The following is a 288358-nucleotide window of genomic DNA, read 5'->3' as shown; positions in this document are numbered from 1 at the left end:
AAAACTTTATTTACGTTGTTCTAGTGGAGCAACTAATGCTTCTAAAGATACCAGAACCGTCCGGCTGGGAAGTGGGAAGATGTTGGTGTTTACAGTGCCAGCACAGGAGCTTTGGACTCTAATAGGCCAGGGCTAGTTAATTAGCATGCTATCCTTAGTAGATATCGCTGCAACAATACTCAGATGTCATAACACCAGAACTGTTATTTCTTCACATTCTGTTTATAATTTCAGTGATTTAAAAAAAAAAAAAATGTATGTCTTCCGTAAAACATCTTACATATTGCCCCTTAAAATGTTCTTTTACATTTCTGGATTCACTATAAAATTTCATTTAATATATGCTGTACATCGATCAAATAAAATTGGCTGCACGATTAAAAACAAATCTACAGCCTGCTGTTACACTCAGCTATCTAAACAATAAGGAATATTATCGGTCCCAGCAGTGATGAGCGCTGCAATGTACTGTACTGTAACAACATTGACTCTCGATGTTAGTTTTCACAGCTGAAAGCATCTCCCTGCTGTTTACACTCATTCTGCTTGTGATTTATTGACAGACCTGCGTGTCATGTTGCAAGTTAGATCATAGGCCACACAGCAGTGTAGTCCACAGCTGCAGCTTTAAGGGTCAAAGGTCAGAAGAGTCTAGTGTTGTCAGATCAATATCTGATTTCCCAGAGGGGGATTGAGCTCTTCCTTTCACACTTAATTTAGCTGGGTCAGCTCTGTAGAGATGAGTAATTATTATTCCATTGGGTTCAATACTTTTAGGTTTAAATTAAAATGTGTTTGTATCAAAACCATGTATGTTGAAGCACAAATTGCTATTAAAGCTCTTATTGTTTTGAATGAGAGGATATTAATTGAATGATCTGAAATGCAGTTGTCTAGTTTTGATCTGACTCTGCAGCAGTGCAATGACACGTTCTTAAAATCAACGTTTTTAATCAGTGAATGTGATTATATAAATATGTAACTACAAATAAAATCTACAGTATGTTTTCCTATTCTTCATATTTTGAGCAGAGCAGACTCTGGCTCACAAGGGCAGACTCTAAACTTTAAGCAGCGGCAGTGAACATTTTACAACGTAAGCCTTCAAACTACAATGTGTCTCGAACATTCACCAAAGAAAAGCAAAACAAAACAACTTCCCCTCTGGGGCAACAAGTCATGCATAAACAAGTGTATGATAAATTATGCACTATACATGAATAATTAAACAAAACACTGAATTGAAGGTGAATGCAAAGCAAAAGTTTAAAAAATAATATGGAAGTTAAGGAAATATCTCTCAGCTTTAGGTCAGCAATCCAAGACAAACCTAAATTAACCTGCATGAGTTCTTAAATGATTCAGAGATTCAGAAACTTCACTGGCGTAGCTCTGAGCAGATACAGTTCAAAGTTATCGGCATGCTTGCAAACACACACACACACACACACACACACACAGAAACATATTTTCCCACGTTTTCATGAAGAAACTGGCAAATGGAAACAAATCACCAGCAGTTCCGGGGGTGAATTTCATTATAAAATTATAAAATTAACCCTTAATTGAGAAGATAAATCAAATGGTTTTGCTTCTAAGTGAAACACAATAACAGTCTAAATGAAATTAGGCACAATGCTAATGAAAACACAAGCCTTATAAACTTTTTCATCCAATCCTTCATCTAAGCTCATTTAGATATTGATTGTTGCTTCACAAATGAATGTCTGATTAGCTTTTTTTTTTTTTAAAGCAACATTTTGTTACTTTTTAAACTTAAAATAACAGCTTGAGACTCATTTTGATAGTACAGTAGAGGTGTGAATCTTCACTGTCCTCACAATTTGATTCAATTAGGATTCAGCTGTCATTGATTCGTATGCAAAACGATTCTCGATGCAACGCGATGCACCTTGATGCATCTCAGTGTACGGCATCCTCAATGATCTATATCACGGCACATGGCTACTTTTTCATCATTTAAATTCCCCTTCTATTCAGAAAGTCCTTCCAATAATCAGACTACAGCAGTTTACAAAATAAGAACTGCATCTTTTTAATTAACTTAATTTAATTAAATAAACATTAAAAAAACACCATTTATCTCTCTGCAGTGCCTTACACGTTTGTTGTAATCTACGATAATATTGTTTTCACATGGCAGCTTTGAGATAAGGCATCTATTGACTCTGCTGGACACACCTCTCTCAGAGTTGGATGGCAAAGTTGACAGCACCTCCTCAGATCTTGGCTGATTAGCTGGGCTTGCTGTAACAGTTATTTTATTTATGGCTGCAGATGTTAACTTCAGGTGAAAAAGTGTTTCGTAATTGTTGTGGGGCAGACGACATGCACAGTGTGGGTCTTGTCCAGTTCGTGCTTCCCAGCAAAATCATAAAATCAGACATGTGCCCTAAGATTTCCATTTGAAAAAATACTCTGCAAGTTTTTTTTTTTTTTTTTATGACTCTCAGATGATCTCTGCCTCCCTCTGACATACCTCCTACATATTTAATGTTAGCCTAATGTCCGCCCACAATTCAAAGCATGAGAGCAACGTTGTGACATAACTTTATTGTCCAGCTCAGGCCGGACAATCAACAATCAGCATAAGCTGCAGACTCTCGATTATGCCCTGTCTCTGCATCGATGCAGAATCTTCCACATCCACATCGCAATGCAGCTTATAATCGAGAAATTTCCACACCTGTATGGTACAGTGTCTTGTAATAGGGTGAATGGTGTCTCTGTCACAGCCACTCTGTCCCCCTATAGCTTGTTTGTTTGTAACCTCAGTGGGAGGGTAGGATCACAGCGTTGCGTACATGTTTACTTCAAGATAGAACTACATGTATGATGTAATTATACTGTAGTTAGAAATGTGAATATGAGCTTATAAAGGCTAATTTTTCAGTTGGCTAGATGAAAGTCTTTTTTAGCCAGTTGATTGATGGAAACTACATTTAACTCAGGAAATGTAAAGGAATAGATGTGAAAGGGTAAGTTGTGTAAGAACTTGAGAACAATGAGTCTTGAATGAGATCCCTGGTGCAGGGTTGAAGGGGTTTGCTGGCATGTATTCAAATGCTTCTCTTTTCTATCTTTTCCCTACTGGTGCATCAGCCCAGGCAGAGTCCATCTTGATTAGACACATTGATGCATAAAGAATTAATCTCGTCAGAAAATACTTAGAATGATAATTACAGGTTGTCACTATTCACCCTGTTCATTCCAGTGAGTGGTGTAATTGGTTGGAGAGAATCCAACTGCGAAACACTTACCAAGACTGTGCAGACAGTAAAAAACACTGAAGTTTACCGTCAAGAGGAGATCAAAGCTCATGTTAGTGGTGAATGACTTCAAATCTGCCAATCAAACCATTCAAATTTGAAAAGAGCAAGTATATTCAGGCTGAAAATGTTGGGGTTAGTACGGTAGTAGTGCTTCATTTCTCAAAATGGCCCATGGAATCTTGCTGATAAATAAAAAAGATCTTAATCACATTAATATTAGCCGATGAATGACTGTTAACACTCATTCCTATAAAATAAATAAGAGATAGAAAAAGATATGAGGAAACCAAAGGTCCTGGGTTAGATTTGGGTCTGCCCCATAGTTGGGTTTCAAGATTGATCTGCATGCAGCCTGATAGCAAAGGATTTATCCAGAAAAGGCAGAAAGGCAGAGCAGGAATTGTCCCTCAGAGGCACAGCTTCCTACTGCCATCATGTACCATCCCAGTGAAACTCCACCTATTAGATTTTGTTCTTTTTACGTTTTCATTATAGGTGGTTTATTTAAAGTAAAGCTAAAGTAAAGACTTGGTTGCATGTATTGGTGACAACTGTAGAGTCTCTGGGGATTGAGAGTAGTGTTAGAGATAAGGTTGGCACTCTGGTTAGGTTTCGGCACAAAAAAACACTTGGTTATGGTTAGAAAAACATCAAAATGTGGCCTCAAATACCTTCTGGTTGCCACAAATACGATTGAAAATGTCCTGAGGTCTCCTTAAAAACAACCGGTTTTGTCGCTAGTAACACGGCGGCTGAAACTGCAGTTGACCATTTGGCAGCCTTGTCATTGGAAACGTATCCATGGCTACCACGCTGAAGAGCCATATGTTAAGGAAAAGCAAGGTGCTGTATTGGTGGAGGTATTTCTTTTCAGATAATGATGAGATTATAAAATGCTATCCAGTTAACAGATCAGGGAGTTTGAAGGCTAACTAGATGCTGCACAGTGGTTTATGATACTGGAAAGTTATCTTGGCAACAGTCATTTTATTCTCTGTCCCAATCTTGACATCAACAGTAGAAATACATCATTCCCCAGTAATAAGTAATCCACCAGGAATATGCAATATGTAATCGGCCAAAACAATTTGTGCATGATGCCACATTGTGTTGTGGAAAAAGTTGAAACGGGCTCAATATTTTTGCTGGACAATCCAGCTTTTCCCCCCACTGTGCTAATGCAGTTGCCTAACTGAAATAGATAAGGGTTGACCATGTGTTTGGGGTTCTTCAAAGAATAAGCTGCCTGAAAGTCTGATCCCTGGGCAAAGAAAATCTAACCTAATTTGCTCTATTTCTCCTCTTATTCTTTTAAGGAGATTTAAGTCATTGGAAGCTAACTTAAACCGCTGTGATGAGTTTGTGTGTGTGCGTGCGTGCACGCGTGTGTGTGAGTCAGAGCTAGTCAACAAAGCGAAAACTTTTTCCATTACAAGTTTTAAGGTGAGCAGAAATGGAACTGAAGTGGAGTTACCAGAACGCTGCATTAACTGAGACATTGCCATTACAACCACAGCAATAGAACTATATCATTTATCTGTCAACACACCAAAACCCAGCGGAGCAAGACACTGTTACTAGGGCTTATACATACCTTGACAACCCCATAACAAAAACAGCTGTCAGCAGGGATGATGCTGCGAGCATTTGAGTAGGAAAAAAACAGACATTTGAAAGCACTGTCGCTCAATGTCAGGTCGTCCCCCTGTTCACTGTGTCTCAGTGTCTAAATTATTTGGTCAAGTAGCTGCTCTGTTTTCTATTGCTTTTCCAAAGGGTGCTCAGTATGTGTCCTGTGATTGATGGCTGTTCTCTCTCTCCCCTTGTCTTTTCAGACCAGTGGGCCTCTCAGGCAGCCTCTCTCAGAGGATGATGTGTCTGAGAAATTATATTTGGGGACTGATTACCCAGCAGGACTCTGGTACATTCAGATGGCGCCCCTGTGGCCCGCAGTGATGGACTAGCCTATCTCCTTCTCTGGTTATCCCTGTGTCTGCGATAAGCTGCATCAGTTGTTGTTGCCAGACTTGAAAATGCCACTCTGAGAAGTGATGGATTTTGGGGATCTGTAGGAAGCTCGATGATGTTGTGTGGCCAAGCTGAGAGAAGAAGCACAAATGTCATATAAGTCAATAGTCTTCAATGTGAATTGCCCACATCTAGACAGGAGATTATTGACTGAGGGAGTATGCCATTTAGTGTGTGGTACTGGATGATTGTGAGGTAAAATGGTCGATAAAATCTATTAATTATAGTTTATGGGTGCTTGACTTTGTTTTTTATGTTGTTTATTCACAACAGTTCTCCATCATATTAATTCATTTTAAATAAGTATTTTATAGCATATAGCAATAGCACAGAAATAGTGAATTATATGCTGTATATACAGGCGATCGACAGAGACTTATTGATTCCAGGCAGACGCATTTATCATTGGTATTCATGCCTAAGATATTGATGAAGTTTTCCCTCTACTGCAGAGGTGATTTGCATTTAAAATCTCATTTCTATGAAGGTCAGGATAATTTATTTTTAGAGGGATAGACACACTTTACGTATTTGTTTAATGGAATATGAATCACTTCACACCTGAGAAATGAATAGATGCAGCCATGACATTTCCAAGATCTGTTTTTGTGGTAATAGCATCATTTGGAATTGATAAATGGCCTGGACTTTTAATGGAGTAGAAATAAGCTCGAACACAACTTGAGCACCATTAACTATTTTCACTGTTTAATTGTCACATATGCTTTTCGAAATGATTAATGATGAAGTGTCACTCAGTTATTTGCTTTGGCAGTCACCACTGTGGAAAAACACTGGGCCTCGCAGAATAACAAGTCACTAATTCATTGTGTATTATACAAGATAATGGTGCATTAAGATAAGGGTATTAAATTGTTTGTGTAATGTTCAGGAATGATTCCAATGGCGAGCTATCTTAAGTACCCAGAGACACATTTAACATGTCTCACTCTTGTTAGGAAATTCATGAAAAAATAAATTATAACAAATATCCTCCCTGCTTAAAGCTACTGTTAACATATCACATAATTAGAGCACAGTATAAATGAATAATGATGTTTTCTTCTTTAATTTCTACAATTAATAATATTAATTAGGTCGAAAACATACAGCCAATTAACCTGCCTCCCCCTTCTTTAATGTTATGACATCGATTTGGTGAATTTGACAAGTTCCAACTGATTCTCCATTCAAGAAAAAATGGAATGCCGCTATCTCAAACAAAAACAAGTTATGAGTTCAAATATATTTTCTCCCTCAGAATGAGTCAGTCGCAGCTCCAAGATAACAGAGGATTACCCCCTGCCCATAAATAATATAAAGCACCAGAGTGTCATGATGCTGATGAACTCTCTTGCAGTTTGCCCTCTTCTGCACACCCTGCCTAATGATTCTGGGTTTGACATGACAAAAACACAAAAGTAGAATGCAGGAAACGTGTAAGTAAACAATAATTACAGAGATTTAAGACATATGAAGTAATTTTAACAATACTAACGAATCCTCATGCTGACCCTACAGATCTAACAGCACCTTTCTTTTCCATCAAAATTAAAATGAAATGTTATATTTCACTGCAATGGCCAGTCAAGCAATATGAAATCCATTCATCAGTGAAAAAAAGACTTGTGGAGCGGATATTAAACATGTGAAGACGGGGAAATAAAACAATAACACTGTCACTTTTACAGGGTAGTGAGCTGGACTTCATCAAAAGAAGATGAAGCGATGCAGGGAGCAAGTCTTCATTGTGCTGCATTGAGAGTAAATCAAAGATCTGCTGCAGTGAATAGTATTTCCTTAGTGAGCGCCTGATAAAATTAAATTATACGGTTTAATCAGTCAACGTCCTGCACTTCAGTCTGAATATAGAATTTAAGATGGAAATCTGTGGGGTGTGTGCATTGTATATTTCTTTCACCTTTAAACTTCACTAAACTGTCTGCCAAAATTGCAAAAAGGATACATTTATTGTAGCAATGGTAATACGATGGGAAATGCAACAATATAGTTATCATTTTTTTTGCATGCAATGTATTCTTCTGTATTAGAGCCAGACAATTACATTTCATGAAACAGAATATTCTGCAGGCCAATGAAATTAAATGGGATTGCAGCGGATTATGCAGGAAATAAAGAAGGGAGTAAAATGCATTATGTGCAGATTACACTAAACCTCATAATCTGTTTGTCCTAAATGGGCTTTGTTCATTGGAAGCCGCAATCCATCTGTCCCTCTGGGACACTGTTTTAGTGATGCCATCTTCAGCTGTTGGTGTTTAGGCAAACCAAAAATGATTGATTTTCCTTGCAGCAGCTCAGTATAGTACGCAGTGTAGACCTCCTGCTGTGGTCATCCACAGGTAGCCTGATGCACACAAAAGTCTCGCAATCCATTTAGCCTAGAACATAATTACTGCCAGTCCACTCTTCAAAACATGCAGACCTGCAGATGAAATTAATATGCATTGATTTGTGCTATGGGTTTAACCACTCCTCTGTGTAACATGTGCAACCCAATCCAATGTTTTGCTTGCCACAAACATGGCTGGAGATGCCCCGAGGTCTCCTTAAAAATATCCAGTGATTTCACTGGCTTGCCTCGAACTCCTCCATTGCCTGACATGAAACCGGGGAATTAAAGTGTTGTAGATAATACCAGATGTAGCCTATGACGTGTACAAATTTGAACATATATGTGGTTTGCAGAAACATTATCTGCTAACATTATATCCTAACGACTGGGCTCAGCATATATTCAGGGCTGTAGCCAGGATTTTTGAAATACCTAGGTCAACATTCGGCAGGAATCGAAAAAAATACCGAGGACATGACCTCAGTGTCCTGAATGGGTGGCTACGGCCCTGCATATATTTTCCTATATCTTCCGAATTCCCTTAAATTATGTGATGCAACATTTAGATCCTTGTGCTTACCATGATCAGTGCGATAAGTCATGACCTGTAGGACTTGGCATTATGTCAATATTATTGTCCTGTAAAGTGACGTAATTCTCTGAAATTGCCAGATTGTTGTTCTAATGCAATTCAAGCCGTTGGCTAAACAATGAGGAATGTAGGAATATATTTTAAGTAGAGTATGCCAAAGCTATTATAAAAGACACTGTAGAAAGGCTCATAAAAATAATGCATGAATCAACTATTGATTATTTCTGAATTCTCTACAGACATCCCCTCATATTTTCACCAATTCTGTTATTGCAAATCCAAATGTAAATGAGCCAACACCATGGATGCAGATGTAACATACTCTAACTAACTTCTATGCTTGCCTTAAAATAAAGCTTAATTTCCCCCACAGCTATATCTAGCTTTCTGCTTCATTCTTTCACACATCAGTCCCCTCCGTTTATCCACCCTTTACTCACAAGAGACTGCTGTTAACAAAGTGAGTATCCAGTATGAAGCCGCCCAAGAGGAATGCAGGTTGACAGGAGAATAAAGACGTTGAACATAGAGACTTTATATACCTGCATAAAGCTGAGTCCTTTTCAAAAGAACCAGATAAATATGAAATCTACTCAGAAAAAGGGAAATCTGTGAAAACTGTACAGCAAATTTCAAAGTCAACTCTTTTTGTTGGGTCGTTGTGGAGAGAAATATTTAAATGTTAAATTAGCCCATAAATTAAATTTAGTCATTATGTACTCATCCCACATGCCAAGGGAAAGTGGGATGAAGATTTGTAGTCCACAAAACATTTCTCAAGCTTCACAACAAAACAGTGTTCTCTTAAACAACTGGTGTAGATTGGGACATAATACATAAAAAAAACGGGAAAGAAACAACAGACAAAAAATGGCTCCATCCATGGATCTGGCATAACCCAAGTCTCAGGAAGCCCAGAGTTCCCAAATTTCATTGAAATGATGTGATTTACAATCTTTGAAATGCTGAAAATCTTCACTGTAAGGCTTTGCTAAAAGCGTTAGGCTGCACCCCCTCATTTTAAATCAATTAAGGATCTCGGGACTTCTGGAGACATGGGGTTATGCTGGCGAGTTGTATGGAGCCATTTTGTTTTTTTCCAGTTTTTTTTTTCATGTCTATAAATATATATCAGTTTATTGCCTTTTGAGGTAAAAAGTGGTATCGATTATGTCTTTAACATAATGTCAAAACTGTTGGTAACGTCCGTTCAGTTCTTAAACTGTTGTTACATTTTTTAAACTGAAATTCCAGCCATCTCTTCATCCTTTCCCCTTAACTTACATGACTTATCCCTGTTTACGCTGCGAGACAAGAAGAAGACGCTGTGTCAGCAATTGTTATCCTTCTGTATATCCCCATATGATTTCCATTCTGGGATTTATTCAGTTAGATGGAAACACAACAAGCTCCAATTATTAAAACTGTGAAATCTGAGTGTTGTGATTGTGTGTATCTTCACACCTCTTACACACAGCTGATGTGTAATGTTGAAATTGGTTGAAAATGCACACAAAAAGTACATTGTGTTTGTTTACCAAGCACTTGCTTGACAGACTGCACAAAATATAGGTAAATTAAATCAGTTTAGTCAATAAGTTGGGTTAGACTGCATAAACAGTTGTGCTTTCATTCTGCTCAGTGATAGCCAGTGATAGAAGTTTTAACATACAGGTGCATTTCAGCTTTGAGCTGCAACTGGAGAATTACATGTACAGCACCTATGTCTGTGCTAAGTACTCTCAAGCAAGGCACTGGACCAATACATCTGCTCCAGGGGCATTGTAAAGTGGTTACTCCTACTGATTAAATTTACATGCACAGGAGAGCATTTAACACTGCTCAAAGCAAATATGGATAAGAAAAAGCCACATAGTGACATACTGCACAGATCACAGTAAAGCACACTGGCAAACATACTTCAGAAATGAGAGCTTTAATAGGCAGACGTGAGTGTGATACCACACGGGGCTGTATGCAGACAACAGCTCTCTGTAGAAAAACACCATTAGCAGTTGGCTGCTCTTCAGCAGGGCTGTGGGTTCAAGGAGATGCAGGGCAGTGCCAACAGGCTGATGGGTAATCTAACATGACAATATTATCGCGTAGGAGGGCACAGTTGGCACTTTCCCCTGCCATCTCTGCTCCACTCAACTCTGCTCCATTACCACATACAACACAAGACTGTTCTCTTTGTGAGTGTTCCCATCAAGAAGGCATCAACGGAGAGAAGCACATGAAAGTCAGAGGCAGTGAGGAAAGACAAAGAGAAACAGGCAGAGAGACATAATGGAGAAAGTGCAACAGAGAATGAGAACATGTTAAATGGAACGTGGTCTAATGGACCTTTACTAATGCATCTGTTAAGTTAGTTTAGCACAGTATTCAGTTCATCTTATTTTCATTCAGCTCCCTAACTTATGAACCACTCACTTGAGTTACTGTTAATTGTCTTTATTATGTTCTGCTGGCCTCAGTTATTGCACACAATGTAAACTTGAAATTTATCAGTAAATTTTAGTCGATGCATAATGCATGTATTTGATTTTGTTACAGTGAGTAAATCCTGCTTGTCTTGCGCCTCTTAATTACTTGTGGATTTTCTGAAATTGTGCAGAATTTGCACAGTTTGCTAGCTCTTGTTTGATTTTCATGGCATGAACTTGAACAACCCAGAAGGTTGATTCATATTACTTCTGATTCACAAAAGCAGAGGCCAAGACTACTATGTTAATTAAAATTTTGGAACAGACATTTGGATTTTACCCAACACCAACAGGCAGTTTATTACCATTTCAGTCAAGTCACTATTTTATGGATAAAGTGCATGGTAAAGAATACCAAGAAGGGTCTTGACTCATAAAAAATGTGAAACATTCTTGTCTCGTGTTAAGATTAATGCAATGATATAAGGAGAGTAAAATCACTCATTTAAATAACCTTGCTTAAAATAGTGGAGAGCTTCATTAATCTTCATGTCATTCTTCAAGGATAAATGGGAGAAGTAATTAGAGCTAATAGGAATTTCATTTTCCCCTCTATTTTGTGGAGTTATTATTCACTATCTGTCTGTAATGGAATAAAGAATTGCTAGATTGCATAGAAATAGTTGGTGCTTTAGTTGATAATATGATGAATTATATGACTGATTTTCTTTCCCGTTTTTGAACCTTAACTGGAAAGTTGACTCTTTTTCGCTACCATACATACCATACTGTACATGCTGAAAGAAGTCCTACACATAGCACTGACTATTTGAAGAAAAAGTATGGAGAATAGAGTATTTTTTTTTTTTTTTTACGGAGACTTTAGGATGACAGTGATTCGAGAAGCTCTATCTTATTTTCCATGCATGTTAATGGTTGACATGATGAAATTAACAATATTCATGTAGTCTCAGTTAAAATTACAGAGAAGAATAAACAGACAAATATGTCCATACATATGATCAACACTTAAAACGTTCACATGAACAATTTTTTGAGGCTCAAAATCTGTATATTTTTCGGCCAACAACCATTTAAAAATGACTGTTTCATAAATCAGCTTTTAATACCTGATTTTGGAAAGTGAACAAGTAAAGCTCTCTCCTGGCTCTCCAGCTACCTCAGAGACGCCCTTGAGCTCCAAGCTTAACCTCCAGCTTCTGAAGTAGAGCTACTAAGTGGCCAACTGCAAAAGACCTGCAGTTATATTGGGCTACTTCCAGGTGTCATTAAACATTACTGTATGAATGTTGAAGCAGGCAGCGGTGCTTTCTTCAGAAACGTTTCATTCATATAGTTGACAAACTTGGACTCATCGGATTTGCTAAATTGTGATTCTTTAAAAGACATTCAATTTAAAATGTCTAGCAGTGACATGCAATATTTGATACAATATTAGAAGAACTTGCATGCATGCAACATTACTTGCAATATTATTACTATGGATGTGGAATATGAAGACTGTATAGAGTTCTTTGAGGACATAATACATTTTACAGTGCCTTAAAAAGTATCCAGTATACTTTTTTACAAACTAATGTCAATTAATCAAAAATGTTTAATGTAAAATAAGTGTGGATGGGTCTCAATCAGGCTTGCACATCTGGATGCTGCAATTTTACTCCATTCTTCCTTGCAAAACTGCTCGAGCTCTGTCGGTTTGCATGGGGATCGGGCATGAACAGCCACAAATTCTCCATTGGATTGCGGTCTGGGCTTTGACTCGGCCCCTGAAGAACATTAACCTTGTTGTCTTTAAACAATTTCTGTGTAGCTTTGGTGCTTCGGGTCATTGTTTTGCTGGAAAATAAATCTTCTCCCAAGTCGTATTTCTCTTGCTGACTGAATCAGGTTGTCCTCCAGGATTTCCCTATACTTTGCTGCATTCATTTTACCCTTTACCTTGACAAGCCTTCCAGGTCCTGCTGCTGAGAAGCATCCCCACAGCATGATGCTGCCATCACCATGCTTCACAGTTGGGATGTTGTGTTTGTGTCTGCCAAACATAGCGTCTAGTCTGATGGCCAAAAAGCTCCATTTTGGTTTCATCAGACCAAAGAACATCCTTCCAGTTGACCTTGGAGTCTCCCACATGCCTTTGTGTGAACTCTAGTCGAGATTTAATGAGCTTTCTTCAACAGTGGCTTTCTCTTTGCCACTGTCCCAAAAAGCTTTGATTGGTGAAGAGCCCAGGCAACAGTTGTTGTATGCAGAGTCTCTCCGAGCTCAGCTGCTGAAGCTTTTAACTGAACTCCGGGGTATGTTCAGTGATTTGGAAATCCCCTGACTTATACTTTTCAATAACCTTTTCATAATATATATAAATAATATGTGTGTGTGTATATGTATAAACATATTCTTATTTAAATATGCTTTGACAATGCAGACTTCCAGGCTAAGCTTCAAAATTAATACCAATGACTGATGATTTTTTTCTTCTCTTATTTAACTGTTGCTCAGAAGTATCTTTGTTTCTTTCTGCCCTTTCAGTTGTTACTCTGGTTGAACCACAGTATAGACTTTTGTTCACCATTTATAAAACAACATTTTATCAAACCCTTCATACAAAATAACGTCTATTTGTAAAGAGGATGTTATTCAATCTAAAAGCATGGAAGGCCATTCAGAAATACTGAGTAGCTCTCTCAGCCTTCCGGCTGTACTGAGTCAAACTTTTGTGTCAGGCATTTTCAGACCTATGAACATTGTTGTGTATATGCATACAGTACATTCATACATAACACACATACTTTGTACACAGGCTCCATCACATATAGTAAACACATAATGCCCATTTAAAACCTGGCAGCATAATTCTGAAGCAGTTGTAGTCGTGAAGGTTGCACCTGTTTAAAGCAGGAATAGACAGAGTTGCAATAGTCAAGGCTAGAAAAAAATAAAAGCATGTATGACCTCCATAACACTGAAGAATTGAAAGGGGTTTATTTTGGGCATGGTTCTTAAGCATAGGAAACATGCTTGAATTTCTCTCTTGACCTGCTCTTCAAAAGTATGATTTAAAATTCAAATCATACATGGAGGCTATTAGCAGAAGCAAATATAAAACTATTACTGCAGTGACATGTCACTTATAAATCCAACTAATGATGTCAGAGCATATATAAAGGACTGTGTTGTTTCTGCTTCATGTCCAGGAGATGATTTCTAATCATCAAAAAATCATTACAAATTCAAATGTAGCTAATTCTTCTCATTTTTCATCAACAGCAAGATACACATCTATCACCTGAAAATTTCAGCTCTGACAAATACATTGATTTGGGAGAAAAATCTGATTTTGAAATTTGAAAACCTCTGCTTTATTAAGTGGTGATGGTCTTTAATTTATTTACATTTATTTCTGTTGTGTCTGAAACATCAATTACAAATTTACATTGGAAACTAATGCTGGCTAATGATACATATAGCGAGTGCAACACACAAACATACTATTCACTAACCACAGATTGCCTGAAACACCATTAGGATTCTTCAGTAGTGAACATTAATGGTAAGTTTATCTCAAATGAGTTAAAATCCAAACAAAGCCTTTCTTTTATGAATTACTGAAGTTCTACGCTGACGGTTTGGTGCAAACGAAGAGAGTTGAGAAAGACCTCTGACACCAATGCACTGAAGAAGTTTGCAAATTGCACATTTTTGAGGAGTTCATTAGTTTTTATAATTAAAAAGGATCATTCACCTTAGAGTTTAAAAATGAGGAATTTTCCAGTAGAGTTCTGTCACACTAATGAGCGCAGATAATAAAAATGAAGCACATCACCCTCAGAATAACCAGGAAAAAAACAAGATATTTGAGTGCATTCCATATATAGAGCCGTCTTCTCAGATATCTTCTGTCTGCTGTTTACATGCATTTGCAGAAAAATGTGAATTTCTTTGTGCATTGGGGATAAAGGCAGGATTATTAGCAGTGAGCCATTTCTCACATGGACTGGTTAAAATATTATCTTCTGCAACGGCATGCAACGATTCCCAAAGCACCATAGTTTAACTGTGGGGGTCACAATGCTCATCCATCACCAGAATCGAAAAGATGATATACAGGGGCTCCAGGAGACCTCCAGGAATTCTACCAGTGATAAATTAAGTGGGCAAAGATCCTTTCCACATCCCACAAGGACTCCGCACTAAAGGCCCTCATCTAATAAGGTCTTGTACTATCTAACTTTTAGGGCGTTTAATTTTCACACAGCATCATCGAATTACTGTATATCATACTACCTTTATTGAATAGGTAAAAAGTAGATGTAGGGGTGGCAACCTCATGTACTAAAATGCTTATTATGTAGGATGCAAGGACATAATACAGGCATCCACCTATGTAAAAGCATGAATACAACAATTCATCACGTACTGAACCTCTGAAGCTGTAGTCATCCAATAGGGGAATTTTTTTTTAACTTTTCTCTTTCTCCAGTGGTGAAAAATCATGAGCAATTTCGGGGCCGGGTGGCCTGGAACACACGTTTTGCTTGAGGGGCTTGAGTAATGGTGTAGCAGTAGTACATCTTCTGTAAGTAAGTTCTCCGAAAGGGTGTGTTCAAGAGAGGGTGCAAGTAGAAGTAGGGTGGGTGGGGGAGTCGGACACCCCTGATATAACATACAAACACTAACTCATACATAACTGATGCAGTGTCATCAATCTCAGTTTTATCATGAGATCTGCAGCTGGAATATGTTTCATGTTTAATAGTCATTGAGGTACTGGGTGTGCACTGCAGCTGACATCATGCCATGCTTATTGCATGTTCTCATGTTCACTGCATGTCATAAGAAGAGATATAGTTCCATGAGAGTTACATAACGACCAAATATATTTAAAAAAAAAAAAGAAAAGAAAAAAAATGTTTTGGTGTTGGATTACCACTAAGGTACTTATTCTGATATCCACCAATGTTCAGATCACAAGCTTTCTCTCCCAGTGTTACAGTATTTTTGCTAACCTTAAATGTGCATAAGCCTCTTTGAGCTGTCCCTGCAACTGTCGACGAATCATTCCCTGTCACCACATCTAAGCCACTTTGCTCACCTCAGCAGGAAGGGAGAGAGAGCGTGTGAGAGAGAAGGAGGCGCTTTGGGATGATAACCGCTGTTAAGAATTTCAACCAAAAGGAGATTAGGCCGCTCTCAACTACAATGGAGAGAGGACTATAGGGAGAGACTTTCTTCCGAAACCAAAGTACCAAAAACTAAATATTCTTTTATAAAAGTGTCAAAAGCATTTGAGAAATAAATCTATCTGGTAATGCACATGCTCAGCTGAGTTCATATTGGGATTTGTAACAATGCAGCGACAGGCCACTCAAGACAACACACCGCTGACAACACTTCTCATGGATTTTCCCCCTCTTTATGTGACCATGAATGTCTCGCATCTTGCTGTGGGATTCATCCCTGTTATGCATTTAGACTGCCTTGTTGCATAACTGTTTCAAGTAAACATGGCCACACTAGCCTGAGAAAGCACGAACAATAGCTTGCCTTAATGAGTGGTGCATATTCGTGTGTGTGTGTGTGTGGGTGTGTGTGTGTGAGTATAATCCACCCCAGACAGCTTCACAGTTGATGGGATTCTTTTTAGCATACTCAGCAGTATGTTGATGCATTTTTTCTACTCGTTTTTTTATCCCCACTCCGTTCCCTCAACTACACATTGAGTTTGTATTCTATAGCTGGCTTAGAGGTGCTTGGAATGCATAGTTCTGCCGCACTACGATCAACACGATCCCAGTTAGACCACTGTAGGAATCTACATTAGGGTTCACTCAAGGGTAGAAAGAAATTGTCACTGAAGTGCTCTGATGCGAGTTCTGAGCCGCAGCAGCTGTCATTATGGGTCAAAAACCTCCTGACAGTATTAAAGTACAAAGTTGCTTAGACCACAGGCGACATAAAACAATAGCATCAGTATGGCAATTCTTTGTTGTATGATTGTGAGCCAGCAAAGTGACCAAAACTACTGAGGAAGTCCATTATGAAACTTGAAATTGGTTCTGTCTGGCTGCTTGGCCGTTTGACTCTCCTTTCCATTTTTAGAATGTCCCAGACAGTGTGGACAGGGTGGGGCTTTGCTTTATTTTTCTAATGTGGTTACTTTATATGCCCAGACAATCTTCTGAGTGCTTGCAGAACCTTGGGTGCTATAAGAAATCAACTCCATAGAAATTAACACATAGTCCTGCTTTTCTGTTAGTACAATATCTAAAAATAATAATTACAGCATGGATTTCTCTGATGTTTTGTGGAACATTAGCTCATTGGTCAATAAAGAGAATAAATTATTCAGTTGTTTTTGATTTTTAATAGCTGGTTGTCAAATTTTTGCGTCTCTCCCTTTAATCACTACCTTCATTTCATGACTGAAGTGAGAACAATCAATAATTGATTAAAGTTAACCTGGATCATCTTGCAAGAAAAATAATATTTTTTACCTCCAAAGTAGTTTTCAGTCATATACCATTTTAACAATGAGTGAAAAAAAGTTAATCAGTCAGCTGTCTAGACGAAGGGCTTTTATTTGTGTGATCTAATAAAAAACAATCCCCTTTCATTAAAGCCTTATTCCCATGTCTGTTTCATTGTTTTAATCCTTTGCTCACATCTAAAATTCATCTTCACAGCTGAAGCATTTAGCTGCTCAGTGAGTTAAATGAAAAGCTCAGAAATTCTATTATTTATCAAACATCTGATGTGCTGTAAGATTGTCTTAATACAGGATGTGATTTATGGAAAACAGTGTCCAAAAAACAGAAGATGCTTGGAAACAAATTTGGGGCTTCAGGTGAAGTCACTTCTTATTCAATAAAATCAAGGGGTAAAGAAAAGGTGGCTTTTATTGCTATGCAAAGGAGGAAGTCGGGTGAAGTATCATAAAGGCCGAGAAAGTGAGGAGGATTGGGATGGACCAAACAAGCACTGGACTTTCACACAAGGTTTGTGTCCAGCATTAAACCAAAAGTCATCAGTGAGTTATTTTAACAGAGTAATGTGGTGTTAGTCACGTACATTACGTAATTGACGTTACGTACCTAACGTATGTATGTTTGTAACTGAAGTTGCATAAGTAAACATAGTTATTTTAAGACAAACCACAATGTTTTCTTAAACCTTACCGAGTAGTTTTAGTACACCCACCTACACCCCACCCAAATGTGAGCATACAACAAAGTTCACTGGTGTTACTTTATGTCATTTTGGGAGTCACTGGCAATTGACCTATTGAGCCATTTAGGTATGACAATGAGTTTGAGTTAACTGTTTTAGTGAATCATTGTATACATGGCTGCAACTCCAGATTTTACCCGTATTGTTGCACTGTCCTGCAGTTATTTAGAAAAAAAATAGATTGGAATTTGTTGCATTGTCTTTCTCTTTTCCTCCCAATTTGAGATGGCTGCTTGCAGCCCAAACCGCAGACTGTATAAAATATGGAAGAAGTCAATGCAGATGTGCCTCAAACCTCCATTCTGTCTAAAGGCCAGCAGGGTAAGACTCCACTGCCTGCAGAAAAAGACTGATTGTATGTAAGCTTATCAGAAAATGACCCTACTTCTCGCTTGATTTATTATCCCAGTAAACAGTTTCATGGTCTCAATCACCAGTTTAAAGTTTTCTTCAATAGTAAATTAGACGATAGAGCTGGGTATGCATTAGGGCGTGACAACCTCTGATTGACAAGTCTCTGCCATGGGGAGTCCTGCAGTTCTCAGTTAGATCCAATCGGGATAGAGGCATAGCAATACATATTCTCCCCAGCAAAACTATCTTGCCCAAATATGGTCTTACTCCAAGAAAACCAAGATGGTGATAGCCCTAATGCCAGACCCAAGGCTTGTGGCCCTAACTGGCCATTACCGGCTTCTCGAGGGTGAACAGTACTAACCTTGTTTGTCAAAGACATGGACCTAGTGAAAGCAGTTAAAAAAAGAAACAAAATAAAAACAATGCTGTTAGTGTCCGGTTGTCATATGATGTAGGGCTCATTTACAATGTAGCGCCTCAGGAACTAAGACCTCACGACAAAAAAACATTTTCATACAGTGGCTGTGAGAAAGCATTGTTCCTCTGTTCTAATTAACAGTATCACAGCTATTCCAAAAATAAACTCAAGGACTGATTTGTTTTATGCATTTGGAGATGGAGGGGGGAGATCTTCAGATAGAACACCCAAGTCTGTGGGGAGAGAGACCCTGAAAACCTGCATAAATTACTACAGTATATTGTACACAGAAATCTCTTATTTCTCTGTATTATGTGACCTAATTTCTTATACCTGGGGGACCCAGCAGCATCTTTAACTCCCCTGCTGTCTCATATTCCCACTCCCCCGCAGAGGGAAAGCATTGCATGCATAACACAGAACATGGAGAACGGGGACTTGATAACCTGATGTAAAACGCAGGTCAACACAGGTCAGACTCTGCTATCTGTGTGGTGAATACATGATGTCATTAGTGAGCGTTCAAGATTCTGTGTTTATTGATGTTTTCGGAGCAAATAACAATGATGAACCAATCTCAGTGATTACCTCCATGTCCAATGTGGCTCGTGTTTGTGTTTAAATGAAAGAGATGTCACTCTAGTAATCAATAAAACAAGTTGTTAAAATTGAAAGCAGATTCTCCTTTAGCAACCCAGTTTTTGGACCGTAGGTGCTCTGGTTCGCAACACTACTGTACATTATATTAGAACATGATAATATTGCGATTGAAGCAAACATTAATGTTGATTAATGGCTTTCATTAAATTTAATGTTGATGAATTGCAAATACCCTCAAAGTCGATTGCTGAACAAGATTTGCCATGAGCACTAGAATGCTACCCTAAAGCTGCACTTTTTTTAGGCGACTCCATATGTTTTATTCTTCTTCTAGGTGGAAACTTAGACTATTTTTCAGAAATATTTTATTTATTGAATTGTCATCATGCAGAAATCTACATCAGGTCATGTGGAAAAAACTTTTTAAAGTGAATAAGAGGAACTTTTAAGTGCTTATGAAACCGTCTTGTGATTCCTCTGATGATTATAAATGACCTGTAACAACAAACGAGACCATCAGCACAAAGACTGCTATTTTTATACAGTTATTATTAATGCCTGTGCTCGAGTCTGATCACATATACCACATATAAAATCACATATAAATACATTACCTCATTGCGATCCATCCTGCGGTCTCTCTGTCACTCGCTTCCAAAACGAATGCATGCACTGGCGGCACGCACTAGCAAAGATCTTTACAACAGCGGCGCTAGTGTCGTACCGCTTTTGTCAAAAGGGGCCGCTGGAATCAACAAAAAGTGATAGTTCCTCGAAGTCACTTTAAGAAGGGCTTGGGAAAATAGCATTTTGATGCTGAAAGAAAAAAACACAGGTTTTGATACATAAAGAACACCATTGGGAAGCTACGTGATGATACAGGAACCTCATAAACACACAACAAAAATGGATCTGCCCTTTAACTAAGAGCTCATCGTGATGAACCCAAAAAGAATTGTCATGATTCTACAGTTCCCACCAGTTTAAACAACTTTCAGCCAGCTGTTTTAGTTTACAGGCCCACAACTTTACTGTTTTGGTTCAGTCTCACAGTCAACAATTGGCCTCATTTCTACGGTAGTCTCAGCAGGCAGCTGTTGTTTTCAAAATAATCTAATAAATGCACTGTATGCTACCTACCCAACACCAAGTGAGGTGTGGTGAAACTATCAGGTGAACATGGTGGAGCACTCAACTACTGACAAGCCAAATACTTTCCCTCAGGGTTTGGTGGAGACCAGAACAGAGCAGAAAGGGGAGGGAGTATTGGAAATACATTCACCAGGTGGATAGAAACACAGCTCCAACTGAATGCTAATGTTGCCTTGTGTGTGCTGAATGAATGAATTGTCAACCATTTGTTAGCAGAGCAGCTTTGCCACAAGTGTGTCCACTTATAAAAAGGTTGGTGGTTTGACCCCGGCTTTGGCTGCATGTCAAAGTCTTATTGGGCAAGATTCTCTGGTGTTGCCACAAGTTTATTAGCTTGTGGGAACATTTAATCACTGCGGGAACCTTAGTCTGTACACCATTTTCATTAAATGCATTCAGGGTAACACATTTATAAGGTGATAATTATCAAAGTTGTGTTTACAGCTTGCTAAAAGTAAAAGTAATAATAAAGTCACACCTGTTTTGAAGGTTCTAAAAGTGTTGTAATTAGGCCCAGAGAGCACAGGCAATATGTGAGATCAATAACGGGAAGCTCCGCATTTAGGCAGAACTATTGTCGCGCTGAGAGCAGGGACAGTTCCGCTTAATGTGTGCCTAACAATCCCATAACTTCAAACCAAACAGAAGGAGGGTGTATGGACTAAGAGCTTGATATGCAAACAGGCATGGCAGGGCAACAGCAAGCAATAAACATGCTAATTTAGGAGAGTGTAACAGTCACTTATCTGGAGCCAAAAAAAGCCACATCAAAAATGGCTTGTAGCATTCTCTACACCTCTGCAACTAACAGAGGCAGGAGTTAGCAGTCACAGCAGGCATTACGGCATGAGGCTGAGTGCCACAGCCGCAGTTTGTTTTCTGCCTTCCGCCCACAACTTATAAAATATTAAAGGGCTATTTTGATTAGAATAACATAATCATCACTTCTGGCATTTACATATAAAGTGTACGCTTTCAATGGAATAATGCTTCTGCTCAAGGACAGGATAATATTGTTTACGGAGAAAGTCTATAGCCTTTTATTTCTCCAGGCATTAGCTGCTGAATGTGTATGTGTGTCTTAAGAGTGTGTGTTTTTGGGATTCATTAAAACATAGTCATTCTGTCATATAACAATAAAGGGAATCCAGAAAAACAATATACATGCTTTAACAGTAAATTCTATCCAATTAAGCTCTGGGTTTTTTTTTTTAGATTATTACATCAATACTGCATCTATGGCTCTAATTGCATAGTATGTGTGTCTAATAGTACTTGTGAGAGTGGTTATATAATTTCCTTGTAAGATGACCAGTAAAACATCTTTGATAGGTATTTAAAATTAGATTGCTGCACACATTTTTATTACAATACCATTTTATTATCTTGCTCGGTATGTGCAAAAAAAAAAAAAGTCAGTATAATGGAAACATATTTTTTTCCCCCATAAGTAAAAGCCTGCAGTGGTTCTGCACTGTTATATAATGCAGTGCTTTCACTCCATGATGAATTTCTGTCTAGATGGAAATGGTATTTTCCAGGATGACAATGTCCCTTTTCACCTGATGATTTGAAAAGCATGACAAAGATGTTACAGCGTCTCATCAACAAGCAGAAATAATGTCAGATGAATTGTGGTCGATTCTGAAAAAGCATTAGAGATGATGGAGTGCCGCCATGATCGCTCGCTATCATTTTGTGCCTTGTTGCTACCTTGGGTGATGCCCTTGAAGAAATAAACAGGCCCGATGTCCACCAGAAGACACCAGAAATCATGTTATAGATTTATTTTTTGACAGCATTGTCAATCTACCCTTCACTAAATGGGGCTTACAGGGCATTGCCTGAAGATCACTACTTCCTGATTAATAGAATTAAAGATGTGCTGAATTTCCAATTCTGCAAGTTGTGACTCAGAAAATCAATGCGCAATCTAAATGTCTTTGGTGTGAATTTAAGAGTTTGAGCACAAACTTTTCTCCAAGCAAAGACAATTGTGTAATCGTGACCTTGCACTTTCTTTTTTTATACTTTTTTCTTTGCTGCATTGAGATTCTTGGAAGGTCTGTTCACTTCTTTCCTTCAAATAACTCAAAACATCGCATTACCAGAAGTCCTTGTCCCATCGCCGATCTCTGTGGACTGTGGTCTGTGGATTTGATTTTGTTCTAAACTTAAAGTGTCCCACTGTCTGAATGTATTCTGAACTAAGTGTGTTGCAGAACCTCACTTCATATAACTCATTCCACTTTGTCTTTGTCGTGTCTTTTAATGTAAATTTGACTTTCAGACAACTGAAGTCTTACAGGCTGGCCACACTGGTTGTTTGTGTAGTACGTGGCGGCTGCATTGCTGAGCTGCTGCTACTCACTTGCATACAGTATGTGTGTCTGTGGTATGTATTAAAACTGCAGTGAAACGCTGGTGTGATGTCGACCCCCTCACTTCTCTCTACGTCATAACACGAACACGCAGCAGCAATCCCCAAATATAGCAGCAAACAGGAGGATCCTGCTTTCTGCGCATTCATGAGCAGGCAGGTCCACCTCTCTCTGTTGTTCTCTGTCCTGATTGGATAAAAACACTGATTACTGTTGGAATATAGAACTACTGTATTTAACATGTATTCTAATAAAGAAATATCACAGCGGCTTAAAATACACAGTACTGAGCATTCAAGTGTGGAACCTACTATATATACAGTATTTGACGTCTTGTAGTCTTGGTATAAAAAGGATGTTAGAATCTCTTTCTTTTAGTAACTCTTTTACTCACTTTTTGTCTTCATCTAAATCCAGTCCGAGTCAATTTCCTTCTTGGTTATTACTTTTTTTTTTCTCTTGATATTAGCTTTGCTTTCTACCTCTCGCTGTCACTGCAGCTCCCCGTCTCCTTGCCCATCTGCCCATCTATCATCATCTCTTATTTCCAGCCAAGTGTTGAGCCATGGGAATCTATGAGGTCATCCCAAATCTAACTTCTGTAGCAGCTGCCAGCCACAACGTCTATTTGAAAAGCACTTTGATTTCCAGCTAAGGTCTTTTCATCAAAAATCTCCAGGGGAGTAAATTCAATTTCCATTTTAAAGCATTTCAGGTGTTTTGCAATAAACAGGCCCAGGTGCTGATGTAATGTCAGGGCGATCGCTGCATGTCTCACATTGATGATAATTGTCTGTTTGGTTTATGATCACGCCATGATGATCCTCATTTGAACCCCTGTGGCAAAGGTGGGAAGGAGGCCATGAGGAAACTTACTTTCAAATGAAATTTCTTCAGATTCTGATGAGCTAACTTTTATGTAAGAAAAACTTTTTCAATGTCTTCAGTACACTTAATGATATAATGTTTTTTATTTAGTTACTACATATACACATTTAATCATTAAACAAAAAGGAAATAAAAGCAGCAGATACAGCAGATTTCTAGTAAAACTATATAAAAAGTTACCTTCAGTCACTACAGTAACTGGTTACCATTATATACAGTAGATCTCAGCAGGAGATGAAACTGTGTCTTGATGCATCCAAACACACTCTGTAGATCAGAGGGTTTATTAAAATGTGAGGCGTGTGCCTCTGGGGAGGGTTGCAGTGGAAGTGTAGAGAGAGAGATGTGAGGCAAAGATGCTTTGCGAGGTGAAAGAGAAAGATGTATGCAGGTGTTCTGAAACAACTAAAAGTTGCTGTAGTTTGACCAAGTAATTTGGGCCGCTGACCGACACATTGACATGCAGGGCACAGCGGCAATTAAAGCTATGGTCTACGTTCTGAGAAAGATTTGAAAAAAGCATCCTCCCCACACACACACCCCTCCCCTCTGTGCTCCTTAATCCCTCCCCTCTGAGCTCGTATCGCTCTCCCCTCGGAGCCTTCCGCGACACATGCCCCCTCCCGCATAAAGCAACAAGAGCAACAAGCCGGCCGGCAGAAACCAAATACGGCGCCAGCTTTGAATGCAGAGTAACGATGTCGGATTCACAGGTAAAGTTATTACAATGCACATTGAAACTAACGTAAATCTTGTAAGTCATTACACTGTCCACAGCTAAGCTCCACAGCCAAGCTAGCGTAACGTCATTAGCATGTTACAGCTACGTTACACGTTACAGCTACGTAATAAGTTACTATTTATCAACAGCTAACTTAGCTCTGGTACCGGGATAACAAGGGAAAAGCTAACAATATCAGTCACGTCATATGCTGCCGTTAGCTTTAATCATAACGATCGCTTCCACATCGTGGCTGACAACTAAACCTGCATGAGTCTTGGACCCAGCTGTGTTCCAGCTGTTGTCTGAGCAGCACCACGACCGCGACACAAACGTGCCTTGTAAACCGTAATCTCTTGTTTATGACAGATAAGACACACAAATACACACATCGTAACGCGTACATGATAATCCGTTGTATTAATTTAGCAAAGGCTTCGTTGAAAACAAATGGACAAGACCGGGTGGAGGAAACAGTTGAGTAGTGACCGGGCTTGTTATGGAGAAATAAATCTGGACAGGATGAATGAAACCCGATTTGGTGTAAACATGATAGCAATTTTAGCTTACAATGCTAACATAGAGGCTAACGTCTCCGTTGAACAAGGAAACAAGTGTTGACATATTGCAGAGACAGAAATTGTTTCGACACCATCTAATAACACAGAAAAAAACTAACGGCAGCTTTCACAGTCATAAGCCAGCATCGGCATAAAAGGTATCTGTGTCACGACATCCACAATAAAGACGAAAGATTACCTGTTCAAAAACTTTGCTGTATCAGCATCGCTTTTCAGGTCCATATCTTCACAGAGCTTTCACCACCATTCAAAGATGACCCAATGTTTACTCGGGTTTGAGCCCTCTTTGTGTCGCATCTCCACTTTGTATCTGCCTTTTCAGTGACAGACTTTCGCTTTCTTTCAGCCTTTGCCGGTGGGGCAAGCAGAGGCCGCTTGCTTGTGTCAAAGTAATACAGTTAGTTGACTGTACTTTCACTGGTAAATTGCAAACGAGAATAGCTAATGGCTGTTTTTAATAGTGCTATTTGCCAAACATAATCAAGCTAAAAGGACTGAAAAACGTCTGTACAAGTGTGTATTTAAACGACAAACCTTTGGTGAGTAAGCCTAGCTACCTCTAGGCAATGTGCCATAGAGAGCAGATTTTATGCACCATGGGCGACTGTTCAGTGTACCAGGGACAGTGCATGGTTGTGCTGAAGACTTAAGATACTTTGTCCCTGGAGTGCATGAACATTTGCTTTGGCAAGGCCAGCTTTAAAACATCATGTACAGCCACAACCAATTTTATTTGTATGTTTATGCAATCGTTCACACACTAACTCACTCAGTTTCAGTTAGTAAACTCCACTGCCAGTGCATTAAGGTTGCCTAAAGTCCTGAGATGATCCACAAATGCAGTATATACTTAGGTATCATCAGCATAACTATGGAAATCAATATCATGCCTCCTAATGAGTTATCAGGGAGAAAGCATGTATTATTTCAAAATTACACAGCCCACAGTTGAGCACTGCAGACTACTTGTTCCTTTTCAAAATAAAGCTGATTATTTGTTTTTGACCTTCAGTACAAGGACTGACATGTATATGACGATTTTAGGACTCCAATAACGAGGTCTTGGTGCTATGTTTGCCAGAGACTGATTTCTCAAAAGCTAAGAAAAGCAATACTTCAAGTGGTTAATGGTAATGGTAGCTTTAGTGTCACTCAATTATAACATGTTCTTAATTGTTTAATATGACTGAGCGAGAGCACATTAGCCTTTACTACAACTTTCCCAAACAGACCATCAACAGCTGTCATGTGTTACCTGAATTTTTCTGAGACAGTAACCATCAGCTGTTTTTGTTGCCTATGCCTGGTGAGGTTTACAGCAGACTTATAAACTCCTGACATCTAAAACTGCAAAAGAGGTTGCTGTTGCTCTTTTTAAATTTTTACGATGGATTAATCCAATTTATATCAACCAAAATATTGACATATTATGCTGCAATGTTATAACTTTTGTAAGTGTAGTGTGGATTGTATTGTTTATGTAAAAGCCTAAACATACCACACTCACTATATTGCTGTCTTGTTGGTGTAAATCCAAAACGTTCAAGTCTATCGTGCAGCAATTTAACAATTTTCAAAGCCAGAATCATGTACAACGTAAAATATGTCACAAATTTTATTGTATGTGGACCAAAGTTCAGAATGGTCACTATCCTGTCACTATCGCCTCTCTAGCATCACAAATATTATGACACATGATAAATAGATTGCTGTAAAAGTGTAGCATGTAATATATATGGCAGATCTTACCAGATAGAGGCCTTCAGTTTGGGAAGATAGTAATTCATGGTGATATGATCAGTCTTTGAGAGAAGCGTGTGCAAGTCAAATAACATGCCCGATTCCTTTTGTTTTGTTATTACATTTGGTGGGCTTAGTGTTTTGTTGTTGTACTGTACAGTTTATAACTTTGAGGATGCTCTCTCCCTCTAAAAGATATATTTATTAAGTGAGTTAGATATTCATAGATTAAATGTATTTCCCAAAATATATTGTATCTTCTATCCTCTTGATAGATATCCACAGTTTTGACAATGTTTGGAGATGTAAAGCAGAAGGTTTTTTGTTTGTTTGTTTTATGGCTAGTGTGTTACATCATTTGTCACATAATTAAGGTTGAGTCATTCTGGCTGAGGAACTGTAGACCATGTGTTGAATTCTTCCTGTGTTCTATAATCTTATTCGCACTGGCAAAACAATGAGCAGGAGGTCTTTTTTGTTTGTTTTATGATCAATGCACTGTATTACATCATTTGTTCACGGAATTAAGGTCATTCTGGCTGAGGAACTGTAGTTTATGTGTTGAATTCCTTCTCTGTAATATAATGTAAATCACACTGGCAAAGCAATGAAATGTGTGTTTAGGCACAGATTTATGACATTTATCACGTCTCAACAGTTTTGTCTGTTGAGACATGATAAGATTATTTGTTTCTTCTCACGCTGCTGCTGCTTGAGCCAATCATCATTCAATCATGCGGTGTTTGGTAGATTACCAAACCATTGGTGACTCGATTTCCACTCAAGACTTTCAAGACTCACAGATGGCAGAGTATCGAGCCACAAACACAGCGGTATAAATCTGCATGACAGGAGTTGTGTAGTGTGTTTAGTGAGACTTTTGCAACCCTAAAACTAAATGTAATTCGTCAATAAGATTAGTTACGTGTCTGTTAACATCATTTTACACGCTATGATCTTTAATAATAGTTGTTTGTTCCTCCATTTTAAATGCAAATATGCCTATTTAAACAAATTAAGTTGAGTATTTGAAAATCATCTTAAACCTGGGACTACTGTAATTACATTGTTACATAGTGACATTTCTCAACATAGCATTCATAGAAATATTTTTTTATTCATGTTTTTTTCATTATGTGATGCCACAGATAACTCTTTGTTAAAAAACATAGACTAACATAGAATAAATAAAATGTCAGTGGTTAATTTGCAGCACTCATACACCTTTCACTGAAATACAGACAGCAGAGTGGGTGAGAGTTGTGCCTGTTTTGAAGGGAAGTGTGGTTGGCATCGAGGCCTTAATGCAGTATAAACTGAAAAATTCTCCTGCATTATGCACATCGCTGCGCTACTGTATCCTATATTTAGCATTGAACCTTCTGCAGTCTACGGAATAGAAATTTGTCCCTGCGTGTGTTGTATGTTGTACAGTGCATGTGTGTGTATGTGAATGTATGCACCGAGATTGGTGTTATCTTCCTCACAGAGGTAGATAATAAGGAACAGTCTGTTTGGTTCTTGCTGACTGACTGACAGACATCCTCTCGTGCCTGGAGATAGCTAAAGCAAAATGCCTTTGGCATGTTAAGCCAGAGGAAGAAAATGAATAAATCATACATAAGTAAACATCCACACATCATAGACATCTTCCATTTTCCACAGAATTGATGTGTCAGATGTTTCTACAGTCAGTCTCTCTGCTCTAGCTTCATATCCATTTTTTTTCTATCTCTGTATATGCCAAAAGGGTGCTGAACACAGAGATAAATTGGACTTGATTTACTGGTAGCAGTCTGGAAGTGACCCTTTGCGAGGTGGTCCTGATAAATCTGCTCAGATCTTCTAAGAACTGGAGTCAAGCACATCGCTCCATCAGCGGAGGAGAGAAGAAGTTTCAGAGGTGTAGTCGTTCATGTTTCTGTGGATTTCTATAACTGTTACACAACTCTCACATAAAGAAATAAATACAGGCCCTTTGACAAGATGGCCTCCAGGAAATGATGTGTGCATGTCTTCCTGCCAAATGCTATATAAAGTGCTTATTCCAGAGCAGCTAAACTCACTCAGTTATTTTCTAGCCCAGTTAATTTCAGAACTTGAGACAACAGTAGAGACGCTCGATCGCTCTGAACCATGAAAAAGCTTGTTTTATTTCCCTCTTATTTCTTTCACTCTGTATTTGTATCAATTAATCATTTGGCTAGTGCTTCATCTTAAATATTAAAAAGCATATGTGTTGCCAGAATAGTGTATATTTAACCACATAATGATTTGAAGTATAAGACAGAATTTTCTAAATAAATACACCCCCATTCCCTCACTCAGTGTTCACAGAATATCGGATTCAATTTAACTTCACATCGCAAAGTACATTTTCACGTACCGTGTCTAGACTACAGTACCTACAACATTTAGAGGCATTTTTTTCCTCTATCCAGGGCATCTTTCCGTTTTATGAACTTGGCTCATTTCCACATCAGCAGTCTTTTCAACCCGACCATATGACACCTTACAGTTAATCAAAGCATTTACTCAGCTTCAGCACTGCCCACGACAGATACATTTACTCCCATATCCTGAAGAATTTGGCCAGTCTGCAGTGGGTTGTGAATTCCTCCAAACGTCCCTTTAGGAATCGATAGGTCCTATCTTTTATAGTTTACAGTCACCACGGTCAGCTCTCTCAGTGGGGAGGGGAGCTGTGTGATACTGGATGGATACCGGCTCCCAGGAGTAACGTTGGCTGTCACCCTGAATACTATCTGAAAAAGTCCCTCTACAGGTTTGATCAGGGGTCAGCCAAGTTATGTTATTTATACAATAGATGTCCACAGTGATACTGAAAGTAAAAGCTCTAATACATAGATAGTCATAAAAGTTAAGTGGTTGCATTCCAATAGCTTTTAAAGTGGTCTGTTTGATGCTATATTGTATTGGTGTTTTCATACCAACATCAGTCTACACATTAGACCTCAAGGAAACAGTAATCTGAAAATGTATTTCTTCTGCAAACCAATATATTTATTTGTAACCACCATGAGAATCCGGTTCCCTTTCAATTTTTTCAACCTTTTGAAAATGGAGATTTTCTGCCCAGATGCCAGGATAAAATGTTGGCCCATCAACCTTTCTGCAAACCACTGATACGTTCACATCAGTGTGTGGTATAGGCTAGATACCACTTTAAAACTTCAACAAGACGTGTCTTGTCACGTTCGCATTACATGTTTATGATTTAACTTTTCATGTGTGGAGGTGGAGTTACAGGCAACAAGGCATGGCAGGCCAGTGATCGCAGTTTCTAGACAGCGTTTTGACATTCGTAAATGTGAAACCACTGGATATTTTTGATGAGGGATCATATTTGTATGCGTGAACTGCATTTGTGGCAACAAAATTATATTTTTTGCACAAAGTTGGGACACCTCCAGCCGTGTACTGTATATGGCACATAAGCAGAGCACAGTTTAAGCACTGTGCTGTTACAAGATAAAATTGAAAATTTAAACTTAAAAAACATCGCAACGTGATATAATGTCAGGTTTCGGCATATCAGTGGTTTTTCAGAAACGTACATTGCCAACATTCATATATAATCGTAATCCACATTAACTAGAAAAATATACAGTCTGCTTTAGATTGATATACATTTTCACATTATTTAGAGAGAACACTGTTGGAATAATGTAATTAGATCCTCTTTAACACCCAAATTAAGAGAATACTTATCCATAGATAACCATGTTAGAGATTATATGGGACAATTAATGTCAACCATTCCTATGTATTTGCGCCAAAATTGTGCCAAAATTGCACAGTTTCAGAAAAAAATTCATTTGACTATAATCAAAATCATCAATCATAATCGTGTATGGTAGTATACTCTGGTAATATTACAGGAGACACTGTGTTTAGAGAAGACAGATATATGCTGAAAGTCTTGTTGGCAGCTTGCAAAAAGACCATTAAGAAGAGGTGGTGCAAGGCAAAACCACCAAGGCAAGATAAATGGCTGAAAATTGTGTAAGAAATATGTGATATGGAACAGTTAACTTGTAGGATAAGTGCTCAAGAGGAACGATGTGGAGAGAAATGGGAGAAATGGACGATGTCTACATGTCAACGACAAGATAAGAGAATGAACCTACGAATATGCCACAGGGACACATAGGTTTTGTGGAGACAGGGCAATCCAGATCTTCTTGTGTATGTTCAATTTTCTATTGTTTGCATGTGATTTTTCTGTAATGTAATCAATCAAACTAAAACAATAAAATATTAAAAAATAGTTATTTATTTCCATGTGACGTTATTTTCAACGGCACTGGCAGCTTCTCAGCCTTTGATATTTCCTGGCATCCTTTGCGACCAATCTGAGGGAATACTAAATTTACTCATCTTGATCATTCATTCAGCTGTGCTTCAAGAGCTACCCAATCTGTGTAAATGCCAAAGTCATAAAAAGAGATCCTAAAGTCTATCCTCCCATAAAAGATCTCACTGTTTCAAATGCAAGACATCAGTGATTCAGTCATATCTCAGTATCATATACTGGGTTCATTTTCCAGTCCCCTTTGATATAATAGCCTGCATCATATGGCAAGCTAATTCCCACTGTAACATACGCTTGCACGAGCACAAACCCCCAGGAGCCCCTTTCATATCAACCTCCCTCTCTTCTGTATCCAAGACATGGAGTATCATCCCATGTGATATCTGACTGGGGACCAAGCAGCGCACCAAAGACAAAGTCATTTACATATCCCACATCTCCTGTTTACATGGCTCCCATTTATCATCAAAGACAACTTTCTGGAAAGGTCTTTCAATGGGCGAGAAATATTAATCAAGCGCAGATCCAACAGGAAACAGAGAAATCAGATGCCAGAGGCCAGCATCTTCTTGTCTGTGTGGTAAAGGCCCATGTCTTGGGTAAATATTGCATGCACATAAAGTGTAGGAGTAAGCAGAAAAGGCAAAGGGAGGCAGCGAAGTTTGCAGAAAGCTGATTTCTTGGACTCAGCATTTTGTCTTTGCCTGATGTGCTTGGATTATACAGTGGACTGGTGTTTTTGAGGGACACAGTGATATGTTTGCAAGAGGCAGTGTTATTCTTCATTTTATGGAACAGGGCATTGATAACATAAAAAAGGAAAACATACAGTGTGCTAGGCGAGTAGGAGTGTAGACATGCTCCCACAGCTTTGATCAGTCATTGTTGCTAAGCCTGGAGCTCCATGCTGTATATCATGGAGAAAAAATGGGGAAGAACTGTTACTGTGGTTTACAGTACTGTAGGTGCAGTAGTGGTGATATAAGCTAAAATGCTCATACAGAGCAGTCTCAGAGGAAGCATTAAATGGACTGTGATAAAATACCCAACAGCAGGAGCCTCTCACTGTAGAGATCCATCCTTCCTAAGGTCTTAAGGTTCATGGCGGCGAGTTTGCAAGGCTCTTAAAGAGCATCTCCACACTAAATCTGACCTGGAGGAAAAGCATTGTTCCACTGACCTCTGGGTTAAAAGGTTCTGCTGTTACACCAAACATCACAGTCTGGTATCGGTATTTGTGCTCCCTGATGCCATAACCATTTAGTCACCACTTGACTAACCACAAATAATTAAAAACATCTGAACACAGCTACTGTTGTGCTCGTGGTAAGTGACCAGATAAGATTGATGAGACAAGTTAGAGCTGCAACAAACAAGTGTGTTCAGTTAAAGTGACAATTTTGGAAAATTTAATTGATCATTATTAATCAGATACTTTGGTTGATATAAGATAAACACAAAGCATTGGTCGCATATAAGATAAACAATAGTTCCCCAGAGCACAGCCTCTTCAAATGTCTTATTTTGTCAATTCTTTCAATTTGCAGTGACAGAAAACAGAGGATTAATTGTTTGGTAAAGATTTGGTTGAAAATAGCGCAATCATTTCATCTGAAGTCCAAGGTCTCCTATATATATTTTTTTTTTCAGTACGTAACTTCTGAGGTCTCCTGGAGTCACATCGGATTCTGCTCTGATTGGGAGCAGTTTACTGATGGGAGGAGAGCTCAGAGATTACTTTTGAACTTTTGGGATTAAAAAATTGATTCATCTTGACTCCTATTAATTAATCTGACTGCAGCAGTGATGCGTAATGTTGACTGCTGACTGGAGCTGGAGGAGGAATCTACTTTACTTCATGAAGGTAATGGCAAAAGAAGAGGGAACCGGAGTCTCTGGTGAATGCTGAATTGGTGTGCGCTGTTGCTAGCTAATGTTAGTTTACAGCTAATGTACAGTGAAGTAATCTGGCCATTAGTGGCAGATAAATACTGCATGAGTAACCCGAATAAATGCAAATGATTGCCTCGCTTGTGGTGAATACACTGTTAATCAACCACCACTGCTGATGAAAATGTATGTGGAGTGACTCGAGGTGATGTTTTAAAGTTTTATTCATGTTACGTTTAGTCTAGTTCTCTGACTTCCCGATCCCAGAGGTAGTGACGGGCGTAAACTTGTGGATTTCTCTGGGTTTGAACATTGTTGGAAACATTTGGGATAATGTAACCACACAACTCAACAATATATATAAAGAAGGTCTAGTTCGTTTTATGATATTTCAATGCAGAATTCCTACATATTATATCTTTAAAAAGGTCAATGTTAAGAATAACCATTTAATGGAGGAGCTATACAAAGGCACATACAGAAACAGAAAAGCAAATAGCATCTATGGTAACCCCGCACACACATGCATGGTAACCCATACACACACACTGTAATTAACAGACAGAAAGGCATAATTGCGCAGAGACGCCAGCACAGTGACACACACACACACGCGCGGTTTCTTCATGCTTTGTCTCGCTCTACATATCTCTGATGTAAACAGCAAAGGCACACACACACACACACACACACACACACACACACACACACACATACAGAGACACAGCACACATCACCCACAACAGCTCTCCCGACACCCACCACCAATTTGTTGTGCTGTTCACATGGTGTCCCTGGAGTGAGACGCTATGAGCGGGGAGTGAGAAAAGAGAACAAAGACAAAAACACAGCGTTCAGAGATAGGTGTGCAGTAAAGAGGTGTCCACTAACAATGCCGTGTTTGTGTCTTCAAGATCTAACCCGTGAAGACAATAATATAATTGGATTAAATATCCATACAGCAAGGTGCAATTTATCTGTCAACAAGTTACACCATGTCAAGGTCAGTAATGGAAAACACGGAGCATTTGCAAGATTTACACATGAACTCAGAGAGCCTGTGCTGCAGTCCCCTCTGAGACACAGTATAGTGTGATAATGTCCAGTTAAGGTTCAAGTTCTTTAACTTTTATTTACCACAACATATTAATTATACAGCATGTCTCCTTAGTATGTGACCTTGGCTTGCAGCCATGGGCTCCATGCTGTGTGGAGGTTCAGTTTTTTTCCCCTGCAAGCTGTAATTGCATGTACTGTAAGTAACATAGGGACAGCAGGTGCACAGATAACACTTTAAGTGAAGTTAAGACCTTTTTGCGACACAGACTTGAGGCAGAAAAAACAGTTAAGATAATTTGAACAAAAGACTATGTAGTTTACAGATATACTGTACGGTATATAAGCATAGTGCACAGACAATCCGACAGTAGATGCAGAAAAAGTAAGAAATAAAATATGGGTTATATTCCAGTTTAAGATGTTCTTTGTTTCTGTTAGGATTGCCCTAAGCATTTGGCAAATTAAGATCACAATATGTTGGTATGGGTGGTATTTACACACATTTAAATGAACGGTTCGACTTTTTGTGAAAGGCACTCATTGACCGGATTTTGGTAACTGTGGACAGAAGCAGGGTAGCTGCTCCGGGTTTCCAGTTGTTGTGCTAAGCTAAGCTAACTAGCTCCTGGCAAAACATTCATATTCACTATAGACAGTGGTATCAATCTCCTCGTCTAAATCTCAAAATTCAACTAATATTACTGTATATCTCTGTAGACAAAATGCTTTGCTGTGTTTACTGTAAACTTCAGGGTAACCTCTAATGTGATTGGGACATTCATTGAAAGATCAGCAAGAAAAATGGTTTGAGTTTCAGTAATTTAGATGCTTTATAACAGTGCTGAGGTGTGAAAAAGTGGAGCCTGTAAACAGATTTACATTTGTTGTTAGTTGGCAACCAATAGTGGCTGATGTAACGTAAGTTACTTGGGTAACGTAGGTATGTTTGTAACACAGTAATTTAATCCCAAATCACAATGTTTTCCTAAACCTAACCAAACAGTTATAATGCTTATCCCTAGCCAAATAATTAGTAGTAGTAATAGTAGTAGTCTAAAACCTAACCAAACTTTGACAAGTTCCAGCACACGTTTCCTTGTCGGTCATGTTATTTTGTCAATATTCATATACAGTAGTAGCCACTCAAAATGTCCCCTGTTTCCATGATGGGACCTTGGCTGGCCCTTGGCTGGTCCTTGGCTGGTCCTTGACTGGTCCTTGGCTGGTAGCCTACAGGTCCATGGGGGTAATGTAATCCCCCGCGATGACGTCATCAGTGAGGCTCCGCCCCTAAGCAGCCTGAGTGAAAACCAGCTGCAATGCCTCTTTTGTCCACGGGGAGGAGCAGTGATTTTAATGCTCTGCTCTAAATAGTCTAAACCAGGGGTCGATAATCAGATGGACAATAAGTATTTCACTTTGATGTGACCAAGAATAAACTATTTTCATTTCTTTGTTGTCCTTGTACCGAGAGAATATCAGAATTTTATCTCAAAAACTGAATTTTTTAAGAACATTTTGAATTCTGCTCTCATGTGAACAACTGGAGTCAATACAATAATGACATAGCTAAACACCAGTTATTCACTTATGGAGCAAATCCATCATTTTTAAAATTACCAACATCTCCATGCTGCAATATGCGTATTTTCAGATTTTTGTCTTGATAACTGAATTTTTCACAGTGGTTTCAAATCTGCCTGCACAACAGTGAATGGCTTAATCAATTTGTGAAGCCACTGTTGTATTGCCACTTGCCAATTAGCTCAGAGTGATAGATGACAGTCTTTGGTTCCAGAAGTTGTGGGTTCAAGCCTCAAGTGGTCCAAACTGAACATTGATGTCAACTGTCTTGTCTTCCTATTCTCCTGTTTGTTGCTCTAAATTGCCTAAATTTGCAAAAAATAGCCTGGACCCGACCCATCGCTGCGCAGCAGCTATAATTTCTTTTTGATTTTTGTGCGTATTATGGAGCCGTTTTGGTCCATGTTTGTAAGTCTTTATTTCCCCTCGAGTTTCCACTAATCGCGCTCTCAGAAATTGTTTGTGTATCTTTTTTACATAACATTGGTCATTGCTAATGACACACACAGTAATTAATCTAGCATACTTTCATTAAATACATAAATTCAAGCTTAAATTTAAGAGTCTATAATTAGGCCATTCTGAGCCTGATCTAGTTATACCATAGATTTTCTAATGAAGTTAATACCTTTTAAAAAAATGTCACCTGGGGTAAAACTCCCCCTGCAACTTTTTGCATTTGTATAGCTAACAGCATTTTAAAATTGGGAAATTGTTTGACTTATTAATTTTGCAACGGGGGTCTTATGGGATTATAATCACTTTTCCAGAGTAATTTGCCCAACACTGTGGCTGCTGATGAAATGGTAACAGGAGATAGCCTAGCTCAGTAGAAGTTCAGGCCCACAGCCTTCCAGTAACCTCCCCCGCCAGCTGCATTTCGGCTCTCTGATTTGTGTGACAATGGGAGACTAAATGCCCACTCAGTGCAAACAAAAGGTTGAGCAATTATAATGCTAACTCAGCTTGCTTACTAGTTACAGTACTTTCAACTTGTAGTACAGCACACCACACATCACACATCCTAACACACATAAAATCCTGTTTAGTAGATAAACACATGAGCATCAGCAACATCCCTAACTGATAATGCTAATTCCCTGGCCTAAGTCATAAGGCATGCACTGAATACCTGCACAGCTGCAAACATCTTCCAAAATTCTTTTCATCACCTGAAATTTTTCCTCTTTAAATGGAGATTTATAATGATTACATTGTGATCAAATAGGCTATTTGACAGGAGGTATTACTAGCATTCATTTCCGAATAAAACATTGGCCATCGCATAGGCCTGTTATAATTTCATGGCTCAAATCAAATGATGATTATGTATGCAATTGCGGTTTAATGAATTTTGACTGACCACCAGAGGTGCTTTAAGTGCCGCCTCTGGCGGTCAGTGGAAATTCAGATAACATCAGAATGACTGTGGGCGATGAGAATTTTGTGAGAGAAGCGCCATCTCCTGGTCAAACCCTGTATTTCAATGAATGGGAGGGGTTGCAGTAAAACATTGACACTCCCATGAGAAAGAGGGGGGCAACTCCAGCGGCTGGGATTTGAAGGGGATTTGCAGGGGATTTGGAGGGAAGTTGGCTGGAAAAGGTAGGCCATTCGGCTGGCTTTCAGCTGGAAGGGGACATTTTGAACGGCTACTACTGTAGGTCGTTTTGAGAGACGCTGACATGAGACCAATTCAGAAGTTTATATGAAGATGTGCTTAAAATTCATTATGGTCTGCAACACCCACAGCAGTGTGCTGAAGTCTGACATCTCTTTCTCCATAGGATAACAATAGTTCAAATTGCAAAGTGATTCTGCAGCCTAAAATGCACAGAGCATTGCAAATAATCCCCCAAAGCCCAACACAGAGCCAAACCATATGTCGCTGTCCTGTTAGTATGTGTTCAGCCCCCTGCTTCCTGATTGCGGCACCATCAGGATTACCCAAGCTTCCAAAGTGAATTGTGCTGCTTGTAACCATTTAGCATTTCTGCAGAGCAGGAGTCATATTTCCTCTCGAGACACGCAGCATTCCCTCATGTTTTCGTCAACAACCCCCACATATGTATGCAAAGGCAGGATACTGCAACAGTATCTTGGAGCCTGCAAAATATATTCTGTCTGTAGAGATAAAGCTATATGTATGACCGGAGCACCCACTGCTTCCTGGATATCATGGGCCATCAGTGGCTTCTGAGATTACTGCATATCTCTGAACACACATGGATCCCCTTAGATGGTTGCATATTTAAAATGCGAGAAAAAGAACATTGGTACTTTTTCTTTTTCTTTTGGAGATTCAATAATACCACCATCTTCATCACATTCGTGCACAAGATCAGAATTCTCTCTTTATGTTCTGCAGAAATGTTGGTCTACAGTAGGTCGAACCATGAGATATAAAACATATCCAACCAACCAAAAGTATTTTGCAGCTCCCTGCTACTTATCATGGATGTTGACAGAACAGTTGCATGTTTAGCTGTCAAATGACAAGTTTTAACGTTATTGTATGTTTGGTTTGACACAAATTATAAAGGTAATATTATATTACTTTGGCATAAAAAACATCTATAAAAAAGTTCACCTCTCAGAGCTAGTGTCTGTTAATCTGGAGTCTTCTACTCAAGGAAGTTACATGCCCTGAGTTAAGCCTCTAAGGCAGCACTTCCTCTCAGGGTGTCTCAGTTCTGCGAACAAGCTCACATCATACCGACTAAGTGCAGTCTGAGAGCCATAATTTAGGCCAAGAAAGTCCCTCTAATGCATGTTCTGCTGAAGCCACAAAGCCCCAAAAGGCATGACAGGCACCTGGTGAGATAAAAATGCAATTAAAAAAAACTCTTTTCTACAGTGCATTAACTTTGAAAGAACTAAATATTGATAAGCATAAGAGGTGCTAAACTAGTCTGGTTCCAGCCCCTGAATCATCTACTTGTTCATATTTTTTGTGGTGATTCGAGGGTCTGGTCTTACAGTTTGTTCTTAGGTAAAGCAGCCAGGCCAAGAGGCACCTATGCTAATGTGACTAGAGACAAAAAAATTGGGTCTGGATATTCCAACATGCTCAGTGGTGATGTGACATTATGCATGCAGACCCTCTGGAAGTGAGCCACCCTAACTGAAGATGAAGTGGGCAGGAAAACGCCAGTTCCCAGGGTTTGAAGTGGCACTCAGTCACAAGTGCCACTTCATTCCCCTGACAAGCCTTCTTGAAGCAGGGTGCAGCCTGTGCTGCCAGATCCGATGGTGGGTTTAGATTGAAGTAGGTACATGAATGTATTATACAATGACTTAGGTACTCAAACGTGGGTACTCATTCAATCCAATGAAAGCTGCTCACATAGAGCACATACAGGATTAAGGTTCTCTTGTCTCCTAACAAGTGTGAGTCAGTGTCTTTGTCTGGCTTTGGCTATTTCCTATAGAGTAACTTTTTCCTGGGCTGAGGATAGACAAACTACCTAAGTAATAAAAACAACAGGTTGGCGTAAAAACGTTGCAAGCACACATCATCACACAGAGCAAAGAGTTTTAAAGTGTCCAATTATTTTAGACTTGGGCAAAAGGGAAATGACAGCCAGAGTAATATAATGAAATTAGAAGGCATCATTCAAGGAAGCCTAAAAGACCAATTTAGCATTTAATTCACATCACTATAAGAAATATTACATTCCAATGTAGCAAAACACCCAAATAAATAATCTTTTTCATCCTACACATTCACTTTTCTTGTCAAAACCTAGAGTCTACATTACTCATTATAATAAGCTGGATATGACGCTGCCATTCAGCGTTTTTGCCCAGTGGCCACTCTCGGTACTGAAGCGAAAAAATCCCCCTTGTGGCCCACAAAGCATTTTCCCCATAGACCACCATCATAAAAGAGACGTCTGTGAAACTGTGATAGGATACCTTTGAATTGCAAAATCAAAACTCTTTCTATATTAATTTTTGATTCATAGAAGTTCTATATTTGATTTAAAAATCTCCAACATCATCACAATGCAAAGTATTTGGGCCAAGTGGGAAGTCATGGGTGGAGGAAACTGGAGAAGCACTACTGTGCATATTTCAGTGGGCAGCGTATCCCGGGAGTCTTCAGCCACAGCCAACATTCTTTATCAGATGTCATGCAGCTTTCTCTGGAAACACTAAAAGATTTACACAACTTTTACACATATGCAGTATTACTCCCCAAGACCTGTAAACAGACTCTAAAATCTCTCCTGCAGGCATGCGCACTTCTATGACGTTTACCAGCAGGAGTAGCAAACTGTAATATGTTGGTATACTGCCATTGCATGCAATAAAAATGTTTGTTTTTTTAACCTTATATAACAAATCACTTGAAAATGCACCTGTGAAGTGCACATTTCTGACAATGACACCCTGCAAATACCTCCAGAGACAAAACATAATACAAATAGTAATAGTATACATTATTTACACTCAGTGATACTCATAGACATAGTCTCAGATATCCTTTGTTATGTAACAGGTGGACGATGAGTTATAAGTAACACAATATAATAACTATCATCATCAACACAATGATTTTAAAGATGAGTTCTTAACCAAAATAGGACAAGTACAGCCACATAGTTCTGGTGATGTGATTCTCATTTTGCAGTTTTTGATAATCACATGAAACTCCAGGTGGGAATAACCTGAACTGCAGCAAGACCCATTTATTATTCATACTTTCCCTTCAATGCCGTAGGGAAAACATCCGTCAAACAAAAGCAAGCAAGTGAACTGCAGACACGCTCTTTCAAGGCATCTTTTCATTCTCACCTCAGATGAACTTTATCTTTCGCCCTACTTGGTTTCATAGATTATACAGAATTCCAATGTGACCCTGTGGTCTGGGACACGGAAGATTTCTGACACAACTCAAGTGCATATGTTCAGTCTGACCTTCGACAGATGCAAAGAAATCTCTCTTGGGTGTAAGTGCTTTGGGAAAGAAAAAGAAGAAAAAAAACAGTTAAAAGAGAAACTGTGAAAGAAGCACTGACAGGAAATGAGACAGGGGGATTGATTGTCTTCAGTATGAGACATGTTCATATGTGCGTACTGTGTTTGTGCAGGATGCATGGGAGACAGAAGATCAGTCAAAGATAAATCTACACGGGGGAAAGTAAGAATCTCGGATTCCATAAACAAGCATCAGACTTATTGGCTGGTCTTGAAAGATGTGCTTTATTTCAGATTTCAGACACTTGGGCTTCAGAGGGGAGGTGCAGAGGCGACAGGTAAACATAACGGTTACTCATCCCTTGTGTTGACAGTGAGATGTTGTGTGTCAACAGGGAATTCATTTTCTCTTAAAAAGCTTTGGGGATTTGGACTGCTGTAGACTCATCTCTGGTTCTCTGTGCTCAGAGAAGTGTATTTCATCCCATTAATAGTTTTGTTCTCAAAGTTTGATTGCAGTTATATAAACTCACATGTACCTTTTCTAGTTAGTTACAGACAGTATGACGGTCATACATAGTATTCTTACAATATGTATGATTTGAAGTGAAGAAATATAGAAGAAAAAAATGCTTAATTTTCAATTACTACTAATAGTAAAACTGATAATCAAGTAACAGAGAATACAAACCAAAATTAAAATAAGTTAGTATGGTGATGTGCATACATATTTACATACATACACATAGATTATACATTTACATACATGGACAGAAGCAACAGAAGCTCCTCTGTCCCACAGAAAACACTGGTCCTGAAATGCCTCATCAGTAATCTCACCTTCAAGTCACCATGTCAGACATTTGCATAATTTATGCCTGGCAACTAGTTTGGCATGTAAGAATTGATTTAGCACAGCTACTCTGTTGTTGTTAGCAGTGCTGGCTCAGACGTGCTTGAGCTGACCAATCAGAGGAGACTGGGTATTCCGGAGGAGGGGCTTGAAGAGACAGGCACTAAAACAGACAGAGGGGAATACAGAGCTGCAGCAATGGTCGTATGTTGCAATGCCAGGACTATTTGTCTTTTGCCCAGTCGCCAGGATAAAAGTTGGCATTATACGTTTATGCAAATTATGGATATGCTAAACTTGTATGTTTCATATGGAGCCCCAGACATGACATGGTCAAAAAAAAATTTGATTGTGGCCACAATATAGCTATAACGTGCACACAAAATACTAATTCATGGCCACACAATACTAATTCGTGGCCACAAAATTTTAATTTGTGGCCACAAAATAAGTATAACGTGTGCACGAAATACTAACTTGTGGCCACGAAGTAGGTATAATGTGCAAACGAAATACTAATGGATAATATTAATATCATTCCTGGACAGCTGGGTAAGCAAATCGAGCGCACCTTCTCTAAGGTCTAAGGTAGAGGCAGTAGAGGGGCTACCCGTTGTAACAAAGTATCAAACATAGGCCTAATTAAATAACTGCCTAAATGCGGGATAACGATATTGACTAGAGATATTGACTAGAACAGAATTAGAAAAGACAGTCACCTTAAGGACATCACATAGGCTATTGCAGTTTCTAGAGAAGGTGCGCTGGATTTGCTTACCCAGCTGTCCAGGAATGATATTAATATTATTAATTAGTATTTCGTGCGCACGTTATAGCTATACTGTGGCCAATATTAATTTTTTTTTTTGACCATGTCATGTTTGGGGCTCCGTAGTTTCATATGTATTATCAACCCAATACATGTAATGTTAAGTTCAAATTACATGAATGTGATCTGACTAACTCATTAGAAGAAGGAGGGGATGGTGGTGATGTGACACCAAGGTGAGGCGGCTGTCAACTGAGGGTAATTCTTTCGACTGTCAAGACAATTAGCATCCATCACTGTGGCAGCAAAACAGGATATTTTTACTGAGATGTCAGGTCATTTTACAGCCATCAATGTGGCAACAAAAGTGGGTAAACCAAAAATGTTTTTTCCTAACTTCCTTTCCTGTGTCTAAACCTAACTAAACCTTGATTGTTGTCACAACATAAAATAGAAGATTGAAATAAAAAGTTAAAATGTGAAGAAAAAAAAAGTTTTAACATATCCGTTGTTTGAAGCAAAGCACAATGCCTACATTCATTCTGGCAATTGTGTTGATCTCCTCTCATTATCTTAAAGTGTATCATCATGCAGTTAAACACAAACATTCTCAGACACCCACATGCAAGCACCATGTCTGACACCAAAAACAAAACCCTTGTAGCAACCTTGAAACAAGTAGACTCACAGTCGAATGGAAAACATCTTCAGTTCCTCAGGAAACAAAGAAAGAAAGAAAAAGCAAGAAAAAAAAAAAAAACACACAAAAAGTGAGTGTAACTCTCAGAAGTCTTGTGGTGATGAGCACTGCCAACTTTTCATGAGAAAACAACAGAGAGGGCCAAACATGTGGTGTTGTAATATGTTGTTGAACGCTCACAGTGGTTTGTTTCAGGTCAGTGGTTGCTGTGTTGGTCACTCAGTACTCTTTGTAATGTTATTGTCCAGTTGTTGTTCTAGTTCTACTAAACATGTGATTAATGAGGTTAACATACCACCACACTGCCCCCCCACCAATAAATACAAAATAAAAAAAGCCAGCAAGGACACAAGTGTAATGAAATGCAAGTTTTTGGATTTGTTTTTCATTTTCTGACATCATTGAGCAGAACATAGAGAACATTGTTTATTTAGATTTATGTTGAGACCAATATGAGAACAAAACAAAGACATGTGAGCCCCCCTGACCTTTAAGGACTCTCCATTGTATTGTTTGGAACACATGGACCACTCTGGGGAATGTCAATCCTGAGCCAAAATACTTTGTAGGCTTCTCTGGGTTGTCCTGATTATACAGTAAAAAATATTGCAATTTGGCAGGAGTAGAACTGAACTGATTATGGTGCTCATGTTTTTGATGCTGAGTGAAATGAAGTCAACATCATTGTGTTGATTGCATCCTTGGGATTATGTCTGGAGTTGTGCTCCAAAAAGGAAGTCTCAGATTCAGTGAAAGAGCTGAGAGTACTGTCTGAATTCTAGCTCCTTTTTAAAACTTAACTTTGGATTTCAATGATTTCTCAGTCGAGGGCTGCCGACAAGGAATCAGAGGCCCTTTTAAAAATGTAACCTTGTTCAGACTTGGACAGTCTTTGTCTCAGACCTGAACTTTGCATTCAGGATAGTCACCATTGATGTAACGAGAAGAAAAATTCAGTTGGACTGTGTATTGTTTTAATGATGTGAAACAATGAACAATGAAATTAGCTGTAATCCAAAGTGAAAAACAAAAAAATGGAGAGAAGAGAAGGCACTTGAAAATAATGCATACAGTGTAACCTTCTGTAAAGAGTTTCCATTTAAATAAGGCACATTGATTGTTCCTTATCACTGAACCATTCTGAGTTCATAATCTAGGCTTGATACATTATGGTGCCAGAGCACTGACGTCAGATTCAGATCAAAGCACCTTATTTGTGCCCTTGATCATTTGTTGACCTAGAACTGACATTTAAGAAAAAAGATTCACTGCTTCTCTACAGTACTGTGTGTCTGTGTGCGTGTTTGTGATGGAATGTGAGTCTGTTTTCACACTTCTTCTCACAACTGAAATGTGTAGATGGTTGTAAATATCAACTATATGGGGGATAACTATAACCCTCATGTGTTTAATCAACTCTGGTAAAGATGCAGAACAAAGCCATCGATCTGCATATGTCTGTCTGTCTCATACACGCCCCCTGAGATACCTGTTTTCGATTGAGACCTTTTACCCATTCAGGCTCTACTACTCTTAAGGGCCTGCTTTGATTCAAAGTAGTTATTGTGGGTGTCCTTGCCAAATGATCATTTAGAGCCTGGATGCAGATGACAATTCAAAGCCCTTGTTTTTAAACCAGTAGCTACAGGTTAGGTACAGGTTCTCTTGAAGTGAAGTCTTAACTTAGTCACAGATAGAAAGACCTTTATTTTTTATAACTTTTTCCTAATTTACGCATGTCGCCAAACTTTAAGGGTAGCTACACCAATTTTACACATTGAAGTGTGTCTACAGGTCTTGACTACAGTACTACTAAATATATGAAAAAAGCAGTATAAAGCTTTACTTGATGCTCTACCGCCTTAGTTTGGTGCTACAGCCGCCCCATTGGCTGTGTGGGCACCAGGTTTTACAACATTGTTGGATAGTATATAGTTTATTGACAGTTTAAAAACAATTATCAAAATGGATACAGCCCAAACAGATACCGCCATTTTTACTTCGCTTCTTTTTCTCAACCTGGTGCCTACCTTACCCATAATGCAGCTCAGTCAATGAGTGACATCATTGGAGACAATTAATCTGATAACATGCAGCAAAATTGATGGAGTAACCCTTTACTTTACATGCTACATGTTTGCTGATATTGAACAATATTGGGCAATTAACAGTTTGTATCAATGATGAGAATGTAAAATTACAACTTTAAAACAGCTGCGCCAGATATAATACACTGGTTTGGGTTCAGGTTAGGCTGTTGTTCTGGTACATTTAACCTTAAACTATATATTTGTAAAGACGGTTAGTCTTTATTTTTGTAACATTTTACTACAGTGCTGTGCTTAACTCAACTGCATCCAAGTTCTTTGGAAATAATGGTTCTTCTATAGTATCTTGGCATTTTCAATAGTCTTTTGAAAGGCTAAACTCTCCTTATTGATGAGGAAAAGAAAGTGGATTATAAATCGCCAGCTTCACTTCTACCAGCAGTGTGCTAATTATGTCGCAGCGTCCTCGGTTCCCAGCGCTGTTTTTCCAGATCTCTAAAGGAAAAAGAAACAAATTTTGGAAGGGCTTACTCTGCTCAAAGATGGTTCTTGAATTGGAATGGAAAAATGTCAAGTGTACTGCTTTGTAAAGGAGCGGGGAGAAAATTGAAAATCCTCCTTTGCCTAGCAGAGAGTTTCTCACTGCCTGACACAGACGCAGCCAAGACAATCCCTTGCATAACCTCTGAATTATTTACATATTCCAGTGGGGTGCATAAACATTACTTTTGTATGCCAGGCTGGGTGAGAATGGACACAAACATTCCCTGACAGCTATCATCTTGCAGTGTTCAGCCTCAGACCATGTGATGCTGGAAGAATCCATAGAGGAAAGGAGGACAGTATCCGCAGGCAGGGTCGATATATTGATCGTAACCCAGGGACCGATGGTACTGTCATGTCTGTGGCAATCCTAGCTCTGCTTAACTTATTGATCATTTAATAGTTTTTGCCAAGGCACTCAATGTTGATGCAGGGATTAATTCCTTACATGTACCTTCACACTGTCTCGACAAATAAACCTGCAGAGTGCATAATGTCAGGGCATTGCATCTTTCAACCACAAGTGTTTTCATATATATATATATATATATATATTTGGCTAAGATTGGAAACTAACCTTATAAACATCTATTCTGTCCTGGATGATTACTTACCATGAAAAGACAGCTTTTCAAGGATGCTGGTCTCCTGTGCACTCACCTCTATCAATACCAGTTAAATGAATGTCTCACCAGCATACTACTGAAGGCATTGGATTGTTGAACATACCCATATGCTTGTTTCCATTATAAATGAGGTCCTTAGTTTGGAATGCACATCAGAAGAGAAAAACAACCTTGAATTGTTCTCAGCCCCTTTGTTTTTTTTTTCAATCTGTTATAGTTTTCAAGGCACTTGTTATCACAGCGTTCTTTGTAAATTATCAAGCTATTAAAACACTCTGTACAGTCTCCACTGTACATTAGCTGTTAGGTTGCTATTTTAAGTTGAACATCCTCCTCCTCAATACAATACAAATCAAAGAGCACTCTTTGACATTTGCTGTCATTACAGTTTCTCAGCAACTTTCTCAAATTATAACTTAATAATTCAGCTCAGAAAAAAAAAAAAGTTTTCAAAACGTAAGTCAACACTGCAGTGCTGTTGTTTACTCTCTATAAATGGAAGCTTGATGCTGAGTGTCACCTCTTGTTTCTCTCTTTCATCTCCCTCTCCACCCACAGAGGGATTGCACGTGCTTTGGCTGAAGACACATCATCCTCATCGTGCCTGGGCTGTTGGGAGGGAGAAACAGCTTTGTGAGTGCAGAGAGGCAAAGCAACATTTACTCATACTGTAAGTCAAAACTTTAAATGAAATGATTTGTGCGTGTGTACATGTTGTTTTGTATATTTTTACTTTTTCTGCACTAACACCTGCTGAGAGGTATATTTATCTTCTGCATGTGCACGTCTAGGACATTGTTGTTGTCACTTTAATTCACTGGTTTAATTTTCGTGATGGGCTCATTACCGTGTGTTTTCAAGGTTGTTAGCTTTCACATTCCTTAGAAAACTTCACTAACTCGCTTCAATAAAATCAGATTCGATTTTCTGGGTAAATGTCTGAAACCATCTGTGCAGAACAACGTAAAAGACTATAAATGGTAAAATTTGTTAGTTTCTATTTATTTATTGTTAAAAGAATATCAAAGCTATTTACTTTCTTAAGGGCAAATTAGATGAGAAGATTAATACCAATCAAGTCTGAGTGCAAAACACAAGTAGTAATAATAATAATAATAATAAAAATAATAATAATAATGCATTTTATTTAAAAGCGCCTTTTAGAGCACTCAAGGACACCACACATAACAACGACAGTACATCAAAAAATGAAATCAGGAAACATTGGTTTGGGAGTTTAGTGTAATTATGCAAAGATAAATAAATAAATAAATAAATATGAAGATGCAATTACATAGTGCAATAATACCACCAGAAAGCCAGCTAGCTTAGCTTAGCATAAATACAAACAGCTATGTACAAGCAGCTCAAATTGAGCTAATTTACACAATATATTGTAGTCATTTAATCTGCACAAACAGTGAACCATGTAAAAATGATAATTTGGCATATTACATTAGGTAAGGTGTATTTTTCTTGGCCTGGACCAGTTGCCAGACAATCAGCAAGGACTCAAGGAAGTAAACAGTCCTGGTAAAGGAGCAGTCCGGCACATAACGCCCAATATAATGCTGTTTCCCTTTTTCCTGTGTTTTATATCATGTTTAGCACACAAGTCTGGTATCATCCTTGTCCGAAAGCCTTCAGCAAGAAAACAAATAACCGTAGGACTCGAAATGCTTATCTTTTCCTTTAATTATGTTACACACTGCTGGTCCGCCAGGTTATACTTCCCTTCATTAAGACTTAAATTTGACTCAATATGAGATCCTGAGATTGCATGCATGTAAATGCACTTCACACAGATGGATAAACATGTTGGCAAAACAGATACTTTAGCAGCCCTTTGCAGCAGTTAATCATTTTAAGACTCCAGGCATACTGTCATAAAACATAATGTTTTGTTGTCTATGTGGCCTTTTTATGACACTTTAAATACTACACAGACACAAATAATCGCAAACAAATAATCCACATGCATGCTCACACAACAATAAACACACAAATACACATTTATGCAATTCCCAAATGCCTTTTATGTGCAGCTTAATAATATGTGAGCCCCTGTGGCTGTCAGTAAATACTTTCTATGGTTCCATTGGAACAGACGCCGTGAGTAGCCACAGTAAATGGTTTTATAAGCAGTTCACTGAGGCATGATGTCTCCTTACCTGATACCCCTTACCATTATCCCTCACATATTACCACTGATACAATTTATTTGCAGGCAATCGTAGCACAGACCAGTGATCCCACTGATTGATTCTATTGCTTACGTTATAAATGTGCTCTCACTTTTAAAAGAGCCGGTAAGCCATGCGTCTATGTCCTTCTGACATGGACTTGGACAGCAAACCTCTAAGATCTCTTACAGTAGAAAAATCCGAGTTAAAAGCTATTTGTGAGTCAAGTTTTCTCCAGATATTTTTGGTTTTGGCGCAATAGATTTTAAGAGGTTTGTCTAGACTGAGGTTACTGCGGAGGGCAAACAAGGGCCAGCAGCGACTGCTTATTGCTGAAAAGCAAACTTCAAACAAGATTAAACATCACTGCTGACACTGATGAAATAGCGATTTTAATCATTCTTGTCAAAAAGGATATATATCAAGAATATCTATGTCTTTCTGTTTTCAAAAACACTAATAAGCACATTTGTATTAAATAAACACATTATATTTAAAAGGGCAGCACTCACCGTAGCTCCCATTGCCTCCATTTACAGAGCAGTGCCATCACCTCAGTACACCCTGGCTGTTGATTTGATCAAGCTGCCAGCAATGGAACAGTTGATTGATTAAATGCTGATCAAATCAAACCAAACAAGCTGCAATTAACTCAATTCACTCAGGATCCCTACAAAACAAGGTTACACTTTTAATCAGTAAAGACTCCTTTTAGCTTATACTGTATAATAGCTTTAAGTGGGTGTTTTGCTGAGTGTGGTTCTAATAATAAACAGCCTCAGATAGGTGACAGGAGGGAAGGATGTAAGGGGGATTTTTGGGCGGGGTGGTGGGTGGAGGTCATGTGTTGAGTCTTTGATGATCAGGATGGCGGAGGAAGAGGATGGGAGGACTTCCTCATAACTCACTTTGCTACATTATAAATCCTTCTGTCTCATGCAGGAGAACAGCGTATTGATCTGTGCACAAGAAATATAGTCCTTCCAGGCCATTTGCCTTTTGTTGATATGTGGCATTGTGCTGTGGAAAATGAGTTGCAGAGACTCAAAGACTTTAAGAGCCGCTCTTTAGCATAACAGTGCATTTGTGTTTTCACTCTGGCCTGTATTGTACGTTTGTATCAAAGTGCAACAGTTGTGTGTGTCTGGCACACAGGCTTGGACATCCTCAGTAAATGGTTGAGAGCCATTTCTATAAATTGATCTTTAGTCTCAAGCCTCAGCCGGGGAGGCTCAGTCTGAAGAGAAACAACTGTTAGCTTGCAGGTAAAGGTCTATCCTTGATCTCAGCACTCATACAATGTGACAAGAGTCTGAATGTGTCTGAAGACTGAAGGGGGGATACTTTTAAACAAACTTCTGGAAATCAAAATAAACAAAGCTGAATGTACAATTAAAAGGCCAGCAAGAAATGTGAGTCTGTTAAAATAACACCCTGCTAAGTCTTCTTGATTTGAAGAATCAGTGGTGCTAAGTTACAAGGAGGCTTGCTGAGTGAGACTGTGAATATTTGAAGAATGAACATTTGTTTTTTGGTGATTATGCTATTTTCAGCTATTACAGTGATGCCTGAATCTAAGACTTCAGAAGTGGGAAAGTATGCCATTGATGTGGATGTATATATAGGTCTACTTGCTCACTACTCATTAAGTCAGTTCTTTCAGATGTTAGAGCACAATAGAGATGTTTGAACAAGACTCAAAGGCTAAATTCCTGGCTAATGAAACACTAGCAATAAGCTATAAGAAGGGCAAGTTTAGAATAGTGTGAAAGCTTGTGTCATTCATCCAATTGAACCTGATATATATCACTCTATTATGCATTCAGCCCAAGCTGACAAAAACGCTGTAGAGTGGAACGTCAGCAGAGCATAGCTGACTACTCAGCAAACCCAACCGCCAAATATTATAATTCTCCAACTGTAGTTTAAATAAGAAATGCAGGTTTCTGGATGTGGGGGCTCAGGCCAGCAGCCACCAGATTGCTGCCTTGGACGAATTTGCAGTGGAAACAGATGGGATGGGGTGCACAGTGGCAGATCATCGTTATTATGGTCACACAGTGGGGGCGAGTTATGGAAACTGTTCCTTGTGAGATGTTGTACCACGGTTCATTTAGTTGAGAAAACTAAAAAGAAAATCAGTGGCTGACAATACAAAAGTACAAAAATGAGACATAGTTTGGATGTGCCTGCAATATCTTGACAACTCTTTTCTTTTTTTTAGAACTTAGAGATGATTAGAGTGCTATTATAGCAGTTGTACAATTGTCTGATTTCAATGACAAAATGCACAATTGCTCAAAGTAGCTTTATTTTTAACATCGCAATCATAGCCTCAATCAAAATCTCATTTTTGGTGCATTTGTAACATTAGCACTCAGTGTGTTTGCTGCAGAAAAAAGCACAATAATAATCAGAATGACAAAGAGCGGGAAGACACGAGCTGATGCCAGTGGTAACGGCCTGGGACTAACAGAAGAGAGAAGAGAGAAATAGAGGAGGCTGCTCGGGGAACACATAACTCAGCCGTGTGTCCCAACGCTGAGAGAGGAAGGGAAAAGACGACACAATGCAATATTCTCTTTGGAATTAATTCACTGTCTCTTCTCCAAGAGCATCTAATTTAGTGTTGCTTGCTTTTCTTACTGTCTCAATCTGCCCTTCACTGTCTCTGTCTCTCCCGCGTTCTTACTCCATCTCCTTTACTAGCTCACTGTTTCCATCCTGCTCCATGCCCCCCACACCATCACCATCACCACCACCACCCAGCTAACCACCACCACTGCCACCACTGCCACCACCACCACCGCTTTCCCTTTATTGTCTCTCGTTCTCTCTTTCTCTGCCTTAGGCCTTTGTTAGACTGTCTTTGTGGCGGGTGCACAGAGAAAAGAGGGAGGCCTTGAACACGACTCGAGCAGTCTGATTGGGAAGGAGAGCGCGAGAACCCGCAGACATGGGAGATGAGAGAGGGAACGAGTGGATATGAAAAACCTCTTCCCCCCCTGTGAGAGACAGAGGGAATGGGGAAAGAGTGGGAGCATACTGATAGAAGCAGACAGGCAAGGGAGAAAAAGTGGTTATCCCCTCATCCACTGTTTTAAAGAGGTTAACCTCATTAAAATTGTGGTTATGAAAATGCTGAGGGCACGGTGGATAATAAAGCCCTCATCCCAATAGTACATTCTCAGTCTGAATTCATAGATTCTTCACCCATGAAGTTTCAATTTGAGATTATGTCTGCATCCTTAAGGTGCTTTAGCCCACTGCCCATTTGGATGAAAGGATAAATTCCCTGTGCCCTTCAAGGTGTGGATTATTACCACCGGAGAAATAGCGGCCACTCCTCTCCAACTCTGTAACTTTTGCTAGAAATAAAAACACGGCGCCCGCTTTTAGTGGCTGAAATAAAAACAGCAGTAAATGAGTCAAATATGAGAAGGTCACTGTGTTTTCCAGCCCGTTGCTCATCCTAAATGGGTCCCCGTGGCCTAAATGAGGATGGATGTGAGCTGAAGAGGATCCGCTGGTCTGAGCTGCAGTCTCTCAACATGCCAAGGGAAAAACAAGGGCAAAGGAGACGAGAAGAGTTGAGTTCAAAGACTGGACTGGCTGTGGCGAGGTTTAGACACACCACTGTGGAGGATTCACAGAATACAGTTGTAGGAGCTGTGTTCAGTGCGGAGGCTGACAGCAGAGACTGGGAGGAGGTCAAAGGGTCTGTGCTTGTGTACAGATTTACCAGCAAGCCTCGGTGCTGGTGACCAATCCTCTCTGATCATCTCCTCTCTGTTGTTTTATTTCTCTTTCTCTTTCTCTCTCAGGCACAGATAAACCTTAAGCCTAATGAGGAGTTTATTATTGTAAATGTGCATGAGCTAATCAGATGAAAAAAACAGGTATTATGTTTATCTGATCATCTGTTTTTGAATTTTTAATCCATCTCTAGACAAAAGGTAATACCAGTAAAATAAGACCCTTTATCAATGTCTTTATAGTATTACCATAAGATATTTGCTCAGTGGTTTTATGAGTTCTAAGCTTGGCTTTTAAGCAGTTGTTGTTTTCATCTCATTAAAATCCTCCTTAATGCTGCACATTTAAAAAAAGATCACATTTTCCAGGATCTGCCATGGAGACAGAGTCTGGATGGGAGGTGCTGTAGAGGTAGGAATAGAGGGCGGCGTCTCATTAAGATGATAGCAGACTTTACTGAGGGCACTGTGGATGATTTATAGGTCTTGACCAAGTGCAGGTCTCTATCTACATTATACCATAAGACACTTGATATCTTTCATGATTCATGATGAGGAGCTCGAAAACACCTCAAGGTCAGACTGATAGCTATGGAATGTTGGATGATGACATCATCTTAAAGTCTGAGCCCTGCCCTGCTCTTTCCTCGGTGGTGGAGCAGTCTCGCCGAAACATGTGGAGATAGAAACTGAGTTCACAAGTATCATACTGGATGCATCATGTCCCTTGAAGGAACAATTTGTAAGAAATTGCCCTAATTTTACTTTATAACAGTCAAATAAATGAACATTATCCAGAGTGTGAAGAAACAACAGTGTTCACGTTATGTCAAAGACATCTCTGTACTGTGTTGCACTTTACTGAAGTTAGCATGCTAACCAGCTAGCCCAGCCTGTCCCGTCTCATAATACCACTATGTACTGCAAGAGGCGATAGCCTGATATCTCCTGTAGTTCAACTGGTAGATGTAAAAGTGGCATGTTTGCTACTTAGTCCAATAAGTAAACAAAATAAACTCACAAAATGTCAAGAAAAGGAAATATGTTCACACCAATGTTCCGCACTGAAATAACAATACGACCACGCACCTTCTCAATTCAGGTTTATTTACCTCATTGCAAAAAATGTAAAACTTTACAGACACAAAACAAAATCTAAAAAGTCCTGAATTCACCAGGTAACGTGAAAATATTCCAGCTCTACATGCCGTTTTCGCCCAATGCTGATGCCCCACTCTCTTTCTGTTCCAGTTTTAGTCCTCATTGCACCCACTGTAAATCACCTCTGTAGTGTAACCCCAGTGTTCAAAGTGGCATCTGTTGGTCTAAGAGGCTGCGTTCAGTCCCAGCCTGATGTACAGCCGTTTATAGGCACACCATCAGGAGAGGCAAAACATACAAATGTTTGGGGTCCCCAGTGAAATCTTAGGGAAAGGGGCCCCCGACTGCCACTCATATAATATTATACATTGACACATTTTGAAATGACGACTATAAACCGTCCAAAAAGGCACTATTCTGTGCACTGCTGCTGCCTCAAAACCAAAGCTTTATGTGCTGATGATCGCTGGTCTTAAAATAATGTGAAAATATGTTTAGCTGTTAGTTCAGTTTCCAATTGTTCTGGTTTTTGGACGGTTTGGATTTCGTACATTTTTTGTTGGTTTCAAATTATTTACAGCAAAATGATGACAGACGCTGGTTAGATGGGCCCCCTGGGAATTTTTGCCTCGGGCCCCAACACTCTCTGGAATCGCCACTGTAATGCTCACATTCTCCCTAATGACCAATTACCGACCTACAGTAAATGTCACCTGAGGACGACTTCAAATCCAAAATTGCATGTCCTTGTATGTGGAACATATTTATCTAACCAACATCTTAACATTTTATTAGCAAAAAATAGCTCTTTTTTTGCCCTCTAATCATAGTCCTCAGCATCGGTTGGTCAGCGTAATTTTGAAATCACCAAGGTGCAATTGTCTGATTCACTTAACCCCAAGTTTCATCAAAATCCAATCAGCAGGGACTGAAATATCACACATGGCACATGAGCAATCAGCGTGATGCCACCCTCTCGGAAATAATCTAATTTTGAAATGTCACCACTCGGTGAGATACCTTCAGCACAGCAGTATACATCCTAGTTTCATCAGCGCCTTGTCAGCTGCGTCTGAGTGGATGGAAGGATGAAATCCCAAGCTGGTCATTAGGATCAACCCTCAGTCCGATTATCAGAGAGTGTTTCATTTCTCTAAGTAGCTGAAGTGGCTTTAATAGGAAAAGGCCAGGTGTAGGCTGTTATTGTCAAAATTGGTGCTGATGTTGCTCATGGATACTTAGTAAGCATGTTGCCGTATTAAATCTTACAATGAGATAATATAGACTATACACGATGCTGACTGTATGTTGTCCATCAGTCACTTCTGTCCTGCATCACACTGTATTAACATCTCCCAACTGAATTTTTACAGACTTGATTAAGTCTTCTGCAAGATCTGCACTTTAAAACTCAACAAGGCTTTCCAGAGAAAATGCGAAGTTAGACTACTTGAAACAGCTATCCAACTTCCTTCAGCTTGCCATGGGGGAGTTACAAAAAACGGGGTTGAGCAAAGGCTGAAGAGGCTGATTACGCACAATTTAAAGTCCCAACCCGTCAGGCGTTTTGGGAAAGTGGTTTTCCAGGAGGACGAGGAGGAGGAAGAGCTGTCTCCACCAGCGAGACAGCGCCCCGGTCGGATTGCTGTGACCGACCGTGAAGCGCACATCCTCCGGTGAGCCACAGGGACTGTCCTTGAAGTTGCGTCAATGCGCACACGCCTAGCCAGGAAGTTCGGTGACTGGACCTTCAAAACATAAAGCATTGGGGAAAAAAAAAAAAAAAAAAAGTATGAATGTGGAGTGTGAAATATGAATTATGGAGTACACATAACAGCTAATCTATATGAATGAAAACATCCAATTAAATAGACTCATTAGTGCAGCATGGTGCTTTATGCAGAGAGTAGGAAATGTAAACGAAATAGATAGCACATTAGCACTTTTTCCATTACAATAAATGCAATTAATAACCACGTTTGCGTCACAAGAAGTCAAATGCATCTTTCATTAAATGGAATGAGTTAATAACTAGGTTTTATTTTGATCGTCTAGACCGGAAGTGCTGATCGACCTCACTCGGGGAGGCTTGACTGTGGTCGTCCGGGAGCGCAGAGCGCACACGTCGCTTTCTCCACTACATCGCACCACTGCGGTAGGAGCGGGAAAGGCAGCAGCGCAGGGGGACAAGGCAGGCATACTTCACTCACGAACAGAAGCATCCAGGTGGAGAGTGCGTCTCTCTGCCGACTTCATCACGGAGGAGGACTTTAACCTGTCCGGACATACAGCTCCCAACAGCTGCCAGGGCGAATCCTTCAGCCCCAGCGAGAGCGCAGGAGGGAGAACTTTTGACTCTTGGCTCCGTGATTTTTTATTTTTTTATTTTTTATTTTTTTACCACATCCTTAACCTTGGAAGTCAGAGCTGTTTATTGTGAGAGAGGATGGGACCGCTACTCCTTTCCATCGCCCTGTGTGTGAGCGTCGCTGTCCCGCAGCATGTGAAAGGTGAGTGGTAAAAGTCACTGACTGTCATTACTGAATTTTTTTTTTTACAAGACTAGCCCTTTAGCGTGGGAGTACCACAAACTGGTCAGGCGATGGGAGCTCCTTTACATGATCAAAGCGACCAAGTGAATTGATGGTTTAAAGGGGAAAGCCCTCATGGACAGCAGAGCAAAATGTAATGTGCGTACATGGAGAGGCTGTATTATTTGCGGGAACAAGAGCAGCCTTGTCCGCACGTTTGGAGACAAGACAACTACCGATCGAATGTGCGCACGACCTGGTTTCTTAATTGGTTTACATGCGTGTGCAGGACACTTGAGTCGATGAGGCGAGTGACTCAATGTTTCTCATCCCGTGCGTAATTTCTCTGTGATAAGGGGCCAAATCAGTCCGTCCATCATGCGCGCACAATGAAGGTAGGAATGTGCACTGCTCCAGTCCTTTGCGCGCCGTCACACTGATAATCTTAGTTTGCTTCGCTCCTGTGGGATGCTTCTACGGGATACAACGAAGCCGTGCATCCAGACTCGATTGAGACCGAAAGGACGTCACTTTTCCTTCTTTGATAAACTGAATTAAGAAAACAAAAGATAAATGGAAAGATTTCACGCCGACAGTCCCAGATGCTATCACGTAGAGGAGATAAACTGGAGAGCTCTCTGTGTTAGTTTCATCGTGATACCATTATTGACCAGAATGTCGCCAAGAGAAGGTCAATTGTGCACCACAGGTCCAATTTAGTCTTAAACAAACTGTCACATGTAGAAAAGATATTGTTAAAAGCTTACAGACTCACCTGGCCCACTGGATCAGCGTTTAAATGATTTTGCACCTCCTCCTCCTCCTCCTTCTTTGCCCTTCTGGTATTCTGGTGATTGTAATATGTATATTCTCAGTGCAGAGCAGTACCTGTGGGGTTTGTGTAAAGAAAGCAGTGTAGCCTATAGAAGTGGGTCATGCCACCCTCCCTGTCTCTATTCATTTAGCAACACACTTGCCTCAGGAGTCACACATGTCAGACAGACCTCTGCCTCTACACCAGGAGAGTGCCTTAAGCAGAGCTCCTAAGGCTACCTAAGCCTCGCGGTGTCAACTCAGAGTCTGCCGTTCCAAGAAGTAATACTCCCTGGTAGGCTGGCATAATGAATGCAGAGGAGAAGCAGGGAGCTGACTTGTTTCAAGGCTCAGCGAGTTAAAAATAAACCCTGAACCCGTCCCTCAATTAATCATATCCCAGTTAAATTTGTGGTATTGTAAAGGGACTTTCTGTCCATCTGTTTCCAAACAGGAGTACAGCTGTAACCTCATCCACAGCGACGAGCTGTTTTTAGGAGCAGATGGAGGTGGATGGAGGGTGTTGATAATATCTGATCTATGTGTGAGCATCCTTAGAGCCACAATGGTCACCCTGGTAGCTGTTTTAGCAATGCAACTGCTTTTTCCCCCCCTCGCAGACCTCCCAGAGTCGGTCTGAAAAGGTCCATCAGCATTCAAACTCCCTGCCGTAAAGAGGAGAGCAACAAAGAATGAATTGTGAAGATTAGAAGTCGTGTTGTAATTGTACCAAAGCAACAGTGTATTTACTTTTTTGTGGTTGCTCAAAGGTAGCAGGTGTCTTCAGAGACAGCTGCTAACAAACACTCTATTGAGGATGTCACAGGGCGCCTCTGTCCACTGAAACAAATTGATGGGGTAGAAACATTCGCCTTCAGGTAAAACAGACTGCATTGTTCCAAGTCAGTGTGCAATACATCACTTCCTCTGCTTGGTTACTGGTGCTGACTCGCACGCATTGTTTGGTGATTCTGCCTGTCCGCCTGGACAAAGCGCATGACTGCAGCAGTGGGCCCTCTGTATTGAAATGTAAGATGCTTTTGTGCTTGTTTAGAGAGTCAGTTTTAATGAATTTGATGCATCTTAATTTTAGCCACAGTCTTGTTTTAATGGCTGCACAATTAGAGCCTTTTAGGCAAATGGACAGCCATCTGGAGAGGCAATGGGATAGTCTGCTATTGGTGAATCATGATTAGTGTTAATATTGTTGGTCACTGTTCATTTCGCTCATAGATTCCACTCACTCAACACAGATTAAGAAGCTTGTCATTTTTAGAGTGATTGTGGATTTAGGTTGGCTCCGTGAGCTGCTAATCATGCTCACGGACTGTTGATTTGTTGTTTTAAAACTTGAGGGAAATACTTTCCTGCCAGCAGCATCTGGTACATTTGGATAAACAATCGACCTGGCTGGAATTGATAGGGATGGAAATGTTGTCCGGATGTAACTTAATACTGCCTGGCATATCATGGGGCCGTGTAGCCTAAGACACAGCGCAGACTAATTCACTTATGTTTTTCATGGGCGCATTATTTTGCTACAGTATATGCATTGTGGGCTATAACAGTCGTGAGTTATTTGATGTATTGAACACTGCAGAAATATGACCCCAGATTTTTAAACAAATTACTGCAGCACACAGTAATGTAGTATACAGAGCTGCAGTGATTAATTGATAAGTCAAACAACAGAAAAGGAAACAAGTATCATTGATAAAAAGCTTTGCTTTTCTTTGAATCTGGTTGTAAAGTGAATATATATATATATTTTTTATATAGATATTTTGGACTGTCAGAAGATGCAATACTAAACAAAAGGGCTTCATAATTCCTACCCTTGAAGACAATCAAGATCACAAAGTAGAACTAGAGCTTGTGCAGGTTCCTCTGGAGCCACAACAGGCTTTATACGACTTTTTTCACATATGCAGTAGAGCTCCCCAAGACCTAGAAACAAACTTCAAAGTGAAGTGCAGTTGGGATGCACAAATATCGGGTTGATAAAGTATTGGCCGGATAATGGACAACTATATTATTGGATAAATTAAATATGAAGCTTGATTGGTTTAATTGACTTGCAAAGCATCTGCGCGCTCCGGTAAAATAGGGGGCACCTTTACATTTGATCTGTGATCTGCCATTAAAAACATAGAAGAAGAAGAAGGCGAACAAGAACAAGTTACAGCAAGCTGCTGTTGTGCTCATCATGTCAAACTGCTGCACCTGGGAAGAGGCGCGCAGTGTAGACTAGAGAGTCAAGTACGTCGTCGCCAGGGTGGACATTTTTTTGCGGATTCAGAAGAAGACAACAGGATTTAAATTTGAAGTACATATTCCGCGAGAGAGATGGAAAAAATTTAATGAGTTTTAACACAACAAATCCTACTCTAGCTATGGGATGTTAAATTATCCATCTTTGCTCACTACATCTCAGCCTTCCTCGCCTCTGGTTCATATAAACTACAGGCTAGGAACTTCTTTTTAAAGCAACATTGTGTAGAAAATGGCACTGAAGTTACATAGTGCAGAAAAAAGTTACATAATGTTCCTTTAAATATAAAAAATTGTGTTAAAAAAAATGTTACCTTATGGGTGGTGGCCATGAAAGGAAGATAATTATCAGTTTGTGGTATCAGCTGAAAAAAATCCATATCCTGTATGAAATAGATATTAATGAAGGATGTTAAATGTATGCAGATGATGGTGATCTATTTGAAAGCTCATTACGTTCACTGGCCACCGAAGGTCACGCTTGATGTACAGGTGACTTTTAACAGCGATGAGACTCAGCCTACCTTTATAATACCCTTCACTCTGGTTTTAAATGGCACAGCCCTCAATCAGTCGAGAGAGGTCACACCTCTGTCAGATCACCAGCCAAGATAACCGAAGGAACCAAAGCGTTGGACGACAACCTACACATAAGGAAATGCAACACAGGAATCGATCTTTCCACAAAGCCTTCTGTTGCCGTTCTGGTGACACCAGCTGCTGTCTTTATTTTCCTCATATTTGCTGAACTTGATTGGGCCATTCATCGTCAGTGTAGATGTTCCTTAATCCCATTAATAACTGAAGGAGAGTTCATTTGTCTCCTGTGCTGACAAGTTAATGGATACTGTGCCATTTGTCTTTGCTGTAGTCTGGCCTCTGTTGTCCTGCCTACATTTCATGCTTGACTTATCGGGAGGGCACTGGAGGGACGGTTATAGAGGTTGCAAGGACACACACACAAGGAAGTGCTTACCAAAGAATATGGCCCTGAGATGAGGACGGGCAGAGAAGTGGTAAAATAAGTTGTTTGAGTAAGGATACGCATTCAGACACAAACACAATGACTGTGTCGCTGTTGTTGTGTCTTTGTATCTGATTTCCTCCCCTGTAATTGAGTAACCACCTGACTAGTCATAGGTGTCACTCAAGACAATACCGGTGTTGGCATACTGCGCTTTAAGCCCACTTCTAGACTTTCATGGTGTTTTCAGGCCTGTCAATTCTACATTTGTACATCAGAGTGAAAAAAAGATGTTAAACACATCACACGGACAAAAGACAAACACAAAGACTGATCAGCAGTGAGAATGGTCTCTTCACACACGACTAGTTTTTCTCTAATCCTTAAATCAATGTCTGATGTTGCTCTTCACAAAACTCTGGAAACACTGATTCGGAAGTTTCACAGACATGTTAAAGGTCTAACATTTACCAAAAGCAGCATGTAGCATCATGACAGCTGGCTTAAGCAGCGATCTTCTTAGCATTCCATTAATGCCAGTGTCAAAATTCAGACCGTGACTGCGCCAGGAAGGAGAAAAAAAAGAGCACCGAGCAAGAGTAAAAAGATTATATGAATGTTTCGTCTGTAGTGTCATTTCATATTGAGCATACTTCAGCTAAGAACACGCCGCAGCCCACCCTGTCATAGTTCAAGCATTCATAAGACCACATGCTGGTTATAAGTAATCCCACTCGGTCACGATTAATGACTCAACTTCGGGAGCAGGCCCACAGCACATGTGGCAAAAGCTATAGCAGATAATGAAGTTATATGCAATATTATTTGAAATGCATGCGGTTTAACAGCTATAACACGGGCTTACTGAGGCACTTTACTGACTCAGGTGTCATAAGAAGTACCATATAAACAGATATCAAAAGCAATTCAGAAAGATGACATTTATCCTGAAGTAGATAATGTGATTTTTATGGAACAGTTGGCCTTGAATTGTTGTATAGACAAGTACTTTTAAACATGCTGTATCTAGAAGGGTGCATTTACATACTATTCATCGTTGCTGCACACTGACTTACTGTCAGTGGATGGTGATATGTGGCAGAACAGTAATGACTCAGACTAATGACTAAGTCCTGTGATGAGTACAGCATCCTTCTTCAGTATGAATACTTTAGTAGTATGAACACTTTACGTCAACCCCCCCTATAAAGTGTTGATACTGTACACGCAAACACAGTGCCCAGTCTTACATAGTTGTTCAAAACTACATTAAACATTTATAAAGAAACTTATATTGGCTAATAATGCATTCCAGTGTGTTATCAACTAGGGCTGCACAATAAATCAAAATCACAGTATGGAGAAATGTATTTTTCCAAATCACAAGAGGCTGCAATTGTTTTGATAAAGGTAAAATGTGTGACAAAACAACTGTATAATGAAGTACTGTAGTGCTGCAGAGATGTCCTGGCCTACAAATCTTGTTCTTGATGTTTGGTACAGACCCCAACAAATGTCACATCATCATGATTTTAATTAGAGCCCGACATATATATTGGTTGGTCTCAATTCTTTACTGCCTGATACCGACCCCAAAAAGTCGGGCTCAAGTTTTTTCAGTGCAAATGAAAACTGTGATGCCAAAAAGATCACTCTAACTGCAATTGCAATATCTGTCAAAATAATAAATAAATGATAAATAATAAAAACATTTCTTTTTTTCACCATATTGTGCAGCAACTCTTATGAAATTTATGAAAAGTTTACGTAGTGCTAATAAAAGTTCAAATAAAATGATGCCCACACAAGCTCAAAGACTTGGCCACCACAACAAGATAATGTATTCACTGCTTTATGTTTAGCAGACAGACTGTTTAAATGTAGATCTAAGACATCTTGAAGGTGCATAATTTGTTGATGCGAGGGTTTGTGTACATGTATGGACTTTAAAGTGGTATTGCCATGAAGGGAAAACTCTTTGTACTACTGAGCAGCAGTCTTTGAAATTCATCTTGATTGCAGAAAGTCAAAGCTAATCATTACACAGTTACTTTATAGCTGGGACTATAAGCAGAGGGGAGGATGAAGAGAACATTTTCATTTACTCAGATACATTTGTTTCTGGCAGCATCTGGGGAATATGGCTGGAATTATTTTCAATTTCATATAAAAAAAAATTACTTACAATTAAATTAATTAATTAATCACAGTGTGCATTACGGCTTAATATAGAGGCCAGGGTAAATATTCATTAGACTTAATGAGTTCGTATACAAACACAAATGAGGATGATATTTATCCTGAAGTAGATAATGTGATCTTTATGGAACAGTTGGCCTTGAATTGTTGTATAGACGAGTACTTTTTAACATGCTGTATCCAGAAGGATGCATTTATACACTATGCTGCACAGTAAGTCTTACTGTCAGTGGATGGTGATATGTGGCAGAACAGTAATGACTCAGACTAATGACTAAAGTCCTGTGATGATATTCTTGTATAGACAAGTGCTACAAACACAAATGAGGGTTTACGTTCAATTAAAGTGTCAGCACTGCAATACCTTCATAAGGCGCAGGCTACACTGTGTGTTACATGTAGCTTCTCAGAAATAGCATTGGAGGTGGTTACACTGCATTGTGCTAATTGCATTAGAAAACATTAGTTCAGGGTTTAGTGCCATTCAAGCACTAGCCTGGCATCATCAAACACGGTGTACATGTTCTTAAATGAACACTTTAAAAAGATTAGAGCTCTTAATACAGTCAAAAGAAGTTTTGATTGGCCTAGTTCGTAAAGCTGCCTTCTTTATCCAACATTTCATCATTCTCTGCTCTCTATCTATCTATCTATCTATCTATCTATCTATCTATCTATCTATCTATCTGCTCTGTGTTTGCCAACTGTTCTTGTATTTTCAATAAAATGTAATTAGTCAGGATACAACGTAAGTGTTAACTAAACAGCTGTTCACTGCAAACAAAAAGCACCTCATGTTAAAGCTTGGAGTCCGTGCCATCACTAAGGCCATGTAATTACTGTATAAATTAATCTATTTAGCTTTTTTCTTAAAAATTGTTTTGTTCTTTTAAGCCCCGCCTCTTAAAGTGAGTCAGTCTGTTAAGATATCTCCAGACGGCTAGTGCATGTTTGTGTGTGTGTGTGTGTGTGTGTGTGTGTGTGTGCGTGTGTTTGTGTGTGGGAAGGGAGATGTGAGGCAGGAATGCGAGGCTCGCTGACAAGCATCAGGGTGGATTTTCATTGCATTCCTCGTGCAGGCCAAGCACAATTTCCTGTATTGTTTTGCGACTGGATGAGCGCTCCAGACCCACCCTTTTTGTCAGGGAGGTGTCAGATCAGCATCAGCCATTCATTAGCAGTGCTGGCCATGAGTGAAAGGGTCCACCTTTCCCCTGCAGATCAATAAGCAGAATACATTATTTTTGGATCGAGTGCAGAACTGCGGCACTCTGTAATTCTGAGTTGTTGTGAGCAGTGCCATCCTCTTTAAGCTTTATTATGAGACCAAAACTTTAAGACAGCGTGATCAAAATTGAAATATAAGAGAGTTTAAAGCTTGTATGACTCATATACCTTTGAATATTTGAATGTTCTGTCATCACACAAAAAACAGCTCCTCTCTGTTGAAGATACAAATGTCTTTTATGAGAAGTGTGCGCTTGTCTCATATCAAGTTAATAAAGGGAGAAGATTTTGTGGGTAATTTTTCAAAGAAACCCAAAGCTTGCAACATTTCTGCTTGTTTTTATTGGATAAGCATACTTGAGTTGCTGCAGACTGAAATTAAGCCAGCTTTAGTCAAACTGAGATTGTGGAGTTAAAGCAATGAGCTCTGCTTTGGCTTGTTGAAGTCTCTCCACTGGGCTCTGGAATGCCACAGCATTTCCAATAAGCTCAATCTACTTATTTGATATCAGATGGTTGCAGGTGGCTTATGTTCTTACTTCCAACAAGCCCCAATGAAATGTTGGCTACTCATTGCTTCTCTAGAGGCATCTTTAAATCATAAGCCACCATGTAACAGTCGACACACCAGGGTTAAAAAGGTAACTTAATTATTTTCTTCTTTTGCATAAATGTGCTTTTTTTTGACTGTTCTCTTTCCATCCATCATCCGTCATTCTGATTACATCTTTATTTTTCCTCTCTGACTCTAGTAGATGCAGGCCAGATGCAGGTCTGAGGACTTATTTGTGCATTCCATCTCCTTCCCAGACTCATCAGCTCTGTACTTTACAGCATTTATCTTATATTTGAAGATGTCAGTACCTGCACAGCACTGACGATGCTGTGTTCTTTCTGCGTGTGCGTGCAGTTGTGTGGGTTTGTGTGCTCGAAGCTCCCAGAGATAACCCAGAAATGTCATCACACACAAGTCTAGGCAGCAATTCTGGCTCCTCCGCACAGTGTGGTTGTGCATCCCTACTTCAATCGCTCGCCAAAACACAAAAACAACATCGCTTTATTTATCATGTCAGCTGGCCTGCTTTTATACTAAATTGTGCTGAATGCCAACAAGGGGGTGTTCGGTGAGTGATTGAGAGCAAGATGGGAGGGTATCTGTTAAAAGGAATTGTAAATTATGCTCCTCATGTATTCTCAAATTTTAATTGAAAGCCTCTTTTTCAACTCAAACATGGACTGGTGCCACACTCTTTCCGGTAGGCTCTTTTGAGGTAATGGCATAAAGTACATGCTATCCATTGAGAAGTGAAGAGCAATTTTTTTGAAGTGTAATATCTCTAGTCCAGATGTTTTAGATTACCCTTGGGGTGTGTATTACCAGACACAGGAGAAAGAGGGAGGGAGAGAGAGAGAGAGCCGAGGGCCAGGCTGAAAATCCCCTTTAATGTGAAGTTCAATGATCGGCAACGACTCACCTTCAAACTTCAAAGTAATGCCCCATTAGAAAACCAAAAAAAGATCATCTTTCCCACTGTGTAACCGCTGTCCATTGTCACGTATAAACGGGTTGAGGGTTGCAGTAGGTTGCACAATTTTGGTAAATGGTTGTAAGGTACAGGCGTGACCCTGATGATTAGATTGCTTTTTTCTACAAAAGCTTCTTTTAGGGGCATATGAGGCAATCATAAGCAAACTGAAGCCCTAATAGATTGAAACATGCAATCAAGTTCCTCCGAGTCTGAGGCAGCAACAACAAGCGACTAAGGCAGGCCATAGTCCGTCATTTCAGATGAGCGCCGATAACAGTCCAGTTGTCAGGATAAAATGTTACCACGCCAGTGACTACGTTTAAACATTTCTAAATGTGAAACCGATGGATATTTTTAAGGAGACATCGGGACAATTTCCAGCTGTGTTTGTGTCGAGCGAAAAAGGTATTTTAAGCCAAAACATGATCCTTTTTTCATCCTAACTAAGTTATTGTGCCTAAACCTAACCAGACTGTAAAGACAGCGTCGTTACAACTTAAAATCGAACACTGAACCTAGAGAAACATTAAATTCAAACATATCTGTGGTTTGTAGAACAGTACATTGCCAACATTTACTCTGATGATAGGGTTGCTGATAGACAGAAAGTGACAAAGAGCAACACGATTGCTGGTTTTTCTGACTTGTTGACAGGAAAAAATTCAACTTAATGCTGATGGGCATTGATGCGGTTTAGCAATGGACCAATGGCCAATACATCCTCATGCCTAAATGACTGAATAGGTTGGTTGTCTTCATCGCCCAAAACCACATATATCTCTGTTCCAAAACAACATGACCGGTGCAGCATAACTGCCACACATGTACCGGACATTTGTCTCGCTGTTGCAGTTTGGTTAGGTTGAGGCAACAAAAGTACTTGGTGACATTACCTCTGTAACTTAATTCCCTATGTTGCCTAAGTAACTTTAGTTACCACACTACATTTGTAAGTTAGAAGAACTCACCGTTGATTTCCGGTTTCACACTGGAGACAAACTGCGATCTGCTGAATGAAAGCACTGCTTCTGTTTTGTTTCCATGCTGTTCATCCAGGCTAATTCCACTGACATCATTCATCATGCTGAATGTCGTCGTTCCTCTATTTTGCTTCTAAAGCAGCTAGTTTGACAGTACGGTCTCCGTATTAATTCACCACTGTTTGAGGTATATGAAATATTTACTAGTGTGATCTTTCTAACCTGCCTCTGCTGTTCTACGTAGGTGTGCTCCACTACAGATGGAGGCAAAAACATACTGAAGTACACTGTTAGCTCTCTGCTTGTGAATCTTGCACTGTATCCAGAGTCAAGGCTGCAAGGTGCCTGACAAGGTAAATTAGGAGCAGAAGAAGTTCAAAAGTTTGAATCACATAGCGCTATTTTTAACCAGGTACAATGCCTTGAAGTGGGATCTCTGTGGTGTCTCAACGTCTCTCTTTCTTTCACTCACACACACAAACTCTAGGAGTTATAATTATAACACATCAAACCGTGGTTCTTAGGTGGCTTCTGCAGCTGGGCGAGGATTTGGTTTGATGTCATGAATAAAACTACCAGATAGTGTTTGACTGCAGTAAGTGTTGGACTTGTGTGTTCGAATGTGGTGCAGATGCTTACTTTGCAGATTCACGCTTGTCTTTTTGAGATGCTTGTGTGTTCGAGGCCATCATGAAATATTCTTTTGTGTGATGAGTCATATATGCCATCTTTGGCTTGACTTTGCTTCCACAACTGAAATAACCTAGCATTTTTCCCAGACAGAAAATAATCTCTCAAAAGTAGCTACAATAAAATATTTTGATGTTCAGTAATCACCCATGACTCTATGTTATCACTCATAAAGCTTCTGCACACTGAGCCTTGTCTGGCTCTTAGAGCATGTAGTGCCTGCTACATAAAATTCACTGACCAAGGGGTAAGCAGGATGAAAAAATTCAATTTGTCAAGGCCTGCCCTTTTCAGTGCACACAATGCACAGCTTAGACCTGTGAGTGTGAAGTATGAGTGGAACAACTATCAGAAGATGCTGTATTGTGTAGCCATTTTTTCATGCATTAGAGCAACATCACATTCCCTGTAACATTTTCCGCCGCTTAAATTGGCAGAATGAAAGCACAAACCTGCAATACAGTTAGATGGTGAGAAGTGGTAAATGTTTATCAGCTGTATAGGTGACCATTTGTCCCATATGGGCCATAGGTAGCCAAGGTACTTTACCTTAAATTAAATGGGCTTGTAGCTGCGATAAAGCTGTGATAAAGCATATTTAAACTGGAACTTTGCCAATTTTCCACCAGCTTTGTATCGCTACAATGTTAATACAATATCTAAATGAACAATTGTAAACTTCTCCATTTTGCCTGCACCCAGAGCCCCCAACTTTTGGGCCACAGAAAGTGATAGAAAATGTCAGATTTTAGGGATGTTGTGTCAACTAGCAATTTTGTGCTTCCTGCATTTTTGTATGTCTGCATTCATGGACACAAAGTGTATAGTCGGATAGATCAAGTGAAGGACGTCTCACCAAATTCTGATCAAACTCTCTAACAGCCCTTTTGCATTTAATCGAAAGAGGTGCATACATTTCTTAACACTCCTTGATGGGTATTTATCAGCTCAGGCCTTGATCGTCTGTGATGAAAACAGGGTGAACATGTTCATTTTGTTCGTTGTCAGGTGCGATAATCTAACGTGCATTGAAGTTAAGGAGGCTGGCTTTTTCTCGTCTCCTGGCAACGTGGTAATTGCTTACTTTTAACGGGGCTACCCGCATTTAAAAAACCTGCATATACATAAATGCAGGTTTTGTAAAAGTTGTATTACCTAGGCAATACTACACTGCCTAAATTTTCCAGAAACATCTGGGCGCACTGTTTAGCTGCAATTATGAAAGTGTCTGAACCCGAGGTGGCCGTCATATTGTTTTCTGAGGCTGAAAAAAACTCGAATGAACCACGATCCTGTTCATTGTCAATTTGCCTAAAATGCTTTCAAAAACATCTTTTAGTGTATTATTAAGCTGTAATACGATATTGTTTCCTACCAGACATGAGTTCCATTGATCTCCTCTAATTCTCATCATACTGTATGTGAATACATGTTTTTTACAAAATGTTTTCTCAAATGCAAAGAAACAGTCATAGTAATATCAAACAATATTCACGTAAATGCTTGTTTCTTGGATTTACTTAAACTTATAATTGGTTACTTGAAGCTATCTGTGTCCCCATGTCTCTTAAATGCGCCCATGCTAAAACAGAGAAAGTAGACTACACATTTTAATTTGCCGTACTACTGCATCCTTTGTGAATTCTGAATTAGAGGGTTGCTCCGTCACAGAGTGGATTTGTGTGGCATAATTTTCCTTTCATCCAAAATGCCACATGGAAAACATCTTGACAACAAGAGAGCTAATGAGGTAAACATTTAACGAACAGGGTCACAGAAATGCCTTCATGTGCTGTTGAATATGCATCATTCCTGTGAATTTGTGACACAGTTTCCAAGTGAAATGCGTTTTCCCCTCGCCCCCTTTTTTCTTTCCTGGCTTGTTAATCTGCACTGGCGTCTTCCAATACCGGCACTTTTCTCTTCAGCGCTAACGGTGAAGATTCAGATGAGATGTGAGCTCCACTTCTTTATACATGTTTGATGAATCTTTTTATGCTGCTTCTGGGATACAAGCATGAATGTGGGAGATCTTGTCTGGAAAAAAGGTACAAAAGATGGGAGGTTTCCAAGTTTGTAATGAGGCTAGCAAGGCTCTCCTGGCTCACGAGCAAACTAGGGCATCTGTAATGAGCGTGCAGAGAAACGAGGCGGTGGGGGGGCAGAGAAAAGAGGGGGGGTGCATGTTGCAAACCTGAATTGAGCCACAAGCTTTAACATCAGCTGGCCAGTCAGTCGTACTGTTGCTCCCACTTAACTGGAGATGGATTTGACTATTACCCCTCCTCACAGACACACCAGTGTGTGATTTCCCAGAAACTCTTGGCTTGAATTTGAGCAGGGCATATGCAATACCACATGAATTATTTGATAAGATCTGCGATTTGTTCAACACAGTTTTGCACCGGCATGTACATGAATGTAATTGCATGACATTTGCATGTTATACTGCTAAATGTGTGGTAAACAATAATAATAAGAGACGATCATCTTTTGCATACATCACAGCCATGATCTGATAAATGTCACACATTTCCAAAGTGACGTGACTCTTTATATGTGATGTCATGATCAAAAATATTATTGCGAATCCAGGGCACCATTAACTAAACCATATGAGCTGAGCCAACTCCTAATCAGCAAGAACCTGAAAGAGGATGGATATAAATTATTATGCATTATGTTAATTAACACAATCCATCATAGGGCCTGGATGTTATGTTTCCTGCCAGTCCGTGATTTAACAACAACAACAGTTTGTTTTGGTGATTTATTTTTGATAGCCATAGGATTGACATTAGCGTCTCGTGCAGGCTTTACAGTTAACTAAAGTAGTTGGAGAATTGTAGTCAGAATTCATAGGCACATTGAAAACTTTTCCTCCCAACTACTGTTGGTTTCATAGCAGGCGTGGCGTTGTCGGTGGGCCTTATGGGCCTTGGCTAACCCATGTGTACAGCTGGCCCATCCTAAACAACCAGGAGAACATATATTTTCTCAACTTTTATTTTACATTTTTATAGTTAACATTCCAATACAAGGTTTCCCTTTCAAAAAAATATAAAGACAACATTCATTAGGCTACTATCATGTGTGATGTCTGGACCAATCACAACAGGCCATTTTACATTGACCAAGCCCTGTAGGTCATGTTCATATCACAGTATGGATCAGTGTAGGCAAGACGGGACATAGAGCTGAAAAATTCCTTCCTAACTTGATTGTCTCTGTGTTGCGTTGAAAGCAAATTAACCCTCAACCTAGAACGGTTGTTGGGTTACCTGACTCCTCTGTAATTATTTGTTTTTCCTACTCTGTTCTAGCAGCAATATACAGTTTGATTCAGGAAAACTTACAGTTAATGTCTGGCTCATTTCAAGTCCCAATTTTACCTTTGCTTTTTCTGAGAATGGATGCATTTACCGGAAAAAAAGAAAAAAACAGCATTCAAAATTTGGTGTTAAAAAATGTACTTGGATGTTTTAGACTTCCATAACAAAAGTTGCTCTCTCTCTTGTTAAAAGTCAACCTCAACTCAATTGATCTCTCTCTACCTGCAAATCCCAACTGAAACAAATGATTATCGAGTAAGATCATTAAAACAACATGGTATTTCCTTAGATATAATGAAAATGTCAGTCTTCTAAATGAATGGATGTTCTGGTCTGCACAATCCACAGCAAAAAGTAAATATAATTGATACGATTCTGTTTAATGAACAATGTACCATCATTTGTGCCACTTGTTATGAATATAAACTGTCGTGGGTAAATAATGAGCTGTCTCTGCATTGAAAATGTTTTAGACAAAGAGTTAAAAAGTGTCATATTCAACCAGATGCACTTGGTGCCTTCCACAACATGATATCATTTTGGTTTTAGTGAGACTGGAAAGGAGGCAAAGAGTATTATCATCTGTAATTAAAAAGCCAAGCCAGAATTACTTTGGCTTATCCAAAATTGAAATCCTGGCGCTCTGCCTGTTGCGTAGTTTTGTTTTTCATTCACATCGAAGATCACAGAAGTCAACTCAGTATTCCTGCCAAACCTTATGGCACATAAATAACTATTTAACAGTATTATCAGTGTTGTAATCATTATTAATTATCCCTAAAGGCCAAGTAAGCCAAAAGGAAATACTGGCAAAGCAGTTAACTCGCATCTCAGCAGTTTTTTATCAGTTACCTGCCGAGGCCATCACATAAATCACTTTGCAATGTAAGAACAGCTAAGGGCAGTCAGAGCTGTTACGGTCAGATTATTTATATTTTATTTGCCTGCAGTGTCATGGGAGGATGCTGTAAATAAAAGGAAAACAGTCTGTGCTGTGTTGGTTGTGCAGGGTTAGGCCACATGGGCTTTGTCTTGTGGATGTTGGGTGCAGAAATCCAATTTTTAACCACTAGGTGAATTTGGTGTTGATGATGCATGCAGTGAATATTAAACCTATAGCATCTATATGAGTAGGTGCTACTGCATCTGATTATGTTGATATGATATAAAGAAGCAGCAAGGAGTCACCCAAAAGTTCACCATAGTTTTGGGAGCATATCACATTTGTATTCCTTAGTGACTTCATATTTCATACTGTACATGAGTAACAGTTTCACCTCAGGAAAGCTGGAGTCCCTGGTCCCAGGTGGCTGCAAAATCCTATGAACCCAGCAGACCCTGTGCTGAGTGCATTATCGCTGCCCCTGGCCCATGATGAGGACAGGTATCGATCTTATCCTCAGACAAAAGCCCTCTGTGCACCTCTGCAGGGCTTAAAGGTGGCTGAGGCAGGATACACAGTAATGAGAGCAATAGAGGGCAGAATTGGGGACCAGCTTATTCCTAACAAGGATGGAGACCTTTACACTAAAGAAAAGAAAGAAGCTAGGTGGGATTTTTTTTTTTTCATTTTACTTTTATTGAACCCCTTCCTTCAAGCATCTCTGTTCTTTCTTTCTCCAAGCACAGTTTAGGTCTTAACCACACCATGCACTATAGCCTTGATGGTCTTATCTAGGACTCCTGTGGGAATATATCTCGGCACAGACTGTCTGAAAAGTAAACTTGGTTTACTCCCAGTATGAAGTTAGAGGAGCAGTGGAGGTGGTCATAAACGATTCAAAGTATTTCTCAGAGAAAGTGGTTTGAGCTTTCTCTGACCTAAGAGGGTCCAAAACCTCTGGCTGGGAAGAAAGATCCCACCTCGTTTGAGTGCAATGGTTGGAGGCTTTTGTGGAAACAGAAGTTGTTTTTATGCCAAGTACTCCAAAGAAAAAACTGTTTGTGTGCATGCCTTTGAGGTGATGCTGACGTTGGGTGAAACCTCTAACCTCACAGTGACCAAAGCTCAGTAGGTTTTGATAAGGCTTGCCCAGAGCATAGATCATCAGCTGGATGGCGTTGAAACAAAAGTTTGTTTTATGCCCAACAATGGATAAATAAGATTATGTTTTATAAAAAACAGTACCGTTACATTTTTATTCCCCACTACTGATGAGTTCATGCCTGCTAAGACCAGCAAGTGGTGGACTTTGCTTGTAAATCCTAGAAAAATAGATGATGCTAGAATCTTTGCGGCCTAGGTTGCCAACTGGAAATACGTTAAAGAAACGGTTTGCTTTATTTGGAAATACACTTAACCACTTTCCTGCTGCGAAGATTGATGCCACACCTATGTGTGCAAGGCAAATAAGAAGCTTGTGCCAGAAGCCGACTGGCTCAGCACAGAGCATAAAGACTGGAAACGGTGGGAAACTGCTTGTCTGTCTCTGTCCAGAGATAACAAAGATCTGCTGACCAGCATTTTCTAAATCTCACAAATTAACATGTATGTCTTGTTTGTTTCATCGATACAGAAACTTGGGGGTTTTTTTGTGCCACATGACTACAGCCCTCCTGCTTCCATTGTTTGTGCTAAGTTAAGCTAACTCGCCAAGTTACCACTTACTGTATCCTTTGTTTGCCAACAAAACAGTTTTTATTCCCTCATGTAACTAATTATTGTATGATACAGTATACCGTGATATTGTTAAACTGTGATCTTTTCTGAGATGGTTATCATTACGTGAACATCTCCTACCGTTGCAACCCTAATTGGAGGATACTCACTCCGTGGTCTCCAGACCCAGGTCTCAGGTCAGCACTGTCGATACAGTTGACAGCAGTTAGTCAATAGTTCAAATTTTCATGTCAAAGTTCACCAAAGTTCCCATGGGAGCTCTGCACTGATTGATTTTGCGGCCATGAGCAAAATTACTGATCACTGCAATTCCATCCCTGTAAAATGACTTCAATCTGAAGTTTCCCAGTTATAAATGCTGGTCAGACTGAGCTCTTGGATTTCAAACTGTTTGAAATGCGGAAACCGCTGGTTGGACCTTTATAAATACTAATGCTGGCCCATTCTGCCTCATTTCCACTTGCTGTAGAAATCAGTTGAACTCATTGAGGGGGAAAGTTTAAAGGACTGCCCTCAGCATTTGACTGACTTCACAGGAGCACCTAAAGTTTCTCTCATCTTAAAAATGTCCCTGCAACGAAGACCCAGATCTCTTCTCTGTGGATTAGACCCTCCCAAAAGCTTTCATAGAGTTAGTAGCCAGCATGCTCTCTGTTATCACCACCCATTCCATGTGTTTGATGTGCTGCTTTTAAAAATCTCGGTCTGGTCTGTCTCTCTCCTCTCTGGTGCCTTTTAATTCCAATTCACAGTCCTGCGTGTTCATGTTGTTCTCCATTGTGCACTCTTTTAGAGCTGTTTCTGAACAGTAGGCTGTGGAGTTTGTGTTCAGCTTACTAGGACCACACTGTCTGTCTTTCTTCTCTTCCATAGATGTTTAGCATTTTCAGCACTCTCTAAACATCTCCTCTCTCTTCTCGCTTTCCACTCCCAGAGGCCAAAGCGAGCGTATTCCCTCTAGCTATTACATCCAATTAGGAGGAATGAGAGTTTCACCCCTCCTCCCTTTCTACACTAACAATGTGGAATACAGTGGAATGAGTCAGGGCTTTCTCTTCTCTTCTTTGATGTGAACAAATTACACTTCAGATACACTCTTGGCAAGGAAACAAAGATCCAGTTTACTCTTTCAAGTTTGGATTCTTTTCTTATTTGGTGAACACCATGATACACAATGGAAGAAGCGATAGCTTGTCTTGGGTTGATGGCTTCTTTTATGTCAGCTATTCTCTGTCAACGGAACAAATCATTGCTTAAAACTGGGTTTGAATGATAACAGTACACATTTGAATTTGTGCATACTATATAACAGCGGTTGTTGTGATAAAACTGTAACTGGTTGCAGACGATGATCATCACTAGGGCTGCACTTTTTTCACATTTTGTTACGTTGCAGCCTTATGCTTAAATTGTTTAAATTAATTTCTTCCCCTCATCAGTCTACACTCAATACACCATAATGACAAAGCAGAAAATAAATTTAGATTTTTTTTTCATATTTATTCAAAAGGTAAAACTGAAATATTGACAAGTATTCAGACCCTTTCCTTGAAATGTAGCTCAGGTGCCTCCCAAAACTTCTATCTTTGAGATGTTTCTCTACCTTGACTGGAGTCCACCTGTGGTAAATTCAATTGATTGGACATGATTTGGAAAGGCACACACCTGTCTGTATAAGGTCACACAGCTGAAAATGAATATCAGAGCCAAAACCAAGCCATGGTGTTAAAAGGAACTGCCTGCAGAGCTCAGAAACAGGATTGTGTCGAGACCCAGATCTGGGGAAGGCTACAATAAAACATTCTGCTGCATTGAAGGTCCCCAAGAGCACAATCACCTCCATAATTCTTAAATGGAAGAAGTTTGGAACAACCAGGACTCTTCCTAGAGCAGGCCACCCGGCCAAACTGAGCAATCTGGGGAAAAGGGCCTTGGTAAAGAGGGGACCAAGAACCCGATGGTCACTCTGGCTGAGCTGTGTGGAGATGGGAGAAACTCCCAGAAGGACAACCATCACTGCAACACTCCACCGATCTGGGCTTTATGGCAGGGTGGCCAGACGGGCCGCAAAAATCAGTAACATTAATGCAGTGTCTATGCAGTGTTTTGCACAAATAGACTTGGACGAGCCTCACAGATATATTATTCGGCTAAATAATTTACAACAAGCTTCCTCCACACCAGGCTCACCTTAGGGTTGGTTGATCGGATGAATATATCGTCTGTTGCCGATAGGCTCAACCCATCACCAGTTGGTTTGTTGGAGATATTTTGTTTTTTGCTTAATTAATGGCATGCCTCCTTGAAAATTTCACTCAATAAATAATTAACCTAAGTGCCAAAAATAGGAACGGGCAAAATCTGTGTTTTTCTTACTGTGATTAGAAAGGAGTTGAGAACGAGCAGAACTGACCAGCGCAAAGAAATGTCAGCAGACCGCCTGGGGAGTGGGCTCTGTGTGCAAGCTACTGGAGCAAGTTGACGAGCAGTGCAGCTCTGCCCCTCACGCTGAAGAGTTAGGAATAAATTTAAGCTGTACGCAAGTTCAAAAACTGTTAGACAAGTTTGTATTTAAGCTGTCTTGGCAAAATAGCTTACAGCTCAAAAAGATCTAGAGATTTATTTTGATTTAATAAAAAGTGTAGCCTTAAACTTTGGGCGGTAATGTTTGAGTGATCTTTTCACATTAAAGACTGGGGGTAAGGTAAAGGAAATGTATTCAAACAGAATAAATATTTGGTCCGCAAAAATCACACCGCAATCACGTAGGCTAATGAAAATAATATAAACAGCAGCAACAACCGAGTGTGTCTTGGTGTGAGCGTAGGGCACTCAGCAGGATGTTGTATTCCCCACCCACTGCTTGTGCTGGCGCTCACCTGTGCAAATATATCAGCAATCAGCGATTGATGCACTGACGGTGGCCAGTTGGAAAATTTTAATATATCGCCCAATGCTATCTCACCTGTTGTTATTATGGGTAAAATATCCTAAACGTGAGTTGCCTTTTTTTTGGTGACTTTATAAAATATGCTGCTGACGAAGACAGCAGGTAACATTGGAAAATAGACAGGAGAGTGAAACAGGAAAGCAAAAGCAAGTCAGTGTGTGTACATTTAAGTGAACAATTAAAGCGACACTACGTAATGAAGGCAAACTCTCAAAGTGATTCTGAAGAAAGATTGCTGATTCCCGTCATGTTCTTCAGAACATGTGAACAGTACTGAGACAAATCTCATGGACAATTCTGCTACCTTCCGAAGCCCTTCAGTTCAATTCAAAGCAGGGCTGAGTCTAAGATAGGAATTCAAGATGACCTTTAAACATATCTTCTTCCTTTTGCAAAAACCATGGCCTCCAGCAATTTAAAGAGCACTGAAGTGCATTACAGCTATGTGACCCATTTCAGCTTGGTCACAGTTGCTGTTGTTTTAACCAGTATTGATGAAAGAAATGTAGTTTTGTTTCATCCTTTTACCTCTAGTGTTTCATACTGTAGGTGTCAAGTACTGAGAAACTAAATCTTCTAAAACAGATGGCAACTCTGGTGGGTGTTTGCGTTAAGTCCATGACAGCAGCTTTGCGTGCCACGAATGATAAAGCTGGAGAACAGCTTAGTGTAATATCATATGCGTTTACGCGTGATGTAAAACTGTTTTACATCCTTTAGAGAACAGCTCCACAAAGAAAAAACTGAAAATGATCACCATTTCAGTGGAAACTGCACACAGCTCTCTTCTTAAAGATAAGGAGAGGAGTTAACCTTTAGAACTGCATCTCAGATAATTGGAGTAAACAGCGATTTGTGATCCAAAAGGGGCGGATAATTACCATGAAATTTCTGGAAAGTGCTTGAGCAACATAATGAGGTTGTTGCGCTTTAACATTCAGGGAGTTTATTTTCTTTTGTTCATTGTTAGCACACACTTTTGTGGAACCTGACTTATGTAATTACATATACGATGGTGAAAGTAATGATTTTGGTGTGTACTGTTCCTTTAAGACGGGGCAACCTTGCTCCTTGGCTTGTACTGCTGTAGTCTGCTGTTTCTGCTTCCTTCCCCTTCTTCTTCTCTACCTCCCTCCACCCCTGCTCTATGTTTTCTATTTGGTACTGTTGCTTTTATTATCCATATTTGCATTATTCATTTGAATACACAAATCAAATAAGAATACATTTATTCCGGGCATACCTTCTTTGTATGTATCCCATTTCGCTTTATATTTTCTTTGCTGGTCATTTAGATCTGACCACATTTTCATATTACAGGTGTTATGTACTGTAACTTTTTGCAATAGCAGCAACAGTAATGGTCTGCATGATGTGAGCTTCTTCCAAATAAAGGAGAGGAAACACAATACATCTAATGCAATTAGTTGAAGCAACTTCCTTGTCCCATCAAAAATCTCTCTTGACTCCACAGATTCAAACCCATCCATCTGACTTAAGTGTCACGTTTAAGACATTTATATGTCATCTGCAATAGATTCTGTACAGTTTCTGCACAGTAGAACACGCGTGGTGCGAACACATGCCTTAGAAAAGAGCATCTCTGCTGAAAAGGAGCACTTTCTGCACTGCCATGCATATCAGCCCCAGTGCCAAGGCATCTGGTTGTTGCTCATTAAACGGTGCACCAACCGTTATTCAGTTTGGAATTATTTCTGGAAGAATAGCAATAATTAATCTGTAAATGAACAGTTTTGTTTTCAGACTGGGTGGAATGCAACATTCTTGTGATTTCTCTCCGTTGCCTGAGGAGTCTATCAAATCTCAGACTTTGTACACAACTTCAATTACCAGCATCAGCGACTGCGCTTTATCGACAGTTGTCAGAAAAAATCAAATATTGTCTCCTTCTGTATTCTTGAGGGAGCCTCCTATAGGGTATGGGCAATCGATACTGACCATAGCACTATAGAAAACATATATAACTTGTTGACACTTTTTTTTGCAAACTGACAGGGAAGAGCATACTTTGAAAAGAAAACCTATCGATTGCATTTCAGAAACACAGTATGAATTAGGCCTTGGACATGTCTGCACACTGTATTGACCACATTACAAAAGCACTTCCTGTAAACCAGCGGTTCTCAAACTGGGGGGCCATAGAGCCGCTGCTGGGGGAGCATGAATAACAGAGGAAAAATATGAAGTGAAACAAAAAAGATTTGTCGAGAAAATAAACAAGACTGCTGATTCTGTTGCGCTGACCTTTATTTCACTAAAATGTATTTTTATGCTTTCCAATAATTGGTAAACGTCGATAAACATTGTGGGGTGGGGGAGCGTGAACTTTTTCTGACTCAGATGGAGGAAATGCCAGAAAAAAACTACTGCTGCAGACAGTCTGACCCAATGTGTTTTCCTTTATGGTATGCTTGAAATAGCAATTTGATGCTCCATTTGACTGAACATCGCCTCGACAAGCAATCACATACAATACACAGTCTGTGGAATTATGGATTTTTAACTGTTTTATTCTTTCTTTCATTCTTTCTTTCGACTCAGGCACACTTATCAAAGGAAAATGACTCTTAGATCACTGCTTTGTTTGAGGCAAGATCAATATGTTGATTGATATTGATGTCATCGCTTCACAACACAGCATGTGTATCACAAAGGCTATTTTGTTTTTTGCTTTTGTGAATATTTTACTCTTTTTTTTCTTGGCTAGCAAAGACTCACAGTAAAACAAATACTGATTGAATCTTTCTAATCAATGTTATTTTAGTTTACCTGCTAATTAGGGTCTCCAAAGGCTGACAGTCATCAACTGCTGAGTCCAGTACCATCCCAAAATTGTGGCTTTTAAAGGCCCAGCATCACGGAGCACAAGAAAAGTAGTATGTCCCCTCAGAGTTGCTGTAAGACAGGAGTTGCTGGTGACGTGCGGGAGAATTTGTTGCTGCACAATACACTTACGTTACGTCTCCATATCCTCTTTATTTTCTCATTGTATTTATTTTCCGCTGGCTGCTGAGTTCGTCTAAATCACGCCATTGTTACTTAGCTTTTTCTTAGCTTGCCTTCCTCAGTATAGCTAGCCCGCTAACTTTGTTTCAGGCTTCAACAGCTCAGTCACAGACATGTGGTGTGTAGATGCAGGCCCTTTTTAATCCCGGCGAGTTAGAGGTTGCCGTCAGAGCAACAGTGGGAAACCACGGTAATCACAGTGGTGCGCTAATGAGCAACTCCCGCCTTGAATTCAGAAACACATAGTAACCCAATGTATTCCAGTAATAAACTGTTTTAGCAGTGCTTCCACCACTATATTAGGAAATACAGCTCTAAAGCAAAAATACATTGTAAACCAAAGTATAGTGATAGTTTCTGTCAGAAAGAATTGCAGTAAGATTTTTTATTTTATTACTAGTCTGTGGGCCACCTTCATGTAGTGTTACTTAAATAAAATTGGCATGTAAAGCATCCATAGAAACCAGATGAGCTGTAAGGAAAAAATCCCAGATTTCATCCTGGAGTGTGGTGTGACAGAGCCTCTCGTTAATGGAGGACTTTACCCTGCACTTCTGCTCTGCTGACAGAAAAGTACAATGAGGATGGATGGGTTATTTACTTACAGAGAGATAGTGTTTACCACTCGACTCGATATAAACGGGTATGCTACTGCACTTCCTGTCATTAGTTAGAAGAACATCAACAATGCCTGCCTAATTATTGTTGGTATTGTGTCTGTGAGTCATTTCACAGTTAGCCGCCCACTCCATAGCAAGATGATTTAATGTTAATAAGCTCTGCTATGATGGAACAAGCACTTTTAAGGGTGATGTTATGTGGGAGATAGATGTGCAGTGAGCATCTGCTTGGGGTGTGTGTGTGTGTGTGTGTGTGTGTGTGTGTGTGTGTGTGTGTGTGTGTGGGTAGAAGGGTACAAGGAAAGGTGATATCTGTAGTGCTAATGTAGCAGATGTAGACAGATTGCCATATGTGCTACAGTGCGGCTAACTAAATCCTCATTTGCAACAAACCAGCCTTCGACATTGTTTTTTTAAAATTTTCTCTCACAAAAAGTAAATATGAGATGACGTGAATTCTGACAATATTTTTTGCCAACTGGAATTAGTTCTGCGACTATCTTCAAGCAAATTAAAAGTCTCAAATTCACCAGTCTAGTCTATTTTTCCACATATTCTGACCATGTAACATTAAAACCTGGTGAGTTTAAATGCTGATTTGCTGAACTTGTCAATTATTTCAATGTTAACTCTCAACTAGAGTTACCATTTCTCCTAGAATATGACACTTTAAGTCACTCTTCTTGTGCAGCTACCTGGCAAGTTGATCGTGATAATTAATACTGCTCATTAATGGCTGGAAACACATGGAACATTTTAAACTGCGACTTGAGTCATGCAGTAATTAATCGCAGCCCTGTGGCAAATTAAACTGGTTTGTGTGATAATTTTATGGATCCGGTATTTTTTCAAACTACTGTATCATGATTAAAAACAGCTCCTATCTCCTACTCACTGCCAATTGCTTAAGAGAAACATGAAAACTCCCAACAAAAGTTTTACTTGCTTGAGATGCATAACATGAGACACTTGACAGACACAAACAGGATTTGTCAGCCCCAGTGAGTGGTGTCTGGGCTGCCAGCATTAGCAGTGACAGCTGACTGTCACTCTTGATGCTACGCTGCTAAATGGGAATACGATCCATTACCCGGATTGTTTTTGACTCTGTCTCGGGCCCGACTGGCCATGAAGGTAACAGCGATAAGCTTTACAGAGGCATCATTGTCAGATTGAGCTCAATATTTCTGCGGTCCCGCCTTCATTGTTGAGGTTAGTTTGTTGTCTGAATTGTCCAAGATGTTAATATCCATTATCCCTGAACTAAGCTACTAACAGATAAAAATAAGATCATATTTTTACCTGCCAAACAGTCTCCTTTAATTCAGTCAAGCTTCATCCGATGTCAATCAGGGGGGAGATTAAAGGTTAATCAATCGTGGATGCTGTTGTTCTCTCACACGGATACCCAAAATATTAAAGTATGAAATGCGAAGATGGGTCGCCAGATATATTGGGCAGCCATTAATATACCTGGGAGGACCACCCAAGTAAAATATATGTGTGGGAAACACATATGGATATAGTTTTAAAACTGTGAGAGATACGTTAAAACTGATGGTACCTTTTGAATCCTCATTATCTCAACTGCACACTCCCATGTGTTACCATATAGGGAATGAGAAAAGACCCTCATAAAGATATATTAAAATCTGCTTGATCTGGATTTATGTTAGGATCTGCATCAAATTTTCCTCAATCATAGATACCAGCCAGGTTAATACATCAGACTTTATTCATCAAGATTCATGCATTATTCCCTGAGAAATTAACACAATGTTAAAAGAATCTTGCAATGTTAAAGACAATGAGAAGAATTTCCTTGATCTGTCCCTTTATCCAGATCCGCACCAAAAGTTAATGGGGTCTATTCTGGGTCACGACCCATCCTCCATCCAGGTTTCACAGGAATCTGTTCAGTAGCTTTCGTCTAATCTTGCTAACAAACCAACCAACCAAACAACAAACGGGGGTGAAAACATCATGTCCTTGGTCCAAGAAACAACAAGAAGAAGAAACTGTTTTACTTTCACTAATGTCTTCATAAATATGAAGGGCAAGCTCTCATACAATATGCAACACTGGATGTCAAAAAGCCTGTAATTGTAAATAACTAAACATTAAAATGAAGTTCCTCCAGGACCTTTCCAGTGTGCAAAACATCCACTGGGTCAATGCCATTAAACAGAACATCATGAAAAAGTTTTTGGCTCCCACGACTGTACAATAGATTGCCATCCTAGCTACAGTGCAATCATCGTGTTAACCTCTCAACCGGACAAATGTGGATACATCAAAACAGTACTTTCATCTTTATTATGAAAGCATTACAGGGTTATGGGGTTAATGCTAACGCTAAGGAAACAACACTCAAGGGGCAGAGAAAGTATTTTGTGCAGCATCCCACTCGAAACAATCCAAATGAATTTAACTCGTCACATTACACCTAATGGACAGTTAGCAATAAAATTGACTTTGACTTTTGATTTTATGAAATTATACATCATTTTGATTTTTAATGAACATTGACAAAGCAGGCGCCTGACCTCACATCTACATACAGTTTTTTCATTTTTTTTTATTAACCTTTAAATACCACCATTGCTCTTTCAAATATTCACTGCATCCACTATCCACTGTGTCTCATCATTCTGCGTTGCAGTCAGATACTGTAGGTATTTAAGGCCGGTGACAAGTGTTCTACCAAATATTTGTACTTCAAACCTTTTGTGATCACAACAGGTGATGTTGAGAGAGAAGTAAGCATTTGTTGTCTGTATTCACTAGAGGCAAAATCACTTACTCTCACATTATTTGCTCACAGCTGTTAGGAATTAAATGAAGGGATAAGCTTTCCCTTGTTTGAATTTGAAGAGAAAAAACTGAACACGACCACACAATACTGTACTGTGAAAATCTTATGCAGGATGTCTCCCATGTAAGACAAAATATTTCTTGCTCCTTGATTTTTGCTTTACTCATAAAAAACGATTCTACAAATGAGGCCCTCATACCACATATATCATCATTTTGTCAGTTAAAGTAATTTACTAATAGGATGCCATCACTGTAGATCTTCTGTCTTTCCTCTCACCTTCTCCAACTCATCTCTAGGCATCTGTCAGCTTGTGATTCTGTGCTCACATGGTTTATCAGAGGTGATCCAAATGCATTTCACACATTCAGATTCCCTCTTGGCACCTCATTCATACACTGTATATCACAGCTACCATCTACCCTGAAGATCTCCAAAGCATTGGTGATGCATTAACAAAAGTCTTGCCATTCATTTGGTCTTATAATGCCATTCGAAGGCGCAATATGTGACATGTCATTATGTTAGTAATGACCTGAGATGAATAATGAGGCCAGTGTCAGGTATTGATGTGTCGGTTCAGTGTCCCTGCTGATCTTCACTGTGAGGTGGTTATTGTTGGCATAAATTGGCTCTCCTGTGTTTAATGCGCAGGAAAAATCAGTTGCAGGTCTGTGTCACCTTGCCTCAGAAACAACACCTCTACAGATGCCTTCAATTCTGATATGCAACCGTTTCTGCTTATTTTCTCCTCTTTCTGTTGGCAGGGCTCACTGCTGTGACAACCCACTTAACGTATTTTCACTTACTTGTCGTACCTGAACTGGCCTCAACCTCAGTAACAAGCAACTCTCCTCCACTCTAAAATTGGATGAGTGAGCTTAGTTATAATCATTTTTGGATTCATATATTAATTAATTTGGCATTTACTGTTGATGGGGTTGCAGTCAATGTCACATCCACTGTAACTGTTAAAAGCAGCCTGTAGGGTTAAATTAGTTGGGTTTTTTTCATGTTTGTTTTTTTAAATTGATTTTATAGGTCACTAATTGGTAAAAGTGCAGATTATTATATTATTATCTGTTTTTTACTGTATGTACTGTTGATTCACGTCGTGTTTTATGTAATTTATACTGAGTGTGTGCATGTTTAAAAAGGTCTTGCTCTTTAAGGACATGCCAAGTCACCTACCCTTTTTAGAGAAAATAACATTGTTCGGTAACACATCATAAGTAAATGGTAAAGTTAGAGTATATTAAACTATAGTTAACAGCTATTTCACTGTTAACATATGATTAAATGCTTTATGAACCATTTAGTAAGCCATTGTTAATTATATGTTTATGTATATATGTTTATGTATATTTCATTTTATTTATTTTCTGCTTGTGAACATATTCCCACAATGCGAGGCTGTCATGTTTCATAGATAGATGTGTGAACACCTTAATTTGTTTAATTTGATATACAGTATGCATGTTGATCCTCCTATACATCTATCTATATATATGTATGTGGGTGTGGTGTGAGTTTTGTGTTTGTTCAACCTGTGCACCGGCCACTCTATCTCCCCTGAACACCTTGAGGTCATATCAGCCCTGTGCCGGACAGGCTGGCTGGTTCCCATTTAGATTATGGATGGTTATTACTGCCTCCCGGCTGTCAGTCAGATTAAACCAATATGTCCCGGGATGGAGGCTCATCGTACAACAGAGAGGACCTTCTTCCAGGGAGGAGGAGGGGCAATTTAAATAAGTCATCTCCACAACGTTACATGTTTTACAAATGCATTAGTGCAGTCTCATGATTTATACCTGTGCCAGGTGTTTGCTGCATCCAATGGAACAATATGTTCAATAATGTCCTTGTCTGTCCTCCTGCTTATCTGCTGTATACATCTATTTATCATAATAGCATAGGAACTATAACCACTATAACTGCATTGTCTTTCACCTTTTTCACAATCCCATGTAACCTATCCAGTCAATTATATATAAACTTGTATTTTGTTGGTTAGCAGAATAGTTTTGTTGCTAAATAATGGATAATATTAATGTAAGCTGTTAGCTGTTATGTATGCATACAGCTCTAGTCTGAAGATGGAGTTTAGTTTCCACCACTTAGAAAGACATAATGGACATTAAACACATTGCTCAATGTTTATATCGCAGCATTTTTTGAGACACATAGGTAGCAGGCACACTCCAGTGCTGTTTAGAGATTCATTATATACAGGAACTGTTTATGGCCCCGCTGCTGAGGGAAATCTGCTGGTCTTCTGGAAAAGCAAATTGAAAGATGTAAGATTTACAGGAATTTATAAACGGAAACATTTCAATGCTCAAAGAAAGTCTCCTGTTGCCGGATGTGACTTTTTCTGTCTTTGTTACTGAGTGTAAGTACCAGCAGAGTACCACTTTGCTGCTATCATATCAGTTTGTTATCTTATGCTTTTCTTCCTTCCTTCTTTGGCAGCTTTATTTACAATATTAAAAGCATTTCCAGCAGAATATTTGTAGCAGTGGCTTCAACAGCAGGATGAGACAGAGGCAATGTTCCAAGACTGATTAGAATTACAATAAAATAATAATAACAATAATGACACTAGAATGGCACTCGGTAGAGCACATACCTCCACCAAGGCCCAACAGTCCCCTTTAATTCAATCAAGCCCAATTCAGTATCAAACTCAATATCACTGTATCACTCTAAATTGTAAACCACCCTTAACGGCTTAACCATAATTTAAGCTCATCACATCTAGGACCTACATCCAATTGCACTCATTATTGAGACCAGCCATCTAAAAATGGTTTTGGTTTAAAAATGATTTTTTTCATGCTTTATTCCCTGAGAAAATGTTGAAAAATGCCCCATCTCGCGAGAAAAAGATCCTGGATCCATGTATCCAGATCAGCCCCAAAAGTTAATGCAATCTATTCGTGGCTGAGACCCACCCTCTGTTAAATTTTCATCGAAATCTGTTGTGTAGATTTTGTGTAATCCTGCTGACAAACCAACCAACCAACAAACAGATAGGGGTGAGGTGACTCATCGGCAGAGGGGATAAAACTCGGTACATGAAAAACCTTTAGAATACCCACCTTTAAACTCAACCCTGATCCATTTGGTCCTACCAAAAACTACACATGCCTGATTTACTACTTAAGAACAGGCAGCTGAAACTACTTGGTTAAGGTTTAAGAAACAACAAGGGCCGTGACGGGGCATGAACAATGCTCATGTGTCAGAGCCACACACCTTATTAACCCAACAGGGGACTTCTTCCTTTGGAGGATTTGCTGCAAACGATATTCTTTCAGGAAGGTTTAAACATCGGTCATGTTAAGTGTCTCACAGAGGTCTGCTCACAACCCAGATTTGCTACACATCACATGATATCCTTGAGATTACACCAGTTTTTATCAGAAGCTGTGTAGTAGAGATTTTCTCAATGTGGGTGACCGACTGAGGAATTACAAGTGTGCTGTTGCTGCTGACTATTGCAGTAGAGGCAAACACTCCTCTCAACTCATAATCCACTCATTAAATAGGGAGTACGTTTTCTCTTGTCAGACAATAATAGATTAACAGTGATGTTCATTTCAATGGGAAATAAACCGTCTGATGCAACTCGCATGGGCTGTTTCGACTCATCTACTGTATATAGAACACTAACGACTGAAGAAATACATTTTGCCAGCCCACTGTGTTGTACAACTAACAGTGTTTTATGTACTCTTATGATTCACCACTTCAGCACTTGGATGAACAAAAAAACAAAAAGAAGTACTTTTATGTATCTCTATCTTCTCAGCATGTGTATTTATGTGTGGGTGTGGATAGTTGTCTGCACTCTGAGAGATGTTGTTCTTTTTGTTTTCCATTGTGTGTGTGCACATTATATACAGTGTCTGTGGGCTTGCATGTGCGTGATGGTGAGAGAGGAAAGGAAATGGCAGAAGGAGAAGCCACTACGTTAAGTGAAGCGTGCAATGTGCTTGGTTTTGGGATTCTACCCGCCCGTGCTCACGAAAAACAAAAAAAAGGGGGAGCTCCTGCTGCCAGACAGCTGAGTAGTTATGAAGATCTTTGGCTCTGGCTCTCTGGACTTTTATTTAGGCTTTCGCTCACATTTAAAGCAGTGTTAAAGGCTGCAGTTCACTCTTTTATTCTGTTTATCACAATGGCGCCTAAGTGAATCACTTTCCCCTCCGGTTTGCAGACGCTGAGAAAAGATTCACGGCTGCTGTCTGAGTAGGAATGATTTATTCCGAGGGTGTCCTAAGTTTGTCAAAACAGTAAACTCAGCTTGTCATCTCATAGAAACACTAAATACTGACCCCCCAGAATAAGGGACCACATAAAATTAGATTGCCAATATAAAAGTTTTTAAAACCCCTTTGAGAGCACTTTGAGAAGTGATTTTTTTGCCACATCCAAAAAACACCACAGGGAATGCAAACTGACAGAGTACTGATGTTTGGTTGGTGAAGAGAAGAAAAATCGACTTGCGCACGCCTTGGAAATGAGACTCGATTAGTTTTCTGAGATACTTTTGGATGCATTTGCTGCAGCATGAAACGCCGGCATCCATAACTGTCTCACTGTCAGCCTCATGATATATGTGGCCTTAACCCTCTCCATATGCTAATACTTGATTAGTATTCAGCACTGTGGATGAAAACATGTACATGACATTGACTCATACTTCAATTAAGTTAGCTCTTTGGTCGGCTGTATCATTAGCTATCGAGAAATAACAGGCGTGCATAGTTGATAAGGTCTTCAGAGCATTCAAACCCCAAAACATTCATGCCCATCCATCCCTCTATTGAACCCTTCCAAGGGAATCGTTTCATCATGTAACACATTAATGATCATCCCCAACAGTGATGACAATCTTATTTATCATCCTATGTATGCAAGCAATGCCCTTGGTCCTTTGCCTCTGTAGCTGTGTCCAGCTTTCAGGCCCATTTTCAGAGCAATTTTACGAGTGATGATGGAGATAGAGGATTGCGGTAATGATGGTAGACAGGCCAAATCTCAGCCACAGAGCTGGACTGGGGCTTAGTAGCCAGGGATGAAGCAAACAAGTACATGTATGTATGCCACAGGGGCTAATCCTACACTGGTCCAGAATGATGAACACATATTAGTTAAAGGCCACCGACCAGGACGTGGCATTGTAAGAGCGTCTGAATGGGGGATGGGCTGTGACACAGTGCCAGCTTGGTGGCAGCAGCGTGGAGTATTTCTGCTGGCAGGGTGCTGTTACCTACAGGTAGCAGGTGTGTCTGGCTTCACATAATGCACGCTCCTTTGGATTACACGTCAAAAGTTAGTGCACATATGGTCGCGCACAGTGCAATTAATGCTGCGGTTGAATCAGCAGCGTTACGTGCAGCTGCAGCCGTGAAGACTGTGACATAGTTATGAAAAAAGCTAATATAATTTTTCTCTCTCTTCCCTCCCCCCTCTTTTTCTCCTCCGTGTCCCAACAGCAGCAGATGGTGAGGAACCAACTTCAGCAGGTGGGAAATTTTTATGCTTGGTAACGTGATTTCCCTTCATTTGCGTATGTGTGTGTGTGTGTGTGCATGACTGTGTGCGAGACGGAGGGTGGGGGAGAGCTCTTCCAGTTTGTAAATCTTGGCCGAGCCCCTTCCTTCCTTCATTACCATGGACTCTAATTCCTGTATCGACTCACTGATCATGCCTGGTCAGCAGCACTCATGATTATATCATTTTGTAGCTGGGTTCATAAGGCAGTCCTCGTGTAATAGTGTGACTGAAGAGAAATACCTCTCGTCTTTGTCTGGCACAGATTTTTGAGATTGTTTTTTTCAGAACCTCACATTCCAATTCAGTCCAGTGATTGCTTTAGTTTGATTGCTTTTCAGCGCGAGTGGAATTTTCTGAATACCTGAGCATTGAACGTAATTTCTTGGACTGTTTTTTTTAAATCGTTCCAACTGACTTTATAATCCATTAACTTAGAAGTAGCATTAATATAGAGCAATTTCTATATCTCGAAACCTTACTGTCTTTGATCTAAAATAATGTATTGCATGCTTGAATGCTTCCCATTAGCATCAATCTGAATGTGCAGTGTATTGCATCCCTAAGGAGCGCACTGAGTGTGTTTTGTACTGCTTTTATTTTATGCAATGCGATAGGCAGTAAAGACCTGTGAATTATCACAGACGATTCTTTGTAAAATCATCTTCCTTATAGAAACCATATTTGGTATTCATAGGTACCGCTTCTCATTATTGAAAGAACTAATGTAACGAGAGTTTCATTACAAAAGCAAGACCACAGAGGACAACAGTAAACAAGAACCTGATTTATCTTCATCAGTGATATAATTAAAATGTCACTTCACATCCTGAGGAAGTACTGCAACTGAATACAAACTTCCTCGTTCTAAGTGCATCCTCAGCATCTAATTGTCTTTGTATGCGTTTCTTTCATTAATATTAATCGCTGCTTGTTTATGCGAGATCAAATGGGTTAAAACAAGACTGATTTATTTAGATAAGACATAATATCCCAGAAATCAAAGCGGTTTGTTGTTGCAGCGCAGAGCTTGGTGTCATCTCGGGCTCTTGTCAGTTAGTCACACAACAAACACACGTATACACGCATGCATCCAGACACATAAATACATAATCTGAATATTAATTTTTGCTATGGTTTAACTTTAAAAGAAACCTTTTTAATTGAACAAAAAGTGAATATTGTAAAGTTTAATATCACACAAAAAAATTAATGAATTAAAAATGCTCTTTTAAAAAGCCACATGGAAATGTCAACCTTGAAGAGAAAGACAGAACGCACGATTCAGATTTAATCATCTGGTGGCATAAATGTCACACAATAGTCAGATTATGGAGCTTAAATTCTCCAAGACGACATATGGGAACGGAGTTTAATGACTGTTGCAGACAATACAGTACGGTATGTACAGTATGTCACTCCTACTTAAAGAATAATACGAATGCCAACTATGCACATACTGTAAATCATTTACAGGTATTTATAATGTGTAATTATTCAGTCTAAATCTGCTTCTGTCTGCTGCTAGCAAAAATAACTGCAATAAATCCTGTTAACAAAGCTCCTTTCTTCCTCTTTACTGAACACATTTCAGATAACAGAGAGAAAGGCAAACAGCACAAGAACAAATTATCTAATCTGAAAATGACCCGAATTAGGTGTGACTTGCGACCACTGACCTGGAACTGGACTTAGAGAGAAAATAGGACAGAGCGATGCAGAGGACCAAATCACTCATGACAGCTTTGAAGAATTTACCATATCAGCTGCCACTTCACAGCTGCCGTATCTTTAATCTACATATTCACACCCTTTGTCTGCGCAGACACACGCATTTGTCCTGCATTTCTGTCGCACCAGTGTGCTTCTCTGTGTCTTTTGTCCATGCACGCTGGTCCACCACCTATATGGCATCCGAAGCTTCTATTATTTGAGAGTTTGAGAGGAAAAATCTGCAAAGTGTGCTGAACGCGACAGAATGTAGAATTTCATTTCGCACTCCGCCCGATGGAGTAATAAAGTGAGGAAATTGGCTACACTTTATCTGCAGTATAAGATGTGGGAATCTGTCTTTGCGTCTTGGAAAGTCTGTTCATATTGTAAGAAATGAAAAATTCTTGAGTACAATAAAAAGTACAAAGGACAATGTCTTGCTGCACCTTCACTTTTTGCTGCAAAAAATCCCACAAAGAAATAGCAGATAACTGCACCGAATCCTACACTGAATAACAATAATACATGTGTATAAGTGAGCATACAGTAGGCTGCAGTGCACCACCTTATTTCCTGTGTTTCATAGTGCAGTGGGAGACATGATGTTGCATATTAATTAGTTACATTACTACCACTTTGTTTCTTTTTATAAACTCATGAATGTGATCTTGAATGTCAATTTGTTAAATGAGCATAATTTCTTAATTGAGTCTGATTAGACACACATACACACACACAAGCACACACACAAATATGCTTGTTAAAAGTACACACACATCTTTTTTCTCTCTTTTTATAAGCAGGAAGTGATCTTAATGGGCAGGGGTGTCCGTGATGCATCAAGAGACTCGACTACTCAAGTATCCACATTAAGAAACATCTTCCTCTTCAGCATCCATCCTCTCAAAAGTGTCTTTTAGCTCTCAGTTCTCCCAGTATAAGAGCTCATTAATGTTTGCAAGAATAACATGAGTACAAAGTTCCTTTCTCTACATTAAGAATCCCAGTATAGTCTCTGATTATAGACAGTCAGAAAGAGAGAATGATGTAACGGTCATCTACTTGCTTTTACTTGAGAGACAAAAACTCTTCTGAAGTGTCTTCTGAAGCCTGATGTCCCTCTCACTAAGAATAAGTTTGATGTGTGTCGTTACTGTACATTTGGAAACACTATATTTTATGCATATATTACACATTATATATTAAATATTAGAGCAGGTTGATACTTAATTTTTGAAGCAGATGCCGAAACCTATATTAGGGAATTAAAAATTATGATATCAATATTTGCAAATGTTTTGCAATGATCAGTCAAACGTGGCTATCAGACACTTTTTGTGTAACAGAGGCAAGATATTTTACAGTGTAACAATCAGCTTTGTGCAAGGAAACAGAAAATTTCACTGGGAAATATAATAATTATAAATCACCGCAATCAACCTTTTCTACTTTATCTCTAAAACTATATACCACAAGTGATTAAATCCTTGAATAAATCCTTAAATAGAAATGTGTAAAATCTGATCCGTTTTCTTTTTGGGGCTCCTTCGAGCGGGTCTGGTCCGTGAGATTTTATTATTTAATTTAGTTCCATAATGCACTGAGGTTGGTTTTAGGCTATTATTTGAGAGACTTGTGAATATTGTGAGACAGTTTTACAACTCGTGTCAATTAAGCCCGCTTAAGTTTCATGTTCTTATTTATCATTTGTGGGGTCTGTTTTTCCTTACGGTGATAATAAATAACTTAACCTAACATGACCTGATAAAACAGTTGATAATATCAGCCGGGCTCAATTAAATGCTATATGTGCTAAACTTGTTGTGAGAATTCACTGCTAGTATGTAGTTTTGAGAAAATAAGCATCTCATCTGCTACCCTATCTTTGAGAAGTAGCATAAAATTCAAGGCAACTAAATTTAACACATTTCTTTAAGTCAAATATGTTTTGCACTGAAAAAAAGGTTATTTTAATTGAATTTTTGGCCTCACATCCGTCCTTTAAAACCACAGTGATCCTGCTTTTGAAAAATAAATGTTAGTTTTATGCTTACAGTGGCCTCTGTGGTATGCAGGGTGCAGTTCTTGGAGGACGCTCCATGAAGGGTAGGCTCTGTCTTCCACGCAACATCCACAAATTGAACTATTCCAAAGCCCATTGCAAGGGCAGCACGAATCTATTTTTTTCACAGTATAATTTTTTCTGCAAAAGGTCATTCATAATGTAACCTGATATTTAAGTCACTGTAAGGCTGCAGGTGCCCTAACAAATACTATAAATGTGGTTTGAGCATGCACACGCAGAATACCACGGATGCCACCGAGACTTGAAGGAGCATAATTGAGCCTTAAGATTAAGAGGATAACTAACAGTCTTTTCTGTTCCTTGGTGCCAGCCGCTCTCTGATTATCTTAAATCTTATTAAGTTAGAACAAATTTCTTTCACAAAACACAATTTGTCATTGCTCACGAACATTAAAATCAGGAAAATAAGTTTGTAGGAGAAAACCTTTGGGAGGCAGGGACAATGCTCTGACATTTTCATGGCATTTAGTCTCTGACAAGACAACCTCCATTTCTCTGAATCTTCCAAGAACGTCGCTGATCTTCAATGTGACCTCTTCATTTTGACATATATTTGACATATTCCAAACCATCCTGTTTCTGCGTGATTGTTACTTATTTCAATTCTAAGTGCATTTGTCCGACATTGTCAATTGCTGATGGGCTGAAATGGCAGCGTGGCAAGGGCACGGGAGAATAGGAAGCAAAAGATTCGCTAAAAGCATGAATGTAGCGCCCCTCATGCTGAGAGCACTGATGTAATATTGGTGGTGCGGTGCCAACTTTCATCAGTCGAGGTGAAGGATGGGTGCAGTGACCATGAGCCGTGAACCAGTGAAGCCATCGTAGAAAAGGAGGCTGCGTTAAAATAGATTTGACACAATTAGGCCATGTCAGATTTCTCTGTGATGTGGCTGGGTGCACATTCAGAGCTGAGGAGCCTCGATGTAAATTTCACCCTTCTTCGGGCAGGTAAAATGTGTCTTTTTGAAACGATTTTGTAAAAGGTTAACAAGGTGGTTGACGGGCCGGCTTGTCACTGTTAACTCAGCACTGTGTGAAATGGGGAGACTGGAAGTGGAAGTCAGTAGACAAATTCATTTTCAGGACAGTTTTTCATTCCGGTTGTGTCATTTAATTATCTAATGAATCTTCTTGAAATGAAGGTTTTTCAATACGGGTAGTGGGGAAGTGTTGCTCAGTGCAGCTGTCAGTGGAGGACTGAGTCATGTGCAAATGCTTGTTTGTGGTTAGTAGGAGTATTAAATTAAAGGCACCTCCTCCACTGCTGCTGTAAATGGTCAGTTGGCTACACAACCTGATTTACTTCACTGACAAAGAATTACTGACTCCTCCTTGATAAAGATTTCTGCTGATCCCAGACCTCCGCGTGAACCTAACATATGGGTAACACGTGAAAAGACTCCTTTCTTTATCCCTGTATTGAATAATCAGTGAAGTAGCTTGCTTACTTTAATACATCTTTATATAAAAATGTCTCTGAGTCCTCATAATAGAGAACCAGAATGAGTAAAAGGCTCAGTACCTAATTATATCCCTCTTGTGAAATCTGAAGCATCTCTGTTTCAATGGCGCATCATTAAATGTAGCATTGTGAACTATAACAGTTTTAAAGGGTTCAGTCATAAGGTGCAGCATAAAAAAAATTAGTATTCACTTGTACATTTGGAACAAGCTAATGTTTGTGACAGCTGTCAGCTCAGATGTAAGAGCACAATAAGTCGACTTAACCCTGAAAATGTCAGGCCTTTGTGATTGATCTGCGAGGAAACAAAGGATGCTTTCCCGTGTTTAACTATTGGTCAGGTTTTCACAGCTGATTGATTGGACTCTGCTTGTAGCCAGGCAAGAAATCACAGCGCTCGTGCCGGACACAACACAGGCTCACATCAATCAACCGGGCTGAGCGTCGGCTTGTATAGCAGAGCAGCAGCTGACATTCACACAAGGAAGCTGCCAACATTTCCTCAAGACATGCATCACGCATAGACACACACAACTGACGAAGAGAGCATCCTGACAGCCTGACGAGATCTGCTCAGATGACACACAGTGTCCACCTCCTCGCCTTTTCTGGAAAAAAGCTGGGTTTTTTTGTTTTTTTTTCCTTTGTTGAGTATATCTTCATCTCGAGTCTTATGTCCTCTCGTCTCAGCTGCTTCCACCGTGCATTTGTCACTCCTTTATGCGTTCATCCTTAAATGAAAAATGTTCAGTTATTGCAGTGAATTAATCAATTTATTTAGCAAATGGACAACTTCTCAACTTCCCACCCCTCCTAGCACTTCCCTGTGGTATGACTGTTGGTGCCACTGTTGAAAAGACAGCGTTAGCAACATCGCTATTGCAGCCAGGCGAGTGTCCAAAGTAAAAAAACAACCGTAAGAATCCCTTGTTGACCGAGAAACCCAGATGTCAGTGATATAAAAGCAGAGGATAATGAGGTTTTATTACTGACTGACCTAGTAGAAAGAATGCCAGGTTTGAAGCATGGTTACAAGGGGAGACACATTTCAGTGGGGTTATAGACACAACTAAGGTGCTCTCCACTGAGTGAATGCTGATCCGTTCACTTTAGTATTACTTGGATTTCTATCACTCTCCAGCTTCTTCTTTGCCTCCTCAATCAACAGGGTTCTTCTTCTTTTACATTGTAGACATATTCAAGTTGTTCCACCAATCCGATGTTACGACACCTTTTCTTGTTTTGCTTGTGCAATGGCAAACGCACTTCCTTCGCATTGTAATTTGACTGGTCGAGCCTTGTGGCAGACTAAATAGCATAGGGAAAGCAAGACTCATAGGGAACCAATCCATAGTTGTATGTCATTTTTCTACAGTTGCCTATTGCCAGCTTCAAACATAAAATAATACTTTATTTCACACAATGGAAATAGATGCATGGATAATATAATACCACAGTATATGTTTAACTGTTTTCTGGAGGTTTCAAAAAAGTGATTATAGCAACAGCAATGAGATGGCGATTCCCTGTTGGTTAGGTTAGTTTGCATCTTCTCAATGGAGTCATTTTTTTATTTAATATACTGAGTAGATGTCTAATTTTTTGTGTGTTTCCAAACTGCTGCGTCTGATTTGGATTCACAAGGCTTTTGCAGTCCATCAGGTTTTGGCATTTTTTTCAACACATAGGGTGTAAAATATTCAGCGTTTCAGTCACATTTTTCGTTTTGAATTTTTACTCAGCTCCATAAATGACAGTATCAGTAAATAAGTCCTTTAAAGATATTGGTTTGTAATATTTTGGAAAGCCCTTTGTAGCTAAAAAAAACAGATTTTCGGATTCAAAAGTAGCTTTCATAGAACATGCTTTCTTTGTATCTTGACTCTCTCTCTCCCTCTTCCACCTCCTTCCTTCCCTCTCTGCTTTTTTCAGCTTTCTGCACTCTCCATTAGGGAGGCTGTCAGAGCCCCTTGGTGCAACTATAGATCGTCACGTCAAAACAGCCCTGAAACCTGTCACCCCACTCTCCCTCAGAGAGCAGGGCCTCTATAAAAGCTATTATACGTTTCTCTGTTCAGCTGATTAGCCACCACTCTCATTATTACTGATACAGGTCCCGGCTTTGAAATGGCATGACTTCGATAGGATTAACTCCTTTGTAATTCATATCCAGAGGCCTACTAATTTCAACCGGAGACCAATAATAAGATTGCTAGTGGTGTTTATTTATTTATTTCCAGTTCATTTCCAGCCCAAACATTTTCTGAGTCGGGGCTAGTCTTAAATGGTTGAGCAGATGATGTAGTATACGATCCAAGGCCGTGCCTGTTGACTTGACATTGTCGAATTTTGCACTCATGGCTGTTCATTTGTCAAATTGACTTAAGGGGACATGATAGTCTCACCCTTGAGACTTCTTCTTGTTGCTTATCACTTAAAATGAAATAAGAGACCTGTCAAAGCACAGTTTACCTGTCAACAATAAGATATGACTGTAAAGAGACTAGAATAGAAAATGCATCAAGAGGCAGGAAGCTTTAAAAAAGGTCTCGTGGAATCAAATTTGTTCTCCTTCTCCTGGTTCTTGTGTTGACAGACTTTTAGAAGCTTCGGACAGATCATAAGTCACCACACAAACCACAGGCTTTCTTTTCACTTAATGTTCAACATGTGCTGAGCTTTGGCCAAGTTTGCATTAATATCCGATGGGAGACTTCTAAAGTTTTCCAATCCAATCTCAATCTCAAGTTTTGACAGCCTTGTGGCAGCGCATAACTCGATGTTTAAAAGATGAGACAGCTATTGGCAGGCCCCTGAGTTATGAAACCAATAACCGTGCATCAAGGCCTTGTCATTTACATTTGGCCACACGCTGCAGGTTAGTCCGAGAAGATTTCAGATGGCAGTAATGTGGCATCGTGTTGTGGGCACTGCCAATGAAGTAATATATTTCTTTGATATATGCATTCGGATGTAATGAGATTGAAAGCTGTTGTTATCACCTTTGGTTCTAAAGTAATAATAATTTAAAAAGAAAAGGAAAAAAAGCTCCAACTGAGTTATTAATCATAACCAGCATACCTTTTGCATTGGAAATTCTTTGTTTTGTTTATGAATCCCTAAAGCATCAATTTACTAGTGGCAGCAAAGTTTCCCAGTGTTCACCACACTCAAATATTTAAGACACAACAATGGTAATGATGAATGGGATGCTGCACACACTGCAGGAACACATGTGCTTTCTGGCGATGACTAAGAATTCCCTTGAAGATTATGCACCCGAGAGCCTTTTCTGTTCTGACCCTAGTGCAGGGTACAGCGTGCTTTGATTTCAGTGGGAGTGCTGAACTGTTGTAATGTGTGGTGTGTGGAGCAGCAACATCTGGAAACTTTTAACAAGTGGGCCAGCACTCTGCACTGAGTACACTAAACAACAAAGAAAGCAACATACCCATCAGCAAATACATATTAACTGATAGAAACTTGGCAAAAACTGATACATTCATAAATGACTGAAAGCAATCATTGGAATCCATATCTTTCTTAAGGGCAAGTTATTTTTTGGTGAAGTGAACTTGTGCATTAATATTCAGACTGTATATTTTGCTACTTTTCGGGAGTTTTTCAGTAAATGGCTAAATTCAATAAGAAGTAGCACTGTGAGCACTGAGAAAGGCCAGAGAGTCGTATGTCTTATGTAGAGTTCAGTTACACCAAAGTCCTTTCACGGTTCGGGTGCTATGAAGCAGACGATTGGCTTTTGTGGGGAATGGGCAGGATATGTGCCATACATACGCCATCCCTGGCATTACAGACTTTTCTATTCAAAATGCCTCAAGTTGTCTGTCTCTCTGTTGTAATGTCTCTGGTTACATATACATATATACAGTTCACTGCCAACAAACGCTATTTCAAAATGTGTCTAATACACCACAGGGTACCTTTAGGGGATGGAATAAATATCCATGTAACCACTTGTAGCATCTAATATTGATTAAAAAACATTATTTTTTACATCATTTTAATACGATTTATTTTATTATTATCATTAACTAATTTAGACTGGTGAAATAGCTACTAAAAAAAACAAACTGTGATAGCTCTGTGCACCGTTCACAGCCTGTTAGAGCATTGGCCACTATACTGCACCTTCTGTTACATAAAGAATAACTAACAGCACCAACTGACCAGTAGGCCAGTCATTAATTATCCAGATATGTGCCTCAAACCCAGTGGAGCAGAACACTGTTTTACAATGTGGAATAAAAATACAGCACAGTATTGATCACTTGCCATATGAGTCGGGGACAGAGACAAATATTGAGCAATTTTGGCTTGTTTATTATTTCAGTTCTTATTTCTGAATCTGTTAATTGCCTCTTATACTAACTTTTCTGTTCAAAATTATTCTACTCTTTATTCAGCCAACCCATACTGTATCTGGTTGAGCAGTTCACTCTGCCCTGGACTCTAATGTGTTTATGTATGTGTGCCAGACTGTGTGCATTTGCATGCATGCTTTTCCTACATGCATGTTAGCTGATTGTGTTATGCCTTGCAGCTAGTTTGGGCTCTTCTCTAGACACTACGAGGATAAAGTGTTGCCTTCCTGGAGGGGACATTTTCAATGATTTTTAGACGGTGCCTTGGGCTGCCCTCCAGACCACTGAGACCCGCAGCAGTCACTGAAAGCCAGCCTCTCCCTGCTCTCCTGTCATCCTCAGTTTTGCCTGTCAAACTGTTTTACTTACATACTGTCCCTCGAGAGCCAACACAATGTTATTTATTTATTTAAACTTTGTGACTGCAAATGCATCTCAATGCCGTAGGCAATATGCTCATTTAGTTACATGTTTTACTGGAAGCATCGGCTGGCCAAAGTCACGCAATAATGATTTTTGCCGTTGTTGGCATGGAAATTTTCATTTTATTCATGCATCACTGAAAAGTGGTTTTCTATACCAGAATGAGTCCATTACCTAGAACTGTCTTTACTTGTATGCACAGTAAATTAGAAAGTAAAAGATGCAGCCATCTTCTCACCGTCTTAATAGTGGCATAAAACAGATTTCTCAACAGTGTTCTACTCTTTTTCCTCGCAGGCCCTTGCCATCCGAACCCTTGCCACAACAGAGGAACATGTGAGGTCAGTGAGACCTACAGGGGCGACACCTTCATTGGTTACGTCTGCAAGTGTCCACCAGGCTTCAGTGGAGTTCACTGCCAACACAGTAAGTTGGACCACTCTCTTCCTCGCTCCTCTAAAGAGCTGCGATACGCTTACATGTTTCCCTAAATAGAAATCAAAGAGTTTGTCAAAAATCTGTTACTCCTTTTACACATTTCCACAAAGTGTGATTTGTCTGTATTATCTAGAAGGTTTCCCAACACAAATAATGACCTTGAGCTGTGAACAAATGTTGAACAGCTGACAGGATGTAAATCGCTGTGGAAACGATGAGTTCAGCAAAATGATGGTGGGTTTCTCAGAGAAAGGAAATGCTGAATTTGCTCTCTTTTGTTGGGCATGCTCTTAATACAGTAAAGGTTAGTGTCAGAAGGTTTCTGCTGCCTATGAGATAAAACTGTATCTTAGACCAGGAGTATTGTTCTCAACCCCAGTACAATTTATGCTTTATCTTTAATCACCCTCTGAACTCTTAAGCTAAAACTGGGCACAAGGGTAATCACAAACGCAAATGTGAGGCACAAGCGCATGTGAGTGCAAGAAACACCAGAAACTACCTTATAAAAAACATCAATATTGCCCAACAAAAGTGAGTCATACCTGCCAACAGCAGGCCCTGTGAATAGAAGAACGTCTTGCACCGACTTGAGTGAAATTTGGAAGCATATTTCTTCTTCCTGGGACCTGTATGATCCATTTTCTGCGGCAGACTGAGCAGAGCAGAGAGTACTTTGCGCACACTAATCTGTGCCTCTGGGTTGGTTGCGACGACGCAGAAATCCCTCCCCGAAGTTGAAACACACAAGGCACTTTGAATTTGTGAGATTAATGGGAGAAATTACCTATCAGGAGCAAAGTGAGAGAAGGGGTTCAAACAGGAGTGTTGGCAGATACGATGAGTGAACTGTTGGCATTGCACCATGATGTAGCTCGAGGTCCTGCTGGTGTATTTTACAATGAAAGACAGTAAAGTGATGGGAAACCAGCAACATCTCTATCCTTTGAAACAACAAAAACTTCTACTGATCATTGTTGCCAAGCGTTCTTCAGCCTTTCTGTCAAAAGATTCCACAACATGCAACTGAGCTGTGTGATTTGATAACTGTTCGCAGAGCAGCCAGAGTGAGATGTTTTGACATTTCAAAAAGTCGAGGCATTTTTCTCTGACTCAGTCTGTTTCCCTTTTAAGTATTCTCTGCAGAAGTCACTGTTCTCAGCAGTTTCAAAGTCAATTCCACAACACTACTGTAAATATTAGATGCTTGTGTCAATAGTACTCGCAGCTCCACTTACAAGAACATCTGTTATTTAACGTCAGGAAGTTAAACCTTGTTAATGTGCCAATTTGTTTGCAGAAGAAAATATGAATATAACAGGTGGAGTCAACATCAGGTAGCTGGTAATACAAGCACAGCATCAAACCTATACACTGATATCTTGGCTTCAAAACCTTCTGTGTTTTGAATGGATCGCAGGATTTGGAAATAGCAAGTAGCTTTGTCTGTAAGTGCTAAATCTAGCTAAATCCTGCAGTGTGATATATAGGCCAAGTCCTGTGGCTGCCCTGCCTGTGTGTGTGCTTGGCAGAGCGTTGCATTAGCCCGCACACCACAGTTGTCCTTCATCGCAGGTGTGCTTGTAAGTAATGGATTTAATGTATCATGGTGCAGACTGTGCGGGGAGGTGGATCATTATTGGTTTGACGGAGAAAGAGGGCTAGACAGTGAGAAAGAAAGATGTTTGCCAATAGTTACAGAAACCATTTATACCTGCCTTGTTATTCTTGCCTCACTGACACCAAGGTTAAAGACGGCAATTGAGAGGTAAACGGAAAAGAAGAAAGGGCTTTATATTTTGGGACAGTCTGTGTCAGTCATTATTTGTTCACACATTCATTTGTTTTTTTTTTTACTTTTCTATGAAAATGCACAAAACATAAAAGGAAATGGAGCAAGTCACTATATCAACAGTGCCATTGTGTTTGTTTCCAGCCAGAATTGTGAGCAATTGGCTAGCATTCATGTCATAATTCAGTTATTGTTTCCTATTAAGCCCTTAGGGTGGTGAGAAACTGATTCGATATGGGCTGAATACACATTAATGTCTGCCAATTTTCCTCACGGTCATTACAGTTGAATGGAATGGAGTGGGTGACAGAGAGGAGGAAGGAAAAGGATGAACGATTTTGTATCTGAAGACATTAATAATCACATCTAGTGTCTGGATAATTTCTGCAATTAAATGATAAAGGCATATAAATAATTACCGCTATAGACTGATAGCGTAGCTGACTTTGTTATGGTATGGTGTTGGGTTTTAATGGCTCAATGAAAAGGATAAAAATTAGGAAAAAAATCTGTAGGATACAAAGAACAACACAAAAACAGGGGGCGTTTTATTCTCGCTGAACAATCTGTCTTAATATGTGTGTTATTTTGATGGATATCAACCAATTTAATGGGTACATAATGATGTTACCCTTTTAGCTGCTGACGACAGTTCAAACTAGCATTTGCTGAAGCAAAAAAATGGATGTCTGCTGCTAGGAAAAAAATTCCGGTCAGAAACAAACCATTTGCTTCGATACTGTACTTACAGAAGCTATTTCGAGTTGTATTCAGGATTGAAGGATTACTCTTTATCGTGAGTGATATCTACAGTAATCCAGTGTTTTAAATCGGTATTGGCACTGATCAGCGTATGGCTTTGTCTGTACTGTGTATTATACAGGTGTAACATAATATATGTGTGGGCTTTTTAATGTTGCTCTTACTATCTCCTTGCTCCGTCGGAGCCAAATCCAATTTCACACCTTTGAGCGTTATCCTAAATACATGCAGTACATATCCTGTTTGTTAGACCAGTTTTATGAAGCAAAGCCCGCAATGATGTCGCACATGGACAGCTACTGTAGGATAAATACGAGCTATTTTAGACTCCTTTGATGAGCAGACCTGTACTTTATGTACTCTGTATTGTTGAGTTTATTTTATGCCTCCGTGTCGGCATCGTGGCCAGAGGCATTATGTTTTCAGGTTGTCTGTCTATATGTCCATCCCATTCTCAAGAGCACAGGATCTCAGGAACACCTCAGGGGACTTTCTTCAAAGTTTGCAAACTCTTCACTTTGACTAAAGAAGAAACTACATAGAAATTAGTGGTCAGTGAAGCATTCATGTTTTTGAATTTGTAGCGTCTGCAGCAAATGTCCATATTTAAACCTTCTTCTACAAGGTCAGAAACTTGCTGTATTAGGTAAGAATACTCAGTTAAACTTTTCTATGGTTAATTGCAATCAAAACATTATATGTATACTTGTCAGATATGAACCAAGTATACTTGAGCATAACTTTAAGTAAATCTCAAGAGCATTAAAAGAAAACTAAACGCAAGCTCTCTTATTTTTTGTTTAAAGCACTAATAGCACCTTGAACAAACTTTCTTTTTTGCAAAGGTATGAACACATACAAGGACTTCGACTCTGACTATTGTTTCTCAAGGGAGCCCCGCCAACACACAGACACATAAAGTATGCAGGAAGAAGTTTTGCATTAGAATCGGCAGGTGAGAGGTGATCCTGGTGCAAGGGGAGGGAATATGAATAACAAGCTTGACAACAACAAAAGGGATAGTTTTCAAAAAGGGTCTTGCGATAAATGGATGAATAGTCGGGGCTGAAGTACTGGAGAGGTGATGAGCTGATTGCAGGCATATCGGATGAGTGAAGTCACAACCTGAATCACATCATGGTGACTGAGGTAGTTGCCGTGCATTGATTTTTTTGGTTGCTCTACACGTGGTCTGTAAGGAAAGAGTTGGAAATTTGAAATGTGATGTTTTTGAGTTGGACCCCTCCACCCACTTCTCAAGCTCATTGGTTTTGCTGATATTGAGCTTAAGGTCAAGCTCTTTGTCAGCCTCTCTTTATGCCTCTGTAAATATAGTCTCTAAGCTTGTTTCTCGCTGGAAATGATTTACTGGGATCTTACATGTCAATATAGTGATAACTTCTATCTCCAATACAATAGGCATACAAATGCCAGGTATCCGTTTTCAGGAAAGAAATCAGTGTGAGGTCACAGCAGGGATCGTAGTGAGAGTTGTGAAAGTGTGATTTCGATCATTTTATACAACACAATCTAGATTATAAAATGTTGCTTAAATGTCAAATTCCAAAGATATCTTTTGCATTTTCGATTCATAATGGGACTCTGCTTTTGTAACATCACTTAAAACATGCGAATACTGTTCACACCACCTGAGAAAACCAGGGTTAACTTCAGCAGCTCGGCGTCACTGCTTTTATTATTAGAGGCCTTATCATCACTTAGTCATTCATCTTTCGAATAGTGTGGCATCACGTCCCTGAGAGAACAAGTTCCATGTTATTGGGCAGGCAGCCAAACATTGTAATGAACTGTCACAGTGTGGAGATTGGGACTGATTGCCTCAGTCAACATGAGGTTGCAGATCATTTTTAGGGCACGCATTCTCAGTCTGTCAAGGACAAATGAAGTATAAACTGAAATTTTACCGGTGGTGTTTTATTTTTCTGCACAGAAATTTGTTGGAGTGTCTCACCATGAACGGTCGTGTGTTTCAAGGCCACCTCTTGGTGTGGTTTCATTTGACACAGCAATAACAAAATAGTGGCGCTTGATCATTCCTTCTTCTTCACTCTCTTTGAAAGATATTGGTTTTGTCTCATTCCCTGAAGCTCACTCTGTAATACTGTATGTGAAGCTCACTGCAAATAACAGAGAAAATTAAAACTAATAAAGAAACAATACAGTACGAGTCAGTGTGTTTGGCTTGTGATTACTTGTGCCAAAATGTTTACAGGCACTGTAAAGGAATACATTTAATTAACAAGTTAATTTGTCTAAATTGTCTCTTAGATGACCGGTGTTCACTTTCTATCTCGTTCTCTTTCCATCCATACATAGGCTGCAACTCTTTACGCGGATTCCCTCTCGCTTTTAATCGATGCGTGTCTCTTGGCCTTTCTATCTGAAACACAACAACAGAGCAGGATTGATTGAGGCTAAATGTAGCATGTGTGAGATTTTCTTTTAAAGCGTGGCCCTGTATTTGATCATGTATTGACAGTCGCTATCATGCTGTATTAGCTCTGCTGCCTCCACAGCTTCTTGCCATGGGATAATCAGTCGGTGTTTATAGCCGTGGCCCGATGGAAAGCCGCAAGGAGCCATTACTGTTAGTTAATTCACCTGGGACAGATCACAGACTGCCTTTCATCAGCACAAGAGAAAAAAAACGAGACTCCGCTCACTCCTCTGTACCACATTTAGGACTGCTTAAGTGACTTGTTGTGTGTGCTATGCAGCCAGTAAAAAGGTATTCCGTGTAGGCCTGGTAGATGTTTCATTTCAGAATTGACATTGCGATGTGAACATATGCAAGACTGGCATTACGAGATGCACAATGTCAAGTGAAACACATCATAACAGAACCTTTTGGCTACTTGATAGAAAACTCACAAGAATCTCATGTAATGACTTATGTACAAGAGCAGTTCATCTGATTTTAAAAAATGTAGTCTGACTTAGGAGTTCTTGGACCCAAAAAGTTGGTTTGTTCCCAATGTGCTCTGGTGGGGCTGGTCAGTAAGAAACACCAACACCTATAATGCACACACATACTGTAGTAGAGTTTTACCACCCTCAGCAGCACTGGAAGGCCTGTTTATCCTCCATGCAGGTTCAGCATACAGTATATTTGAACGTCGTTAGGGATAGTGAATTACATGTAAATGACACACCTGTAACACACAAGTCCATGTGTGAAGTTTATTGAGAAACGGCTTGTTTTTCCTGAATACCTCTCCACCTGTTCTCTGTCCACTTGACCATATACCAGTATCCGTGTAAGTCATGGTAAACTTACACGGGTCGCTTTATGGATATTGTGTAGTTGTGCAGTAACAAATACTACACTGCCTGTATCTGGTTAAATTTCCTGCATTTGTCCATATCAGAATACATAGTATATAAAAAAATAAATAAATGCAATGTCAGTTTATTACAGTATAGTGCAGCCCTAAACCAGTGGTGCTTGTATTTCTTTACTTGTTAATTTTTTATCTCTCCAGTGTTTCAGCAGGCCCTCTTGACTTCACGCCTTCACATGAACTTTTATGGAAAGTGAACAAGAGAAATACAGATCTGACTTATTTCCCACCTTCATCTGCTTGTTGTGCTTAATTTACCGCTCGAGAACAAAATGATAGCATAGACGATAGCACTACAGCCTGAGGCAGTATGAATGAGTATGAAAAGGACAGTGGTTATGAACATCTTAACCCTCAAACATTTGACTACAACAATAGACTCCATTTGTCAGGCACAACTCAGAGGCAGACAGTTTCTCCCTGCAACATTTCCTCCCCCGTGAACGCCCACCGCTTCACTTCACTAGCACACCTCCGAGTGGTTACCTGCGCCCCTTCACGCAGAAAAATGACTTGCCCTTCTCGCTCCTGCCTCTGCCTCACAGGAGGTGACTTTGTAGAGGCGCATCCACGGTGTGTTGTGATGGCGGAGGAAGGGACGGAGGGAGGGAGGAAGCTCTTGTTAGCCGGCCTACCTTTCACTCCTCCCATGGAGGCCAGCGAGAGAGGACAGCAGGTGGGGGAGAGAGATTGGTTGGTTTGTGTTTTTTTTCTCCCTCCCTCTCACCATGATTGAGGCAGTTAGAGGGAGATAACTTCCCTCTAACTGTGAGGCAGCAGTGCTAAAGTGACTCTGGCAAAGATCACGATGAAGCATGAAAATGTCCCTCTCCTTTACTTAAATGTCAATTGCTGCTCACCAGGGTTTTAAAATCCTTTCAGTAAGTAATAGGGAATTCATTTTTTATGAGTATGTTTATGCTCATGCTTTAAACAGGCAATGAAATGGTTAAATGAAAATTCACAGGCATGTATCAGTTCTGTTGTGTCAGCTCTTTGACGTACCTATAAATATGCCGGGAGCTCCCGCCTCATCAACAGTGTTAGGACCATCACTCCTTGGAGCTGCACCTCTGACAGCACTCACAGTCCAAAACACTTAATGAGTGTTTGTTTGCTCCTTCTGTTCCCTGTTACTTTTACAGAAAGGACAACTGTTCTGAGCCAGATAATGGATCCGTATTTCCAACAAATGATCTTGCAAATTGCCACTGTGTCCACAAAATCAGCCTCTTAGTAATCTCTGCGCTAAAGCTCCACTCCAAGTGCTGTTGCTATTTTGTTAAGCGCTTCAGGGGAAAGTTGTTCATGTGCAGAAATCCACTAACTGTCTTAGATCATATGAGAAGTATAGTTGGATTTAGTTTGAGGGCGTATTTTCACTTCGAGTTTGAAAAGAAAAAAAAAAAACGTTTTCGGGGCAGGCTTAGCTAAACGGATTAAGATTGATTTAAGTACGACTATAAGTTAGTGAAAAAGTTTGTTAAGGAAAAACTTTTCCATGGTAAACTGGCAGGAGGAGTACTTTGTCCACAGACAGTGAACCTTTTTTCAAAATAAACAGAGGAATCAGTTTAGTCATAGTGCCTGAGGTTTGTTCATGTAACTATAAATCCCTCTCATCTTAACAGCCTCTGGGTAACTAGAGTTGGAGAGTTTTACTAACAACATGCTACTCTGCACACCAGTTTTATTTCTATATGCATAACTTAGCATGAATAACTTACACCAGCACTTTGTTTTCTCAGAATACTTAAAACTATTTTCAAATTTAGGACTTTAGGACTCTTTTAATCTGGGTGACAAACACACAACTGGTGATTGTGTTGCTTTAATTCAAACTAACAGTATATAATATCAGCATAACAGTACTGCACCATTCCATAGCCTTTATTCAGGTTATTCTCAAAAAAGTTTTCAGTGTTTTTCTTGTGTGTCGTATTGTGTGACATTATTTATAATGTGAGCATAGTTCCCCAAGGTCGTCCGTGTATCACAGATTTGTGAATGTGCCCACACTACCTGAGCTGGCCTCAGAACTATTGTGAAAACTGGCAGCCTCAAGGCTCTCCCCACTCCTGCATTACTGTGATGAAGAGCTGAGTGGAGGACATGGCTATTTCCAGACACACCCTCTCAACATTACATCCACTATCCCACAGCCCACCCACTGCTCTCAGTCTGTGGTAGAGAGCTGCATTTACAAGAAGAGATGAGTGTGGGGGATCCTGGGGGAAGGGTCTGTATAGTCCACCAAACATCCAAAAGAAGTGACCATAATCACACAGCCAAACCGTCAGACGGCAATGATCAACGACTCATGGAGAGACGGCGAATGTGTCCGCACACTCTCTTTTGTCTCGCAGGAGTCTCTGAAGATCAAAATGGAGAGATGGGTATGCTTGAGGGCCAGCAGTCCTGTTGTTTTAGCTCACTGCGCATTTGGTCTTTCTTTTGTTCAAAGAACAGAACATTTGTGTCACTGGAAGGGAAACAGCAAAGCATCTCTTGTATGCGTTTCATAATCTGTTCAGTGGAAATGGCCTTCAGATGACTTTCATGTATTATTTTTTTATCTGTTTGAATAAATAGAGATGGATATCTAAAACAGCTGTGATATCTTAAAACACAGCATCAGCATCCACACAGCGTTTGTTAGCAGTTTTGTTAAAGTAAAAGAATGAAGGAGAGAATAAAGAAAAGAATATACTAAATATTTTTAATTTGCATGTCTCACAAGAATAGTTGCCCTTCTTAATGATTTCGATGATGTTATTGTGATATTTTCATGGATATAGTCGGTCTCGCACAAAAGCTTTCAAACGGCCCAGAAAGGCTTTTTTTGACATCGTGGTGGGGTGTCACTCTACTGAGATATGACTCACAGTAACTTTGTCTGTTTAATCCACATTTCCACTTAATTTCTACTGTCTTAGACACCTACTTTGGGGGTGCATGTGCTTGGTGTTTCCACCAATACATAATGCCTACCTATTCCTGCTTTTGGCATGAGTCCGCTTCTCCACAGATGAAGAAAGGGGCAGCAGGAGACCTGAGAAAAAAGGCTTATTTGAAAGTCAGAGTTCTCTCAGGCTTTGGTGAAGGACAACACTGTTTATATCTCCTTGCAGTGTGTCTCAAAGCTCAATACATAGGCTCAATACATAGGGAATATGTAGGGGAAAGATAGTTCTGCTACTGATTCTCAGCAACTGGGCCATGACCATATACACAGTGAGGAAATCAGCTTTTAATTGCCAGCAAGATAAGAACTTCTAACTTCTTACATATATGAGAGTTAAGTTTCTTAATATCTCCTATATTTTGGCCTAATAAGAGGCAGTCATGTTGGTCACTCCCATGGTCCAATGGACTGAATCAGCCATAAGCAACTGAATTGTTTAAATCAGAGTAAAAACAGTGTAAATGCAGTTGCCCGCCCATAAAGTGTTGGCACTTAAAGTTCCTGCGTAACAATGATACACTCACATTTGCAAGTGTCATACAGCAACAAATAACTGATATAATTGGCAGGACGTCAGCACATCTCTAGCCGTGTTTGTAGCATTAAAATCAAGTGTTTTTCAGGCGCCCTCGTGACAATTTCCAGCCATGTTTGTGGCAACCACAACACGTATTTTAAGACAAAACATGATCTTGTGCAAACCCTGACCAAGTGTTTTTTGTGCCTAAACCTAACCAGAGCATAAGCACAGCGTTGTTTGAACCAAAAAAAAGTGAAGTTGAAGCATAAAGGAATAAAGTAAAGTTTCAAAATATCAGTGGTATTGCAGAAACTTACATTGCCAACATTTTTCCTAGCAATTTGATTGAAATCAATAGACCTTCTCAGAACAAGGCCTATCTGTACAGCTTAGAGTATAGTAAGGTATACTATGATAACAGTGTAAGTGTTTTTCAATTTGTCTATAGCTTTTGTTTACTTTAAGTGTGTGTGTGTGTGTGTGTGTGTGTGTGTGTGTGTGTGTGTGTGTGTGTGTGTGTGTGTGTGTGTGTGTGTGTGTGTGTGTGTGTGTGTGTGTGTGTGTAGATACATCCACAAAATAAAGGAGACCCGGTCACAGTTCAGTGTTGTACTTCAAATATCTATTTTCTCAGGTATCCTGCTGCCCCTTTCTCCATCCGTGGAGAAGCTGACCCTATCTCGTCTCTGTCAGAGGGCATTTTGGATAACAAGCTGGTATCTAGGTGTTTATGGCCACTTTTTGCCATTGGTGTATATATATATATATATATATATATATATATATAGCCTCCCAGATGGAGCCTCTTGGCAGAATAAAACTGACCCATTAATCCAGAGTTCATTTTATACAAAGAATGGCAGCAGACACTATTTACCAGGATCTGTCTGTGCTTAGCCCTGATCGTGTCGATGACAGCCTCTTTTGCTAGTGCTCTGACTCATCACTGATAATATAAAGGTGGTATGTTACCTTTTTCCTGATTCACTTCAGTAAGCACTCAGTTCTGCAAATCCTGATTAACAAAAACTGCTGTACAGACATACTTTCAGTAAGATGACCTTTCTTGTTTGGCAAGGTGATGCTTAGCTAGCAAAATTACAGGCAGGGCAGTTTTTCCCACATTGTAACTTTGCTGTTAAAACCAAATTTAATGCACAGAATGCCTTAATATAAAATGGTCAGACTGGGGGCTTAAAGTGCAGTCTTGTTAGCAAAACCAAGTCTTCTCAGGAAAGGGCAGCACTTGTGGAGGAATGTGAACGCCTCAAAGTGCTGCAGGCACAGTTTTGTTTGAGGGTATCTGAGCACCTGGATGTCTTCAGCAATGTTTGTTGAGATTAAAAGAGAAAATGACGAGTAACAAAATCCTTGAAATGTGTACTTGGGATGTTATGAAGATAAACAGCTAGAAAATAACAACATGAAAATTGCCAAAAGAAGGAGCCTGGACTCCGTTGTTCCCAGTCCCTGAGCACGCATTCACCTGGCTGATCCTTTCTGTTGAGGCGTTTTAGGGAATGAGCTTTTACCAGGGCCTAATTGTGTAAGGCCCCCTCGGACACCTGAGCTGCGCTGTCACCTCCTAGCCCCTGCAGTAAGGAAGGACCTGCTGGCAGATGGCCAAAGCATAAATAGAGATGCATTGCAAATCCCAGGTGGTGGAAAAGAGTTAGACTCAGTCCTGCCCAGGGCTTTTTGCTGGCGCTGCAAGCCAAAACAGAACACTGATAAATGTTCAGCTTGACTACACAGAGCTGAATTAATGCAGGATGGTCAGCGTGTGGCCAAATCAGTATCAGTGTTGTTTTGCCACAGACAGAGTTCGTTCAGTGAGACCGAAAAAGAAGATTAAGGTGTGTAGTCTTGAGAATGTGCAGTTTGCAAACCATAAGTCAAAAGTATGGATGTGTGAATGGCCAGTATGGACGTGATAGTACTTTTTTAAAGAAGCATTCATGGATTCTTCTCTTGTGTTGATTAGACACTAAAAAGGGTAGTTCAACGAGAGGTCCAGCGAGGAAATGAATTAATAAAATCATTTTGAAATCACTCTCTATCAGAATCTGATCCTCATCAAAACTCTTTTATACTGGGTATGATTTAAAATACAGTATTCAGCCATGGTGCAACTTTTTCTTCAGATTTTTTATGTTTGAAGCCAAATGTAATAAAACCTTCATATCTACCGTACTTCTCTTCATGCAGGCTGATGTGCTCTCATCTTGAATATAATTTAGTTTCTTTTTCTTGTTGGCTGTTCTGCTACCGGTAGATTGAAATATCTTGACAACTTTAGAATGTTCATGTTTTATTCGTACCAGAGAATAAATCCTACTGACTTTGGTTATTCCTCCAACACCACCATGAGGTTGACATCTGTGGTTCAGACTGACATTTCTTGACAACTACTGGATAGATTACCTGGAGGATAAAATGCTGATGATCTTTTCTTCATCACAACTACATGTTCAAACTTGTAGCATGGATTGGCATCCCCTGACTGTTTACTCTAGGGCAACCAGGAGTTTGACATTATTCCTTTTACTGAAATATCTCAACAACACATTGCAGAGAAATTTGTTATGCATATCCATGTTCTCCAGATGATTAGTTGCATTACCACCAACCTTTAATCCGACACCATTAGAGCCTGACTGATACTCAATTTCTGGGGCTGATGCTGATATCGATATTAGTAGAGTAAAAAAAACAAAGGAAAGAAACAGTGAAGCATCCCTCCAAGCTGAATAGTGCAGAATATGAGATCAATGTAGATACAAATAGATACCAATTCTAAGAATAAAAAAGGTTTTAAAAGAAATTTCAACTTATTTGTTCTAAAAAATGGAATGAAATATTTACCCAAAATAAATAGATAAAAAAGATAGTCAGCACATATTATCACACAGTTATCTGTAATAGTAACAGTAGTGCACATATGATTCAGAATGCATAGTTCTTGTCCGTGGCTGTTCAGGGGATGATGGAGTTGAGTAGGCTTGGTACGGGACAGGAAGGGAAGGGAAGGGAAGGGAAGGGTGTGGGCTGAATGTGAATGGTCTCTGAAGATGCTGTGAGATCACTGTAGGCAGTGGGAGGTGTAGATGGTGTTGATGTCTGGTAACTGGGTTCCGATGATTTTCCCAGCGGTCTTTATTACCCTTTATTATTACTCTCTGTAGAGCCTTCTGTTCCACCTTTTGCAGTTCAAACCTCTCGGAAAATTAAAAATCTACACTGTATGGGAGAGCTCAAAGCTGCTGCGTGAGTATTACGTTAGAGCTAGCTGGCATGCCAAACTACAATGATGAACATAGATTTATTTTGTTATCTAGATGGCAGCGCTGAGCTTGGGTTTTGTTATCATCCCTTCATGTTTCTGAAACCTGATATACATTGGTCAATAATGTTAAAAACAGTGTCTTATATTTAAATTTGCTGGGTTAACACATTCAGTTCTTGCAGTTTGTGGTGTTATAAGAGCAGATGTCTCATTATTATCCTTTTTTGACCCCAGTCCGTGCTTGCTCTTTGCCTGTCACCTTCATCCACTTTCTGTCCGCATCTTAAACCATTTAGGTGTCTCTTAAACATCCCAGTAAGTGAACCTCGGCGATGTAAAAGAGCCTGTGGATCGCACTGTTGTTCCGCGGTGGATCAGTATTCCCCTCACTCACCTGCTGTGGAGGCTCCATCAGTAAGCTTAAAATGACACTTAAGGCTTTCCTCTGAGTGTCATTCTGTCTCTGAGCTGAGGGCTCTTCACATCATGCACACCCCAGTTTAAGATGAGCCCCCCTACCCCCTGGTCTGCATGTCTTGGAAATGATGAGTGTTTTGCTTCTCAGAACCTCTCCGCAATGCATCCTAAGATACCTTTTCAAGGGCTTCTGGAGTGCTGCTGTGAATAACTTCTCAGTGGACTAATCCCACTTCAAAAAAGCAAGTCCTTGGAATTCACCATTCTTAATCCTAAATTCACAACCTCGTGCATCATCATATCCCTTGGAACATGCAGTATGTACCACTGTGAAAACTGGCCTTCATATAAGATGAGATTTTAAAAAAATCCTGTATAGGAGATCAATAAAATCAATACCTATGCTAAGCCAATATGTGCATGACCAAGACTGAGACATAACAGAGTAAAAACACATTTCATAGACACATCGGGTGATTTTTAAAACATCTCTTTCAACTGCTTGTGTGACTTCATCAGACTCTGGATAGGAAGCCCGTCTTATGTGGTGATAGTCACTTCAGTGGCATGGGTAAGGCTCGGATAGATTGACAGGATAGATTGACAGTGGAGACAGGCACTTCCATGTTCCGTCTTCTATCTCTGACTCAACTTGGGGAGACAGGGCTTGTCTTGGCCTTGTGTAGTGTAGACACATTTCACTGCACCAGGACCTGTCAAACACAGCATCCAAGGCCGATTGCCCATATAGGAAGATGCAGCTCTGAGGAGGTGTCAGCACTTCTTAGGTTACAGTGGCATTATACAGCTATCCACACTGGAATTCACACAGGCAAGCAAGAATCAATTCAGCATATATACTGTATACTGTATGTACAATACCTGTATGTTTGCATGCAAATATATTGCATTTACAGTGAGCGTTCAATTCTGAAAGCATATATAAGAAGCAGGCGAGTTGACATGTGATGAAAATATATCGCATATCTGACTTTCACATGTAATAAAGCCCTCATTCTGAACATACAGCCTCCTGAGGTGTCCAGTCTGTCCCGCTGAGACGTGAGCATGTGGCTCTTTTATCTCCACCTCCTTCAAGCAGGTGCTGTGTTACATCGACACTGACGAAAATTGGTTGGTTGGGGAGGAAGGGAGTAATATTCACAATAGAAATTGCATCACAGGATTGATGAGTACGCTAATCACAGAGGGAATGGGAGACAGGAAAGACCAAGATATGATTTTCTTATCAGTACTGGAACTCTATGATTGGCCGAACACGAGTATGTTGTTAGCATGGTGTTAAAACAGTACTGTCGATCGTAGATTACGCTGTGCTGTTTTCATGTTGTTTTAGTGACATACATTTTCAAGTTATGTCTTGTTCTTCTCCAGCAGAGGCGTCTGGGTGGTCACTGAATGAAAGCATGTGCTGTTGAGCATGTACATTATATATGAGCCCGGAGCCAGTGTTATATTGTATGTCCTTCAGGCGAACCCCATACAAATATATCAATGATCTCTATCCTCTGATATGAAATTCTCATACATTTTTGTTTTCATAATAAAGTGCTCTGTCACAGATAAGCTAACGATACCTCCTACTCAGACTTGTATCCAAGAAATGTAAATCATTGACTGTGTTTTTCATTTTTTCCCCAGATTAATTAATTGTACGTGCCGATGGATAGCAATCGTTTTTCAGTTTCCCTGCCTGAATATCATATATTAAACTTAGTTTAAAAAGCCACTGCATTACTTCATTACTTCAATGCTTTGATTGAATATATAGAATCTTTAAAATTATTTCATAGCAAGTCCTTTGTCCTCGTTCCTCTTCAGGGATCATGTGTCTGTGTGCGTGATTTTATATTTGTGTGTGTTTTACCAACACTGTTTTTTTAAATAACACAACAATTTCACAACTCTCCCTAGGGCTGGGCAATAATATACGATATATATCGTTATTGTGATATGAAACAGTATATCCTCTTAGATTTTGTATATCGTGATATGGTATGAGTGTTGTCTTTTCCTGGTTTAAAAGGCTGTATTAACAGTAAAGTGATGTAATTCTCTGAACTACTGATGATTATTTAATTCTAAATAATGTCATTGTGTTGATATTTTGTGAACTTACCAATACTCCAAATAATATTGTTACAATATTGATATTGAGGTATCAAGTCATACATGTCGTGATATTTGATTTTGTAGCCCAGTACAAGCATTTATTACAGTTAGTGCTATTGGGGAGATTTCAAAATATCGAGATATACATCGTGTATCGTAATATAGCCTAAAAATGTCTCCAAAAATCTTCTATTTAGTCTTCTATTATTATCGTTGTTGTCCTGTCTTTGTTGGGTATTTTATTGATTTATATTATTAGTTTAGGTTATATGTGTATTTTAGCAGTCTGATTTTATTTGCCTGTTTCAACCATGTAGGGCACTTTGTAAGTGTTGTGCTGTATATTTGCAGTATATTATTGTAAATACCAAAAACAACATATAGATGAGCATCAGCAGTAATCTGTCCCATGGGAAAACCTAACCCTTTAAAAAAGAATTGCATGATTACTTCCAAGGAAGTACGGGTGTTCAAGGTCGGGGGTTAATTACCTGGCAGGCATAAACAACCGGTTGTCCACTTCATCCCTGTCCATTAGTGACCGTAGAGGTCAAACCACGGCTTCTTGTCTCGATAGAGAGGTCAAGAAAATCCGCTTGCTCACCAAGCGTTTGCCGGTCCACTAGCTCATAAAAACAGATAAGATGAAACTTCCCAGGGGATAAACGTGCTTGAGGGCTAAACTGAGTCCAGATGCACAGATGTAACACGATGAGACATCGCCACATGAAAGCATAGTCTTGACTAACCTCCAATTGTGTGGCTTGCAGTGTCTTGGCAGAGGAAGAAGAGTGCTTTACTCAGATTCACCCAACATCTGACTGTAATTTAATGAAGGAAGTGGGTGAGATGTTTGGGCAATACTGCTGGGACACTACCTTTCATTCTGCTAATTAAGTTTGGGGGCTTAACAAGTGTGAGAGGATTACAAGCTATTAGCAGGCATTTATATCAATTATTTGTGTGATTTATGTTGTTGTTTGGGGCAAGTTTGGGCTTTCTGATGCTACTGCAGACACAAATAAGTCCAACAGAAATCTAAATGCTTATTTTGATATACGTCACCTCTGTAAATGATATTCCATCCGTCTTCTATTGCAGAAAATAGCCGGCATAGATTGAAAACATGCATATAGCCAGTCAAAATGTTTTTTATTGTTTGTTTGTTTGTTTACTGAATTTGCATAAATCATTGTCAGATCATTGGTATAATTTTGTCTCTTTGACAGCAGGGTTAGGATTAGGGCAGCCTCTAACAGCAGGATACAATTTGACTGTCCTCAACACGTTTAACATGACACTGTCTGTATCTGTCTCTTGGTTTGTAAGCCACAGTGACATTATGTCTTGTTGCCTCCGCTGGATCAGCTATCAGACACATATCTTGAAAACTTGGAGGTCAAGGCAACATTTCTGAACACGTCATCAAAGACATTGTTTTGTTCCTTTTCAAAATAATAGGAAAAAAGTCGTTGTACCTGTTTCCTGAGTGCAACAGTATTTGCTCTTAATTTTGGTTTGTGTCATTTCTCAAACCTCTTATCTGAAGTGTCTCCCAACACCAATTACCATGCAATTATTTCCACACAGATGAGCACAAAAGGTTTAGTACACTTGATGGAATTTCATCGTTTTCCCCCCTCTTCTTTATGGCACATTTACGTCTTCAATAACTCTACTTTGTGCAAAAATTTGACACAATACCCTTTCTGTTGAATGAACTGGAAAGCAGATTCATCGGGCTGTGTTATTGTGTGGTGGTAGCAGGTGCAGCAGCTGTAGAGGTCAGTGCAGCCTAGTGTAGAGGGCACAGGTGACCCCTCCAAATGCAGGTCTGTTCCTCCTCTCTGGGCACACCGTCTCCAATTTAGCGCTCGCGGCAAGTGTTAGTTCCTGACACACAGCAGTATTCATTGTTCTCATTATTGTCCGACTGAGACAGTTTTTAGAGAGCAGTAGAGGAGCAAAGCCAGAAAGCGAGACGTTTCAGTGAACCGATGAGAGCATGGTGACAGGCTGATGTATTTTATGGTTCAGTGTCTTTTAGTGTAGGAACAGGAAGCTGTGTCTGTCTGTGTTCAAGGATTAGGATGATGTCACACAGTATCTATGGCATGAGTTATTTCATCGGCAGGTTGACAATCTGACGATTTTAGACCATGATCGATTGTCCACAATCAGCTTTTTTCCCTTTTCAGATATTGTGGTATTTAATGTCCTATTCCTTCTGTTTCCAAACAATGTGAACAAATCAATAGAGTGATGTCGCTCTTCTTTGGGTGACGTATTGTAAATAAAGCAATGTAAGTTATGACTAGCAGAATGGAGGATGAGGAGCCTGTGCCAAAAAAGAACTATCTCTAATGCAGTTCTGTGTTTTAAAGGTGCAAATGGATCAATTCAAGTCTGGCTTTGCAATCCAATCAATGCTCGTATTATTTTTTTGTCCAGATAGCCAACCCTGGAGTAAAATACAATATTCATTTATAAAGAAAAGAAGAAGTTGTGTTTCACTTTGCCACCACTGTGTGTGTGATGACTGGACAGCAGAACATGAATACGTGTTGCAAAGTATTACAGTCCAATTTGATGCCACTTAATACACTCTCTGTTGAAGCAGCATCATCCTGGCATAGTTTCAACGAAAAGTGAACATTATAGGCGTCATTTAAGTAGTGTAATTGGAAAGCCAGTGTGTTATACTGCATGCCTGCTAGTTTTATTGTCTCCATGCGCTGTAGAAATCTTTGCTCAAACTGGCTTGTTAAACTATTATTACCAAGACAGCACCGCTACTATAAAACTACAGGCATCAGATGCAAAATGTGTCTTTAACATATATAGGCTTTAAAGTCATATTTAACTTTGCCTTTATTTTTAGTGAAGAAAAATCCTTGGATGCATGCCTTTATTGAGTATATTTACCTTACCACCGGGCCATCACACCTTTCCCTTCTGTACATTCCTCCCACCCTTTACTCTCTCTCTTTCACAGTTTCTGCCTCCCCCAACCTCTCCATGCTTCCCCTCACCTCTCTCCTGTAGTTTTTATCGGGTGGATTAACTGCATTCCCCAAAGTAATCCCTTTTCTCCCACCTGATTTGCTGGCAATACACCGCTTTTAAGTCTCACTTTCTCCGCGCTGATCTCCCAGGGGCTGATGGCCTCTTATAAAAGGGAAGCAAATTGTGAGAAGGGCTAGCTGTGTTTCCCTCTCTCTCTCCAGTATGTTGTGCTCCAGGCTTTATGACGGGCCTGCCCATTTGGCTCACCTCTCTATTTGAACCTACAGTATCGGTAGCAACAAAGCAGGATATGAGCTGAAAGGGTAACGACCGCATCACTTACCTAAGTGGCGTGCTTGCAGTGGTGAAATAACTGCGGGTTGTGTTGTGTGCAGAATGAGGTGAGGATTGTTTTTGTGCTGCTTCACATTCCTGCCCTGTGATTGACTGGGCGACGTGTCCAAGGTGTACGCAGCCTCTTGCCAAATGTCAGCTGGGATTGGCTCCAGCCCCCCTGTGACACTAAAGGATGGATGGATGTACATTCCTGTTTGTATTTTTTTATCCCTCAGTCGCTTTGTCATTTTACAGAATTCTACCAGAATTTTTGAAATACACAAATTACAAAAATAGACTATGAAATTTCATGTCTAATTTAAAATAACATGAAAACTCTGTGACTGTGAATAACCATGACATTTCTTTATTTTTTGTTTACATAAAGTCATTTTACATACATTTGTTTGTTAATTGACAATTGATATATTTTATAATTATTGAAATTTTCACAACAAAAGCTTTTTTTACAGCGTGCATTCTGTTCTGTTTTCCATATATTATACCCAAGGGCTTACTCAGTTAAGATCTACTTCGACATTTGTGTCATTTATGTTAAGATATTCACATTAATGCTGCTAGTCACAGATGGATATGCATTTAGCTAATGCATTGAATCCATCTCAAATGTTCACAAGTGGCTATAAAATCACATTTCCATTTGAGTGTTCCACTAAAGCAATTAGTAAACACCAAATATTCCCTGTACAAATTAGTCTGCAGTGAAATGCATGAATGATGTTTCATATGGCCATGCTGTAGCCTTGATTAATAACTGTATTAGTTTTTTATTGTTGTTGTCACAGTGCTCACAGTAAGTGGTTCTTGAGGATTAGAGCCATTAAAAACTGAAAAGCTGAATTGTTTAATGAGGATTGGCCATTGTTGTTTCTCTATCAGCCTGGCTCTAGATGGCATTTTTCAGGTTAACAGTTCCTAACAGGATCGTAGAGCCCCTCCACCTGGGTTATTATTGTAATTAAATCATAATCCCCCTTGATTGCAGTAACCTCTCATAATCAAGATGTTTCCTTCTGACAAGTGCCTGTTTGTTCATCTCTTTGCTAATAATGCGTTGTCAGTAGGGGGTTAGTATTTTGTATTAGTCACGCTGGCTGTACTTGGATTTGTAATCATATCAGATTGTCCTGTACTATAGCTCATCAAAGCACAGTTACAGCTGAGGCGGGAGCATAAGAAAGAAAGACAGGGAGATGAGGAAACTAACTAAAAACATGTTGTTTCTGAATCACAGCAAAGCGGTTAAATTGTTGCAGCACTCCAAAAAACACTTAAATCCACCCCACTGATGACAGATCTTGAATCTTTGAGTAATCAGCTCTCTTAGATGCACCTGAAAGGTAGGATTTAGATCAACATTCAGGATCAGCCCGTTCTTACTCCCTGTGCATCAAATAAAGCAACCTGGTCAGTGGCCCTATGCCACTAAGTTTGACACTGTAGGTACTCCTCTAGCGTTACTTCCTGAAGCAACTCTCTGGTGCAGTAGAGAGAGCAAGAGCAAGAAAAGTCAGAGTCAGGTTATGGTTGGGATGGTCTGGTGGGTCATTCCCTCTGGAGACCAGGATTTTCGTTCTGTTTGTAACCTAGAGTCAAGAGAAGTTTGTTTTACATGTATATAATGATAATATAATATATATACGTATATGACATAACTTATTTATGTTACATGAGTAATAACCCAGTGTGATCCCTAAACCTAACCAGGTTTGGAGCCTAAACCTAACTGAAACTATCTTGTTTCACAACATTAATAACAGTCCAAAAGTCAGTATGTAAACTGTTTGTCAGTCAGCTTTATTTTGAAAGGTTAACCAGACATAGATATTAAGTATAATTGCTAACTTGACTGCAGAGCCCTTCATGTGCAAAACCTATGCCAGAGGAGTAGGTAGAGCTTCATAGTTTGAAGCTGCTGACCAAGCTGCTGTATTTTAAGAGTTGGGAGTGAGAACATGATGACATTTTTCAACCGAATATCACTTTGGACAAATCTCCAAAGCTGTTTTCCTTCTTCGCATATCTAAATTTCTATAATGAATATGCAAATTTCATGAGGTTGTTATTGTTTTGGTAATATTATTAAATCAATTTTGTCCACTTAAAGCTTTAGTTTTAAGCCCCAGTCCATATTATGTATACAGTGCATCTCGCCAGTCATTTCATATAGCGCAAGTCTACATAATGCAAATCACGTAGAATGAACAATTGTCCCCAGTGGACTGCAGACGGTGTAGATCCAACCATGATGTAATTTTGGTGACATGGGAACTGTGAACCAACTACGCATGGAGGCTTTAATGGATTTATTAAATGGCCTTGATGTCTTGGGAAGCAGATACTGAAAAACATACAGATAATGACAAAACAGTTGTGCAATGGCAAGATGTAAAAATAAGGAAACCTTATAGCCTTATAATAAATGCCATATGAATGAATCTGTCACACTCACTGATATAATTTATACTTTTGAGTGGAGCCTGCAGTTTGCGTTTGACCTACCTGCTTAGTGTCTAGCATAATTATTGTGTGTTGATAACGTCGTGTTTTTTAGTGAAAATTTTGTTGTGATGACACGCTGGCAATTATTTTCTTCAAACTCCCCAAGAAAAAATGTTTTTTCAAATTGAGTCCCATCACATCGGTAGGATTAGTATTGTGCTGTTTACTTCATCTGCAGTACATGTGACATACCACCTACTGTATTTCATTTAAATGCCATGACATCTCCATCTTCAACTGCAGGACGAAGGATGTAGCCGCCTCATTACAAGACACAGCAGGCTTGTCTGGCGTGTGCCTGCTGTGCGCTCATATGGGAAAATAAATGAAATGAAAACATAGCATTAGATGCTTCTTTATATGTCTATTCCATATGAATTCCATACGTCCAGGCAGACACACAAATATCTCCTCATGCATACCAGGTAGATGAAAACAAAATAGATGTGCGTCTCAGGTGCAACCTGTGCAGCGCTTTTATCGTCTTTTGAGAAAGATTTTACAGCTCAATTTCATCAAACGTCTTTTCACCCAAATATAGTTGTCTCACAGGGCCCCTACAGATTTTTGGGTGAATCGCAAAACATTTCTCATCTCTCTCTCTCACATTCTCTCTCTTCCCTAGTTATATATTTATTTAGTTTCCTGCACTGCCGCAGATTAAAGACGCTACTGCTTCCAGTCACATTACCTCAGTGGCCATTACGTGTGAAGACCATGACTATATTTCTCCAGAGCATAAGGCATTCGCAGGAAAAAAGATACATTTTGAGATATTACAAATGTGCCCAATTGACTATTATAGATATTACAGATAAAATCTCAGAGAGATGAAGCACCGTGACAGACTTACTTTAATCATGTTTCACTTTCTTAAGCTTTCCAAATCTCAAGCCTGGTTACATATTCATGAAGCCAAAATGTACCTATGAGTCACAGACGACTCGCAGTGTGTTTTTAGAGGATTAAAAGTCTTGTAGCAGCCATAGGCAAGTTTGGAGATCATTAGAAATGTGTTCGAAATTGTTCAAAAGTTGCCCCCTTTTTCCTTTCTCCCTCCAGAAACTATCTCTGTAATCCTCCTTCCATTAACAGTACCTATAAAGTTCAAATGGGTGTGATGGGTGGCATTATGGGTCTGTCTCCTTCTGTTATTGGTTCGACAAATCGATCAGAGAGGTGCTATTTCAGAGAGCAACTTGATGATCTGGTGACGGTCTGCTCTTCTATGTTTCGGTGTTGCTTAAAATCAAGAACCTGAGGATATTTACCGAGCCCACTGCAGAAGTAGGTGCCAGATTTTGGGTGATTGCTATCACTTTAGCATCGTTATTTACTAACACTACAGATGTAAATGAGTCCAGGTGCGGTTCATTCAATTTGTGCAATGTGCAAAAATCTAATGCTGGCTGGTTAGGACTTGCTCATGTCTGCAATGGAGCACAGACAAGTCTTCTCTGCTGCAGAACTTGGTATATTATTCAACAGAACAATCATTGAACATGACAGACTTTTTCACAAGAATAGTGAAAATAAATAGTGGGAAAATGGTAATTGTAATTGTTATAAATATTGGCCTTTAAAACAGTCATACTGGTACGTACTTTGTATAGCTTGTAGAATTATGCAAGCATGGTTTGCAGAGCACTCGCATTGAAAGTACACTGAAATGTATGATAATTATTTCACTTACAAAGAAAGCACACTAGGTTAATTGTTCTTAACATCTAAAAGCTTGGGCCGGTATTCTGGCATTAATGGTCTCCTGAGGAGCTGTGTGATTTATTAGTTTCAAGAAACCAGTGTCTTTGTGAGAGCTTCTATGGGCAGACAGAATCAAGTAACACGGGGAGAAAATTCAATATATACTGCCTACCAATGCATTCTAATGAGGATGAGGTCTTTTTAATTGCCTACATGTCTGCTTCAAATAAATTAATCTTTTTTTTTTTGTTTCTTGGCTCTTCCAGATATTAACGAATGCGAAAGGGAGCCTTGCAAGAATGGGGGCATCTGCACAGATCTGGTTGCCAACTATTCCTGCGAATGCCCAGGGGAGTACATGGGGAGGAACTGTCAGTCCAGTAAGTGCTCATGTTCCTTTTTCAATGTTTTTTTTTTAAACTCTTTTAATACTATGCATTCATACAGCACACCTGATGCGGCAGGTAACTGACCAATATTCAGGTAGTATATATGAGCCAAGCAAACTGAATGAGATTTTTTCAGCTTTGGATCTGTTTCATATTAGCCGTTTTTCTTATTATTATTGATTGGTTGATGGTCTACATGTAGCCCATAATCAATTGATTTATTTTTATTTATTTATGCCATTTAGAGTTACAGGGACATTGCACATTAACAACTTCTGTAAGTGCAGTTCCTGGACAGGTGTAATGACAGCTACAGTACAATGGATGCATAAAATACATGAACAAACAAAAAAGCAATACTGCACACACATAAAGCATTACACATCAACAGGACACGGTTCAGGATTCAGGAAGTTACAAAGTATGGTCAGATAGTTGATTGTCTTTTAACCATGGTTTTAAATTGATTCTCTCTGTTGTTGTTGTTGTCTGGTTCACAGCAAGATTCAGAATTCAGTAGTATCTCACCCAGAGTTTGAAATTGTCAGCTGATACTTGTTGATCTTTGTCCATTTTCTGTCTCTGGAGAAGTCTGGAGTTTTATTAAATATATCCCCCCAAACAAATCTTGAAATGCATATGCTTATGTCAAGAGCAACTTAACTTCTTAACCTAAACAAGTCAAACCAAACTGCAAGCATACAAAGACGGTACAGTAGGCCTCTCACTGGTATGGTCATGTTGTTTTGGGAGTCACTGGCAATCGACCTATTCAGTCATTAAGTTATAAACATGTGTTACAATCTGAATTAAATGCACAACAAATATATCCTGAAGTCCCAAAACGGCAATATGGGATCGGAGCAACAAAAGATGTGCAAATGTTTACACAGCGCATGTATTTCAATTTTCATCATACAAATGAATTCAAATTCCTCCTTATATGAGTTTGATACAAAGCTTGAATAACAAGACAGAGGCATGTTCAGACAAATACAATAACCCTTAAGACATAACAATAATAATAATAAAACAATTAACATTTGAATGCTGAGAAGTCACGGCAACTTTGGGCTTGCAAGCCCTCAACTCATTTTTCCTGCCCAGTGGCTGTTTAGAAAGAGAGAGAGAGCTTTGTGTTATCAGAAGTGGTTTTCTTCTTTGCAAGACACTGGAGAGCTCAAAGGGGCCTTGTGTGTTTATTATGCTATTGTGGGGATTTTGTCTGCTCAGTCTAGGAACATATTAGGATTACTGTATCAGTGGACTCGGAGCCCTGAGCTAACCCTGCACTGCTCACAAATTAATTCATCAGATTTTCTATCTTACTGTAGGTGCAGCACAGTTGTTCAGCAACACAGTAGAATTCTGAGAAAGTCGGATACAGAATGGGAGAAATTTTGCAAGTAGCTGTAGTTGTTTTAATGAAGTGAATGACAGAAGGCAAATGGAAATATTTGAACGATTGAGAGGGGTAAAGAGGCAGCGCCTGACTGATTTGGTTGGTGTAGGGAGCGAAAAACTCCAGGAGAAAGATTAAGTCTTACTGATTGAACATATGCCAAGCGCCATTATTTGTTTAATGATGCTTATTTCCATTTTCCCATTTAAATTCAATATTTGTACAGCATATTATACAACCATTAATTCAGCTTCAGTTTTTTTTTTTTTTTTTATATTGCAGCACAGTCTATAAGTATAAGGATGGTTTGTTTTTGGTTCTGTGCTTCAGCACATTCGATTTGAAATAAAACAATGACCACGTGGAGAAAATGCTGATTCTCAGCTTTAATATGATGGTGTTTACATCCACAGCAGATGAGACTGTGTAGGAATCGTGGCACTTTCTTATGCATTTCCCCCAAGGGTGAAAACTCATTATGGATGTTAACAGCCATCAAGCTAAAAATCAGCACCATAACTTTGTTAACGACTTTCTGACCAAACTGTTGTTTTTTGTTTTTTTTTTACAGTTCAATTTAATACAGAAAGTTGTAAAAACAATATTACCAAAATGTCAAATGACAAAATTGTAGTTTTGATATTAATGCTCCTCCTATTAATATCAGTGAACATCAATATTTCCAAACCCATAGTTACATTTCTGAAAATAAATGATATGAATGATAATGGTAACACTTTAAAATAGCCACCATTAATAAATGGTAAATTTCTAGTTGATTAATGTTAATAGGTATTTGACTGTTAACAATGAAATGATTTATAACGCGTTATAAACATCAGCTGTAACTTTACAACAAATAATTGCTTAATAAATGGTTTATAAAGCATGTTTAAAACCCTTTATAAAGCATTTTATTGTTTGTTAACAATCAAACAACTATAAAATAAAGTTAATTAACTATAAATTTACTATTTATTAATGATGGTCGTCATAAGTTACTAGTAGATTTATCCTAGATTTTGTTGCCAGCAATGCCCTAAAACAGGTGTATTTACAATTGAAGCAGCTCAACATTTTTAGTTGAAGTTACTCAAATTCATTGATGCCTACATTTCTCAGAATGCAACACAATAGCATATTTTATTACACCCTCCCTGCCTGGCAAAAGCCTACATCTTGCCAACTTAACATACAATTTTTTATTTTTTTTTGCAGACATTCATCCAAAAAATGTGTAGCCTTCAAGCCCGAGCTGAGATGATAACCCTGATAACCTCACTGTGAGATGATTTGAGTTAGATTCCAGTATTTGACATAACTTCTCCAAAACCCCACAGATCAACTTTTTCTCACAAGATGATTTTTACTCCTTGTGATGAGTAAACTGATCTTAATGTGTTAAAGGTGGTAGAAAGCCACTATAGAATCAAAATCCAAATCTGACTTTGCTATTGAGATGCATCATTGGTTGAATGTGTTGCAGCCTTATGATACAGTACAGAAGTACAGTCAGTGGGGTCCCCGATGAATACTCTATAACTAGAAAAAGAGAATGCCTGGAATGTACTTCTATGCAAGGACTCGTTGTCTACCCTGACGTGTTCCTCACACCCACGTTGTGTGTGGGCAAGTCCTGCTCAAGCATTGTCTGTTGCAAATTAAGCAGCTGTACAGTACATTTTCCGTCGATACCAGAAATCACTGTGAGAATACCATACAAAGGCAGCAGGGAGCTTTTGGCCATTGCCTGTCTGTTCAGTGATTTGCTGAAATAATTACAGTGCCATCAATATTGATTCCGATGATCCGATGGAACGTGAGGAGAAAGAAGAAGCATCATATCTATCACTTGCCAACATGAATCGCTGTAAAATATACAAGAGGACACACAATACAACAAGATAACACAAGCTGCCTCAGCCTTTCCGCTGAAGCAAATTTGGGATTGTTACTGCTGTAATCGTCCAGAGGCATTCACAATCAGACACTAATATAGGCTAAATAGTCAGTTAAGGATCCAATAATGACAAAAGGTGATGACCGTGGGCTCTTTTTCCAAAAGCAACTTAGGCTTAGATGATTGTAGAACCATTTGCCTTAAGCAGAAGCTTAATCGATTGAAGTACACAAAGTTTAGCTTAAACTTACTTTCACCCTCCAAAATCAAATCAAACCCTGCAGCCCTGTGTCAAGTAAACTCTAATAAACTGAAAGCTCTCGATGCAAATTAGCCTTAGATTTCATTTAAATACTTTCAATGTCTTGTTAGTGTCATTTTTCCTTGTATTTATTTTTTTTTATTGGTGTTACACTCCTCCATGCACCTGCAGATATGGCCTTGCCTTGTCCATGAAGAGCCATAAACCACAGCTGTTTGTCTGATATCACTTCTGTCAGGTTTTGTTTTTCGTCTTAGACGATGTTGAGAGCTGAATCACTTTTCTTTAAGCTCTATTAACTGTGCAGTCAAAACTTCTGACTGCAACTTTTCTAGAATACCCTTGAGCCAGAAAAAGCATTTGTTACTATGACAAGCAGAAACTATGAGCTTTAGCTGCCAGTCTTAGTTATGTCTTAGCTCCATTCTAAACATTTTTGATATGGTGATTTAAAGTAAATATGAATATGTATAATATATAATTATATGCAATGAATTTTATGCAATGAATCTTTGGTTGTCCTTTAGGCACCCAAATTGAGGACAACTGGTTTGCTAATATAAAAATGCCAGGTTACTTTAGAAATATTAAAATTAAGTGATCATCATGGATACTGTTGAAGCGTTGTGTGTGTGCCCTTTTAAAGACAATTTGCTATAATTTGTGTAAACACATGCACGTATCTTCATATTTTTATGCATGTATTCAATTGTAGAAAAGTCATATGTTTTATTGAAATATGTTCTGCTCTCTTGCACACCGTGAAAAGCAACTGCACATATGCTGACAAACCGATACACCCACATATAATACATGCAGGTGCATTTCTTTGAGTCTCATTTGTCACCTGTGGAACCTCCAGTGTATGGCTGACGTCTGTTTTGTGTGTTTATTATTCTTTTCCTCATCCCCTCTCTCTGCCGCATGCTCATTAGTATTGGTGTGCTGGCATTAATTTCAGTGGGACTCTAATTTGTTTAGGCTGTAGGTAGGGCTTGTGGGAGATGGATTCAGCTGTCACATCACGGTAGTGGTGGTGTTAGTGATGTGTGCTGTCGCAGGGCTGATGTATGCTCAGGGGCCAGCAGGCCAAGGCCCAGGGGCTGGCTGGCTCTGCCGCTCTGACGGACGACTGGCAGGCAGCTCGTTAAGAGTGGCCCATCATTGACGCAAGGTGAGAAGGACCGCGACTTTGTAACAGTGTCTTGCCACAACATTCTCATAGAATACCTTACAAGAGGGCTGCCCGAGAGGTACAACAAGACAAATATGATACTATGTTGATGCAACATTGCAACTCAGCCCTAACATCAGGCCGTAATGAGGAAAAATAGATTCCATTTCACTTGTAGGGGTTAAATCAGGCTGATAGGCCATTTAGTGTTTATGTCAGAATAACATGTAAATCCATAGGGTCCGTAACAAGTGGAAACTTGGGTTTCATGAAGAATATTGTGTGCCTTACACATTATTTACATTTGTCAGAAGATATAACCCTTACCTCAACTTATCACGCATTAAACTGCTGCTTAACGATGCACAATTGCACAAAGCAAATTCTGGTCTTCAGATTATTCATATGATGCAATTTGATGATATGTTGCCCTCCGTGGGTCCATTTTAAGTTTTTAATTTTTAGGATGTGCCTTGTTGGTCTGTTGGTATTTCACTTTAGCCCCAACTGAAATCTCTCATCAACTGCTTGTTGGATTGATTAGACATACATTTTTGTACAGACATTCAGGGTTCCCAGAGGATAAATCCTAAAGACATTGGTGATCACCCCGACTTTCCCTCTAGCGCCACCAGCAGGTCCAAGTTTTCACACATGTTGTGACAATCTCAACATCTACATCTGTGGTCCCCAAACAATGCTCTGTACTCTTGAGCAAGACTTTTATGTTTGTTGCTAAGTAGCAAATATTAGCATGTTAACACCCCTCACCAAGATAGTCTGTACATCTGTTTAGCATTAGCGTGTTAGCAATTTAATTTTGAGTAACTTTGCATATTGGCATTAGCATTTAGCCTAAAGCACTGATGTGCTTAACTAGTCAAGTTAATATAATTTATCATGTTTTAAGGTAATTTGTCATTTTACAACACAGAGTTGCATAATGAAATAAACATTTGTCGTATGTTCATGCTACACAAACATAAGACATATATACAGTTATTTCTATACATTTATTTACATTCATTGTATACACCCAGGAAATAATTCAGTAGTGCATTTTATTTATATGTATTAACAGCAGCAACAAGAATGTGATGATAATCAAAATTAAGTATATACATATAAACAGCCCTGTATCACATATCACAACATAAAAAAATATACAAAATAGATTAACCAAAATCACAATATATGCTACTGTATGCAGATTGTCAAACATAAGTGAAGAGTTGGATCCAGCAGGAAGTTAAGCAACTTTAGGTACGATCAGAGAGGTAGGACCTGAGCCACAGGACCTCCTCTCCAGTGTGGAGACCTGGCTAATGAACACAAACAGGCAGGCACAGCATTTACACACACACATGCACATGGAAGGAGAAGGACAGAAGAAGAGAGAGAGGAGAGCTTTCACGCGTTGACCCATTCGTCAGTTTTTTCTTAAACATATTCAATGCATCGTGGCATTTCAGAGAAGCATTTGTTCAACTTTCTGCAACACCTAAAGACATGTTTCCTTCCCTTCAGATTTGGGTGGAATTGATTGCTCAGCCTGTTAACATACCCAAAGGTTTGAAATATATGTATATTGGTTATGTTCATAGTTATAGCTAAAAAGTTATGTAACTGGAGTAATCAATTCTCATCAAATGCTCCCTTGCCCAAAGCCTGTATGTTAATATAATTCAAATTTGTAGATATTTTGTTGACATATGACCTCCTTCTTTAGGGCAGAACGGCACTTTTTTTCACTCAGTGTTAAAGAGAGAGAGCCACAAAAATATACAGTACAGATGTCCATTGTCTCTGAATTACAAGGATTAGGCAGGGAATGCTTAAATGCAAATGTGACTTGGATTACTGCAAACAGAGGTCATTTCAGAAAGTCCCAGCCTATGATCTGATAAGAAAGGCCCCCCATCCTTCTGCGCCATGCGTCGAAAATTGGATTACCGTGTCTCAAAATGGAGGCTGTTTATCTTTTATCCTTTCTAAGACTTGAAGTTCATCCATCAGAAAATCAGAAGCTTCTCATAGCTTCAGCAGTCAGCTACCACATCCACCTACACCACCCTCTCATCAGTCTGGAGGCGATGAGTCACACATAAGAAAGAACTAGTGAAGCAAGAGTAATTTTTCCATAGTGCAATACGTAAACACATCTCTTTCAGTACACACACACACACACACACACACACACACACACACACACACACACACACACACAAACAGACATACAGATATACTCTTTGCTCTCTCCCAGCCTCCAGTCGATCCCCCTGGACTGTCCTCAGACATTACTCACTGTCTCCCCAGCTCCCTGTTGCCTAGAACCCCGCTGTTTTAGTAGCTGGAGAAGTCGTACAGGGGTTGTTTTCATTGTTCCATTCTTCTCTGACTCTTGGCTTTATTCTGTGGTGAAAATCTTCTCACAGCTCTCAGCGCTGCCAGTTTCATTGTCTGCTAGAATGTGTGTGTGTGTGTGTACTATGTCTCTCTGTGTGTCAGTGCTGAGTTTGAAATGCTCAGGTGTTTTGCTTAAATTGAAGTTGAAGACGGCATCAGAGCCTCACGGTGACCATAGCTCCAGGCTACCCCTGAAGGCTGGTTTACATGGACACTTACAGTTCAGCCGGCATGAGCAAGCAGCGCCTCTGGCTGAACTGAATGCTTATGATGTGCCCTTATTCTTTTGGGATGCATCCAAATCCCCTCAGCTTTCCCCACACTTGTGGTTTTTAGGCTCTTAACACAACCATTTAATTATCTGTGACCAGAGACTCGCTGATGGGAGAAATCAAATGAGTTGTGTAAATTTAATCAGATCCACCACTCTTCACCAAAAGTGTAATAAATTATGTGCGTCCTCTCTTTGATTAGTCATCATCGTTTTTATCCCTGTTGTCATTAGAAATAAACAACAAGAACAGAGTGGGAGGAATCCCTCCCACAACATATCCATCATGAACTGGATGCAATTGTGCATCAATGAAATTAAATACAGTATCAATGATAATCTCTTTTCCTTTGTAATATTAAACTACCAAAATACATTTTCAGAGCAAAATAAAAGTAAAAATGCACACCCTACTACTGTAAATGGTCTATTTGTTTTCATTTCTATGTTCAACCTCAAAGACTTTCGACTGTGACAGACAAATAAGGTCCAAAATTGCTATTGCAGGTAGTTTTCTCCGTGTAGCCATACTGTAGATTTTTATAATAGAACTTGATACCAGACCCAAAGATGGTGCCTATTCAGTCCAATGAGAATTGCTCACCTGGAGCAAAGACCAAAAAGGGTTTTCTAGCTTCTGTGTTTCCTTCCTCGTCATGTGGACCACTGAATCTGTCGTGTGTCTCCCACTGGCCCCGCCCACAAGTTCACACTCAACCTATAGACTTTACTTTGTGATGACATCAAAGATTTTAAAATTTGCTTTTCTCAGCTCGAGAAAAGTTTTGCAAATGTAAAACCTGCATGGATCAAAAATTCATAATAGAAAGAGTCATTGCTCTATGGGGACGATCATTTTTGGGTGGCAGGGGAATATTCCGCTGGGCAAAATCGGAACCGAGGCTAAATCCACCACACGCTGCCTCACCATTAAACTGAAACTGTCCTAATAATGTTCTGTAGACTTGATAGGCTATATTTAGCCACTGTCAGTGGTTCTTCTCTGGGACATGTCTTGAACATATTTTGTCATGGACGTCCAGGTTTCTTTGGATGTTACCATGAATTACTGAAATTCTGTGAAGCCAAGTTTTTCTTTAACAGTGAAAAGAGCAGCTGAGGAGTGGGCAGCTGCAGAAATGTATAATTGCATATCATGTTGAGGTAGGATATGTCTAAGATATGTCTAAACAAAAAATGCTTTTCTCACATTTATGGCAACTACAGTTTTGACTTAGACAAATTAAAACTTCAGCATCTGTCACCACTAAGGCAGCACATCTGCAATCAAGCTGTGATGTAGTTTAAGTTAAAGACACACCGTGGGCTAGAAGAAATGCGATGATGCTGGGGGTCTTTACATACAGCCTGTTTAGCAGAATTCAAACAGACCTTGTGTCACTTCTTAGATGCTTTGTTTTCCTTTAAATTATACAACAAAACCAATTTTGAAGCTATTTGTAAGTGAATGCGGTTCATATTACTGCTTGAGGTTTGAGTGATATCCAATGGAGAGGCAATCTCATTTACAATCTCAGTATGACGACTCTTTAAAACAATTTACTCAGGCTCAAAGATTCTGAAGACCTGCAGACACGTCTGAGTCTCATTTGATGGCAATACGCCACAACCGTTTGGAGCTGCAATTCAACCCCAGTTCAACTGTTCGCAATGTTTTCTTGGCACACCTGAGTCCTCAATTACGATGCCTTTCCACAGACTGAGTTATCTTATGATTGGAGGCAAACTGTACAGCGTGCATGCATATCCCATCCTAATTCAATCCATACTGAGCTGGTGGATACTCACAAACGGATGTGTATTGATAAAAAGCAGATGTTTTTTGTGTAAATGAGCAATTACGTCAATCCCATTTGGGGAAATGTAGCAACTTTTTTAACTTTCAGATTTATGCAACAAATTTGTATATTGCAGCGTGCCTTACATTTATCTATACCACATGGAAGTATGTCCCCTTTCCATCTGTTTCTTCTCTATGTTTCAATTCTGGTGGTCTCTGTGATTATTAGATTTTCCAGGAGTTTTTTTTTTCTTTTCTTTTTTTTTAATTGAAACACAAAGAATAATTTGTTTTGCAGCAAATTCAATTTCTCTATTGGACACTTTCACCACAGGTATTTCTATTAAAATTCTCCTGATGTGCCTGAACATAACAATTAGGATTAAGAGGGAAAGCAAGCTGCTTTAAGAAGAAAGGAAAGGGCTTTTGTTGGAGACATTGCTATCATGCCTCCCTACTTTAATACCGCAGCCTGTAGGATGTTCAAAGCTGTTGACTTTGGGGATGATGCTGTCCAGAAGTGGCTGCAGCTCCTCTGGTGGAAGCCTGAGGGCTTTGTTACTGATGGAAGAGATGAAGGGGCCGCCTGTTAGTCCCTCGGATGTGGACAGCATGAAGACAGAAAGGAGCCTGCCCATTGACTGCTGGGACACAGGAAGAGTTTGCCATAATGGAAACAATTTGGGGGGGGGGGGGCGGCTTTGTTGATGAATCAAAAAAAAGAAAGATTGGAGTAAGGGTGGACAAATCTTTGATGACCTCAAAGACGGGGTCTCAACGGGAGACTGTGACAAAGATACAGGGACAAGTGATGGAAAAGTGGCACTTTTAATGATGTGTCTCAGTAGAAGACACTGAGACTGAGATAAACAAGCATATCTTCTCTGATGTGGCGAAAATGAGGAAGAGTGTTAGACGAGATGTGGAGAACAAAATCACTGACATTACAAAATGCGGTCTTTTGTGGTATTTTTTTAAAATGCATTCCATAGACTGAGTTTCACATGTGTGTGACTGCGGAAATGACATGAAGGCTCATGTGTCCCTTCTCTCCCTCCCTTCTCTCAGAATGCTCTGGAGCACTGGGCATGGAGGGCGGCATAATCTCCAACCAGCAGATAACAGCCTCGTCCACCCACCGTGCTCTCTTCGGCCTGCAGAAATGGTACCCGTACTATGCACGCCTCAACAAGAAGGGCTTGGTCAATGCCTGGAGTGCTGCCGAAAACGACAGATGGCCTTGGATCCAGGTAAAAGAACAGCCACAGGACAGGGGACACGCAAAGCCAGGCCAGGGCCAGGCACGACAGTCACACTCTTAATAACAGATCAGCTTTACATTTGATTTACATGTAGATAAGCTCCCTAATGTGTGACATCTTTTGGTTAGTATAAATTGGCGAATGTGAAACTGCAGCTGCTTAAAGTTTAGAGTTAATTACTGCTACTGTAAAATTCATGGCTTACTTACAGCTAATAAAGAGCAATAAAAAAGTGTAAGCGGGAGGAAGAACAGATGCAGGTGTAGTCAGGTGTGAGGAACAATGTGAAAGATAACTGTTGTCATCTAGTGGCTGTTGTGTCTCACTTAAGCAATATTACATGAGAGGGTGCGTTTTAACCTCATTTGAGAACAACAGTGATGCGGTCACGACCGAGGCACTGACATTAATACGTTCTAGAGATGGTGGAATTTCCCAGTCTGAATAAGTACCAAACATATACAGAAGAAAATGCTTAGCTGGCTCTGTCTTTTTACAACTAAGATATAGCTGACTTTTTTTCCACAGACAGATTCAGCTACTACATCCATGAACTTCTAAAGTATAAATCTAGCTAATAGAGCTGCTCGCCCTGCTGGTCGGCACAGCTGACGGAGAATGCAGGAGCGTCTTACATCAAGGCTGAATAGTTTGTGTGTAAAAAGTCCAGAAGTTGAAATATTTATAAAGACCTAGATGTGATCATTTCCAAAATTCACAATGTGTTTTTATCGAACGAAATATTTATGCTGCAATCCACATTTGTTTGTGTTTAACCTTTCAAAAACTACATTTTCACCGTGGTCACAAAACCAAAACTGTTTCCTTTCTGACTTTGTGTCCCACACTGTATAAACGGGTTGGTCTAGTAGCAATCAAACAGCACCATAAATAATTTTTCATAATAGTCAAATAAGGCTAACTCATGAATCTGATGAATCACTTAACATTGTATAAATCTTGTTGATGAAGGTTCTCAGTCATCCAGGTCATGGTATTTCTAAGTGCTGTATCGTAGGCAATTGGACTTGTTTCAGTTTCTCGAAGACGTTTCACCTCTCATCCAAGAGGCTTCTGCAGTTTTAACTAACTGGAGGGGAGTTGCAGGCTTTTAAACTCTGTGTGGGAGTGACCTTACAGAGTCGTTAAGGAGACATGTGAGCTCTGAGTTTCAGAGTCGTTAGGGCCACTTGTGGGTCGTTGACCCGACTGGCCCACATGTGGGTTGCTAGGGCTAGGTGAGCCCAGGTGTGAATGGTTTTTAAGCTGTCTGGGGAGAGAACTCAGTACTGCACTTAGAATTGTATAAATCTGTTAGAGAGCTCCTGCAAATGCAGTGCTTCAAGTTCAAGTTCTGAAATTGTATAATTAATGTTCATAGTTATCAAACAGCTGATAGAAATATCCAAACAGCGGGCATAGCCTATAAGACCCGCCGTTGTTTTGTGATTTGTCTTCATGAATAAAAACCTTTCAAAAACATCCCACTCCCGGATTTTTTCACAAATCGCCTGCATTGTATAACAATTAATATTTTGTTCTAGCTCTGGCAACTAGTTAGTTGAGCTGCCATGCTGTTTTGAGCACATTTTAAATGTCAAGTTGACCAATCAGATTGTGTGGTCATAACTACTTGTTGTATATCTTGTGTTAACAGTAGCTCAACCGTGTCATCTGTCTTTTTTTTAATTAAGTTGTGAAAGGCGCACACATATAACTTATACACTCAAACTGAGTTTGGCCTATCGAGTTTCCCTCACAACAAAACTACGCTGCACAGTAATTATTCAATGCACTGATGCTTTGTTGTATCTTATGTAGATTTAGATCTGCAAATCACTATGATGTCAAGAGAGAGACTCGATGTATCATTTTACACAACACTCAAGAGCAATATTCGCCGTAATTGACTGTTATCCACAAAAAAAGATTGAATTCAGTTTAGAGATTGAGTGCCTCTTCTTTGTCCCTTTGTGGTAAGTGTTTTGGAGACCACCCAGGGGCCCTCATCTAAAACCGCTCGATGAATTCTGAAATGAAAAGAAATGAGATGTTGACAAGAGCAAAGCATTGATACAAGCAAGTCTTCTCTAACTTCGGCTTTGTTAAAGTCGACTTTCATGCTGGGCCAATTGTCAGCGCTTACTGTCAAAGATAGACAGATCAATAGGCTGCCTGGTGGTCCTGAAATATTGATGCACATCATGTTTGGGCCGGTTTAAATGCAGAAAAATCTTTTAAAATGTGTACTATTAATGAAGCTGAACCCTGGGAGCCTATACGGTGTAGGTCTCTTAAAGTAATTGTATTGGAGCTGCTGCAGTTCCCTCACCTGAAATGAAATGCCTTGAGTGCATCAACACAAGACCTTTGTTGAGCTGATAGTCAGGATTTATGTTAAGTAAATACTCATACATCATTAGCTCGTGCTGAAACATCTATGGCATATAAAAACACTGTCAGATGAGCTATGATAAGTCCCCTTCCCTCAACTCCAGTATGAAGGCTTGCTCCAGTCCTGATGACACTCCCACAGATAGAAAGATAGATACACAGTATAAAGAGTTAAAGTGATTAGTTATTTGGCTTGTTAAGTAATTGAGTATATATTTTTTTTCCCCGTTACATTTCTGTTACTCTCGTGTCTCTCTCTGATGAGAATGCCAACAGCAACCTTCGAAGTAGGCTGTTATCGGACACATGAACCGTGAACAAAGTATAATAGAAAAACATACAACAGCATGACAGCGTGATGGAGAAAGTAAAGTTGTACCTAACAACAAGAGAATAGTAAGACAGGGCGAAAATGGATTCGTAAGAAAAGGGAAAAAGGAGAGCGAGTCGAAGAAGCAGCCGACATGAGTGAGAGAAACAGAGCCTGGCACATGGAGAGGCAGAGGAGAACGAGACATAAAACATTCAGGCGGTTTGTTTGACTTTAATGATGCCACGTGGGATGTTGCGCGGGATGCTGTAGGCATTGTGTGTTTCTACAGAGGGCCTGGATAATTGGGACGCGAGTACAGAGGTGTACAGTCGTGTCAGTGTTTTGGGATTATGCTAAGAAGTCGCTGCTTTTGTACTGCAAGGCAATGTGGAGTGACTGTGTTTGCATGTCAGTCAGGTGAAACAGGTTGTACTGACGAATGACAACCCTATCAGGATAGGGATCAGATCTGTCTGGCGATTCGTAAGGTTTTCTCTGGTGCAGTTTGTATCTTTGGATGTCAGCTCCCTCACCCTAAACCACAGCAAATGCATCAAACGTAGAGCACCATACTTTGAATAATACATCAGAGAAGGATGAACAACACTCACTGTATATGTGTTTGTTTGTGTTCATGTCGGTTCGTATGTTTGTGAAGTGTGGGTGTGTGTGAGCTTTCGGTTGTTCACACATCTGTGTAGTGCGAGAATATCAGTTTTCCACAGCCTCGCCACGACTAGCTCACACATAAAATTGCATTTGAACACTCAAGGGAAATATGCTGCCAGTCTGACCAATATCAGCAAAATATAGCTCCAGCCAGCTAAGTTAGAGGACTGGAACAATCCAAATCACTTCTGAAGGCTGAGGGGGTCTGTGCATAGTTTTAGGGAAGATAAACAGTTAATGACATGACATTCAAATGCAGATCTCCAGTGTGCTCACATTCGCTGACGTGCCGATATGTATTAGGGATGCTCCTAATGGCTCACTTCTTGTACTCAGACTTGTCGACTAGCCTACAAGTAAGAAAACACTAAGAAAACAGTCACAATTGAGCATATTTTAATCTTTAAATCTAAAACATTGTCTTAAAAAAAAATGCATGCATTTAAGAGCAATTTGAAACCGTTCTTCACCAAATCACCAAAATCATAAATGCATAAAAACATCTTAGACAGACCAGTTAACTAGTGCTGTCAACATTAGTAATGGATGCTTATTTTGAAAGCAACAATATGTAGAAATTGGTATTTTGCACTATTTGGCGCCCCCCACAGTTTGTTAGTGCAGCACCACTGTTGTAAATACAAATCCTAGGTCAGACGTTTGTCAGACGTAACGTACTGTAGGTGATAACTACAAACCAAACTCATTGCCTCATTACAATGTTATGTCTTTAAGAAAGCAACATTTGACAAGGAAGACATGGCATTTCAGTGCAAATGATGTTGATATGTATTTTTAATTGTGTGACTTGATAAAATAATAATGACACGTTTAACCAACTGGTATTTCTGATGCCTTCTAGCAATGTGGGGAGCAATGTTAAGTTAACTCATGGCACACATCCCTAGTTTATATCAAACCTGCTCAAACTCTAATTCTCTGTCTGTGAAGATTATTGCACTTATTGAAATATTCAACTTTACAGTCCGTTTTGTGCTTTGAGATGTGACCCTGAAAAATGTCTTTCCATTATAGCTTTGTCATTGATTGCAGCATGACCGCAAGCATTACTAATTAAATGAAGTCTTTGGAAACGTACACTGCAGTACAAAAAGAACATTCCTGCACAACATTTTTTAATTGAATGCTCTCAAATGTCCGACAAAATCTTCTGAGACAAAAATAAGTCAAGGTTCTTGAGCCTAAACTCGATGCAACCACTTTATGACATTGAACTTTTGCCTTTACTTTATCACCAAACAAATGTCCACTAAAAGTACTTCATCTGTCTTTTACAACGGTCTACTAGTTGTGACCACCTCTACTTAGGTACAACTGCTTCTCTCAAAGGGATGCGGCTGCCTAATCCTGGTTCTGCAACAACATCACAACAAGTGATGTTATAGGTCTACGCTTTTAAAATCTCTAACATTCACAATGCGCCTTTACCAATAACATGATTTCATATCACTAGCTCCTACTGTTAACTGATACCACATTTTAGCCATTTTCGGCTCAGTATTGGCTGCATTTTGTTGCCAGTAGTTGAACAGCGACAGACGGGAGCTCCGCAATTAAATTAAAGGCATTATTTTGTGTTATTTCATTTAAAATTCAAGTAACTTTATGTTTACTTTATCTCTTCTTTTATCTCCCAATGTAGCCAACTCTGATTTTACATAGATCATGTCAGTGGTTAAAACAGTTTGCTAATGGAAAAATGCTTATTTAAGCCTAAACATGATTTTTGATTAACTTTTACCAAGTTGTTTTTGTGTCTAAACCTATAGATCATGAGCACAGCGTTGTTACAACATAAAATTGAAAAAAAAAAAAAACGGAAAGCTGCAACATAAAAAAAAGCAAAGCTTCACCATAACCGTGGTTTGCAGCCAACATTTATTCTTGCATTTGTCACACTTGATGTGACTGCGGTCAGGGTTTGATTACCTTACACACCAAAGATCATACAAGTCAACCATTTAGAAGGAAAAAACAAAACGCTTATCTAATTTGAGTATGTGTTCATGTGTGTATAGAAAACGAGAGCACAATGAAAGCGATAAGGCTGTTAAAATGTGTGTATATGTATCAGAGTGTGTATGCTTTAACATGCTTTTTTTCCCATAGTGCCACAGGGCTCTTTGCTATTTTCAAGGACACAGGGCAGTATAATTGTTACAATGCTGCTTCAATTCCCTCAACAGTTTTCATCTCGGTGTGTAATCAACAGAAGATTTTTTTTTCACTTTATATGCTCTTGACCTTTTGTGTGGTGTTCTTGTGAGGTCTTGCTTGTTGGTATGATTATATTTGGTCATAGTTAGCGGTCTTGGCAATATGGACTGGAAGCTAGCCACTGTGTGGTCTGTTCCATTTCACCCAAAGGCTGTAGCTGTAAATAAATGTGTCTTTACCTCTTTGAATAAGGCTTAATGAGCTCTGTGGAGGATTCAATGGTAAGTTTAAAAAAGTTGTATCGTGTTGTGCTTCATTGTGGCTTTCAGGTTCTGATATACTGTGGCACTAGTTAGTGAACTAGTCCCTTAAAGAAGCATTGCAACAAGACAATCCTCTGACATGAAGAAGTGAGGTTTACTTTGTGTAAGGCCTGCAACTAACTAATTTTCTCAATTAGTGAACTGCTGTCAATCAGATGTCAAAAAATAGTGAAAAATTACAGATATAATTCTCAAGAGCCCACAGTGACCTTTTCAAATTGCTTGTTTTGTCAAACCAATGTAAAATCCTTAAAATAGTTAATCATTACACAAAGTGTATGACAAAGAAAAACAGTAAATAGTCAAATCTGACTGTTTCACATCCAAATAAAAAAAAAAAACACAAAAAAAACCTGAAGGCAAACAACAAAAGCACTGTAAAAACCAGACTCTGCACAGCTTAACACAGCCTTCCTTTGTTCACTGTAACTCAAGGGCTGCCTCATTTTAAGCACATTGAATTATCATTCTTAGCAACTAATAGTATAAATAAACCTGTTATCTCAAAGGGCCAATGGGAAATCAAAGATATGTTTGTCAGGGGCACTATGACCTAAAGTAATTGATCTTAAAATTACCCTAGAAAAACAACTCCGAACATACGAGCCATGCTTGAAAATTGTGTTTCTTGAAGCTAGTAAGTGAATTACAGCTACGGGATGCATGCTGAACATTTTCTCTCAGTAGTCAATGTTTTTCGGAGAGAAACACAGTTATATAACACAATGCAAACAAGTGGTGTTGTCTTTGTGCTTCAAATGGAGTTAGAGAGCAGACATGACTTGATGTAGATGTTCTTTTCTTCAGAGACTCACTCATTCTACCCAGAGCACTTCATACACGAGATACTGCGTGTTTCAGGAAAAGGTGAATTGGTGAAAGGGTAAGAGTTCACTCTAAACTTCGCCCTACAGTGTTCCTTCGAGCTCTTTTTTTCACAAAGTCTCTAAAGCAAACTGAGAGAGTGCAAACAAATGCCAAGGATACACAATTCTGCAACTTTGTGTTAATTTACAGCCTAACTCCAGAAAAGTTGGATCAAAAAGGCAAAATGTCAATAAAAAATAAAATGCAAACAGTTTTACGAAGTGTTCCCAACCCAATGTAGTTAGGTTAAACATCTTTATCACGCACATTGATAAGGACCTGCATTAAAATATGCATAGTGATCATGCTGATTTTTGAATAAATAGTCTGAGTCATGGTAGACTGTTTGCCTGTGTGTCATCAAAATTTGGGTTAATCTGCACAATGCATTCAAGATTTACAGCAGTGTTTTGGGTCATGCAAATATGTTATGTCCTAAATTTAAAGTGTTGTAATCAGTGCTTCACATTTTAGCCCATTCTAGCAATTTAGGTGAACTCACTGAGGCATTTTTCTGGCAGATATTTCAAACGATGTCTCACTCAAATAAATAAATGCATCTCTATTAGCGCTGAGGTGACGAACGTATGTTTCTGAGTGGTCATTAAAAATGTGAAGGATCACCCCAATTACCCCGGCAGTGGCCTTTTAGTGACAGAGCTCCTAATTAGTGCGAGAAGTATCTATCTCTATGGAGAAAACTGGGGAGGGCATAGAAATGCTGCAAATGAGAACGAGTGGGTCATCGCAGCTCTGAGGCTATAACAAGGGTCCTTATGTATAATTAACTTGGTACGTTGGTTTAAGGATGTTTGAGAAGTATGTGTAATTGAGTCTTGTCTCTACAAATGGAAATTAGAAAGGAAATCCACGCTGCAATAGAATTATTTAACATTACCTCATTATTTTTGACAGTTCAGACGAGGTTTGTGAACATAAACAGTTCCTTTCTTGTGCTGGATCCGTGAGCGCCAATACTCTAATCTGTAATGTCCTGAGGAGACACACAGTTTTTTCATTAACCAAAAAAAGGAGAGTATGACTTAGTGGGCTCAGACTTTCTGTTTGAGCTTTTGCTCTCAAATATTTTACTTGTAAATTGCCTTATTTCATAGTAATGCTAACATCTCTGTACCGGAAAATGAGCTCAAGCCCCCAGAATAACATCCTGAATATGCTCACATTGTCAGTAAGGTTTCTCGAGGATCAGCACTGAAATGGTTCATGTTCTTAAATAGAAACTGAATTCAGCTTCACAAACTTAATCTGAAATACAGTCTTGTTTGTTCGCAGTATCACATTAACTTTTTTTCTGTCTGGAATACATATTCTTAAATAGGAAACGGTAAGTATAAATGTCCAACTCATAGGAGTAGAGTGTGCCTTTCTTTTATAGGTTTGCCCATTCTAGGTTAATGGTCCTTTCCTTAAGACTTAGTCAGTACTGTATTATTGCCACCCTTCTGTTCCCCAGCTATGGAAGACTAGACAGCTGTGTTTTTATAGTTTGCCAGTAGGAAAGCTAGTCGAGCCAAAGTGTCTTCATTTCTTGAAAATGAAGCAACTTGGAGTGAACCGGGTGCCAAAATGATTAATGAAGAACTGTCATCACTGTTTATTTGCTTTCTCTTACTTGTCACAGACTCTGTGACCCAAGTAAGAAGTAACAGTAACCCAACACAACACCTCTCCTCAGTCAACGCAGTCTTCCTCATGTTGTTGCAGTGAGCGGTCATCATCAGCCAACCAAAAAAAAGGAAAACTAGAGACCCTATTTTATATAAGCTCCCCAAAAGTACAGGGGATTGAGCCACTTTTGTCGTCAACCTGCAATGATGGGTTTAGGTCATAGAGTGTAGAGAAACATGGATGTCACATGTAAAATCATTCATAGGTCTCCTGGGCTTGCAGCCATTATGTAAAAGCAGGCTATTCAATAGGCAAAGATGTGGGAGCATGGGTGGAGATGGGGAAGCACCAACTGCTTTGTATGACTGCTTCGAAATGAATGGCTCTTTATCCTTTGATATTTTTTAATTGCGACCAAGTTACACAGTAAAAGACCAATAGAATGACTTCTGGGAGAGATGCTGGTTCTTTATGGAAGGATCCTTTAGGAGCTATCATGTGCAGCTATTAGTGATGATGCATTGTCTCTACTTTTGGCCACTTAAATGTTAGGTTTAGCAAAAAGGTGAGGACCCAGATGTAGACACAGCAGGTGTGAAAACAAAACAAAAAGAAGCTTTGTTAACAAAGTCAGAATCCCAAAAAGTTGAAATGCAGACAATAAAAGGCAGGTGAAAAAACCAGGCTAAAAAGAATCCAAGAGAAAAAAATAAGAATACAAAACTTGGAACAAATCAGAAAGCCACAGAGGACAAAAACAGCTGAGCGCACATGATGAGCCAAATGCAGGATCAGGGAACAGAAACAGGAAATGCACAATGGACACCAGAGGGAAGGGATGATAACAGGCTTAACACCGGCTTAAATACACAGGGACTGATGAACTAACAAAACACAGGTGTACCCAGAAAAAAGACAAAGACAGGAAGTGGATAGTAAAACATGCCACATCAGGATGCAACCTACAACATAAAACAGGAATTAACAGAAGTAAAACCCAAAACCATGACACTAAACATGAATTAAACATACACATATTAAAACCCCCAAAACCTGCTGTTAATCTGTGATAGGAAATATGTGGATGTTGTCACAAAGCTATTATGCATTTTATCAAAGTGACCTGTCAGTCAAAAACATGTCAAAGAAAATGTTAAACAGGTGTGTGCTTGGATTATAATGATCCTTCTCTGTGCGCAGGATCTATAAAAGCATTCATCACTTTCGTAGCTTTTCTTTTCCTCTTTGCTTTGCATTGGCACCATATTGACAGTCTGCACAGCTTTGACAGACTGGATCTGGAGCGTAAGGATTGATTAAATGTTCCATTTGATCACACGCTTTCTGAATAAGATGGATGGCCCTGACAGAAAAGATACAAGAGAGCGAATTGATTCCCATGACTTGCATGCAAGCATTGCTTGTAAGCGCACAGAGCCCGAGACACACACACTCAAACTTTCTTAAAAGCTTGAGTGTTTAATTTCATGATTATGCCTTTTTTTTTGGTTCCACAGATAAACCTGCAGAGGAGAATGAGGGTCACAGGCCTAATTACCCAGGGCGCAAAGCGTATCGGCAGCCCGGAGTACGTCAAGTCTTACAAAGTAGCCCACAGTGATGATGGGAAGACCTGGAGAACATACAAAGTCAAGGGCAAAGACGACGATATGGTGAGACAAGCTCAGGTGTACACACCCACTTCCGTCCCTCCACACTTTTCCTTCAGCAACTCATTCTGTTATATACAGACAAAGACACACACATGCCCACACTCACACACGTGCAGCGACGAGAGACTGCACTCAGTCAAGGGCAGAGTGGAGGACGCGATGAGATGGCTTTTTAATTAGCTAGCACACACCGGGCCCATCTTGCTGCCCCTTACCCCCCTCCTCTTTTATGACTTCTAGATTGAATTTTTATACTATTTGGGGATGAACAGCCACTAAATAGGCCACACAGCGTTCTATCATCCCTGACAGCAAACCACGGCTGTCCTCCATTCAGCTGAGCTCCAAATGACCCCGAACCTGCAAACCTCTCGTCAGATTTATTACATGGAACAATGAGTCTGGAGTTGAATATTCTGTTTGTTCTTGTTTGAAAATTAGGCGCACAAAAAGCATGATTGAGTGTAAATGTGTGTAGTATTTGTAGTATTTTTTGAGGTGGAAGTACTGTACCTGTCCAGTACGACTTGTCAGTGTTTCTTTTCATATTGACCTCCTGCTACCCAGTGACAGCTTCTATTTCCTGCATCACATGAAAACACACTATTCTTTCTCCCCCTTACTTTGTCTTCTCTGTAGCCATCTCTCTGCACTCCTCACAATGCAGCGCATCAGTCACTGGAATCAGCCAGTTTCTGTCAGACCATCTAAGGTCAATTGGATAAAACGCTTAGAAGGTATAGCGATATAATTGGAGCCCTAATTTAAAACACACCACTGTTCTTATGAATTACAGGCTCAAATGGTGCAAGAAATTGTCTATTTTTCCCTGTAATTCTAGCTCATTGACCTTGAATGACAGCAATTTGTTGAGTGTGGAGTAGACACTAGAGACAGTGCCGAATAGACTAGCCACATTACAGCAAAACTGATCTGCTTCACCATCCTCCCCACCCCCCACCCCCGTCTGCTGTTATTTCATCCCCTCCAACAGATTTTCAGAGGAAATGGCGATACCAACGCTCCTTCAGCCAACTCCTTCACCCCTCCTATTGAAGCCCAGTATGTGCGCATTTACCCCCAAGTCTGCAGGAGGCACTGTACCTTACGCATGGAGCTGCTCGGTTGTGAGCTAACAGGTATGTGGGAAAAATGCTGTCTTGCATGGGCATGGAAATTAGGGGTGCTGAGGGGGCTGCTGCACCCACTGAAACAAGGCATGATAAAAAAAAACATCAATTAATAAAAAAGTGTGATGGAGACTACACATGATAAAAAAAAAAACTCAGCAATTCTATGTTTTTTCAGTCACGTGTACAAATTACACTGTAGACTGGAGTCTCGCATTACATATGCACATCTCCACTATGAAATGTATCCTCGCCGAGCTGCATTGTTATACACTATAGGGCTGTGTTCAGCTCTAAGTATGTCAGTTTACACCTAGCATTATGTGTCTTGACATGTCTCCTGTCACCACTTGTGATCGGATCTCACGTCAACGCTCTAAATGCAAGTAAACATGTGTACCGCTGGGACAAACAAACACAATGGTTTTTACTCAAGTAAAGAAATTGCTGAATGTATCACGCATGCAGGCCAGAATAACTAAGAATTTGTTATAGTACAAAGTATATAAATGTTCTCCTGGCTCAATAACTCACAAAATTGAATGATTTTATAAAGGAGTCTGGGGCATTTCTCTCCCTCTTCATCTCCTTGCTGTTATTGACTGTCAGTTGCTGTAACTGCTTTGACCTTGTAGTATGTTGGTGTTGAATTTGCTGTCTGCTACAGTGCAAAAAGTTATCAAATTGTTGTAACATGTTGTTCATAACTCTGAGATAAAAGTTATCCTGGCTATTTAAATCAATACAGACTAACATGAACGTCACACACCATTCACCATGACGTCATTGTATAGACCGACCTCTCAGCAGCCCCGACTCTGACTGATTTCCAGCTTCCCTACTGACTTGCACATTGCAAATATTCTTTCTACATCATATTTATTTATTTTATACACTCACACACACACACACACACACACACACACATTTGAATTTGTACACGTCTTTTATCTTTTATTTTGAAATTACGGTTGTATTTTACATTTTTCATATTTTGAGGTCAGTATTTCTATTTTAATACCTATGCAGTGCTTACTTTTTATCTTTCTTTATATTTTACCAAAACACCAAGACAAACTCTGTGTGTGTGAAATCTTATTTAGCCATAAACCTCATTCTGAATGTTTGTGGAGGGGAGGAGCTATGCGATCAGCAAGGTTAGAACAAATCTGTGTGTGTTTGTTGTTGCCAGGCTGCTCTGAACCGCTTGGAATGAAGTCAGGCCACATTCAGGACTACCAGGTCACGGCCTCCAGCATCTTCAGGACTCTAAACATGGACATGTTTACTTGGGAGCCTGGAAAGGCTCGCTTGGACAAGCAGGGCAAGGTCAATGCTTGGACGGCCGGACACAGCGACCAGTCACAGTGGCTACAGGTAAGACACTATCTGAGCTAAATCTCTTCTCTGTTGTCATTACTGTAGAGATTCTATCAATATACAGTATTATCAGGAAATGAACAACAGACTGCCAGGCTCTTGCAGATAACTGGCTTTCACTCTGCTGAAGGATTAGCTCTTACCTCCCTGGCATAGTAATTGATGGTGAGTACACTGTAATGCATGCCAATGGATTCAGTTATATTTCATAGGGAAAGACTTCATTGATCTGTACACTGTAAGTTGAGAAGAAAATTATAGCTTGAAATCCTACCTCTGTTAGCTATCACTCAGTATTATTCTTAGAAGCAATCAGTAATAGGTAGTCATTTCTTTTCTTTTTCTTTTTTTTCCATGCCAGTCTTTTTAAATTCAACACCCACACGGCCTGTGTTGGAAGAGTTTAGCCTTGTTATCTTTGGCTGCAGCCCAGCCTTTCTATCTCTATGAAAACAGCCAATCTCTTTGTTTCCATTACAGTAACTGATGACTCAAAATGTCCCCTGAAAGGGACAAGGCACGTCTCTAAGTGAACATTTACTTTCTGCTTAACAATATGTGAGATTGATGGAGGCCTAGGGAGTTTAAGATATATATCAATCAGAATGAGTCATGCCCTCACGTATGGCTTCATATATTGGATTTTTTTTTTGTTCTCTTAAGATAAAAGGCAGTAAATGGTCCTTGCTTTTAGAGTAAGGAACCACATTTTGCTGCAAGCTGTAAAACTGATAGCATTGAAGAAACTGTGATGTGGATCATCTTCTCAGGGAATTGAAGATCAGAGGGATTGCTTTGATTTCTTGGCCTTTCTGCTGCAGTCAAGCCATGCATACCACCTCCCCAGCAGTGACACAGTTAGCGCTCTGTAGTCACACCGACCCGTCTGGCTGTTATTAGATTGGTCGGGGCTTGAGTCAGATATGTTTTTTATTACACTGAAAGCTTTTGCCGAGGGTGAGGGTATGCACGGCTGTGTGGCGAAGGAGACAGGTACTTAGACAGGCCCCATCCAGACCAGGGAGCTCGGCTAAGCGAAATTGATTGCTGTGGGTAAAGGAAAACTTGTGGTCTCATATTACATGCTGTGCAGGCAGGAAAGGAGAGACGCTACAGACGCAGTGAGAAAATCAATGGCTTCCTCTGCCAAGGACCATTTCTGCGCACACAGGCATATACAATATCTGGCTTTTGAAACGCAGACATTAAGAGTTATATACTGTAGAGTGCTCTCTCACATTTATACTGATAGAGCTGTTGGAAGTGACCAATTTTTATATTAGTGATCTTCTTATATGCAGTTGTTGAACTCCCACAGTCAGTGTCTTCTTTATACTGGTTGCCATGGCAAATAATTGATTTTCAGTGACATTACTGAATGACTTTAAACCTCACAGACTAATGGAATTAATCAGCCCTAATGACAAATTAAGTATTCCTATTAATCAAGACAACTGCTCTGGTGTTCAGTGGACGCAGTGGGTAACTCTTTACAGACACTGAATGTCAAACTGGATAACGTTATGCACAGGACTGGGCAAGATATTTCAGTTTACTGTTGAGTCATGAGCTGACTCAGAGAGCTTGTTTCTTTTGTATCACTCTGAATACTTATTTATCAAAGGATCGTTCCAGCCTTTCATCAATATACAGTATAAATCTACATCCAAACCGTTTTGTCTTGGTAGTAGTTGTATACCTGAATATGTATTCTAGTTGGTGGTCTCTTGTAATTTTGTAAGAATCACTTCTCAGTTTCAGTCTAACAAGACTTTGACAGTACATTGAATTTCATCATTTGAGACAAGAGATTAAACTGACATATTTTTCCAATTATTGCTCATGCCAATCATAGAAATACACAGCTCAAACATGCTTTGGATCATTTCATTTTCTAGCAGAATTGATACTTAAGAATAGAAAGTTTGTGCCACAAAACGTGGTAAAATCCAAGGAACAACACCAAGACGTGGACATGTTTGGGGGCTGTCCAAGAGGAAGTTATTCTGGCCTGACAGTAGATAAAATTACACAGGGAGAATCAGAATCTTTCAAGATGTTTTCAAGAGAGGAGCTGAAGCTGTCAGACCGAGCTGCCAAGTGTTCCAGCTGGCATAAGCTGATTAGTTAATTATGCACATTAACATGTCCACATAGCAAAGAGAAATTGCAGTGACAGGAGCGACTTTTAATTTCACAGTGTCCCTCTTAATGCAACACGCACACCGCAAATTTCCGTAAGTACTGTTCCAAGACATTTTTTTTTCTTAAATTATGGTAAACATTCCTCAGACAAAAAGATAACCAAGGTTGGAAAGCAGTGATTGTGTTTTTCATCTCACATTGCTTGATTGTATTGTAGTCAACAAAGCACTTAGCGAGGATTCTTTCTCCTGAATCATGATGAATTTTGTATCACAGCTCACGTTGTGGGTACTGAACAGGTGCACTGACAGGAAGTGAAGATGAGGAAAACCTGAAATAGGTTTTTTTTTTTAAATTGAAGAGAACATTAATCAAATCAGACAAACATATATTGCTGTGCTTTGAATTTAATATGTTCCCTTTAATGGGCCAGGGTGTTACACTGATACAGTTTTTGAAGCTATTTTTATTAAAATGAACAATGTCTGATTTAAAAAAAGACATCCAACAGCACATTACACTGTGGATTTAGAGACACTGTTCACCGTTAACAGTCTGTGGAGAAGTATTGTTTTGGAAATTAATTATGTATCTTTGCTGAGCTTAAGCATTGAAAAACTTGTAATCCTTTGACATCAGGTAAAGGTTGGCTATGAACTAAACATTGGCTAAACAATGTATTGTTGTTCAAAGTAGGTTGAAAAGATTACAGTTCTCAAATTGCATTCTCCCAGGTAACTTTAAATATGTTTTCTCACATCCTTATGAGCTTACAAATCCCTCTGGCAAAGCAGAAGAAATAAGAAATGGTTTTTGAGTTTGCTTTGGTCGGTTGCCATTTTTAAGCTTTGTACACAAGATTAAACTAAACACTAACCCTTTAGTTTAGCTACAGTGCAGTGGGGGGGGTTCCAGTGAGCCCTAAGCTTGGGCTTCTGGGCAGATCAGAGACTCAAACACAGAGACAAACACAGGATACAAGGTGAAGTTCAAAAAAGCAAAGTCTTTACTGGTGAAACAGGTGGTCATACACAGGAGGCATGTCCGGCAAGATCAAACAAATCTGGGCAGGGTGAAGGCAAGAATCCAAAAACCAAGTAACATAGCTCAGTCAAAAAGAACATAGAGACTAACTCTAGGATGTTACAATTCAAACAAGCAAATTTGGGTTCGGTTAGCGGTAGAATGATTCAAAAATAGCACGTCTTACTTGTCATTTATAGCTCAAAATGCATGACTTTATTTGCAACTTGTCAAATGTACTTGTAGCCTGCAAAGGGTCCAAACAGGCTTTGAAAGTAATTTGGTTCTGGTGCTTCATTTGTTTTCCTCTGTCTCCAAGGTTTTCACACTCAATTATCTCCTTAAAGTGATGAATTTGTGTTGCGTGTGGCTGTGGCACCCTGATAATCACCTCTGCCTCTGATGATGCAGGCTGAGCTCAAACTTATGTGTGAAAACTTTGAGAGAACTACAGTAGCCCCTATGCATGTGTTGATAAAATACAATTTAGCATACAGCCCTTGTCATCAGTGTGCATTATTATTGATGCCACTGCTTTACTTGCAAGGCCCGCCCTACTCTGTTTCTGATTGGTTGCTTTCTTGGGTCGTTTTGTTAAGGTTTCATGATAGGTTCATGTTAGGTTTAGGCATGACTAACACTTTGAGCCAGGCGTATGAGACTTTCTTTCTCTTGTGGTGCTGATACAGCAGTTTATGAGCGGTGGTTTCCCCCCGTAAACACAGCAACCTCTTCAGCATCATGCCTGGTCTGCTGCTTTTCCTCTCAGGGGTCACTCATCCTCCAGAGTGGCTCTTCACTTCCAGAGTGTCTCTCGGTTAGGCATAGCGGACAGGCCGGATGTCTGAAAAGTGGGCTGCTGCTGTGCTGACCTGCAGCTGGTCAACTCTCTAACCCACAGACACTGCAGCTTTGACAGCCAAAGAGGTCGGTGTGTTTGCCAGGAACACTATGATTCACAACCACTTTGTCAGCAGCTGGCTGATCCTACAAGCCAAACACAGGAAAACAAAACACAGTCACAACCCAATAACACCATGCACCAACTGAACTTACAGAAAGAGCATGCTAGCTAGGCAACTTTTGTTTTACTTGTGGTTTGCTGAAGTAAATTCATCGTGGCCTGCTGCCTTCTGGTTGTCCATTGGACTAGCAGGGCACACAGGGGTGTGTGGACACGAGAGAACAGCCAAAAACAGGCACTTGGGTGTGGGCACAGGACCCACTGATCTCCCTCCCTCCCTTTTGTTGTCTAGGCTGTTATAGTGGAGAACACCAATCTACTCACAATTCTCCTGTTCTACTTAAGTGAACAAAAATATATGTTGGACGCATGTCATGTTTACGCACATTTATCCAAATATTGTCTCGTTTGATTTACGCTCGGACCCAAAGAAAAGACCCAGCTGCAGACAGGGCTAGAATTTGACAGTTTTTTTGACTGAAGTCAGCGCAGTAAAATCACAGGACCCCGGGAACTTGAGTAAATATAATCTAACATATGCAGAGCAGAACCCACATCACAATTAAGCAAATGACTACTGTGAGTGTGGAGGTTTGCACAGGCAGATGCTGATGAGGTAAACAGTGGCAGCTTAGCAGCAACTGCATGCACAGGGGGAGAAAGTGTCTCTCTGCTGGAACACAAGGGACCAAGGAGTAGCACTGTGGGGGACTATAAACCCCAGACAGAGTAGACAAAGACAAGTGGAGAGACATAAGTAAAGTGAACAATCACAGTTACAGCTGTGCCAGGCCTTTTGAGTGCTCCTGTCAGTGTTATTACTCGAGCATCAGTTTAGCTGCAAACATTCCTTGATTGCCTACATCAAATTTACTTTGACTGACAGTTGGCTGGAGAGGCATACAAGTGAATACAGCTTATGATTATTGAGGAAATGATGGTACCCTCATATTGAATGACTGCCATGATGGTTAAGGTAAATCAATATACAGTCTGTGCAGTGATGTCACTTTGCTTTGACTCCACCAGCAGCCTCAGGAGTCCAGGTGAATGATGTGAATTGCCACTTAAGTGTAGCTTTCGTGGTAGGAGTTGGCAGGCATCGGAAAACATTGCAGCTGTATGACAGAACTGGGTTGAGGCTATTTGTTTCCTGACTTTGGTAAAAATCCATCTGTACACTACATGGCTGCCAAAGAAGACGAAGCCCAGCAAGAAGGTGGTCGAGACACAGCATTCACACTTTTTTGAATTTGACAAAGAACTGATTCTCCCCCACTGAGAGACCTTGGAGTTATGTTTAGCATGGTCTTGAAGGGACTGGCAGAAAATGATAGTGTCATGAAGACACACAAAGATGAGGCATTATGTCGTGAAGACCATTGTTGTTTCATTTCCTGAACACAGCAGGAGGGTAAGAGATTCTAGATGGCGTCACCAAGTATTCTGTGCTTGAATTACCATCTTCCACTCATTGCCTCTGTGAATGAACATGAAACAAAGACGAGCTTCAGAAGGGCGAAAAAAGGCAAATTGTGTTTTTTTTCTGTGATGTAGCTGTGCCTCTCTCATTGTGATCTCCATGGGTATCGAGAGTACAATCTGGAAGGAATAGTGCATGGCAGAATGCTATAGACTGTCCTGGGTAAAACTGGTCGCTCATTGAGAGATTGTCAAAATAAAAGGGTAACTTCACAAACTTAGTAGGCAAGTCTTCTGTGGCTCCAGAGGAGGCTGCATGCAATCTGATAAATTGCCTCCAGTGATGTCAAGGAGATAGCAGAAGATATTAGTTCAGCAAACGTCAGACAACTAGCACAGTGGTGCGGACTATTAACTAAGAGAGAAGTGTCAAAGTCCCTAAACATTGTTCATCCAAGGCACTGACTTCCACTTGAGTTCCCAAAAGTCAAAATGATGTATGTAATTTATCATCCAAACCTCTACGAATAAAACACTCACTGGACCCAAAGTCAACTAGCACAAAAGGGAACAGCACTTGTCGTACGAAGAGGATTGCCAGCAGACTGAATGTCAGAGTATAGTCTCGTCCAGTACAAACAGATCTTCAGATGGATGCAACTCAGCACTTGATCTGGAATGATCGATCTTGCACTGCCCAGCTGCAGTGTCACCATCTCCTTCTCACCTTGTCTCTGGAGTGATAGAACAACCTATAATTGGTTTATTTTGCTTAACTGAACAGAAAGAAGGATATTTGCGTCTTCCGGATCCATGACTTGCTGACATGACATGCATATGTATGAAATAAGTTCACAAATAAACACAAGCAGTGGCAAACAACTGCAGACTAAAATACTGCAGCAGAACTCGGCAAGCAGAACAGACATTAAAACAGTGAAGCACACAGGACCAAAGAAAACAAAGACACGGGCAGGTAGATAATAAATGAGGACACACTTGCAGAGAGAAAATGTTAAATTGAATACATTTTGCAAAGAGCATTGTTTAATGGATTTCACTTTTAAGTGTAGCTTTTACTGTGCTTGAGCTTCCTACGATTGAAACAATAATAAGCTAAATCTAAATGAATGTTACATTCCTGTAGTGGGGCATACTGTAAAGCTTGCAACCATTTAGCTTGTCTTTTTTTTACTTGGGAACACAGAACTTCCATTATTAACCACCTACATTACATTTCGTCATATATATGCATCAGAACATTAAATTGTAGTTATTGTAAGAATTCTGACTATTCTCTGACAATTCCAGCAAAAATGGTAAATCATTGAATGAGTCAGGTGCCTCTTGTATGTTTCAAAGGCTTTTCATCATTTTCTTCGCTGTAATTAGTCTTAATTGTCTTTAAAGTGCTCATCACGCTGTAAGCATTTTGAAGTATTCACAGTGTTTCATGTTGTCGTGTAATTCAAAAGGTCCTTGTAAAAATACATAATAATAATTATTGCATAGATGAATACACTACAGAAGTAAATTACCCTAGCCATTTGGTTCCTAAAGCATCAATGCATGCTGACACTTCACAAAGAGGATTGTTCCATGTGGAGTAGAGGCTAGAAGGAACAATAAGTAGACGTAACGCAAGATTGATTCCCGCTCAGTGCCTGTGAGCATGCATTCGTTGTAATCAAACCGGGTATTATCATTACACCAATTTTGCCGAGCACAGCCTCCTAATCAAATCGCTACCTCAAATACAGCGCTGTCGACAACAAAGTCTATTTCTTTTAATCAATAGAATTAGCTTGGTGTTTGTTTCATCCATCCACAGAGGAGAATGGCTTTAATTTGTCCCATTGAAACTCACATATCTTCTTGAGTGTTTATGCAGCATAGATGAAGCTTGTCCTTTCTCTAAACAGAAAAGCTGCCTCGGAGAGAGTAAAGGCATTGTAGCATGAAAGGATTTAAGAGGGATTTTGATCATCTGGAATAGCAATGATCATGTCTTTATTTCAAGAACAAGAGACGGGCACTTCATTGAAATTACTTGCATGGGGAAAATGAACAGTACGAATTTATCTGAAACTTTCAAGGGTGAGACGGCTTCTGCGTCCTTCAGGCTTGATCCCCCTGCATTCCCCACAGGAAAACAGTCCCTACATTCATGAATTGCAAGGCAGCACACAGAGGCTATCGCCTTAAATCCAGCTTTTTTATTACTGTCATACCATATTGATCCGGCTGAAACTAGATGAAGGCACTTGTCCCTGGATATACGATTATTCAAAGTCTTAATCACATTAGATGCATCCTTTATTCCACTGCCTGCTCGGCTCTTTATCATTATTTGTCCTACTACTTTACACACAAAACTGAATCAATAGGAGCAACGCCTGCAGCCAAGTTTTCTTGCTGAACTAATTAAAGAAACAGAATGTAAGAGGGACAGCGTCTCCAGGTGGTTTCTGTTGCAATCAGTGAGAAGCACACAGCCATTTAGCCACAGCTGTGATGCTGAAAAAAGTACCTAATGTATCAACATTAGCCTGAGCGTACCTTCTAATCTGTCAGTCTGCGTCTACACTTCTGTGCATGTAATTTTCACCTTGGCGAAGCCTTCACAGCAGTTAACATGATTTTATTTATCTAACACGATGTTCGTAGGAATCACGCGCTTCCAACAGAACCAACACTCTGTCAGTGAATCTATCAACAAGTGAATCTGCATTCCTGCATCTATTATCAGCATCTTCTTTTTTTGTTGTTGTTTTTTTGTAGACAGGATCTGAGCTATGGCACTTCCCACTGATACAAGGCTTGAAAGCCAGGATAACAGATGTAACCATGACTGCAGATTGCTCAGCCAGCACTTGCTTTGGCTGATGTGCCAGCCGAGTTTCAGAGAGGCGAGATCAAATACGCACCATGTAGCTGTGTACAGCGTGTGCATGATTATAAGACTTGGCAAGTTTTTTGAATATGGAAGATCATATTAGGGGGAGATTGTTGTGGGTCATTATCCTACTTCTATTGAAAAAGCATGTCAGATGGGACCCGTCTGATACCGGATATCTAACTGCTGGCTACCCATTTAGAGCCTCCTTCATCTGACAAAATGTGTTCTAATTTGAGCAGACATAAATACAGTATGTTGGTTCAAAATGTTTCCTGCAGCTACTGCTAATTCAATCATCTTGAGAACATTATCCAAGAATTCAAGAAAAATCTTAGAAAGAATCCACACTCATTTGAAAACATGCCTGATTTAAATTTCATTAGGCATTATCGTCAGAGTCTCATTTTAATCCTGTCCAATACGGCTCTTTCTTTGCTCTATTTTATTCAATTTCCCTGCAGCTAGTATGCTGATTCAATTAGCTTCCAAATTAAGTTACGGAAAGGATGGTAAATCCATCTGCTTCCCTGATTCAATTGGATGGTTTTTTAGTGTTCCCTCCCTCCAAATCCATGCTTAAATACACAGGTCTGCATGGAACCTGCGTAATGTTGCTCCTTTGTTTTCATTATCCAAGGAAGCCATCTTATCCTTCAACACGACATCCTGATCCTCATCTCCCTCTCTCTACCCTCTGTCCCTCTCACTCGCTCGCTCTCAGCTAACGGAGGATGCATTTATCTGTTTTATCTTGGGATGAGTGATTCATGAGTCTGCAGCAGCTCCTTCTGTAATCGTGGGATCTGCAGGAAGTGTCAGAAGTGAAGGCAACAGAGCTTAAATCAGTGCAGCAGAGATTGGATCCAGTGTGTTCTGCATATGTATCTTATGGTTTCAGAGTGTGTCTAAGCCATCTCTTGGCTGGGTATCCCCCATTCACCTCCCTATGTTTAAATCAGACATCTTTATGTTATGCACCCAAGAGAGTGCAGACTGCACTTAAGCAGCACTGCAATACTGTATGCTACAGTATTATGATTAATTCAGAGTAGTCCAGAGTTAAACTATGGCGCTGTAGAAAACTGGGCACTGATTAATTTAAGGTTTAGGTTTAGGTATCATATTGCAGAGACCACTTGCATCCATAAATGTATCTCTTTTGTAATTTCATAGTTTCTTTTTTATTGCGTGTGAAGCGCATCATGTTTTTTTTTTGTGCAGAGAGTGTTTGTGTCTATGTGTGCACACGTGTGAGAATTTGATATGAATATTTTATACACCATGTGAGAAGCAGGAGAGGGGAGCGAGGTATGATGAGCTGTAAGTGCAGCAGCCAGAGTCGTGAAGAATTTTATTTTTAACTCACCTATTTTCCAGGACCTTTAAAATCCTGTATCATCATTGTTAGAATGGGAACACCATACTTTAGATCATTAAATCATTTCACATTTCACACTTGCTTAATATTCCAACGGAAAACTGCTTTTTTCCCCCCTTTTGCCATGAATTACAGATCTGATATCAGACAAGATCACACAGGGAGACAGACTGCTTTAGATTTTATGTGTCCATCACATGTTTAGTCACAGTGAACATTAAACAGAGTGTGAAATCCCACAAGTCCTATAGTGCAGCACCAAGGCCATTTTTGTACGGATATGGTTCAGAGTCCTCCCCTTCACTCATGCTGACACGGTTTGCAACTTGCTGGTTCTACAGATGCTGCTCTCCTTGCTGTAATAGCTCTAAATGATGCAGACCACCATGGTTGATTTCCTTTCTGTTCCTTTTTGCCACGGCTAATTCCCTTCTTCGGTTCATGCAACCATTTAGACTTAACTTGACATGCTAACGTGGGTTCCATCTGCTTTATGGCTGTGTGCTCTGAGTGGCCCATTAGAATCTGAGTTTGTAATGTTGGTGCTTTAATGCACAGACTGATGAAAAGGCCTCCTTTGTTATAGCAATTAAATAATACTTTAATGGTCTCAATGCGCACTTTCTATTTTAAAGCACTTACGCTACTGTGTTGAATTATAGATGGAGACAAAGATGGCTACAGAACAAAAGGCTGACCATGCAGGTGATTGTGATGCAAGCTGTTGAAGGAGATGGTCACTTTCCTACACAGACTTTATCAAAAAACTATAGCATCTAAAAATATTACAAACCTTCTTTTTTTAAAACATGAAGCTCACAGGATAGTCACATCTCTCCATGTTTTACTGATAAACAGTAGACACAGTGGTGCTCTGGGCTAAATGCTAACATGCTTACAGTGATGATGCTAGTATAAAAGTACATTTAAATTTAGGGCATTTTAGCAGACGCTTTTGTCCAAAGCGACTTATAGTAATTCATACATACATTCATACACTGATGGTGGTGGCTGCCATGCAAGGTGCCGACCCGCACATCAGGAGAAGTCTGGGGTTCAGTATCTTGCCCAAGGACACTTTGACATACAGACCAGGAGAATCGAAGCAGCGACCTTCCGATTACAAGATGCTGGCTCTACCCCTGAACCACAGCCGCAAAAGTACAATGTTTTAGTTTAGTGTTTAACTAGTGCCAAACACAAAGTACAGCTGAGGCTGATGGTAATGCCATTAGTTTTGCAGGCATGCGGTGGTACTTAAAGTTCTGGATGACTGAAGTGTTTCATTCTTAAAGTAAATGATGTGCCAATCCATCTTGTAAATATTGAAAACTGGATAAAAGAAAATAATGACCCATTTGTAGCACACAATGAGAAATCAAAGGATCACCAGAGGAAGTAAGATTCACCCCTTGAGGCACCACTGATCTCAATTTCATTGCCAAAGTAGTGGCCTGGAGCCACGCTGCTACCATGGCTAAAAATGTTTGACTGCACTGTGAGCATCCTGTTATTGAACAAGAGTTTCATTCTGGTCCTTGCAGATTGCTTAGGGTTATCTACATGCAGGTGTCATTCATGGTGTATTTAAGCATATTAGACATACTGTGTGTGCTGGCAAGAAGACCGGAATGAGGAGGAGGAAGGGAGAGGATGTTCATTGCATAGCAATGTCCATGCCTTGTAAAACCGTTTGGCTTATAAATGTGTACGCTTGCCACCATTTTGCAATTCACTGTGAGTCACTGCATAGTGCTTTTCCCTTATTTATATCCCCAGCACTTTGGCTGTAAGATGTGCATTGACCAGCCAACCAGCTGACTCTCTTAATGTACTGCCAAAACAAGTCATCTTGTGCTGAAACAAAGACATCTATCCTCATGTCAGGACAGCTCATTCCACATGGAGATGTTTGTATCAACAGAGTGCATTTTGATTCATGTTCCAAATGTACCACTTTCCAAAAAAACACACATTGAAGAGGAAAATGCCAATTTCAAAAAAGTTTTTTTTTAGGTTTGTGGTGGCACAGGTCAGTGCCATGCTAATCAGTCTAAGACAAAATGATGCAGCCACGAGGAGACGTTCCCTCTATGACATTACCTTTACTATCCTCAGTGCTCCAAGGCAACTGAGCCAAACTTCAGACTGTCGGAACACTTTTCTTCCTCTGTGTGAGCGCTCAGCAGGCATTTATACCTTCTGACATCCCACCACCCCATGTGGAAACACCAGTCACAAAAGGTGTCAGAAAGGAGATTCACCTGTGTGTGTGTGTGTGTGTGTGTGTGTGTGTGTGTGTGTGTGTGTGTGTGTGTGTGTGTGTGTGTGTGTGCGTGTGCGTGTGTGTGTGTGTCCCATAAGAGCCGTCAAAGAGGACTTCACGTTCATTTCAATTGCAGAAATATAACTGACTGGGTCTGTGAACATGTAGGCTTTGATTTTAAGTCCTGCACAACATGACCAAGAGAAAAAAAGAAGATAAATCACACAACACTGAGGAAGAAAAAATTATGAAAAATGATTGAGAGTTTGTGTGTGCGTGTATCCCGTGTAGAGAGCAAGGGAGAATGAGTCACAACGTAGTGATGGAGGGTGATACCGCCTCCTTAGAGAAGGTAAACAGAAATGCAACATTAATAGGTCCCAAATAGCGTGTCTCCTCACGTTTAGTATGGTTTAGGTGATATGATGAATGATAAATTCTAAGGTGAAAACCTAACTCAGTAAGTGACAGTGATGTTTATTCTAGCTGATTATAGCTATTACAGCTAATTATCTTGCTATCCTAAAACTGAGACATTTCCAAACAGGGAATTCACCCATAAAATTAACTTGTAACCTTAGGCAATGTAAAAATCTTGTATGATGTGAAGTCACACACCTCTTTTGACTTGTTTTTACCATTTTAAAGAAATTGCTTTTTCCCATCAAGTGGCTTCATTTGTGGATTTCCGCCATAAAACAGTTGTCAAGTAGGTGTTACTGAACACTGCCTCATGCTGCAGGCTTCCTGAAGGTGTAAAGGTATACCTTCTCAAATCAGCAAGCTGTTAGCTCTTAGGAATTTTTTTTGCCACCAGCTATATATAATCAGCACCCTCGATTTTCCATTTTAATAACTCATTAGGGCTTTTTTTGTCCTATAGTCTATGAAGGGCTACAGGCTGTTTGTTTTCTACAGTAATAAACACAACAAACATAATTAATGAATATGAGTTTCAGTCTAATTTGTTTTTGCTGATGTTATTGCCGTGTAGGGCTATAAGTATGCTGCACCTTACGTTACACAGTATCCACTCATTTCCATGTTCATGGTACTGGAACAATGTGCTCTTACACATTAAGAGCCACACGTGTCACATAACAACATCTCAAGCTCAGTGAGTCCGAGCATTGAATTGGCTCAGCAAGCCCACCTCCGTGTATAAGAGCACATTCTTAAACTCAGAAAGGTGTCATGACACAAACAGGCTTTTCTTTGCACTCAGTAGAGATGCAGTACTCAGCCATCTGTCTGGAAATTGTCTGCCTTCAGCCTCAGACCTCATTTTTTGGTCATTTTAAGTTTGCTTTTAAGAGGCTTTTCTGAAGTGAGTGTGGTCGCAGCAGGACAGAATGGTCTTCTTCAACATGTGGCATGTTATACTATGTTGAGATATCATGTAGTCACCTCTACCAAAACACATTGAGGGGCTGCGATGGCTCCTATTTTCCTCCATATCAACCAGCAACAGTGATAGTGTGTGAACATGCACTGGTGTTTTGGTGTTTAGTCTACTTAATCTGTACACTGTGAACAAATCTCAGGAAATGTATTTATGTATATAATATTTTCCATCCTGGTCATCAGGAACTAGAATTATTCTGGCTGAACCATATGTAGAAAAGCAGCTGTGCTCAGAGCCTTGAGGATCAGGATTCATCAACATACTTTGAAATGTGTTTTGCACATTTGCATGTAAATGCTGCAGGTGTGTTTGACTGCATGTCTGACATGTTGAATAATCTTCCTCACTGGACTGAGACAATTTAGTGTTGCACTCCTATTAAGTGAGGGGGACTCGCAACAGATGGATTCAAAACATAAAGTCAAAATCAAAGCAGCAAAGGCTGAGAGAAATTGACTTTTAAGCCCAATTCCAATCCGGCCCTATGCCCTTCCCCTACTCACTCTCACTCTGTTTGCATGTTCGTATGGAGGGACCGCCACAGTAAGTGTCATTATGAACCAGCTCGCTTTAAGGGGGGGAGGGTTATGTAGCCTTCCAACACCGAGTCTACATCGATACAGGCTTACGAACAACAGAAGGCGAGGGTGTCCCCCACTTAGCAGTGTGACTCCACACGGAGTTGGACTCATGAAGTGGGAGGGTGTAGGGATCGGATTGGAATTGGGCCTTAGTCTTTAGTATGGGACAAGCTGCAATAATGTCGGACCCTTTTTCATCCTCCATTTTCCATAATGCAACTCAGTAGCATCTTCTTTGACAAGATCCTCCCCATCTCCTAAATGCTCACTTGTGTCAAACCTCACACCTCCAGGTGTTAATGCTGGCTTCCTCTTAAAGGAACTCTTCTTATGAGCCTCAACCAAACCTTGCACTGCTACATTTAGCCTGATATTTTCTGTGTGATGATAATATGTCAATATGTGCATTCTATTTAATGTTAAGTATTATCGCATGAAGTTGGTGGTGTTTAAGTATATAGTAAAGAAAATGACAAGAGCAGTGACGGGGTGTGTTTTTCAAGCTCTCACCACAGCTTTATGCTTAAATGATAGCTTCCCTGCTGTGAGGTTGATGGGCCTTTACAATGTCCCCATCGTGGCTCTCTGAGTTGTGTACACGCAATTCTGAATTCTGCTACATAGTAGAACATACAGAAAGTAGACACACACACACACACACACACATATACACATTCATGATTCCCGCAGGCTTTGAAGATTAAATGAGTCTTCAACACATTGTTAAATTAGCACAGCTGGAGGGAGAATGTCTGCAGGATGCTATGCATGCGTGTGCTGTATTTATAAAAAAGGAAACTGGGCCTCATTCGGATCCTCATAAGGCTGCCTCTCACTACATTCATCTCTCTCCCCTGCATTGGCAAAGCCACTTCAAACAAGGGCTACACACCAGCTCTTCTTGTCTTAATGAGCTGGAGAGATGAGTGTTTGCCTGGCAGAAGTGCACAAACTTTGCCCCTCCGCATGCTTCCTTCAAAGAGAAGTACAAATAAGTAATTGACCCCGTCTTCCTTTTCACTGTGAAATTGTATTGGTGGGAGAACTGGAAATGTCCATTAAAGCTACACGACACAGCAAGTAAAATCCGAAAAATTGATTCTCTGGTTTTATTACTTAGAAAAATCTATGCCACCAGCACTCAGAGATTGCAACGAAGACTTTACACACTCCTAGTCTGTCTGGGTTAACAGCTCATGGAGGAGGGAATGGGGTTGAGAGTGTGATGGAGGAAAGAACGGGAGGTGGAGGCTGGAGGAGAGGCGATGCTCTAACAAGCTTATCTCGCTCCTTAATTCAGTTTGGGCCATCAAAGCGTTGAGAGCTGGCGTCGCTGGGGGCGGTTGTATTTTTTGACCGCTACCTGTGACAGCAATTACAGGTTCCCCTTCAAGCCCGCCTTTGTTTTGGTGGCAGACTTGACTGCTTGGGTAGAACGAGATTATACCTCAACATTGTGCGACTGGAGCGTAATCAAAGCCTCACAATGCAAGGTGTCATGCCCCTCTAAATCAACCAAGCGGCCCCTGCTACTGTTCCTTTCTGGTTCCCTTTATCCAGAGGGTTGTCGAGACATATTGTCATTTTAACAGAGCTGTTGTTTTAAAGGTATTCGTATACATTACAGGCTGCCACTGCTGTGTTCAGAACCAGATGTGAGCACTTCTTTAGGTAAAAATAAAAGCAGAGGCTCAAGGAGAAACTTCATGAATAGTGTATTCACAACAAATGAAGCACGAATATGAACTGTGTGGCATCTGCATAATTGCATGCCTCTACCACAGCATTGCTAAGAGTTGAGTTATGTCTACACACATATTCAATGCCTTTTGTCCTACTTCCATTGCCATAACATCTCACAAATGGGGAACTGGGAGTTTATCCACTTGGATGCCTTTTAGAAAGCCAGGACTTTCCTTTGTAGTCACTAAGGCATGGCTTTGTCTACATGTGTGTCAGGACCCAGGCCCATGCCTGCTTATGTTACACAGCAGGAGGTCTGCATTTAAGAGGGCCCCTCGAATACCCAGGGAGCAGTCCTCAATGTTAAAGTAGCTGGGAGGAAGAAGAAGTGAGAGAGGCTTATGAGAGATGAACTCTCTCAGTGAGCTCATTCACATCACTGCTCAGAAAAAATAAAAGGTTTCAGAGTTTGAAACACATCGCAGGCAATGAAAGTGCAGTGCGATGTGCCGAGATTCACGGTGGTGCTCTGCAGTGTTTCAAGACCAGGAGCCATAACTCATGTATTACTTCAGTCTGTTTGCTTATTTGCTTAATCTACTCAGGGCACTATTTTGTTTTGTCAGAGTGTCGTGACACAGTATATGTTGGCCTTTGACCAGGCCAATTAGTGTGATGTATGGTTGTCTCGATGTTGTGTATGTTCAGCAGAAGGAATAAATCTTCATGCTGTTCCTCTCTTTTGCTCTCCTTGCGCTTCTAAATTGTGCCACTATCTTCCAGTACGACAGCAAAATGCCAAGTCACACCTTGTTTTTCCTCCTGTATTGACTTTGAATTGATGCTACAGACAGGAGATAAGTGTGATAAGTGAGACAGCTTTACAGTGATATTTAGGCTACAGACATTTTGAGAACTGAAAATGCATATCAATTTTATGCATTAAGGTGTGTTTACAGGTCTTGGGGAGAACTACTGCCTATGTGAAAACAGCAGTATAAAGCCTTTTGTGATTCAAGAGGAAGCTGCGTGTAATCTGATAAATATGCCTCACACATTTGTCTTCGGACTGTCCATAATGACAACAGTTTTTCAAAACTTGGCGCGGACATTTCCCACAATGCAACTTAGCCACTGACTGATAACACTGGAGACAGTTTAACAGATTACATGCAGCTTCTTCTGGAGCCACAAATGCTTTGTACTACTTTTTCACATATCCAGTGGTACTCCACAAGACCTGTAAACACACTTTAATGTGGAATTATCCTTTAACATGGTCTTTTAATGAAAGTGAATCAAGTGGGAAGTTATGAAAGCTTCACACCCTCCATTTATTATATTTTGACATTTAGAGATATTAAAGGTTTCTGGTGTGAACAAAACAATACCCGTTTAGTTTAATGTGCTACAGAGATGTAAAGGTATGTCTGCAGAGTTGCCATTATGTTGAATGAACTCTAACATTAACTCTAACACCCGCTGCTTTATGCTCATGAAAGATCAGTGGGAGTGACTTATTTTATAATACTACCTCGATGCTCCATTAGAATGTAAGCTGTATTTTTGCAATGAACTGTACTGACACAGTAGAAACATTAACAACACCTGCCTCTGCTTTAGATTGTTCATATACATTATTCATTTGACATAATTAACACGTTTGAAACTCCTACTTAAAAAAAAAGGCTCGACCTGTTTTGCACAATGTTTCCTTTCGGTTGAATGAGATAATGTGCTGGAGCTGTTATACTTTTTCTTGTTGTCATCCATTTGGGCTGCAGTTTAACTATGTTTTGAATCTTTTGAGTCCAGCAGTGGTGTGTACTTTAACGAAATAATGAACCATAATTGAACCCTAAAATGTCAATAAAAGTAAGTTTGTGTTTACTGCCTCGCACCTGTTCGCTGTAAATGGTTTGCAACAAATGAGAAGCTATTAAAAATTAACCCAAATGGAGCAGACTGGGTCTCAGAAGCTGCTGTGCCGTGCGATTTCTGTTCTGCTGAGGCGAGGTTGTGGACTTAGCCTTGTTGTTCAATATTGTGTGAGTAATTGAAACTGACTTTCTGCGCAGTGTCTTTACAGTCAGTTCTCTGATGACATCAGTAGAAAACAGACTAGATTGTGAAAATTTAGCATTTCTGTCATATCATCACCAGCTACGTGTCTTGAGAATTCAAAATGAACATTCTCCTGACCTTCTCTCTGTTTCTTCCCTCTCTCAGATGGACTTACTTGTGCCTACCAAGGTCACAGGTATCATCACCCAGGGAGCTAAAGACTTTGGCCACGTGCAGTTTGTTGGCTCATACAAAGTGGCGTACAGTAATGATGGAGAGCGGTGGAATATATATCAAGATGAGAAACAGAGGAAGGACAAGGTAAGGAGCTTTCACAGCCCAAAATACCCATCATCACAAGTTACAAAGGTTTAAGCCACATCTACCAACATATTAAATAATAAATATTTCTAATAAAATAAAATAAAAAACATCTTTATTGTCATGTGCACAAAGCAAACATACTGTGGAATTATAAATGCATGAGTGTCGGTACTGTGAGTACTGAAGATTTGAATTATATATCACACTGCAAAGGAAGGAGGCATTCTGTGTAGAGACAGAAAAATGCACAGAGGAAAGAACAGAAACCTGATGCAGACAACATACAAGGCAGCAAATGTCAAAAAGTGTTAAGAGTGAAAATGTCCATTTCAGGACCTCTGTGGTTCCCACTTCCCTTTAGCATCCTCTTATCTGTGGCTCAAACTGAGCTTGCCTGGTCTGTCCTACTGCCTCTCTCTGGTTTGGGATCAGATAAGACGATGCTGTCAACCTGGTCTGGCCAGTGCTATGCTGAAAATCTTGTTTACGGCCCTTCAACTGAGTACGCGTCCATTCCAATCGCTCACGACAGCAGAGACGGTGCAGGGCTGCAGCAGCCTCTCTGCTGATATCAGGAGAGCTGCAGGCACAGGGTTACAGCCATAGCTGAAGTCTCTTGTCTTTCAGATACTGGTGGCGAGAGAATTAGTGTTTACTTTTCTCTCCTGCTGTGTTATTGAAAGATAAGCCCTACTTCATCTGCGTATTCATGTATGGGTGATGTGCTGACTACGTAAAATCAGGAAACCGAGATCTTGTATAATCCAAATGTGTACATTGCACAAAAAAAGCAAATATTGTAGAGGTGCTTGAAGTTCTTCTGTGTGCACTGAGATCATGATGTATCTACAGTACAATCTGCTGTGTAATCTCTTCTGTTCTAATCTTGCAGTGCAATCTTTTTCTATATCTTGAACATAACTTTATTAATATCAGTGTTTGAGATAATGAAAAGATCACTTGAGAGTTTAATAATAACTGGTGGAACAGTAAATATGCATAAAAGATTTCATGAAAAGAAAATCTAACAATTTGAATTTGTAAATGTAATTGAAAGGGCTGTTGTTTAACATTATATTTAGTGATAAAGTGGAAAAGTCTGCACAGATCAGAGTGTTTCTGAGATATTCAGATGCAGAGAGAATGTCTTCATGTTGCGGTGCAGGCTTTTTTTTGTAGCTTAGAGGATGAGAATAAACTATTACATGAAACTAGTATCTGGTTCAAGTTACATCTGAGGAGTGCAAGCGAAGAGCATTACTTCAATTCAAAATACTTTATTCGTCCCTGTGGGGCAATTAAAGGCCTGTTGGCGTGGTATTTGATAAATAATTGAAGATACATTGATTTGGACTACGCCGGATCAATCTTTAATATATATTGCCGCATATTTATTTTTTTATTGTAAATGTATTTTCCCACATTTAAGAATAATTATCCAATTTGAGAGCATTTGTGGATAGTGTTGTAAAGACTTAAAATCCTCAAGTATTCAATTTGTCATCATACTTGATTTCCTAGTTCAGCTGCAGTCCTTATGTCTGTGGACATAAAAGCATCAGCTGTGAAGACTGGATTTCTTACAGAAACTGAGCAGTTTGTGGAGGTTGTGTGGTAACTTCAACTGACATTTCAGAATTAGATTTTCTTCTATTTTGTTTGGCTCAGCACCTTGTTAAGGCAAACAACACCCCTGCATAGCCAGATAACAATTTACGCCCTCTTTCTGGTTGAAGAGCCAGTGCAGGAGCCAATGCCAGCAATATTTTTTCCAATCTTGCAACTCAAATTCCTTGCTTGAGGAGTTTATAATTTCAACACCCGTGATGATCTTTGGATACGGGCCAGTGCATGCTCAGCATGATTCTCACTCAATATCTCTATACCCAGCACTGGAGGACTTAGGAGGCCCGGCATGCATCATCTGGGCTAGCAATGGGAAAGAGAGAAAAGTAGGGGAGAAATTTCAAGAACCCGTTGCGTTTATTATTGTTTTTCTTAAAATCTAATTTTCCGAAATATTTTGGTGGAGAGCAGCACTTTTGTCAAGCTACAAGTAGATTAAAAGTCTTTTTAAACAGGATACAAGACATTTCTATAACCATTTATAACCTTCCTTGTGTTGTTTTTGCTGTATAATTTAGCGCAAAACCAAGCATCGGCAGTCAATCTGAGTGTGTGTGCTCTATATTAAAGGGCAAGCGTGTTTAGCAAGGCTTCTGAGAATGTCAATCAGTTTGTCCCCAGACGGAGCCGAGGGGCTGTTCAGATGTATGATTCTTCAAGGTGTTTTCCCCCTTCAGTCAGCTGAAGCAGCCATTAATGCTAGAGGACACATTTGGCTGTTGGGCTCCCGAGGCTCCTCCTGCCACACCACAATGCTTGACTTGGCAGGGATATACTGTGTGTGTGTGTGTGTGTGTGTGTGTGTGTGTGTGTGTGTGTGTGTGTGTGTGTGTGTGTGTGTGTGTGTGTGTGTGTCTAGGTGTCTGGTTCAGGCACAGTGGTAGAGGCTTGTAAGTATTCTTCTCAGCTTCCCCCTCCAGCTCCTGTGTGGCAGGGGCTGCAGGCAGTTAGATCTAGATTGAGAGAGGAGGCTCTGTCAGAATACAGATGTTGTCAAAGCAGGGCGCAGCAGCGCACGCACAACAGTATCCCTCTACAAAATCTATAGAGTGCCTTGTCGCCTTTCTTTACACACAAATCCCAAATACCTGTGTACCGCACTTGTAACAAAGACAACATAGTCCATTGTTTAGACATAATTAAAGTGGGATACAATCCGTAATTATACATATTGGCTGGGTTGCAGTCCCACATGCACACCCTTTCCACACCTGGGTCACTGCTCTTCGGTGTCCTGCACCACCGCTCTTTCCTGGATGTCAATATTTACACAGTCAGCTTATGGGGGGAATCAAGCACAAAAGTAATTGATTTATGTTTAATAGTGTTTCACTTGCATGACATGAGGTTAATTAGCCATTAGAGTCTTCAATTCCCTCCAGGTCAGAGGGTAACTGAATGTTAGATAGCTGTGAATACAATCATCCTAAGGTTAACCACTGATGGCCATATTTTTCCTTTTCTACAGTCAAAGGAAATGATCAGCTGCAGGGTTTAAAGCCTTTCAGGATTAGAAAAACAAATAACTAGGCAACATATCACTGGCCCCATAGAAGAAATAGTTTGGATTTATTTCAGTTTGATTGAGTGCAACTGTCTCTTGTGGGCTGGTAGGTGGCTCATGACCTTTTGATGAAGACATGACCGAGTCTTCGTTGTATCCCCATGGTATCCCCCACAGCTAAGGCAACATGAGGGCAGAGACCAAAGAGATCTGAGCGACCTGTTCCCTTGACCTGTGCAGCAGGTTTGAATAATAGTATGGGAGTCTGGCCAGTGCTGTATTTCTAGAGGCATACAATGTCTCCCTTAGTAATGCATACCCAAGATTCTACCAGGCATTGAAAATCAATAGTTGAGAGCAGAGTTGTGGCTCCTGGGTCAGTGTGAAGACACTAACAAAGATATGCACCCTGTATGCATGTGTTTCGAGTCTTGGATTGAAGAATTACACTTGGGTAGTAAAGTGAAATGATTTCAGTTGGCTCCAACTTATGTGGGCACCACCAGTGGACTTCAGCTGCAGCACCTGCCTCCTTTATACTCTGTTGTATCAGGGTTTTATTTTCTCATTGCCATATTGGTGCACAGATACAATTCATTATTTTCTCTTATTCTCTAATGAATCTCATTGTAGTAACAGTAATTTTATCCTGGTACAGTTAAGTCACCTTTTTAAGCAGCCATTCTGTAGGCCCTCTCTCTCTAGTGTTGTAGTTTTCTAACTTTTCTAGCCATTGATAATTAACTACACTTTAAACTTTATCACTTTTCTTTACAAAGTTACAACATGCTTTAAAGAAAGAAAATAAAACCAGACACGGCAAATAAAAATGAGACTAAAGTAGTTATAATTGATAAATCATCTTGGCCTATTTTCAGTTACACCAAAAAATAGTCAAATCAGGGTCCACAGAAAGAGCTCAGGAGCAGTTTGGCTTATGTACATGTTGGTAACAGAAACGTAAATATCACTGGCTGGTCACAAAATAAGGACTCAAAAATCCCATCAGGGTCAGAAAATATATACTTTAATTCTGACAAAATTTGGAAAGTTCACCAATCAAGGCACTGTGTTTAGACTTCTAAATGAATGTGCTATAGCCTGTAGCAAAAACGAGTTGACGTTAGATATAACTGAATGTAAGAGGATATGAATATCTTTACATCACAGAGTAGTCTTTGAGTGCATCATCCTCTGAGCACCACAGGATGGTGCCTGTAACAAACAAGCTGCAAGAAGAAGCCTGCACTGTCCCTCTGAACTACTGACATTAACTATCCCACTACTTCAGGCTGCGGCCGACAGCAAACATGGAACATATTGTGAACATATTGATATTGATTTGGGGACAATGACATAGCTGGCTAGCTAACTAGCCCGATTGATTAACATACTGTCAGATAATACAGTAGTGAACCCTGTTCCATTGCATAAGAACCTTATGAATGGTAATAACTGTTTCAGCCATTAGTCAAGCCTTTAGATGTTGCCATGGATACAGGGTAATCGCTTGTAAAAAAAAAAGCGTAAAAATATAAATCAATGGTCTTATTTTGGTGGGCCTGGCCAGTGACCATGGTTTAAGCGGGATATCATTACTCATCATGACTTGTTAAACCTGCAACCTTTGCTAATATGGCAGCAAACTTTGTCTAAATCGCTATCGGAAATGTCAGACAGCATAGTGTCCAAGAGTTGGGCAGGAAGTAATGGATTACATCCATTCTCTACAGTAGATAGGCTGTGTAATTGCCTGTGTTGCCTAGTGAATCAAAATGCCATACAGTATTTGTACACACTTTCTTTCTGCCCTTGAATTATTTTATATACTTGTTTGCCAATATGTTATTGTTGATGATACTTTCATCGCCTTGCTTTTTTTTTTTCCTTCCAAGCATTACTGTCCTTTTATTGTGATTCTTCACATATCCTGTTCCAGACTGTTTATTTTAGAGACATTGCCTCTGACACTGTGCAGCTCCCCAGACAATCTTGGAGAGATTCTTGTCATATTTCAATCACCTGCTGCTTTTATGGTCTATCTGTCCTGCCTTTCATATTGTGCTATCATGTGCCCTGGTTGTCACATTATGGTTAAGGCAACACTCCGCCAAGTGACACATTTCTCACTTCTCAAATGTGAAATGTTGCAGTTCTAAAAATACAAGAAAAAGTGAAAAGAAAACAGTATGCTTTAGAAACCAGGAGAATTGTGTGGGTTGTGTTGGGTTTCAAGATGCATGGCCTTCAGTAAGCACCATGCAGCTGGAAAATGCTATGAACGTGTACTGAAACAGATGTGGGCCAGCACACATCGCTGCTGCTCTGTCAACTGTTTTTGTCGCTATACTGCCATGAAACAAGAAGGTATACTGCTCTAACACATACTGCAGATGTGATGGTGTCCTCTAATAAATTATGATCGGAGGTTTTGGTAATAACATTCAGGTTTTGGTTGATATGAAAAATTATTATATTCAGATACTCATCAAGATTAAAACATTCATTAGATTACCTCTCAGGCAGAAACAATGTTAGAATATAATTGAACCATAAAATAAAGGACAAGGAAACCTTGAATATTTTAAGCTTTTCAGTTCCCCTCTAAGGACTCTAATGTGGATTTTAGGTTTATGGAAAAGAGCAGATCACATATGGAGAAAGAGGGAGAAACGACAGAGAGGGCAGAATGCCATGTGATGTAGTGTTTGCTTGTCATTGACGTTATCTGAGCCCCGCGCTACAGTGTAGATGAGAAAAACAGGGAGACAATGGGTTTCACTGCAGGAGGAAAATGATGAAAAAGAATGTAGGATGATGAAGGTGGCCTGCACTCGTTTGTGGCACGTGAAATAAGGAAAGTAATGAAAGTGTACACCTGTCACATGATTTCAGCTTTAGTCTGCCGTACAAGTAACTCATGAAAGCACTGAAAGCGACAGTGTAAGGAATTCCACGAGAGCAGTCATATTAATGGAAACACACACATGCAAGGAAAGACGAGGCAGAGGTTCTATATCTCGTCACATCATTGCATATTGATCGAGGACAATTACATCCTATATGTCCAGCTGCTACTTGATAGCCGGGAATCTCATGAGACGTGCTATTACATCTGCAAACCATATGTTTTATGCTAGAGCCTCTATCTGCTTTATCCTAACTGAGACCTATGCAATTTTGTGCTTTACTGAGCTTAGTTTTAATAATGTATTGGAAGGATGAAAGTGGCATTAGGTTCAAAATTAAATAGAATCCCTGTTAGAATATTTCAACCAAATAGTTTTTTTTTGTCTAAGCCGAACCAAATCGTGATCTTTTAATGTTAATAACATTCCAAAAGTCAAGAGTTTGCCTGCACGCTTTATTTTGAAAGTCTAACTGGACATGACACACGGTATACTGTAGGTAGAGCGCCATAGCCAAGGCCACTGCCAAATTTGACGAGTTGGGAGTGATTTTGCTTTGTCTTTATTTTCATCATGTACTTGACTATCATATTTTTTTATTTATTTTGTCTTTATTAGCTTCATGTGTAGCATTAAGCCTCTTTGAGTTTTATTACAATGATGGGTGAGATCGCAAGCTCACTCCGTGTAGGTGAAATAACTACATCAATATTATCTCAACTGTGGAGTAAAGACATGCATTTCCAAACAATAACAGAAGATTGAGTGAATATATTTTAGAGAACCCTGAAGGCAACAGGCATCTAAAAAACAAGACTTTCTGGTCATCAGTTTACAATAACTGTACATGTAAGTGAATACTTGAAATTGCACAGCCCCATTCCTGCAACAACAAGGCCTTACAGTATCTGCACATATAAATTCTAATCGGCTCTATTGCCTCATCATTTACCTGAAACTAAGGGGCATGTTTACATTGAAAATGTTAATACCTTTATTGTGCAGTTTTCTCATGTTGCCACGTTACCTTCACATTAATACTTTGTACTGCAGCGATCAGCTTTTTCTTAATTTTTCACAAATGTCTTTTACCTGATTGTGGTGTAGAACACAACTTTGTGCTTCTGATTCACAAGCGCACTAGGCTGTCACTAATACTTGCAGAGGACATTTGGAGAAAGTTGGACCTCTCACTGAATGCCTGTTGCTTATGAAGCGTTTAAGTCCATATGTGTGAATAGGGCATTACACACTTTGTCTTTCCAGTTCCTATTGTCAATTTCTATTATCCTATTTGTAAGCACATAAGAAGTTTAAGTGAATGGTTCTTCCAGCTGGCAGTGTGCTGAAAATGAAAGTCAACCAGTAGTATTAAATATGGCTAAAAGTTTGTATTTCTCTCCTTCAGATGCTGTGCTGCAGCTTGAATCCTCAAACCTCATCTCTGACCGTGTGTTAGGATAAATATAACGTGTGAATATTTTGTCAAACCACAGCTTTTTTTTTCTAACATCCCTCCTGTGATGTTGGGTGCACGGCCATGTTTTTTTTAGCACTTGTTATGTTACATGTTTTGACTGTCCAAATCCAAACCAGCTCCAATGGTTTTTGAAAAAAGAATTAGCTGAAGCTTTTCTCTTAAAAAGGTCAACCTGTGTCCAACACCTGCTGATTTTCCATTCCACGCCAAAGCGAATCCCATCACATCCCAATTACATCGGCATAATAATGTCTGTTTAATTGAAATGATCATATCCTTCAATGAAGCGGTCCCTGTAGATTAATTTCATCTACATATATTTTATTCTGTCTATTAAGCACACACGATCATAAACCTTCTGATAATCAACAATAGAGCGCACATCCCACTGTGACAATTAGCTTGTGGTAGTTAACCTTTGAGTTGTTGTTTCAAGGTGTCTAAAGGCTCTTTATTGTCACTGAATTGTTATAAAGGAGCTGTACACACTGAAATCTCTCTCTTGAGGACTTGAATGGTTAGAATGATGCAACTGGATTTTCAGTACTTTACAGTGAAGGGTACGCCAGCAGCTGCATAATGACAGTTCGGTGTGTTCATCCAGAATGTGTATTAGTCCGCAGCACTGTGACTTTTACAGAGCCAAAACTGGAGAAGCAGGTCTTTTTTTTATTATAGCAGCAATTCTGGCTGCTACCAAAGCCTTTCAAACTATTGCCAAGGTGAAAAATAAAACGCAACAAAAGTGAGGGAAAAACAAGAGCAGCAAGCACAAGGTGCCCATTAATAACACCACTCAGGAGAAACAGCACTAGATGCCCGTCTCTAATGGTGGAGATGGGACATGCAACTCAAACAACACACAATTTTCCACCAGAGGAAACTGTTGCATGTTGCATTCAAAGAAAAGAGCTAAGAATAGAGTTCAAAGACTGTACAATGGTTATTGGCAGTGTTTGAATTGAAGCCCTGATTGGCTGCACTTGATTCAGTACTTGCTCAGGCATGAGGCCTTCGAGGTAACAGTTTGGAGAAATCAGGCAAGAAATTAAGCATGAATGTTCTCAGGAAAAAGCCATCACAATTTGTTTCAATAGAGGCTGACTTCTGAAGCATCTGATTACAATTTTCCCTCAAATATTGCTCTGTATTAGAATTGAGTTATCAGATTAATGTTTTAACTGGTTTCTGGTTATGTGAAATCATCTCACAAAAATAATAATCTCCCCATGCTGCTTTTTTTCCTTTATAGGTATTCCAAGGCAACTTTGACAACGACACACACAGAAAGAACGTGATAGATCCACCCATCTACGCTCGGCTCGTCCGGATCCTCCCCTGGTCGTGGTACGGCAGGATCACTTTGCGCGCAGAGATACTTGGATGCACAGAGGAAGAGTGAAGCCCTTTCCTCCCATCTTTCTCGCCATTGCCCCCCTGTCCCTTTGCATACTGGAGTATCACTCCCAGTATTTCAAAAATAAACTGTGCAACCTGTAAAAAGAAATCAATTTCCAATGGATTTTTCAAGAATACGTGTTTGGTTGTGGTGGGTTGCTGTTTGTTCTTTTGTACAATGATTTCAAACCTGCCCCTGATCCACTTCTGTCCTTTAGTTTCCTCTTTAAAGCGTGATCCTTGTCTTTTTATTCTTCTCGAGATTTACCATCCTGTTTGGAATGAACTTCTGTAATATATATATGGGAGGGTTGGGTTGGAGGGCGGGAGTGGGGAAGGGGGTCTCGCTGTGGTTTTAACTTGTTGCCATAGAAGCTATTGTACAGTGTCACTTTTTAACAAAGATGTGAAATCTGTCTGCCGTGCTTCATTGGACATGATTAACCAACTTCATAACATAACTAAACCGTCTAAAATACCATGTAGAGATCACACGTTATCACATTATCAAATGTGTTTTTACTTTGATGACTACACGCCCTCAAGCCATGCTTTTACCCTAATGGACACCGACATTATTACATCAATCAAAACACTATTAATGCTCTTGTATTATATGTAAAAGACTAAGAAACTGCATGGTGCGTGAATTATAAATGTATATTATGACAAATCATTTAAAACCTCCAGCCCTGAGAGCAACGGCTTTGATTTAGGGACCTATTTTTATGTGCATTTTTAAATAGTTCTGAAACATTACAACACACTGCAAAAGCTTACTGAAGATGACTGATATGTGAGACAACACACAAGCACTGCAGGTACACACTGCAGCACAGACACTGAGGCTTACAGGCTGAAATGTCTCGATGCTCTCATAAGGAATTTCCAGTTTTATTTGTATCTATTTGATCATTGCTATACTTTTTCTAAGACGTTTGGGATTATCGTTTGTGCTCGTTCTTTTTTGTATTTATATAGATTTATTCGTCTCAGCTGTCAGTTGCATAACATCTCTGTCAAATGTCTTTCTTGTTGTCTTGGAGATCTAAGTTAAATCAATTAAAAAGCTCAGGATAGATGTCACTCAAAAACCCACAAATGTATAATTTCTGGCCACCTATTTAAAGATTTCACTGTGTAATTATTTTTTGAAAATGTCAAATGAGTGAGGCCAATTATTTAAATCATGTCTATATATGCATAATTCAGATATTGAAACCTTTTATTCTCTTTAATCCCTTTGACGTGGTAAATTGTTCGTTTTTGATTTTCAAAAGAAAGCAAATGTCCAAGATTAATAATATATTAATATACGTCACTATCTCAAACTTACAATAATGATTAACCGTGGCAACAATGCAGAGCTCTAAATTACTTATGAGCAGTGTCTTTATTTCAGGGTATCTGATGGTTATTGTCATAGGGGACAGGAGATGATATAGTAATGAAATATTAAAGGGAGGGTCTTCTTACATGGTTTCAGGATGCTAAAAATACGTAGACATATTAGTGTTACAGGGGATGCTGCTGTGCCAATCACGTAAAAACATTGTTTTTTCACTGTATGGGTTCTGCTATTGGCTGCATCCTGCAGTAAATGAACAGCGATGCTTCACTGGCTTCATACATGGAAGCAAACAAGCACCTGAGGTATCACAGCAGAGCCAAACCTTACAGCCCATTCTACTCGCTTCAAAAATAGGCCTGGATCACTTCACTGGCTCCCGCTCTTCAGAAGTTTTCCCAAAGCTCTCGAGTGGTAGAATAAGAGCTGGAGGGAGCCGTGTCTACTTTTATGCTTCATGTTTCACTTAAGACTTGTCAGCTTTCAGTCACTTAACCAACCAATCATTTCATATTGTAGGAATGCAGTGTATTAGTTCTGAGGTTTGCAGCCGAGCCTTAAACAGAAAGTAAGACATTTACAGGAAAATCTAGTTTGATTTAATGCATCAGCCTTTCCAGATAATGTTGTTTGCCTGACTAGATTTTGAAATACAAGGGTGCCACTGTTATTTTCATCACTTTATATATAGTGAATAAAAATGTATTGGAAACATTTATGGACTTAATTCTACATTCAAAATGATGAAAAGCACAGCAAGAAAAACATACGTGTGGCCATCTGAATATTTTGGAGCTTACTTTATATTGTTGTGCGCCGGAGCATTCTCAGCTGTCATGCCATCAACATGGATGTTGTCGTAGTTGACGAGTAACTGTACGAAGTCTGAAAATAAAACACAAACATTTTTCGATTGTTATCTGGATAATTGGAACTGAGTGTAGCCAATTCTATTCTGGTTTGGCAAAATACAATGTGATATACAGTACATGATATGGTATACTATAATGGCGCTAATGTGTTTTAAAGATAGGGATCTCTTGTGTTATGTTGCCAAACTCGATGTAAGTTACACTGAAAGACTTTGCTGTAGATTACCAATATGTGAAAATTGTTATTGGTGTGATCAGTCATTCCATATGTTCATGGACACAGGATGAGCATAACAAATTATTTCTCACAAATGACTTGTTGTCTTGACTGATATTATTTATCATCATATAACTATATCTTGGCCAGCATCTGCTCCGATTGATCTTCGTAGTCAGCTTCCTGTCGGCAGGCTGGCTACAAAGCTTCAAGGAGGTTTGCATGATGTATGAGTTTGAACAGTCAAGTGTTACAAAGATGTCCACAGGCACATTTTGTTCTTGCATATCATGAAGATCTGAAAGCCTTTACTTTGTACTCACCATCGATTGTCTTGTGCATTGTAAAATGTCATCTCAAGGGGAGCAAAGAGGAAACTCATCCTGTCTTTGTATTTCTGTGTCCACTGTTCACATATTTTTTCTTACCTCCTCGGTCTGAGTGTCAATCACTATCTAGAACAACGTATCTATTACAATGCTGGTTAGGTTCAAGCCTGAAGAGGAGAGTGAGAAACTGTGTACAGTAAAAAAAAAAATGTGTTGCTTCAAACAAAAGCTCTTTCAGTTTGACAAATAAAAACATATCTGTGAAAATGACGCGTTTGCTTTGTTTTCTTTAAATGTCTGATCTCTTGTTCTGTTTATTGCTTCAATGTAAAAGATTATATCTCGATTCAGGATGTATTCTTCATTCCACCTTTCTCACTCTGTCAGTCAAGTCCCCACCTCTGCACTTGTCACTTATCATGATGAGCTGAGAGGTCCACCTCCAGTAGCCTGAGGCTGAGCTGCCAGGCATTCATACAGCTCTCAGGTGTTGTAGAAAGAAACATCAGATGAAGGAAATTAACGATATTAACCTTTTACTTTAATTTTTGTGTTTTGTTTAGCATGAAACTCCTTTTGACTGCCAATTTTCTGTTGTTGTTGTAAAATTACAGTTACCATTCATTATATTTTTCTCTTGATAGCCACAGCCAAGCTCGTTTTCTGGCCATGTACCCCAAAAACACTAACAACCTCACAGTTGTGGAAAATTGTGGCTGTGCACATTGTAATAATGAAATGGCAAAAAAAAAAAAAAAAGAAGGGAAACAGCCACTGTGGTCCTGTCAAAAGGTAACACAATCTACCTAAATGCACCTCTAAAGCTTTCCTATTGTGTGTAAAAAAAAAGGGCAGAATTAACTGTTATCAATCGTTACTGGAGCTGTTTATGTGTGAAAGCAGCAAAAAGCAGATGAAGATGCACAAAACTGGCCACAAGTTTTAACATCCATCATGTCATAACGCCTCTCAGACGTGCATGATGGGTTCCAGGCCTTGCTGACGCCGCTAAGTTTATCAACATAATTGAAAAGTTTAATTAATTCATTTGCAATCAAATTAGTATGACTATACTGTAGCTTTGTAATTTAAAGTTTAATTAGTCGGATAAAGAGTTTCTCGCAGAGTTGGTTGGCGTTGCACTGCTTGGCCCTCTACTCCATCAAGTTGGCTCAGTGTCAACATGGTTTTACCACATTATGCTGCTCTCATTGATTTTCTTTGTCCTGCCATTGCCACTTTCTGTGTCTCTCGGGTGATTTCTAATAGTTGTAGCAGTGGATCAAAGTGTGTGTGGCATGGTCGACACTGCAGTGGAAGCTGGAATGTCCAGTAATGATTCTGTTATCAAAGTGTCAGTGCAGGGACAGGTAATTGCTTCGTAACTCAGGTGAAGCTACTTGGCAATTAAAAGCTTATTCGAAAACAGTCTGTTTAGTCTGGTTGTCCATTCCATTAAAGCTTGATTAGTAAAGATTCAACATTCAAAGTGGAAGTGACCACTTTTTGGTCAATTTCAGGAGAATTATTCCGTCTTTAAATGGGTTTTTCCAACGTGCTATTTTACCTGCCTCAGATAGACACAGAACACAAGGTGTTTCCACCTACAGATGCTCTCTCTGTTGAAGGACTCAACTCTGTGAGTACGTGATCTACTCTTTTTGTCTGATTAAACAAGATGGATGTATGTGTCTTAAACATTTTTCAACCTGATCGAAGTTTGCAGCATTATTTCCCAAGTATTGTGCAGCAGTTTTCTTTCAACTACTGTGATATTTATCACGAAGAGCTAATTTACTTGTTCGAATCATTTGATTTGACTGTTATTAGTACAGATGACTGGACAGAACTCATAAGAACCATTGTGTTCAAAGTTGTTATATTCAAACAATTAATAACATCAATGTGCAATGTTTTTTATCGTAGAGCTGCAACCAACATTTGAAATAATACTTTAAGATCTAACACGTTACATTTCCTATTATAAAAACAGCTACAGTAGGCTGTAGAGTTGTCCACTTAGATAATCCAAAATGTTATCCACAATGTTTGAACCCAAATAAATCCATAAATGTATGTAAAGAAACAGTGTAACAGCTGGTGGCTATAACTTTTGGGGAACAATAAGTGACTATATACAACACTTCAAATATCACCTTGTCTGATATAAGATAATAATTGCCAAATGTATTTTTCCTTCATTGAAGTGATTTTCAGACTTAAACAACAGTCTGTACCAATAGATTAAGCATTTTTTTTTTAAATAAACTGAAAATATAGAAACATCCAAATTCATCAGTAGATGATGAATGGTGTAGCGTTACGTTAACATTGCAGCAGCAGTGCCGAAATTACTTAGAACATGTGGACGATGAAGGAAATCAATTGTAGGTGACTCTGACTAACAGGAACACCGTCCATAATCCAGGTTTACAATGCATAAAGTAAAGAGGACATTATTTGCTGTCACAGCTCCATCACAGCTATCTTAAAATGCACCGGGATGCTTTTGTTATGGCTTAATGATGTAGCACCAACCACTCTTACTCATTAGTTCAGAGAAGTTTGACATGTTTATTGAGCTCAGGAGCTTAGATTCTGTCTAGACACAACAATAAAAAACCTTGAAGTCAAGATCTGTCTGTGACTCTCAATCGTTTATGCAGGACCAAATGACTTATAGATGTGGCAGAACTACGTTAATACTACACAGAACCAACATTTGGTTGCAAGAAAGAGAAAAACTAGTGGAGATATGATTTTTTGAAAATTACAGATTCTTCATGCTGGTAAAACATGACTTCATGTTATTGATTTGATTACTCTAACCATTCAGCAACAACTATTTAAATATTGCATGTTGCCAAGTGTCCTTATCCCTCTTGGATGTTCAGGACAAATTTCAACCCAAACCAGTGAAACGATTCGAATACACAAACACAGAATCACAAAAAAGCTGAAATTTCACTCTGAGGCCCAAACTTAAAAAGATATCATAACTTTGATTTGTACTTGTATGAAGTATATGCAGTACAGCTGTGGGATTTCTTCAGGGTCCCATGAATTTAATAGAAGTTTCAACAGGAGATTTTTTCAAGAAAATCCATGATGTGTACTGGGAGAAGTTGATAAAAGATTACTTTACTTATAACACATATAAAAAAAAAAAAAACAGTCCAATAAATTGACACTTTGTCCCCCCTTTAAAAAGAAAACGGGACTCGGGTACGGCGGCCGACAGACAGTCAGACTCACGTGCCGTGCTAGCTCCAGAAATCCTCTCCAACCTGAAGCAGAGATGCAGTAAAACAAACTCACAGTGTAGCAAAGCAGTCGTCTCTTCACGAAGCAGAGGTCATGCAGGTCAAACTCACATTTCAGGTGAAGAAATCCTCATCAGACATCTCAGAAGAAAACCACGCCGCAGCGACAGTGGAACTATATAAGAAAGTCCTTTCCAGTCGGCGGCTCTGTCGTCTGACCTTAAGTTCACTTTAGTTTATTGACACACACTCACACGAACATTCATCTCAATAACTAAAGTTAAAGAGCGACTTCTTTAACCACGGTTTCTTCACCTTCACCCATCTCCCATCATCACACTTATTTTCACTTTCATTTCTTATCTTGGGGTTTTCCCTGTTTTATTAAGAAGCTATATTAATTGAATCCCTTCATTATGCCATAGGGGCTTCACTATACAAAAATTAAAAAAAATCTAGGATGTTGTGACACATTTTACCTCTATGAAAAAGTTGCAACGCCTTTGATGTGGTTATTGCACTAAGCCTTATTATGTTTTCTGTAATATTCCGGTTCACTGTTTCGCCCGACTTGAAGTTTTCTTGCAAAGCAGTTGCACTACTGCCAAAATAAACCACATACAATCTGCAGAGCTTACAGATTGCACCACATTGTTGGGTCTCTGTCTAAACGCTCCCACACTTTAGGTGATCGTGGGCGGGGATTCCGGCTGCAGCTTTTCTCTCCGGGGTAATCCATGCTTTGACCTGGCTCAGCCGTGCTTCATGCTGCTGATGCACACTATGCAAATCGACATACAGTATTTCAGTAATCAATGATGTCGATGAGTTGCTCCAGTACTGAAGCCTGCAGGACAAAGGAAAGTGACAGACAGAAAGAAGATGTTTGACAGAGCACAGCATCTCCAACATCAAGGTAATGATTCAGCCTATTGCATAAAATAATATCAATATTAGTATCACTGTGAGTACATGTTGTTGTCTTTTGTTGAAGTACAGCTCCTTTTAATGGCTAAGAAATGTTTTTGTCCGTATAATTTTCATTGTTACTGTAATTAACTTCTTGTTTTCTCACTTCCCACTTTACTCCCAACATACATTCTATCAGTCGACAACAGTTTCTGTTTCTTCATCTTTCTTTAAGTAGCTGTTATTCTTATGCAAGAAGCTTCCAGAGAAAAAAAAGGCACTGTGTATTGTTTGCTGTCTGGACTGGTCTCGACTCTCTACCTTTTTAATCTCATGCAAACAGTGTGATTCTATTTACTGCGATCAAAAGGCAAGTCACATTTATTCTGGTGACCTATTGATTAAATTTAGCTTTGCGAACTGATGAAATGAATCGTCAGATTAAAGCATCACAGCACGGTGTAAACCTGAGTCGGAAGAAGGCAAAGACACATTTATTTACAAAAAGGCGGCCTGTGAAGAAAACAAATGTGGAGGTTCGATAGTGCTTCTTTCTCTACTGAGTGCAGGAAATTGTTTAAAACTTGACTCGGTGCTTGTGAGTGACATGCCCTCATTTAAACACTAGGAATTAAGCCGTTGACACAGTTGATATTTGCCATTCGATGACTTTATTAAAATGAAAATGTTTGACATTTAATTTAAAAAAGACCTGACCTGCTCTGCAGTGGACAATTTTAAAATGAAAAAGCAAAACAGCGACAGCTAGTGTACTGCATATACACTTACCTTTTCCTCACACTCTTTTGGTAACAATATGAAAATTAAAATGCCATTTTATAACAATTTGAAAATGTAAACGAAAACAGCACTTGACAGTTAATTTTCCAACACTAAACCTGCCTTAGTGTACAATAATCAAATTAAATAAGAAGAAAGGCCATTGCCTTGCATTTTCAAATGTATATTATCATTCTAACAAAGGCCCCTATGGGCTTCCATAGATATGTGTTAATGACACTAAGTATTCACCAGAGAGATCAGAGGATTCAACTCTAAGTACTGTTGATGGAGCTGTGGTGCTTGACTTAAAAAATACTTCACTAAAACCAAACTCCAGAGAGGAAACTGTGCTAAAATGTTGCACAGCAGCATCATAGAGCGTAATGATTTCAAATATGTACTAAAGTCTTGCAAGGATCCGTTTCAAACACTTTCTTTTCCTTCTGAAGACTTTAAAGTTTCAGATATGATATTTTATACCCTGAGAGACATTAAGAGCAGCGCATAATGATTCAGAGAGGTTATTTTTAAAAGTCCAGACCGAAATATCGAGGAATAAAATGTTCACAGAATGTAATCTGGAGTCTCCCAGACTGTCTGTCTATAGTGTGTGCAGCAAAAAGCTATATGTAGGAACGTGTAGAAATTAGAGGTCCTGTGCCCATCAGGATCATGTCCACCAAAATGCTGTTAAATGTTACATTATCATGTGGGCAGAAATGACAGGGCTTGGATTACATTAAATGCTCTCTTGCTGTTCCCATGTGTAACTGACTGACAGGGCTGTAACAGGATTGGCAAAGAGACTGAAGGAGAGAGGAGTGTAACCAGAGCTGCCTCCTACAGTCCTGAATAAAAGCTCAGATGTTGAATTTTTTTCAGAAATAGTCACATTTTCTCACATTTTTTCACATTTCTGTCAATTATTGAAGGTGCAATATGTAAGAACTGGCCACCGGTCAAATTCCTACTCAAAAACAAATAAGGGGCAGTATATCACCGGAGTAGCTGCTAACTGCTGCTAACTGTAGCTGCAGTTGGTGTAGCCCAGGTGTAGTGCTGGGGAATGCAGCCTGGACTCAACTCCTCCCCCGACAAATTCCCTAATCATGGCCAAGCTATAAGGCACCTGTGTGCCATTGTTCTGCCTCTGCTTCCTGCGGCTGGCAGTGTTTGGTGTCCCAGTGGTGTCCATGTGAGGAATCCTTGTTTGACCCTTACAAGAGCATTTTCTGTTTGTCTGGTGCATGAGTGGTTCACCTGCAAAATAATGCTGCTGTTTTGCCCACAGTTGTGCCTTTAGTTTTGTGTTTTAAACCGGTGGGTTACCTTACTTTACTTTGTTGTTTGCAACGTTGTTTATTTCATTACTTGTTGTTTTTCTGACCATTTGTTTAGTTATTTTCCTAAGCAGAGTGCCATGTTGTTGGGAGACTGGGCACCCGTGGTGAGGTCCCTTCACTTTTTGTATGAGTAAACACATGGTTATACACTATTGACTGTGGGGTTTGCTGTGCTGCGCTGGGGGTGGGTGGTGGTGGCGCCCCTGGACGCTGCCTCTATGTGGTCTGCCGCTCCACATACGGCCTGTCACTAAAAGGACAGTCTTTTCTGACCTATGACTCCTGACGAGGGTGCACACTTGTGAGGAGTACATGAGCAACATCAAGGTCGCAAAGATGTCCTTAATTCAATCCACCTGCTTCCCAGTCACCACACAGGGGTAAGGTGACACACATGAGACTGGTTGTGGCTGATTGAATGGATGCCACCATCTCTACTTTTAGTTTTGTTAAGGAAGTACAAAAGACGTCAAGAAAACACTACACAAGACATTAAGAGAACTTTATATGTTATATTATGTGTATTTAAAGTCATGCTGTTGTTATGGTGTTTGCGCAACAATTATTTAAAGACAGGGATTGTTTGCAATTCCTTTTCCCCCCCTGTCAGAGATCTGGCCCATTTAGTGGGAGGGGCCAAGTGTTTAAAAGCGGGTGAGCTGAGGCTCGGTCCTATGCTGCTGGTCTGTTGAGGTGCTCAGGAGTAGGCCTACAACCGTCTCTGAGGAGAATGTGTTGGTCTCTTTTGTCATTGTTCACTTTAAACCACTTGGGTAAATAAACTTTGTAAAACTTCAGCGTGTCTTGTCATCTATTTCATGGCAACTCCGGTCAGAGGCCGTACACTACCCATAGCTGAGGCAGAGGTGTGACATGGCTACAGCTTAGTTTTCCTTTTTTTTTTTTTTATAGTTGTGGTTGCTTTTTTTTAAAAAAATTAATACGAGGACACTGATTCTTTAAAAAAAAAAATAATAATAATAATTTGTAATAAAATTTCATACACTTTACTGATTTTAAGAGTTTTTAATTTGCTTATTAACCCTTTCTTTTCCCCCTCAGCAGTTCCAACCCCTGTCTGTTTATCTTGATTATTTTGATTATTATTTAAAATAAAACCTTTAATTTACTTTATAACTCACGTCTCTGCTGATTCAGTAATGAGCCTGTGTGTCCTTTTTCTATTTCTCTAAACCAATTGCAGAGGTTCAAATATTTCTTGGGGTTGAAAGTCCCCAGGCAGCGTTGTTTGGCTTCCCCCTGAATTTCCCCCCCCTTAGTGCCCCTCGCCACATTAGCCGTGCAGCTAGTGGTTCGGACTGGGAGCTCAGGACCACTTTACACTGCTAGCACAGGAGCTTTGGACCAAGACTGACCGGCGCTTGCTGGTAAGCATGCCGACTTTAGTAGAAATCTCTGCAACACATACAGGTTCACAATATCAAAACAAACAAAAAAAGAATTGTTCACATTCTGTTAATTGTAACTGATTTTTGAATGTTTTCAACTAAAATTCTTACATATTGCCCCTTTAAGTTATCTTGGATAACTTACTCTCCACAGCTTTACTGCATTGCACAGCCTTCACCAGCAGATGGATGTTTGCTCACTATAATGGAGCTGTAGATATTCATGCTTTCCATTATTCTCAACAAAAGGATAATGCAAAGTTCATGAGGAAATGGCATTGGCTGATAAAGTGTGTGATGTGGTTGAGAGCCCCAGATCTCTTTGTCATATATTAACCTGGTAAATACCTACTGTGTTGTTCATATCGCTGAATGTTACAAATAAATGGCTGTTGGGCCTACAAAATCCTGCACTGTTGTGTTTTCCATGTTATTCATTCAATGCCACAAAGACAAAATCCAGTAAATCCATGACAATAAATGTATTGTTAAGGAATAAATAAGCCAGTCCTGATGATGGATGACATTAGGCTGATTATATAATAGGTTACATTCATTTGTAAATCCAGCTTTGTATGCTTCTGAGCTTGTGTTTATGGGTTCTCTCCTGTCTGGGAGTGTGTTAACATGAATATAAAGGAGGGAGGGACGGGGTTATTTTATTATCTCCCTGTTACAGCTCACTTGGTCAAGGTAGCTATCTTAACAAGATATACTGCCGCACTACCATTGGCAGACCTCTGCCTCACACTGCAGATGTGACACATAAAATGATTTCCAGCACTGATGTTAGTGTATCATCTTGATCAGTGGGTTAGAGGAGTGGGAAATGCACTCACATTTCAGAATGTAAGGCGAAGTGACAGGATGGGACAGAGGAGAGCTGCCTTAACTTAATGCATTCAGGTTTAACCAGCATCTCCTTCTGTTCGATCTCGCACAACTGATTCTTGAAAACCGTTTTAAAGTCAAAATCCAGTTTGATTGTTTGAAGCATAGTTTTTCAGCTGCCACAACATCCTGCCTGGATTTATAGCTCCAACTTTATCAGAACCCCTGAGACCATGGAAGATGTATGGCAACAGTGGCGGACTCAGTGTGTTTGAGGGTCAGGGGCAAAAAAAATAAAAAAGGCCACCAGCTGTATGAGGTGTGGCACCAGTGAATGGTGCTTAACAAAAAGAAAGGGAAGTTATTTTAGAAGTTCAATTAGTTTAACAAACGTAATAAAAACCCATCCAATCGTCAGAATACATGTTGGCAATGTACATTTTTGTGAACCATGTATTTGCTGAAACCTGACATTTCTTTATGAAGTTACATTTCTTTAGTTGGTTTACTTTTTTTTAGGTTTGTTGTGACATCGCGGTGCTTATTGTCTGCTTTAGGCACAAAAACCACTTGGTTATGTTTTGGCTTACCTTGGTCTGTTACACAGCTGGAAATCGTCCTGATGTCTTGTCAAAAATGTCTGGTTTTGTTCCCACTAACAGCTGGAAAATGTCCCAATGTCTCATTAAACACATCCAGTGATTTTGTGCTAACAAATGTTGAAACACCATCTCGGACACTGATCCGTGGCTTGGCAGCCATCTTAGTTGTAAGGCCATCACCATTGTCGGTTAAAATACATGTAATGTGAACGTGAAATGACAATTTGTAGTAAAGTTGATATGATATGTATGACAAGTACAAATTGGAGTGCATCCATGGTTTGCAGAAACATAACATGCCAACATTATATTCTGGTGACTGGGTTGCAGAAACATACAAACCCTGAAACTGGCAGGGAAGAATACTGACAGACTAACTAAACTATACATGAAATCAAAAAGTCCAACTGAACAACAATGCAGTGCCAGAGGAGAGGGAGACCCTGTCCACTACCACCACAGACTGGGCATCTGCCAGGTTCCTTGATCAGACCAGGGAGCTGCAACACTGAAACATAACACACACACTCAACGCAACAACAACAGACCACGCGCAAGCCCTGGCAGAGGCCCCAGGCTGTCACACACTAGTTCAGGATTTTAATCCAGATGCCCCGCAGCCCTTCTCCAGAACCCAAATGATTAACGAAAAAACTGAAAAGGAGCTGTAAAACAGCCTGGATGGTCTGTTAATCATTCAACTATTTGTAAACTATTAATCAGTCATGACTAATAATCGATGAATTATTAGGGACAGGTATGACATGAGCAATATAACCACCTAAACAAATAACTAGCTTTACTGTGACTGAACAATGTTTATTTGCCAATTTCAAATGGCCGGTAACATCCACTCATTATTCCCTGACAAATTTTAAAAAATATCGAAAAACACAAGATCTCACAATGTTATAGAGAGTGAGAACAAAATCCCTCCATCCATCCCCGTCCAGATTAGCACCAAAACGTAATGGTTTTCTTTTCTGGGCTGAGACCCATCCCCCATCCAAGTTTTCTTACATGCTTTCGAGTTTTTACCTCATTTGTAAAAACAGTGGTTACAAATCTCAACACGCCTCAGCCAGAGCGTTTTACATCTGGAACATTAGAGCACCACCCAACATTTGAGCTATATATAGCATCACTTATCATATGGACTAAATTTGTCTGCGTGGCTCTCTCTTTGTAACAATCAGTATTGAGGGCAAATCGGTTTCAAGTGCCCTGTGATATCCCTCTTGTTGTCTTGTTTGTGTAGTCTTTGGGGACGCTTTGGCAGAACTGGGCCAGTCTTGTGTGCACTGTTCACTTCTGCAATGAAACAGATGCAAACGTTATTTGGGGTTTGCTTACTGTACCTGTAAGACATTCAAGGGGGAGAGAAATTACCACTAAAAAGCTCTTACTCTCATCATGTATTATTGAGGTCAGCTTGGATATGTTCCTACATATGTAAAGTGCACCAGACGTTTTTCATCTCACAAGGACATTGTAAGAGGCGATGTGAATAGAATCTGTGCTGCGATAGTCAGGAGATTTTATACAGTAGGCTATTTTTATATAACAGGCCAATTTAGACTACCTGCTCTCTCTGATGACCCCTGGATAGGTCATTATTTCAGTGTGACATGTGTATCTGCTCACAGGCTAGATTGACTATCCAAGCTGTTGGGTGTTATTTATTTTTTATTATTCTCATAACAATTCAGGTCTTATGGTTTTTTATTTGAATAAAAAAAAAACACAGTATATGTCCGGGGGCAAAACACATGCTCTGTTTCTTTTTAAATGACCTGTCTGGTTAAAGTTAAAGCTGCATAATTCATTTTTTTACATGTACAATTGATGAAATCACTGTGTAATGTGAAAGGTTGTTGGGTTTTTGCAGTGCTAAAACAACAGAAAATGATCTCCTGGCTCTCCAGTTCCCCTCAGCATCTTTCAGCTCATTGTTTTGCTTCTACAGCCTGGAACTGTGTTGATTTGATGGGATCTTTCTGTTCTCATCAGCACCATTTCCAGCTGCAACAGGCTGCTGTTTTCAGCTGAAAAGCTCTGATAGACCCACTGTATGCTGCCTGCAGCATCAAACGGTCGATGGACCGATTAGCCAGAAGCTGGTGAAGAGAATGGAGCAATTAAAGGTTAAAGGTTCATTATTTGTCATTTAACGACACCAGGGTTGTAGAATGAAACTGAGTTTAAATCCTTTTATGCTGCATGAGAGGAGTGAGGAGGAGTCTCACAGCCTCAGGAAAGAAGTTGCTCTGTAGTCTGGTGGTATGGCAGCGGATACTTCCGTGTTTTTTTCGCCTGATGGCAGCAGGGTGAATAGATGCAGCAGCTAAAGAGCCAGATGTTTGTCTTGGGAATTGGAAGAGACTAAATATTAGACTTTTGTCAGGTGCCGTAAAGCACCATTACTAATGCTAATTCAGCTCTGAGCTAGCTTGATGCGTAACTGGACAGACATTTGCTAACACTATACCAGGTCTTCACCAGAAGTGGTGTTATTACTCTCCTTTTTGTCATAGTAATGTCAGCAGTTAGTGACATTGACAGACTGGACAGGCAGGTTAAGAAAACAAAAGGCAATCTTTATAAAGAACGCAAAAAAAAAAAAAAGAAGAAGATGAATTGATTAATTGTTTTAAAATTGTTCATAGTGGCCCATCAGTGTTACAACAGTGTTAATAAGAGTAAAAATCCAAGTAAAGCGAGGTTTGCTAGACTCATTTTGATAATTAAATAAAATGATAAGGGAGAGTAAGTGGTTCCTGTTTCAAGACAGAACGTGATAGATGAGACATCTAGAGATAAGGTCACTGTCCCTCAGTGACGTGACCATTTGATGGTGGTGCCTCTATGAAAGATGCATGAACCTGCTGCAATGAGCCTTCAGTCCATGGCAGAAAGGAAGGTGAGAGTGAGAGTTTAGGACCTGCGAGAGTCACTTCTTTAACAACTTGCACAAACTAGTCAGTACTGTAGGTAACGCTCAAAGCTGTGAGAACACTGTGAAAGCGTCACACTCAGGGCAAATGGTCCCTGGAGACCTGAACAAGGTGCATTGCTGTAGGTCAGCGTTTCACATTTCCTTTCTCACAGTCAGACCTCGTCACTTTCTCCAGACCATTTATTTTTCAGATGATAAGAGAGATGTATGAGCTCGAAAATACATTTGAACAACTTGAAAAGGCTTTTCAATACTGCTCTTTTCCACATGAGTTTCTATTGCAACGAGTTATTAAAGGTCAGACTTTACATTTTCTCTTATGAAAGCTTAATTCAATTTAAACACACAATACATAATATATGGTATATTATTGAACCTTTTATCAAAGATAATGAGGCCATGTAATAGTTGGCGTATTGTTTCGCAGAGTATGTACAGCATTCGTTCATGTCTTCTCTCGTGTCAGCTGGATCTGTTTTTATAAAAGTAAATGTCATTTGAGGGAATGCTGAAAAAATGTTTTTGATGTGATATCTCAGAAATCTGATTAATTATTTCCTCGCACGTCATGTCGCGCGAGGTCTTTCTGTCGCTCAGAGGAGACGAGTACTTTAAAGGCCATAGACACCGATCCATCCGCCGTCGCTCACTTTCGGATTGAGTTTTCTACTAGCTTCAGAATAAATTACATCAGCTCTCATCTTGTGTTGATCCTGTAGGCTTGTGAAACCCCCACCAACATGTTTAAATTAATTCTTTGCCTGGTAGTTCCAATATGCACGTTCTGTAGACCCTCCGTGGACCCAATTAGAATCAAATATTACAAACAAAATCCCTCAAGGTTTTGAATGCGTGGTGTGGATATTTGTATCTGCAGATATATCGGGTGACTTAAAGCCTACAGCATTTTCACTGCATTTATTCTGTAACAATACTTTGGCCTTGCATCATTTACATTGGGGATATTCCTTTAGTGCTTTTAAAATCATATTTCTGGCAGTGAAACACAACAGATCAACATCAGATATATTCAACCCTGAGCCAACAATCTGGCTTTTATATGAAGAATATCTGTTAAACCTGTTGCCTCTTCTTCATTTGTTACAGGTTACATCTTTCCTATTGCCTTCTACCGAAACACACACCAGATTCATTTAAATTCAAGTCGTAATTTCATTTTTAATAGTGTAATTTAGTGCCCTTATGCTTGATAATCTGGTATTTTTCAGGTAAAATAGTTACATCATGTTGCTTTAACTGCGGAAGCTCCGTCTTGTAAATGTGCCATGTACAGCCTGTCCTCTAACATGCTTGCTGAATGCCCTTTGGATGGGTATATGAAGGGTGACTTTGTTATCTAGAGGGGAAGCATACTATCTCATTCACAATCAGAACCCCAAGGACATTTTAATGAGACAGACACCGAATCCCTGGGTCACTGTGATGGATGCGGTGGCTTCTTTACTGATAAACACACAGTCATACAATAGCAGCGAATGTTCACAACCTAATTCAATGTAGCATTTTGGTGTCAGTATTCTGGATTGCTTTATTATTCATGCTTTTTTAAATATATACAGTATGTGATGTTGATCATCCCTGAACAAAGGCTGGTCTGTGACAGATAGCTGATTTGCAAAAAGACACGTATTTTGATTTTAATGGCAGATCTCCAAATAATGGACTTCGCAACTTTTTATCTTTCCAACTTTTATCTTGCGACGCCCGGGAAGGTTTTTGAAATGCCGTCTGATATCTGCCCTTGAAGTCAAATTGATCTTTAATTTATATTTTCATGTGCTTGTGCTGTTTTGTGGTGGCCTACTTTTTATGATTCAGCCACAATCAAGATTACATTATACCTTGAACCAAACAAAAGGATCATTTGCATCATATGTTTCTGTGACTGAATTATCCTGCTTGTTTCACACGCATGATGTCCAGACCGATGATCGCAAACCTGCTGTCAAATGCAAAAATAAGCCAACATTATCTGCATATTCATACAGTATGTTTTCCCAACAGCTTCATATAAAAAACACACATATTCTCCCAGGGAGTCAAATCAGTAAACAAACATTTAAATCCTTGCAGAAATATGAAATCCTTCCAATTTGCATAAGCTTTTTTATTTACATTTCAAGATGGCAGAGATCATACCAAATTGGCATGAAAGCCCAATGAGCCATTTGGGTGCAGCGTTACACTTCAGAGAGCCTTTCAAACCAACCGCCCTCTCATCTCTGCCAATGAATGCTGCATGTCATTAAAACTTAATGCCAAAACACAGGAAGCGACTCAGTAGTTTTATCAAGAGTGCAAAATTGTGACTTGAAATCCATATCAGGAAGTAGAAAATGACACGAAGAGGAAATGAAAAGGAATAATCACTATGATCATCTCTGCAGTTATACATGTTTCATAGCATGAAATATATTCAGTGCTGAAATTGAGTTCAGAGCAACTAAATGGGGCTACAATATGCATGAAAGAAATATTATCCATATCCTGTGAAAGAACGTAAGAATGATTGCTGGTTAATGGTTGTAAATAGAAGGTGGACTGTAAAAAGGATAGCCAATGTAATTCTAAAACATCTTAAGAGATTGTTTTCATTTTCAGCAATGTCAGAAAGCCTAAAGCAAAAGAGAAAGTAGATATTGTATTCTTCAGAAAATGTGTTATTTGGTGAGTACACTGGGGAATATAACGCAGATCTAATCCTCTTGTCTTTTCAGTCTGTTGTGTTCTTTTCTGAATCTTTTTGTAAAGTTTTCATGCAATCATAAATTGGCTTGAAGAAGAGTTTAAAATTCACCCAAAAAAAAGCAAACTTTGAAGTCAGAGATGGAGAAACCAGACCTGAATAATGAGAAGTCGGCTCTGACCTCAACCAAACCCTTAAAGAAACCCTTAAAGCTTGAGAGACAGGACAGGATAAAGAAGGGGAATACGGGGCAGGATGTGACTGGGAAGAGGAAACAGCTTTGATGCCTGCAATCTCAATCTGGTCAATCAGCAATCAGAGCGCACTGAAACACTAATGAGGGGTTTCAACACAGGAATCAGCACCACTGCTGCTGATGCAGATGTGATATGACAGTTAAATCAACTACAGGAGGAACATTCGCTCGGCCTGTTTAGCGCTCTGATGGAGAGAGCTACAGAGTCACTCGGATTTGAAGGGTTATTTCAGAAAAGGAAAATGTTGAATTCCTATAGGTATGATACCAGAATCAGAGGGAAGTAGCAGTCAGGAAGAAGTGATAATAATATACATCAACGACGTGCCACACAATCTGATGTGAGAGACCCAGTTTTATAACATCCTCAGTCTGTCTCCTATGTGGGATTAGTTGCTCATCAAAGAGTTGAGGGCTTATTGTGTCTTTATTTTTTTTTCTTAATGCCACTTACATGTCATAACACAATACCAACCTATGATATGCATTCACTTTGAATGCGAAGAGAGTTATTTTAACCCGTCCTTATATCACACTTTGTCATGAACATGTCAAGGGAACACACCAGTAACTGGGCCCTTACATTCCCTTGTGTGTAATATATGCATGGTGGCATCTGTTTGCATGTGCATTTCCGAGTGTTTGGGGAAAAGAAACAATCTCTTGAATAAGCACAAAAAATAGAAAAACCACTGACAGGAACAGCACAACACTTGTCTCCCTCCTCCACACAGAAGCCAGAGTAGATGCTGTTTTAATAAAGCAGCCTGTTGGGGCATTGTCTGAGCTTGAAAACAGTGCACGGTAGCTGCCCGAGCAGCGACTCCGCTCTCAGGGCTGCCTCGACAACCCAGCCTAATAACACGGACGGTTAAAACCCACTATAGCTCTCCAAATGGTGGCATCTGTCCCCGCCAGCTGTCCTCGCTTGTGTTCTCGTGTGCTCGGGTCAGGCCACCTACCGCGACCTCTTTTGGCTGGCTTTGGGCTCTAACATCTCCAGGACTGATGCTGCCAGTTGTTCCGCAACCAGTACAGGTGAACCACCTTGGCGGCATCATGTCATTGCTCAGCCTGTTTGATCTACAGTCCCATATGTAACACGGCACAATTAGCCCTGCTCAGCAGAAGGCCTTGGTTTAAACTTGATCAGCTAAACTCTGCCAGGGTCAAACACATACACAAAATACAGGGGATACAGGGAAATTCATCAGCTGATTTGTCAAAAAAAGATGGATTATCTAATAGTTTTCTTCTGAGTTCTGGTTTTAATTTCAAAAATTCAAAAATCAATGATTAATGACGATGTAACATATGCAGCTGTATCACAGAGTATAAAAGCATAATCATTATTGTCATCGTGTTGTTTCATCCTATCCAGAGAACAGTCTGTTCTTTTTGCAGGCGGCGGCTCAGCTAACAAGGATACATTTCATCCTGGTGAGCCAGTGCTTAGTTAGAGGCTGATAGACAAAACAGTATAAGCGCTATTCAGTCTGTATGTGTAAGTGGACAACTCAGTCACAGGGGTATATGAGAAGAATCTTTCACCAATAAACCATTAGACCAATAAAACTGAAATTATATTTTCATCGTCAGATACAATGTGTATATCTTGGGGAATTCTGAAAAACCCTCACTGGCACAAGACATCAATGCTTCTTCATAATCATGTTTCCTACAGTATCTGGACATGGGAACTATAATGCCGCAGGTCAGGGAAAGACAACCCAATCATCAGGAAGAATAAATGTTGGCAAAGTACGTTTCTGCAAAACCACAGATAAGTTCAAATGTCTTTATATTGGACCTTTACGATTCTTTAGGTTAAATCACAAAAACCCTGTTACCTTACCTGCTTTGGTCATCACAAACATGGCTGGGGATGTCCAGAAGTCTTGTTCAAAACATCCGATTTTGTTTGCACAAACACGACTGGAAGTTGTCCTTAAAAAAGTCTCCTTAAAAATATCCAGTGGTGTCACGCTTACAAATGTGGAAACGCTGTGGTCCCTCGTCAAAAACCTCCAGTTGTTTGACACTTACAAATGTTGAAACACAGACTCAAACTGCAGTGCCTGTTGTGGTCTGAGCTGCTGGTGCTCTAGTAGGATATCCAGCTGCAGTGAGCGACCTTTAATGTCCTGTAAATGCTGTGGTTAAGGTTAAAACACAAACTGTTTATATTGCGACCAGGAACCTCACCACCTCACCCACTTCTCTCTACATACAGTCACACTATTTTCTGCACTAAAAATTGGTTGACTGTTGTTGTTTGTGATGTTCTGGGCTGCATGCCTGCAAAGTTGCGCTCAGAATTGCCCTATTTTCATTTCACACAAGGCAGGAAGAAGAAAATGAGAACATGTCATCATCTGGGGGCTTAAGTGGATTAAAGCAGCATGAAACACAGACGTGGACCTTCATCGAGTTAATTGTTCAAACAAGTTTAATTTTGTAAAATCATCCATTCCACCCATGGGATATAACCCTGTTATCGTTCTGTCTTTTGATTACTTGCCTGTAATTTTACATGGACCTTCCTTTGCTGCACCTAATAAAATTGAGATAGCAGTGGCTCTATGTTATTTTAAATTGTGTGAATAAAATAACGTCCGACTGAAAATTAGCATGCTGATCCGGCCTACTCAATATACATACATATGAGTATGTATGTACAGTTGCGTGCCTGTGTTTATGTGCGGACATACGTTAGTAATGCGCGGTGAAAAGGTTACGGATCATCAAAGCTAGTGATCGTGAAACCTAATTTACTTTTTTAATGAGATATTTGCACGAGGTGACCATTTCTGCAAACCAGTCCCAGTATTACACAGATGAAATGTAATTGGCTAATTGTCAAAACGTCGTGCAGTCTGTTGCAGCCACATATTTCCCATTACTGAGATAGCTGATGTGAGAGCAGTTGCAGCATGCGGTGCTGTCCGGGAACACGTGAGCTCTATCTTCCTCGCAGGCCTGCATTAAGAGCCGTCTGTGAGGTCTGATAAGAGACCACAAATTAATGACATTTTAATTACCGAGCCATTTGGATCCTCTGCCTTTGTTTTATAACAAGGACAGTAAAATAACCTTTGGGATGCTTACAGTGGCTCGCCCTATCTTTGCAACCCCTCTGTTCCATAAAACGCAACATTGTAAGGCGCAATGTTAGCATATCACGTCAATATCAATCTAAATGAAGGCGTTCGCTGTTAAAGCAAAAAACACGAGTGACGACAAAATACTTCTTTTGTGTGTGAATAATGTCACTGTCAGCTCTCTAACCCATCATTATCTCCTTCTCCTTTGTTATGATCTCCGCATATCTAATTTTAAAAGTCTTTTACTTGGTTTCAAACCTCGGGCGACATCACATTATCACACTGTCTGGCTTCTCTGGCAAATCATTTCAGCTAACAAGTCTGCAGTTCCAACTACACTATTTATTTTGTACCACAGTCACTCATCACGAGTATGAACAGCAGTATGTTAACTGGAATATCAGTGGAGTGGTGTCATTTTCTGTAAACTTCTTCCTCTATGGTTGTGATGATAAAGTGATGATTTCTTTCTTAAGCTGTTACCTCTATGTGAAAGTGTGATGTACAAAATAATCTCATTGGGCTGACTGTTCTTTATAGGCAGAGCTGTCTTTATGTAATAGGAACACAACTTTCTGAAAAAGGATTTTAAATGTCCTTTTCAGTTCCAGCCTCTCCTCTGCCATTTGCAATGTCTGTGCCAGCACAAAATGGACTCTTTGGCTGGTGTTGAGATGTAAATTTGTTACTTGTTGCTTTTCATCCTCTCCTCGTTGCTTTTGTAGCACTAACACTCAGAGATGAGTCTGTTTTGTTGCCTAACAAACTGAATATTTGACAATATTGTACTAAAAGAAAATGTTATGCTGATATTTTTTTCTTTAGATTCCTTGAAGGACACATCACTAATTAATTATTTATATTCACTGTTAGTTCATATTCACATAATTGTTTTTCATGTGAAGGCTTTATTATACTGCATGTGTTCAAATGTACGATAAATACAATATGCCACTTGCCGCTCTATCAAAACAAAACAAAAGGCATTTGCTGAGTTATGTGTTGGGAGGGCAACCGATGGGAGGAGAGCTCAGAGATTTCTTTTAAACTTTTAGGATTTAAAAAGATTGGATTTATCTTCACTCCTGTTTATTAACCTGACTGCAGCAGGGATCCGTGGAGGTGACCTCCATTGTTGAGTGCTTATATACTGTAATGTTGACTGCTGACTGGAGCTGGAGGGGAAATGTACTTTACTTCCTGAATGTAACATTACAGAGAGGAGAGGGGAAAAGAAGAGAGAGAACTGGAGTCTCAGGTGAGTGCTGAGTTTTGTGATTGACCTGAATACAAATAGATACTAACGCTCTGTGTGTCCTTGATTGCTAGCCGAAGGCTAATGTACAGTGAAGTAATCTTGCTGTTTGGGGCAAATAAACACAACTGATCTTTGCTGGTGGAGAACACACCATTAAATGTAACTCAGACACAAATAATCATGGACGACATAATGTTTTCTTTTTATTATCGTTACGTTGTCACATTTGCGGACTTCCTTCCTCACTCTTTCCCGCAGTTATAGCAACATGCTACATGCTATGAAACAAACCGTTATCTTGAGTAAACTGGTGGATTTCTCTGGGTTTGAACATTGTTAAAAAATGTTGAATAATCTAAGTCCACATGCAGAATGAATGAATGGTCAAATTCCCAAAAAACAATCAATTTTGGTGCTTACAGGGTTGAGCATGACTGGATTTGATCAAGTTATAACAAGTTGATCATGCTAGCGATATTGTGTGGCTGTTTTTAGGCACAGGTCTTAAAATAGAACAGAGTATTAACGTCTGCATTGCAGCATGCTCACAATGATAACATGTTGATGTTTCTCAGGTGTAATTTTACCATCTTCACCATCTTGGGTTACCGTGTAATGTAATGTAATTTGGCTTTAATATTCAGCAGTGGTGGGCTCTGGTATTTGTGTCTTTAGCAGTTTAATATGCAGTAAACCCTTCAAGTGAATCAATGAACTGGGAGCTAAGCCATTTTATAATGGCCAGAATTTGCTGCTTGTAATAGTTTTCTATAATTCCCTTGTTATGATGTTTACATTGTAAATATTTATGAGACATCTGATGGGAAAAACAGCATCATCTCTTTTTCCTTGTATCATCAGAACAGCTTTTCTCTGAATACCTCCGGCTCACCTCCTCTACAGTATCATGCAAGTGAAGACAGCGCTCAGAAGGGTCGTGACGTTTTTCTGGTGATTTTCCAGCCAGCATAGCAGACGTGTCATTCGGACATGGGAAAGAAGATGAAGGAAAGCCACATTTGCATAAAAATAACGTTAGTGAAGCAGCAATCAGATGGTGCGGGGCCATGCTGAAAGTGTCATCCTCCTGAGACAAGACCAGGGCTGTATCTTTAATTGAGAAGCGAAAGGGGGATAAAACCTTTCATAGATAAGATGCACAAGCGCTTTCATCTTTTTTTCACTCAGTGTTCTCATATTGTTCTTCCATTCTTGCTGTTGTTCTTTTCTCCACTCACTCCCTCATTACTTATTTATCTCTTGTTTTTGGCATAGCCTGATCTGGGATTACTGTGCTGTGAATGGAATGGCTATGAGCTGCTATGTAACTATCTGATGCCGAGACAGATTTCCCAAACCGCTGTAGGCTAGCGTCGACATGTGAATCGTGGTAGGCAGGAGCCGTTTCTCACTGGGAGATAAATATGCCAGTTGGTTTATGACCTTAAAAAAGCTTACAATGTGCTAATTGGCTTTATCTGGATGGTTAGGAAGGCTTCCGGATGCAAATAAGATAGAAATGATCATTTCTTTTTAAACTGTGCCAAGGTAAACCCAGAGGACGCTTATGGGAAAACAAGCTCGAGGAATTTCGAATGCCAACCTCGTCTGAGTGTGTTTAAGAAAGTGAGCGGCCCCTTTGTGTATTTCGGTGTGAGTTTGTGTGCGTGCGTTTATCTCGCCGTGCGAATGCAGGAATGCATTCGTGCTCATGTGCTCTTGAGGAGCACAATGAGCACTCTATTATAATCCTAACATGATTAAAGAACCTTTCCAGTTGCGAAAAATCAATGTCGCTGAGTCGCCGATGCCACAGAGGGCACGTATCATTCATCAGGCAAAATGAGAATCAGGCTAACGAGCTAGCCGTGCTCTGCTGCGGTATCGCGTCGGGCCACATGGTCCTGTAATGCCGTAATGAGGAGAAATGGCTGAGGCGTGAAGAAAAGCCAAGTGGCGGGGTGAGGGCCACTAATTCCCCTCGTCTGGAACCAGAGATAAGAGACAGATTAAGATTAACAATGTCCAGCCTGTTGAAAGACTAATTATGAGGCACTCTGAGCAGTTGCTAACTTCTGTAGGTAGCACCTCACAGAGACAGTCTGGAGTTTGCCCACTTGTGGTGTGTAAGTGTGTGTGTGTGTGTGTGTGTGTGTTACCCTCCTGCCCCCCACTCTGTTTTCTCTTGAGTCCTCTGTTCAGAGTCTTCTGAGTCTCAGCTAAGCCTCTTTCTTCATAGGTTTCACATGTCAGCTATTTCCACCCTGCCTGGCTTCACTCACACTCTATTATCTCTCATCCTCTATTAGAGGCAGCATATTACTTTTCAGCTGACAGTCAAGTGTCAGTTCATATCTTGTCAGATCCAAAGAAGTTTTGTGTCTTATCAATGCAAAATAATTGTATTCTGAAAAGGAAGGTGGGTTACGCTTTCTGAGTCAACGCAAATACTTCATATTCTCTTCACCTAAAGCTAAACATTAATTGAACAAGCTGTAAACTGAACCGGACATCACTCGTTGGTTTGTGCACAGCTGTTTTCAAGCCTCAGGACTGGCAACACGGCCGTCACGATATTGGTTTCCTTGGAACCAGAAGTGACCATATTTGGATGCGAGGATGGAGCAGTGGAGGGAATCCTGATCAATTCTGTCCACACGTGGGCATTTCTCAGAACATCCTTCCTGTGCAAAGATCTTCAGAAACTTTGAATATCAGGGTGTGTAGCATCATATACAAATGTGATCCTGGAGCATAATATGCTGCATTGACAGAATGGCCCTAAAGCACTTTCTTTTATCTCTTATTTTACTTTAAATGGGATAATAATTCACAAAATGTTGCTACATTGAAGATACTTGAACCATTGATTGAGACCATGAACTTGTTAGGAAAGTGTTTGCTGAATTCATTTTCTCATAATTTTCTCTTGCTTGAAACCACTGAATTTGCCCCCTACTGGTCGTTAGAAAGAATGCATGTTGAAGCCATTTCTGCACTAGCACGGATGCTCCATCCATGTTTTATACAATCGATGACAGCGAAAAATTATCACCTTATAAAGGTGAAATAGGGATATAATAGTGAAATTGTGTACACATTCAGCAGACACAAGGCAACATGAGCATTTATTTAGTCATGTTTTAGTCCACCAACTGTCTAAAATTTACGCTCCCTTTGGCTCTGTTTTGACTAGTCGCTCTGTCTGCTTTTCGGTGCTGGACAGGTAGTTTATCAGAGCTTTTTCTCTCTGAAAACAGCAGGGTTTATGAGAACAGTGGGATTAACCACAACAGCAAATTTACATCAAAAACAATGAGTTGGAATTAGGCCTGTCTGTTGGGTGATCACAACAAGCGGCCTTGTTTTTGCACAAGTAGTACATGAATTGATTGATTGGAACAGGTTTAAGATTAGGTCCACATCATGGGGCCAAAAGTTTCTCACCACTCGTAAAGTTAAATGATGGAACTGATTTAGAGCATCATGTTATGTAAGCGAACAAGTGACCAAATCGCTTCACAAATTATTTCCATTAAAATTAACTTGACTCTGAGGAATACATTCAAACTCTTACCGCCAATTAATCATCCACATTAATCTTCTGCAGCTAATTAGAAACAGCATCAGCACCTGTACCAACTGAGGATAGCTAACCCTCCTTATCTGCAGTATCAATCACAAAATAAGAGGAGGGCAAACGTGAACTCGCAAGGACTTCTCTGCGGGACCGTGGGAGACGTAAGCAGCTGACTGCTGGGTGTACCGTGCCGCTGCTGACATCAGGTTTGTAATTTTTGATCACTGAAGCGATTTTACTGTAGCTCTTGTACCCTGGCCCAGAACACAACAACAGATGGAGAGACCTGAGACTTTCCTTTTAAAGCTGTTCTCTGCCGTTAGGCACTAAAGTGCAGCCTCAGACTGCCTTCTGAGCCTGAGGGAGAAGGAGCTTGAAGTCGGCTGTGGTGGGGAAAGGTTGATGGCTGTTTATAAAAGGCTCACACGTATATGTGTGTGTCCTATATACACTATATATGCTTTATATACCTGTTTATTCTCTTATGCTTATGTGTTTGAAATGGTACTGGCTGCACTCTGGGCTTGTCTAGGTCTATTTAATAAAGTTGCACAGGCATCGGTACAGTATGGCTCTGTTGAACTGTACGTGTAACTGTGAATATCTTAGTGTGCTTTTTATATCCAGCCTTCCCTTCCGCTCCCATGCATAATGCATATCTGTCACCTGTGCTCTGTCTGAGTGACTAACTCTCTCTGTATCAAAGAGTCTTCTGACCTGTAGAGGACTTCTCTTCAAAACAGGTAGCGCAGACACACAAGTACACAAAGTAGTTTGATGACTTCACCCTAAATTATCCCATTTTCTTTCAGCCATTTCTATTTTTATTCTAATTTCAGTTGATGTTCACTCTCTTTCTCGGCTGACTGAGCCATAGGTCTAATTCCTTTTTCGAAATATTACATTTATACACTGATATCCAGGCTCTGTAACCACTGTGGGCGTTCTCTCAGGCGTACCAACTGCAACATAAGGCTGCATCAAGGTCGTGAACACCAAATGGTGGAGTACAATGCATATTTTTTTCCTTAACTGTTCATTAAAAGAAGTTGTTTTATAGCATCTCATTTTTGCATTTTCAACAACACATACCTGCCATAAACCATTACAGCTGCATTTTTGTTGTAGGAAAGATATCTTCTCACTGTTACTAGAAAATGTGCCTCAACTGAACCAAAAAGCCTTATAGGGAGAAAAATATAATGTAACCAGAAAATATAAAAGAGACGTAACAAGACAAAAGAAGTTAATTAGAAAACTTGAGAGCAGTGTTGCCGTGATGTTCATCCAGGGGACCTTGAAAAAGAGAGATTGCTCTTAATGTCTCTCTCCGTCTGTAAATAAGAGTTGGAAACTCTGCAGTCTGTCTGTTCTTATTATAAAGAAAATAGCGGATTTATTCCGTGAAGCTTTCCACATGCTGTGTATCATTAGTTTGGACAGAAAAAATGCAGAAAAAAACTCCATGCTACATATCTTTCTATAATTTCCACTGTCTGGCTACACAGTGTGAGTCGAACATCATTAATTTTATGCTATTTAGTGTAGATGGGCAGTACTGCCAGTTTATCGTACACACACTGCTTTTAAATCGCTGGTTCCCTACTAGCCACAGTGCTGACTGCACTGTCTGAGTTCCTTTTTCAGTTTGTGCTGTGGAGCCAAACATACGCATTGCATCCAAGTCAAACAGTGTTGCTCTATGGCACACACGGATAATTGGTAAATTTGCACAGCCTCCAGCCATGAATTCTGTATGTCAACAAATGAGGCTCTGTAGACACTGCCTTATCGTGGCTCTCAGCATCTGTGACTGTAAAAAGTTCAGCCCAATTGTCACACATCAAACCCTGTTCTTTTATGGTTTCAACGACTGCAGTGGGGTTTTTCCATGAAGCCATACCTAATGCTCAAGGCCATAACACATTATTCAAATTTTCATGGCTCCAGCTGCCAACATGATTCTTTTGTAAACCACTGGAAAAACTCTCATGAAGACAAAAGACCTGGCACTACTTGTCAAAACACTTTCTTTATACAATGAGAAAGTCTGTGCTCAAATATTGGTTGTGTATTATTCTGTGCCCAGCCAATTACTCACAATGTGTCTGGATCACATAACAAATTGTGTCTAAGTGAGATTTTTTTCTAATTTGGTTGCCTGGTTTCCATTTCTTACCTCAGTGTTCAATTGGAGATGGCAGATGCAAACCAGACTGACAAAAAGAGTCAAAGTTTTGCTTATGGAACACCTGGGAGAGAAAAACAGGATGAAAAACCAGAACGCCCCATCTTAGCTCCAACACCAGCTGGTTTTCCAGTCATACAGAACAGCTCAGTCGCTGCTGCTGGTATCATCGCACACACAGAAACACCCGCTGACTTATCTTACCCACTTTCCAGCTCAGTGTCTCCCAGTACACCACACTAAACCCCTCATCATCTAGTGCATTGGTGTGTGGCAGTGATTGGATAATGACTCATATGTAAATACTTGAACATTTAGGCTGAGGTTTTTCTTACTGTTGGAGAAGTCAGCACGCTGCCTCCTAAGAGTTTCCAGGACAACGTGAGACAATGCGACCCTTTTTTATGTATGTCTGTGCAAACCAGTGGTCCAAGCTCAGCAGATGGCACATTTATGTTTATTTCACAAATGGTACACAATTCTGAAGGATCTTTTGTGTTATGGGAGGTTTTCATTTGCATCAATTTGAATCTAAAATTTAATTAAACCAAAACATTTGCAAGAATTTTAAGTAATGGCAAATTATAGTTATGGCAGTAAGTGAAAGACAAAAACTGCATAAATGAGTCCCTTCGCGCTCGCTCCTCCTGCCAATTTTTCTTAGAAATTATGAAATTCTGCCCATGTACGTCTCCCTGTGACCCAGAGCAGGTCACAGGATTAATTGCCTTGGCATTCCCGTTGATCCCTCTTCCACCTTAAAGTTCTTTAAGTATGGGCCTCACACACACCACTGGAAAGTCATGGTCCGGAAAGACTGAAACCCAGCGAATAAAACATCCAGATGGAAGAAAGAACTGAGAGAAATCAGACATAAGGAACGCCACAGTATGACATTAGCTGACCTGTGCAGTGCAGATACTTTAGGAGTCTGCCCCATGCAGGATATTGGATGGTTTTCCTACTCATGTGTGAAAGTATAGAACAGCTCTGGGGGCTTTAGGAGGAAATGCTTGATGATCCACGTCTTGTAGGCCTATAGTTCAGGCTAGCGGCAATGCTGATAAAACAGGTATTTCTTCTAAGGGTCGAATTTCCCTGACTCAAGATACAAGACAAAGAAAAATCAATGAAATCATGAAAATCATCTTTCACGTTGGGAAAGAAGCCAAACTCATAATATAATGGTGTCACATATGTTTTCTTCTTTATTATTAACGTCCAAGTTTATGATTTATTGGAGAAAAAAATGAGTTGCATTAGCTCTTTAATCTGGGTGTGCTGTTTTGCAATTTGCTTTCCCATTAACTCTTGTTGATAGGGATTAGGGCCCCTGAACTCAACATCAATAATGTTAAAAGGCAGACAGGACCCATTCAAAGAATATTACCAAATGGAAATGTGCTGCATGCTTGTCTCAGAACAGTCCTGACCCTGATTTAAATATAGCTTGTCCACTACAACTGATTCTGTGCCTCTGACCTGGTGTCTTGCCTGCTGGCCGTGCTGCAGCGTGTTCAATAATGCAGGGCTGGACGGCAGCAGCGATGGTGCTGGTGTGTTGGCGGTGATAGGGGAGTTAAAAGAGTTCCTCCACACTACTTTACTCCTTCTTCAGCAAACAAGCCAAGAGGTGAAGAGATCAGGAAGTGAAAAGGAAGATCTTAAACTCCTGACAAAAGACAACATGAGCATAGGGGAAGGCTCCGTGTCCAAATATGCGGAAGGTACTGTTTCAAGAAACTGAGGAAAATGTTGACTTAAATGACCAAAAGTGTATTTTCTCCCATGTGTGTTTTCTCCACAGCACTCTGGTGAGAGTCTGAAAGGGTGTCTTTAAAATCAAACCAACCGTGTACATTTAATATCATGATCAAAAAAAAAAGTAATTTCCTCTGAGCAGACCATCTGAGGTTTATCTGGAGCTCACTGACCTCGCAGCTGGACTCAGCAGCAGGGGGACTTTGGGGGAAGAGTGCGAACGCTGAGCATAGCCCGATGCTTTCCAAACTGACCAAAGACCCACTGGGCCTAATCACAACCATCAGGTGGGACATGGACAGCGGAAGATCCACTAATGGAATTTATAATCACCTGGTTTTAAAAGCCGTGGCAGGAGACGACTGTTGTTTTGGCTATATTTTAATCAGATTGGCAGGTGCCTTGCTCCAAAAAAGGCATCATCATTCTCAGGTGTATGTTGAGGTTTCTGTCCCATGAATAAAAATTGTGTTTTTGGGAGGTAAAATGACACATCAGCTCCCACCTCAACAACTCCCCACCCACATTTGATCCATAAAGATTTCAGACTTTACATGTTTGAATCCAGTCTGTCTGTCCAGCATTCCAATTAAAAGCTCCATTGGAAGATGATTTTTACTTTGAAACGCCAATGACTTGTACCCAGCCACTATTCATGCTCCTCTGCCTATTCATCCATTTAGTATTATTAAGTCCATTTCCATTCAACTGATCTTTGCCTTTTGGAATAAAATCATTAGCAGTGTCTTTTGTCGTGTGGTCTCCAGAGAGAGAGAGGACATAAAAGCAGGGATCTAGTTCCAGACGGCACTGGAGCACTTTCAGACTCGCTGACGGAACAACACAATATTTCACCTCCAGATGTGTCGTCACTGCTCCCCGATGAATATCCAAAATTATCAAATGAAAGAAGAGACAGAAAATTTCACTCCAACACTCAACAGCCGCCATTCTGCAACACTCAGCGACAGAGTGTTGGAGTTATTACTTCGTGCATAACTGGAATGAAATGAATTCAGCGAAAGCTATTATCCATCAATGATTTTACTTTTAGTCGTCAGCATTCAAGATGTAGACAAAATGAGCATGAGAATAGATATGATTTTGTTTTTCTTTTTATAGTTTGAAAGAGCTGACGTGTGGATTGGATTGTGGTTCAGGGAATTATCACAAAAACATTTCCATTCAGTATTTTTAAATATATGACTCACACGCAGGCAGTGGTGGAGAAAATGTACAGATCATTTACTTTAACACTCACTTCAACTATGTATCTGCTCTCACAGCTGCGTTCTCTAGAGAGAGAACAGGTGTGGAAATTAATTTGCAAGAATGCTGTTAATTCTCCATCTAGATAGATTGAGAGCTTGTTTCCATACAGCCAATCAAATTGCTTCTATTTGACCCTATTTTTGCATAAAGCAGGAACATCAGCGTTCCATCATAGGCACTGACTAACATCCGGACCGCACTCTGCTGCACAACACAGCCACCGACGTTGAATAACATCCCACGTTAGCTTTCCTGCAACGGTTTCTGTAGTGTTGTAGTCAAGACCAACCGAGACCAAGACATTACTGAGACCAGAGAGTACCGAGACCGAGGCAAGGCCAAGACCATTTATATCAAAGGAAAATCATAACAAAACATCAAATTGTGAGTTTTCTTTTTTTTTTAGCTGGGGGAAATCTTTACACTACCAATGATTTGAAGATATTAGCTGTTTTTGAGAGGGTTCTTTTTCACTCTTATCAGTAAGGCATGGACAAAAAGCTTATCAGTGGTGGTCTTGACAGGTCTCATTCAAAAAACCCAAGTCCCCCCAGTACGGGACCGAAACAAGACAGAGTAAAAATTTCAAGACAAGACCAAGAACCTCTAAAAACGGTCTTGAGACCGGCCTCGAGAGATCTCGAGTACTACAACACTAGGTTTCTGTCTTATCTAACTTACAAACATGAACACATATTTTCTCCTGCACATTAACTTGTTCAACAAGCAGCCAAACAGACCTCAGTTTGACCCCAGAACTTGCTAATAGCTGCTCATCTGCAGCACATCAAACAGCATGTGAATCCCTTAAGATGCTGGTGTGGTCCTCACTCTTCAGTACCACAGTTAAAGAAACACTTTCTATGACCTGTTGGCTACAGCACAAGTTTGTTTATTTTGTCTCCACTTACTCTGCCAGAGCGCAGCCCACCAGCAGCTGTCAATCAAACACACACACGACCCTGCAGTGGCTGAGAGAAAAGGGAGAATTTCTGATATTTCAACAAACAGACATTATTTGTTATTTAGAAACATTGAAATCATGAGAGAGATTGTGATTTGGAGATGAGTAAATATGCTTTCAGATGGATTTAAAATGCAAAAAGCATTACAATGTCAAAAAATGATTTTAACCGACTACAAGGAGTTTTTAACTGGTTGTGAAACAGTCTCAGGTTACTGATCTATATAAGCAATCAAGACCATCAGCCATAAGATTAACTATTTCTATTAACACCTGCCACTGGGACAACATGCAGACTGGAAGAGCCTGTGTTTACATTTCCCCAGGCAAAGTTACAGTCGTACGTCAGCCAGTTTAAAAGAAGCAGGAGGTGATTTTTCTTTAGATCATTTTGTTTTAGGCTTTGAAATATCAAAGTTCCTTATAGTAGCTTTGTGTCAAAGTATTTGCAACAATATGTGCTGAATGTATCAAACGTTCAAGTAACAATATGGATTGTTATCTTTGTAGTTATCCCTATGACATCTTTTTAGAAGCTGATCATATGTTTTGTTTGTAAAATCCTGATATGCACAGTTACTGGTAACTAGACTGATGTAGTGGAGCAAATCATACAATACTTGGGTTAAAGTAAAAGTAAAAATACTCAAGTAAAGCAGAAGTTGTATGCAAGAAGCCTACAGTATTTGAATAAATTAAGTTACTGTTCACTACTGTATGCATTTGGAAAAACACTGTGCCTGTGAAAAAACAGAACAAACTAAAATCTGCATCTTTGTTGCACATTTCAAAAGCTGAGCCTCAGCAATAAGCACACAATCTGAAGATTTGTTGGAGTGCATATCCAGTGTATGCCATCATACTCTGACCTTCTTGCAGCATTGGTACCGCACACATGTATTTATTTAATGAGACACCCAAGTGTAATATTATGCAATGCGATACGTGGTGGGTGTTATTGGTGGGTATATAGTATACAGTCCTCCCCTCCACCCAGCCCTCTCTTGTTCTCATGCGTCTTTGATGTGTTGTAAATTGTATTCCTGTGAGAACAGGCATGAACTACAGGTATCAAAGAAACTGTTCAGAATACACATATTGTATTTTGTTTTACTTAAAAAGATGCAGAACATTGGATTTTATGGTGTAAAAGGTCAGGAGAGAGATGATGCACATACATTAGGAGCATAAAGCGTGCAGTGATTGCATCCACCTACCACATTTCAACCCACCTCCTAACTCAAGCTCATTTGAATAAAGAGGGGAAAAGTACAGCTGGAGCATGATGTGACCGATGGTGCCATCTGCTGTTCACTGGGTCACACTGCACCTAATTACATTACTGAACCTGGATGTTAAAATGCCTGTGGGAGGAAAGGGAAACTACAACCGTCCTGACAAAACCCATGAAGATCTGATGTCAGGTTAATCCAGTTTAATTCAAACAGCACATGTATGGATACATACTATGAGAGCTACAGCTGGTACAGCCCTGTTTTGCATATTTGTATATAACAAGATCCAATGTTGAATTGTTTACTCTAAATCTCTTTTTTCTAACACTATCTCTTGTATCCATGGCCCAGTGTCCACACAGAGATCATGGCATCTTTACCACATCTTACCTAGGGATGCTTCCCTGGTGACTGTTTCACAGTGATTTATAATGTAGATATCAATGTAGATAATATATTCATACTGTGATGTACTATAGTAGGTGTTTTCTCTACAAAGAAACACTAAGTTCAGGTAAAGGCAATCTGTTTAAACATGCAGTGTTTTCTACTTTGTTTTGACGAAACAAAATGCCTTGTTCTGGGTCCATTAACTGTACAGACAGCTCCACCTGCTGTTTAGACTTTATTTATTATCCACAGCAGCTCTGTTAAGGTGCTTGGTGAATGACAAATGGGGCAGAATGGATATCTTGTCTTGGATGAATCTACCATATCTGCCTTTCTTCCAGAGCCTCATTCTAGTAAGCGATGAAGGAGGAGGAGAATAGCGTGTCCTCGGTCCCTGATGTATCATAACACATACAGCCCTAAATGGTCTATTGTTTAACCCCTTTCCCTCCCCTGAATGTTCTGTTATGGTATCTTATGTCTCAGTACCTGAATGTGGAGGTGGTCCCACCCCATTACCAGCCCCCAAAGAGATGAACGATATCCCTATGGTGATATCCATCACAGCATTGGCCCTTGAGAGACTAATAACGGGAGAAAAAACCAGGGCACCTGGAGGCGGCAGTGATTGATGATGTGCTGAGGTCAATGTGACCAGCCAATCATAGCTCAATAAGGCCAAGCCGAAGCAGAAACGTCTCAGGCGCGATCCTGCGTGGCTGAAAAAGAGAAGTTGTCAGGGTGTAACAGTTTAATTTATTTGGGGTTATTCCCATGTTTGGACCTGCAGGAAGTGAAAATGGTGTCACCATCACATCTGTAGGAAACCAATGCCCATGGTGAATCAGTGAGGGAAGGGATGAAACACGTTTACCTGCATTCACACAGCTGTCTGCTTCCTGCTGCTTCGTGGCATGTAACTCACAGGATGTCTGTGATTTTTTTGTGCTGTCATCCGCCTGTTCAAACGCACCTATCATGCAAGAAGAGTACCTAATGTTTGCTCTGTGGAACAAGTGTCTCTGTCTACACTGTGACAACCTCCTCAAAGTAGGTCTTCAATAAGTGACAGGGTTTCCTTTCGCTTTTACAAGAAAACATCTTGCAAGGTGGATAAAGTTGATTTACTCATTCTTCCTCTTTTGAAACCTTTCATGTAGTTTGGCTCAAGTTTCCTTCTCGTCAGAAGTCGTCTGAGTCCGTCCTCCTTTCATTAATACTCTTGGTAGTGTACCGGGAGATGAAAGGTCCAGAGAAATCTGCTGTCCTAGTATTGTCTGCCTCAGGTCTCCCAGTAGGAAGAATGTCGGTTCACAGACAGAGTCAATATTGACCCGAGTTTCCTGCTTTGTCACCTTCAATGATCGCTACCGATTGTCTTTGACCTTTGACCTGCCGTAAACTTTGTTTGAATGGTAGCAAACTGTGGTAACTGTGGACTTAGACTTTATACGTGACTGGGCTGGTCTGCAAATGCCAAAAATGGATTGCAAAACTCGACAGCTATAGAAGAGTGTGCAGGCAGTAAAGTTAAAATTTTATATGTAGATCATGTTACCAATACCAAAACAAAGCCTGTTCACACAGAGACGGTCCAGTAGAAATTGATGAATGGTTTGATGTGTGCAATGAAATTCTGCTGGTGTGCTGAAATATTATTGTGTATTCCCACCAAAGCTATAAATAATAGAAGAAACTTGGCCAGTTGACAGAAATTTGAGCAAAGTGAATTTTAGAAATCAGGTTGTCAAGAAAAACATGTTCAAGAGATCTCATAAGTTATGTTGGGCTGTATCTTTAACACATTCTGTTTGGCCCACCTAACATTTTTGATCAGTGTCATACTCATGTTTTATTTTAATTATTTTTTCTTTTTTGGAATATATTGTATGCATGTTTTATTTTCTATCATGGATTCTTATTAAAAGTGTACAATGAAAGTGCAGGACTAATACAAACATCACATTCATAATCAAAATAATCACTGGTGGACCCAGGGGGGACCAGGTAGGGCCATCCCATTCGAAAAAAAAGCCACGAAAGTGCCCTTTTCGATCATAAAACATGATCAATTGCCATGTAGGGTATATAGTATAATGAGGTGTCCTCTAGGGTGCTCTTTCTAGTGGACAAAACTTGGTGCCCCACCTTATACTTTATTTTTTCCTCCCTTGCCCCTTAAACATCCCGAGTCCACCACTGAATAAAATATAGGTAAACAATTTTTAACTCCACCTTGAGGAGCACATAAGTTCAGTGTATATACACAGTGCTGCCACCACACAGCTTTTATTGCAACGTAGGTTTCAATGTATTATTACAGACTAGATGGCTCATTGTGTCATTTTGAGAAGCTTTGTGCGAAAATATGCAGATTATTTCTAGTTTGATGGCATTAGGACTCTTATAATGACCTGTTTAATAAGAGCAATTAACTACAATTTCCCCCCACTCATGATTATTTCTAATTGTCACACCACTTTGCACGCACCATGCAACTTCAAAATGTTTGTGTTTGACTTTTGACCCCGAGCAAATATGAACAGAACGGCTCATTCACTGAACCTGTCCCGCACCGTAGCCCTGGTGTTTCTCTGCTCTATTACCTCGCACACTGACAGATATGAAGTAGTGTGGGAGCAAACACGCTGAGCTGAAACTTGAGTGGTCGTTAGAGCGAGGTTTAAAGGATTCTAACACCAGCTCATTTTCAGCAGCCTCTCTGCCCGGGGCACTTCTCCATATGAGGGTGGCTCAGAGGGGCTACTTCACAGTCTACAAACTACAATTTTCTTTGGTCAGCAGAAATGATATTCTGGCATTATATATGTTAATGGTTGAGTTTTGATCATATAGGAACACTGTTGTATATGATTGTACATGTAGTAAAAGTAATAATTACATTCAGTTCAGACCACTCTGTTGTTTTACAGTTTAACTGTGAACCCTTAAAAATCTTCTCTGCTGCTTTTTGCTCTTGTATTCCTCTCATGTCCACTTGCTTTTTCTTCGCTTTTCTATGACAGTAGCTATATATTATATTTCAGCACAGGGGATTATTGTGGCCTTTGATGATAGCAGACAAAGTATTTTCCATTGCTCTGGGTCCTATCTTAGGAGAGAAAACAAGCTAGCGACGTTCAATCGACCTGTCAAAAAATAGAAGCGTAACCACAGATAATCCTTATGAGAATTCACCCAGAAAAAGATAGGGTTGCTGTTGTCCCTATATCAGAGACTTCTGCCATGTATTCTATCGTCTCTCGCCACTTTTCCCAAATCGTCTAAGGAGAGAGAAAGAAGTAGGGAAGCAAAACGAAAGGGCAAAAACAAAAGACAAGTGCTTTTGAGATTCATTTTTTTAAACTAACATACCAGATGTGCTCTCTGCCTGCTTTTTTTTATTTATAGAGAGAGAGTTCATTTCACCTTGTGAAGCCGTTTTCAGAAAACTCCAGAGTTTTATAATCCATGGAACTCCTCAAAGCCGGACCTATCATCAGGTGCACACATGGGAAATCAAATGTTACCATCCATTCTAGGTGCTTCCTCCCTCTCTTTGAAAAATGTGTGCAGGAGCCTCTCAACAGTGTGAAATTACTCCCCTGGGTGGGCAGAGAAAAGGCAGTCAGCCAAAGAATGTCACCTGGATTCCACTCAATGTCCCCTCATTTGTCATGAGTCTACTGCACAGCGCCGGCACATACAGTATTACAGAAACGTCTATTTTTTTGGTGCTGCACTATAAACTGTTGTTGCTGATGCTGTTTTCATTGTCATGTTGAGAAACAACCTTGTGGCCTACAGGATTGTTCTGCCAAAGATCCTTGTTAAGGCTCAGATCCACTGACAATTTAAAAGTGTCCCTTTAACAGTGCCTTTTTTTCTTTTCACTTAATAGGTATGTAACAGGAAAAGAGGATATCCATATTCTTATTTATTATTTCCTTTTCACAATGACTGGAAGTGTTTCTCTTCATGAGCACATTATTACAAGAAGCTCCTTTTGAAAACCTGGAAATAACACAAAATAAAAATGCAAAGGGCGGGCGGCAGAAATCGGAAGAAAGCCAGACAGAGTGAGTCTGATTGGTATGAATGTCACATTGTGCCTGGGGAGTGTGAAGGAGAGTCATTACATTCGCAGAGGAAGCAGGGGAGGGTCTCTTTTTGAACTCTGTGCATTTGTTTTGAAGTTTGCTTCCAATTATCATGATTAAGTCACTTCCTCAGGGTAACATTTGGTATTTAATGTGAACATGTCACACACACTTTCAAAGCTGGTACTCATTTGTTCCTGACTTCTCTCTGCTACATTTTTGTCTGTTTTGGTGAATGCCTGCTTCAAATATCAACTTGATTAGATAAGAACACATTTCGATGAATGAAATGCACGATACATTCAGTGTATACAAACAAGCATATTCTTACTTGTTGATGAAGTAAGCTGATTAATAGTTGGAGAGATTTTGACTGAAGATTGTGCATCGGTTCCCAGTGGCTTAGCGCACACGTGCCATTTCTGTGTGATGGGCGTTACTGTGAAGTCAAATTCTCTCATTGCTTATAAAACTGCACCGCATGTCTTCTGCCTCGAGTTGGTGCACAGCTGAATCCACACAGTCTTTATGGGCTGTGTCACAGTTAAACCCCACTCACGTGTGCTTTGTGCATGTTCAGTATGTGTGCATGAGGGTGAGTTAAGATGATTTTGATGATGATGTTTTTCCTGTTAATAAACAGTAAAAACATACACTTGAAAATTCAGTTTCTTTCCTTATTAGCACATAGCAGAACAGAGGGTTAAACGGTGTCAGGGAAAAGTGTGTGTTTGTCCGTGTGTGTTTGTGTGCACACACGTGTTAAATCCATCCATTGATTTGTGTGAATGTGTCTCGGTGTGCACGTCTATGTTTGCGCTGCAGCCTGTCTGTGCAGTCGTGGAGCCTTGCAGAGCTTTTCTGTGGGTGTTTTGTGAGCTGTCAATCCAGCGATCCATCTTGTCCTCACCCAGCTGCAGATGTGCCACAAGCTACGCGGGGAATTTACCCAAGAAATTACACTGGGGTTTAAGCTGGAATCTGACATATGCCATAAATGCCATATTTCATTTCAGCAACACAGCGAGCATCTAAAACTGTTGTCACTTGAGTACGCTCAAGAATGTAGTTTCCTTTTGCCGGAAAAGGATCGACAATGGTATGGTTAATCAACTGAAAATAAGCCTAATTGCTGTATGTTAAAATCACTGTTAGAAATGTATAACAAAAAATGTGAACTTATCTATAGTCTGCTTACTGTCAACTGCCATGTATGTAGTCAAAAATGAGTGGTTCTCTGTTTTTTCTTAATTTCAGACAACAGCCAGTGGCAGCACAGAATCAGCAGAAAGAAAGAAAGAAAGAAGACTGGCTGTGTGACAGTGGTTTTCTCTCCTGTTTAACAAAGAACACAATGTAAATATAAAGGGTCAGTGGTCATTGCACTGCCACACCATATGTTTTACATGCCTTCTAACTCCCAGACTGCAGCTTCGCTCTCACAGGATGATGTTCGGGGCAAGTTTTCCTCCACAGAAACACTAAAAATGTCAGCAGAGCTGTTTTATCACCATGCAAAGGCAATAAAACATATCTACTCTTTATGCCCCAGGTTTACGTTTACTATCTCTTATGGTTCATCACTTATTCCAGAGTATATATCAGTCTTTATTCGATTTCATTATATATTCACAAAACATTTCCAGTAGAGGAAGGCGACTAGCAATACATGCAGGCAGCTGCATAATTACATAAGTTAGAGGACAGAAGAAGACATTGACAAAGAGCACAGCTGCATGCGTTTAAGTGCCAACTATATGATTCTCATCCTCTGCTGGGGTTTGCAATGTATCTTATATGACAGCACATACTGTGGGACCAACAACAATATGTGCTGTACATTTTATTATCCTTCTTTTTCCGTCATCATTTCCTCATCTTATAGGGAGTCAAGATGAACATGATCAAGAAGAACAGTCCCACAGCCAGGATTTATTTCACGTGTGTTTTCTATCAGTACATTGGCTCATGCTGCACTCTGAAGACTGCCAGCGATTAGCATTAAATTGATTACACAACGTTACACCATCCACATTGTGTCAACTTACAGGCCCCTCTGAGGGTCTGCAGTAATCAGCATGGTCTTTATCAGCATGACTCAGTGTTAGTTGTGTTAATGCACAGTGTTTAATGACATCAGCCATTACTGCATCATCCAGTCATTAACCGGAGCTAGAGGCCACGCGAACAGACAACTGGGATAAAGGCTTTGAGATAGTCATTGTGTCAGGCATGCTATATTGTTAACATCATTATACCATTAGAGAGTCCTCAGAGCTGCTTTGGTAGTGAGCATTAGCTAATATGTTGTGTGTGTTCAGGACTGTGGCACTCAAGTTGACCTGGCAGCTAGAGATCATGAGGGCCATTTAGAGAACTACAGTATATACAGTAGTGACACAAAATAAATAATTCACCAGACAATTACCCAACAGGGGCGCTGCAGTGTGCATTAGGAAACCCCTGAGCGAGGCTGTTTGAAGGAATTACAACACATTCTCAAGTGTCATTTTGGACCGCATTTACTGCACCTTCAGGGCAGGTCGACGAAGTGAGGAACAGTGCTATGCTAGTTAAATTCTGAAAAAAGGTTTTATTGAGTTGCGTCCAAACATAAACAGAGGATAGCCACTGTTTTCATTCTGTAGGAGCTTTGGAAATCACATGTGAAATACTGTTTAATGCAGGTTCAGAAGGGCAGTACAGCATTTTCCGGGTGAATGGAGCTTTAGATTCTGTGGAACATTGATACATTAAACGTTCCCCCCCGTGGTGATGCTTTAAATAAGTTAAAGTTAAGTTCTGTTACTCACTGATCCAGTAGAAAGAATGTCGGCTTTGAAGCATCTCAAGTCCCGGTGGAAAGAGGACACATATCAACTGGAGAACAGACTTTGACACAACACCGGCGCTCCATCGAGCGAATGCCCATCTGTTCACTCTTGTTTTACCTCAGTGTCTGTCACCCTCCCCCTTTGCCTCCTTCGGCAGCAGTGTTCTTTTACTTTGCAATGCAAAGTTTCCACAGTTATTCTAGTTGTTACACCATGGTCAGCAGATAGTGACCGGGGAAAACACTCTTCCTGTTTTGGTTGCACTTCCTTTGTGCCGTAATTCAACCTGTGTTTTTCTGGGCAAAATTTTGCCCAGTGATATCCCAAATAGCATAGTGAAGCGAGGTTTGGTTATACAGAACCAATCTATATGCAGATGTTGTCATTTCAGCCATAACACTGTACAGTAATATTTACTTCAGACTGATAAGTTAACTCGTTTTACCCCCTTTAGTGTTTTAAAGTAGTATACTGTTACTGGATAACTATTTATTCTCTTTAGAGTAGCAACCAGGAAAAACGGAGAACAAAATGTCAATCAAACTATGGAGAAGGTGATATTACATTGTGCAATCAACATTCATTTTATAATGATATGTTAAACTTTCTACTGCCAGTTTAAGCTCAATGAAGATGTGCTTCTCTAACCAGGGTTTACCATTTTTTGTCTCTTTTTTTCTCTCTGGCACTGGACCAACCTAATGAGCAAATAAGTTGTATAATTTTTCTTTTGTCTTTCAGAGAGTTTCTCTCCAAGTTTCTCTCCTGTGGTTTTATTATCATTTTCATTCTACTCGTGGTTTTACAATCAACAGACCATCTTGTGAAACTTTTTATGTGTATCCAAGTCTCGTTTTATATTTCTAGGAATGCTTCAAGTTATAGCTCACAAAAAACTGAGCAGAGAGCCAGAGGAGAGGGGAAAAGGGATCTTTCTCTCTGTTTGAAAACAGGCAAAACGCTGTTAATGCTGCAGGATTAGTAAGGGGGATCTTTATAAGCCACGATTGAGCTGTGAAAATACTGAACCACAGCAAAACCACTGAATCATCAGTCAGTCAGCATAATAATGATAATTTATAGAGTGGGCCACTGATGATGTCAGTTTTGTGTCCAATCTGTGAGTTGACTCAGCTAATTAAGTGTTGTGCCCCTATTAGACCAGTAGAGGCCAGGGCACATTAATAGTTGTTTGCTTGTATTGAGAGGAAGTATTCTGTGGGATTCAATTAAAGGTATGATTACTATAATTCATTATCCTGTCATTACACTTTTAGTTGGTGACACATTAAATAAAGTGTGGTTTATGTTTAGAACCTGTGTTTATTTCACATTTGGGTTTATGTTTATTAAAGGGTTATGTATTGGTTTGGCACAGTCACCTCACAGAAACAAGTCCTTGGTTTGAATCTGCCATATGGAGCGTTGTTGTGTAGTTGTAGTTGTGTAGTTGCTCTTCCTGTACCTGCGAGGGTTCAAAGGAGCAATATGTAAGATATGGCCAAATTGTAGAATGTATGACGTAAACATCAAATAAGAGAGAGAAAAAATCATTATCAAATAAATCCTCAATTCACCCAGTGGGATGTAAAAATATTCCAGCTCCTAATGTTTTCACTCGCTGATGTCACTCTATCTCACTCCTCTGCATGCAGCTCATCTCTTCTGTCCCCGCCTGCTGTGTCTTCTCGTCCCTGGAATCGTAGTCCTGATTGGAGCAGTGTAAATCACCTCTGTACCTCCTGTCTTTAAACTGGCATCCGTTGGCCTCAAAGGCTGTGTTCATTTCCAGTCTTGTGTGCAGCAGTGTTCACTGGGAGGTGGCCGAGCTCAGTCAAGCTGAGGTCACTTCGCTAGACCACTAATTAAGCTAATCGCTAATGGCAGCTAATCGATATAGCCAAAGATGGCTACAGCCAAGAATATAATGAGTAGCAATAAGTGATTAGGCTGTGTGCTGTTGTTTTGTAGCTTTTGGAGTCCTTTAAATCAGTTAGCTTCTAATTATGAATGCTAAGGTAATGTTGTTATATTTCTCTTGTGCTAATTTTAATGTTTCAAAAATAAACAAAATGAAATAATAATAAAACTCCTTTCAACAATTTGGATGTCACAGTAATATTTCCTTTCAGTTGAGACAAACAATAACCAAAATTCAAGTCATCTTTAACTCAAGTGCACAGTAAAGTCGGTGGACTCACACTTGTTTATATAAACCGGCATATCAAGGTCAAGGTAAATGTTATTATCCCACAAGTGGGAAATTCATGTGGTCATCATTGCACGTTCCATTGCTATATACTGTATAGCATTAAAAAGAAAAGAAAAACATTAAGAGAAAAAAAAACAAGGACAAGACAGACCAAACAGTAGGAACATTGGGGAAACATGTATGAATAAATAAAAATAGTTGAATGCTCATATGGAGTAGTTTAAAGTGCTTAGGAGTTTTTTAAATTTATTGTTGTGCAGTCTAATTGCTGTAGGCACAAAAGACTTTTGTACCTTGTGGTCCTAATTTTTCTCTGCAGGATTCTGCCACTTGACCTGTTACTTATTAAAAATGTCAGGTGAAGAGGGTGGGTTGCGTCATTTAGGATTTGATCTGTCTTTTTTAAACTAAGGTCATTGTACAATTGAGCTACAGATACCTGATCAACTCCAATGATCCTACTGGCTATTTTGACTATTCGTTGTAGTTTCTTTTGATCCTGAATATACATGTTTCCAAAGGCACAAATGAGGCCAAAGGATAAGACACTCTGCAAGAGAGTTTTGTAAAACATCTGAAGAATGCAGCTTTCTTAGTTTCCTAGGAAAAAACATCCTCTTCTGCAATTTTTTGGTCTTATTTTGTGCACATTCATTGAATGTCAGTTTGTTGTCAATTTCAACACCCAAATATGTTGAGACTCACTCTACCAATTCACCGTTAATATTTGACACACCACAAGGGAATTGTCTGTACACCATTTAATAAAACCCTGCATCTCCCTTTCAAAACCCTCTAGGGATGCAGTGTTAGACTTTAAAAAACCTACTAATGCTGTATCATCAGCATATTTAAAATAAGTGTGGTCTGTGGAGGTTGCTTGACAGTTATTGGTGTATAAGGTGTATAGAATGGGGGACAGAACGCACCCTTGTGGTGCCCCTGTGTTTATGGCTTTTAAGGATGAGACACGTGAATTGAATTTGACTTGTTGACAGGGATTAGTCAAAAAGTCATAAATCCAGAAAACTAGTCTTGGATTTACCTCGAGGTGTACCAATTTATTTACCATCAGGTGGGGTTGGATTGTATTGAAGGCACTGCTGAAGTCTATGAACACAATCTTGACAAGACTCTTTGCCTGTTCAATGTGCTCATATATGTTGTTTGTCAGCAGTGCATCTTCAACCTCTCTCTGCACGATATGCAAATTGGCATATAGTAGCATAAAAATAAAAAAAAAACCTGTTTCAGACCTGATGTGGGGCTTGGGAGTGGTGAGGCCCAAAACCTTTGGCCAGTTCACTCAAATGAGCAAAAATAAAAGTGTGGTATCTTTTTTCAGAGTCCAGGCTGCAGGTTTACGGGTCTCTTGGATGAACAAAATGGCAGGCAGGTGTCCACAGCAACCACGATCAACCATGGCAGCTTTAACCAGTCTCTCAGTCTCGCTGATGAACAAGATGGCACACAGGTGTCCAGCAACAGCTTCATCACTTCAGTGAAGTCCAGTGAACAATAAGCGTTGACTTGATACTGTAGTGTCAGCTGAAAGCAGTCTCAGATAAATCTACAGGGTCTTCACATCAGATAAGAGACGTTAGCTGGGTTAGCCATACAGTGGGTAACAATCCATTCACCATTTGCTAATGAAAGCTAACAACATACACTCGGTAGGTTAATGAGCCAACATAAACATGTGGAGCTAATGCACACTCGTGAACAACCATACGACACACTTTATCTTTAGCTGCTCACAGAATCATGTGGCATGAGTATTCTGACACTGACTCACGGGGACAAAGTCTGAGAAAGCGACTACATGCCTGAGATTAAGTCAGTCAAGCAACAAAACTTAGCTGAGGCTCTTACTTCCTGTTTCTGCATGCTTGTCAATCAACCACCTCAACCAGTGAACGATCACAATTACTCTTTTTCACAAATACCACTTCATGTATGCTTTTTACAAAGTCACTTATTTCATCTTAACATCATTCTCATTGCAAGTTATGGTAATTTTGATCTGATTACATTACAAATTATACCTTTAATACAGGTGCTCCAGTTGCTGCCTACAGGGGAACTGAATACTCTTCATTAGAAGTTTGAATATGAGATTGAATCGTTTGCTGTTTACGCTCTGTCCAGGTTGTACCATGCATCTTGCCAAGTATGAGCAAGGAGATGCTTCAACCCCCTGTGGCCCTGCACAGGATAAGTGGGCTCAGACAATAGATTGTACATTTATTATTTTTCCAGTAAAGAAACAATCCACTCATGCTTTATGTTTATATCAAGATTAAAGAACAAATAAGAAATATCCCAGTGCCTTTACAAAATCCTGCAGCACGATATCTGCAGGCTGTCATTAGGTGGGCATTATGTTAACCAGCTGCCTGTACCTCAACAACATGACTGTACAATGTCCCTCCTGTGGAGAGTTCAGTTTTCGGTTCATGCGTCACATGCAGATTCTGTACACTGTCAACACACCCATGAAGTTAGTATGGGAGGCTTTGTATGACTGGATTATTCCATGTTCGGAAGTACTACCATGCCAAGTCTCGTTATATTTTCCAGCATATGGATCACGCATGTGACTTGTATGGGAAGCTGAGAAGAATAAAGAAATGCACAGCATGTCAGCAACCACAACAATTAAAGTAAGCTACATAAACATTATAGATATAAACAGTGAGTCAGTGGTGAATTTGCATTGCTCACTAGTTGTGTGTAGTTGCCCAGACAATGGACAGAGGCCATTACTGCACAGGGAGAGGCAATGGGCCAGGAAGAGCTCTTGATGGATTGTAAGATTTGATTTGCTGGAACAAGGAAGTACAACTCCACACTGGTTATGTTTCAGACTTCAGAGAAAATGGAATTGGTTGATAAAAATGTTTATACCCTGTCCTGCTCTAAAACATTATCAGATAAGGACAATTCTCAGGTGTCCCTCCTTGCGTCCTTAAATGCTTGAGGAAGCATATGGGACCCCTCCGACATAAGTGGTACCAAATGTGTTCTCCCTGTTTTTTCTAACAATGGGTCAGTGTTGAGCGGAATCATTTGCAGCAGCGCAGTATAGAAGCGGTTGTTTAGTTTGCATCAACGGCCTTTCAAGACAATGCCAAACATGTGCAAGAGACAAAATGTTCTGCAAATCATTTACTTATGTGTCCATAGGTTTCGTGCTCTTTTGTGCACATTGAGTCCATTCCAAATCTATGAAAGGACAGAACATCGATCTCAGACATTGGCTTTCGGTCATTTCTTTACACTTTAAGAAGATTTCCATCATATCTATTGTGCTCTTACATTTTCAGTTGTCAGCAGTTTTTAACCAGAGACCGATCTGCAATGCAATCACACCAGGCGCAGCGCCCATTGACTTTCTGAACCATGACTATACAGTAGTTATTACTGAATCTTGCATGGTTTTGACACTATATCATTAATAAAAATCTGTCAACAGACAGACATATAATCACCTGTCAAAGTACACAAAACTGCTTCTTTGATGTCTCCCATTACAGTAGGTGTCACATTTTGCCATGGCTCACCCACCCACACACACACACACACTTGCAAGGTGAAAACATGCCGTTACTGACACAGCTGGTGAAGTTTATTCTTTATATCATTATGTATTTTTATCCATATGTTACCTGTTTAAGTTCTGCCTCCTCTGCTAACTGGAAACAGGAGATGCATATAGCCCTGATGGCGTAGTAGATGGCTGGACTACTGGGTTATGTAATCTTACTGAAGCCCACTGGGATCCTCTCGTTGCTGAAAGCAATTCTGGGCCTCCCTCAAAGCGAATCAGCTCATGCTGAGAGTGACTTAAAAGACTGGCACAGCCGTGACCTCAGTCTCTGCTGAATCAGCTTTATGTTACAGATAGGATACCATGATCCATTTCCTGGCGCCACATGCTGTGCAACCCTCTCTTTTTTCACTCACTCCTGTAGATGTGAAATCAATCAAAATGTGGTCAATGTGTCGAGTTTCTGTTTGATTTAACCTAAGTCGAGCTGCTGTGTCTTTACATTCAAGGGGTGTGTATAGCATGGGGAAATAATTAGAGACTAGAGAACTGCCAACATTGTTACTGGCTGTTTCCCATGGAGTTGTCTATGGAGGGGAATTCTGAATTTAAACACTGAGCTCGAATATATACAGTATTACAACAGGAGTTCAGGTCAACCCAAAGCAGACTCCAAGATGAATAAATCTGACTATATACATGCAGTTACTGAAAAAGCTTAGCATTAATACTTGCTTCTTACACAGGAAATTGCTCTTGATGTTTATTATTTCATACTGTTATTACATGCTGTATGTGACATGTTACCACTTCTGTGGTTCTGTGCCTGGGTGGAGGTGTTGAAATGCCTCGGTTGGGAAAACTCTGCACTTTTCCAGTGCTGACATGAGAAATTAAAAAATAGGAAACAATAATTTCTACATAAATTGCGACCAAGCTGGGCAAATAGCAACTGCTGACGAATGGCAACCACATTTAGAGTTTCCACATTGCATCACATGGCTCTAAAAGCAGCATCACCATAGTTTACTGACTGTGACTATAACTATAGTCTGATTCAACTATTTCAGCAACCAAACTAAAATGGGAAGTTACCCTCACCTGATTGTTAGTGATACAAACATAAGCAAGCTAGTTTCTGTTCCCTTTTATTGTGGCGAGTAGGACATTTTATTGCCAGGACTGGCCTCCCCACATGCAAATGTTTCACCAAAACAAGTCACCGGCAATCTATCCTGGGCCTGTGCTCTAAAGCAATCCAATCGACAGCATAAATGTTAGTTAGGTATGTTTCTGAAAAACCACCAACTTGATGGTTGTTTAGGTTCAATTTTCAATTTCGCTCTTGTCTCAATGCTGTGCTTATGCTCTGTTACAATTTAGGCACAAAAACCGCTTGGTTTAATTTAGGAAAACATCATGGTTTGGCTTAAAATACTTGCTGTATTTGCCACAAAAACGGCGGGAAATGTCAGCACTGGCTCGTACTGCGGTCTCCCATTTGGCAGCCTTGTGGCTTGTAATAAAGCCACCACTTTCCCCTCCACCACTGGATGTGAAAGTCACCTAATTAGCATATAATGTAAACATCACATTCCACTATTGGGCCAAACTTTTGACGTATCGGTGGTTTGCAGAAATGTTAACTGCCAACATTTTGTCCTGGTGACTGGGCTGTGTGAAGATAACCAAAACGAACAATGGAACAAGACAGATGACTAAATCCTCTCTTTCTCTGTTTCTCTCATGCATCTTCATCAATAATGTATTTAACAGCCTGCACAGGTTTTCCATGACTACTTGTTTTTGTCACATTGCTACATACTGGTGGGAACAGCAGAGGAATAGATGGGAAACAGCTTTATTTTCAGTAGCCAATGAGCTTTATAGGCCAGCAGGGACTACAGCATGCATGTAGATCAGTCAAGGGGAATCATGTTTAGACACCATCGAGGAGAATAATTATATCAATGCAAATGCTTTCATTTGTTTAGAGGCCAACTTTACCCAATGTACATGAGGGATATTTTAATGAATTTCATGAGTTAACTTCACACTATAGCTGACTCTAATGTCAGCTCAGTGTGTATTATTTTCCTCAGCTGCAGCATCTGGTTTATTTTACAAGACAGATGAAAGATTGTTAATATGTACTTTGTGGGCACAAAGGCGACCTCCACCCATCTTTACACACACAATGAGTTATGGTTTTACAGTGGCTCTTTGAAGTGAACTGCGCAGCTCTTACATGCTTGACGTACCAGCACTACACAAAGGACACTGATGTTCCACACATGGTTCTCCAGGTTCTCAATTGGTTCTGCAATTATTATTTTTTCCCATGAAAGGAGCAGGTGAGGTGTAACGTGTTGCTGAGGCAAACATGGAGATACACAAGGGTTTCCACAGAATTCCTTGCTAGCATTTTCCCCCTATTCCATCAGCTAAAATTGCATTGCATATACCAAATGCCCTGATTGAAATGCAATGATGGTGGTCCATTGTCATATGCTTTCAGAGGAGCCCCAACTTTCTGATGATGCTGTGTTTTTCTTTTATGTAAATAATGAGCTCAGATGCGGTGTGACTGTATTTGCTTACATTGGTTGCATGCAGCCAACAGAAGCAGCGCATTGGCCATAATTTGGAGAAAATAGGTGGTTGGAACATTCTGAGCTGATATAGACGAACAGAGAAGAAGTGAATCATGCTGCATGAGTAGATTATGTGTTGTCAGTGGACATCTTCACTGTGGTGCCCTGTCACTATTGGAAATCGTAACAGACATGATTTCATGAGTATTTTTTTTCTTTTCAAGGAAATATTTGCCTTATTAAGAGACATGGGGGAAAACATCCTCACTACAACCGACGTTGCAATTATATTTACTATGTTAGGCCCAGAGGCCACCGAGACATCAAATATCTTATGTGTTTTGCAGCCCACTGGAAGTATTTGATATATAAAGTGAAAAGTGGAGTTAAACTGCAACCCAGTATCATTAATCTGCCTACAATTGAGACAACTTTACACTTGCAAATTAATGTCCAATTTTGTGCACAAGTGATACAACAATCCTTCCCATTAACTTCTGTGTAGAACTGATACAAGGTATTGTGACCTTTGTCATCATGATAACAAAAGAAAAACACATAAAAATAATTTGTTTAGGTTTAGGTTTAACAACAAAAGTACTTGGTCAGGTTTAAGAAACAGTGATGTTGTGAATGTGATGCAAGTTAAATATGTCTCATCTGTTAACCTACTGTTTGTTCATTTTTACAGAACACATACATTACATTAGACTTTGGTGCATGTACTGCATGCAATTTGAAAGTCTTAAGTCGTGTTATTTGTACACAGACTGAAGCAACCAGGCTGTATACCGACATGTTAGGAAAATGTTTCTCCATTTTTTTGTGAAAAACAAAGAAGTTAAATCACTGTAAACCCCAATGAGATGTATCATCTTTTTTTAGTGGGGTGCCAAAGTATTCAGGGACCAAAAAAACATCCAAACCACCTCTTTCTGCCTCTTCCCCACATGTCTTCCCTCCATTGTTCTCATTACCATCCTCTGTAAGCAACATGTGGAAGCTATGTTCCCTGTAGACTCGAGAACAAGAAAGCAGCTAGAGGCAGCTGCACATCATGAAGAAAATGGCAGCACAGTCAGTCAGGCTGATTCGGAGATATACTACACTTAGCTGTAAATGGTTTCAAGGGCAGGACAGGAATAAATGTCAAGAGTGTTGTATTGGATCCCCTGTAAGTCATATTAATTTTCACCTCCCTTTGCAACCGTGTATAGGTTCTATAGGTGATCTTTGTGGCTCACAGAACTTCATTATTAAATGACACTTTTGAAGTAGTGCTCTTTTAAAGTGCAAAAGTGGAGGAGCAGTGTAAGGAAGTGAGTTGTGCTACGTGGTAGGGAAGAAAGGAGGTGTAAGGGGGCAGAGGTGGATGGGAAACAGACTGTGAGGAGAAAGAAAGGGAATGGGCATGAAGAGAGCATTACACAGTCCTGCTATAAAGTGAGCTGTTACTTTGCCCAGAACACAGCAGTGTTGGACAGCTATGGCTGAAATCTGAACTCTGTTGGACCTGATTGCAGAACAAATTCTGGATTGAAGCTTCTGTGCTTTATATTTTATTACACTTAGGGAAAATGTCCATGTCTTGTCAGAAAAAAACATATCTGCACAGAGGGATCCATCTGTCATCCCGTCATTGGCAACAAATTCTGTTAGAATGAAGTAGATGTGCATATTACTCATTTATTGTATTTTAGAGTGTAACAAAGGAACATTATTCAGCAGGTTACAGAGCACAGGAGAACAGATAACTGTGATCCATTTAAAAGTCTCCATTAAACCCACATGTTTCCTCAGTTGTTGCTAATCTAGGGGACCTTGCTGGGAAATAAGAACAGCTGGGCACTGTACTATAACACCGTCCCTGAACCCATTTAAGGTTTGGGGGTGGCCATCCTGTCTATGCTGGTGCTCCAGAATTGTAGGGTGGTCCTCAAAGCTGACCCCCTAGGCCACCCCTGTTCCCTGCACTAAAGTCACTACTGTTTACATAGCAGCATGAAGAGAGAAAACAAGAGTAAGATATATCTTGTTCAGTAAGTGCAGAGATGGAAGGTTTACAGATACACCCAAACACATTCAGGGGTTGATACTGCCAAAAAATAGTAATTCTCAGTTCTTGTTTAGTCATTCGTTTGGGTGGGTGGGTGGTTGGGTTTGTTGTGAGTAAAGGCTCCTTGTAAAACTCAAATGATTACTCTTTTGTGGAATGTTAATACTTCAAAAGTGTTTCGGAACACATATTAGTCAGTCATGTTGAGTAAAGTGCGTCAAAGTCCCTATGAATCATTGACCTTCAACCATCATACTTAACCTTCGAGTCTGATCACAGCCAAGCAGCTCTGCAGGCCATGTGCCTCCTAAGATGCTGGGAAAACCTCCAGCTTTGCTATAAAACCAGTAATGAGAGAAAGTTACTGTAAAAGATCAGTATGGAGAATGTTTATAGTAGAAATCTTTTGTTTTGAGCATTTTTTTTCTTCTTGTACTTATGCTGTTGATGTTTTTTTGTTCATTGTTTCATTCTTTTTGTTTTGTTTTTTGAGGGGAGGGATTTATGTGCCTCATGTTTCCCTCTACCTCGTTCCTGGATTGAAGCACAGAGGTGATAAATTATTTTTGAGTAAAGAGGCCACAGCATGTGTAGCTGGTTGCTTTGCATGGGAATGTAAATCAAGGCCTGACTGAAGTTGGAAAAAGAACAAGAGAGACAGAGAGAGATATGGCCTATAATGATTACTCCAACGAAGGGATTAATAGAGTTTACAACCATCCCTTCATCCAAGGATTATTTCCTGTCAAACAGGGGTCTGTTCAGCAGGATCGACAAGAGGAGAGGATGGAACGAATTCATTCCTCTCCCATTTCTTCTCTCTTTTCACACTGCTTCCTGTTACACAAAGGATCCTCTGTGAGAAGAGATGGTGTGTGGCAGGGGAGGGGAGCTGAGCAGGGAGGGAGGTTGGGGGTGATGGGGGTTCTGTGTTGGATTGCACTGGTGGCTAAACATTTAACTTGTCAGTAACTAGCTATTCTAGTTTTCATTCTAGCATCAATCTGCATAGAGAAGTAACTGAAGCAACCAGGGGCAGCAGGTAATGTAGGCTTGAGATTATGATAAATAGCAGATGGGATGCGATGGGTGAAGTAATACACCTTTAATGAGGAAAATATTGATGGCATTACATGCAGCAATCCCAAAGTAGCAGAATCCCCCTGTGCATCCCCTGTGCACATTCAGGCACAATGCACAGCAGTACAACTTCACTGATTATTTAAATCTCTCAACAGGCTGACAGGTTTGGTCAGAATCTAATGTCATTTAATGTTCTGTAGTCTTCCACGCATCCCGAAGGACAAACAGAGTCCAGATTCATAATGTGAATTTGGACCATTGTTTGGAGTAAATCAGTAAGATGCCTGATAAATCCTGAGCTCCATCAGAGCTGTCCAAAGAAAATTATATCAGAAGCTAAAAGTTTAATTCTATTTAATCTGGAGAGTTTCCTCTGTCCTGTCAAGCCTACAGCTACAGGTTTAAGTTAAGTGCCACACAGTGCACATATGTAAACATTTAAAATACTGAAAGCAGCCTCTCTAGAATAAAAATATGTTGTTCAAGAAAACACGTGCTGGATCCCGACTCCCTAATAAAAGCTGGTTCTACACACACCCCCTGCTGATTTTGAGTGCTCAATTAAGAAATATATATATGTGGTATATAATTCCAAGTCTATCAGCACATCAGCACTATCAGCTTTTATTTTGTTTGATTTAAGCTTTATGTGTGTGCTAATACAGTAAGTGAGAGATGTTTCTAAACATAGAGGCAGATGTCTCCGTAACAGAGAAATGGGAGCCTGTACACATCAGTTTTTCCTTTGTGTTTGGCTTACTGAATGGGTTTTATGTCTAATCGATTATAAATGAAGGAAAAGCTCTGGAGTCATTACTGCTCTCTTTTAAACATATGCCCCAAGACAAATCACATAGTTTATTTTGGAACTGTTTTTCATTCTGTACCATGATGTTCAAATCCTAACCTTCAGCCTTCAGCCTGAAAACATATGGTATCTATAACTCTACCATACTGCCGGCTTGGGAGAGATCTACACTATTTCACTTAAAGTCTCACTTGCCTCTCCAGCAGTGAAACAGTTTCTCCAAAGGGGTCTCCTGCTTAACTGAAAGATTTCATGTTCTTATGTTTTAAGTGTATCAGATACCATTAAGTTGTCTTCTTTGTTGCTGTTGTTTTGAAGCATCTCATAGTTTTGATAATGCTGCGCTTTGAGTTTGGACACCATCTGTTTCCAATCTGCAAATGGATGCTGAAAGCAGCTTTTTAGTTTCAATGTAAATATCAGGCCAGAGATCTGATTGAAGTTGATGTCTGTATTTTATTCACAATACCAGGTGGCTGAGTGACCCCACCTTTGTCCTTGGACGGAGCTTGGGTTGGGACTCTGACATCTGCATGGGTTGTATGACTTTTTATGGCTCCTTAAATCAGTCATGAATAAAAAGCACATCTGGCTGTAGTGCCGGCTTCTGTGTTATTCATTAAATTGGTAAGGGTGCAACAATTTGCCTTGAATCCACCCAAAATATCCCCCTACACCCCAGCCCTTAATGTTTCAATTGTAATTTGATTCGGAATCTTTGTTCAAATCTAAAGCTCCTTTCAACCTCGTTCTGGCATTCAGCCCCACTGTGGCTCAACAAGGCATTTGAAAATTCAGTGTTGCTCTTTTATTTCAACTCAAAATGTAGATCTCTCTAAGTACAATAAACTGGGTCATAATGATTTCAAAACTATAAAAGGAAATGGAGTTGAGAAATGCTGGAACTGTATTTTCTTCAGGAAAAGTCTTTTGTTTATACCTGCATGATAAAACATTCCTTTTTTATTGCACAACTTTATTTTCAGTAGGTCTACCATTTCAACAGGTCGAACTTATAGTTCTATAGGGTTTTTGTACAGACGAGCAATAATAAAGAAAATAGCCTGCAGGACCCAGTAAAGAGAGGATAAGCCAGTGATCAATGATTTAGCTGGTGACACATTACAGGCCACCATATGGTATTAAAATTTATTTGCACTTTTACCAGAAGAAAACCAAATGCAGATTGGTTTCCCATAAACGATGTCTCTAATTAATGTACTAATTTCCCAGAGCAACTGTAAATTCTCTGACTTAGCCAATGTGGTCCTTAAATGCATCCCAGACCCGAGCAATGTGTGAGCTTTGACAACGTACTGTAATTACAGCTAGGTTTCCATGGCTCCCTGTTGTTTATCTTTACACAGCTCTATCAGTATGGAATTTACAACTTTCCACTCAAAATATTTAAAGAGACCTGCTGTTATTGCTTTGATGGGCCATGCCAGTGGTTTTGCATCTTACAACCCATTTCTACAGCAGATTGTGTTACTGTTGACATATTGTTCAGAGCATTCTAAGGTTGTTGTTTTTACATTTTTTAGTGTGCTCCTTGGACTGTCCTGGTGCTGTTGAGTGCTATTAATTTGAGTAAAGAGCTTGAGTTTGCTACTACAACACACTGAGCATCACCAATCTGTCCCAGTCCCTTACCAAGTACTTTTTCCAACACTTCCAATACTTTTTTCTGAATAAAATTAGTCAATGTTTTGTTGTTTGGATTGACCAAGCAGCAAACTCCGGCTAAAAACGAGCAAGCCAACGCGGACACGCCAAAAACTGCAGTTCTTCGAATGAATGCTCGAGACTGGCTCCAAAAGCGAGCCAATGCCTGTAAGACCCCATGTTAAAATGCCCAACTTTACAGCATAGATATGTTTACAGCCTGCTAATTTGCCCACCCATGACAACTGTACAGGGGGTAAATTCTTAATTCGTTTAAATTACATTGAAGCTTAAAGCAATGCATAATTACATGTAAGGGCGTAGCCACTTTGTGTGACAGCCAGCTGTGAGCTGTCTGCTAGGCTTCACCTCTTGGCTGTGTTTGTGCTGCTGGTGCCTTTTGCAGAGTTCTAACAAATCTTGGACACATAATATAGCTTGTTGTGTGTTTAACAGACTGGAGAATAGGGACAGACGCCGCTGTTCTGGATTCTGTCATTGGCAAGCTCTGAAGGAGACAGCCATGGGCAGAGCCCGGAGCTTCTGGAGGAATAAACACCTGGAGTCAAAAGGAGGGTTGGAGTTAGGGTTTGTTTTTTAAGATTTTGGAATTTAAAAGGGGATTCATCTTTATTTTCATTTTCCTCTCTCAACCAGTCTGCATGTACCAATAACTCTCTCTTATTTGACTGCTGAATGGTTGGGAAATGTACTTTACTTCATGAATGTAGAGAGAAGAGCTTGGAAAAAGAAAAGGCACTGCCGAAAAACACTGAGTATCTGGCAAGTGCTGACTTTGATCAGAGACACAACTAACTGCAATTACAGCACACACTCTCGATGTTGGTTGCTGCATACATATCCTCTTTTGGAGTTTGTAAGAGCAGATTGATTGCCTGCACTGTCTAACCACAGAGAATGAAAGCAGACATGTTCACTGTGATTGAATATCTGCGCCAAACAAGTTTCAAGTCTCTGTGAATTGGAAACCTTTCAGTGTCTGGGATGCGGGACCTAAAAATCTCAAACATTTTGGTATGGTTTGGAACCATTAAAGTTCCAGCGAACTAGTAGACTGAGGGTTTGAGGATAAAGGCTTTTACAGTTTATAAAGCCCTTTGAGGTAAATTTGTGAATTGGGCCATAAATATCAGTATAAAACTGTCTGAATGTTCCATTCTCAGTAAAAACTTGAGGAACACACCCACAGATATCCTGCTGATAGACTTGGAATTCTCTCATGCATACACTTAGATGATGACTTTCTCATCTTGTACTCTTTCCTGATTCCTGTAAATGATGAATGAAGAAGGAGCGCCTATATTACAGACTGTCTCTGTATGATTGTAGCATGGCAGTAACCATGTGTGACTCACTGTGTTATGGCGACCCAGACTCCATTAGCTCACTTCAAACACAGGTCAAATGGATCCAGCTGCAGCTTCCAGTTATACCACCCTATGCATGCAGACCATGAGACATTTGTTTTGTGAGGCATGACTCAGATATACGTATGCAGCTCTGAGTCATGTCCTTCTACAGTAGGTACTTTTGGTGTGTATTCCGCACCCGTTACAGTATGAGTGTGTATGTGTGTGTGTGTGTGTGTGTGTATTCATGTGTGCCAACAACTTGTATAACAGACTACCAACAGTGCTGCACACACTCACTTGTGAAGTTTTTACAACCGATGACGTTTGAAGAAAAGCTGAGACTAATTATTTCCATTACAAATCATCTACATCTTCACCAATCAAGCTCTAAGAAAAAATACTAATAAACGTTAGTGATAAATTATCTCAATCCGTCTCTGCGGCTTCATAAAATTTCCATTTTCTCAAACATAAATAGTTTCATTGATGACAATCAGCATGTGTTTCCCATATCTATCCATATTGATACAATAAATTTAATTCATCAACTCAGTGAAAAACTTATTTTGGTTGCTGACAAAATCCTCTTGCCAATATTCAGGCCCCCAATTGTGAACAACCACACTTGACAATATGATTTAACATTGTTAGCTGAGGAAACTGGTGTAATTGCTCAAGTTATGTTAATGCAGTGTACTCTCCCACAGTCTTCTGCAGCTGTGGCTAACATGGAGCCATACACCCACGAGCCCCCCGGTGAGAGCTTGGCAGCCAAGTACAAGGAGCAGACAAACCCTCAAATGGAGACAGGACAAAAAGTAGACAAAGAGAAAAAAGCAGGAACAAATGGCTGCTTGTGACACAGCAGTATATAATAGTCAGTTTCTTCATGGTGTAAAGCAATCCAATGTGTGTTCTACCTCAGGCTATATATTTATGCATGTAACAGAGGTTTTATGTGATGAATCAAAATGACTGAAACTTGGGTGTGATCTCATGAAAGATATAACACTCCAGGACTTAAACTGGATCTATGGGTCCAGAGTGAGTAGAGTTGGCTTACTTTTTATATTTATGATGCCAAAAAAGACAATCCTCAATCTGTAAGTTTTACAAGGTGACTATCAAGTTTGGCCCCATAACCCCCTAACCCTAACCCATATAAAACATAATTGGATATAGAAGATGTAGGCATTGAGAGCTATACTTTTTTGTTTTCATTTACAACTAGTAAGCAACTGTGGTGAACATATAGTTGAGCATTTAACAGCTAAAGAGCCAAATATTCACTTGGTAGAGACCAAAAAAGAACCAGATGAAAGGGATTATTGGAAAATGAGTGCTATTGTGGCTCTGTAACCGCACCACAAGTCTTGTCCCAACACATTCTCACTCCCATTACATCAGATAAGGCAACTTGGTCAGTAGCCTTGAGCTTTAAACCATGATGCTCTACCTACCTCTTTAGCAGCAGTTATGTATGTGAAAGGCTCCGCGGTCAAGCTAGCAATAATATGTATGCAACATGGCTGGTTGTCATTACCCTATGTGAGTAACTGCCCAATCCGAGGAGCACGTGTATGAGCGTTCTGGACAGTGAGGTACAGCAACAATACTTGGACAAACCACACACAGAACTGCAGTTAAACCAGAGAATGTGATTCCAAGAACAAACCAACTAACCACCAGACCAACCAACCAACATACACAAGCAATAAATACAAAATAAAATAAAAAAATTGATCACAAAAAAACAGACACAGGTGAAAACATAACCTCCTTGGTTGAAGTAATATTTCAGTTTAGAAAATACTTCATTGCAAATTAAAATTCCATATTCATGCTTTTAGTTAAGTGGACGTACAGAATTATGAGCAGCAAATGTTACAGTGAAAGTACTCATCAGATGGCAGAATTTCATTTTAATTTCAGAGTGTTATCATTATGAGATTATACTAATGCAATACTGTATAAGCAGCATTTTAATGTTCTAGCAAGTGAAAGCAAAGCTCATTTTAACTACTTTAACTACTTTGTTTGTTGCAGTGCATCATTTTATAAGATAGTCATGTGCTTTATGAATGTGAAATCTTGATTTTTAAAGGAACTCCAGCAGTCAGATAAATGCAGTGGGGTAAATTATATATTTCCTCTGAAATGTAACAGTGTAAAAGTATAAAGTAGCGGAAGAACTCAAGAAAAGTACAGTAAATGTATTTAATTACATTCCACCCTTGATATGTATGTCCAGTGGTTTGACAACAAAATAAAAGAGATAGAAAATAATCAAAGAACATCATAGGTAACATGAGACAAAATCAGACATAAGCTATCATCACATGAGAAATAAAATGTGTTAGTGTCTAGTCAGGCAACAGTATCAAACACCCAGCACAATTAAGATCACATAAATGTCAAGTTACATTTTGATGGTTTTTGATCTTGAGATCCACTTGGCTGTAAAGGACCATTTGAACCTCTGGGATTTCTTAACTGCTGCATTGTGGTTTGTCTGTTTCCGTGTTGAAGCCAGCAGATGGATGACATGTCCCAACACCCGACTACAGCTCTACTGCACTGCTGCCACGGACACCCTGGCCACCATTCAGCCATTGCACACAGATGGCACACAGAACAGGCCGAGAAGCCAAGCAAAGACCACCGTGTGTGGAGCCAATTCTAATCAGGATCTGATGATGGAGAACATCCATTACAACACACAAAACCAAACAAGCTCTTTTGGTTCCACCCTGATCTGATATGGAGGAGATGAGACTGTGACACACCAGCTGTGTGGCGTCAGTGCTGCTCTGCTCACGTATGTACAATTCAGCACATTTGCTTTCTTATTCCACCCAGACCTTTTAAAGCCCCAGTCTCTTACTCCATTGTTTCATCACTGTCTTGTTACCAGGAGCAAACGGCGTATTATCCCCACGTCATCTTCAGAAATGTTTCCAAGTCTAATCACGTGTTGTACTGGTGCACATAATGAGGAACACATGTTTGGCTCATGTGAATGTGGCTAACATGGGATAACCAATGCTTGTTCAGCTTTGACCCTTTCCTGTCAACCTTATGGAAAGGTTTATATAAGAGACTCTTGACAATCGCTTTTCGGATGCTACACATCATCCTGCCCTTATACCTCCAAAGGGCGGGAACTGCTGCATGTCAACGGGAATCGTACCAGCCGTTCAAAATCTGGGGGATCAGCCTGCAGAGAGCCAGCTGTGAATGTGCTCATGGCCCTGAGACTTGGCTCCTACACAGCAGACACGTGAAGGAGACTATGGGTTGGACGCCTCTCTGCTTCAAGACATTCAATATACATCTAGACAGGCCAGTACATTCTGTACTCCAAAACGAGCACATATGCAGATGCATAAATGCATGAAATATGCACAAATGGACACACATGCTTAATCTGATAAATTGTGTTTGAATAGACATACTGGCTCAGCAACATTGCCAATACCAGAAAAGTGGTGTTCATGGAGATGCCAATATTAATCTCCAGTGCTGCTTGTTTTATAATGTGACTCGGACAAATTCAAGTTCACTTTCTCATAACCAAGCACAGAAATTAACCCCTTTGCTTTATCATACAGGAGAGATATAATGGAGTCTTAGCGTTACCTTTGTTTCAAGGCCTTTCAAGTATACTACATGTGTCAGGTTATGTGTCGATAAATGTCCACATGATATTGAAATGACTCAGTTTGTTACTCACAGAATGTTTTAATTCAATCTGTTTTCCACTGACCTTATTTGATTTTCATTAGGTATTTATGCACACTTTTAATGAAAAAAAAATAAAGTGCAAATCATTGACTGAATAAAAACGTGGAGTTTTGGGTCTAAAATGTGAAGCCAATGCAGAAGTGCTCTAAACCTGCATTCTTTCTAACAGAGGGTGAATCAACTGGTTTCAAAAAGAAGTCCCAAAGAAATCTGAAATACAGATCCTAAAAAAAGGTGTATTTAAAAGTTGTATTGAGGCCTTTGCAAAGGGACCAAAACTGTTACGGAGTGAGTTGGTTCAAAGCTCTGCACAGGAGAGATGAGGCACACCTTGTGCGTGCGTGTATGTGTGTGTGTGTGTGTGTGTGTGTGTGTGTGTGTGTGTGTGTTTAAAGGCTGTGCTCTCCAGCATGGGAGATGGGGACAGTTAATAAGCAAAAACAGACCATGGTAAGGTCAAGATGTCCCGTGTGTGTGTATGCAGGAACATTCTCTAGTCAGCAGGTATGGTACCAATATGTACAAGTCTTAATATTCCTATCACAGTAACACTATGAGACAATAACCGTACCTCTTACTCCATTTTTTTTGCTCAGTAAGTATTTTAAAAATTGATTACAAAAATTACAACAAAACAAGATGGTGACCCCTGTAAACTAGAGTCCACAAACTGGGTAATGTCACTATGGGTTTGCACAAAGTGACAATTTTACACTCGGCTGAGTGAACAAAGTTTGTGTATGTATAAAAGCAAATGGCAAGAAAGCCCATGTCCACATAGTGTTTTTATTTCTCTATGACAACAGTATCTTGACAACTGCTGCTGCATGATTGACACTTCGCGGTTAACTATATTTTGTTTGTTTTTTGTTTGACATCGGGACATCAGAGCAAGTAGGATGTGGGTGCATGACATGATACATAGGAGACAAAAATATGGTGAATATTATCACCTCGGTAAGGAAAAATAAAAAGAGCGACGGTGACGTCATCAGTGCCTTTCTGAAAAGTTGAGAGATTTTCAACTCTCATTTTAAGTAATTTTTTAGTTAAGGCTTGAATGGCACTCAGTTAATTACAACATATCATTGCACACTCTTCTTCTGCAACAGTTTAATGGCACCTGCCTTGAGAATAAGCACCACCTAATGCTTATCTCAAAGCACCTATCCAAATATTCCCACGACAGAAACTCACATTGATTTGCATTTTTAGCAGCTAGGGCTCCTTCTGGACAAGTCATCAGTTCTCCAGACAACAAATCTTCTTCATGACATGATTTAAGAAGAACATGTCAAGGCCAAAGATCTTTTGAACCTGGCTCCTACAGATGAGCAGAGCATGCATATGGAAAGACAGACTGAGTTTATGAAACAGGGAAGTAAAGACTGATCTACCTCTTTAGCTTTCTTGCTACCTATCTATCCCATTATGAGGACTGCACGTGTTTTCATTCATGCTGTTGGTAATTACAGAAATTATGTAATATGTCATCACTTTTGACACTATTTCATCATGTACGTTTCATCAGTAGAGAACACTGAGGAGTTTTCATGTTGAACTGAAATTCTACACTGAGTGCAGACCATACAGTTTGTCCAAACCCAGAGCCGCACTGTGCTTCTCATATGAACTGCCAAGCTCTTTCAAATGCAATTATGTTCACTGCCCAAATATTTACAGTTTCAATGTGGCTTAGATATCTGTCGATTGATTGGCAACACATGTTAAGCCAAGTCACACTTTTTGTTGATTAGACTGGTTTCTTTTAAGCTGCTAAACCTAGTCTTCTTTGAATTCTTTCGTGAAGTAGGACTGACTGAATATTGTAACACAAACATAGTTTCTTTCAAACACGTGTTTGTCAAACAGATGCCAGTGTGCTGGGAAGGAGGGAATCTTGCCGTCAGCAGTAGAGTTACTACAGTTAGGGACAGTATTGCATTTGATATCCTGAGAGTGTCATGTCATGTCACAGATGCTGCCATGGTTTAGTAGGTGACTGCAGCTCTGGTTTAAACTCACAGTCTTTGTGCCCTCAGACTGAGACCATATACTGTATATGTTTATAATTTACCCTGGGCCTATGGCCGTCTCTATGTTAACAGTTCTCCAGAGGTTTGTGGGATCGAAGGCAGGAGCAGAGGGGATGTGCCCAGCACAAGCTGGGACTTATACAATGTAATATACAACAGGGGCCCACCATGTACTCAAATGTAATGTCTTGAAGGATTGGCAGACGTGGTAGAGGAGAGAAAGAGAGAGACAGAGAAAAAGAAAATAGTTTGGGTTGTCCCAGCTGTAATAACTGCAGTGATGGAGTGGTCCAGAACAGCATCTGCAGCGTGTTGCTCCACTCCCAGCCTTACCGTCCTTCAAACACAATCTGGGTGGCTGAGAAAACGTTTAGGAGAGACCACACAGGACCCCCCTGCTCATGGCTGGTCGCAAATCCATGTCGTCGTGGCCTCCGGAGAGCTGCTCGGCTGTTTCTGCTCTGCTACAGCGTCAGAAGATACTGAGAGGAACCAGCTCAACCCACTTAGAGTAACTGTGGAAGTGTCTAAGTGTGGGGAGGGTGGATAATCGCTGACTTGGCTTCTTAAACTTCTTAGTTACAGATGTATCCAACACAATTTTGAACACGGTCAAATGGGAGGGGAGACAGAAAAAACATAGCGTCGAATGTATGTACAGAATAAATGCGATAGGGCAAAGAAATAAAGGGAAGAGAAGAGAGTGTAATAAATAACAGACGCATAGGAGGATAAGGCAAAAGTTTGACTTGTGGGCACACCTTCTGTACACATCATTTTTACAGCCCTTTTACATGTAGCGGTTTTGCATCAAGCATACTTACAAGCCAACAAGGCTGCAAAGGGACTACACATCAGTTCTATCACAAGTGTGCATCTGTGTGCAAAGTGTTCAGGCCTGCATGAGAACAATATTTAACTTATGAACATTCATTTCATTTGTGCAATTGAAGCCTAATAAAGACACTATAAATAAAGAAATAATTAAATTGGGTGGGAAATCAGAATGAATCACAGTTAATAGAGTGAAAACATACCAAAGCTGCAAGTCATGGGACAATGGCTGAGATGCAAAATGATTTTTCTATTTTACCATTATGTTTTACTGTGGTGAGGATAAATGTATATCTTATATACCTGATTTCAGTGACATTACCTCAGTAAGTTTCATTGTATTGCAGTAATCTCAGGAATCATTGTAGTTTCACTTCCATCTATTTTACTCTTTATAATTATCTGCAGGTTAATTGTCGGGGGTTTTCCTAGATCCTGCTAGATTATCCCAAGGGAGAGGAGGGAGTTGTTCTTAAATAATGTGGCAGAGGGGAGCCAGTATAGAGCTGTGCATGGTGATGGGCTGAGGGGTGGGGGGAGTGGTTTCAACCAATAAAAGGCACTTGTCTGGACCTCTGAGGAGCCCAAACTTTCCAGTAGCACCACAGGCGGCTGCTGCACAAAGGAAGACGGAAAGAGGGACAGTAGATGAATAAAAATTAAAAGATAAGAAAAATTAAGCTAACATTCGGCTCTCCTAAAATATTTAAACTTAGTGCAGTTTTTTTCTTTTAAAGTTTTATATTTATATTTTTATTTGAAAAGGGCCCTTTGTGTAAAAAAAAGAAGAAAAAAAAAAGAGAAAATGACGAGTCTGCTGTGCATCACAATAATCTCCCTGGCCCTGACTGCCTGTGCAAACAGTCAGGAGACGAGCACTCCCCCACTGCCAACAGGTAAGGTTGAATTTATGTTCAAAAAGTTTGATATTTGAGTATGTGGGTGGTTATGCACCAATTTTATTTTGAATGCATGTGTTTGTATGTGCAGAAGTGTTACTGTGCATGGAGAAAAAAAGAAGAAGGTGAGGATGAGCTGTGTAAGGAATCTGAGCAAAGTGGTACCACAGCTCAGGCTTGTCTAACAACAGGGTCATTGTAGCAGTAGGTAACAGAGTGGTCTCTGGGGTAACACACAGACACAGTGTGACTCACCACTGACTCATTTACTTGCTGGATACAGACCGCCACAGCATGGACTGGCTAGTGAAAAACTGTCATTCACTGTGGCTCACTGCCTGTACTCATGAATGAGGACCACACCATTAATACTACTGCTTGTGCCCTTAAAAGGCTCATAGGCTAAAACTGCAGTGCTTGATTTTTTTTTCTTTTGGATGTAAATTCTTACTAGAGTGCAAAAATAGCCAAGACTTTCCCACAGTGAAGTTTGACCTTTTGTCATTTTATCAGTTGTCTTCTTCTTCCTGTGGCAGACAGAGAATGAAAACCTAGAAAGACGTGTTATCAGAGAGCACCTGCGCTCCATCACAAGGTTGTTATAATTCAAATCCACACCTGCCAACAGGATGACACACTGAGATGGCTGTTGCAACCGCGAGCTACGAAATACCACAATAGATCTACCGCTGTGGTGAAAGAAAAAAAACAGTGTCTGGCTCTCATGTTATATGAGTGAAACTCAATGCACTTTCAGCAGCCCTGCGAGCTGACTCAGTAGATGTCAGATTAGGGGTTTCTCAGCTCTCTCTCCTCCCAGACAGGAGGAAATGGCTCGTCTGTGGGGAAAATCACTTCACCCTGGGAGGAGCTTTTTCTAATCCAAACATTAAAACTGCTCCCATTGGCCGGTGATGGCGTCTGTATGTATATGTGCATGTAAGATTATACATCGCCTCACTGTCTGCATTATGTAATTGGCTCAGCTCAGGCCAGCTAAATCATTGTTCCATACCGTATAGCTTTTATTATCCATGTGAGCAGTGTATTCTCTGCCTGTTCACGGGGCGTTGCCTGTCCTTATACCTACTGACTCACTCTGGCACTGGCAGCTTTTGGAAATCTGCCACAGTAACAGGCACCCTGACAGGAGCGAAGTTAAGATTAACGACCCGCAGCCAAAACGTATAGCGCCCCATGCTGAACAGCAGCCAAATGACTCTGTTTTTCCCTGTGAGGTAATAGTCTGTTAAGTCTAATGCTTACTGTAGTTGTTGGTTACTGAGGCTTGGCCTGGTTGCTGGGGCTGGGTGGGAAAAAGAGCTTGGCTGGAAATGGGCTGAGGCCGGGGGCTAAGTAGGAGATGGGATGCTGCTGGAGCCATGTTTAGTGCTGTTGCATTTGCATTAATTCACAGACGACCCTGATGACAGTCTACTGTATATATGTGCTGTGGATTATATATGTGTACCCCATGTGAGCTGTACACAGCCACACTCTGTGTTTATGCCTGTTCTGCTTGACATGAAAGCAGGAAGGAGTTTATTGGAGTTGTGTGTAGGAGTTGGCCTGCTTGCGTTTGTCCCAGCTGTGCTCGTTAATTCTTTCACCATACTGTTGACACAAATGGGCCAGCAGCAGAAGAGAGTGAAGCTGTGGGATGTTTTAAAGCATCTCATGTCTAGCTGCTCCATTAGAGGGTGTGGCACAAACATGCTATGACCGCTCTCTGATGATTCCCCATCCTTAAAAGCGCAAATTACGCTCAGGGATTCAACAGCATAATTAGACTCTTGTAGTTTCAGAATATATAGGTCACCGAGCAGACTTGGACCACTGTAATGTTGTTGTAAATTTACTGTTCTGTGTTACAATGGAGCAGATGGTTCCAATCACTCGCTGATACAGCTTTTAACAGAGTGAGAGAGAATTGTGCTCGGTCATAAAATGGCAGTAGGTCTTGGCTGCAGCTGCGGAGCCTTTTTTTATTGTCATGCACATGTGCTCATTTACTTCTTTGCCATGTTTTCATTCCCAGCTGCACTCCACAGAAATTTCAGATAGAATCCGCGCTGAATTATTTGACGACCCATTTTGATGTTAAATGTGACAATTTGGCACCACCTTTGACCTCAGGGAAGCTTGTATAAATAGGATGTGGGTTGAGGTGTGACAAAGGAAAGAAAAGCTCCCTTCTCTTCCTGACAGGCTAAGTACACACAACAGGCTGTTGCTTTATGAGTGTAGTGTGCCCCACATGGCCAGGGCCACATTCTCCCGAGGGACATGTGTCTGCCGGTAACTGCAGAAGCAGGAAGGAGTGTGGAATTACTTTCAACATGCCCGTCTCGGTCCGCTACTACTGTCTCTTAGGCATCATTACCTTCAAGGCTGCTTCGGAATATGCGATACGTCCAAGAGACAGACTTCATTATTCTGCTCTCATTTAGTCATCTAGAAGTTATTAGGTTAGTATGTATACAGTCATTTGCAAGCTTCCCTCTCAGCATTATGTTGGCATTGTGATGTTTAAGCAGTCCCCTCCTTCCGTTTTTCAGGATAACAAACCACATCCAGTGGCTGGTTTTCCTCTCTGGATTGAACAATGTTTCCATATTTAAAAAAGTACAATGAACCCCTTCATTGTGTCTCCTCTAATATCCTGAAATTTGGAAATTTCTAGGTATAAACGTCGCATTGCATCACATCTGGTGAGCTAGTGTTGACGTCAACATCACCTTCACCTTTGCCAGGGCGTTTGATGAGCAGTTGGGTCGTCCTAGGTTTCTCCGTTTTCAATCACACTTCATGCGACTGCCGCCCATGCAGAGAATTTACGAGGCACGGTGAAGCTGTGAGTCATTCCTCACAGAAGGGGCAAAGAGGAACCTCGTCCAGGCTGCTTTTAAACTCTCCGCTGCTTTCGAAGACATTAGTAATTAGCAGTGGAAAAAAGTGCGTTTCCGAGCTCGTAAAATACCTGGCATACTGTTGACCAGTCAAGAGGCGAGTGAGGCTACTGGGTGTGGTGGTGATTGGGTAATAGCCTCTGGGATATGACAGGGTTTGCAGTCTAATGAAAGAATTACAAAAAAATGGAAGAAAAATTCTGCATGCGGCTTGACTGAAGGGTAGATTAGGTCTGTCAGCAGTGCTTCTGCTAATTAAATCCTTCTGCGGGAGAGCTCAATACTAATGATCTGAGAACCACTGAACAGAGTCCAGACACGTGTCTACTGTGTGGTTAGCACTGAGGATTGGAGCCGTTTAGGCATGGGGTTGATTAGAAGTCGTTTCAGTGTCACTCCTCTGTACGTGCATGTGTGGGTAGGGGGGCAGGTTATGGGGTGATCAGGGTGGATGGCAGCAATCCAGTGGCTCTGCTTATTTCCTGAATTGCCCATGTGAGAAACGTTCTCCCTGTTGAAGAGCCAGTGGCAGCATTCTAGTCATGGCTCTGGTAATCCTGCACAAAGTGAGGCGCCTCAACACAGTGCTGGCATCCTCAGTCAGGAAGGAGAAGCATACTGGTTTAGATTCAAATCATCCATGGTGAGTAAGTAGGAAGAAAATAAATCAGAAACAGAGGAACTCAGGGTTTTTTTTTACTGAATACAAGACAAGACTATACTCAAGGGACGGGCTTTAAATCTGAATTAATTCCGCCACAAACTTCTTGGTTGCACAAGATTAATAGCCATGTCCACAGACCACCTACAGCTAAAAAGCCAGTTGATTTCCTCATTAATGTAATTACCATATTATCTTACCAGCTCAGCTCTGCAGAGTTTGACTCCACTTGCAAGGTTGGTTTTCCAAGGCTTTACCTGTGGTGGTGGGGGTCAGGGGCCGTGTACATCCATCCATCTGGTGCTTATTATTATTGCCTGGCACAGGCCACCCCTTGCTGGCTGGGGTCTTCTTAACTAAGCAAGCCCTGTGAGGTCTTAACATGGGGGTCAAGGAGATTGTGGGAACCCACGGTGAGGCATAAATGACCTGCCGTTTTGAGTTTAATGGTGGCCTAGTTTGGACAGGGAGTATAGCAAGAAGGTGCACGGACTACATGAGAGAAAAAGTAAGGATGAGAGCTAGATTCTGTAATTCATTAACTCTATTGTCGTTTTTACAGTTTCTGTTATTCACTTGCCTGACATGCTTAAAACAAATCAGATGGAGCAGATGAAAGATACGCCCTTCATTTTGAGGGTCAATGCTGCGAATCAAAGGTTTTTTAAGTGCCAAGACTGACAAGAGCAGGAAGGAGAGACTGAAGAGGCCGATTAGCTCGAGGGGCTGAGGGCTGGCTGGTCTCCAATGCTGTATCTAATAAACCAAACAGGATAAACCCAGACTCTTTGATAGCTGTGTATGTGAGAATGCTCTTGACTGAGTAAGTGTGTGCATGTGTAGCAAAATATAACATATAGTTCCACACATGCCAAAACATGCAGTTGAACAAATACGTACAAAAAAAAGAAAGACCAATAAAGGAAGAATTTGGAAAAGCGGGCACTTTTCCTTATTTGGTGTTTTCTCAAAGTCTTTTGCTGCATCAGTTTCATGCCAAGCAAAACTTTGGAATCCATGCGTAGAATATAGTTATAAATTATGCAAACATTACATAATATTTTCCTGTTTAAGTCCAAGTATCAAAAGTCCAATGACCAAACCACCAAACCACAATAAGGTCACATCATGTTTTTTCTCTTTTCCAGTTACGGTTCAAGCTGAACTTGGTGGCAATGTCACCCTTCCCTGCTGGCTCCTGTCCAAGGACACCATGTCCTTTGGTGGTATGCGAGTCAAATGGACCAAGGTGGCAGATGATGAAGCACTGAACGAGGATGTGCTGCTTTCAATGGGATTCCACAAGAAGACCTACGGAAACTTCGAGGACCGCGTCTTTCTGCAGGAACAAGACAATGAAGATGCCTCCCTGGTGATAACTGAAGTTTCCATGGATGACATGGGAAAATACCGCTGTGAGATCATCAACGGGATGGAAGACATCGTCCATGATGTTATCTTGGAAGTGGAAGGTCTCACTGATGGTAAATGCCATGTTTTATATTTAGAAACTTAGCTTATAGGAACAAGCCTTTAAGTGTAAGTTAATCTAACAGATATAATGACATTAGATGCACGTCACCAGTTATTTTATGTCCTTTCTCTGTTAAAATGCATAGGTCAGCATTTATCATCTCCCTCAGCAACATTTTTGTTTCCAATCATTGAAAACATCCACATTTTCTCTTCTTGTGGGAAAAGGAAAACAAAAGAAAAAGACAGCTTGTGCTGATTTATTCAAACTGCTGTAATGATTCAGCCATGATGGCATTTGAATACTGTTCAACACGAGTAAACAGAAACACATTTTCCATCTTTTTTTTCGGTCCATATACTCATACATCTGACTTACTCATCAGATTTTATAATGACTAAATTGTCTTCCTTTTAAAATGCACAACCCGAAGAGAAACTGCTGTTCATGCAAGTTAGGGCAATTTACATATTTAGATGTGATTTCTGAAAGCTCGCCTGGTGATACACTAAATCACAGCAGAATGTTAGAGCTCTTCTGTATCAAAGTGCAGCTCCCACCCGCCTTTTGTTGATGTTTTTTTAAATGTGTGAAGGTTCAATCTGGGTGGAGGCTGAACACGCACATGTAGTTTTTGGCAAAAGTAGAGTGAACACAGTAATATTAACCTTGCACTGCTAAAATTTGCAAACATTTTTGGCAACACTAAACATAGATTGAAGGGTTGACATGCTATCACATTCACTTAATCTCTTCTTCCTCTCTCAGGTGTTGTGTTCCCCTACTTCACAAGTAGAGGCCGCTACAGCATGAACTTCCAAGAGGCAGTGCAGGCCTGTTTGGACCAGAATGCCACGGTCGCCACCTATGATCAGCTGTATTTGGCTTATAAGGCCGGCCTTGATTGGTGCAATGCTGGCTGGCTGAATGATAGCACGGTGCAGTATCCCATCAACAAACCCAGAGAGCCTTGCGGTGGCACCAACAGTGGTCCTGGCGTCAGGAACTATGGCCGTCGCGACAAACAGAGCCTCTTTGACGTGTTCTGCTTTGCTTCTGCACACAAGGGTGAGTTTATCAATTTTCTTGATTCATTACTTTTTGTCACTCAGAGTTCTTGTGTTGGGCTTGCACCAGGAAACACAATGGTTTCGTAAAAAAAATTGGCATATATGGCCTAGCTTGGTAGACCAAAGTTTTTTTAAAAAAGGAAATACTGGCATCTGGTTGAGTGCTTCTGTCAAGATATATCTTCTTCTGACCGCCTGTTTTGCTTTCTCTGCTGTCAGGACATTTGTATTGGCTGGTCCAACCCGACAGGCTGACCTTTGATGAGGCTGTGCAGGCATGCTTAGATGACGATGCAGAGATCGCCAAAGTGGGCCAAGTCTACTCCGCCTGGAAGCTTGAGGGCTATGATCGGTGTGATGCCGGCTGGTTGGCTGATGGAAGTGTCCGCTACCCCATCTCCAGGCCCCGCAAGAACTGCAGCCCAGACGAAGCTGCGGTGCGCTTTGTTGGATTCCCAGACAAAATGCAAAAGTCTTACGGCGTCTACTGCTTCAGGGCTGAGCAGTGAGGCGGTAGATAAGAGTAGGGAAGCCATAACTACCAAAGAGCAGCAAACAACCACAACCAATAAAAATTAACAATAAATCAATAATAAATCATAAAGCTTTGGATCTTAACTAGCATGAACTCAATACCTTTCTCAAACTGTGATAACCCTTTTTTAACGCCTAAAAAATCAAATACTGTACATCTTACATCCATATGCGATGAATGACAAAATATTTTGTAGCCATTAAGTTTTCTTTAATTGTGCATTCATTAATTTTACATATACTGTTGGGAAAAAGGCAACAGAGTTAATGTATAAGTGATGTGACAGAGACAAGAACTTGATGGTTGTGAGACACCATCTAAGTTTGGTTTGTCCTCCACAGAATGATTAGATGTGTGACGTTCAGGATTTAAAGCATTTATGCTCATGTGCAGATGATATTTGCTGCTTTAAAATGTATCTTAAGAACAGAATGATCATGTATGCATTCATCAAGTATCACATCAATGGAAGAACTTTGATTGATTACAGTGTCATGAACATAACTTGGCTACCACTGTTGAGCTATAGATATATGCATGTCATATTGCAGTAAGTATTCAACTGGTTCCCTCTCCAATCAGAGCTGAAGCTCCTTTTCACCTAGTAAATTCCAGAAAGGTTTGGTTGAGAGGTTGCGATCAAATTTACTGTTTAACAAGAAAATGAATGTAATTATTTTGATGTACTGTGACCTATTCTGCATTGATATCTCCCACTAGATCACCTCTAAAACACAATTTGAAAGACATTTTTACTATTGTAAACTTTTGTCTGTTTATTTTAACAAAATGTTTTATGTTGTTCCTTTTTTTTTTTTTTTTTTTACTTTTTTAATGATGTTTGTCACTATAGTTTACATGTTGATAGTGTTCTAGAGAAAAGAAAAATAATACAGATTCTAGATTTAGACATCTGGCACATTAAAAGATTTCAGCAAGACAGTGAATGCAGAATAAATACAGAATTTCCCTTTGCCCTGACGACAACCTTTTACCAGAACATAACTTGTCTAACAGTTGTAGCAATTCCTTAGCATAGACATCTAATATTACAGTAGTTACAAGTACATCTAAAAATGTATGGGCTGAAATCCACTCAGAGTTCAGTTTCACAATTTTTTACAGAGGTTATGTGTTGGAAATGGAACATTTCAACTGACATTTCTATTGATGCTCACTTACACTCCTAAATAAGGATTCAGTGATAGTCATACTGCAGGGACTTGGTCTGAAAATGTGTTTATGAATACCATCAAAACCAACAAAAAGTTTCCCATGGACCACAGTGAGCATGTGTTTTACATTCAGAGCCAGAAGACAGAATAGTTTATAGACATCAGATAAAACAAATAATTTGATATTTTGTGTTTTGCTTTTTGTCGCGTTATCCCTTTATACTTTTTCTTAACCCTTGGCACTGACATATGGTACTTACTGCAGGTTACATGTGGTATGTTTGGTGATGCATTGTCTGTTAAAGCAAAACTTAAAAATGTCTGTTACACGAGTAAACACTTGTGCATGAAAAAAGGTGAAGGTATTTTTGTATCTTATCACCATGTAACTTTTTCAACAAAGCAGATTGAAATAAAGAACAACCTTTAAATCAGCTCTGTCCCTGTTTCAACAATGAACCTTTTTTTATTTCTACTGGAACTAAATCAACATGTATTATGTGGCGATACAGAGGTTTAAGCAGAGATTAAGACAGTATTGTTTGAGCTGCCATGGCCAGGGGCCATGTATCTGGCATGAGCCCATGTTGCTGAAAAGACTTAAGATTAGACCCTCCTTACATTTATTTATTCTTTGGCATTTTTTAAATTCAGTGCCAGGCTGCCAGCCTACCACTATGTTAGACAAAGGGAACAGTATCACAGTCTTAAAGAGTGCTTGTGGGAATGCATGGGAATGGGGTCAGATTTAGGTTGATACAGCACTGAAATGGCAGACAAATGTTAAATGTGTGTAATGGTGAAAAGTCCATTAGTGTAAGCTTTTTTTGTTCTATGAAAACTGGGGCAGATAGCAATGGAAGAAAAAGAGATATTGTGCAGAAAGTTTTCAACTTTTATCAACATAGAAAATTTTAATAATAATGTTGAATTCTCAAATAAAAGTCGAAGAATAACAATACTATTAAACGTTTAAAGTACAAGTGCATGAAACACTTATTGTTTTTGCACACTAGTGGCATAAAGAAAGCTTTTCTTTGTCTCTGTGTTTGTTTGTTTATGCTGGAAGCACGCAGTGAAATTAAGGAGAAATAGTGGGAAAGCCATTGCCTCACTGTGAACTGATTAAATGCTGAATATCTAATTTGGATTGCCTCTGTGGTTTCAACTAATCAGATGTTGTGCTGAATTTCAGGAAGTCTGATCATGCTAGCATCCCAAATGCTTGTCACTCAAAGGCTTCCATATTAAGTCAACATGACAGGAAAATAGCAGGGTAAATGTGGGTATAGGCACTCTGTATCAGACTAGACAAAGTCTGAGGCGCCTGTCAAGCCCAAGGAGCTTTTAGGAAGAGCTGGGCTGCATTTCCTTTCCAAAACAAACCTAGAAAGCTTGTTAAATCCCAGAGACCTGAGCTGAGAGGTCTCGGTTTTTCCACTGATCACCCGTGAGCCATCTGCATTTCATGAGGCAAGCATGCAGGTCTTTTACTCTTGCTGGGGCATCCAGGAGCAGCCTTTAATCACAAGCCACGTCTTCTCTAATGACAGAGTGGGCACTCACAGTGAAAACCACAGCAACCCCAACTTACACATAGATTACATCGAGCAATGTTGTTACCCTGATAATAGGGCTTTGTGCTGTAAGGCAGTTGCCAATGTGAACTGGTTTTTAAGGAGGTGCTCTGGGAATAGTGGTGAATTGTAATGTACTAAAACAGCTTCAGTTTTTACACACAATGGAATTAATCTGCTGCCTGTATGCACTGACATGTAGGCAGAAGTGTTTCACATTCAAGAGGAGCCTCCTACAGCCATGCTATTGACTAAAAGATTTTCAGCATGTGCATCACATTTTATTAATCCAGTTCTTATGCCACATGTTTGCTATAATTCATCGTGCTGTTTTCTGTCTACTCCCCCCGAATGTACTGTCTGTCTACCAAGAGGCTTGTAGAGCATGTCTGATAGGTTTTTCAGAAGTGTCTGATGCACGTGCAAGACACACTTTGAAAATGGGACTTTGGCATGATGTTGTACAGAGTGATTGTAATTCATACTATTCAGTGTGAATTCTTTACATTATGTGTAGAGTTCCCATGAGCTGTGGATGCTTCATCGAAGGAATGAAAAATCTGCTCATTTTCCATGGTACTGAGCAGAGGAAAACTCAAAGTTTATGGTTTAGTCTGATAGCACTACCTGCTGGTGAAAATACTGCAGTACTCACTCGGTACAGAATCTCTTATGGAAGAGGATCTGACAACGGGGACATGTTCCAAACAGGCAATGAAGACATACTGTTAAAATATGCTACATTACTAACTTAAGACTCTCTATTACCCCAAAAGTGCATGTCTTTCAAACTAGGAGGGACCACAACATGAGAGAAAACCTACACAAACATAAGGAGAACATGCACAACACCACACTCTGTTCCCAATGCCTTTCGCAGAATCTCTGTAAAAAGTCCACATTAAATATTATTAGTATATAATATTCATATATTTTATTTCTTTGGTGATTTAAAGCAGGAAAAAAACAGTTTGATCTCATTAAAAAAAATCACAAACATCCCAGACATTCACATTGTAAAATAAAAAAACGGACTGTTATAAATATAAAATGATATTATATGCACATGAAGGCTAAAACACACACACAGACATTCACAGGCAGACAAAACAAACACATTTTCCCATAAAAAAAAATGTTTTAGACATGTGAAACCATCCACATTTTGTTAATGTTACAAAACAACATTATTGCAGCTGATGGGGCCTTAAAGATGTAAAAAAAGACGTTAAATCCGTTGTATTGTTAAGTATTTTTCCATCTTCACTGCATCCCATTTAGACAGTCTGTGACTGGTTGATCTCCTGTTGTACATACAATAAAAATCAATGAAGAGCACTGTTAGGCCAGAAGACAGCATCATATTTTACCTGTGAGTATAAAACAAGTAAGGAGATCAAGAGCAGCTTGAAAATAAATTATATGCATCTCTGCCTAAACAGCCGTTACGTTCAAGTCTTTTTGAGTGTTTCACAAAATACATTCTCTCAATGGCTAATTCCAATTGACCACAATAACAAAAGTTAGATGTGCAGAAGAAAAGCGTTACCTTGGAAACCATCACAAGCTACATCACAACAGCCACAGATGAGAGCAAGACTCTTTGGTGTGTAATTATGAACAGCATTAGAGTTATTGTAAACATGCTGTAGCAATTAACTGTAAGTGATGCACGGAGCACACGTGAGCAGAAAAAACAGGCTACTTGAGCCACACTTCCCTTCTTCCTTTTTGAAATTGACGATGGACATTGATTTCCATCAGTGAATGAAGGCTTTGTCGGTAAATTCTTAGAAAGCAATCTCTCATATTAAATTGCAAAATGTCATACAGAAGAAAAATCACAAGGTTTTTCAAAATGATCTCTGTAGAAATCTACCCATGAACATTTATCTCGACAAGACATCGACGACATCCAGTGACAGTTGGAGCTAATGACAGGCGGTAATTTGGGAATTTAAAAGCTGCCACTACAAAGAAAGTCTCCAACAGTTAAACCATATTCTAATGTTTGAATAACTACTACTAGCAAAGCTAGGAAATCATGCTTCAGAATATGATTTGTGCCTCTGCTGAATAGCTTTTAAAGATTGGAGAAAGATTCTTTATAAAGGTTCACTGCTTCCATTGAATTCTGAGAAGCCAAACTTGGATCTGTTGACATAGAATAAACACATTTAAAAATCTGAGGACTTCAATATATATGCATATGCATGCATGCCCATTAAAATGAAGTCCAGCTTAAAACAGCACGACAACATAATTGATTCCTTTACATAACATAAGCGCTATAATTTCACAACAGGCTTTTTTTTTTCTATGAATAAGGAACACTTGTGGTGATTTTAAATAGCACAGTCGGTGTACAAAGGTATTAGACAGCGATCATGACTGTATTATTTGATAAGCTGAGGACAAGAGAGAAATCTTCAGCTGTTTAAAAAAAAGAATGATGAGTGTACTTTTTGCTTTTCCAGTAGCCAGCTGAAATTATTTGATCCACGTTGGCAGTGTTATACAACAGTGCCCCTTGATAAGAAAAGTCATGTATCAACATCTCTTTAAAAGGCACTTCATAAGATTCCATCGTCATCCAAAATGCAAGAAAACTGCATCTTATCCTCTTGGTTTCTTTGATGAGTTTTCTCTTGTGCTTTTCCTTTGAGAACCCTTTTCCTCTTTTCACACAAGCATCAGCCATGTGTCCTCGTCTCGGGGAGGCTGTGCCACTTTACGTGGCGCTCACTGTCTCTTCCGCTTATGTTCAGTCCTGTCTCTCCTTCCTCTGTAGAGCGGATGCTGAAAGCGGACGGGCTCCTCTGGCCAACCCTTGAAGTTGTTGATGCTGTAGAGACTTTTGTGTTGATGTCTTCTGATGGTCCTCTGATAGCCTGATGCTGTCAGAGAAAAATCACATATTAGTTCTAAAACGGTGAAAATGGTTTATCAGAGTGCTATACAGTTTGAGACACACAGAACAATGTGTATTAACTGAGAGCAATATTTGCTGTACTTACGATTCATACAGGATATTTTGGGGGTATCCCATTGTCCATTCCCTCGACAACGGATAGTTGGGACGTGCCTCTGAATAAAGCCTGTCCTGCACTGGTACCTCACCAATGAGTTGATCTCGTATCTGTCACGCTTCTTACCAAAGGTACGTGCATTCTCCACCAGAGGGGGCTGGCTACACGCCACTATGAAAGAGTAATAATAAAGTTAAAGTCAGAAATGTGTATCTTCTCCTTTCCAAATTCATGCATTCAGTTAAGTGAGAGATGATTTGTGCTCATTTTAGCAGTATTTGTACCTGTTCCCTTCTTGCAGGTGAAGGTAAGGTGGTAGTTGCATGGAACATCATTCCACTGGCCGTCCTCGTGCCATATCATCACAACACAGTCCTCGCCAGAAGTGAAGAAGCTGTCAGGCTGGTTGGGCCTCCAGTTTTCATATTGCTGAAATAAGAGCAAAGCGTAAAGAGTAAGACGTTATGATAGGTTTGATCTTCTTCAGAGTACCTTGCTTTGAAGGAAAAAACAAAACAAAAAAAAATGCACAAATTCTAACCCTAACAGAGATATAGACTTAGATATTTTACTATTTTATAAGAACCTGTGTTAGAACTAATAGTGATCTATCATGTTTAGTCTGCCTGATACAGTGCATGACAACACACTGGAGACACCAACAGAATAAGGTCAGCACATGTATTGTTATCACTTATCTCCCTCTACAGAACGGAACCAAAAAATAGAGATTCATGCTGTTTGGCTGCAGTTTTCTGTCACTGTCTTTTAATTAATGGCCACAAGAGGGAGCAACAGTATATTACTGGCAGCCAACTTCAGCTATTGAAGACCCCATCATAGTTCAGCTCTGAGGGATCCTTGCAGGCTCTGTATGACTAACACGAGGCAAAGAAACCAATACATTTACAAAATGGGTATATAAACTGTATTGAGGTAACAGCCAGCTACATTACTACACTGACAATCTCACATTAAGCCACAGAATGAGCAAATATAATAGTGGGTAAGATTTCTTAAGAAGTTTCTAAAAGACAGTACTGTCCAGTGCACTTTGATTACGACTATTAATGAGCATCAATAATCTCACATTCATATGGTAGACATGATCAGCATCAAGTAAATGCCACAGGTATTAGACTAGAGGGCTTTGTGATGACGGAAAACTATGTCATGTCATTACATCACAATGTCTGCATGCCTATCATTATATGAGTAAGTCTGCAGTCAAAAGAACCCACACACAAAAACACACAATGTCCGATGTACATTGACACATTAATTACAATATACACACAGCTGTAATGCTGTGGGGCATTCAACCAGGAATTGATGCTACCTGCAGTCTTTCAGCGCATTCTAGGTTCAAACGGTGTCTTCAAAGCTGTGAGCCCCCCACTCCACCAATCATACCCTGAGGCTCTGCTACTCTGTCATTATGGTTAGCAAACACACACTGACTTCCTGCTCAGCTCACTTCAAGTTAACAAATGCGTGACCCATCAACTGCACAGCAGGCCTGCATCCTCCTCAAAATAACCAAACAAACTTTGAACACCCACACGCACACACACACACAAGCCAAATATACACCAACTTGGGTGTTTCAGCGCAACTATGAGCAATATTGATCAATTTTCTTTAGTTTTTCCATGTGTAAATACTTCACAATTGTTGAAAAGTAGTTTTATTTATTATATTTATATCTATTAGTGGTGACCACCCACCCAGACCCCCTGGTCTGCTTCTATCCAGTTTTTTTCTTCAAGCACAGGTGCTGTCCATCTGTGTGTCTGAATGCCTGGTGGCCCTTCCCCCGTGTGGCTGCCTGCTGGCCAGGCCCTCTGATGAATGTGTGGGTTGAAGGGGGACCATACCTGTCTACGCCTGCCAAACTCCCCTCTACACAACGTCACTCACACCCTCATCACCCCTCAATCTTTCAACTGAGGAAGGGTCTCCATAGGCGGCCTGTGCTTATCTTTTAACCCCCTGGCTTTCTCTATGTTTCCCCTATCTCTGGTCCTGGAGGTCTATCTTTGAAGTGAGGACATCAATCTGTACAACACGGATACACATAGTAATTAGCCACTTTCCTGTCTAGTGAGGGGCATCTTCAGCAGCTACAACAACAAAAGCAAACACACTCTACTTACTGTTTGCGCTGTTTTATAAACACTGAATTTTATCAACAGTGTGCATTTTTCTTCGTTGCCTATCCTTTCACTTTAAAGTGCAGTCTTTTTGTGTTGTTGCAGCTATTGGTTTAATGCACTGGGCTCACACTGATTAAAAGGATTCAGTCGTGCCTTACAGCATCTTCTACATCAGATTTATTACCAGAGCAGTCACCCATTAGGGTGTAGCAATATGAGGCAGAGGAGAGTACGTCATGAGAAAGTCACCACAGCCCCTGAAAAGAACGGCTCTCCCTAGATGACTCTATCTGCCATCGGCTTTTTTCCCCAAATATTTACACTGTCTCTGTGCCATGTTTGTTAAGACAAAAATATGTGAGAAAACAACCTATCTTACCATAGGGCTGCCGTCAGTCCAGCGGAAGTCACTGTCAAACATCTTATCATTCAAGCCAATCCACTGGTAGTCCTGTCCAAGACCTAGCATACAGGGTAGAGTGAAACACAGCAAATTACGTCTCTCAGTTGCCATGAGACCTTTTTAGGACTGTTCAGTTACAGAAAGTGCAAGAGGAAGAGAAAGATAGCAATGGAATTTAACTTGCCTGAATCATTGCAATGCATTTACAGCATTTACTGTACATGTGGCTTTAAAGAAACTTCAATCTTATCATGAAGATTTCATAAATTAGGACTTTAACACAATCCTGTACTTATGATTGATTATTTATAATTATGAGCTATTCTTACGGTTGACAAACTGTTGCTCCTCGTGGGAGATGATGCTGGTCAGGTGGGCACCCTGTATGCGACATTCTCTCTCTGCTGTGTCCCAGTTTCTTCTGTGGGGGAAGTACTTGTAGCAGTGGCCCTGAAATTTATGCCAGCCATAGTCACATGTTTCTGTATCTGATGGGAGAGAAAGCAAGAGGGAATAAGGTATACAGGAAAAATTGAAAAATGGAAAACTTGCAGCAGATTATGAGAGATGAAATGCATTAACCTTTTTAAAAGACAAACCTTTGGATTTTAGCTGTCATCGATGCAACTTTTTATATCATAACCTTAATATTCAGGACATCATTTAATCTACTGCATCTACAGTACTAACACCTGAGAATAATGACCCTGCAGGCCTTCTGTTATCTCTGACAACAGCCTCTAATCAAGGGAAGGGGAACAAGATGATGGATCAGTCCCTACAGCCTCTAACATTAGCATGATAACGATGTGCCAACAAAACCGGAAGGAATTTAATTGAATGTCAATTTATTCTAAAAAATGTTATTATTGTGCTGAAGAGGATTATTCATCTCAGATTTCTTCACAGGTATTCATACACGCAAAATCAAATCAGTTAATGAAGATTCCGACTCAAAGTCAGACAAGATCATGAGTTTTGCAGTCGTGAACGGATCAACTTTAGGTCAAACCTAGAAACTTGAGAGGTGAGTGATTTAAATTGGGTTTGGGCTAAAGTCTAAAGTGAGGTGTTAAAATGGGTACTTTTTGCTCGACCAACAGTGTTTGTTCTGTATGTGTGTGTACCAACATAACATCCCTCCTCAATCCAGCTTCCAAACATTAACAGAAAAAAAAAAAAAACAGAGGCAGAGTCCCTCTCTGGGCTGTTCCTCCTCAAGTTACTTTTTCTTCCTGTCTCCTGGCAACACTTTCTAAGACAGCAGCTGTGTCCGAATACACAATCTGGGTGTGAGTCACTGATGAGCGATCCTGACAAAATTTAGGGTGTAGACATTGGTCAAGAGAAATCAGCCAAGGCGGATGATGCCCTGGGTTCAGCACACTTGAGATGAAAGTGGGTTGCAACTGAGAAAAGTAAATTCATGGGGATATGGGAAGTTTGGAGTATTTTTCCAGAACTTCTTTGTGTATATGAATTTGTTAAAGTACTCAGGAATGTCAGTGTTATTTCCAGTCAAACTGTATGGATGGAATGATCAAAAAGTGACTTGGAGGCTAGCTTACCTGCATTGGCGTGTAACATTAAAAACTGAATGTCTAAAATAAGTTACATGGAAAATGGAAAATAACTGTCTGAAACTTTGAAACTAAAGCTTGAGGATGAAGTCATCGATGTATTATCAGACAGGACGGACCTTCAGGCAACACAAAAAGAGACTGTAAAAAATGACGGTGGTGATGAGATAATTGTGGTGTTCATGACTCAGCTAAAGACTGGGGGAAACCTTAGGCAGTACTCTTTGTTTTCTGATTTATTTCCCGGGGACTCAGCTAAGTGATTACATTACAGTGTCTAAACACATTATCAAATGCAAGACCGGCAATTGTTTATTCTATCATGTAACATTTAAATAATTTAAACTGAGTTTAGACAGGTTAGGTGGATGTTTGGAACCAGTTACAACACTAATGAAATGGAAAGTTTTTATTAAACTGAATGGGAATACTCAGAGAGAAGTTAGGGTAGGAATCCATGATAATAACCAAACACTTACCCTCCTCACAATACAGCCCAGAGTAGCTTGGGAGGCACACACATGTGAAGAAAGCAAGCCCATCAACACATGTACCTCCATTGCGGCAAGGATTTGATTGGCATTCATCAATATCTACAGAAGAAACAAACATAATGAATGACAAAAAAAAAATTCAAAATCCTTGTCCCTACTACATTTAAACTAGTCTCAGATTTATTTGATGTTTCTTGGATTAAATTGAAGGCTGGTAGATACCATGAGAGAAATATTGTCACAAAGTATCCTACCTGTTTCACAGCGTTCACCACCGTAACCAGGAGCACAGCTGCATGTGTGGACGCTGCCTCTCTTGAAGCAAGATCCTCCATGGAGACAAATGTTCTCTGAACATGAGTGAAGTTCTGTTTAGAGATTTAAAAAAAGCAAAACAAAAGTTGTTTTTTTTAAATGAAAACAGATTCTCAGTTTACACATTTGTTGTCTTCCATCGAAAGCCATTTAAAAAAAGAAAAAAAACCTACCTTCAATTTCAACAGTCTCGGCAATGATGGTGTGCCCTAAATCGTGTCCTGTGTCAGGTAGCAATGTTGTTTCCTCCACTCTTCGTGGTGGTTCTCCTTCAGTGAGTGAGGGCGCTGCAGTTATATCACTGTCCAGTTTGTTATGCTCCACAGAAAAGGAAGATGATGGAGTGGTGGCTTCAGATACAACTGACAATGGCAAGCTTTGTGCTTGAGCTTGTGTTGTTGTAAACACTATATGGGTCCTTGTGGGTATTTCAGTGTTAGGAGAGACATTGCCCTCAATTTTGCTCACAACTTTGTCTTTCCCAGAGGTGCTATCAACACCAGTGGACTCCATCTTTGAAGCTGTGGTAGCATCTACCTTGAATACAGTCTGGATTTCATCCGGGGACAGCGACTGTTCTTCTATGCTGTTGATCTTTGGTTCTGTTGTAGTCATCATTTCTCCAGACACACTCTCAGACCTGACGGACCCATTTTCAGGTCCATTGCTAAGGACAGAGGGTGACTTAGTTGTGGCAGATAGAAGCACAGAGGTGGTGTTTTCCGCCTCATCACCATTCAGCCTAACAGTGCTTGCTGTGGACATACTTTCTTCGGAGCTACTGCTGCTGAGTGAACCACTCTCAGAACTAGAAGAGGATGCTGCACTGACAGGAGCTGAGGCAGAAGGCAAAAAAGTGATAGCTGCTGCTGATACTACAGGTGACTTGGTTGCCTTTTCTTCTGAGCCACTTTTAGCACTGCTCACAGGATGACTCTCAGATGTTTGCGAGACAATAGGTGGTATAGTCCTGAACACTACCGCTTCTGTTTGTGACGCAATGTTATTGTTTTGTGGAGCTTTTACTTCAAGCAAGGGGTCTGGGGCGTCATAATCTGGGGCATCTGGATCTCCATAAAGATCATCATGAGATGGTTCAGTCGTTGCACCACTTGAAACCTGATCAATAGTGGGTTCAACTTCAACTACGTAAGAAGAGGCAGCAGGCACAGTTGTTGATTCTGTAGTCTGGTTATTTTCATGACTTGCAAACACAGGGCGAGTTGTGGTCAGTGAAATATCCTCAGGAGAAAGATCAGAGGGAGGGCGGTGTGTTAGTGCGATCTCTGACCTGGCTTGTTCAAATGACTTCTGGGGAGTTGTTAGGAGTTGTACAGGGGAAACTGTTGCAACATATTGGACCATGACATCAGGCTGTGTTGGTACTGATGCTTCATCTGTAGGACCTGAAGTTATTGCAGCATCAGTAGATGTTATAAAGACTTCACCGTCTTTGATTGTGCTCCTTTCAGAATCATGTGAAATTTCATTGTTTATAGGTGCTTGACTTGGTGCTTCAGCTGTCTTATCTTCTGCCGTGGTTGCAATTCCAGTCTGGGGAGTCACATCAGTAGATTCAAAGTGCTGGCCTGACTCCTCACTGGGCAACATTGGGCTGGTTGTGGCCAACACAGTTTTCTCGGAGGAGATGTCAATGTGGGGATGATGAGTGAATGTTATCTCAGACCTGGCCTGTTGGAAGGACACCTCAGATGGTGTTGTATCTGGTTCTGGGACAAAGGTGGTGACAAACTTAACTATCACATCAGGTTTTGAAGTGCTTGGTAGAGAAATCATTGTGGGTGTAGAAATTGATTTGTTTGCAGATATAGGAGTGACGTGGTCCTTTATGCTCTCTTCATGTGCTGGGGTTGATGTTGCTTCATTGGTAGGGGATGAAACTGTTTCTGACAATGATGTTTTCTCTACCTCTGGAGTTATTACTCTTGTCTGAATTTCTTCCTCTTGAGTGATAGTGGAGGGTTTTTCTGTGCTGAACAGAGAAGATACTGGAGTGGCTACAGTCTTTCCACTCTCAGATGTCACTGTCTTCGGTGATGCAGTTGTGATATCTGAGATCTCATTCCCAGAGCCCTCCATAGTAACATCTGTATTACTTGCCACTGAAAGTTTATCAGTGCTGTAGAGAGGCGATAATGTTGTGGATAGCATTTGGTCCATTTTTGTTGTACTGTACAGAGGAGCGGCTGTCTGTGTCACACTTTGATCATCTGATCTATTATTCCCAAGAACATCAGGAGAGGATGTGACAGTTGGCTTCCTAGTACCAAAGAGACTGGAAGCAGCACTTGATACAGCTATTTCAATTTTGCCGGTGCCATGATCAGGTGGGGTAACTGACAATGTTTCTTGTCTAACTGTCACTGATGACACTTGAGTCTGATCACTTGAGATGTCTATATCAATAATGTCTGACACAGAAGTCACAGACGGTTTCAGTGTTTCTTTTTCAACTGTGTTGACCATATATTCCTCACTGGACACTGGACTGACTGAGCTTATCTCTGTTGTTTCAGTTAAGGTAAGGTTAGAGGGCAAAGATGTAGAGGCGGCGATCTCAGCAACAGAGTCATTGACATTATCAGTGTCCTCGTCTGATAAATCCACCATTATTTTCTCTGGAACTGGTTTGGTCTGAGTCTCAACAGTAAAAACTGAATGCGGTGTAGTTAAATCATATATTTCTTCAGAGCTTGACTTTGTGGACAGAGCACTAGCTGGGGTAGCCCGGGGTGTGGATGGGACTGTCTCTTCACTGGATGTCTCCATATGAGAAATATCTTCCACAGTCGATGGCTCTGAAGTGGAAACTAAATATTGAGAGGATGTTGCGGCTAATGATGTATCAATGGCTGAGGTTGCATGTATAGTTACTGGTGTAGGGGAAAGGAAGGTGGCACTATCAGTCCCTGAACCCTCTGAATCTTCCGTTACCTCAACCTTTTGTGTCATTGTGACTGCTGTGACACCTCCAACCTCCTCTGTCTGGATTGTTGGGTAAAATGAAGAAGAAGCAACTATGGAGACAGTATCTGCATCAATAATAGTATTATCTTTGGCAATGAGCTCAAGAGTGGGGCTACCTTCCCTTATACTGTCTGTAACTGCAGACAACAGCTCATCTTCACCCTCTGTGAACATGATGGTGGTTGATGGTTTTGACGCATGTAGGACCATGGTAGGTGTTTGTTCAGCCAAGTCAGTTTTGGCTTGGCTGCTACTGGGAGTGATGATCACGACCTGCTGGTCTGTAACACTATGATATACAATGGAGGGAATGGGGGTGGACATCGATGTGAATCCATCTTGCTTATGTTCACTGCTAGAGCTAACTGTGGTGAGGTCAACTGTAGCGTGGTCACTAAATGAAGCTCCAATTGTGTGGTGGGACAAAGTTGAGGAGGAGGATTCCGTTATGTGCTCAGCTTCAGTTACATCATTTTTGCCAGTGCTAGAAACAGGAGGCTCTGTTGCTTGCAAAGTGATGGGCCTTTCTGTATCTGGAGTAATTTCACTATCCTGAGAGGAAACTTTCTCATCAGAGGTCGGTGTAACTGAAACAAAGGTTTCAGTTTCACCTGTTGCCTCTCTGAATGTGACGGTCTCCATCACCGATGGCTTTGAGGTGAACATCTCAGTGGCTTGGCCACTAGTTCTCTTTCCCTCTGTCAAAGTAAGGGCTGAGCTTGGTGTTGATTTTTCAGTTGCAGCTATTGTCGTGTTAACTTGCTGCGCAGATGTAACAGCATATACTATTGTTATGTTTGGCTTCTCAGTGCTGTAGAGAGAAGAAGCTGCAGTTACAGCAGATTTTGGAATATCAGATATCTCTCTATCATGAAATGCTGTTGTTGTTTTAGGTTTCTCTGTGCTGAACACTGAAGACACTGTAGCATCAATTTTAGTGAGGATATCAGTGGTAGGGTCACTTGAACCATATTCCTCTGTATACACTGGGTTTGTATCTGTGGAAGGAGCATTACCAGTGTGCATTTCAGGAGATGTTGGCTTCTCAGTGCTATAAAGAGAAGAAGCTGCAGTACCAGTAGGTTTTTGTGTAATAACATTGTCAGTGGGCACTTCATTTGTTGGGTCACTGGAGTTCTCCTCAGTGACAGCAACAACACTGGAGGACAAAGTGATTGGTTTTGTAGCTGCAAGAGAAGTGGACCTCACAGGTGTACTTGTGACCGGTACAAATGTAGTTGACTCATCAACAAATTCAACCTCTGAACTGTCATCACCATCTGCAGAGCCATCTGTAAACCCACTTCCAGACTCAGAATTGTAAACCTCAGTGCTTGTCATGTGTGGAGACCGGGTTGATGACATAAATTCCTTGGTCAACTGTGTACTGGAGTCAGCTGAGGATGCAGCAGTCTCATCTATCTCAGTCTCATCTGTTGTCACAGAAAATTCATCCTGGGATATTGTGGTAGTCTCAGTGAATGACTCTACACCAGATCCGTCTGGACTTGAATCAAAATCATCTGATGAGTTCTCCATGTCAATGTAAGTAGAGGTTTCTTTTGAGGTAAATATTGTGACCCTGGGGATGACGATGTGTTGAGATGTGCTCAGTGTGTAGGGACCTGTTGTGACACTTGAAAAATCTCTATCACTGGAACCTTTTTCCTCAACAAATGTGGATGTAATGGATGGGCTAAATGTGGTTGTTTCTATGGTTGTTTGTTCCACAGAGGGTTGCTCGGCCGGTGTTGGTGTTGTTAGGGGAGTTTCATCTGTGTATGCAGCTGTGGCATCTCCTGAAAACTCTACTTCCTCGGAATCCCCACTTCCAGACCCTGATGCTGTCACTGTGATTATTGTGGTAGACATTTGGGTTGCATCTGTAGACTCATGAGTCATGACCTGGGTTGAGGATGGGGTTGATTCAAAGCCAGGCTGTGATGTGCTCCGAGTCTCAGCTATCTGACTTTGACCCGTTGATGGAGAGAATGCAAATTCGCTTTGGGATTGGCTGGAGGCAGTAGGTGGCAATACTGGTCCTTTCTCAGTACTGTAGATTGATGAAGCTGCAGTAAAAGCATGGGTTGAAGTAAGACTTGCTCCAGATTCATGTGATGTCATCATTAATGGAGTTGCAGTGCTAGACAAAAAAGAGATCTGAGTGAACATGTCTTGGGTTTCATCACCTTGGGTTTCACTTGTTTCAGTTTTAGGTGATCCTGTGACTGATGGGGACTCTGTACTAAACATTGAAGATACAGAAGTTGCTGTGATGAGTGATTCGTCAGTCCAAAAGACAGTGCCCTCTCCAGAGCCTTCAGTACTTGTGGGAAAGAGGACTGATGCTGTTTCAGGGCTGAAAGTCGATCCACTGATGGAAGGCATAGACTCCACCAATGCAGGCTCAGTGCTAATGTCATCCTCCACGGTATCATTAACAGTGGATGAGGAAACAGAGGCCATACTTGGAGACACTGTAATTGAGCTTGATTGTGTCTCATCAGGAATTGGAGAAATGGTTGTCTGTCCTGTAAGTGATGGAACTTTTGTCGCGTCTGTTTCAAAGCTTTCTGTGGTTCCAGGTGATCTTGCTGTTGGTGCATCAGTACTATGGAAAGAAGATGTACTTGTCACAGTAGAGGTCTGAGTGAACATGTCTTGGGTTTTATCACCTGAGCCATCCTCATCTGCTGGAGTGACAATGGAAGTTTGCTCTGTCTTATCAGTGATGGGAGAGATTGAGGGCTTGTCCGTATGACTGGTGCCAGCACTGACTTGTGTAACTGGCAGTGCCGTTGGCGTCTCTGTGCTAAACAATGAGGAGGCTGATGGAGCTACAGTGTCTTTGCTGGAAACCTCAGAAGTCGGTTCACCTGAGCTCTCTTCCTCTGTTGTTTGCCAGTTTGAGCCTGCCTCTAATGATACTGATGATTTTTCAGTGTGACTTGTGGTTGCAGTCTTTTGCGCTTCAGGTGACACTGAGGTTGGTTTCTCAGTACTGAAGAGTGATGAAGCTGTTGGAAAAGCGGGTTTTGATGTTTCACTTGTTACAGTTTTAGGTGATCCTGTGACTGATGGGGACTCTGTACTAAACATTGAAGATACAGAAGTTGCTGTGATGAGTGATTCGTCAGTCCAAAAGACAGTGCCCTCTCCAGAGCCTTCAGTACTTGTGGGAAAGAGGACTGATGCTGTTTCAGGGCTGAAAGTCGATCCACTGATGGAAGGCATAGACTCCACCAATGCAGGCTCAGTGCTAATGTCATCCTCCACGGTATCATTAACAGTGGATGAGGAAACAGAGGCCATACTTGGAGACACTGTAATTGAGCTTGATTGTGTCTCATCAGGAATTGGAGAAATGGTTGTCTGTCCTGTAAGTGATGGAACTTTTGTCGCGTCTGTTTCAAAGCTTTCTGTGGTTCCAGGTGATCTTGCTGTTGGTGCATCAGTACTATGGAAAGAAGATGTACTTGTCACAGTAGAGGTCTGAGTGAACATGTCTTGGGTTTTATCACCTGAGCCATCCTCATCTGCTGGAGTGACAATGGAAGTTTGCTCTGTCTTATCAGTGATGGGAGAGATTGAGGGCTTGTCCGTATGACTGGTGCCAGCACTGACTTGTGTAACTGGCAGTGCCGTTGGCGTCTCTGTGCTAAACAATGAGGAGGCTGATGGAGCTACAGTGTCTTTGCTGGAAACCTCAGAAGTCGGTTCACCTGAGCTCTCTTCCTCTGTTGTTTGCCAGTTTGAGCCTGCCTCTAATGATACTGATGATTTTTCAGTGTGACTTGTGGTTGCAGTCTTTTGCGCTTCAGGTGACACTGAGGTTGGTTTCTCAGTACTGAAGAGTGATGAAGCTGTTGGAAAAGCGGGTTTTGATGTTTCACTTGTTACAGTTTTAGGTGATCCTGTGACTGATGGGGACTCTGTACTAAACATTGAAGATACAGAAGTTGCTGTGATGAGTGATTCGTCAGTCCAAAAGACAGTGCCCTCTCCAGAGCCTTCAGTACTTGTGGGAAAGAGGACTGATGCTGTTTCAGGGCTGAAAGTCGATCCACTGATGGAAGGCATAGACTCCACCAATGCAGGCTCAGTGCTAATGTCATCCTCCACGGTATCATTAACAGTGGATGAGGAAACAGAGGCCATACTTGGAGACACTGTAATTGAGCTTGATTGTGTCTCATCAGGAATTGGAGAAATGGTTGTCTGTCCTGTAAGTGATGGAACTTTTGTCGCGTCTGTTTCAAAGCTTTCTGTGGTTCCAGGTGATCTTGCTGTTGGTGCATCAGTACTATGGAAAGAAGATGTACTTGTCACAGTAGAGGTCTGAGTGAACATGTCTTGGGTTTTATCACCTGAGCCATCCTCATCTGCTGGAGTGACAATGGAAGTTTGCTCTGTCTTATCAGTGATGGGAGAGATTGAGGGCTTGTCCGTATGACTGGTGCCAGCACTGACTTGTGTAACTGGCAGTGCCGTTGGCGTCTCTGTGCTAAACAATGAGGAGGCTGATGGAGCTGCAGTGTCTTTGCTGGAAACCTCAGAAGTCGGTTCACCTGAGCTCTCTTCCTCTGTTGTTTGCCAGTTTGAGCCTGCCTCTAATGATACTGATGATTTTTCAGTCTGACTTGTGGTTGCAGTCTTTTGCGCTTCAGGTGACACTGAGGTTGGTTTCTCAGTACTGAAGAGTGATGAAGCTGTTGGAAAAGCGGGTTTTGATGTTTCACTTGTTACAGTTTTAGGTGATCCTGTGACTGATGGGGACTCTGTACTAAACATTGAAGATACAGAAGTTGCTGTGATGAGTGATTCATCAGTCCAAAAGATAGTGCCCTCTCCAGAGCCTTCAGTACTTGTGGGAAAGAGGACTGATGCTGTTTCAGGGCTGAAACTCGATCCACTGATGGAAGGCATAGACTCCACCAATGCAGGCTCAGTGCTAATGTCATCCTCCACGGTATCATTAACAGTGGATGAGGAAACAGAGGCCATACTTGGAGACACTGTAATTGAGCTTGATTGTGTCTCATCAGGAATTGGAGAAATGGTTGTCTGTCCTGTAAGTGATGGAACTTTTGTCTTGTCTGTTTCAAGGCTTTCTGTGATTCCAGGTGATCTTGCTGTTGGTGCATCAGTACTATAGAAAGAAGATGTACTTGTCACAGTAGAGGTCTGAGTGAATATGTCTTGGGTTTTATCGCCTGAGCCATCCCCATCTACTGGAGTGACAATGGAAGTTTGCTCTGTCTTATCAGTGATGGGAGAGATTGAGGGCTTGTCCGTATGACTGGTGCCAGCACTGACTTGTGTAACTGGCAGTGCCGTTGGCGTGTCTGTGCTAAACAATGAGGAGGCTGATGGAGTTGCAGTGCCGTTGCTGGAAACCTCAGCAGTCGGTTCACCTGAGCTCTCTTCCTCTGTTGTTTGCCAGTTTGAGCCTGGCTCTACTGTTACTGATGATTTTTCAGTCTGACTTGTGGTTGCAGTCTTTTGCGCTTCAGGTGACACTGAGGTTGGTTTCTCAGTACTGAAGAGTGATGAAGCTGTTGGAAAAGAGGGTTTTGATGTTTCACTTGTTTCAGTTTTAGGTGCTCCTGTGACTGATGGGGACTCTGTACTAAACATTGAAGATACAGAAGTTGCTGTGATGAGTGATTCGTCAGTCCAAAAGATAGTGCCCTCTCCAGAGCCTTCAGTACTTGTGGGAAAGAGGACTGATGCTGTTTCAGGGCTGAAACTCGATCCACTGATGGAAGGCATAGACTCCACCAATGCAGGCTCAGTGCTAATGTCATCCTCCACGGTATCATTAACAGTGGATGAGGAAACAGAGGCCATACTTGGAGACATTGTAATTGAGCTTGATTGTGTCTCATCAGGAATTGGAGAAATGGTTGTCTGTCCTGTAAGTGATGGAACTTTTGTCGCGTCTGTTTCAAGGCTTTCTGTGGTTCCAGGTGATCTTGCTGTTGGTGCATCAGTATTATAGAAAGAAGATGTACTTGTCACAGTAGAGGTCTGAGTGAACATGTCTTGGGTTTTATCACCTGAGCCATCCTCATCTACTGGAGTGACAATGGAAGTTTGCTCTGTCTTATCAGTGATGGGAGAGATTGAGGGCTTGTCCGTATGACCGGTGCCAGCACTGACTTGTGTAACTGGCAGTGCCGTTGGCGTGTCTGTGCTAAACAATGAGGAGGTTGTTGGAGTTGCAGTGCCTTTGCTGGAAACCTCAGCAGTCGGTTCACCTGAGCTCTCTTCCTCTGTTGTTTGCCAGTTTGAGCCTGCCTCTACTGTCACTGATGATTTTTCAGTCTGACTTGTGGTTGCAGTCTTTTGCGCTTCAGGTGACACTGAGGTTGGTTTCTCAGTACTGAAGAGTGATGAAGCTGTTGGAAAAGAGGGTTTTGATGTTTCACTTGTTTCAGTTTTAGGTGCTCCTGTGACTGATGGGGACTCTGTACTAAACATTGAAGATACAGAAGTTGCTGTGATGAGTGATTCGTCAGTCCAAAAGATAGTGCCCTCTCCAGAGCCTTCAGTACTTGTGGGAAAGAGGACTGATGCTGTTTCAGGGCTGAAAGTCGATCCACTGATGGAAGGCATAGACTCCACCAATGCAGGCTCAGTGCTAATGTCATCCTCCACGGTATCATTAACAGTGGATGAGGAAACAGAGGCCATACTTGGAGACACTGTAATTGAGCTTGATTGTGTCTCATCAGGAATTGGAGAAATGGTTGTCTGTCCTGTAAGTGATGGAACTTTTGTCGCGTCTGTTTCAAAGCTTTCTGTGGTTCCAGGTGATCTTGCTGTTGGTGCATCAGTACTATGGAAAGAAGATGTACTTGTCACAGTAGAGGTCTGAGTGAACATGTCTTGGGTTTTATCACCTGAGCCATCCTCATCTGCTGGAGTGACAATGGAAGTTTGCTCTGTCTTATCAGTGATGGGAGAGATTGAGGGCTTGTCCGTATGACTGGTGCCAGCACTGACTTGTGTAACTGGCAGTGCCGTTGGCGTCTCTGTGCTAAACAATGAGGAGGCTGATGGAGCTGCAGTGTCTTTGCTGGAAACCTCAGAAGTCGGTTCACCTGAGCTCTCTTCCTCTGTTGTTTGCCAGTTTGAGCCTGCCTCTAATGATACTGATGATTTTTCAGTCTGACTTGTGGTTGCAGTCTTTTGCGCTTCAGGTGACACTGAGGTTGGTTTCTCAGTACTGAAGAGTGATGAAGCTGTTGGAAAAGCGGGTTTTGATGTTTCACTTGTTACAGTTTTAGGTGATCCTGTGACTGATGGGGACTCTGTACTAAACATTGAAGATACAGAAGTTGCTGTGATGAGTGATTCATCAGTCCAAAAGATAGTGCCCTCTCCAGAGCCTTCAGTACTTGTGGGAAAGAGGACTGATGCTGTTTCAGGGCTGAAAGTCGATCCACTGATGGAAGGCATAGACTCCACCAATGCAGGCTCAGTGCTAATGTCATCCTCCACGGTATCATTAACAGTGGATGAGGAAACAGAGGCCATACTTGGAGACACTGTAATTGAGCTTGATTGTGTCTCATCAGGAATTGGAGAAATGGTTGTCTGTCCTGTAAGTGATGGAACTTTTGTCTTGTCTGTTTCAAGGCTTTCTGTGATTCCAGGTGATCTTGCTGTTGGTGCATCAGTACTATAGAAAGAAGATGTACTTGTCACAGTAGAGGTCTGAGTGAACATGTCTTGGGTTTTATCGCCTGAGCCATCCCCATCTACTGGAGTGACAATGGAAGTTTGCTCTGTCTTATCAGTGATGGGAGAGATTGAGGGCTTGTCCGTATGACTGGTGCCAGCACTGACTTGTGTAACTGGCAGTGCCGTTGGCGTGTCTGTGCTAAACAATGAGGAGGCTGATGGAGTTGCAGTGCCGTTGCTGGAAACCTCAGCAGTCGGTTCACCTGAGCTCTCTTCCTCTGTTGTTTGCCAGTTTGAGCCTGGCTCTACTGTTACTGATGATTTTTCAGTCTGACTTGTGGTTGCAGTCTTTTGCGCTTCAGGTGACACTGAGGTTGGTTTCTCAGTACTGAAGAGTGATGAAGCTGTTGGAAAAGAGGGTTTTGATGTTTCACTTGTTTCAGTTTTAGGTGCTCCTGTGACTGATGGGGACTCTGTACTAAACATTGAAGATACAGAAGTTGCTGTGATGAGTGATTCGTCAGTCCAAAAGATAGTGCCCTCTCCAGAGCCTTCAGTACTTGTGGGAAAGAGGACTGATGCTGTTTCAGGGCTGAAACTCGATCCACTGATGGAAGGCATAGACTCCACCAATGCAGGCTCAGTGCTAATGTCATCCTCCACGGTATCATTAACAGTGGATGAGGAAACAGAGGCCATACTTGGAGACATTGTAATTGAGCTTGATTGTGTCTCATCAGGAATTGGAGAAATGGTTGTCTGTCCTGTAAGTGATGGAACTTTTGTCGCGTCTGTTTCAAGGCTTTCTGTGGTTCCAGGTGATCTTGCTGTTGGTGCATCAGTATTATAGAAAGAAGATGTACTTGTCACAGTAGAGGTCTGAGTGAACATGTCTTGGGTTTTATCACCTGAGCCATCCTCATCTACTGGAGTGACAATGGAAGTTTGCTCTGTCTTATCAGTGATGGGAGAGATTGAGGGCTTGTCCGTATGACCGGTGCCAGCACTGACTTGTGTAACTGGCAGTGCCGTTGGCGTGTCTGTGCTAAACAATGAGGAGGTTGTTGGAGTTGCAGTGCCTTTGCTGGAAACCTCAGCAGTCGGTTCACCTGAGCTCTCTTCCTCTGTTGTTTGCCAGTTTGAGCCTGCCTCTACTGTCACTGATGATTTTTCAGTCTGACTTGTGGTTGCAGTCTTTTGCGCTTCAGGTGACACTGAGGTTGGTTTCTCAGTACTGAAGAGTGATGAAGCTGTTGGAAAAGAGGGTTTTGATGTTTCACTTGTTTCAGTTTTAGGTGCTCCTGTGACTGATGGGGACTCTGTACTAAACATTGAAGATACAGAAGTTGCTGTGATGAGTGATTCGTCAGTCCAAAAGATAGTGCCCTCTCCAGAGCCTTCAGTACTTGTGGGAAAGAGGACTGATGCTGTTTCAGGGCTGAAAGTCGATCCACTGATGGAAGGCATAGACTCCACCAATGCAGGCTCAGTGCTAATGTCATCCTCCACGGTATCATTAACAGTGGATGAGGAAACAGAGGCCATACTTGGAGACACTGTAATTGAGCTTGATTGTGTCTCATCAGGAATTGGAGAAATGGTTGTCTGTCCTGTAAGTGATGGAACTTTTGTCGCGTCTGTTTCAAAGCTTTCTGTGGTTCCAGGTGATCTTGCTGTTGGTGCATCAGTACTATGGAAAGAAGATGTACTTGTCACAGTAGAGGTCTGAGTGAACATGTCTTGGGTTTTATCACCTGAGCCATCCTCATCTGCTGGAGTGACAATGGAAGTTTGCTCTGTCTTATCAGTGATGGGAGAGATTGAGGGCTTGTCCGTATGACTGGTGCCAGCACTGACTTGTGTAACTGGCAGTGCCGTTGGCGTCTCTGTGCTAAACAATGAGGAGGCTGATGGAGCTGCAGTGTCTTTGCTGGAAACCTCAGAAGTCGGTTCACCTGAGCTCTCTTCCTCTGTTGTTTGCCAGTTTGAGCCTGCCTCTAATGATACTGATGATTTTTCAGTCTGACTTGTGGTTGCAGTCTTTTGCGCTTCAGGTGACACTGAGGTTGGTTTCTCAGTACTGAAGAGTGATGAAGCTGTTGGAAAAGCGGGTTTTGATGTTTCACTTGTTACAGTTTTAGGTGATCCTGTGACTGATGGGGACTCTGTACTAAACATTGAAGATACAGAAGTTGCTGTGATGAGTGATTCATCAGTCCAAAAGATAGTGCCCTCTCCAGAGCCTTCAGTACTTGTGGGAAAGAGGACTGATGCTGTTTCAGGGCTGAAAGTCGATCCACTGATGGAAGGCATAGACTCCACCAATGCAGGCTCAGTGCTAATGTCATCCTCCACGGTATCATTAACAGTGGATGAGGAAACAGAGGCCATACTTGGAGACACTGTAATTGAGCTTGATTGTGTCTCATCAGGAATTGGAGAAATGGTTGTCTGTCCTGTAAGTGATGGAACTTTTGTCTTGTCTGTTTCAAGGCTTTCTGTGATTCCAGGTGATCTTGCTGTTGGTGCATCAGTACTATAGAAAGAAGATGTACTTGTCACAGTAGAGGTCTGAGTGAACATGTCTTGGGTTTTATCGCCTGAGCCATCCCCATCTACTGGAGTGACAATGGAAGTTTGCTCTGTCTTATCAGTGATGGGAGAGATTGAGGGCTTGTCCGTATGACTGGTGCCAGCACTGACTTGTGTAACTGGCAGTGCCGTTGGCGTGTCTGTGCTAAACAATGAGGAGGCTGATGGAGTTGCAGTGCCGTTGCTGGAAACCTCAGCAGTCGGTTCACCTGAGCTCTCTTCCTCTGTTGTTTGCCAGTTTGAGCCTGGCTCTACTGTTACTGATGATTTTTCAGTCTGACTTGTGGTTGCAGTCTTTTGCGCTTCAGGTGACACTGAGGTTGGTTTCTCAGTACTGAAGAGTGATGAAGCTGTTGGAAAAGAGGGTTTTGATGTTTCACTTGTTTCAGTTTTAGGTGCTCCTGTGACTGATGGGGACTCTGTACTAAACATTGAAGATACAGAAGTTGCTGTGATGAGTGATTCGTCAGTCCAAAAGATAGTGCCCTCTCCAGAGCCTTCAGTACTTGTGGGAAAGAGGACTGATGCTGTTTCAGGGCTGAAAGTCGATCCACTGATGGAAGGCATAGACTCCACCAATGCAGGCTCAGTGCTAATGTCATCCTCCACGGTATCATTAACAGTGGATGAGGAAACAGAGGCCATACTTGGAGACACTGTAATTGAGCTTGATTGTGTCTCATCAGGAATTGGAGAAATGGTTGTCTGTCCTGTAAGTGATGGAACTTTTGTCGCGTCTGTTTCAAAGCTTTCTGTGGTTCCAGGTGATCTTGCTGTTGGTGCATCAGTACTATGGAAAGAAGATGTACTTGTCACAGTAGAGGTCTGAGTGAACATGTCTTGGGTTTTATCACCTGAGCCATCCTCATCTGCTGGAGTGACAATGGAAGTTTGCTCTGTCTTATCAGTGATGGGAGAGATTGAGGGCTTGTCCGTATGACTGGTGCCAGCACTGACTTGTGTAACTGGCAGTGCCGTTGGCGTCTCTGTGCTAAACAATGAGGAGGCTGATGGAGCTGCAGTGTCTTTGCTGGAAACCTCAGAAGTCGGTTCACCTGAGCTCTCTTCCTCTGTTGTTTGCCAGTTTGAGCCTGCCTCTAATGATACTGATGATTTTTCAGTCTGACTTGTGGTTGCAGTCTTTTGCGCTTCAGGTGACACTGAGGTTGGTTTCTCAGTACTGAAGAGTGATGAAGCTGTTGGAAAAGCGGGTTTTGATGTTTCACTTGTTACAGTTTTAGGTGATCCTGTGACTGATGGGGACTCTGTACTAAACATTGAAGATACAGAAGTTGCTGTGATGAGTGATTCATCAGTCCAAAAGATAGTGCCCTCTCCAGAGCCTTCAGTACTTGTGGGAAAGAGGACTGATGCTGTTTCAGGGCTGAAAGTCGATCCACTGATGGAAGGCATAGACTCCACCAATGCAGGCTCAGTGCTAATGTCATCCTCCACGGTATCATTAACAGTGGATGAGGAAACAGAGGCCATACTTGGAGACACTGTAATTGAGCTTGATTGTGTCTCATCAGGAATTGGAGAAATGGTTGTCTGTCCTGTAAGTGATGGAACTTTTGTCTTGTCTGTTTCAAGGCTTTCTGTGATTCCAGGTGATCTTGCTGTTGGTGCATCAGTACTATGGAAAGAAGATGTACTTGTCACAGTAGAGGTCTGAGTGAACATGTCTTGGGTTTTATCGCCTGAGCCATCCCCATCTACTGGAGTGACAATGGAAGTTTGCTCTGTCTTATCAGTGATGGGAGAGATTGAGGGCTTGTCCGTATGACTGGTGCCAGCACTGACTTGTGTAACTGGCAGTGCCGTTGGCGTGTCTGTGCTAAACAATGAGGAGGCTGATGGAGTTGCAGTGCCGTTGCTGGAAAACTCAGCAGTCGGTTCACCTGAGCTCTCTTCCTCTGTTGTTTGCCAGTTTGAGCCTGGCTCTACTGTTACTGATGATTTTTCAGTCTGACTTGTAGTTGCAGTCTTTTGCGCTTCAGGTGACACTGAGGTTGGTTTCTCAGTACTGAAGAGTGATGAAGCTGTTGGAAAAGAGGGTTTTGATGTTTCACTTGTTTCAGTTTTAGGTGCTCCTGTGACTGATGGGGACTCTGTACTAAACATTGAAGATACAGAAGTTGCTGTGATGAGTGATTCGTCAGTCCAAAAGATAGTGCCCTCTCCAGAGCCTTCAGTACTTGTGGGAAAGAGGACTGATGCTGTTTCAGGGCTGAAAGTCGATCCACTGATGGAAGGCATAGACTCAACCATTGCAGGCTCAGTGCTAATGTCATCGTCCACGATATCATTAACAGCGGATGAGGAAACAGAGGCCATACTTGGAGACATTGTAATTGAGCTTGATTGTGTCTCATCAGGAATTGGAGAAATGGTTGTCTGTCCTGTAAGTGATGGAACTTTTGTCTTGTCTGTTTCAAGGCTTTCTGTGGTTCCAGGTGATCTTGCTGTTGGTGCATCAGTACTATAGAAAGAAGATGTACTTGTCACAGTAGAAGTCTGAGTGAACATGTCTTGGGTTTTATCACCTGAGCCATCCTCATCTACTGGAGTGACAATGGAAGTTTGCTCTGTCTTATCAGTGATGGGAGAGATTGAGGGCTTGTCAGTATGACCGGTGCCAGCACTGACTTGTGTAACTGGCAGTGCCGTTGGCGTCTCTGTGCTAAACAATGAGGAGGCTGTTGGAGTTGCAGTGCCTTTGCTAGAAACCTCAGAAGTCGGTTCACCTGAGCTCTCTTCCTCTGTTGTTTGCCAGTTTGAGCCTGCCTCTACTGTTACTGATGATTTTTCAGTCTGACTTGTGGTTGCAGTCTTTTGCGCTTCAGGTGACACTGAGGTTGGTTTCTCAGTACTGAACAGTGATGAAGCTGTTGGAAAAGAGGGTTTTGATGTTTCACTTGTTTCAGTTTTAGGTGATCCTGTGACTGATGGGGACTCTGTACTAAACATTGAAGATACAGAAGTTGCTGTGATGAGTGATTCGTCAGTCCAAAACATAGTGCCCTCTCCAGAGCCTTCAGTACTTGTGGGAAAGAGGACTGATGCTGTTTCAGGGCTGAAAGTCGATCCACTGATGGAAGGCATAGACTCAACCATTGCAGGCTCAGTGCTAATGTCATCGTCCACGATATCGTTAACAGTGGATGAGGAAACAGAGGCCATACTTGGAGACATTGTAATTGAGCTTGATTGTGTCTCATCGGGAATTGGAGAAATGGTTGTCTGTCCTGTAAGTGATGGAACTTTTGTCTCGTCTGTTTCAGTGATGGGAGAGATTGAGGGCTTGTCAGTATGACCGGTGCCAGCACTGACTTGTGTAACTGGCAGTGCCGTTGGCGTCTCTGTGCTAAACAATGAGGAGGCTGATGGAGTTGCAGTGCCATTGCTGGAAACCTCAGAAGTCGGTTCACCTGAGCTCTCTTCCTCTGTTGTTTGCCAGTTTGAGCCTGCCTCTACTGTCACTGATGATTTTTCAGTCTGACTTGTGGTTGCAGTCTTTTGCGCTTCAGGTGACACTGAGGTTGGTTTCTCAGTACTGAAGAGTGATGAAGCTGTTGGAAAAGTTGGTTTTGATGTTTCACTTGTTTCAGTTTTAGGTGCTCCTGTGACTGATGGGGACTCTGTACTAAACATTGAAGATACAGAAGTTGCTGTGATGAGTGATTCGTCAGTCCAAAAGATAGTGCCCTCTCCAGAGCCTTCAGTACTTGTGGGAAAGAGGACTGATGCTGTTTCAGGGCTGAAAGTCGATCCACTGATGGAAGGCATAGACTCAACCATTGCAGGCTCAGTGCTAATGTCATCGTCCACGATATCATTAACAGCGGATGAGGAAACAGAGGCCATACTTGGAGACATTGTAATTGAGCTTGATTGTGTCTCATCAGGAATTGGAGAAATGGTTGTCCGTCCTGTAAGTGATGGAACTTTTGTCTTGTCTGTTTCAAGGCTTTCTGTGGTTCCAGGTGATCTTGCTGTTGGTGCATCAGTACTATAGAAAGAAGATGTACTTGTCACAGTAGAAGTCTGAGTGAACATGTCTTGGGTTTTATCACCTGAGCCATCCTCATCTACTGGAGTGACAATGGAAGTTTGCTCTGTCTTATCAGTGATGGGAGAGATTGAGGGCTTGTCAGTATGACCGGTGCCAGCACTGACTTGTGTAACTGGCAGTGCCGTTGGCGTCTCTGTGCTAAACAATGAGGAGGCTGTTGGAGTTGCAGTGCCTTTGCTAGAAACCTCAGAAGTCGGTTCACCTGAGCTCTCTTCCTCTGTTGTTTGCCAGTTTGAGCCTGCCTCTACTGTTACTGATGATTTTTCAGTCTGACTTGTGGTTGCAGTCTTTTGCGCTTCAGGTGACACTGAGGTTGGTTTCTCAGTACTGAACAGTGATGAAGCTGTTGGAAAAGAGGGTTTTGATGTTTCACTTGTTTCAGTTTTAGGTGATCCTGTGACTGATGGGGACTCTGTACTAAACATTGAAGATACAGAAGTTGCTGTGATGAGTGATTCGTCAGTCCAAAACATAGTGCCCTCTCCAGAGCCTTCAGTACTTGTGGGAAAGAGGACTGATGCTGTTTCAGGGCTGAAAGTCGATCCACTGATGGAAGGCATAGACTCAACCATTGCAGGCTCAGTGCTAATGTCATCGTCCACGATATCGTTAACAGTGGATGAGGAAACAGAGGCCATACTTGGAGACATTGTAATTGAGCTTGATTGTGTCTCATCGGGAATTGGAGAAATGGTTGTCTGTCCTGTAAGTGATGGAACTTTTGTCTCGTCTGTTTCAGTGATGGGAGAGATTGAGGGCTTGTCAGTATGACCGGTGCCAGCACTGACTTGTGTAACTGGCAGTGCCGTTGGCGTCTCTGTGCTAAACAATGAGGAGGCTGATGGAGTTGCAGTGCCATTGCTGGAAACCTCAGAAGTCGGTTCACCTGAGCTCTCTTCCTCTGTTGTTTGCCAGTTTGAGCCTGCCTCTACTGTCACTGATGATTTTTCAGTCTGACTTGTGGTTGCAGTCTTTTGCGCTTCAGGTGACACTGAGGTTGGTTTCTCAGTACTGAAGAGTGATGAAGCTGTTGGAAAAGTTGGTTTTGATGTTTCACTTGTTTCAGTTTTAGGTGCTCCTGTGACTGATGGGGACTCTGTACTAAACATTGAAGATACAGAAGTTGCTGTGATGAGTGATTCGTCAGTCCAAAAGATAGTGCCCTCTCCAGAGCCTTCAGTACTTGTGGGAAAGAGGACTGATGCTGTTTCAGGGCTGAAAGTCGATCCACTGATGGAAGGCATAGACTCAACCATTGCAGGCTCAGTGCTAATGTCATCATCCACGATATCATTAACAGCGGATGAGGAAACAGAGGCCATACTTGGAGACATTGTAATTGAGCTTGATTGTGTCTCATCAGGAATTGGAGAAATGGTTGTCTGTCCTGTAAGTGATGGAACTTTTGTCTCGTCTGTTTCAGTGATGGGAGAGATTGAGGGCTTGTCCGTATGACCGGTGCCAGCACTGACTTGAGTAACTGGCAGTGCCATTGGCGTCTCTGTGCTAAACAATGAGGAGGCTGATGGAGTTGCAGTGCCATTGCTGGAAACCTCAGAAGTCGGTTCGCCTGAGCTCTCTTCCTCTGTTGTTGACCAGTTTGAGCCTGCCTCTACTGTTACTGATGATTTTTCAGTCTGACTTGTGGTTGCAGTCTTTTGCGCTTCAGGTGACACTGAGGTTGGTTTCTCAGTACTGAAGAGTGATGAAGCTGTTGGAAAAGTTGGTTTTGATGTTTCACTTGTTTCAGTTTTAGGTGATCCTGTGACTGATGGGGACTCTGTATTAAACATTGAAGATACAGAAGTTGCTGTGATGAGTGATTTGTCAGTCCAAAAGACAGTGCCCTCTCCAGAGCCTTCAGTACTTGTGGGAAAGAGGACTGATGCTGTTTCAGGGCTGAAACTCGATCCACTGATGGAAGCCATAGACTCCACCATCGCAGGCTCAGTGCTAGTGTCATCCTCCACGATATCATTAAGAGTGGATGAGGAAACAGAGGCCATACTTGGAGACATTGTAATTGAGCTTGATTGTGTCTCATTAGGAACTGGAGAAATGGTTGTCTGTCCTGTAAGTGATGGAACTTTTGTCTTGTCTGTTTCAAGGCTTTCTGTGGTTCCAGGTGACCTTGCTGTTGGTGCGTCAGTACTATAGAAAGAAGATGTACTTGTCACAGTAGAGGTCTGAGTGAACATGTCTTGGGTTTTATCACCTGAGCCATCCTCATCTGCTGGAGTGACAATGGAAGTTTGCTCTGTCTTATCAGTGATGGGAGAGATTGAGGGCTTGTCCGTCTGCCCGGTGCCAGCACTGACTTGTGTAACTGGCAGTGCCGTTGGCGTCTCTGTGCTAAACAATGAGGAGGTTGTTGGAGTTGCAGTGCCTTTGCTGGAAACCTCAGAAGTCGGTTCACCTGAGCTCTCTTCCTCTGTTGTTTGCCAGTTTGAGCCTGCCTCTACTGTTACTGATGATTTTTCAGTCTGACTTGTGGTTGCAGTCTTTTGCGCTTCAGGTGACACTGAGGTTGGTTTCTCAGTACTGAAGAGTGATGAAGCTGTTGGAAAAGTTGGTTTTGATCTTTCAGTTGTTTCAGTTTTAGGTGATCCTGTGACTGATGGGGACTCTGTACTAAACATTGAAGATACAGAAGTTGCTGTGATGAGTGATTTGTCAGTGAAATCATTAGTTCTGTCTCTAGAACCATCTGAATCTGTGGAAAAGAGGAATGATGCTGTTTCAGGGCTCATGGTTGATCCACTGATGGAAGGAACCGTCTCCTCTATTGTGCGCTCACTGCTAATAATGCCACTAAATGGAGTCACTGATACAGTTTGTATCTGTTTTGTGTCCTCAGTTACACTGGAGGTTTTTGCTGTTGAAACTACAATTGAAATAGCATCATCTTGTTTGACTGAGCTAATTAATGGAGAAGTAGACGCTGCTAGAGTTGAGAAGGTCTGATTTATTGAACTCTCCTCATTTGTGGCAACAGTGGCAGTCATCTCTCTTGTATCCACTGTTTGGTCAGGCAATTCAGTCATCAGTGATGCACTTTGTGTTGAGTACTGACTGAAATATTCAGTAAATGAGGCCATTGTTGATGTGATAATTTTGATAGCACTGTATAAGGGGGAAGCAGTGGTCGCAATGGATTCTTGAGAGGGAGGAGGAGTTGTCTCTCCTTGTTTCCACCCCTCACGCATAGTGGTGGGTGTTGACGTTTTTTCCAACTCACCAGTGGCAGGAATGGATGTTTTATCAGTGCGTGCAGATTGTTCTGTTTGTAATGTTAATTCACTAGACAATGTTGCCTGATCTGTTCCACTTAATATTGAAGATGATGTCACAGACCCTGCAGAGGTATGTGATGGTGGGCCAGTTGTAAACATGTGTACTGTTTGACCCCCTGAACCCTCCTCTGATGTAGACATTGCATCAATCGCAACTTTTTCAGTAGGTGAGATGGAAGGCATTTGGCTGTCTGTACCTCTGGCCTGACCTGTGACTGCACCCTCTGAATTTACAGCTAAGGTGAGTGTTTCAGATGCTGATGATTCAGTGCTGCCGATATCTATAGCTGATGTTATCTCAGTCTTGTCTGTCTGTTCAGGAGAGGCTGAACTACCAGATACTGAAGGAGTCGTTGTGCTGAAGGCAAATTCTTTCGGGGTTTGGGTCTCTTTTCCTCCCTCCGCATCTTGAGTGGAGCTCTGTGAGTCTCTAGCGGTTGATGTTGGTGTTTTCCCATCAGCGTCATCAGAGGAGGGAGTGTACACAGTCTGTAACATAGACTGAGAGCTTACTTCAGCAGCTGGAGTGGCAGATGTGCTCTTTGTTTCCTCTGTGGTCTCAGCATTATCTCTGGCTGTGTACAGTTCAGTTGAAGAAGTAACAGGGGACTGGTCCTCAGCCATCTCTGTCTGAGTCACATCTGAGTCAGTTTTCACATAGGTGGGAGTCCTCCCTGACTCGCCTACTTCTAGTACAGATGTGGTGATGACAGTGGTGGTTTTCTCAACCTTTGTTGTTTGGGTTTCTTTAGTTGCTTTGGTGACCTGTGGCTCAGCTTGTGGCACTGTAGGAACAAAGTCAGCAGAGGTAGCTGTGACATCGCTCATCCCCTCTGTTGCATCTGGACTAACCTCAGTTTTCAGTGTTGTTCTTGATGGAGCCGCATCCTCCATTGTTGAGGCAGGAAAGGAGGTTGTATCTTTCTGTGTGGGGCCTTTTGTCGTCAGCTCATTTACTTCAGGGGATATGTGAGGAGGTGTTGATTCGACTACTGGGATTATATAAGGGTCATAGTAATCAACATCTGGGATCTCTGTAGAGGTTAGCATTGCTGTGGGTTCCTCTGCTGATTCAGTGGTGCTATCAACAGGGAGACTGGTCAAACTATAATCAAACACTGTGGTTATTTCATCGCTTGCTCCCAGAGTTGTCACATTTGTCAAAATCTGGGTACCTTTAGCCTCCTTGTCTTCTGGGCTCTGTGGCTCCAGTGTGATCTCATGTTTACCATTTATAAAGCTAACAGTTGGAGTGATGGTTACAGCAGCTTGGGGGGGAAGGTCTGGGTCTCCACTCTGGAGGATGGGCTCACCATCAGCTATGGAAGGGGTGGGATGGTCAGGCACAACTGGTATGGCAGAAGACTCAGAAACTTGTGGCTGTAGACCCTGGTCAACTGCAAATAAAAGAAAATAAGGACAGAATCAATTGCAAACCAACTAGAAGTTTAACTTGTGCATTTGACAAAAATTATCAGAAAAAAGGTTTTATTTTTCTGGAAGTGGTAGGTATATCATTCTATCATAGTCACAAAATCATACACATCACACACAAGAGTAAACATTTAGTTGTGTCAAAATATCTCTTGTGTTTCATCTGTACTTTGCAAATTTAAAGTACAGATGTGTAAAGTACTCCTTTAAACACTCTAAATACAAAGCAGAGTTGACATATCACATTCTGCGGTCTACTGTAAGTTTTATTACATCAGTCAGCATTATAATACATCAGTCAATTCTGCACCCTCCACTCTGAATTTCACTTTTCTTGAATGCCCATTAAAACTATATGGACTGAGCCAGTGCAAACATGAAACTAAAAGCTGATACATGCATTAAACAAAGTGATGTTTGAGCAACATTACAAAACAACAAAAACATTCTCTGTGAAAGTAAGATTGAAGAGTTCTATGTCCAAACACTGGTGAGGCACACAGTATGAACTGTACTTTTTGTTATACTGCAACTGAGGAACTGAATTTAAAAAAGTTAAAAGGTTCTGTCTTCACTGAAGAAGGATAATCCATTAAACAGAGGTTTGAATTATAGTATATCAGTATTCCAAGAGAGTATATATCATATATCATGTAGTTGTGGCTGTTTTGTGAAGTTTTGTGGTAACATTTTAGAACATAACATATCCCTACATCATCATATAATAATAAAATACATTCCAAGACAATGTCATCACAATTTACAGCTTAAAATATAATTGCAATAGATCTAAACATTGATATCCAGTTAAAATCATTTTAACTTTCGCAAAGGCAACATTTATAGCAATACTATTTATTTGGATAGCATCATACTATAAAAGTAATGATGTTATCATGTCATGTCTGTGTATTATATTATCCAAACACATGGAACTACAAACTGAGTGATTTCGGATGTCAACAGCTGTCTGCTCTTCATTTTAAGGCTCACACAGAGGCAGCGTTCAACTCTTAGAGCATGCAAATGTTACAATTTTATAGTCATCCACCTATGCTATGTCCCCTCAGAATTGTTTATGAATATACTGTAAATAAACAAGATGCTGCCTGGCAGGAAATATTGTACCTCCTCCAAAAGACACAGTAGTTGCACCAAACCCAACTTTCAAGATATTAAAGCTGTTAATTAACTATTGGATTCCAATTATAATCTTTGAAGCTAAGAAAAGGGATTAAGTCCATTTCCCAGGCGTTGAGAAAAATAAGAAAACCTTGATGACACCCAGTAAATTTCCACATAGTATGCCTGCGGAAAGGAACAACATTGGGTCAAACAACAGCCCTTCATCTCTGGAAATAGTCTTCACTTCTCCTACTCATGTGGCTATCATCCCTACAAGAATATGCATAAAAGGTTTTGTTTCATGTGTCCTTAATTAATAAAAATGCTTTGTGAGTCAGCCATAGCATCAAGCTTTTGACAAATCCAATAATATGCTGGTGGCAAAAAGAACAGAGCATTGGTTAATCATGCAATGAACAGTGTGGTCCTGAATTGTTTAGCACTGTTTGCATTATGTTGTTCAAGCAAAGAGGAGAAAAATAATAACCTACCATGAAATCCTTTGATTTGCATACTTTACTACTTATCTCTCTCTCTCTCTGCCCCTCATCCCCTCTCACTTTGTTTCCCACAAATGGTGATCCAGAAAGATTACTGGTTGCAGACAAGCACACCTGCACCAGCTCAGCTCTGCAGAAAGACACCTGTTTAAAACCCAGACCAGCCCTGGGAACTCAGGCAATGGACCCACCAGACTGAACCATGTACACTTTTCTAATCAGATGTCTACCCTGAAGCTCCAGAAGCCACATTAAACATGAATGCCCAGATCAAAGAGGCCCACTCAAGCACTGGCCACCCTAATCTGCACAGTGGGGTTAGGAAAAAACACAGCTGTGAGGGACAAATTAATACCTCAGCTGGCAACAACCTTTAAGTGGTTTTAATTATTCTTGGGGATTTGTTTAAAATGTCATTTGTTATTAAATCCAAGCCAATATACATAGCCCTTAAGTAGAAGCATATAATAATGTATCATAATCACCAGTGTCATCTTTATCAATACAACTTTACGGAATTTATTAACTTTAAAGCAATTAATTTATGACCACCCACACTGCATTTTGGACTCATCTTTCAATATATACAGCATATTTTAGAGTTGGATAAAAGCAGTTGATTGACGATGGCAAAAATAAGGTCTGTGGTGTTTAATTTAGTTTAAAAAAAGTTAAAAAAAAAACTAGCCAAACTAATTACCAATGCACTCTTCCAGTGTCCAATATTCTTGTTGCATGTTCAGGGTTTACATTATAGGCTGGAAAAGTATTCAGTATTTGCAGTACAAATGCACACCAGGCATAAAGGAACAGTTTAGACATTTTAGGATATACGCTTATTCCCTTCTGATGCAGGGTTGAATGCCCACAACTAAATGGACTTGCACAGTGCTGCAGTTTACCAACTACTTGAAGCGCTCTGTAACGTACATTCAAGCACCCATTCATACATATACACAGAGGCTGTTATGCAATTATGTGTCAAACAGATACAAAAGCCACCTACCAGCACCTTTAAAGCTAACACATTAACTTATTAAATTGCTTCTGCTTAGTCTCCACAAAAAAAAGCTAAATTGAGGAACAAGTGCCAATCTATTTTTTGGCCAGGACCAGTTGTGAAGCAACCATGTCAAACTATTCCATTAAGGATCTGTGTGAACTGATTGTTAAATAGATATTTTATTACAGTAAGAATGTTCTGCTGATGGTGTTGTGTATTGTATTGTGACATTTGTGGTTGGCACGCCTCAGAGTATCAATATTTCAAGTCATAATTTGCCCTATAAACACTTCATAAACAGCATATTTGATTGTCTTCAATTAATCAGAAACTTATGAACATTTTTTAACATCTTGATATTATTGTGCAATTTGTTACCATGAAGCCAGACAACACACTTCTGCTTGTGCCACAATATTTTCCACAAGCTTTTCCCACACAAACTGGGAGGGCAGAAAGAGACCTTGAATGTCTCAGCTGAGCCACATCACATGTTGTAGCAGTAATCACTCACTTGGGTCAGGCAGCCTCCAGCTGTCCTCACCGAGAGGGGAGATTTTGCGTTAGCAATGACATCACCACCTGTGGAGTCCAGTCTATGCTGAAGACAGGCATCTGTGCTTGCTTACTCAGGTAGACTGCCAACTCTGTTACTGCCAGGCTGGCTGTCAGTAAGCTGGTACATGCACTCACCAGGAGAGAAATACTGCAAATGCGTAGTGATTTGCAGTACAAATACACACAAGGCATAAAGACACACAGACTTTGTATATCTGCCTCTATCCCAGTGTTACATGCACACACAAACAACGGCATATGTAATAAGTACTCTTGGCAACTAAAGTGACCACACTGCAGAAAATGGTGATGGACACACAAGCAGTTTAAGAGTGTATAATCTGTAGTACAGACTGCTGCTCTCTCAGGCAGGTTTCGCACCTACCACGAAGCCAGACCAGATCCAAAAAACAGCCAAATGACCGATCCATTAGCTTGTAAACTTTCCCCAGATCCAACATGAGCTGCTCTTCAGGGAGCTCAGCTCAGATGTGAGAGTAAATTAAAGGAGTAAAAAAATTGTGCAGCTGCTAGTCGCATATGAGATCATGTGCTCTTGCCTTGAAAGTCGTGGCCTAATTTTCAAATTTCTAAATTTGCTAAATCCATTTTTCTTCAACTTGTGTCTACAAAAACATGATTGACATAACTCAGACATTTACATCACCCCTGTGTCACCTCAAGTAAGCATTCTAAAATTGTATCAATGTTTTTTGATGATTTTTACATTTTATGGGATTGAAAAGGGTATCAGATATCGATATTTTTCAAGGAATTGTATCGAAGTTAAAAAATTCTAGTATTTCTTATGTAACAGTCACAGTAGAAACACTTGACTGAAAGCACATTGTAACTGGTAATCTAGAATCAGCCACTCTCAAGGTTTGAGAGCTACAATTTTAAATAAATGTATACAAAAAAAGCTTTTAGCTAGTGTTTATCCTGATCTACTGTGTTAGCCACTGACCAAAAGGTTTAAAGGACATTTTATCTATCTGATATTTGAAAGAAGAAAATTGATCTCTATGTGTTCATGCAAAGGTTATAACAACATTAGTAAAATTAAAACTGTGTATTTTAAATGTTTTACTTATGATCCAGATTAAACATCTCCTCATGTCTTTTTTTGTCTTTCTCGCCTTCTCTCTTTCCCACCCTCTCTCTCTTATCCATGTCAACAAAAATCATCATCGGGACATCTGCTCAGCTGGATTAACTGAGGAGGTCCTAAGGCTAAGCAGTCTTTCAGCAGCAGTCCACAATGAGAACACACACAAACAGAGCCTCGGGGAACCGGAAAACAAAACACGTGGTTCATCATGGAACAACTTAAAATTGACTCATCATGCAAACATATGTGCTAGTACACTGCAACTGATTGTATATAACTATTACTATTATTATTTAAATGCTTTAGGAACAAAATAAAAAAGGACCACCTTTGTTTGAACCTTTGATTTGAGCTGGCCAGCTGCTGAGTTGCTGTGCATTGCCTCTTTATGTGACCTCAGTTTACTCCAACCACTATACATTCTCATCGGCACAGTATCAAACTCTCTCCCTCTCCACTTCAGCACCCTGGACAGCACAGTGGCCCCCAACTTCAAGCTACTGCAGCACAATAAATCTCAATAACGCTTAATATGTCAAATGCTGATTCAAAGGTTTAATGTATATGTCTTACCTGATGCATTCTGCATCTGCATGACACTGTTCACTTGGATGGACTGCTCATCAGTGACCACCGGACCAGGAGAGGTGGTTGTGTCAGACACAGCTGAATCCACAGGAGAGGATGTAAAGAACTCTGTGCCAATCTCTGTGTCGTCCACTGTCAGGGCGTCACCGCTGCTGTGGTCTGGCAGCTGAGTGGTGGACTCATCAAAGACGTGCACACTTGTTGACAATGTCACATCTTCAGCGGAAGTTTCACTGTCAATCAGGATGGCGGAGGCTGTTGCAGCTGCAGATGTGGTCTCTTCTTTGTAGACAACAGCTGGCGTCTCTACATCCTGCATTTGAGGTGTGGTTTTTGTTGCAGTGCTAGTAGTCTCTGGTGGTCTTGTGGTGGTGATCTCCACCTCACTGCCAGTGGGCAGAGCTGTTCCCTCAATCATACTAGTGCTCTCTGGTGGGCTTGATGAGAGGTCCTGTTGGGTTGGCTGAGGAGGTGGCTCTGCCTCGACAGCATAAACATACTCAATATCATCATCGTCAAGATCAAAGTCAGGGAATGGTGTTGTTGAATGAGGCCCAGTGGTTGAGGGTGTTGATTCTGAGGAGCTGAACACCTCCTCACTGCTTAATTCAATTGATTCTGTTGGAGTGTCGGTGAGGTCGGAGGTCATCGCTGTAGTGATCCCAGAATCCAAAATAGTTTCCTCAGTCTTCCCCTCAGCAAACATGGGCTCTGTGATGAGCGAGGTGTCTGGTATGTGGACATCGGGTTGGATTGTATTGATTTCAATTACTGAGTTATCATCTGGCTCCTCGGTGGGCTTGGACACCGACTCAGTGCTTTCCGGTGTGTTTTGGGGTGCTGTGAATGTGTCACCACGTTTGGGAACAAACTCTGCACTGGTTACATTTTCACTTACAAAGTCCTCAACGTTCAAGTCTGTTAGATCGTCAGAGTCCTCATGTTCCTCTTTGATGGTGGGTGCGACTGTGGTGATTAACTCTTCTTCCTGGCCCGCTGGTGTGGGGCGAGGTGGAGCCATACTGGTAGAGAACATAGACGGAGTTTGTGTTGGAGCTGATGAGTCTTGGGACTCCTCTGTGTCTGACACAGTTTTGGATGTTGGGGTAAGCGTAGTGGTGCTACTCTCCAGTAAAGGGATGGAGGTAGTGGAGCTGATGGTGGTGACGATTTCAAGCACAGACACATCAACAAAGGAGGTCCGGTTGATCACCTCTCTCCTTCCTAAGAAACATACAAAAGCACATTGCAAATTAAAAAAGTAAATATTACAAAAATCATCCGTCTGACTAATAATCTTTTAAATATTACAGTGCGATTATCGTCAAGACACTGAGTGACCAACACTTATATCTGTGGAGTATCATTTCACCTTAATCAACTAACTTCAATCCTATTTAATTCTGTAGAGGATCTTATAGTATAGTATATCTTCCAAACAGCCCGGATTCACACTGTGTTACACTTTAAATTCTTTTTTTTTTTGGGCCTTTGTATGGCTTTATTGCTTGAGAGACGATAGGAAGGAGAGAGGGGGAGTGACACGCAGCAAAGGGGCCCAGGCCAGGACTCGAACCTGGGGACGCTGCAGCGAGGACAAGGCCTCTTTACATGGGATGCCTGCTCTACCAACTGAGCTTATCAGCGCCCCCTGTGTTACACTTTTAAGAATGCAGACACAATGCTGAGGTGTGGAAAGATTAAAACAAAGATCCAAAAGTCAAATTGTCAGTCACCTCACTCGAAAACAAATGTTCCAGTCAACTTAATGATGTGCAAAACTGATCAAATCACTGTAAATATTGTATTTTTTATACATGTATGTGGAGCAGGGGGTTGTTGAGACAAGCCTTATGAGTCCAATAGCCTTAAAAGAGCAATATGCCACAGCTGCAATAACAGTGACACTTAAAGTTTAAGTACCCACAGTTAAAAGTTTCCTAGAAACCTGAGTGTGAAGGACCTCTTGTAAGTCTTAAAGCTGTTTATAACCTGTGTCAACATTAATTTACTTAATAAACTCAAAGAAAGTTGGAACCAATACTTTTCAAAGTTTTTATCGGCACTAAAATTGCTTGGAAATGACCTCAATTACCTTATAGTGTCAGAGAGGCCATTATTATCAAGCTGATTTTCCATTAATAGTCTCTTGTACCTGATGAAATTTGATAGCTTGTCGTCAGCTCAGGGCACATGAGGTAATTTTCAAAGTGTTCTATTTTCTGCACTTTCTCTAAACATTTCCTGAGGAACAGAGGAATTAAACAGCATATAAACTCCTTCCAGTGTTGTGGCTTTGTAAGACTTGCCCTTATTATTTTTGTCCTATCTTTGCACTGTGTCTCCTCCGACAGTTCACCTGACAGTAATAGTCTTCAAATGCTCTCTAATGAACTTGTCTACTTATTCTTAAGGTTTCATTTATAAGTAAATCCCTTTAACTGGTTTATGTTTCTCTTTTCTCTTTCTCCCTGCCCCTCTCTCTTCCCATGCTCTCTCATTTCCTCACACCCATAAAAAGCAGCATTACAACTTTAGAAAGCTTTCCTCACTGGCGCAGACAGATTGTGTAAAGCCAGCTGTTGACCATTATGTACCAGCCCTCTTTCTACATGAAACTATCTCTGATGTAAAGTGTGAGACAGGTTTTTCCCTAACAGGAAAAAATAGGGCCTGCTCTCAGAGGGAGTGCATTATCTCACCATTGCGTCTGAGCTGTTGCTGTTACAGAGGCCTTTGTTTTCTTCAGGCCAATCCAGCGATCAACCAGAGCCCAATTATCCCCATTTTCCCTCTGCACCAACCTCCTTTCTCCTTGTCTTACTGTGTAGTCTAACTGACGCAGGTTTTGAGATATTATTGGGAGGGGGAAAGCAGAAAATGATGGAGTGAGTCCCACCAAACAAGGGTACTTGAAAAGCACTTGGGCCTGGGCGTAAATACAACAGGACAGAGAGAGCTGACATGAAATACACAGAGGAGGAGGTGAGGGTGGACTGTTTGTGTGCCCTCTGAACTCCATGGGGACTTATCACCGCGAGAGTTAGCATAGCTCAGGGGCAGTAAATGGCCAGGCAGGGGACGGCTTATCTGTCCAACCTCTCATTTGTAAAGATGGAAAGGCCAGGTCAAGGGTCACCAAGGATGACTGAATTTAGAAGTCCAGTAGTAGCTTTGTCCATTATCCAAACGTCTGCTCTGATAAGTACAAGTGAGAATGACAGAGGGCAAACTCTGACAGCGGAAATGAGATGAGAAAGGCGAAAAAGGGAGTGAGATAGTGAGGCTAAAAGGGCTGACAGGTGTGGTATTAGTTACTTTTGCTGCCTCTCTAAATGGCAACATCGTTTAAGTCTTCCCTGGGGATACTGATTAGTTGAGAACACTTTGAGGGATTAGCCTAATTCTGCTAACTTCCAGTGGACCGTCAAGTGTCACTGTTTACAGAGATCCATAGCTATACACTCCTGACTTCCCATGGTCAGTAATTGCCATGGTTTGCAAAAAGGTGTCTTTTCCATCCATAGCTTAGTGTGTCAAGAGTCCACAGAAGGTGCAAAAAGTTTATAAACATCCTAACCGATGTTTCCTAACAACACATTGGCTTGTCAGATTTAGTTAGAAGCAGTTATGATTGGAATAACAATTAATTTGGCCTTTCATAACATTATTTAAAATAATGATGACATTTGGAAAGCACTCAGGTACATAAACTGTTTTAGTTTGTTTCACGTCAACAGTGAGGTCGGATAAGGATAAAAGCTTAAGGAGCCTTGATTAGCCCAGCTGGAAGTAATAAAGATTAAAAAAAAAAAAAAACACAGACAGATACTGACTGTCCACAAACTCTCAAGCAAACTGGTGGTCATTAATCTCCTGTTAGAATAAGAACTGCCATGACCATTGCTTACCCTCCCCTTGGCTAATTTTCTTGCCACAAAAATGGGCGGGAGACTGAAGTGTGAGACAGTGAGGTCAACTGGACGCTGAAATCTGTACAAGTAGTCTGGCACATGACACGTAATGCTCATAAAGAAATCACTCCTTTGCTCATGTTGTTGTTGTCACTGAAACTATATAATCATAAAGCAAAAAATACATTGAACAAAACAATTAACCAAATATGAGGCAGGTTGTAAACATGTTAAAATGCTGGTCTGGTTCAGATGTGGAAACGTGAACAGTGGTGCAAAGAAGCAGAAAATCAAAGGGTGGGGGAGCAGAGGCAAAGAGGAGATGAGGTCATAGCTCCTTACAGTCCAGGCCTGGTTTTGACAGGGAATGCTCTGTGGCTTCAATCACTGTCTGCCACTGTCTAAACCAAACTATAAATATAGACACCATATGACCCACCATATGCAGGTGACAATTTTTTCCGTGACATACTGTAAATCTACTGACAGCACGATGATATAAGTGAGTTTACCTTTAAAACAGTAAGCTCCAAGCTTCTTAGTTGGTTCCGGGAAGCCAGTCTGGTTTCTGTAGCGGTACATGGTCCTGACACCGATCAGGCCTCCCCCACACTGCGTTCTAGGTACTGAAACTGGATGTCGTGCACTGCCATCAGAGAGCCAGCCGTAGTCACATCTGTCCAGGCCCTGTCGCCAGGCCGCATGGAGCTGGCCAGGGGTTGCCAGGACAGCTTTCCTCCGCTTACACTCTTGACTGGCCTCCTCAAAAGTCATCTTATTGGTCACAGGAGCATAGAACACTTCACCTGAAACACAGATGGCAAAATGCAACAAAGTCTGAACAAAAGGCACTGACTCAAAGGCAGCATGGTAACAAATCACCAGCAATCACGAAAACAAAATCTGATTACTCCAACTAAGCAGTCACCCCAGGCGGAGGGTTAATTCACAATTCCACAAACTTTGGCATAAATGAAAGCTGTATTACTAACAGATGGACAGTCATTTCATATTTCTTTTCTAATTATTTGCACTAAACAGAGCTAGGCAGCCGGTCATTTGGAGTAATCTCAAGCTACAGATTTTTAGATCATTTTGACCTTTCAGAAGAGACATAGCCCAAAAACAGCTGACGAAAGTCACAGCTGTGCAGGGCACGGACCCAAAACATCTCCCACCAATCATATTTAGGACAACAGTAGTTCATTCATTATATTAATCTGAGGTGGGATAGCAATGCAGACAATGTGCCTGGCCTGTCAATGAATGCATCTGTACTGCAAAACATTAGGTTTCCCCTCGGGGTGAGTGAATAAGATTACACCTTCAGTGTTCCTTGCTTCATGTTGTTTTGTTAGGATCTTACCTTCAGAAAGGAACATTTGTCGTTGCCTGGGTTATGTAAATTAAAGACTAGAAAGGCAATAACTTAATTGAAAACAAACAAAATTTTAAGAGAGGATGACTGACTGGCTACATGTTTTCAGTTAGTCTTGGGCGTAGCATTTCAAATATCCCATGTTGGTTTCATCCCATTGATTTACAACGGCATTGAGATTATCCACCCTGAAATGAATCCCTCTTTAAAGCAGACAAGGGACATGAAATCCTCCCCAAAACAGTCACTTTCAACAATTAAACTTCACGATATGTTATATATATATATACTATATATTTGTTGGCTTTCAGCCTTTCGAAAAACAACATTTCCAATCCAGATCAAAAGCTATTTGCTTTCCAGCATACAAAGGGAGGGCACGTGCCTGTATTAATGGGGAGGTTTAGCAACAATCTAACAGCCACATAAATTACTTTTATATAACCACAATAATGACTAATGGATTTTGGAACATTATTAGAGTGAATTACTTAGGTCGTTACAAAAAAGAAAAGATAATATTATGTATCCGCACTAACTTTGCACCTCTTCAAGACATCATCACTTTTCTACCAACAGTAAAACCACCAGTTTGGTTCAGGTATACTCATTAAAGAAAGTTAATTTAAAAAGAAGAAAAAGCTGAACTCATCATATGTGATGAATCACTTCATTGAAATGGAGGAATTGTTTGAGGATTTTTTGTTTTAAGGATGATGAAGTATGACAGAAAAAACTCAATAGAAGCTTTGAATGTAAAGAAATTACATTCGTTAGTACAAGTGTTATATTAGTACACTTATTTTACATCCCAATTTTAACTGTGCATTTCAAAGCCGCTAGGTGAATTTTGATGGTTAAGTTCAAGTATTTTTGCTCGAACATAAAATAGCAGAAAACTGAGATTATATGAATGAACATTTTAATACTAATGAATATCTTGGGCCTTGTGGTGTCTGTGGTAGCCTGTAGTAGTAACAATTACCGATGTAACCAGTGTGCCCAGCTCAATTCCAGTGGAAACCCTTTGTAGCATGTCATCTCCCTCTCTCTGCCTCTTCTTTAAACTATCTAATGAATACAGTAATGCCAGAAAAATGGCCTATTATGCTACTTTCTATCACCAAATAAAACACACAATGATGATCCAACAAGCAAGGGTGGAGATTGAAGAGTGTGGAAGATGTATGTGCATGCCCTTAGTGACTGTGGGGCGGGGTGACATACTTTGGCTGACACCATTGTCTACATCAGCTCGTCACACTACTAATATTAATGTCACAATATGGACTGATATCTTCATTTTCTCACCTTATTCATTTGTATCTTCTTCCAAAATATTTAAACTTTTGTATTATGCAGGGCTGCACCGTATAAATCCCAGCTAAGAGTAACTTCAGCGGGATGAATGGAGTTTAGATGTGTCAAGAGGGATGTTAATACTCGTAAAACTCTCTGAGTGGAGTTGAGTCTATCAGCAGTAACAGGCAGAATAATGAACAGACAGAAAAAGACTTTTGGCTGGAAAGTGAAGACGTCTCATGAGCAGTGCCAAAGCCATTTAAAACCCCCATTATCACATTTTTGTTGGCGAATTTTTCAAAAACCACTACGCTGGAGGAATGAATTTTGACTCCTGCTTTAGTGTCATTAATAGGATCTTCTCTCTAACACTAATTCCTTTTTGAAAAATATATAACAGATTATAACACATTGTCACAAATAAAGCATTCTAACAAAATAATTAAGTGTATTTTCACAGTGGTCTTCTGAGCAGTAAAAGTAATTTGCTTTGGCACTGTAATAGTTTGGAGGTTTTGTCATTTCAGCCAGAGGGTGTGTCAGTGCCTCTTAACGACACCTCATTAGTTAGAACTAGAAAAGCCTAATTTTATGGTTGACTTACCATCAAGTCTGTCTACGTAGCAGAATACATCATAGGTTTCTGTGGGTTTCCTAGTCCCATATGTCCTAACACCAGGTTTAGTCTTGAGGTTGCCATAGCAGCCATTCCTTGGTCTTATGATTGGGTATCTGTGCAGACAGAGAAACAAAGAGACATCATAACACATGAGTTAGACCATCCTACTCTCTTTGTTCAAAATAATTTTGCATCACATCAAAATACAATCAGATATGTATCACTGCATAGCAGTGTGTTAGCAGTTTCCTCTGGGTGCTCAAGCTTGGTAACTAAATTATCCATAGATGTGAGTGAGAGTGTGAATGGTTGTTCGTCTCTATGTGTTAGCCCTGTGATGAACTGTTGACCTGTCCAGGGTGTATCCCAACTCATCATCAATGTAAGTTAGAATCGACTCCAGCCCCCGTGATCCCCCCGAAGAATATGGATGGAAAGGATGAATGAAAGAGCGGTACTGTTTGAAAGAACTGACTAAATGGCAGTGAATTGAATTGCTAACCTCACAGTCTGGTCAGCAATCCAGCCGGCATCACATTGATCAAAACCATCCTCATAGGCTGCTTTCAGTTGTTCATATGTAGCAATGGTTGCTCCAACATTTTGGCAAGTTTGGACGGCCTTCTGGTAGTCCAAATTGTACCTGTTGGTGCTTGCCCTGTAGTGAAACACAACACCTGGCAACAAATTGAAGAAAAAACAAATGACCATCCAAAAAGTGCATCATAATAAAGTTTTGGTGAACATTAGGATCTGGAATTCATCATCATAATTTCAATGCTATAAATTATGACAAATGTCTTACAAAGCACACACCATGAGATAAATAACTGAGTATCTCAGCTTCTTTGGAAAGGATGAACTTTGCAATAAACCAAGAGGATAAGGCGAAATACTCCACAGTTCACCACAAATGAACGCGATAACTGCAGATGATGCCATGGCCCTGAAATCCCCATATTTGTGGACAGTAAACAGGCGCAGAAGATATGATTGATAGTCCTAATTAACATTGCAGATAGTTGGAAAAGAGGATGTGCAGATTGTAAAGCAGTGAAAACCAAAACTATCCCAGTATCCCCCACCCCACCCATGTTTTTTACATCCCCAAAACATGAGTTATAACTCCAGCATACATCTCAAGTGAGCACATGTAGAATGCACATAATGACAGGAGGTAAAGAAGGGTGACCTCCCCCCAAGGAGACCATAACTTTTGGCTTGAAGGTACTGCAGTAATGATGCATGTTCATAATTTAACACTTGTGTAAATTTGATGAGGGATATTGCTTAGTGAGGGCAAAGCAAAAAAGACATGGTAACACCCACTGAGTGCCCCACCAAGAGGAAAATCCCCACTGACAAGGTGGCACTCGCAATGACAGGGACGGATGAGGTTATAATACGGCTTTTGTTATGCATACCCACATGTGGAGTACCATTTGTATTTGGGCTCTGATGGCTGTTTGGGTTAGACGGATGAACCCTGGAATGGCTGCTTGGTATGGACAGGGTCCTAAACTCTCAAGTGATTTTTTTCAAGAGTGCATCGCCTCTAAAATAAGAACAACTGCAAACTGTGGTTACTCTGCGTAACTACTGGGTAGCTGCTGCTATCAAAGTAAGCAGAAGGGCGCCCAAAGTTCTCTCGTATGGTTTACATTTCTATCACCACTTGTATTGCATTTCACTATTATTAAGCCTTTGCAGCAAACCCCCTCTTCATTCAGAGAGAATCTTGGGGAAACAAGTCTTTCTGAAGGATTCTAGTATGACATGCTAAAGATTTCATGACTCTTACCGTTGACATCAAGGTTGACTGTATCCTGGGTGTCCTCAATGCCGTACATGACCTCACAGCGATAAGTGCCCGCGTCACTGGCACGCAGCTTGACCATTGTCAGTGAGGCGTCACCTACATCTTCAGGGTGACTGGGAACTGAGACACGGTTCCTGTAGCTGGAGCCTATTTTGATGACCCCATTCTGTGCCACGAGCACTGTGGATTCTACCTCTCCCTCTATTTTGGTCCATTTGATCCGCAGGTAATCTCCACTATTAGTGACCGTTCCATTGGGACTGATGACTGGTGCTGAGGTTGGGATGGTGGAGAAGAAGCAGGGAAGATTAACCTTCCCTGAGAGAGACCCAGTGATCGGTCTGATTATCGATAATGCGTTGGAGGCTGAAAGGCAAAAAGGACAAAGGGTTACAAACCTGCTGACTCATTCAATTCTACATTTTTTTGTTTAATTTTTTTGCTTTTACATTTTTTTCTTCAAGACAAATACTTGTCTTTTCTGTTTACTCTCATTCTAACAGATGCCAGGAGATGCTATAAACTGCCCAACTCAT

The 288358-nt window shown here is 40.4% G+C and overlaps 5 protein-coding genes across 7 annotated transcripts; 2 read left to right on the top strand and 3 right to left on the bottom strand.

Annotated features, from left to right (window-relative positions):
• Nucleotides 1–55247: 55247 nt before the first annotated feature.
• edil3a (EGF-like repeats and discoidin I-like domains 3a) lies at nt 55248–174127 on the top strand. 2 transcript variants are annotated; one of them, XM_084359278.1, is made up of 10 exons: nt 55248–55661; nt 87230–87256; nt 97651–97779; nt 120864–120977; nt 131271–131452; nt 141355–141510; nt 142505–142649; nt 143833–144017; nt 162016–162171; nt 170946–174127. In XM_084359278.1, the coding sequence occupies exons 1-10, from the start codon at nt 55598–55600 to the stop codon at nt 171093–171095; spliced, it is 1308 nt and encodes a 435-aa protein (XP_084215404.1). In that variant the 5' UTR covers nt 55248–55597; the 3' UTR covers nt 171096–174127. The 2 variants fall into 2 exon arrangements, with proteins under 2 accessions (XP_084215404.1, XP_084215403.1); XM_084359277.1 differs by having other exon boundaries at nt 55249–55661; nt 87227–87256.
• Nucleotides 174128–234149: 60022 nt separating this feature from the next.
• Nucleotides 234150–242720, top strand: LOC311260714 (hyaluronan and proteoglycan link protein 1-like). Its single transcript, XM_084358878.1, has 4 exons — nt 234150–234453; nt 239175–239510; nt 240269–240568; nt 240790–242720. Exons 1-4 carry the CDS (start codon nt 234363–234365, stop codon nt 241077–241079), a joined length of 1017 nt encoding a protein of 338 aa, XP_084215004.1. The 5' UTR covers nt 234150–234362; the 3' UTR covers nt 241080–242720.
• Nucleotides 242721–245315: 2595 nt separating this feature from the next.
• On the bottom strand, nt 245316–259630 carry LOC311261621 (uncharacterized protein). Of its 2 annotated transcripts, XM_084360426.1 has the most exons (8): nt 252008–259630; nt 251774–251887; nt 251505–251618; nt 249775–249933; nt 249422–249504; nt 247171–247315; nt 246875–247057; nt 245316–246754 (listed from the first exon to the last, which is right to left on the bottom strand). In XM_084360426.1, the coding sequence occupies exons 1-8, from the start codon at nt 259611–259613 to the stop codon at nt 246600–246602; spliced, it is 8559 nt and encodes a 2852-aa protein (XP_084216552.1). In that variant the 5' UTR covers nt 259614–259630; the 3' UTR covers nt 245316–246599. The 2 variants fall into 2 exon arrangements, 1 of the variants encoding a protein (XP_084216552.1); XR_014623163.1 differs by lacking the exons at nt 245316–246754; nt 246875–247057 and adding an exon at nt 248764–248944 and having other exon boundaries at nt 247241–247315.
• Nucleotides 259631–259634: 4 nt separating this feature from the next.
• Nucleotides 259635–268286, bottom strand: LOC311261904 (uncharacterized protein; the record flags this gene model as incomplete). Its single annotated transcript, XM_084360917.1, has 1 exon — nt 259635–268286. A coding segment is annotated over one exon (8652 nt), but the record flags the coding sequence as incomplete, so codon positions are not given.
• Nucleotides 268287–268716: 430 nt separating this feature from the next.
• LOC311261903 (uncharacterized protein) lies at nt 268717–269816 on the bottom strand (the record flags this gene model as incomplete). The annotated part of the gene is made up of 2 exons (XM_084360916.1): nt 268717–268749; nt 268902–269816. The coding sequence occupies 2 exons, from the start codon at nt 269814–269816 to the stop codon at nt 268717–268719; spliced, it is 948 nt and encodes a 315-aa protein (XP_084217042.1).
• Nucleotides 269817–288358: the final 18542 nt, after the last annotated feature.

Source organism: Pagrus pagrus, assembly GCF_965226575.1.
Source record: "Pagrus pagrus genome assembly, chromosome: 8".
Taxonomy (NCBI): Eukaryota; Metazoa; Chordata; class Actinopteri; order Spariformes; family Sparidae; genus Pagrus; species Pagrus pagrus.
The sequence above is the reverse complement of the archived record's forward strand: the minus strand, read 5'-3'. Positions and strand labels throughout refer to the sequence as shown.

Bases quoted from the DNA above. Each gene is read 5' to 3' on its own strand.
- edil3a (XM_084359277.1), top strand. From the start codon at position 55,598: ATGGGACCGCTACTCCTTTCCATCGCCCTGTGTGTGAGCGTCGCTGTC. The intron at 120,978-131,270 runs GTAAGTGCTCAT...CCCTTCTCTCAG, and splicing joins GGGGAGGAACTGTCAGTCCA to AATGCTCTGGAGCACTGGGC. The intron at 144,018-162,015 runs GTAAGACACTAT...TCCCTCTCTCAG, and splicing joins ACCAGTCACAGTGGCTACAG to ATGGACTTACTTGTGCCTAC.
- LOC311260714 (XM_084358878.1), top strand. From the start codon at position 234,363: ATGACGAGTCTGCTGTGCATCACAATAATCTCCCTGGCCCTGACTGCC. The intron at 239,511-240,268 runs GTAAATGCCATG...TTCCTCTCTCAG, and splicing joins AGTGGAAGGTCTCACTGATG to GTGTTGTGTTCCCCTACTTC. The intron at 240,569-240,789 runs GTGAGTTTATCA...CTCTGCTGTCAG, and splicing joins CTTTGCTTCTGCACACAAGG to GACATTTGTATTGGCTGGTC.
- LOC311261621 (XM_084360426.1), bottom strand. From the start codon at position 259,613: ATGTTTAGTACAGAGTCCCCATCAGTCACAGGATCACCTAAAACTGTA. The intron at 251,619-251,773 runs GTAGGATACTTT...TTTCTTCTGTAG, and splicing joins TGGTGAACGCTGTGAAACAG to ATATTGATGAATGCCAATCA. The intron at 247,058-247,170 runs GTACAAATACTG...ACTCTTTCATAG, and splicing joins CACCTGCAAGAAGGGAACAG to TGGCGTGTAGCCAGCCCCCT.